Source organism: Abramis brama (genome assembly GCF_963993115.1).
Source record: "Abramis brama genome assembly, chromosome: 10".
Classification (NCBI taxonomy): Eukaryota; Metazoa; Chordata; class Actinopteri; order Cypriniformes; family Leuciscidae; genus Abramis; species Abramis brama.
Window position 1 is genome coordinate 6,933,408 of NC_139972.1, and position 261,813 is coordinate 7,195,220.

Consider the following 261,813-nt stretch of genomic DNA (forward strand, 5'->3'; position numbering starts at 1 on the left):
TTTCTTTATATGCAGCCCAATGTTAGTTGTTTGCATTATTTAGGTATTTTATTTTAATTGTATTTAATTTTTGGTAAGACTTTACAATAAGGTCTCATTTGTTTATGCATTAAAATGAACTAACAATAGCCTTTGTTAATGTTAGTTAATAAAATATTTGTGTTCGTGTTAGTTTACAGTGCATGTTCAGATACAACTTTGGAATTTGGATCTTAAAAATGTATTATAAAATGTTGAGCTTAACATTAACTAAGATTAATAAATGCTGTAGTATTGTTCATTAATTGTTGGTTCATGTTAACTAATGCTAACAAAATGAATCCTTATTATAAAGTGTTACCATTTTTTAATAAAGAAAGTTGGCCATAGGAGTGTAAATTTAATTTTAAAAGTTAAAGGGATACTCCACCGTTTTTTCATATTAAACTATGTTATTCTCTTAACTGAGACGAGTTGATACATACCTCTCTCGTCTCAGTGCGTGCACTTAATCGCTCTGGCGTGCGGCGACACTTTGATAGCACTTAGCTTAGCCCAGTTCTTTCAATGGTACCAAACAGAGATGAAGTTAGAAGCAACCAAACACCTCCACGTTGTCCCTATTTAAATACAGTTACACGAGTAGTTACACGACCAAGTATGGTGACACAAAATAAAACGTGGCGCTTTTCTAAGTGGGTTAAAAAGGATAACTATAATGTATGGCGGAATAGCACTTTTGGGAGTACTTCGACTCGTCGCAGTAAAAAGTCACGCCTGAAAAATCCTCTCCCCCTCTCCCTCTCACTTCTGTCATTAGAAGTAGAACCAACAAAACTTTTTACTGCGCCGAGTAAATATAGCCTATTTAAGTAATTAAATTAATATAAAGCGGCGATTTGTCCACGAATGGCTTAAATGAACAACTACTAGTCGACTAGAAAAAAAAATAAGTCGGAGGCAGCCCTTATTCCACATATTTTCGAACCAGCAGGCCATTCTGGGTTGAGCGAGCGACCCTGCGGAATGAACGAGCGGAGCGGAATATTCAGAAATGCGCTCTCCACTCACGAGCTCTGATCGGAACAAACCCGAACTTGCGCAGAAACATCAAAATAGACATAGCCAGCTTTTTAAAATAGTTTTTAAAACTAAACATTTAGACTATTTTAGTACAAATTATGAGCTTATTGACGATTTTTTTTATAATTCTTGACAAAATTAGAATATATTAATTATTATTTTTTAGTTATTTTTTGGGTGGGCCTGTTGAAAAGTGGGTGGGCCTAGGCCCGTCAAGCCCACCCATGACGCCGTGCCTGATGCAAGCTGCCGTAAAACCCCAAAGAAGGCAGCCTTACTTTCCCTGACTATTGCCTTACTAAATGAACTAACCCTTTGAATACAATGGTATAACATGCGGCCCCTTTAATAAACATGATGACATCGCGCACTGCGCCTGCGCAGAAGAGAGAAGCGAGAGAGACGAGACGAGCTGAAACTTTCACCAGTTGAGGCTGCAAGTGACGCTGTTAACGATCGTAAATGAAGGGCTAATGTGGAAGATTTTCTCCGGATGCCGTATATTTCCAGTCTGCAGGTGAGGAATGTTCCCAGATTACAGAGTTTAACATTAACCAGCTCCAGAGTACAAGCCCTCATATCGTGAATAAGGTTTGTCTGCACTGGAATCACACGAGCGAGTTCATACTGGAGAGAAGCCGCACTAATGTGGAGAGAGGTTTATACTTTCAAGCTCTGTAGTGAATCATAAAGAAGCTTTATCCAAGTGTCACAGTGAGCAAAGCATATCCATCCATTCATCCAGTCGGTTTGTTTTCAGGTAACGTTACCTAAATGGTGTGACAAATTTGTATTGTCAAAGTAATGGCACCCTTTCTGTTCTGGATAAATTGAGAATCATGTTTTGTTTAAAATAGAAACCACGATTTTGATACACAATTAAACCAAATAACATGTCATTTGGCTCTGACAGAAAGCCAGTTGTTGCAATGCAGTCATTTTATTTATAGACACTAAATCTTAAAATTATTTTTCCAAATCGTTTTGAATGATTGATTCAATGACTCACTCACTTGTTCCATTACTGGATGTATAAGCTTTTTAAACGAATTTCATGAATTAACTATTTTTTAAGGATTGATGAGAATTGGGCATGACAACAAAAAATAAAACTTGAACTGAGCTGCTAAAAAGAATCTTTATCGGATTCAATAGTCCCTGTTTTCACCTCATTCATTATGGTAATGTCTGAGATCTTCTGTAAATTGGCACATCAAGCACATCATTAGTGTCAAACAAACTACAGGATCATCACTTTATGTGATTTATGTTTTATGTTATGAACGTACATGACTAAAAAATACTATTAAAGGCTACAGAAACCACACCTGCAAACTCTCTTTCTGACACTGAAATAGACTATTCACGTGATTAGTGCAGATCTGAGGAGTTTTTATAGAGTACATGAGTATGAACAGGGCTGGAAATGGCTAAGATTTACTGGGGGGATTTTTTATTTTATTTAATTTTTTATGCCTTTTCAGATGATTTAAATATTATACAATCTATAATAGCATTTAACAGGCCAATTCCATGTTTCCTCCAAACAATATTTTCTTAATTATCAAGACAGTCAGGTACATGAAGGTCAATGAACAACATTTATTAATGTGTTTGGCGCAAACACGTTTATTCAACAGAATCTCTGCTTGGAGAAAATTACCTGTTTGATGTTGGCCAAATTAAAGATACATTGTCTAGGAATCTGCATATGTGGTGCATGCAAAATTGAACAGGTCACACAAACCTTTTAAAATGCCCTTATTATGCTATTTTAAAGTTTCCTAATGTTGTTTTGGAGTCTCCTACAACAGGTTTACATGCATCAAAGATAAATAAAAAAACCTGTTTAATTTCCTCATAATATACATTTGCACATCACCGCATTTTCAGTGATTCTCAAATGACTCATCAAATGAATCAATCTGTCTAAATCCCTCCTTTCCGTGAGCTACTCTGCTCTGATTGACCAGACAGCTCAGTCTGTTGTGATTGGTTTACCGCGTACAGCGCGTGCGTCCAAAACAAAAACGCCCATTGCCTTAACAACGTCAGCTCTGCTTGTCCCAAGGCCTCCTACACCATAAACTAAAGACAGTAACGAACAATGATGTCGATTTTACTATATCAATGCGAGCGCGAGTCCGATGATGAAACACTGGAAGAACTAGTTATTCAACCCAAACCTCCATCACAAGGACGACTCGAGCAGGACGTTTCTCAGTGATACTACTCAGTACTCCAGACGCACCGTTCTGCCAGGAGAATGGTCTCTTCACCCACAATCGGTTCAGCTGCTATGGGATGTCTTCGGCAGGGCGGAGGTCGACCTCTTCGCCTCAGAAGACAATGCTCACTGTCCAATATTTTTTACAAAGAACAGGGACACGCTCACCCACGACTGTCCGAGTCGCCCTCTGTATGCATTCCCTCCTGTCACGAGGGGAACGATTTCTCCAACCTCCGCCCTGCCGAAGACATCCTATAGGCTCCCCAGCCTACACTGGAGGCATCTGTCGGGATTGTTAGTTTGAGCCTAAGGTGTTGGAGGTACCCGCCTTTCAGGCTAAGGTTAAGCACCCCCACAAAATCGTAGGGTTCATACACACTTGGCGCTGCTTTAGCTGGCCACTATGGTACCCCCTATACCATGAACGAAGGTTCCTATTTATCCAATATTTAAGCCCGTTTTCACTGGTTTATATTAGGATTCATACATATGCTTGGTCACGGTAGAGCAAAGTTAGCACGCACAGCGTTTTGCAAGTGGGTTCCCATAGCGTAAGCTAGCCTTATGCAATACGAGAGACCTCTCGAAAGGGAACTACTTGGTTACTAACGTAACCTCAGTTCCCTGAGATGAGGGAACGAGTAGCCTGCCGTGCTACTGTGCTTGGATTAGGGGATCGCTTCAGTCTTTTAAACCTGGAGTAACTAGGCGAGTCTCGCCAATATATACCCTCTGACCACGCCCATATTGGCCGGCTACGACGCGCCAGGGCGTCAAGTGTCCCGATTGGTTCTCACGTCAGAGCCGCCTCGCCATAGGTTTGTGCAGTTGCCGCAGCACAGCCAATGACCGCTCTCGCGCTCAGTTGTGCTTGCAGTGCAGCCGCAATGCGATTTTAAATGTGTAACTTAAGTATTCTCGAGAAAAGGAAGTTTTCCCATAGCATAAGCTAGCCTTACGCAATACTCGTTCCCTCATCTCAGGGAACTGAGGTTACGTTAGTAACCAAGTAGTTCTGGCTACAATGTTTTTCCGCAAGATGCATGCAGTTTTGTTTATTAACATCTACATAGTGTACATTTTAAGTGGATTTCTGTCATCTTGTTAGATTTCTGATAAGTTTAGATATTAGGCTAATTGAATAATATAATGTCTTGGTTACTAACGTAACCTTGGTTCTCTGAGATAACAGGAATGAGTATTGTGTCTTTCTAGATGCTATGGGGAAAACTCATTTTTCTCTGGTTATTTAAGCCTTTTATTAAATAAACGCAGTGCTGAGAATTGCACAAACCAATAAAGGCGCGTCCTGAACCGAGCACAGAGCCTGCCAAAGGGGATCTCGTCTCGCCATAGGACGGGAAAAGGGACCATATGTGATTCTGTTAAAGTAATCCAGTATAATTTCTTTTTAAAATCTTTTGTTTTTTTCTAGATCTGGTCCTGTGGACGTCAGTATCACACGGTGATCACAGTTCACACCTGCAGTGAAGCCCCTCCCACAACAATTCACCAATAAATACTGGGAATATTCCCATCATCCTACAAGAGAAGGACAAACTCCAGGATTAGCAGCTGAAATCTGTGTGACTGTTAAAGATGGAGTTTATTAAAGAGGAGATTGAAGACATGAGTGATCCAGAACCATCCAGAATAAAACATGAAGATACTGAGGAACAAATAGGTTGGTGTCCATTCTTGATTCTTCATTGTTGTATGCTTTGGTGGCTGTGAAATAATAAGTAGTATATTGATGATAAATGATGTAGAAATTCGAAATGATCTAAACTTGTATATAGCATATTCAAATGAATGAGAATTATATAACAAACCTTCAACATCAAAGATCTGATACTTTATACTAAAAAGTATAACCTACTCTCTTGTTTTCTGTTTGTGTTCACTTGAATTTTCCTTGAAATTATCCTCAAACTGATTATAACTACTTGATATGTTCATTTTAGATCAGATGAAAATACCAGAGCTAAGAGAAGAACTGAATGAGGTAAATAAACACTGTGACTTCAAAACTCAAGGATCAAAAGCCAAAAAGCTGCACTCCTGCTCTCAGTGTGGAAAGAGTTTCAGTCAAAAAGGAGACCTTAACAGACACATAAGAATTCACACTGGAGAGAAACCGTATCCATGCTCTCAGTGTGGAAAGAGTTTCACATCTTCATCCATACTCAAAATTCATCTGCGTATTCACTCTGGAGAAAAACCATTTAACTGTGATCAATGTGGTAAAGAGTTTATTTTGTCATCACATCTAAAAGATCATCTGAAAGTTCATTCAGATGAGAGGCCTCATGTGTGTTCTCTCTGTGGAAAGAGTTTTTCAAGGCTGAACAATTTTAAACGGCACCAGAAAACACATAATGAAGTGAGAGATCATGTGTGTTGTGATTGTGGGAAGAGCTTTACTACATCTAGTCATCTGAAACAGCATCAAAGAATTCACACTGCAGAAAGACCTTACAAGTGCTCATATTGTGACAAGACTTTCACTCATTCTGGAAACCTGAAATCACACGAGCGAGTTCATACTGGAGAGAAGCCGTACGACTGCACTCAGTGTGGAGAGAGTTTTAGACATTTATCAAGCCTTCATGCTCATATGAAAAACTGTTGCAAGTGATCAACATGTTTTCATATCAAATACATTCAGGTAAATTCCGCAAGATAAAATATGGAGATTGTCTATTCGGTGTCATTTGTTAAAAAGAATGGAAGACTAGAAAGATTTAAGAGTTTAAATATTTTTTATTTATTTTTTGCTAAATCTGTCTTAGATATGCAAAATCTTGAATTAGATATATTAATGTCATACTTATTTACTAAGTTTACTATATTGTCTTCTGATAGTACATGCAATTATGAGAAATAAACTGAAAAAAAAAACATCTCTTCTTGACAAAAAGCCTTTAACTGAGATTGTTTAAACTGAAAACAAGTCTAATATGTGTTTGTGGAAAGATTTTTTTTTCACTGCTGGACTAAACAGCAGCAGAAAATACAGACCATGAGAGAAATCATGTGTGTTTTGAACACAGCCGGCCTCTCCATTGGTCTAGACTGACTCTGTCCGGTAGGGGCTTCACTTTTCATTAACCGCATTTCCACTCTACAGACCATATCAAATTCAATCACATTTGCTCCTGTTTGTTTGTGGTCATGGGACTGCACAAAACAACTCTCTTTCAGGCTTTTAGTTCAAAAGAGTGAACATTTGGAAGAATATTGATAAATTTGAATGTTTTTTATGTCACATTTCTTTATCGAGATTGATAATTTCTATACTGTCTCACTAAACTTGTTACCTGTTACACTGGGGCAGAAAAGCCATTAAAAATGCCCCCAAAATGCAAGATATTGGGCTAACAAAAATGTAATTTTCCTGTGTTTTTATAAGAGGAACAACTCAAGCATCATACAACCAATCAACATAAAATCTAGAGTGCTGTTTTCCCGAATATCAGCTTGATTGAAAATGTGACATTATGCAACTGCTCCGTGACCAAGTTATTAATGGGTAAACTTAAATTTTAGACAAATAAAATTTTAGACAAATAAAGATGTCAACAAAAAAAGACGGAAGCCTTTGAATACAATGGTATAACCATAGACTGTAAAAAATATGGACAAAGCGTCTGTGACGTCACCCATAGACTTTCTGAAGAACGGGTTTGAAGCCGTTTATGGGGGGTATGGGCGGTGCCATCTTGGAAAATCTTGGGAAATCCTAACCCCGCCCGCCTTCTGACGCAGCACTCAGCTCGCTCTGCTACTCTGGTTATCTCTGTGTATATTTTAGGCAATGAAATATGTTATAAAACAACATACTAACTCTTTTCGTTTTCATTTAAAGAAATCTTAAACATTATAGCCACACAAATGTGGTTCAGGCAACGCGTATTGATTATATTCACTGCACATAACGTTTGCCTATTTATAAAAAACAAAATATAAAACACAAACCTGCCTCTTTTCGTTTTAAATATAATATAAAAATATTAAACATTTTAATATGGTCCAGGCAATATGTGCATTTGTACTAAACAACAGATGTTGCAGTAAACAACATTACAGATCATATAAGTTGTATTAAAATTTAAAATGACAAAACTCAACCCAGTCTCTTTTTGTTAAATTTCAGTTTTATCAATATTAGCTATTATAAAAGTATAAGTAAAAGGTAAAGTTACAAGAAGCTACACAAATAAAGCAAACAATTCAGTCAAACATACAAAGTCAGCGCTCGATCTAGTCTAACTATACAACGGTAAAGTTAAATAGCTTATAAAGTTATGAAACTTCCCCTCAGCCAAAACGATTGGCCAGGGAACAAATTATAGATTTACGAGACCAAAAATCGCCCGTTAGATATACACAAGACGAATTATATCTCATGTTTAACCACTACAGAGACGCCAGAGTCAGCGGCAAACCTCAGAACGACTAGCCGAGGAAAGGCTGTTCCAGGCGGGGAACATGAGCGCCGAGCGCCCGGTCATCGCTGGATCTCACAACTGGATACAATTTTCATAAATCTTTATAAATAAACCACAGATTTGAGCTTTAAACAACTACATTCTCGCCTGAAAAACTCTTAAAACTACATTTCATGATACAGAAACAGTAGTATTATATGTCAACTGTATTAAAAAATGGCGCTTCTTATGTTGTCATTCTCCTTGGCGCTGCCTTGTCAGCTGTCAATCAAGCTGTCAATCAAAGTTTACCACGCCCTTATTGTCATACATTTTATATCTAAATACGATCTAAACTAACGAGTTAGAAAAAAATTCACAGCCCTCATGGTTGTCAGGCACTCGGAACCTATCGAAAAATACAATAAAAGTCCATGGGACCAACCTGTAAAAACATGAATTTATGCTGTGAAAACAGACATTTTAACATGGGGGCTATGGACATTTGCTCCCTTTTGGGACCTCGCCCTAGCGGATTTTCGATGTATTGCAGTTTTTCGCACTTCCGGGTAGGCTTCATTTTTCAGATCAGAATGTTGCCGCTTGGGTATAACACGCGGCCCCTTTAAGAAACGTGACATGAACTGACGCGCCTGCGCAGAAGAGAGAAGCGAGAGAGACGAGCTGAAACTTTCACCAGTTGAGGCTGTAAGTGACGCTGTTAACGATGAAGGGCTAATGTGGAAGATTTTCTCCGGATGCCGTATATTTCCAGTCTGCAGGTGAGGAATGTGCCCAGATTACAGAGTTTAACATTAACCAGCTCCAGAGTATGAGCCCTCATATATCATGAATAAGGTTTGTCTGCACTGGAATCACACGAGCGAGTTCATACTGGAGAGAAGCCGCACTAATGTGGAGAGAGTTTGTTTTCAGGTACCTGAATGGTGTGACAAATTTATTTGTACATTTGTATTGTCAAAGTAATGGCACCCTTTCTGTTCTGGATAAATTGAGAATCATGATGTTTTGTTTAAAATAGAAACCACGATTTTGATATACAATTAAAACAAATAACATGTCATTTGGCTCTGACAGAAAGCCAGTTGTTGCAATGCAGTCATTTTATTTATAGACCAAATCTTAAAATTATTTTTCCAAATCGTTTTGAATGAATGACTCACTCACTTGTTCCATTACTGCATGTACAAGCTTTTTAAACGAATTTCATGAATTAACTTATTTTTTAAGGATTGATGAGAATTGGGCATAACAACAACAACAACAACAACAAAAAAAACATAGCCTATCTGAAAATTATATGGTTGAAAACTGTTTTTGCCTGACCCAAATGAGCCTTTCACTGTCCAATGGTCATGCCTTAACTGCAATTTCTAGTATTGCATTAGTACTGCATCCTTCTCATGGGCATTTAATAATTTAATCTTATTATTAAAGTTAATAGTTAACCAGCAGGTGCGCACGGACTGGGTTCAGTAATGAAAGGCTTTCAATGACCAAAAAATTATTCGGACTGATAAAATAATAAAAACGACATTCTTCTTCTTTTAAATAATAATAATAATACAAATAATAATAATAACGACATTCTTCTTCTAAATAACAATAAGCATCATTAATAATAAAAATCATAATAATAATAAGAAGAATATTACAAATGGTCATGCAATTATTAATGTGAATGAATGGTACTCCACATCACATCACATCATCATCACTATTGTACACCCCAATACATGTGACGTGATACGAAATGAAATGCTAATTGTTTCAAAACACGTGCTGTAAAATAATGCATTGTGATAGGTAATTTGCTCATCCAAGTTTCTCTTCTTTGCCGTCTTCCGTGTGTCCATGGCGTAAAATGAGGGCGTGGGGGAAGCGGAGACTTGAATATATAGGGGCGTGTTATTCTAATGACGATCGTTTTCAGCCGCGGCATTTATCAAGGGCAGGTATTGCGTACACCTGGATTTCAAAGGTACGCACAGCTTCATAAATCAGGCGGTGAGAGGAGTGTAAGCATAATCTTGCGCCAACATATATGCCCGTTTCTACGCAAGAATGATAAATGAGGGCCATTATATCAGGAAACCAAGGTTACGTTAGTAACTGAGATTTTCCTTTTCGAAATGTTCACCTGTATTGTGTCTTGCTATAGACCTTATGTGCCAGAGAAACAAGTGCGCGGCCCTCTTTAGAATATTGTCTTTGAACTTACGGTTTTACGGTAGCTCTGATGTCTATGGCATCGCTGTCGAAGATTAATTAGCTGGTGAAGTGGATTTACTTATTGTAGAGTTAACGAAAGTTAGCATGAGCATTGTAACGTTTAAATCAGATGTCTTAACAAATGTCAGTAGACCGGGAAGATTTTAAAATGGGGAGTTCATTCATGTCAGATTGCTGTGAAAATACAAACCAGAAGACAAAAGACAACAAGCGCAGCACTGAAAAGAGGTGGGGCTACAAAAGGTCTATATGCTATGGGGAACCGCTCCAATCACACCCAGCTATGTTTAAGCAGAACAACATGTTCTAGGGCCCTAGCCTAAGGTGCTTGGATAAGACCCTTGAAGACAATAAAGGGCGACCAGAAAGGGGGCTCAGACTGTGGTCGGAGCCTCCAGAGAGCTTATAGTGGGTTAAGCTCACTCGGAGGTCAACTCCAGCTAGACAGAGAGGATTCAACTTGCTAGTTGTAAAATCTGGCAAAGGTGGACGGCGAGGACCAGCCAGCCGCCGCACTAATGTCGCCAATACATACACCACTGGACCATGCCCAGGAAGAGGCCATGCCTCTGGTGGATTGTGCTCTGATGCCGATGAGGCATTGAAGGGCTATCGAAGCGTAAGCCAATGCGATGGCATCCACTATCCAGTGGGATAATCTCTGCTTCGTGACTGAAAGCCCTTTGGTGTGGCCACCATAGCATATGAAGTTTGACTGCCTAAACTGGGCAGGATGCTCTATATTTACTATACTCTTAGGGACCGGACAGGGCAGAGTAAGTGTAATTGATGCTCGTCTTCCGAAGCAGGAATAGCCGACAGCAAAATAACTTGTGCTCTGAGCAGAGTAGAGAGCACTTTGGGCGCGTAGCCATGCCTTGAGGACAACCTTGTAAATTGCCCACTCGCTTGACCGATGCTAACAGGAGTGCGGTCTTAAGCGAAAGCAGCTCGAAGGGGGGGCCCCTTGAGGGCTCTAAGGACTGTCGATAGGTCCCAAGAGGGTATGGTAAAAGGACGAGGCGGGTTGAGCCTCCTTGCCCTTTTCAAGAAGTGAACAACCAGGTTCCTTCTACCCAGCGATTGGCCAGCCACAGGAGCTTGGTATGCTGCTATGTCCGCCACATAGACTTGGAGCGTGGAGGGGGTGCGACCCGCATCCATGAGCGCCTGTAGAAAAGCACCAGTGGTACTTCACATGAAATAGAGTCTTGGTTCCAGTCTGAGAAAACAGACCACTTAAAGGCGTAGAGGCATCTCATGGATGGGGCTCTAGCTTCAGAGATAGTATTCAGGACCCTCTCTGGGAGGTCTGTAAGTTCCCATTGAGGGGACATAAGTGGAGGGCCCACAGCCCCTGTTGGGGATGCCAGAAATCTTTCCTCAGGGGAATTGGCCATGGGGCTGCTGCTAGCAACTGAATCAACTCGGGAAACCAAGGTTGGGTCCGCCAGAGAGGGGCCATAAGAAGGATGGTGCGAATCTCAAGGTTTCAAGGTTAGCATCTTCAGGATCCAGGATGGGCCTGAGGCCGCCATCCTGTTTGGAAATGAGGAAGTAGCGACTGTATAAGCCTGATTTGCTGTGTGGAGGAGGAACTGTCTCTACAGCTCCTTTCTCCAGCAAACTCACTAATTTCGGTGCGGAGGACATGTGCTATGTTGCTCCTTACGGAAGTGTCGATTATGCCCCCGAACCAGGGCGGCCTGCGAGCGAATTTAACTCATTCAGAAGAACCCATTTTGACACGACGGGGAAGGCAGCTCGCTGTGCTGGGGCGGGAGAAAGGCACCATATGCGGTTTCTGTTAAAGTTATCCAGTATAAATTATGTAAAAAATCTTTTGATTTTTCCAGATCTGGCCCTGCAGTGAAGCCCCTCACACAACAATTCACCAATAAATACTGGGAATACTCGCATCATCCTACAAGAGATGGACAAACTCCAGGAGTAGCAGCTGAAATTCGCGTGACTGTTCAAGATGGAGTTTATTAAAGAGGAGATTGAAGACATGAGTGATCCAGAACCACCCAGAATAAAACATGAAGATACTGAGGAACAAATAGGTTGGTGTCCATTCTTGATTCTTCATTGTTGACTGCTTTGTTAGCTGTGAAATAAGTAGTATATGGATGATAAATGATGTTGAAATTCATCTAAATCATCATAACCTTGGATATAGCAGTTGTCAAAAACATTTGAATCATTCAAATGAATGAAAATGATATAACAACCCAGCAAGCAATAGTCATAATTTCACCGTCTAGGTTAACTATAGCCCCGATATAGTCCGGCTATGAGTAACCCACTTCTAGCCAAAATAACCTTGAATTTGGTTACACATCATTTTTGCCAAAAATAACTTGCGAGATATATGATATTCCATAATGTAAACAAAGTCAACAGTGATAACAAGGTGTTTGGTTTTATTTCTTTGACATTTGACTAATTGATGACTAGTCTATTCTTGGGCTATGGTTAGACGTCTATTATATTTTCACTGACAGCCCAAATTTTGCCTTGTTTTAGCCTAGACATCAGGGCTGTATTTGGACAGCTATCAGACGTCTTTTAATTGGAAAATTGCTTGCTGGCAAACCTTCAACATCAAAGATCTGATGCTTTATACTCACACAGACAGAAACTTACTCTCTTGTTCACTTGAATTTTCCTTGAATTTATCCTGCTTAAACTGATTATAATCCTTAATATTTATTTTAGATCAGATCGAAATAATGGAGCAAAGAGAAGAACTGCATAAAGTAAAGAAACACTGTGACTTCAAAACTCAAAGAGCAAAAGTAAAAAAGCTGCACTCCTGCTCACAGTGTGGAAAGAGTTTGCAAAATGAACAAAACCTTAATGTGCACATGAGAATTCACACTGGAGAGAAACCGTATCCATGCACTCAGTGTGGAAAGAGTTTCACATCTTCATCCATACTAAAAATTCATCTGCGTATTCACTCTGGAGAAAAACCATTTAACTGTGATCAGTGTGGTAAAGATTTTATTTCATCATCAAATCTAATAACACATCTCAAAGTTCATTCAGACGAGATGCCTTATGTGTGTTCTCTCTGTGGAAAGAGTTTTTCTCGACTGGACAATTATAAAACGCACCAGAAAACACATAATGAAGTGAGAGATCATGTGTGCTTTGAGTGTGGGAAGAGCTTTATTACAACTAGTGAACTGAAACATCATCAACGAGTTCATACTGGAGAGAAGCCGTACCACTGTACTCAGTGTGATAAGAGTTTCAAATGTCCAAAATCTTTCAAGTATCATCTGCACATTCACTCTGGCGAAAGGCCATTTAACTGTAATCAGTGTGGTAAAGATTTTATTTCACCATCATATCTCAAAAAACACCTAACCGTTCATTCAGGTGTTAAGCCTCACTTGTGTTCTCTCTGTGGAAAGAGTTTTTCACGGCCTGACAGTTTTAAAGTGCACCAGAAAACGCATGATGAGGTGAGAGATCATGTGTGTTGTGACTGTGGGAAGAGCTTTATTACAGATGGCCATCTGAAACAGCATCAAAGAATTCATACTGGAGAAAAACCTTACAAGTGCTCATATTGTGACAAGAGTTTCACTCAGTCTGGGAGCCTGAAATCACACGAGCGACTTCATACTGGAGAAAAACCTTATAAGTGTTCATTTTGTGACAAGAGTTTCACTCAGTCTGGAAACCTGAAATTACATGAGCGAGCTCATACTGGAGAGTAGCTGTACTCGGTGTAAGAATTCCTCTTTTTAGGATTCCTCTTTTCAATACTCTCCTGACACCATTCCAGTGACAATGGCGTTGATTAATGTGAGATCTCTGGCAAATAAGACCTTTATTTTGAATAAAGCTTTCTTTCTCATAAAATGGATTTTTTATTTGTCACTGAGACTTGGCTTAATGCTAGCGAAATCACTCTGAACTTTCTTCTCCTGTTGTAGTTTTTTCAGTACCCCTAGGTCTGTTGGCCGGGGCGAGGGGTCTTGCAGTAATTTTTAAAGACAAGTTTAAGTGTAGACTTTTACCTTCTGTGTCTTATTCTACCTTTAAATAGGTTAATTACATTTGTAAATTAACTCTTTTAAATCTTATATCTTAAATCTTCTTTATACAGGAGATCTCTGAATTTCTATCTGCAATTGTCCCCTCTTTTGACAATATTTAAATTTTGGGGGATTTCAACGTGTGCTGCCCTTCAAAGCCCCTGGTGAAAGAATTTTAAAATGTATTAGTGATTTGACTTTTTACCATGTGTTTCTGGACCAACTCATGAGCGTGTTCATACGCTTGACCTTGTGTTATATTTGGGGTTCTCTGTTGGTAGTGTGAAGATTGCTGATACTGTTTTTTCTGATCACAAGACTGTTCTTTTTAGCTCTAACTTTCCTTTTGGTGCTCTGGGTAATAATGTCTCTTTTGTTACATCTCATGTACTCACTCCTTGCACCGCTAGTAAATTTTCAGCGGTTTTTGAGGTCTCTCCTTTATTTATCTCTCCTTTGATCGAGTCACCCTCCTCTCCCTGTATGGGTTTAGAAGAATTGGTCAATCAGTTTAACTCTTCTTGTTTAGATATTTTAGACATTGTGGCTCCTTTTGAAGTCATGAAAAAAAAGGTAAAATCGCAGCCCTGGTTTAACAGTATTGTGCTCTTAGGTGTAGGAGTGTAGGAGGGCTGAACGTAAATGGCTAAAAGATAAATTACAGGTCTCTTATGATATTTTAAAGAATCGTTTGAGCAACTATCAAAGAGCTGTTAAATTAGCTAGATCAAATTATTTTTCTGACATAATCTCAGAAATGGTCATGAATCATGATTCTATAGTACTTTTTTCTACTGTTAATGCTTTGCTCCACCCTACTCCTTCACTCACTCCTTCTGTTGACGTGTGAAGAGTTTTTAAACTTTTTCATTGGTAAGACTGCTGGAATTAGATCTCAGATTTCGTTCTCTGAAGCAGTTTAAAGATATAATTGCTCATATGAAGCCCACCAGGTTTCCTGGTCATGTGATTCCTTGTTTTCTGTTTAAGGAGGTACTTGATTCCATTGGTCCAAGTATTTTGTCTATTATGAATGTTAGTTTGTCATCTGTTGTTGTTCCAGCAACGTTTAAGCATGCTGTTATTAAGCCCCTTCTAAAAAAGAAAAAAAACGGCTTGGACCCCTTTGACATGAGTAGTGTTCGCCCCATTTTGAAATTGCCTTTTATATTTTTAAGATACTGGAAAAAATTGTGTACGCACAGCTTAATGATTTTTTTTTTTTTTTTTAATAAGGAATACAATTTTAGATGGATTCCAGTCAGGCTATAGAGTCTGCTCCTCTGAGGGTCTCTAATGACGTCTTACGAGGCATTGATTCTAGAAGCTGTGTTTTACTTTTGATATTGATCATAATATTTTCATTGATTGTCTTTCTATTTCTATTTGAAATATTTTGCAGTCAGTTTAGGGGATTATTCTTCTACTGCTGACCCTCTTGTGTGTGAGGTTCCTCAGGGTTCTATCTTGGGACCAATTTTATTTGCCTTTTTATATGCTTCCCCTATGTTATATTTGTGAGAAATTTGGGGTTCACTATCATCTCCATACACTAAGAAATCTTGATGTAATTTTTGACTCAGAGCTTAAATTGGACTGGCAAATCAATGCTGTTGTTTAGAATAGTTTTTCATCTTAGATCAATATCTAAATTGAAGTCTATCCTCTCGTTTGAAGATATAGAGAAGGTTGTTCATGCCTTTGTGTCATCCCGTTTGGATTACTGTAATGTGTTGTATCTGTGTCAGGCCTCTCTCTCGTTTGCAGCTTGTTCAGAACTCAGCTGCCAGACTTATAACGGGTACTGCATTGGTTTCCCATATAATACAGAATTCATTACAAAGTGTTGTTGTCTGTTTGTAAGGCTTTGCATGGTTTAGCACCAGAGTATGTTACTGGTCTATCAATATCTGCGCTCAAATTATCAATTGCTCCTCATGGTTCCGCGATCTTGTCTAAAATGCAAAGGTGATCGGGCATTCTCTGTTGCAGCTCCTAGGCTCTGAAATGACCTTGCTCTGTCTGTTTAATTTTCTCCTACATTGGGTGTATTTCAGAGTGCGCTTAACTTATTTATTTGTTTTAGAATTTGAAACTGCTTTGTAAGCAGTGTAGGTCATATGTTTGTATTGTTTTTAGGAAAAAAATGTATTTGAAATTTTTCTTTACGTCTTTATGTTGAAAGTGCTCTATAAATAAATAGAGTTGAGAAGAGTTTTGGACATTTTACCAGGCCTTCACACTGCTATGAAAATATGTTGCAAGTGATCAACATTCGTTTTCATGTCAAATGCTTTCAGGTAAATTCTGCAAGATAAAATATGGAGATTCTCTAGTTTTTTATGTTTTTTTTTTTTTTTTTGGTGAGATGCTTGGAAAACTTGAAAGACTTAAGAGTTTAAGCTTCAACAACTCTCATAGTGTAAATGTTTTTTGCAAAAATCTCCCTGGATGGATTGTGTAGTAGGTCTATATTGAATTAGATATATGTACATATACATGAAGTCTTTTGCTTATTTACCAAGTTTACTATATTGTGAGAAATAAACAGAAAAAACATATTGTCTTGACAAAAACATTTTAACTGTGATTGTTTAAACTTAAAACAAGTCTAAGATTTACCATACAGCACTACTGTGGAAATATTAAGGTGTTGCATTCTAATCTAGGGCTCAGCTTGATTTAAACTTGCTGCGAAAGGGTTTATACACTTATATAATTTGCGGCCCCTTTAAGAAACATGACACTCTGCGCACTGAAGATGCGCAGAAGAGAGAAGCGAGAGAGACAAGCTGAAACTTTCATCACCAGTTGGGGCTTAAAGTCACGCTATTAACGATCGTGAATGTGAATGAAGGACAAATGTGGAATATTTTCTCCGGATGCCGTATTCCAGTCTGCAGGTGAACGATGTTACTGTACCGTTACTGTACTCAGTGTGGAGAGAGTTTTAGACATTCAAGCTCTGTAGTGAATCATAATAGAAGCGTTGTCCAAGTGTCACAGTGAATAATATAGTATATCCAAATATTCACATTTGTATTGTCAAAGTAATGGCACCGTTTTTGTAAAGCTGCAAGATTCTGGATAAATTGAGAATTATGATGTTTAGTTTAAAATAGAGATTCAGAGTAGGCAACTAAACAAAATAACTTGTCCTGACAAAATGGCAATTGTTGGAATGCAATCTTTTTATTTAAAGACTAAATATTTTATTAATTTGCATTATTTTTCTAAATCGATTTGAATGGACTCACTTACTGGACGCATCAGCGAATCTCTTGAATGAACTGTTTTTTTTAACGATTGATGAGAATAATAGAAAACAACAACAACAAAAAACAAAACATGTAACTTACAATTACCAAATTAACAGTCTAACAAAATAACTGAATTATAAAATTTAACTGAGCTGCTGAAAAGCGTCTTTATCTCATTCAATAGTCCCTGTTTTCACCTCATTCATTCATTATGGTGATGTCTGAGATCTTCTGTAAATTGGCACATCAAGCACGTCATTAGTGTCAGACCAACTACAGGATCATCACTTTATGTGATAATCACCTATCAATGTTTTACCCTTCAGGTTAAAGTACATGACTAAAAATACTATTAAAGACTACAGAAACCACACCTGCAAACTCTCTTTCTGACTCTGAAATAGACCATTCACGTGATTAGTGCAGATCTGAGGAGTTTTTATTTAAATGTATCTGAAGGGAAAAAATGACTGTCTTCATAAAAGTTTCGATGGCATCTTCTTTTATCTTTCCTCAGTATGATGTCTAATAAAGTAGTGTTTATAAGCGCAGCGCTGCTTGTGTTCAGGAGTAACCGCTGTATTTCTGCTTTTCCATAAGCGCGATCGACCTTCTATCAGAGAGTGAATTTGCATTTTCTTTCAGCCTGTTTGCCGTTTTTGATATAACACATTTATAATCATTTATTAGGCTTAAATGTGAGGTTTATCATTTTATAATTTTTTGTTTTGTTTTGGTATTATTTGAGTTGTTCATATTGTATTTTCTTATCAGCATTTTACAGTTTAGGATGTTACCATAGACAGTGGTGTTGTTTCAAAACAACTTTGCTACCTAAACAAAATGTTCTGTAACAATATCAACATTTTCTGAAATGATTTTTGATTTTGTTGAAGGTGTTAAAAATTTACAGAATTTATAGAATGAGTGAGTACATCATGAAGCCATCTTCCAAACAGTGTTTTTCTCTTCAAGTCATCCTCATTTATATAGCGCTTTTAACTATGTAGATTGTTTCAAAGCAGCTTTACAGAGATAAGCGTATAATTTAAGGTAACAGTGTTTTTCTCTTATCCTGAATCACTACAGTATACACCTATAATTTACTATAAAGGGTTTATATTCTGACTACTTTAGACGAAGCGGGACGCAACTGTAGCCCAGTAGCCTAGTTCCTGCATGACTCGTCATAGACATTAGAGAGATGTAGATCCGGCTACAATGTTTTTCCGCAAGACATATGCAATTCTGTTTATTAACAGCTAGAGTGCAAAACGTTACATATTGTACATTTTAAGTGGATTTCTGTCGTCTTGTTAGATTTCCGATTAGTTTAGATAATAATTGAATAATGTAGGCTAACATGTGTCCTGTTTCATTTTATAATATGCTGGGTTACATAAAAATTAGCAACCTAGTGCTGTTTTATACACTATGGGCCCTATCATACACCCGGCACAATGCAGCGCCAGGCGCAACGCAAATGTTTTTTGCTAGTTTCAGCCTGACGCAGTTATCATTTTCCCATCCTGTGCCACGTTGTTTAAATAGCAAATGCATTTGCCAGTGGGCCACTGGTCTGAAAACGAGGTGTGTTCAGGCGCATTGTTGGTGGGTTGCTATTTTGAGGAAACTGAAGTAGACTTGAAGTCAATGGCGCAGTATTTTTTGTTATTTAAAGAGCGCGTTAGTAATGTGCGCCTATAGGTGGGTCCACAAACTGCGTACACTCAGCTTATTACACACACAGGGCCAAATATAAAAGGATTACAATGCAAAATATTAATTTTGTGTATATAAAGATACGGTGGATTCCGGCTTGTCCCGTAGATGGTCTGCTTGAGCTTTAACCTCGCGCTTAAGCAGATCCGTTCGCTTTCTGGAGAAGCATTGAGTCTTTCTCAATATTTATGCAAATTCTGCCATGTAAATAGCGAATCCGCCATGGCCATGAACGCAACTGGCTTTTAAAGTGAATGGGAGATGACTCTGATTGGTTTATTGCACATTACGCCCAAAACACAACCATTACTCATTAAGAGAATAGGAACAACCATTTTAGACCCGCAGACCGTTTTTTCCATCGTTAAATTATTCTAGACTTGCGCCATGCGCTTTAGACCATGCGCTTAGATTGTTATAGGCACTATAATATATAACCATCAAATGCTCTATATTTTAACTAAATTAAAGGCACCATATTTGTTTTGCGGTTAAAGTAATCCAGTATAAATTCAGTAATGTATCTTTGATTTTTCCAGATCTGGTCCTGTGGGCGTCAGTATCACACAGTGATCACAGTTCACACCTGCAGTGAAGCCCCTCATACAACAATTCACCAATAAATACTGGGAATATTCCCATCATCCTACAAGAGAAGGACAAACTCCAGGAGTAGCAGCTGAAATCTGTGTGACTGTTAAAGATGGAGTTTATTAAAGAGGAGATTGAAGACATGAGTGATCCAGAACCATCCAGAATAAAACATGAAGATACTGAGGAACAAATAGGTTGGTGTCCATTCTTGATTCTTCATTGTTGACTGTTGACAAACATTAAGGTAACAAAGCTTTAGTTCAACAGACTGGTTCAAGATGTTTCAGATAAATCAGATAAATGATACAGAAAATGCATCTAAATGGTCATAATTTTGTATAGCTGTTGTCAAACACATTTTAAACAGATTAACAAGAAAGTTACTGAACAAACCTTTGGCACATCAAAGATCTGATACATGATACTCTGTTGCTTTCTTCTGTTAAATTCTTCTTCTGAGTTCACTTGAACTTATTTTAACCACATAATATTTTTATTTTAGACTGGATGGAAGTGAATAAGCAAAATCATGAACTGAATGAAGCAGAGGAGGAACAGCAGAGCATCAAAGCACAAGCCAAAAAGCTGCACTCCTGCCCTCAGTGTGGAAAGAGTTACCGTCACAAAAGTCACCTTATCAGACACATGAGAATTCACACTGGAGAGAAACCGTATACATGCACTCAGTGTGGAAAGAGTTTTACTTGTCGATCAGGTCTCGGTGTTCATCTGCGTATTCACTCTGGAGAGAAACCATTTAACTGTGATCAGTGTGGTAAAGATTTTATTTCATCATCAAATTTAAAAAAACACCTGAAAGTTCATTCAGACGAGAAGCCTTATGTGTGTTCTCTCTGTGGAAAGAGTTTTTCAAGGCTGTTCTGTTTTAAACAGCACAAAAAAACACATGATGAAGTGAGAGATCATGTGTGTTGTGACTGTGGGAAGAGCTTTATTACAACTGCTGAACTGAAACAGCACCAAAGAATTCATACTGGAGAAAAACCTTACAAGTGCTCATATTGTGACAAGAGTTTCACTCAGTCTGGAAACCTGAAAGAACATGAGCGAGTTCATACTGGAGAGAAGCCGTACCAGTGCACTCAGTGTGAGAAGAGTTTTACTACATCTAATCATCTAAATGTGCACCAAAGAATTCATACTGGAGAAAAACCTTACAAGTGCTCATATTGTGACAAGAGATTCACTCAGTCTGGATCTCTGAAATTACACGAGCGAGTTCATACTGGAGAGAAGCCGTACCAGTGCACTCAGTGTGAGAAGAGTTTTAAACATGTATCAAGCCTTCTCAATCATATAAAAAAATGTTGCAAGTGAATAACAATCGTTATCATGTCAAATACCTCAAGTAAATTGTGAGATAAAAAAAGTTTGTCCTAAAAGCACAATATCTGGAGGGTTTGGTTTTAGCAGATTTGTGAACAGATTTGATAATGTGGCAAACCGCTGCAAATAAGTTAGGCTAATGTATGGGGAAACATACTTTCCTTACAGTACTACCATGTTGACCATACTTAAAGAAAGAAAGAGTAGGTAGAAAGAAAGAAAGAAAACTCTTAACTAAGAACTTTTACTGCCATTTAGGAGAATTCTTAGTGGTAAGATCAAATGTTTTGTGAATACAGACCCAAATTGGTCTTATTAAACAATGAATACAATTTAATATCTCTAGTATTGGCCAAAAGATTAATAGGGTTTTTAAATTTTTATCATTGATCAAACTCGGGGTGTCTTGGGTGTCTTCTGTACGTTTTTTCTGGAATCATTTATATGAAAATCTAAATTGTAAAAAGAACAAAAAATTTGACTAATGAATTAAAAGTATCTTTCAAATGAATTACATTTTGTCAAACATTTCATGAAGAAATGTAAAATTGATATTGACATAAGATGTTCATTTAGCAAAATTCAAAGAAAATGTCTTTCATTTATTTTTAGACTGTAACTATATTGAACAACTTTGGAAGAATATTTGGCATATTTATCAATGTTAATATCCTGCAAGATGTAATAAAATTCATTATCCTAGGACACTATGAATCTGACTCAGCTAAAGAAACTAAAAGCTTTGTTATAAATGTATTTTCTTTGCAAATTTTATATCCACAAATGCAAGTTCACCAACAATAAACCATTTAAAAATAATAATAATAATTTAAAGACTATCTCAAATCTATTTAATCTTCAGTAAATAAGAAAGCAATCAGAACCATTTATATTTGCAGTGCCTTCAATTAGCATACTCTAAATTAATTTTTTACCCTCATGGTTTCCCTTTTCTTATTCTTCTTTTCTTATTTACATTTTTTCCTTTATTAGCCCTTTTTAGTTTTCCCCCCCTCTGTATTCTGTTGGCATTGTTGTTACATTTTTGTTTTATAAATATGTAAACCCTTTATTTTTGCATCAATAAAAAAACAATTTAACTTGCATTCCCTTCAATTCTCTGCAGCACAAGTCCAACATACCTGAAGAATTGAATGAAAAGTGTTTCTAAATGAAAACCATATCTCTAAATACATTTTTACTAGTCTTAATACTATTTTACGAAACATGCACAGAATAAATTAGAGACATTTCTAATTCAATTTCGACTAGTCACAACGATATTTTCAGATATCTGAATTACTTGCTCCTAGTCGAATCTGCTGTTGTGTGATGAGAGACTGAATTGACTCCGCTCCTCTCCCACACCAGAGCCCCGCCCCTACGCGTCTTGTTGATGATGCTAGCCTAGTGCTAACTGCTAACAACTGTAGTCTACTGCTTTTGTAGTCACGGAGAGAAAAGCAAACATCTGGATGCATTCATAAGTGGTAAAAGTCTCCAGCATAGCAGGTATGTAGTGCTGTGATTTTAACTGAATCATGTTTCAAAACGGACCACAGGAGTGTTTGTTCAATAACGACAGAGACCCGTAAAATTATAGTATGATTATATTTAATGTGCATATTAAAAAGACGAGAGTGAAGAACAATGGAATTATACACCAAAAACGTGAAGTAGTACAAATAAACGCGTGACGGACAAGAATAATACTGAAGAATCAAGGTAAAGTATCCAGTTAAAAATTTTTTTATTCTATAAACTACTGAGAACATTTCTCCCAAATTCCATTTAGAGCATTTATTTGAAGAAAACGAAAACTGGTCAAAATAACAAAAAAGATGTACAGTGTTGTAAGACCTCGAATAATGGAAAGAAAATAAGTTTATATTTTTTAAACAATACAATATTTTAACTTAGGAAGAGTTCAGAAAAGAGTTAAATAGATCAGTTGTCGTTTTCAGCAAATAAAATAAATAAAATATTATTCAAAATAAATATTAATATTAATTAATATAATACATAAATATTAATTTATCGGCCATTATAAATGCCGATACCGATAGTTTGGCTCTAGTTGTTTTCTAATATCAGAACTGTTTGAAATGATTTCCCATTTTTTAGAAGAATTGTTACTTTTGGTGCTTTCAAGCCGTGCTGGGAAGTTCGTATTTACGAGGTGGGAAGTGTGTTTACCAAGGCAGGTGCGTTCAAGCCACTTTCGTTGGAGTGAGATGGCGGTGTACTATCTCTTAAATAATTACACAAAAATACAGCAAGGTTCTTAAACTCTACTTCTAGAAAATGAAGATCAAGGAATGTGCATCAGATGTGTTTTGCTTTTTTATGTTTTTAATTAATTTATGAAGCCACTGCATACTTTATCGTTACATATTATAATGCTAAAATATATTCTGTAGGCAATTAGCTTACTTCGCTGTAAATAGAATTCTGACTTTATAAGATGCAATTGCGACTTTATTTCACGCAATTCTGACTTTAGCCTATATCTCGCAATTCTGAGAAATAAAGTCGCAATTATCTTTTAAAATGTTTTATTCTGTGGCGGAAACAAGCTTCCATAATTATGTTTCTCACTGACAAGCCCCCAACTCATAAATATTGGGGCTTAATAAAAAACCTGAGCTTTCCACTCGTATTTACAAGATTGTGGTGGCGTTCAACCTATAAATATGATCTTTATGACCTGAGATGTTGAAAACACTGGACACGAGCTGATCATGTGAGCAAAGAGCGCACTTTGCTTTGAAAGGCAGTGCAAAACAGACTACTTATTTACGTAAATTGCAGTCTTTTGAGATTGGATAAGGGCACAAAGCCATATTGCGCTTTTGATTTTAGTTCGTTTGACAGCAATGGCGAAAAGCATGACATTAAAGAGCTTTTTATTTTATATATTTCCGGCAGCCACAGTCTAGTTAATGACTGGGAAACTCTGAAATCTATCTCTGGCGGTCAATGTTGATAATGTGGCGAACCGCTGCAAATAAGTTAGGCTAATGTATGGGAAACATACTTTCCTTACAGTACTACCATGTTGACCATACTTAAAGAAAGAAAGAAAGAAAGAAAGAATAGGTAGAAAGAAAGAAAGAAAGAAAGAAAGAAAGAAAGAAAAAAGAAAGATTAGTTAGAAAGAAAGAAAGAATAGTTAGAAAGATATATGGATAGATAGGTTAGAAAGAAAGAAAGATTAGTTAGAAAGAAAGAAAGAAAGAAAGAAAGATTAGTTAGAAAGAAAGGAAGAAAGAAAGATTAGTTAGAAAGAAAGAAAGAATAGATAGATAGATAGATAGATAGATAGATAGATAGATAGATAAGGTTTGAAGAAAGAAAGAAAGAAAGAAAAAGAAAGATTAGATAGAAAGAAAAAAGAAAGATTAGTTAGAAAGAAAGAAAGAATAGTTAGAAAGATAGATGGATAGATAGGTTTGAAAGAAAGAGAAAGAAAGAAAGAGATTAGTTAGAAAGAAAGGAAGAAAGATTAGTTAGAAAGAAAGATTAGTTAGAAAGAACAGATAGCTAGCTAGCTAGATAGATAGATAGATAGATGAAGGTTTAAAGGGATACTCCACCGTCTTTTCATATTAAACTATGTTATTCCCTTAACTAAAACGAGTTGATACATACCTCTCTCGTCTCAGTGCGTGCACTCAATCGCTCTGGCGCGCGGCGAAACTTTGTTCACTCAGTTCATTCAATATGGGCCAAGCAGAGAAGCTACCAAACACCTCCACGTTTTCCCTATTTAAATACAGTTACTCGCGTAGTGTAACTCGACCTAGGACGGTGACACAAAACAAAACGTTGCGCTTTTCTAAGCGTGTAAAATGGATAACTATATTGTATGGCGGAATACCATAGCAAGTGCTTATGAGCACTTCGACTTGGCGGAGTAATATCTTCACTAGAGGGAGCGGGGGCCGGTGAGAGGATTTTTCACGAGTGAAGATATTACTCCGCCAAGTCGAAGTGCTCATGAAGAAAGAAAGAATAGTTAGGAAGATAGATGGATAGATAGGTTAGAAAGAAAGAAAGGTTTGAAAGAAAGATAAAGAAAGAAAGAAAGATTAGTTAGAAAGAAAGGAAGAAAGAAAGATTAGTTAGAAAGAAAGATTAGTTAGAAAGAACAGATAGCTAGCTAGCTAGATAGATAGATAGATAGATAGAAAGATAGATAGATAGATAGATAGATAGATAAAGGTTTAAAGAAAGAAAGAAAGAAAAAGAAAGATTAGTTAGAAAGATAGAAAGAAAAAGATAAGTTAGAAAGAAAGAAAGAATAGTTAGAAAGATAGATGGATAGATAGGTTAGAAAGAAAGAAAGGTTTGAAAGAAAGAAAGAAAAAGAAAGATTAGTTAGAAAGAAAGGAAGAAAGAAAGATTAGTTAGAAAGAAAGGAAGAAAGAAAGATTAGTTAGAAAGAAAGGAATAAAGAAAGATTAGTTAGAAAGAAAGAAAGAAAGAAAGAAAGACCATACTCATATGATAAACCATAGGCCTATATTTTTCTTTTGTGGAGTGTACTGCAGTGTGTTTGTTTTTTTGTGTGAAACACATCAACACACTGCCGCCTTACGCAAAACATGTCTTACAAATTTTAAATCAATGTATTGTTTTATATGAATGAGTGAGCAGGATAATTTTCACATCGTTTTGAAGCAAATATTCTAGGGTACATGATCCAGTTTTCAAAAGTCTGTGAACAAATATTCAGTATGGGTTTTATGGCCTTATTCCAGTGACTTACAATTTTTAAAAACTTTAAATAAATGTAATATTCTCAAAACTATAAACTTTTACATACACGCTGCTAACATATTATCGAAGCAGTTTGTGCTGGAAACGGTGTAATCAGATTTTTGCCATGAAAATGTTATACGTAACAGAAATAAGCACAAATGTCAGGGCATGTCAAGACTCCTCAAGGGCCCAGAAAACACCTCAGACCCCAGAGGGTTAAAGGCATTTGCTGTGCAGTGCCAAACTATGCTTTCTCGAATATTATCTTTCATGCAGTGTGCAATATAGCCGTTTGTGAAAGTAAAAAAGGGGTGCAAAAATCAAAGTGCATAACAAATTATTTTGCGGTGTGTACTTTGATCTTAACACCTTTAACCTTTATTATTTATTATTCTCAGGATACGTAATGTAAGTCGAGTCTGGCCTAAATTATAAGCACTTTGAATGCAAGACTTCCTGTGTTTTGTTCTTATTCAAAGTCTTGAATCAAAGCCTCTGTAGGCAGTTTTTGTAATCAATTACATTTCTTTTAATTGTTTACTAAGTCAAATGAAACGTCATCATTAAAGTATAAAACACAATAATCACACTTTCAGTCAAAGGTGTAGTCAGCTCTGGTCTTCTTGTCTTCAGTTTGGGGTTTTTTGTCATCAGCTCTGGGCTTCTAGGGTTTAATGAAATCGGCTCATCAGTCTTTTATACTCTTGTTGTTTGTGGCCTGAAGTTATGTTTTAATTTTCTTGATTGATGTAAGTTCCCAAAACTTCCAAGATCCTTCTCAAGGCAATCCCAGGTGCAAGCTGTCCGCCTTGTCATGTCCTTGAGCTCAAAGTAAACTCAACCAAGATGGCTGATTTCCTATTAAGGTTCTAGTAGTAGAACCGGAGTCTTTTGTGTCCTTGAGCGCACACACATAATCACACTTCTCTGCTAATAAATACTGTACATCTCTGCCAATACTGTATAAGGCATTTCTTAGAAACAAAATAAATAAGAAAATTTTAAGCAATGTATTATATTCAAAACATTGGCTAAATATTTGTAACAAAAATGTGTCTACAATAAACAAGGAGGAAGGGTAATTACATTTCATTGATATTATACAACAAAATAAAGGGATTGTCTCCTAAAAGGAGGAATCAATTTTGAACTGGGCGTTTCATTTCTGATTCGCAAACTGTACACCAATCAGAACAGACTGGACCATCTGACCAATCAGAACAGAGCAGGCTCGCTAAAAGGAGGGGCTTAAAGAGACAGAATCTTTGAACAAACTGTTTTTCATACTCTGAGAAATTAGGCTAGGTGATGTGCAATGTATATTGTGTGAAAATAAAGGCTATAATAGGGGCACTTTAAAGTAATCCAGTGAGTATAAATTCAGTAACTTGTTTTTGATTTTTCCAGATCTGGTCCTGTGGGCGTCAGTATCACACAGTGATCACAGTTCACACCTGCAGTGAAGCCCCTCCCACAACAATTCACCAATAAATACTGGGAATATTCCCATCATCCTACAAGAGAAGGACAAACTCCAGGAGTAGCATCTGAAATCTGTGTGACTGTTAAATATGGAGTTTATTAAAGAGGAGATTGAAGACATGAGTGATCCAGAACCATCCAGAATAAAACATGAAGAGACTGAGGAACAAATAGGTTGGTGTCCATTCTTGATTCTTCATTGTTGGTTGACTGTTGAGAAACATTAAGGTATCAAAGCTTCAGTTCAACAGATGTGGTTTCAGATTAATTCAGTTCAACAGATAAATGAAAGGGATGCACCGATACCACTTTTTCCAGAACGATACCGATACTTTCATTTTTGGTGCTCGCCGAGACGATACCGTAACCGATACCTGTATTTTCACTGCATTTATAATTTTTTAATTTATTGGTAGAGAAACCAAAAGAATGTAAATCATATTAGTTTGCTTAATTTGTTCATCAAATATATATTTCCTTAAGTTATTTTCATGCTTAATTAAGCCTGCTAAAATGCATTGTATGAGCTTCTGTTACTTTCACTCTTCATTCTATTGCTCATATTTTATCTTTCATTTAATAGTACAGCACATATTTAGAGCAGCTCCAGCAGGGCTCAGTGCTGAGGATTGGGTCAGTGGTTCAAATGTTTAGACACCAGTGAAATATGAATTCTTTATTCCAATTTTGATACTACAACAGAGGTCTACACTGGTCCAAAAATTCATGCCCAAACCCGAAGAGACCCATAATGTGCTACACCGAACCGACCCAGACCCGTCTAAAATTTCAAAAGCTGGACCCGGACCCGTGTAGATCCTGACTACATTCACGAGATATAACCGACTTTGTTTACTAGGCTACTCACCAAGGCAGACGTTTTTAGATAATTTTGTGTGAATTCATGAACAAGCATATATAGTGACAGCTGACAGACTTAAATTCAGTATTTGCGCACTGTATGAAGCTTCTAATTTTCTAAACATTTCATTAAGTTTTCATTAAAATTTTTATTAAACATGGACCTTTATGTTCATTAAAAATACTAATTATGCTATTGTATGCTCATTTAAATGTAAGCAACTAATTTAGACATGCAAACTGGGTGCTGGTGTGACGAGAAGTTCATGCTTGGCCAGATTCGGCTCGAAGTCGTTCATCTTCGGATGCGGAGCCGCGCGCGCTGTCACAAAAAAACCCGCGCACACCGCCAAGCGAAAATGTATGGGTTTTTTGCATGCGCACAACTGTTCTAGGCTTGTCAAAATGTAAATTTTGTGACAACCTGCTTCTCAAAACCCTCCGCTCTAGGCTCGCGTTTTTTGAGAAGGTACAAAGAGAAGATTTTATTCCTGCGCCCCAGTTTCTCAGTCTGGACTGTTCGGGGAGGCGTTCAACACTGTGGTTGACAAGTTTCGGGCCGCAAAATCCCAGTCGGCTGCCTTCAGGCAGTTTATGCCCAGGAGGGTTAGGCAATCTTCTAACCCCTCCCCGTCTCAACCCAGAGAACGTCCTTCTCATAGGACGGAGTTCACCGCTAGGAGGAGTGACTCGGCTCATCCCCCACCAGCTACGGTTTGGGGAACCTGCGGTCACCCGTTTCCCGTTCCGTTTTCTGTACTACAGCAGGAGATTTCGTCCCGTTCCTCCGAAGGAAGTCGAGCAAGGCTTCTTCAGCCGTTACTTCCTGGTCCCGAAGAAGGGCGGCGGTCTGACCTCCGCCGGCTGAATTTCTCCCTTTACAAAGGGAAATTCAGGATGTTGATGCTGAAAGCTATCATATCTCAAATTCGGGCAGGGGACTGGTTCGTGACAGTAGACCTGAAGGAAGCATATTTCCATATTCAGGTCGTACGGCGACACAGGAGGTTCCTCAGATTCGCCTTTGGAGAAAAGGCGTACCAGTACAGGGTCCTTCCTTTTGGTCTCGCTCTAGCGCCGAGAACGTTCACAAAGTGTATGGATGCTGCTCTGGCCCCATTGCAGCTCCAGGGCATCCCTATACTCAACTACCTGGACGATTGGCTCCTTTTAGCCCACTCCAGGGAATTAGTGACTCACCACAGGGACATTGTCCTTCGTCACATTCAGTCTCTCGGCTTGTGGTTAAACACAGATAAGAGTGTTCTTACCCAAGCTCAACGCACAGTTTTCTTAGGGGTGCGCCTGGATTCCGTTCTGATGCAGGCCCGTTTGGCTCCTGCCCGAATTTGCAGTCTTGTGACATGTTTGGCCCGCTTCACGCTCGGCCATCGTGTTTCTGTGGGCACTTGCCGCAGGCTTCTGGGGCTCATGGCCGCAGCCTCCCCTGTGCTACCCCTAGGGTTGCTCCACATGAGACCTTTTCTGTGGTGGATGAAGCTCTCAGGGGTCCGGTCCACAGGACCGGCTCTTCGCCTGTTGATGGTGTCGCGCAGTTGCTTCCACACCCTTTCAATCTGGCGGGACCCCCTATTCCTTCGGAAAGGGGTCGGCTTGGGTGCAGATTTCCGTCGTCAAATCATTACGACGGATGCCTCTCTGACCAGCTGGGGTGCGGTTTTCAAGGGCAGGCCAGCATGTGGGGTCTGGACTGGGGAGACTCTCTCTTGGCACATAAACAGCTTGGAGCTGAGAGCTGTTTCCCTGGCCCTTCTTCAGTTTCTCCCTTTTCTCGAAGGGCACCATGTCATTGTCAGAACAGACAATATGGTGGTAGTGTCCCATGTAAACCAGCAGGGGGGTTCATGGACAGGCATGCACGCCACCTCCTCCTGTGGTCTCAGGACAAGATCCTTTCACTGAGGGCAGTCCATGTCCCTGGGGTCCTGAACCTCGCAGCGGATTTTCTGTCGAGGCAGAAGCTCAGGTCGGGGGAATGGATGTTGAACCGCCGAACAGTAGCCCTGATTTGGGACGTGTTCAGAAAAGCAGAAGTGGACCTCTTTGCATCACAGGAGTCGTCCCAATGCCCACTTTGGTTCTCCCTGAGCCCCCCAGCACCGTTGGGGATAGATGCATTCACCCACCCATGGCCGATGCGGAAACTTTATGCATTCCTGCCCGTCAAGTTGATCCAGGCGGTTCTGTCCAGAGTGATGGAGTGCCCGTCTCCTACTTATAGCCCCATTCTGGCCGTCCCAGCCGTGGTTTTCGGAGCTGGTTCCCGGGAGATTCAGGTCAGGGAGGATCTACTATCCCAGCTTCAGGGCAGGATATGGCATCCTCGCCCCGACATTTGGAAGCTATGCGTATGGCCCATCAGAGGCCGCTAGCTTTGAACTTTGGTCTTCCCGCTGACGTCCAGGAGACCATTGCGAGTGCTAGAGCCCTTTCCACGAGAAGGCTGTATTCCTACAAGTGGAGGGTTTTTGAGGGTTTTTGAGGTGTTCGGCACACGCTAGGGACCAGGGTGGGAATTATGTAATTTTAGGGGCAAGGCCATTTGACCTCCACCTTTTTTTTTTTTTTTAGGGGCACCAAGGCCATATGACAGGGCACAAAGGCCATCGTACAATTCGATGGTTTTCCCATTCAGATTGATACCATAACATCCTAATTTGGAATAAGACATGGATTATGACTTTTTTAATTTAAAAAAACATTTTTTAATGAGAGAGAGAGAGAGCGCCATTACATCCAGAAGGTATACACCCTCACACAACAATAGAAACAACATAAATGCCAATAAAAGCATTCAGAAATACCACAAATGCCAATAAAAGCATTCAGAAACAACACAAATGCCAATAAAAGCATTTAGAAACAACACAAATGCCAATAAATTAATAATTTCCTGCATTGTCGAACGCTCTTCTTCATGTGTTTCAAATATGGACTATAATGTTCAGTAGAGCGCCCTCAGGCTGCTGGTATGAATTGAAAACACAGCACATCAGTATACAGCGCTCATAATGATTACATCGACGCATTTGGCTATAAATTCAATAAAATATTATTCCTGTCAATAGAAATCTGATGTAAACTGAGAATATATCAATATTTCTCCAAATCTGCACACTTTTGAGCTAAAAGCCGTGAGGGACGTTGTTTTGTGAATCGCTGTCATGACGACAGCACAGGAGTTTTTTATGAATGGGAGCGTCTGACGCTCATAATTCATATTAAAGGTATCGACTCATTTTTGCATTTCATAACTCCTGACACAAATTAAGACATAACTGTCAATATAGATTTCTCAGAATACAATAGTGGTCAAATACTGAAACGTGAGTCTTATATCTTTTTAATGATGTAAGTTATAGTTTGTCAAGGTAATAACATTAAATCTTATAGTAACTTTGAACTATTAAAAAAAAAACGCTTCAGTGCGCCGACGCCGTTACCTCTGGAACCTTGCATAGGGCCCTTTTCTGAAAAGGGCACTTATCTACTAGCAAATAGATTTTGATATTTTTAGGTCAAACCGTTCTTGTCTGTCAGTCATATAATGCAGGTCTATGGTCACGATCTCAAAGAGCATCCACAGAGTCCAAATTAAAACAATTCCCCATCGTCCAAATTAAACAATTCCCCATCGTAAGTACACATTGATGGCCTAAGACACGAAACGAGCAGTTTGTGTGAGAAAACGAACAGTATTTATATCGTTTTTACCTCTTGTAACACAGCGACGTCCAAGTGATCTGAGGGCGCCCGCGCTTCCTGCTGTGTGACGTGTGCGCAGACTGGTGCATAGATAGACATATAGATTTCGCCTTGGCTACGGCAGTTCATGAACGAATGCCGTAGCCAAGGTGAAATCTAGTGTATATATCTATGCACCAGTGTCGACAACAGAGTGTCGTTCTTCTGTTGGTGCTGACGTTACATGCTTCTTGCACTGCTGTTTTGATGCGTGAGATCATCGATGTGATTATGACACTGCACCTGCGCGAATCCACAAACTAATTGAAGTTCAGAGACTACTTGGGTGGAACTTGGACAGGTCCAGGGCACACAGGCCACTGTGGCCGTACGATGATTTTTTTTTCACGGGGCATGAAGGCCAAAGTGTAGGGCAACGGCGGCCATGGCCGCGTGGCCGCGGTATAATTCCCACCCTGCTAGGGACCCAGTCAGCTGCCCAGTGGGTTCAGTGCTGGAATTCCTACAGGAGAAGTTTGCTTCTGGAGTGGCCACTACCACTCTGAGAGTATACGTTGCTGCTATTGCCGCTCATAGAGAGTCGGATGAGATCCCCCTGGGTAAACTGAGGTTAGTCTCGGCATTTATGCGTGGGTTTAGGCACCTGAAACCAGCACGCTCCCCTGGAATTCCCTCTTAGGACCTGTCAGTCGTCCTGGAGGGCTTAACGGAGGCTCCCTTTGTGCCCTTGGAGTCAGCTCCGGAGCGGATTCTGACTCTCAAGGTTACTCTTTTGTTAGCTTTGACTTCGTTGAAGCAGGTGGGGGATTTGCAAGCTCTTTCTGTTAACGAGACATGTATAGACTTCACTCCTGGTCTGGTCAGGGTGACTTTAAGACAGAGACCAGGATATGTGCCCAAAGTATTGTCCACAGCATTTCGCTCTCAGGTTATTAACCTCACTCTTTCCATCCTCCTCCTTTTGTTTCTGAGGAGGACAGGAAACTTAATTTGCTCTGCCCTGTCCGAGCATTGAAGATATATGTGGATCGCTCTGGCAGTTGGAGAAAATCTAACCAGCTCTTGGTATGTTTTGGTGCTGGCCGCATCAAAGCAGAGAATTTCCCACTGGGTTACAGAGGCTATTTCACTGGCATATGAGGTGCACGGTCTGACTTCACCTCTTAGCATCAGGGCACATTCCATCAGAAGTGTGGCTTCCTCTCAAGCACTTTTTAGAGGGGCCCTCCTGGAAGACATTTGTGTGGCGGCAGGCTGGTCCTCTCCGCACACTTTTGTCAGATTCTACAGTTTGGATCTTGACATTACTCCAGGTTCCCAAGTTTTATCTGCTTGAACCAGTCGTGTGAGTTATCTGGTCATTGTACTAGTTACGGCAGCGCTATAGCTTGGCGAGTTTGGTATTTCGTTCCCACTGTGTCTTAAGCTACGCAGCTTTGAGTGAACCTATGAAAGAGAACGTCTCTGGTTACTAATGTAACCTATGTTCTCTGAATAGGGAACGAAACGCTGCGTTCGCTGCCAAGCTCCTCGCGCTGCCGGCAAACGTATTTTTTCTGCAGAGAAATCTGAGGAGCAGATGGCGTGCGTGCATATATAATGTGACGACGTAAGAGCGTCGGGGCGGCGCCCACGTCATCAGCCAATAAATTGGCGTGATTCTATAAGGGCTTCAGACAATCGGCACACCCAGAGGGCGTTCCCACTGCGTCTTAAGCTATGCAGCGTCTCGTTCCCTATTCAGAGAACATAGGTTACATCAGTAACCAGAGCCGTTTTCGGGGCGCGCGCTTTGAAAGTTTAGTTCATGGAACTTCTTGACCTACACACGTCCTGTAATAATGTAGGGAAGCATTCGTTATACATAAATCAGGCAACAGTTCATGTTTTACTTGTATATATACGATTTAGTTTTAATCCAAATAACACGTGCTGAGTGAACGATCAGCAATCAAGAGCATTCAACAGAAGTGCTCGGTCTCTCTCTCTCTCTCTCTCTCTCTCTCTCTCTCTCTCTCTCTCTCTCTCTCTCTCTCTCTCTCTCTACCTACATCATGCCTCGTTTGACTTTCTTTGCCATTGACATTCGACTGAACTACAAACTTTCCACTTTCGTCTGTGAAAAGTGATGCGCTCGACCAGCTCGCGTGTCTGTGCCGCTGCGTTACTATATTTTGTTTATTATTCCACTAATAAGTTTACTTCATAGACAGCCTTCTTTTTTATCCCCATTATACACTCTGTTGTCTGTGTTTCTTTGTCTGGACAGAAACACTGTACACATGCTGCCTGTTATCGGTTGTTGGTATCTGAGCATTGTAGCGTTTATACGCCCACGTATAAATATTATTAATTATTATTCATAACGAATTATGATCAATAATTAATAATTTAATTATTTTCAATTATTTACTGTAACAGAATCAATAATATGATAATTTATCAGTTCATCCAATGAACAGAAAGCATAAACAATTATTAACTCTAGGAAATATAATATCTTCCTGGCCAAGAAAGAATAACCCCCTAACAGTAAATTAAGAAATAGGGTAACAGCATAGGTAATAGGGATGCTCATTTCGATTAATTTTCCCGACCGACAACCGCCGCTCGTTAATCGATTATTAACCGTTAACTGATAAGATTATAATATTGAATTGACAGCCGATCTCACCAATCATAATCCGCCATTTAAAGCAGTCAGGAGAGATAACATTAGCTAGCAGATTAACATGGGAGGATTTGAACTTGAAAAACGGAATGTAAGTTACTGACGCCTTTCCGCGGTTTAAAACAACATTCCTTCTTATGTTCATTCATGTTTATTTGATGCTATAGAAGGAAGAGATGATCGGTTCACGTGCAGCTTTAACGGATGCTCTACAGCGATCTGTCAGACACATTTAAGAGCCACAAAACGGTATGTACTGTAGCCTATTGTATCGTTTAAATTTATTTTAAAAAATGACCAAATTTGAAAGGTGAGACTTTGTTTCATATGCTTAATATCAGAAGTAACCGAAAAGTAACCTGGTCTGTCAGCGTGTTGTCAGTCTCCTCTCTGCTCCGCGATGTATTTTTCACTGCGTGAGAACATGGTGTACGTGAGAGCAGCGTAGCTTGTCGGACATAGCGACAGTAACTAAGGGGGGCGGGTCTTTGCGAAGGGTCAATTGCATTACATACAAATAAAATGGACGCGTATCTGTGACCCTTTAAAAAAAAAAAAAGTTTTTATCAAAGGTTTTATTTTAACGTGCAAAGTGCAAACAGCAGCATACAGAACAGATCAACAACAGAACCTGGATTCAGTTTAAATGTTCACGCACCTGCAGCATTTCTGACAGTGAGAGAAAAACAGAATAAAATAATCCAAATAAAAAACAAAATAGGCCTACACTAAATATATTTTTTAAACTTAAATAATTAACAAATTAAGATGACAAAAAGAAAACACTGAATCCGTTTGAACAAAGCTTTCGAAATTTTTAATTTTTATTTAAAAAAAGCAACATCAACGTGATGTGGGGTCAGTCTGGAGCGCAGCCTGTTGACAGTTAGACCCGCGGCAGAAAACACCCTCTCCGATGGGACGGATGTCCCGGGAATACACAGGTCTCGAGACGTGTGTGGTTGCGCGTGTCGACCATAGACTGTAAAAAAGGTGTCGACGCGCTCCGTGAGTTAATAAATATAAGCTATAAAGTATTTTATTTTTAAACCATGCAGCAAACTGAAAAAAAAGAATATTAAAAAAAACGTTTTAAACCGTTTAACTGATAGTATTAATCGGTCAAAATTTTTACTTTCGGTTAACGGTTAAACGGTCAATATGAGCATCCCTAATAGGTAACTTTTGATCGAAGTTCAAGACAATAAAATTTGATAAGCACATACACAAGCAATCTCTTTTCAAATACAAACAATACTTTATTGATTATATACTAACACGTACAGCTAATGTCTAACACAAACACACACACACGCACACACACACACACACATTCATACGAGTTGCAGAAAGGAAGAGAGTGAGGAAAGAGTGGGTTTAAGAGTGAAAGGATGAAATCTCACGATTCCATAATGCACTTAGACATGACCTGAACGAACCATCAAACATTAATTTAACCCTTCTATCGTTTTAGGCAGGTTATTAAAGTTATATAAATACACCAGTTTAGCTTTCAGTCTGGAGGTTACTTGCTTGTCTTCTCGTTCCTTTTTGGGAATTCCCTTCGTTGCGTAACAGAGGGTTCCCCCGGGTTCGTTCGTCGGCTGTGGTCTCCTTGTGCATGGATAGATGGGGCGAGAACCAGTCACGTGTGGCTGGCGGTTGCTGATGGTTGAATGAGTCTTTGAAGTTGAAAGCGTGCGTTGCAGCCGCGAATCGTGGAACGAAACTTTGCAGAAAATTAATTCAAACTCTCTACTTCCTGCCGAACAAAACAGAAGATTGGTTCAGAACGTCAAATGATCCTCATCACTCTGGCTATTTAAAAGAGCCTCCCCCAACACTAACTAAATAACTGGTCAATGGCTAGCTTTGTGGCCAACTACGGACTGGTTAAGATAAAGACAGTGTCCTCACAGTCCAGAGCCATAAGTCACCCATCCTGGCGCCACAGAGTCTGCAAAAGACCCTTCTAATGACCAAACCAACGAAAACCCCCCAACTAAGAACCTTTATGAGCCCAGCTAAAGGAAGAACTTGTCAATATGAGGGGGTTTTTAAAAGACAAATTGGTTCAGAAATGACACCACAGCATTCCTGACCCCTCCTCCTTAAGACCTCTGAACAAAACAAACAGAGTTCTGTCTCTTCAAACCAGAAAACTGATTCTTACCAATAAACTACATAAAATCATTTAAGAACAATTCTCAATGGACTTACAATCAAACAATCACGCAACTACATAATCCTGTGTGTTTCCACCACTTATATGCATATTCTAATAAGATATGCTTTAATCCCATATAATTCATGTAATTGTTATAATTATTAGGTGTGTGAATGACAGTGTGTACTGTTTCATATCAATGCTATCTTACGAACACAACTAGCAAGATGGCTTGAATGATATCGGTGTAATATGTTTTGATCTTCTTTTAATTAGAAATCATGTCTAAACTGTGGCCTCTGTCCTCTCTGCTTAAAAGTTAGAGAACACACCAACACTCCAGATTTACGATGAGACAAAGCCAGTGTCTAATTGGTCCGCTCTCTTCAGGAGGGGGGACAAACTTTTAGTTAAATCCTTAGACCCCAAAAACTAAGCTCTCTCTCTCGCTGCTCTAAAAGCTCTAAGCTCTCTAAGTTCCGGCAGACTAGTACCATGTAACAAACAAGCAGAAATAACCCAAATCAAGATCTGTAGAACATGGGTTAAACAGTTTCATTCAAGCCGTCTTACTACTCTCGTCTAAGTCTTCTTTTCTTTTCTAAGTCTTCCTTTATTTTCCGATTGAAAGTCTCGGTTTTAAGTTAAGTTTTGCTGCAAAGTTTCGTTCCACGATTCGCGGCTGCAACGCACGCTTTCAACTTCAAAGACTCATTCAACCATCAGCAACCGCCAGCCACACGTGACTGGTTCTCGCCCCATCTATCCATGCACAAGGAGACCACAGCCGACGAACGAACCCGGGGGAACCCTCTGTTACGCAACGAAGGGAATTCCCAAAAAGGAACGAGAAGACAAGCAAGTAACCTCCAGACTGAAAGCTAAACTGGTGTATTTATATAACTTTAATAACCTGCCTAAAACGATAGAAGGGTTAAATTAATGTTTGATGGTTCGTTCAGGTCATGTCTAAGTGCATTATGGAATCGTGAGATTTCATCCTTTCACTCTTAAACCCACTCTTTCCTCACTCTCTTCCTTTCTGCAACTCGTATGAATGTGTGTGTGTGTGTGTGCGTGTGTGTGTGTTTGTGTTAGACATTAGCTGTACGTGTTAGTATATAATCAATAAAGTATTGTTTGTATTTGAAAAGAGATTGCTTGTGTATGTGCTTATCAAATTTTATTGTCTTGAACTTCGATCAAAAGTTACCTATGCTGTTACCCTATTTCTTAATTTACTGTTAGGGGGTTATTCTTTCTTGGCCAGGAAGATATTATATTTCCTAGAGTTAATAATTGTTTATGCTTTCTGTTCATTGGATGAACTGATAAATTATCATATTATTGATTCTGTTACAGTAAATAATTGAAAATAATTAAATTATTAATTATTGATCATAATTCGTTATGAATAATAATTAATAATATTTATACGTGGGCGTATAAACGCTACATTAATGGTGGAGAATGCGGGCAGTTTAACCTAAAATTGTAAGCATATACGAAGTAATTATCTTTTCGAGAGAGATCCGGACCTCTGAGTCTGTGTGTGACGTATGCAGCGCGCGCCGCGCGCTCTGTTTTGAATGAATGTCTGCTGAGTGAATACAAGAGAGAGCTGTTACTCTAGTCTAATCTGCCTCCCTAATTTATTTTATTTTAATTTTTAACTTGAACTGCAGTAAGTGAAGATATAAGATCTCACACAACAATAAGGTAAGAAATTGGGCGTGTTCCCCGATTTCTGAATAATTAGCTTAAGACGTCTGCGTGTTCCAGAGTCTTTCAAATAGAGCTAACGTTATAACATGTGTGTTTGTATCAGTCAGAGAGCTGAATGAAATTAAAACTGCAGTAATTAAAATAACCCTGTAAAGGACGAATGAGCGTGTTCCTCATAAAAGTCCTTTGACTCAGTGCGTGTTCCACTGGGACGAATATTCTCCTCACAGATTAGTCTTTATTTATCAGGTTGTCTGTGCGTGTCCCACGGCAATCCCCGTGATAAACTATATTATCTGTGTCTGTTCAATTAATTCTCATGTAAACACTGCGTATGTCCGAGTGTAGTTGAATAGGCATTATTTAAAGTTGTGTTCAAGTAAAGCTTGACGTTGAAACTCAACCAACAGTTAAAAACCCTGTTGTTTTTGCGTGCTCAGATAACATTGCACAGAGACGATCCACTGAGATCGTTATTCCATCTATTATACAGCGAAAAGCTGCTGTTGCTTCCTTTAAAGTTAAAACTCACTCTAAAAAAAAAAAAAGAAGGAAAAACTGAGTGAAGCCCCACATCGTAAAACAGCTACGAGTGGCGTCCCATTTGTACAGGTTGAAATGCGCCGACATTTCACGTAATATTATCAATCGACGTGCATATTCTTTGAACATTGTTTGAAATGTGCCGACATTTCATGTAATATGCATTACTGTTTACGAGCTGCAATTCACAACTTCGCCCACTAGAGTTTGTTTTGTCGCCATAGTTACAATCGTGACACGGAAGTCTTAACCAACGCTTCCGGGGGAACTCGGACCCCACAGGAAAGCCCGTCTGGCCACAGTGTAAACAAACTGAAACAAACCCATTTGTGGCTAAGCTAAGCTAAGCTAAAGCTAAGCTAGGTAGTTGTTTACATTGAGGCCTAACCTATACTAAAGCCTTAAGCATTATTTACGGTTGTCATTGACAGTGGTTAAATACAGTGTCTGTTTGAACAACGTTAAAGGGATTTAACCATTTAAACACCTTGATGTTTACACCTGTTGGTCTTTTCTTCTTTCCTATTTTACCTGTCTCATATTATACTTTACCCATATTTTTCTGCGAAAAGGAAATTTCGGTTCACAATTATTAATTTCATTTACCTGCATTTTACTTGAAAAGAAAATACTGGTTTATGATTATTAATTGTCAAATTTTAATTTGATTTAAAAAGGGTTTAAATTCTATTTTCCTAAACAGGTAATTTCTAATGATTTCTCGATTTATTTTTAATAAATCTAATTTCATAATTTTTCCTAATTTCTAAAATTCTCTTTTAGATTTAATCACTTCAGGTGAATACATTTTTGAACTTTGAAAGCTTGGGAGTAACACACCTGAGCCTCAATAGGAGACATTGGTATCTCACTACAAGTGTCAAATAAATCAGAGATAACCCTCTCTTACAAAGTTTTATTTTTGAATGTTTAGTTGTTGGCAACTATCAATTCTACACTCGTAGTTCGACACAAAGGCTTCAGAGCCATTTGTGGACCCAATCTCCTTTCACTCCTTCCTCTTCCTTCTTTACACGTCTTTCCTGTTCTGTCCTGCTTTATTCCATCCCCTTTCTTCACATTTGTAGGAAACAAACCTGGAAGAACCATCAATCGAGTCTAAAGAAAGAGAAAGATAATTTTTCGAAAGAAAACAATTAATAGGTATTTGATTTGTAATCAAACCCTCTCTTGTTCTCCATACTCTCTCTGTTTTGTAAACACAATTTACAATTTAACATCTTATCCAAGATAAATTAACAGAGACAAGTGTTGAGCAACTGTCGCCTTCATAGCATCCCAGCTGTAAGCAGTCCAACTGACGGTGTGTGGTGTCAATCCTGTAAAACTCGGAAAAAGGTATCAGCATTATTATTGTATTATTTTTCCTTGTAAACATAAACAATAATATTGTTTACCTTTCTGGAAACAGATTCTCACCGATAGGCAGCATTTATGAGAAAAATAATATTTCTCCTACTTAAGAATTTTCTTTCTTGTTTTAGTGAAATTGGTTTTAACCTCTCTCTCTTTTCCCCTTTCTCAGTTGAGTGAAACATCACGAGTTTAAACCAGTTTTTCATTGATAGGAAATATTTATAAAAATATTTCTCCCACTGAAAAAAAAAAAAAAATCCTTGCAATTGAGATTTGTTTTAACCTTTTCTCTCTCTTTCTCTCACTTAGTTGAGTGACAAAGTTTCCACATCACTAGCCTACCTGTCTACACTGAGACCAACACTTAGACATTACAACACTTCACTATTGTTGTACAGTCACTGAAACGACACTTAGCTGTTCAACCACATAGGCTTACACCCCACACAGATCTGTGTCAGTCTCTTCACCCCAGCGTGCCAACATGCCGTGGACGACAAACCCCACCGACGTGGACGCCTGGCTCAGAGGCATTACGGACTGCCTCACACCAAAGACAATTGAACTGTTATTATTTTTAATAATAATCATAATTCTGAGAAGATTCCTGACACATGATTCAAGCCAGAATCAAAACCACAACCACGTGGAACTAACCAAGATTATCTGTTCCCTAAGCAATGCCTTCACAGCCCAGCTGACACTAAGCGACAAGCACATCACCCACCTTCGGGAGGAGCTGACACGTGCCCAGAGCCGCATGGACAAGCTGGAAGTGAAAGTCCAGGACGACTTCAAGCGTCAGACCACTGAGTTCCTGAGGGAGCTGATGCACACCCAACGCTGCACAGACCAGCTCAAAGCGAAAGCTCAAGTGCCTGACGAAGTGGAGCAAGAAACAAAGAAACAAGTTGACAAGCTCCAAGAAGCCCTTGCAGCCACTGAAAGTGACAAACAAGAATTAAAGACTGTCCAGAAACACCTGGTAAACCAACTCCAGTCTGCTGAACATCAGCTAGAGAAAGCTAAAGCTGACATTGAAGATAAGAACTCTGAAATTAATGCTCTGAAAGACCACCTGGAAAGATGCAATGCTGAAATCAACCATCTGACCCAACAGCGAGATGACGTCAACGACGAGCTCTACGCGGTCAGAGATGAACTCCAGCACATTTTCCAACAGAAACCAGAGCCAAGAAGGGAGAGACCTCCCTCAGCATCACCACTGCCGAGCAGGACAGAGTCCTCCATCCAAGAACTGCCATACAGTGAAAGAAGTGAATGGCCACAACCCAAAACGTCACAGGCCTTCACCACAGAACCGTTCACTGCCAACAAGCAACGAGAGCTCATCCAGGCAGACTCCAGAGCTGCACCGGCGATGACCTTTAAAGATCTCAACACGCTGGTTAAGAATATCACTCCGTTCAACCCGAACTCCACGGAATGCCCGGACATCCAGTCCTACATCCGAGATATCAACTTCCACCTAGAGGTGAGACCTCATGTGACTGACAGAGACAGGTTCTACCTCCTCAGATCGACATCCAGTTCAGAGGTACGAAGCTTCCTAGACCGACAACCTGCTCATGTCAAGTCAAACTACCAACTGCTATGTAAGACACTGATAAAAGAATTCATAGGCCCAGAGTCAGAACACGGTGTGTTAATCGCCTTGGAAACCAAACAAGGTCGACACGAGACTCCCCAAGCATACTACCACCGTTTTCGACAAGCCTTCTTTGGTGCACATAACTCACCTGAACAAGAAGAGGATGTGAACTTCAAAAACCTCTTTCTGAGAAACCTGCACCCCGGATTAAGTCATCATCTTGGTCTCGAGGCCTGCGCAGACACAATGACAATTCAACAGTTACGTGACCTGACGCACAAGGCCCACATCAAACAGAAGATGTCCTCAAAGAAAGGTTTGAAAACATCCACAGTTTCAAACTCCTTCAGCCAAGACACAAGCCTTGCACTGGAAGACAACCAGTGGCATGACAACACCACAGTTCTTCGTAAGAAGCACAGAGAACGTGATTCCCATGCTGATGACAGATACCACACCAACCACATGGAAAAGCCATGGGACCAGCCACGCTTCTCAGGAAACCCACCTCGGCACAACTCAGTTAAGCACAGCACTGAGTATGCCCAAGAACAAGACAGTTTACCCTCAGAAGATATGGAGCAACTAATGAGGCGACTGGAAGTGTTCTTAGAAAACAGGCTGAACACGGAAGACCACTGATTCATCTGATGCACCTTCATAATGAAGATGACAACCACTTGTTCTACAACAACACAGAACAGAGTGGTCTCTCACAGTCAACCACTGACAAACACCCAGAGGTACCAGAAAACACCATCCTGGCTACCCATCACTCATAAAGAAACCACCAAACGAGCTCCAAACTCAAGAACCATATGTGTGCTACAGAAACAACAGTAAGCCCAGAACGTCAGAAAGTCTGTCACAACCAAAAGGTATCATCGGAGGAATGCAACAACGGAGACCAAGTTTTGCACCACAGCTTCATCCAGCCATGCCAAACTGCCTCCCAATGTCTGCCAGAGAACTTCCTGCCTTACTGGTTTGACTCCCAGCAGATCACAGAAGATCCCTTTTCCAAGGCAAAGAGGCAACAAGCTCATCAAAGCTAAGCCATCAAGCAAAGGGGGGAGCAAAACAGACTGAAACAGATCTGACCATACATACATACATGCATACATCCCTAATACATACATACATACACTACACAACATCCCTAACATACTCACTAACATACAGAAGTTAACTGCCTCTACTGTGCAAAACATTCAACAAACATGTTTTCCCCCACAGGTAGAAACTAACTTCAGAAACTAGCTTAACAACTTAGCTACACTTACCATAGGAAACATGGCAACTAACTACTCATCCAACAAGTACACCTGAGAACACCTATCATTACATCATGATCCCTGACACCTTAGCTGTGCAACAGTAGTTACAATTCATATCAGGAGGAACACTCAACTGCTTTGTTTTGTTTTACCTCTTCCTTCCTTCCTTTTCTTCTTTTATTAGGTAAAATGCCTGTCCGCCCCATAAGGGTCAAGGTCACAATAATAGGATTGACACACCACGCCTAATATTTGTAAGTCACCTCAAAACGAATGTGAGCCAGAGAACTCCCTGCATCATTCGAATCACAAATTGAAAGGTAAATTGGTCTAAACCTAGAACAATTTAGAAGAGAATAAAACAAACAAATCAAATTTAGTCACAAAATTAATTAATCACCGTCCCAAAACAAATTAGGATAACGTCCTAAAATTGAACTAAACTTTAGTCAACGTGATTAACTATATTGAGAGAGTGAACCTGTTTATGCCTAGGTAATCTAATGCCCTGCACCAGTAAAGTGACCAGTCATGGAGGTGTTGTCTTGTTGTTTGCTGTTTGTGTTTGCTTCCTCTACCCATTTCTCCAGCGTTCACCGATGTCTTCTACTCAACACATCGTCGACCGAAGGGGGGGTATGTAACGACAATGAGAAGAAATCAACCACAGACTAATTTTCTGGAAGAAAATTAGTCTGTGGTTGATTTCTTCTCATTGTCGTTACAGCATTTTTACGAGTACAAGTGCATGAGCTCAATATCGGGCTGATACCGATACTGGTATCGGTGCATCCCTAACAAATGAGACATAAAATGCATCTAAATGATAATAATATTGTATAGCTTTTGTCATCCACATTTCAAAAGAAAGAGAAAGAACTAACCTTTGGCAAATCAAAGATCTGATAGTTGATGTTGCTGCTCTGTTGCTTTTTTCTGTTAAATCAGATTTCACTTGAACTTATTTTAACCACATAATATTTTTTATTTAGACTGGATGGAGATGAAACCGCAAAAACATGAACTGAATGAAGTAGAGGAGGAACAGCAGAGCATCAAAACACAAAGAACAAAAGCCAATAAGCAGCAAACCTGCACTCAGTGTGGAAAGAGTTTTGGTCGCAAAGGAGACCTTAAAAAACACACAAGAATTCACACTGGCGAGAAACCGTATCCATGCACTCAGTGTGGAAAGAGTTTTGCTTGTGCATCAGATCTCAGTAAACATCTACGCATTCACTCTGGAGAAAAAACATTCAAGTGTGATCAGTGTGGTAAAGATTTTCATTCATCACCAAATTTAAAACAACACCTAAAAGTTCATTCAGATGAGAAGCCTTATGTGTGTTCTGTCTGTGGAAAGAGTTTTTCAAGGCTGGATCATTGTAAAACGCACCAGAAAACACATGATGAAGTGAGAGATCATGTGTGTTGTGATTGTGGGAAGAGTTTTACTAGAACTGACCAACTGAAAAATCACCAAAGAACTCATACTGGAGAAAGACCTTACAAGTGCTCATATTGTGAAAAGAGTTTTGCTCGTTCTGAAAACCTGAAATTACATGAGCGACTTCATACTGGAGAGAAACCGTACCACTGTACTCAGTGTGGAGAGAGTTTCATATGTCCCAAAGGTCTCAAACATCATCTGTTCATTCACTCTGGAGAAAAACCTTTTAACTGTGATCAGTGTGGTAAAGATTTTATTACATCATCACGTCTAAAACAACACCTGAAAGTTCATTCAGACGAGAAGCCTTACGTGTGTTCCTTCTGTGGAAAGAGTTTTTTATGGCTTAAGAGTTTTAAAGGGCACCAGAAAACACATAATGAAGTGACAGATCATGTGTGTTGTGACTGTGGGAAGAGCTTTACAAGAAATGTCGATCTGAAACGGCACAAAAGAATTCATACTGGAGAAAAACCTTACAAGTGCTCATATTGTGACAAGAGTTTTGCTCGTTCTGAAAACGTGAAATCCCACGAGCGACTCCACACTGGAGAGAACCCGTACCAGTGCACTCAGTGTGAGAAGTTTTTTAAAAGTTCATCAAGCCTTCACACTCATATGAAAAAATGTTGTAAGTGAGCAACAAGTAAATTTGGAGTTTGTCCTAAAAGCACAATATCATCTAGATTAGGGGCATCCAATCTCCAACTTTCCTCAACACACATGCCTGGAAGTTTCTTGTAGAGATGGTCTTATTATTGGGAGATACGAAGGTCTGTGGCTTCACCATTGGAAAAAGCATAACGGCTAACTTGGATCATGTGAGACACTCCAGCCAATCATACAATGGCAGTGACATCCGTGATCGAAATTCACAGTTACTAGGGATGCACCGAAATAAAAATTCTGGGTGCGCTTGCCCAAAAATCAAAACTGAAAATGCTTTTTAAAGTGGTCATGAACTGCATTATTTTATTTTTTAGGTTTCCTGTGGTGCACTTATAATGTTAGTATGATTTTTACATAAAAAATTGTCGTAATTTAGAAATAAAAGCCACTTTTTCCTAACACTGATTTTAGCCCTCTGATTTGAATGCTATGTTTGAAGGGACATGTCTGTGTGAGACTTCAGTGTAAACGCCCACTGCTATGATCGGCTGTGAGACTTCAGTGTAAACGCCCACTGCTGTGATCGGCTGTGAGACTTCAGTGTAAGCGCCCACTGCTGTGATCGGCTGTGAGACTTCAGTGTAAGCGCCCACTGCTGTGATTGGCTGTGAGACTTCAGTGTAAGCGCCCACTGCTGTGATTGGCTGTGAGACTTCAGTGTAAACGCCCCCTGCTGTGATTGGCTGTGAGACTTCAGTGTAAACGCCCACTGCTGTGATTGGCTGTGAGACTTCAGTGTAAGCGCCCACTGCTGTGATTGGCTGTGAGACTTCAGTGTAAACGCCCACTGCTGTGATTGGCTGTGAGACTTCAGTGTAAACGCCCACTGCTGTGATCGGCTGTGAGACTTCAGTGTAAACGCCCACTGCTGTGATTGGCTGTGAGACTTCAGTGTAAACGCCCCCTGCTGTGATTGGCTGTGAGACTTCAGTGTAAACGCCCACTGCTGTGATTGGCTGTGAGACTTCAGTGTAAGCGCCCACTGCTGTGATTGGCTGTGAGACTTCAGTGTAAACGCCCACTGCTGTGATTGGCTGTGAGACTTAAGTGTAAACGCCCACTGCTGTGATCGGCTGTGAGACTTCAGTGTAAACGCCCACTGCTGTGATCGGCTGTGAGACTTCAGTGTAAACGCCCCCTGCTGTGATTGGCTGTGAGACTTCAGTGTAAACGCCCACTTCAGTGTAAACGCCCACTGCTGTGATTGGCTGTGAGACTTCAGTGGAAACGCCCACTGCTGTGATTGGCTGTGAGACTTCAGTGTAAACGCCCACTGCTGTGATCGGCTGTGAGACTTCAGTGTTAACGCCCACTGCTGTGATTGGCTGTGAGACTTCAGTGTAAACGCCCACTGCTGTGATTGGCTGTGAGACTTCAGTGTTAACGCCCACTGCTGTGATCGGCTGTGAGACTTCAGTGTAAGCGCCCACTGCTGTGATTGGCTGTGAGACTTCAGTGTTAACGCCCACTGGTCTGATTGGCTGTGAGACTTCAGTGTAAACGCCCCCTGCTGTGATTGGCTGTGAGACTTCAGTGTAAACGCCCACTGCTGTGATTGGCTGTGAGACTTCAGTGTTAACGCCCACTGCTGTGATTGGCTGTGAGACTTCAGTGTAAACGCCCACTGCTGTGATTGGCTGTGAGACTTCAGTGTAAACGCCCACTGGTCTGATTGGCTGTGAGACTTCAGTGTAAACGCCCCCTGCTGTGATTGGCTGTGAGACTTCAGTGTAAACGCCCACTGCTGTGATTGGCTGTGAGACTTCAGTGTAAACGCCCACTGCTGTGATTGGCTGTGAGACTTCAGTGTTAACGCCCACTGCTGTGATCGGCTGTGAGACTTCAGTGTAAACGCCCACTGCTGTGATTGGCTGTGAGACTTCAGTGTTAACGCCCACTGCTGTGATCGGCTGTGAGACTTCAGTGTAAACGCCCACTGCTGTGATTGGCTGTGAGACTTCAGTGTTAACGCCCACTGCTGTGATTGGCTGTGTTAACGCCCACTGCTGTGATTGGCTGTGAGACTTAAGTGTAAACGCCCGCTGCTGTGATTGGCTGTGAGACTTCAGTGTTAACGCCCACTGCTGTGATTGGCTGTGAGACTTCAGTGTAAACGCCCACTGCTGTGATTGGCTGTGAGACTTCAGTGTAAACGCCCACTGGTCTGATTGGCTGTGAGACTTCAGTGTAAACGCCCACTGCTGTGATTGGCTGTGAGACTTCAGTGTTAACGCCCACTGCTGTGATTGGCTGTGAGACTTCAGTGTTAACGCCCACTGCTGTGATTGGCTGTGAGACTTCAGTGTAAACGCCCACTGCTCTGATTGGCTGTGAGACTTCCGTGTAAACGCCCACTGCTCTGATTGGCTAACATCTTTGCATATGAAATAGCGAAGTATTACATGTGGACTCTCTCGAAAACTTTTTGCACATTTTTACTACTACAGCTCTCAAGATTGTCTAATCATGAAAAGTGTTGATTATAACATAATATTTAGATCTATAGCATCATATTTAGATTGGCATGAAAGGAGATGAGAACTGTAGATCACATGAATGCAGTGATCTCGTCATTGTAACTCGATTTCTGCACACTAACGAATGCTTTTGTCATAACTAACAGTGCAAACACAATGTAAATAAGAGATTCGTTGATTCTAATGGGAGTCCAGAACACTCGCACTGTTTGATTGACATTTCCAGCAATTGTAAAGTGAGCGGTCTTTAATTACTTTCTATATATAATTTAATCACAGTTTACATAAAAGATTATTTTCATCCTACTAAGAGAAACAATGTGAAGTTGACCGTTTTAGTCACTGGTTTCATTTACTGACAATAAACGATTTTGAGACCAAAACATCTGACATTACATATCAGAAATCACTGGTCACTGGTGATTTTGGTTAGGCATGTACACATAATCCGTACATATCAAACAATCTGTAACAAAGCAATCGTGACACAGTAAAAACTTTCAAACTTTTTTTTTTTAAGTGTGTTGCGCCATTCCTGTTGGATCCAATATCCCTGCGTACTAGCATTAGCAGGCATTGCGCTTTTTTTGCTAACTTTACAGGCTTGCCTTCAAGTGGCTTTTGCTGCGTCTGAAATTGCGTTGGAACTTCATTCGCTGGAAGTGTTAAGTTATCCGTGAACTTTTCACCTACTGTTTTTTTTTAATGCTATGAATTTGGACACACTAATCTTTTGGCGTACTGTTTTTCACATACTATATAGTAGAGAAGTATTTGATTTTGGATGCAGGGTTTGTTTCCAGTAAGACCTTGATAAGCTGGTTCAGGTGTGTTTAACTGAACGCTGCAGGACACTGACCCCCCAGAAGCAGGATTGGACCCTGATCTACATTAATTTGGTGAATTTGGTGAAAAGCTTGAAAATCAGACTGAAAAGCTTATGATTGATGGAATTCTCTGTGTGAAGACCAGAAATTCATTGGCAATTTTTGTGCTAAATTCTGTAACGATTTATATACATCTTAATTTTGCAAACAACATGCTTATTTTTATTTTTTAATCACTTATAAATCAAGTGTTACTGATCAAGCTTGTTGTGATGCTTCCATTACCTTAAAAGAAATTAATGAAGCAATTAAGAAATTAATAATTAATTAATAATAATAATTAAATTAAATTAATAATTAATGTTCTTTTCTTATTTATCTTTTTTTTCCTTGTTAGCAAATTGTTATTTATTTTTTTCTCTGTATTCTGTTGGCAATGGGTGTATTGTAGTTACAATTTGTTTTATAAATCTGTCAACTGTATTTTTTGCATCAATAAAAAAAAAAAAAAATCTAACTGGCATTCCCTTCTTCATGTGCTGCATGTGTTTTTGAAAACAATACAAGATATCTCTAAACAAGTTTAGACTATTTGAATACTAAGACGCATACACAGAAGTAATTAGAGACATTTATAATTTAATTTTAACTAGTCAAAATGTATTTGATATATATATATATATATATATTTCTTTTTGTTTTCTTACTAATAAAAAGTAAAAGTATCTTTCAAATGAATTAACAAATTTGATTCTGTCAAACATATCATGAAGAAATGTAAAACTGATACAAGATGTTAATTTTGCAAAAGTCACTGTATTTCACTTATTTTTAGACCGTTACTATATTGAACAACTTTGTAAAAGTACTGGCATATATATATTTTTTTAGATATCTGAATTACCTGATCCAATAGTCGAATCTGCTGTTGTGTGACGTGAAATTGAATTTACTCCGCTCCTCTCCCACACCAGAGCCACGCCCCTTCGCGTCTTGTTGATAATGCTAGTGCTAACTGCTAACAACTATACAAAAACTGCTGCTGTTGTTGTCACGGAGAGGAAAGCTACTTAAGGAATTATTAAACAACATCTCGATGCATTCATATGTGGTAAAAGTCTCCAGCATAGCAGGTATGTAGCGCTGTGATTTTAATTGAATCATGTTGCAAAACGGACCAGAATGTATGTTCAATAATAACAGAGAACCGCAAACTGCTCATCGGGTTTTATTTATTATACATTTTGAAAAGACGAGAGGGAAGAACAGTGGTGTTATACACAAAAACTTAAAATAGCACAAATAAACCCGTGACGGACAATTTTAATACTAGAGGTGCACCGAAATGAAAATTCTGGATGCACCGAAAACCGAAACCGAAAATGACTTTTTGGTTCCAGTTCTCACTATTAACTAGTTGCTTATTAGCATGCATATTATTAGGATATTGGCTGTTTATTAGTACTTATAAAGCACATGATATTAATGCCTTATTCTGCATGATCATATTCTACATTACCCAATACCTAAACTTAGCAACTACCTTACTAACTATTAATTGGCAGTAATTAGGAGTTTGATCCAAAGTTGTAGTTAATAGTTAGTTAATAGTGATAATTGGATTCTAAAGTAAAGTGTGACGCAATATATCAATATATTATTCTTCATGCAGTTCTATGCAACAGAATCGGATTTAACCAAGGGCTGCCCCCAACTAAAGACTTTTCTACTCGTCTAGTAGTCATTCATTTAAGCCATTAATCGACTAGTTCCTTGTTTATATTAATTTAATTACTAAAATATGCAGGGTCCGGAATATATAGCCTATTCCTTGTTCAAGCGCACGGATAAATCTTGCAGAAAAGCACCAGCAAAAGCAATTATTATGAATGTGTCAGGAAAAAATAGCAATGAGATATTTTAATTGTTAAGTGTTATATACAAACTAGTGTTTTCTGAGTCAGTGTCAGCTGCAAAGATGAAGTTGATGATGCTGACTTACATCTCTACGCACATTTAGAGAGAAATACACCTTTCATGCAGATCTTTATTTGTTTTTCGATTCGAATTGGTTCATTTAAAAGAAGACATTTCAAGCTTTCTCTAGATATTGTTCTCATGTCTGTGAGGCAAGAAGCCTATACACTGAGTCTCAGTTCATTTATGAGACGTGCTGCTGTTCAGGGAGACCAAGACGGTAGAAAGTGCATCCTGTGTGTTTTTTTGTATTTTACGTAAAACCTTTACAGTTTCGAATGATGTATCTGTATGACCAAAAATGACGGAGTAGAGTAATGCAAGTGATCGCGCTGACGCTTCTATATTGTGCATTAAGTACGCTAATACTTCAGCTTCCAAACTTTACACAAACGCGTATATGCGCCTAATAATAGCACACATTTATCTGGGTCAACGTAAAGAGCTAGCAGCCATGTAAAGTTGCTACTACTTAAATTTTTCAAATTATAAGCCACATTTGAGGTTGGTGGATGATAGCGAAGTTACAAAAATATAATAAAAATGCTGCGTGAGAGTGAAACTTGAGCGATGAACACAGGGGCAGGGCGGCTTACAATTTTGGCCTATTTTCTCTCGGACAAAACCCTAAAATGCCATTTCCAACCGATAATTTTCAGTGGCTGAAATTTCGGTGCATCCCTATTTTTTTAAAGTTTGAGTGGTATTAACATGTACTAATGACATTGATTAGTACATTACGTTGAATATGGATTGTGTCTTCTGTGTCAATGCAGGTGTACTCATGTAATTTAAGGTAGAGTAGGCAATTTTTGAAGAGGCTAGCAATAGCAAGCTAGCATTGAAAGCATAAGATCCCAGCCTTCGTTTAGAGTGTCTCCAAAGCCACGCCTCCTACAAAACACATGGACTGCATCTGAAAACGTAGGCGGTTGACTTGTTGCCTCGCTGCGCACAAAGGTTCCTCACAAAACGGATTTCGGACAGACTTCTGAGGCAGCGTAACAGTTTAATGATCTACAGCATCTTTGTGTGTAAACGTTGCCTGCTAAGTCATTGACTGATAGATAGGGCAGCGAGGCAACAAGTCAGCTGCCTAAGTTTTGGGACGCAGCTGTTGACAAAATAAAAATCATTTAGTTCAGTTAGAGAACAGAAACTATAACTAAAAACTGAATGCGTCTGCTTAGCAGCAGGAGTCAAATTTCACCTCATTTCGCCCATTTCGCCTCACTCTTGACTGACAAGACGATGGCTGAAGATTTGGTTTCTAAGCGAAATGTAAAGGCACCTATTTAAGCGAGTTTGTCTTTGTACTGTTTTGTTGTTGTGTTTTCATTAAGAATAATAATGAACCCACAATTCAAGCAGTTGCTGCCACCGAATTGCTGCTAATTTGAAAGTGAAAGTAAAATGCATGAATGGGCATTCATGGCGTGTCCACTAGCACAGAGCTGAGCGAGTGTTTTCACTTAATTCCTATGGATGTTCTCTAATTAGTTTAGATATTGATTGAATAATATAGCACATAACCTGTGCCTTGTTTCATCCTTATCCTGGGTTACATAAAAAAGAGCAACGTTCCTCTAGAGGAAATTACGAATATGTAACCATCAAAATGTTTCACCAACAAAATGAAGAACCTTTAAAATGGCATTATAGGGGCACTTTACCGTAATCCAGTATAAATTCAGTAACTTATCTTTGATTTTTCCAGATCTGGTCCTGTGGGCGTCAGTATCACACAGTGATCACAGTTCACACCTGCAGTGAAGCCCCTCCCACAACAATTCACCAATAAATACTGGGAATATTCCCATCATCCTACAAGAGAAGGACAAACTCCAGGAGTAGCAGCTGAAATCTGTGTGACTGTTAAAGATGGAGTTTATTAAAGAGGAGATTGAAGACATGAGTGATCCAGAACCATCCAGAATAAAACATGAAGATACTGAGGAACAAATAGGTTGGTGTCCATTCTTGATTCTTCATTGTTGACTGCTGAGAAACATTAAGGTAACTAAGCTTCAGTTCAGCAGATTTGCAAAATAGAGATACAGAAAATGCACCTTAATGATCATAATCTTGTATAGCTTTTGTCATCCACATTTTAAATGGATTAGCAAGAAAATGACAGAACTAAACTTTGGCAAATCAAAGATCTGATACTTGATACTCTGTTGTTTTCTTCTGTTGAATCAGATTTCACTTGAACTTATTTTAACAACATAATATTTTTATTTTAGACTGGATGGAGATGAAACCGCAAAATCATGAACTGAATGAAGCAGAGGAGGAACAGCAGAGCATCAAAACTAATAAGCTGCACTCCTGCCCTCAGTGTGGAAAGAGTTTTGGTCGCAAAGGACACCTTAACAAACACTTGAGAATTCACACTGGCGAAAAACCGTATCCATGCACTCAGTGTGGAAAGAGTTTTGCTTGTGGATCAGGTCTTAAACATCATCTGCGTATTCACTCTGGAGAAAAACCATTCAAGTGTGATCAGTGTGGTAAAGATTTTAATTCATCATCAAATCTAAACAAACACCTGAAAGTTCATTCAGATGAGAGGCCTTATGTGTGTTCCTTCTGTGGAAAGAGTTTTTCACGGCTGGAACATTTTAAACTGCACCAAAAAACACATAATGAAGTGAGAGATCATGTGTGTTGTGACTGTGGGAAGAGCTTTACTACATCTGGCCATCTGAAACAGCACCAAAGAATTCATACTGGAGAAAGACCTTACAAGTGCTCACATTGTGACAAGAGTTTCACTCATTCTGGATCTCTGAAATCACACGAGCGACTTCATACTGGAGAGAAGCCGTACTACTGTACTCAGTGTGAGAAGAGTTTCAAATGTCCCAAAGGTCTCAGGAATCACCTGTTCGTTCACTCTGGGGAAAAACCATTTAACTGTGATCAGTGTGGTAAAAAATTTGTTTCATCATCACATCTAAAAAAACACCTAACCGTTCATTCAGACGAGAAGCCTCACTTGTGTTCTCTCTGTGGAACGATTTTTTCAAGTCTTTATTATTTTAAACTGCATCAGAAAACACACACTGAAGTGAGAGATCATGTGTGTAGTGACTGTGGGAAGAGCTTTACTAGAGCTGACAATCTGAAAAATCACAGAAGGACTCATACTGGAGAAAGACCTTACAAGTGCTCATATTGTGACAAGAGTCTCACTCGGTTTGAGCACCTGAAATCACACGAGCGAGTTCATACTGGAGAGAAGCCGTACCACTGTACTCAGTGTGAGAATAGTTTCAAATGTTCATCAAGCCTTCACACTCATATGAAAAAATGTTGCATGTGAGAAACATTCGTTTTCATGTCAAATACCTGCAATTTGTCTTAAAGCAGCACCAGGTAACTTTTCAACCTTCATAATATATTTCCAAGACTCTTGTGATGGTACATCGACTTACAATAGGTTGAATGACACGTCTGCCATAGCCTGACGGGGTCTGTATCGTTTTTAATCGTACTTTTAAACTTCGGGGTTCGGGTAGTAACCCGAGCACAAAAAGAACTACAAAATTTGACTGCTTTACGGCATAGGCTACCTCACTTCCCCCAACACGTCCTCACATGCTGTTGGACTTGTAAGTAACGTTATATTGCTCATATTGTATATCACTCGGACAAGCTTTCACTCGTTGGTGTGAGCTAAAAAGCACCTGGCGTTCTTGTTGATCGATTAGTAACTTAGACATCTTCGGAGGCTAGCTCGATGTCCCACGATTTGAAACGCGTTGTGTTTATTACCCAATCGAACTCGTGTAACTGTCTGTCACACGTTTTACCGTCCACAGCATTACTTGATAGACAAAAATAGGACAAGAATGAGCATCAAACAGAAACAATCCGCTTACGGAATGTTCTATTTACAACGGAATGTTCGAGGCGCACATACAATACAGACTGCCGACAGTTAAACAGGGCGCGCGCAGCTCTTAAAGGGGACACGCCTTATTTCCACTCGTTACAGCTTCCATCCGACTGAACAGGGACCGGTATACAGGGGGGAGGGGATCAGGCCGTGAGTGAAGAGACTGCTCTGCGTGAGTGGTATTTATGACAGTAACGTTAAATACAAGTAGTCCACAGCGACTCTAGGGGTCGTTGTTTGACCAAAACGGAAATCCTACATAGTGGGGCTTTAAAAGCACAATATAATTTAGATCAGGGGTGTCCAAACTCAGTCCTGGAGGGTTTCGCTCCAGCTTTCCTCAACACTCAGCCTGGAAGTTTCTTGTAGAGATGGTCTTAATATTGGGAGATCTGAGGGTCTGTGGCTTCACCATTGGAAAAAGTGTAACGCTAACTTGGATCATGTGAGAAGGGCCGTTCTTACGACTGCAATGAGGCCCCACTCCCTGGTGAAAAGATTAAAAAATCAGATTGAAATAATTGATGGAATTCTCTGTGTGAAGAACCAGTTTTTGTGCCGGATTCTACAACGATTTATATACATCTACATTTTGCAAAGAACATGTTCAAGCTTTCTGTGATGTTTCCATTACCTTAAAATTAATTAATCAAGCAAGTAAATCTGGTTAGGACACAATGTACATTATTTATTGTTAATAATACACAATAATATGCATTTATAATAACTGACTCACTAAAAGCAAACCATTATTGAACCTCTCATTATTCCTCTTCTTTAACTTATTTTTTCTCACTAGCCAATCATTGTTATTTTTTCTCTGTATTCTCTTGACAAAAGGTGCATTGTTGTTATTTTGTGTTTTATAAACATGTCAACTCTGCATATTTTGCAAAAATAATAAATACAATATCCAACTGGCATTTCCTTCAAGGGTTTCTTAATGAAAATGATTCAAGATATCTCTAGTTGCGTTTTGACTAGTCTAAATACTATTTTAAGACACATGCACAGAAGAAATTAGAGACATTTCTAATTCAGTTTTGAGTAGTTCCAATGATATTTTCAGATATCTGAATTGTACCTGCTTTAAAAATAAATAATAATAATATTTATTATTGAATGCCAGCCACATATCAATAATAAACATGACAATAATCCAACATATAGTGTAAAAATATTATCCAAATATAGACTACAAAAAATAGGAAAATAAAATATGCAGTGTATTTATAAAAATAATACAAGTAAACAGAAAGAAAATATAAACAGAAAAAAAAACAGGTACGAGATCATCATATAAATAGCATAAAAGCATTTTGCTTTACTATTTTTAAACCCAAATAGTAACTCAATATAATTTTTCATATCTATCTGAAATAACAAAATGTTGGAGTTTCCTTTAGCCCATTTTTGTTTATTTATTTGGTATTTCCCCATAATCAAACAATAAAGGCCTCATTTGGTAGTAATCTTTGTCTATTAAAAAAAAATATATATATATATATATATATTTTTTTTTTTTTTTTTTTTTTTTCCAGAAAAGTAAACTTTCATCCCTAAAAATGTACAAAGAAAACATTCCAAATCTTTGAATTGTATCTGATAGTCGAATCTGCTTTTATGTGATGAGAGACTAAATTTACTCAGCTCCTCCCCACACCAGAGCCCCGCCCCTACGCGTCTTGTTGACAATGCTAGTGCTAACTGCTAACAACTGTAGTCTACTTTGTTGTCACGGATAGAAAAGCCACTTGATTTTCTTAAGGAATTATTAAACAACCTCTCGATGCATATGTGGTAAAAGTCTCCAGCATAACAGGTATGTAGGGCTGTGATTTTAACTGAATCATGTTGCAAAACGGACCAGAGTGTTTGTTCAATAACGACAGAGAAGCGCAAACTTGTCTCATTTTATTTAATATACACTTTGAAAGGAGAATAGTGAAGAACAATGGAATTATACACCAAAAAACGCGAAATAGTAATTCACAGCATGCACATCTCAATATTATCTTATTTCACGATGTAAGCTAGAATAGGACACAAAACCCTTCATTAGTCCTCTGTACATACACTGTTATTTTAACATTCAGGACCTTTATTATTAAATTCTTACACACAGCGCTGTTTAAAGACTCTTGAAGGCCAAACAGATTAGATAACAAACGCTTTAAAACCATGTAATGTTCTGTGTTAAGCACAGCCTAATAACAAATAGGCTACTTAAACATGAGAATCATGCTAAATGTTGCGCTTAATGATCCACAAACTGGATACAGAAGAGACTGTTTAATGCTATTGTATTGGAAATGGTGAAGTCTCAGCATTCTTTTAACTATAATGACAAATTAGTAACACTTTTGTTAATGTATTAACTAACATTTACAACGAGCAATACTTTTTTTTTTTACAGTAGGCCTAGTTATTATTCTTTGACAACAATAGTTAATAAAAATGCAACTGTTCATTGTTAGTTCATCTTAGCTCAGGTCCATTTAATAACATTATACAACTTTTGATTTTAATAAAGCATTAGTAAATGTTGAAATTAACATAAACTAAGATTAACAAATGCTTTATAAGTAGGCATATTCTTCATGTTAACTAAAGAATTGACTAATGTTAACAAATGGGACCTTTTTGTAAATGTTACCGAACAATAAAGAAAAAATACAATTTCAGTCAGTATCAAGGATTTTTTTTCAAGGTTTTTGTTCATAAAACTTTACATTTAGTATATTATCATTTAGTCTCAAATGTGAGGTTCATCATTTTATAACACTTTTTGTTTTGACAACTGGTATTATTTGAACTGTAAAGTTGTTTAAAGCATATTGTATTGTCATTTTACAGTTTAGGATGTTACCATAGACATTGGTGTTGTTTCAAAACAACTTTGCTAGCTAAACATGTTTTGTTCTACTAATATCAGAATTTTTTTTAATGATTTAACAATTTTTAGAAGAATTGTTGCTTATACCCTCTCTATTCAGTCTGTGTTGTTTAAGTGGATGTATGTTGTCTCGTAAGATTTCGGATTAGTTAAAGGTCCCATATTATGCCCCTTTTCACAAGATGTAAAATAAGTCTCTGATGTCCCCAGAGTGTGTATGTGAAGTTTCAGCTCAAAATACCCAACAGATCATTTTTTACAGCATGTTTAAATTGTCATTTTTTGGGGCTCAGAAAAACGAGCTGTTTTAGTGTGTGCCCTTTAAATGCAAATAAGCTGCTGCTGGACGACCCAGGGGGCGGAGCTTCATGAGCTCGCGCTCAGTCTCTCAGGACAATTTCATCTCACGGAATGATGATAATATCAGAAACTCTCAGTAACGCCGTTCATTTCGAGTCGGACAATAATGCCTACAGAGTCAGAGTGCTGTATAGAGATGGAACAGGTATAGTTTAGTAGTTTAATTACAGTTATTATAATGTATTTGTCATCTGCTTGTATGTATCCATTATTTATTAATAGCCTACAAGTCTGCTGTTTCGGACCAGGTCCGAATGATGATCAAACATATACTGATGAGTTTAATAAAGTTTATTGTACATCACACAAAAGATGAAGCGTCAGTTTTACTTCAGAAAATCACCGTAAGAGCTGAGTAAACACAGTAAGTTATAAGAAGTGCGCAAGTACATAAACGAATTTCGGTAGAGTTGAGGGAGCATTCCTGTGGGCGGAGGTTAGTCAAAAAACGGTTCTAGTGATGTCATTAAAGAAGGAAGTAGAGGGATGTAGTCCAAACGGGCCGTTCGATGTAGGCGACTTCTGTTAAATAAAATATCTCGCTTGGCATTGAACTTTGAGCTTTATAATTTTACAGATATTATTTATACTCTAACAACAACATTATACACTAAGTAAAGTTTGAAACATGGGATCACGAAGAACGGGACCTTTAAGATATTAATTGAACAATTGAACCTCTGCCCTGTTTCATCCTTATTTTCATCCTCGGTTACATAAAAATGAGCAACCTAGAGCTGTTTTATACACTACTAATATGTAACAATCAAAATGCTCTATATTTGAACTAAATTAAAGGCACCATATGTTTTGCTGTTAAAGTAATCCAGTATAAATTCAGTAACTTATCTTTGATTTTTCCAGGTCTGGTCCTGTGGGCGTCAGTATCACACAGTGATCACAGTTCACACCTGCAGTGAAGCCCCTCACACAACAATTCACCAATAAATACTGGGAATATTCCCATCATCCTACAAGAGAAGGACAAACTCCAGGAGTAGCAGCTGAAATCTGTGTGACTGTTAAAGATGGAGTTTATTAAAGAGGAGATTGAAGACATGAGTGATCCAGAACCATCCAGAATAAAACATGAAGATATTGAGGAACAAATAGGTTGGTGTCCATTCTTGATTCTTCATTGTTGACTGTTGAGAAACATAAAGGTAACTAAGCTTCAGTTCAACAGATTTGGTGGCTGTGAAATAAGGAAAAAATTAGAGATAAGTGATACAGAAAATGTATCTAAATGATCATAATCTTGAATAGCTTTCCATATATGAAATTGATTAACAAGTAAAAAGAAAAAATAGAGATGAAGAAAATGAATCTAAATTATGATAATCTTGAATAGCTTTTGTCCACCACATTTTAAATGCATTAACAAGAAAGTCAAGTCACCTTCATTTATATTGCGCTTTTAACAATATATATTATTTCAAAGCAGCTTTACAGTGATAATAGGAAATTAAAGTAACAGAGACTGTTTTGGCTTTACAGCAGCTCTAGGATAAAGTTATTGTCCAGCTAAAGTTAGTTTTGATTGATTCACTTCCGTCACAACGATCATTAGTTATTAACTTAGGGGCAACTTAAGTAACACTAACACTAAGTAGTGTTAGGGGCGAACACTACAACGTTCTAACAGAAAACCTTTAATGCGATCCAGCCGCGCATTTGCACAAAACAGTGCCTGGTGGTTCGAGAATGCAAACCATGAAATAGGTTTCAAGGCACAAACAAGCCTTGAAAAATTTATAATACAGAATTTTGTATTGCTTCCGCGTAGCCACGTGATCCGGAATAATCCCGACAACGCTTTATCTGTACAGAGGTAAAGGGAAGGGAGGGAGGCCTTCACAGGGGAGAGACTAATTGACACTTCAGGACTGCGCTGTCGTCGCGTCCAGGCGCAGGTCCTTCATCAGATCTGGATACGGCCTGGATACGATAGACTGCGGTAAACCTCGGGATAAACAGAGAGACTAATATTAGCGTAGACACCATTCTTCTTATGATGTAACGAGTACATCAGGATTTATGGGAAGTGTTCCAGGTTCCGGCTGACCTAATCTATGCAGCCTAAAGGCTGATTTATACTTCTGCATCGGACCTACCCCGGAGCCTCTACGCTGTAGGCAACGTGTTGGTTTTAATTTACTTACTTAATACTTCTGCGTCGTTGTCCGCGTTGACGCGCAATTACACATGCAGAGGGAGCATGTGAAACCTGAGGGAGGGGGTTCTAGTAGACCAATCACAGCGCTTGCGTCCGTGTAGAATTGACGCGTTGTTACATTTTTGTAGAGGTGCACGTCAGGGTACGCGTGCTACACACAGTCTACGACGTAGCAATGGCGGGAGTTCGACGCATGAATATAAATTGGGCATAACACTGAATTATAGAAGTCTATAATGTGTTATGTGTATGCTAGGTCAAAGAGACGTGTTTTTAGTTTAGATTTGGACTGACAGAGTGTGTCTGCTTCCCGGACAATGTTAGGAGGACTGTTCCAGAGTTTTAGTGCTAAATAGGAAAAGGATCTACCGCCAGCAGTCGATTTTGATATTCTAGGTATATTGACAGAACTGAGCTAATATGGTCATAGTTCCTGGTTCTGGTTAGAACTCGAGCTGCTGCGTTTTGGACCAGCTGTAGTTTGTTTATTAAGCGTGCAGGGCAACCACCCAGTAGAGCATTACAATAATCTAGCCTTGAGGTCATGAACACATGGACTAATTGTTCCGCATTTGTCAATGAGAGCATATGACGTAATTTAGATATATTTTTAAGATGGAAAAATGCGGTTTTATAGATATTAGACACGTGACTTTCAAAAGAAAGATTGGTATCAAAGAGCACACCCAGGTTCCTAACCGACGACGAAGACTTGACAGAGCAGCCATCAAGTGTTAGACAGTATTCTAGATTATTACGTGTGGGAGTTTTTTTTGTCCAATAATTAGAATCTCTTTTTTTTCAGAGTTAAGTAGTAGGAAATTACTAGTCATCCAATTTTTTATATCACCTATGCATTCCGTTAATTTTGTGAATTGGTAAGTTTTGTCAGGGCGTTAAGAAATATAGAGCTGAGTATCATCAGCATAACAGTGAAAACTAATTCCATACTTCCTAATGATATCTCCTAAGGGTAGCATGTACAGATTGAAAAGCAACGGTACTGAGCCTTGTGGTACGCCATACTGAACTTGTGATCGATAAGACATCTCTTCATTTACTGCTACAAACCGATAACGGTCAGATAATTATGATTTAAACCATGTTAATGCAATTCCACTAATGCCAACATAATTTTCTAGTCTATTTAAAAGAATGTTGTGGTCAATAGTATCAAATGCAGCACTAAGATCGAGTAACACTGATAGGGAGATACAACCACGATCGGATGATAAGAGCAAATCAATTGTGACTCTGATGAGAGCAGTCTCAGTACTATGGTTCGGTCTAAATCCTGACTGGAAATCCTTGCAGATATCATTTCTTTCTAAAAAGGAACATAGTTGTGAGGATACCGCCTTTTCCAGTATCTTTGACAGAAAAGGTAGAATCGAGATCGGCCTGTAATTGACTAATTCTGTAGGATCAAGTTGCGTTTTTTTTAACAAGCGGTTTAATCATAGCCAGCTTAAAGGTTTTTGGTACGTATCCTAATAAGAAAGATGAATTAATGATAGTAAGAAGAGGATCTATGACCTCTGGAAGCATCTCTTTCAGTAGCTGAGTCTGTATAGGGTCTAACATACATGTTGTCGATTTAGATGATATAATGAGTTTAGAAAAAGACTGAACTAAACTTTGACACATCAAAGATCTGATACTTGATACTCTTTCTTCTGTTTAATCAGAGTTCACTTGAACTTATTTTAACCACATAATATTTTCATTTTAGACTGGATGGAGATGAAACTGCAAAAACATGAACCGAATGAAGAAGAGGAGGAAAAGTATAGCATCAAAACACAAAGAACAAAAGCCAATAAGCTGCACACCTGCTCTCAGTGTGGAAAGAGTTTCAGTCAAAAAGGAAACCTTAAGACACACATGAGAATTCACACTGGAGAGAAACCGTATCCATGCACTCAGTGTGGAAAGAGTTTTGCTGGTGAATCAGGTCTCAAATATCATCTACGCATTCACTCTGGAGAAAAACCATTTAGCTGTGATCAGTGTGGTAAAGATTTTAATTCATCATCAAATCTAAAACAACACCTAAATGTTCATTCAGATGAGAAGCCTTATGTGTGTTTCTTCTGTGGAAAGAGTTTTTCAAGAATGCGTCATTTTAAACTCCACCAAAAAACACATGATGAAGTGAGAGATCATGTGTGCTTTGAGTGTGGGGAGAGCTTTACTACATCTGCCCATTTAAAAAATCACCAAAGAAGTCATACTGCAGATAGACATTACAAGTGCTCATATTGCGAGAAGAATTTCACTCGTTCTGAAAACCTGAAATCACACGAGCGACTCCATACTGGAGAGAAACCGTACCACTGTACTCCGTGTGAGAAGAGTTTCAGATGTAAAACTGATCTCAGATATCATCATCTCCGCGTTCACTCTGGAGAAAAGCCATTTAACTGTGATCAGTGTGGTAAAAAGTTCATTTCACCATCACATTTAAAACAACACCTGAAAGTTCATTCAGACGAGAGGCCTTATGTGTGTTCTCTCTGTGGAAAGTGTTTTTCACGGCTGAACAGTTTTAAACAGCACCAGAAAATACACAGTGAAGTGAGAGATCATGTGTGCTTGGACTGTGGGAAGAGCTTTACTAAAGCTGACAATCTGAAACAGCACCAAAGAATTCATACTGGAGAAAAACCTTACAAGTGCTCATCTTGTGACAAGAGTTTCACTCAGTCTGCACACCTGAAATCACACGAGCGACTTCATACTGGAGAGAAGCCGTACTACTGTACTCAGTGTGGGAATAGTTATAAACATTTATCAAGCCTTCACATTCATATGAAATTATGTTGCAAGTGAGAAACATTTGTTTTTATGTCAAATATATTCAAGTAAATAGTGAGAGTTTGTCCTAAATGCACAATATCATCTAGTTAAATTTGTCAATTTGGAGAAAAGCTTGGAAAATGATAGAGACTTAAGTTGAAGCTTCACCAGTCAACAACTCTTACAGTGTAAATAAAATCAATCGTTGTTGTAGTTTATTTTTCTTTCAGGATAGGTTGTGTGCTAAATCGGTGAAAGTGAAAGTCAATTATGGTAACCCATACTTGGAATTTGTCCTCTGCATTTAACCTATCCAAGTTAGTACACACATTAGGAGTAGTGAACACACACACGGAGCAGTGGGTAGCCATTCACTGCAGAAGTTGGACATTAGGTGTCTTGTTCAAGGGCACCTCAGTCATTTTCTGCTGGTATTGAAAATCGAACACGCAACCTTCGGGACACCAGTCCGACTTTCTAACTAATAGGCCAATTCTTGAATTAGATATATTCATGTCATGTACTTAAGTGTATTATATTGTGTTCTGATAGTTCATGTAATTATGAGAAATAAAAGAGAAACAACATCTTTTCTTGATTTATTTATTTATTTATTTAATGAACACAAAGAATGAGTTATATAGTTTTAATCACATTAATGACTTTAAACACTCAATCTTAATACTGTGATAAATATGTTTGGGATGTACAGTATTATTGTAAAATCAACTCAAATTAGGTCTTGTATCATACAAAGAGGTTGGAGTTCATTTTTATCCTTCATTATTGACTACTTAGGAACAATAAGGTACCTTATAGCTTAAGTTCACCAAAGCAGTGAAAGCGTAAAAATGTGGAATATTTTCTCCAAATGTTGTATGTTTACAGTGTATTAAAATGTGATTAATATGACAATTTACAGAAGATAGCAGACATAACCCTGTTATTTCTAGACTATCCAGGATCAGGTAATCCATTTTACTTTTGTGTCGGTTTTAAAGCAAAATTGGATTGATCGCCTCTGATCCAGATGCACACGTTTTCAGATAACCAAATCTGGATCACAATGTTGGGCTGCTAGCAATGTGAATGTGGGGTAACTCTCTTTAAGTGTTTTTGTTTGAAGAGAAAGAAAACAACATCCCCATTCCATTTTCAATTTACTATGATATTTTCTGATATCTGAATTACCTTATTCTAATCGAAACTGTTGTTGTGTGATGTGAGACTGAATTTACTCAGCTCCTCTCCCACACCAGAGCCACGCCTCGTCGTGTCTAGTAGACAATGCTAGTGCTAACTGCTAACAACAGTAGTCTACTGCTTTTGTAGTCACGGAGAGAAAAGCTACTGGATGAATTCCTTCAGGATTTATTAACATCTGGATGCATTCATATCTGGCAAAAGATCTCCAGCATACTCGGTATGTAACGTTAGCGCTGTGATTTTAATTCAAGCATGTTGAAAAACGGACCAGAGTGTTCAATAATGACAGAGAACCGCAAACCTCTCATCTGATCTTATTTAATATACATTTTGAAAGTGTGAATATTTAATATTCACGCTTTGAAAAGACAAGAGTGAAGAACAATGGAATTATACACCAAAAACGTGAAATAGTACAAATAAACGTGCGACGGACAAGTTTAATACTTTAGAATCAAGACAAACCCAGTCAAAAACTTGAAGACTTAACTTAACGTGTTTTATGACACCGATTATTACATTAAGTTTTAAATTGATTGTTCCTTCTGTGTTGCAGGTTAACTTGGGTGTCAGTAATCATTATTGTAATAGATCACAAGGGGGGCGTGTTTAGCAAGAAATCCGTGATAGTGATAATCTGCCGTTCTGAGCGATGAGCGCTAGTGCATTAAAGTTAATTTTTAACATGTTGCCCCAGGCTTGAGACGTGGACATATCCCCAGGGGTTAAATTGGGATTTATTATGTGGGGGGGCTCTCCCTAGGGGGGTCTGGGGGTATGCCCCCCCGGGATTTTTTTTTGAAAAATAAACGATTAAATGGCATTTTCTGGAGAGTTTTGTGCAAAGAAATGGAGAAACTGAGTCTTACATGATATGTGAAAAACTGCAAGGTTAAGAGCATATTTGCATTGTTGTAGTATCAACAGGTATTAGGACATTTAGCATTTACATTAGCCTACTGTAGGCCTACTTTACTTAAGTAGAATCAATAGTGCATACTTTTGACTTTTACTTTGTTACATTTTGCAGCAATTATTATACTCTCTACTCCACTAGATTTCTACAACGTTTCGTTACATTTTCTGATCAGTTTTTCCCCTGCCAAAACAGGGATTGAAAAAAAATGTCCTGTTTTCGGTGCTGATACGGTGGTGACACGTTCATGTAAGGGTGGCGCTGCCAAAAAAGCATCTAAAAGCTGTCACAAAGAACCGGCAAAAGTAATGATTATGAATATGTAAAATATAGCAAGGAGACATTTTAATTGTTTATTAATAATTAAGTGTTTTCTGTGTCAGTGCCCTGCATAGATGAAGTTGACGATGCTATCCTCGCAATCTTCGCAGTAGTGAACGCGCCAGAGAGAAATGCACATTTCATACGGATTAGGCTACACAAGCAGCGGTCTGTTTTCTTTCGTTGTGAATTGTTCTGTTTAAAAGAAGACCTTCCAAGCTTTCTATAGATATATTAACAGGTCTGTCAGGCAAGTAGGCTTCCTTATACGCTGAGTTTCGGTTCTTTTATGAGACGAGAGTCCAGTTCACTCGCCGGCGCGTCCGTGTCGTGATTATCTATTGTCTACTATACTATATTTACTTCTTATTCATTAAATCCATCCAGGCAATTGGTTGATGAAACATTGATTAAAATTAAGATACAATTAATACAAAACGAAATTCATTTTAAAGAAAGGCTTTGTGCTTTCTGTTTGAGGTCTCAGTGAAAGTTTTAAACAGTCTTTTAGTGCCGCTTTCAGAGCGCTCACGTCCGTAACATTGTTTTTTCCTCATAAATGCGAACATGAAAAATAAAATAAAATGAATATGTTATGTGGAGAGCCAACCCTTCTTCATCCGGTGGGTAGTATTACTTTGGTTTGGCTGAAATATGAATCACTGATACAGTATGCTTTAGTAAATTATATTTTTAAAACATTTCTATCAGTTTTATGCGATTTACAGGAAAAATAAGTCTGTTAACTGCATTTTAGAAGGCGACTGAAATTGCAGAACAAAAATATGAGATCATTATATACAAAAACTCAAAAGAAATTCAAATACTCTGTTTTTAAACACTTTAATTACTGAGAACATGTAAAAAAAAAATACATTTATGTTAAGGAAATTAATTAATTTTAAGATAAATCACGGTCGCCCCACATGACATTTTTTAAGCCTATGGACAATTCATCTAGATGAAAAAACACTAAAATCACTTAATTTCAATTTTTTATTTGAATTTATATGTACACAACATTCTTAATGATTGAACAATTGCAATATATATTGTTAATTTTCGTATTTTAAAATTGGCCTGTTGAAAATCCTTATACGTCATTGACCCACATGCCATTTCAAAATCTTTCATTTATAATCAGAAATATGTTTTCAAAAGCATCACTTTCATCAAATTTTATGTGACATAATTTCCAGTAGGCAACTGACTGCAAACGAGCAGGCTTATGTGCCGGGGCTGAGCCCCGGAGAGCCCCGGCCCAATTTAACCACTGCATATCCCCCTAGGAATGAAGGCTAATACAATTTTATCCACAGCATGCACATATCAACAGTATCCTACTTTATGATATAGCCTAGAATTGGACAAAACCCTTCACAAGTCCTCTCTGCGTACTTTGTCATTTTTACTTATTTAAGTATTTTTATTTTCATTTTTTGAATTACTTCTGTATAACTATGCAGTTTATAATGACCCAAACATACAGGACCTTTATGATAGAATTCCTAGTTAAAATGGCAGATTCAACAGTTTCCAAGGTAGGATTGGTTAAGGTGGGGTTTAGCATAGGTGTATTTGCATGAATGTTACAGATATTAAGTAATTTTGGCTAGTAAGAATAATCACTCCACATCCATCCATCAATTTGCGTGTTTTACATGACATCTGCGTTAAACTGTAAATTCATACCTTCATAACGGGAATGGTGTTCTCGAATATAGGCGGACATGTTTGATGTTTCCTCCTTTTGCAGCCACTTTGTGAGTTTGCGTCTTCATTTTTTGCAAATTGGATGTCTATCCTCAAGGACAAGCATGCATTCGTATTTTCTATATCTAAAGTATTCCCATACTACAATTTTTAACTTCTTTTTCAACAGGGGATAGAGATTACAGCTTCTGTCTCTGACATTTTCTCCACTGTACATTTGTGGTTGGAGCAAGTTGAGAGTCGTCAAGTGGAAAGAAGTTGCTTCCGTGCAGGTGAGATTCTCCATCTAATTTTTTTCCCAATACTGTTGACAAGCATATGTGCACAATCTGATAATTGTACGTGTTCATACCAAGATATATCGTCATACAGGTATACTGTTACAACCCTAGTTGTTCCAAACCTGAATTAGTTTCTTCTGTTGGTAACCAGACAGTTACTGTCGGCCGTTGGCTACCGTCAGCCATTGACGTCCATAGTAGGAAAAAAAATTATATGGAAGTCAATGGGGTCATTCAACTGTCTGGTTACCAACATTTTTCAAAAGTTATTTTGTTCAACAGAAGAAAAAAACTCATACAGGTTTGGAACAACACAATGCTGAGTAAATGATGACAGATCATCAAGCTGGAGTTTGTTTATTAGGCATGTAGGGCAACCACCCAGTAGACCATTACAACAATCTAGCTTGAGGTCATGAACACATGAACTAACTGTTCCGCATTTGTGATTGAAAGCATATGTCGCAGTTTAGATATATTTTTAAGATGGAAGAATGTGGTTTTACAGATGTTAGAAATGTGGCTTTCAAATGAAAGATTGGTTTCAAAGAGCACACCCAGGTTCCTAACTGATGACGAAGACTTGACAGAGCAGCCATCAAGTGTTAGACAGTATTCTAGGTTATACGTGCAGGGGTTTTTTTGTCCAATAATTAGAAACTCTGTTTTATTTTATTTTTTAATTAAGTAGTGGGAAATTACGAGTCATCCAGTTTTTGATCAGCTATGCATTCCGTTAATTTTGTGAATTGGTAAGTTTCGTCTGGGCGCGTAGAAATACAGAGCTGAGTATCATCGGCATAACAGTGTAAACTGATGCCATGCTTCCTAATGATATCTCCCAAGGGTAGCATGTACAGTGTGAAAAGCAACGGTCCTAGCACTGAGCCTTGTGGTACTCCATACTTAACTTGTGATCCATAAGACATCTCTTCATTTACTGCTACAAACTGATAACGGTCAGATAAGTATGATTTAAGCCAGTGGTCAGATCCTTGACCTCGGCTTTGATTAAAGGCAAGAATCTACTTATAGATTTTTTTATAGCATTTAGATTTTTTTACAAGCAAATTGGCCAATTCCAATACCAGCTGCCGTTTTTTTTTTCTTTAAGCAAATTTATTTGTTGTTCATTTGAAATTAGTCAACCACTGCATTTTAATCACAATACAAACAAAGATGCTACACACATGTAGCATGAGCAGTTGTTTTTTATTTAAATTAGATTGCATAATTTCAAGACTTTTATTTTTGTGAAATTGTTACATAAGACTGATTTCTGATCAATGATTTTATGAAATTATTGTACAGTTTTTAGAAGAATTGTTACTTATACCCACCACCCCCTCTCTATTAAGTTTGAACATATTGTTTGTTAAGTGGATTTCTTCCATCTTATGTTAGAGTTCTGATTAGTTTAGATATTAATTGAACAATTGAACCTCTGCCCTGTTTCATGCTTATAATATCCTGGGTAACATAAAAATGAGTAACCTAGAGCTGTTTTATACATTACTAATATGTAACCATCAAAATGCTCTATATTTGAACTAAATTAAAGGCACCATGTGTTTCTTTTAAAGTAATCCAGTATAAATTCAGTAACTTATCTTTGATTTTTCCAGATCTGGTTATGTGGGCGTCAGTATCACACAGTGATCACAGTTCACACCTGCAGTGAAGCCCCTCACACAACAATTCACCAATAAATACTGGGAATATTCCCATCATCCTACAAGAGAAGGACAAACTCCAGGAGTAGCAGCTGAAATCTGTGTGACTGTTAAAGATGGAGTTTATTAAAGAGGAGATTGAAGACATGAGGGATCCAGAACCATCCAGAATAAAACATGAAGATACTGAGGAACAAATAGGTTGGTGTCCATTCATGATTCTTCATTGTTGACTGTTGAGAAACATTAAGATAAAAAAGCTTCAGTTCAGAGCTGATAAGTGATACAGAAAATGTATCTAAATGATCATAATCTTGAATAGCTTTCCATATATGAAATGGATTAACAAGTAAAAAACTGAACTAAACTTTTTTCATATCAAAGATCTGATACATGATACTCTGTTGCATTCTTCTGTTAAATCGGAGTTCACTTGAACTTATTTTAACCACATAATATTTTTTAATTTTAGACTGGATGGAAGTAAATCTGCAAAAACATGAACTGAATGAAGCAGAGGAGGAACAGCAGAGCATCAACACTCAAGGAACTAAATCTAAAAAGCTGCACACCTGCACTCAGTGTGGAAAGAGTTTCTGTCAAAAAGGAAACCTTAAGACACATATGAGAATTCACACTGGGGAGAAACCGTATCCATGCACTCAGTGTGGAAAGAGTTTTGCTCAAGCATCAGCTCTCAGTGTTCACCTGCGTATTCACTCTGGAGAAAAACCATTTAGCTGTGATCAGTGTGGTAAAAAGTTTATTTCATTAGCACATCTAAAACAACACCTGAAAGTTCATTCAGATGAGAAGCCTTATGTGTGCTCTGTCTGTGGAAAGAGTATTTTGTGGCTGCGTCATTTTAAACTGCACCAGAAAACACATAATGAAGTGAGAGATCATGTGTGTTGTGACTGTGGGAAGAGCTTTACTAGAGCTGACAATCTGAAACAGCACCAAAGAATTCATACTGGAGAAAAACCTTACAAGTGCTCATATTGTGACAAGAGTTTCTGTCGTTCTGAAAACCTGAAATCGCATGAGCGAGTTCATACTGGAGAGAAGCCATACCACTGTACTCAGTGTGGAGAGAGTTTCAAATGTAAAACTTATCTCAAATATCATCTGCGCATTCACTCTGGAGAAAAGCCATTTAACTGTGATCAGTGTGGGAAAAGGTTTATTTCATCATCACATCTAAAACAACACCTGAGAGTTCATTCAGACGAGAAGCCTCAATTATGTTCTCTTTGTGGAAAGATTTTTTCAAGTCTTTATTATTTAAAACTGCACCAGAAAACACACACTGAAGTGAGAGATCATGTGTGTTGTGACTGTGGGAAGAGCTTTACTAGAGCTGAATGCCTGAAACTACATCAAAGAACTCATACTGGAGAAAAACCTTACAAGTGCTCATATTGTGACAAGAGATTCACTCAGTCTGCACACCTGAAATTACATAAGCGAGTTCATACTGGAGAGAAGCCGTACCAGTGCACTCCGTGTGTAAAAGATCAAGTAAACGTGTAAGATAAAATAGAGTTTATAGTAAAAGCACAATAACAGTCTAATTTCGTGAAAAGCTATTGTCTGAAGCTCTCACTGAGAGAAAGAACATGTTATGTGGATGTTTTGGGAAAGTCTCCCGTTTAGAGCAGAGCTCAACTAACTCCAACCTTGAAGCTGTGTATCAGTGTATACGCTAGTATTCTTTGTTACAGACTTGTTTTATTTGACATGTTGGCACACAGACTCGTGACCTCGGAGGGACACTCTTACCTAACTCAGGGTTTGGGTGTCAACCGTATCATTGATGAAGAGATGCTTCTGTCTATCTGTCCATGTGTGGAAAATTACTATGTTTATCTATTTCTTAGCCAATCAGAATCATTCAACCTGAAGTAATGACGTAGCTTTGACCTTGGTGAAGGGTATAATTGCTGTGATCTTTGAAAATGAAGCGGCCTATGAACTCCTCGTGAGTCTTGAAGCTGACTTCTGCTGATGAAACTGCAAACTATCTTCAGTAAAAAAAAAACCAATTATAATTCTGACTCTTGTCTTCAATTTACTGCACTTCTAACTCCAGGTCTTCATGCATCATATCTGGTCCTTGAGTCTTTAACCGTCTATTCCCAACAACAGTGTAAATAAAGACATTGTTGTAGTTTTTTTTTTGTTAGGATGGATTATGTGCTTTTTTTAAATTAGATGTATGTGACCCTGTATCACAAAACCAGTCACACGGGTATATTTGTGGCAATAGCCAACAATACACTGTATGGGTCAAACATTGTATGAGAACAAAAATGGAAGGCGATTTTTCTCAGTATTTCGATTTTTTTTTTTTGCACCTTCAGATTCCAGATTTTCAAATAGTTGTATCTCGGCCAAATAAATATTTATTTAGCTTTCAGATGATATATAAATCTCAATTTCAAAAAAATTACCCATGTGACTGGTTTTGTCGTCCAGGGTCACATATTCATGTACTTATTTATATGTATCAGGGTCAGTGACAAATAAGGTTTGTCAAGATGAGAAATTTTAAAATCTTGTAAAAACTTGTTTTAAAAGCATGTATCAGGTATGTTAAAATGTAAATAGTGTATTTATGTTGATTTTATGTAATTAAAAATGACATTTGCACCATTTTTTATGAAAGTTAAGACTGAATGTATCTGAATGTGTCAAATGGTATAACTGCAAAAGAATTAGAATTATTAAATATTTTATCCACCTAGATGGCATGTAAGTGTACATATAGAAATAAATACTTCATTTTAATTTATCACACGAAAATAGATTTTATTAGAGTTATCTCTAAATGTAATTTTTAATGTGTTTTTGCAATATTTGTCAGGACATATGCTGAAAACACCTCTGTTTTCTAAATAATCTTTGACAAATTTTGTAAAAAAAATTAAAAACCATGTTATTCCACTAAACTAGATTATTACATTTTATTCCACATTAATTTTCCTGTATATAATTATATTTTTTATGAAAAATATTGGTTACGCCAATTGACAAAAAACAGTTACACCACCTGACCATGTTGCTTCTAGAGTCAAAGGCCATTGTTTGTTGAAGAAATTGTGACTGAAAACAAGCATGACAGTCAACAAGTTCAACAGAATTGGTTTTATTTTTGTCAGTGCTGGGAAAAAAAACTGAAAAGAGCTGATGGGGTTCATTCTCATGTTACGCAGCATGTTTAAGCTTCAGCAAGAACCAATGAGGTTCAATCTTGTGTTACGCAGCACGTTTGAGCTTCAGCAAGAACTAATGAGGTTAATTCTCATGTTACGCAGCACGTTTGAGCTTCAGCAAGAACCAATGAGGTTCAATCTTGTGTTACGCAGCACGTTTGAGCTTCAGCAAGAACTAATGAGGTTCATTCTCGTGTTACACAGCACGTTTGAGCTTCAGCAAGAACCAATGAGGTTCAATCTTGTGTTACGCAGCACGTTTGAGCTTCAGCAAGAACTAATGAGGTTCATTCTCGTGTTACGCAGTACATTTGAGCTTCAGCGAGAACCAATGAGGTTCATTCTCGCACGTTTGAGCTTCCACAAGAACCATTGAGGTTACATTGGTTAAATTGAACACTTGAAAAGAGTTCCAAATAGTAGGTTAGTTTATATTACATTTTAATCAGCATCATAAACAAGTGATATTTGACTAAATTGGCCCCTGACAGAAAGGCTTGTAATCGGAGTCAATAGATGTAACCGGTTACACCATTTGACATTTCAGTTTAAAATCAAATTTGACAGGCATTATCATGGACACCTATGTAATCATGTGCCTTTAACAGTGAGATGTCTACAGTTGTCTATGGTATACTGGATCACATTAAAAGGGCATAAGGAATCACACCCTACAAGATATCTATTTCATGAGTGCTGGGAGCGTACTCAAGAAAATAATCGCTGTATTCATAGTTTTCACATGATGTCCACCATTATAGGAACGCCCACCTGTTGGGCAAAACAAGGCTTTCCTCCAATGGTGGGCAACTTTTAACTGAAATGTCAAATGGTGTAACCGGTTACATCTATTGACATTAGGTCACCTGATGGAGTTTCAGGTCACCATTAGGTCACCTGATGGAGTTTTTTTCGGTTCCTTGCCACTGTTGCCTTTGGCTTGCTCAGTTGGGGATATTTTGGGAATATTTAATTAAATTTTATCAATCAATAAATTCCACTAGAAACAAACCTTGTTGTATTATTTTAATTTAATACTGTGAAGCTGCTTTGATACAATCTGTATTGTGAAAAGCGCTATACAAATATACTTGACTTGACTTGACTTGACTCCTATACAAGCCTTTCTGTCAGGGGCCAATTTAGTCAGATATCACTTGTTTATGATGCTGATTAAAATGTAATATAAACTAATCTACTATTTGGAACTCTTTTCAAGTGTTCAATGTAACCAATGTAACCTCAATGGTTCTTGTGGAAGCTCAAACGTGCGAGAATGAACCTCATTGGTTCTCGCTGAAGCTCAAATGTTCTGCGTAACACGAGAATGAACCTCATTGGTTCTTGTCATTTTTACCTGGTTTGTAGGAAGGCAGTGATATTAAAAGACCAAATTCAATGTACACCTTATTGATTATGCATACATTGTACAAGCAAGCAAATGAACACAGAATATTAATACAACACAAGGTTTCTCGTTAAGAGTTTTTTCCATCGAAAACCAATAAAACATGTTGCATTAATATTCTTGGCTCATCTGCTCGCCTGTATACAGGTGAAACTCCAAAAATTAGAATATCGTGCAAAAGTTCGTGTATTTCAGTAATTCAAATTAAAAGGTGAAACTAATATATTTAGTATACATCACTATATACATTTGCATGATTATACTTTTCAGAGGGCCGACATTTCTGTATTTAAAATCCTTTTTTTTTTATTGTTTTAATGTAATATTCTAATTTTCTGAGATTTTGAATTTGGGGTTTTCATAAGCTGTAAGCCATAATAATCAAAAATTCGAGTTTCACCTGTATAGTATGCATCATCAAAAAGGTGTTAATTGAATTTGATCTTTTAATATCACTGTTTTAGTACATTAAAGGGTTAGTTCACCCAAAAATGAAAATTCTGTCAGTAATTACTCACCCTCATGTTGTTCCAACCGCGTAAGACCTTCGTTCATCTTCGGAACACAAATTAAAATATTTTTGATGAAATCTGAGTGCTGGATTACTTCTCCATAGGCTGCTAGGTGACCGAAACTTGCTGGCCCAGAAAAGTTATTAAAGAGATCGTTAATATAGTCCAAGTGACTACAGTGGCTCAATCTTAAGTATATCAAGTGACGAGAATACTTTTTGTGCGCAAAAACAAACAAAAATAACGACTTTATTCCACTATTCATTTCCTTCTCTCTGGGCCTCTAGTTGGTTCACGTAGTGTTTTTGCGCAGCACGTCTGTGTTACACGTCACCACGTAGGCTCACTATTGGCCGACGCTGGTCATGTGTGTGATGCGTGTTGACGTGCAACACAGACGCGCTGCGCAAAAACACTACGAGGCCCAGAGAGAAGGAAATGAATAGTGGAATAAAGTCGTTATTTTTGTTTGTTTTTGCGCACAAAAAGTATTCTCGTCACTTGATATACTTAAGATTGAGCCACTGTAGTCACTTGGACTATATTAACGATCTCTTTAATAACTTTTCTGGGCCAGCAAGTTTCGGTCACCTAGCAGCCTATGGAGAAGTAATCCAGCACTCAGATTTCATCAAAAATATCTTAATTTGTGTTCCGAAGATGAACGAAGGTCTTACGCGGTTGGAACAACATGAGGGTGAGTAATTACTGACAGAATTTTCATTTTTGGGTGAACTAACCCTTTAAGGCACTTTAAGGGTGGGTTGCACAAATAAGGATTATTCATATTAATATGAATAAATAAATTAGAAGCTAAGACCTGCATTCATAAGGCAGCAAATGACATCTGGCAGAAGTGTTGGGAACGAGAGATGAAGGGGAGAAGGGGAAAAAAGTGAGAAAAGGAGATTAGGTTTCAATATTAGGAAGAAAAGAAGAATCTTCGCATAGGACAGGACACACAGCATTAAATGCCAATTTACATAAAATCAATAAACATTTTACAGGGAAGTGCAATAAGTGTAATGAACCAGAAACAGATGAACATGTTCTCATGCATAGCATCTAAAAATGAAAGACATGTATTAAAGGATAAGCTGCTGGAAACGGAACATAATACACTATCATTACGAAAATCTTCTGGCTAAAAAATGTGGATGAATTCCTACTCAACGAAAACAGGAATTGATGTAAGAATATTGTTTTTTTTTTCTCATTTCTCGAGTCTATGGTCTGCAGCTGGATACTATTGGATTTCTCATCAATGCTCCACACTCCAGTTCAGTTGGTGGCGGTAATGCACCGAAAGCTGGTCTGTCAAACGCTTTGAAATTAAAAAGAAGTAGTTTGCTTTTGTTGTCACGGAGAGAGAAGCTACTGGATTATTTATTTATTTAAGGAATTATTAAATGACATCTGGATGCATTCATATCTGGTAAAAGGTATCCAGCATGGCAGGTATGTAGCGCTGGCATTTTAATTGAATCATGTTGCAAAACAGACTAACTGGAGTGTAACTGTTAATGTGATTCAGCTGGTTTGACGTTGGATGTTAGATATTCTACAGATATTCAGCCGCGAAAAATGTCAATAGGTTCTAAGTGAATAATTATACCTGTAAAAATGTACCTTACTTGAAAAGTATTAGAACATAGAACATCACGGTAAATATGTTTTAATAATGCACCTTCAATTTGTAGCGACGTAGTGACGGTAGGGACCGTGTACAAATGTGGAAAGAAAAAACAGGTGGTTCTCTACATTACTTATCATCATTTAACTGCTCTTTTGTGAAACACTGCCTTTTTAATGCCCAATATCATGTGTGAAAACACTTAATCATAATTTGTTCATTTAGAAATCAGAGCTCAATGATTTGTGAAATAAATTAATACCTTTTACCCCCTTGCATTTTTGTTTAGTGTAAACTTACCCAATTTGATCACTTAGAAATCACATAGAATGTTTCTATATATATTTTACAACAATTATTTGTATAAGTATAGTAATTTAAAAAAAAAAATAGTTTTAAAATTAAGTGTTTGCTTTTCCAAGAGATTTTGAAGTGTCAGAAATTGTAAACAATAATAAAAAAAAAAAACTAAAATAACATCATCTTACTGGCTTACTGACATTTAATATTGGTTTTGTCGTGTTACAGATTCCTAGAAACCAAGTCAAATCACATTTAGGCTATTTCTTACTGTCAAAGCTGCTATGTGTTAATATCAAAGTTGCTTACTGTAATATCAAAAATCTGAAAAATATAAAAAATATCAAATTCAGCTGTAAATCAGCTCTTAAAAAGACAATATAGTCATTATTCAAATCTATTTGGTTTCATATTAATTTAATTTAGATCAGTAAGTGTCAGTGTTGCAAAGTTCATCAGTTACTGATTTTGCCATGTTTGGACGAACCATTGGGCTGACATTTTGAATTTTGTCATAAATTGCAATATCTTTTAAACGATTTGACATATCAGCACAAAATTTGGTATGTATCATCATCTGCATGTCCTGAAGGGACTTGAGAAGTTTAAACACAACGCCAACTAGTTTTCCAGAGATATACGTTTTTTTTCCAAAAACTTTTCGAAAACATAAATTTGTTTTCTCTGTGTAACTGTTCCTTGGTTTATGCCGATTCCGACGATATCTCAATTATCATTTTACATCAATTTCCCTGTCCGTCATATTGAAGCAAATGAAAAACAAATTTTGATGATCTTTAGACCGAGCTGCACAGAAATGACTGAACTTTTTTTTTTTTATTCGCTACCGTTCCCAAAATATTCCTCTCCGAAGCTGACCTTGCCTTATGCTAGTTTGTCCTGAAAATGCAGTTTGTAAAAGATCATTCACTGAATAACTTATTTCTATGGACAAAATGTATCTAACAATTATAGAGGAAATCGAGTGAGCTGTTGCGGGATAGATACGTGATCCAAGCTGCCCAAAACATGAGAATTGTTTATTTTAAGCTTCAAGCTAATGTGTAAGCTTAATGTTTAATGCAGCTTGCCCTGTCAGGTGCTCTGACTGACGCATGTGCTGTTTAATTTCCTAAATGTTACAAATTCACGTGAGTATTTCCATTTTGCATGAAGGCTCATCCTGACAGTCTGCGTTAAACTTCAAACTAAATAAAGGTTAATAACAATTAATAATAAACTTAACTGAACGAGCGCCGGCGCGCATGAGCGTCAAATAGACGGAACACTGTAGAGAGGAAGACAATTAATATTCAGAGCTGAAATATTTATTTTATTGAAATACCTGTTGTTAAACTTTAAATTTAGGTTTAAAGGTCTATATGTAATTCAAGTATTGTGAAGGAATACAATATAGTGAAGGAAGAACATTGTGTAATTGAATATAAATGGAAGACGTTTTTTACATTTACAGCCTGTATATAACGAAATGACAGTAAGAGTGAATGTGTGTGTTCCTGCAGAGCATTCCTCTAATCTGTTAACACTGAGTTTGTGTTTTAGTTTTCTTTATTAGCATAGATATAGATATATTCACTATACATGTTTTCATAGCATTCAGTTGGCACATTTGTTTGAAGTACAGCATTGGGCAGGATGTAGGAAAAGTGTGTTTTGTCAATAAAATAAAATAAAAATAAAATGTGGCTTTTTATCTGATTAATCGAAGAAATAATCGGCCAACAAATTGATTATCAAAATAGTCATTAGTTACAGCCCTAGGTTGCTGTTAAAGGGGATCTATTATGCACCTTTTTTACAAGATGTAAAATAAGTCTTTAATGTTGCTAGAGTGTGTATGTGAAGTTTTAGCTCAAAATACCCCGCAGATTATTTTTTATAGCATGTTAAAATTTCCACTTTTGGGGGGTGAGCAAAAACATAACGTTTTTGTGTGTCCCTTTAAATGCAAATTAGCTGGTGCTCCTGGCCCCCTTTCTAGAAGAGGGCGGAGTGTCAAGAGCTCATACCAGCAAAAACAAAACAGCACAATCTCACCCACAGAAACTGTCAGTAGTGGTGTTCAGTGATGTTCAGACCGGAGTCGGACAATGATGGAGAAACTCGAGAAGAAGTGACAACTTGTAGAATGCAACAGAATGTGTCTGAATGGTTAATTGATGAATTTATGTAGTTGATGTGGAGTTTTAGTGAATTTTGCATAATAGGAATCCTATAAAGTAATCCAGTATAAATTCAGTAAATTCTTTTTGATTTTTCCAGATCTGGTCCTGTGGGTGTCAGTATCACACAGTGATCACAGTTCACACCTGCAGTGAAGCCCCTCCCACAACAATTCACCAATAAATACTGGGAATATTCCCATCATCCTACAATAGAAGGACAAACTCCAGGAGTAGCAGCTGAAATCTGTGTGACTGTTAAAGATGGAGTTTATTAAAGAGGAGATTGAAGACATGAGTGATCCAGAACCATCCAGAATAAAACATGAAGATACTGAGGAACAAACAGGTTGGTGTCCATTCATGATTCTTCATTATTGACTGTTGAGAAACAAAGATTTGCTGGTGGCTATGAAATAATGAACACATTAGAGATGATAAATGAGACAGAAAATGCATCTAAATGATCATAATCTTGAATGGCTTTTATTAATTCATTTTAAACAGATTAGCATGAAAATGACGGAACTAACACATCAAAGATCTGATACTTGATACTCTGTTTCTTTCTTCTGGTAAATCAGAGTTCACTTGAACTTATTTTAACCACATAATATTTTTTATTTTAGACTGGATGGAAGTAAATCTGCAAAAACATGAACTGAATGAAGCAGAGGAGGAACAGCAGAGCATCAAAACTAATAAGCTGCACTCCTGCCCTCAGTGTGGAAAGAGTTTCAGTCAAAAAGGACACCTTAAGACACACATAAGAATTCATACGGGAGAGAAACCGTATCCATGCACTCAGTGTGGAAAGAGTTTTTCTCAAGCATCAACTCTCAGTAATCATCTGCGCATTCACTCTGGAGAAAAACCATTCAACTGTGATCAGTGTGGTAAAGATTTTCATTCATCATCAAATCTAAAACGACACATGATAGTTCATTCAGATGAGAGGCCTTTTGTGTGTTCTCTCTGTGGAAAGAGTTTTTTATGGCTGCGTCATTTTAAACTGCACCAGAAAACACATGATGAAGTGAGAGATCATGTGTGCTTTGACTGTGGGAAGAGCTTTACTACAACTTCCCATTTGAAAAATCACCAAAGAATTCATACTGGAGAAAAACCTTACAAGTGCTCATATTGTGACAAGAGTTTCGCTCGTTCTGAAAACCTGAAATCGCATGAGCGAATTCATACTGGAGAGAAGCCGTACCAGTGTACTCAGTGTGGAGAGAGTTTCAAATGTAAAACTGATCTCAAATATCATCTGCTCCTTCACTCTGGAGAAAAGCCATTTAACTGTGATCAGTGTGGGAAAAAGTTTATTTCATCATCACATCTAAAACAACACTTGAAAGTTCATTCAGATGAGAGGCCTTATGTGTGTACTTTTTGTGGAAAGAGTTTTTTATGGCTAAAAAGTTTTAAACAGCACCAGAAAATACATAATGAAGTGAGAGATCATGTGTGTTGTCAGAAAACGCATAATGAAGTTAGAGATCATTTATGTAGTGACTGTGGGAAGACCTTTATTAGAGCTGCCAATCTGAAACTGCACCAAAGAACTCACACTGGAGAAAGACCTTACAAGTGCTCATATTGTGACAAGAGTTTCACTCAGTCTCCGCACCTGAAATCACACGAGCGACTTCATACTGGAGAGAAGCCGTACTACTGTACTCAGTGTGGGAGTGATTTTAAACATTTGTCAAGTCTTTCCACTCATATGAAAAAATGTTGCAATGTATCATTGTAAATACATTCAAGTAAATGTGTGAGATAAAATAAGTTTATACTAAACAGTATCAGATTAATTTTGAGAATTTGGTCAAAAGCTTGGAAAACTAGAAAGACAGAGTTGAAACTTCACCAGTCAACAACTCTTACAGTGTAAATAAGTCATTGTATGTTTTTTTCTGTCAGAATGGGTTGTGTGCTAAATAGGTTTTTCTTTAGATAATATTCATGTAATTTACAAAATGTACTATATTGTCCTCTGATAGTACATGCAGTTATGAGAAATAAAACAGAATCAACATTTTGTCTTGATTTATCTATTTACTGAACACAAAGAATGAGTGGAAACATTCTATTTGCATCCAATCATTCTATAAACATCAGGTTTATGTTCAGTTAGTGTCACTTTCATGGACTTTTAGTTTGTTTGTCTTCATCTTGTGGCTTCGCCTCCGACCTCAGATCACCTCACTTCGTCTCGATCTGTCGGCTCCACCTTGGCTCATCCCACCTTCGGCTCCACCAGACACCCTCTGCCTTTCAACTCTACCGGGTTCCCTCAGTCGTCACATGGACTTGCGGATCTTCCGCTACGCTTAGTTCCTCCACCCTTACGGCTGCAACGGGCTCCTCCTTCCCTTCAGGTACGCCTCAGTCCTCCATCACACCGGCATTGCCTCAGTCCTCAGGAAATCTGGCTCCACCTCAGACGCTCATTGATGTGGCATCGCCCAGGCCTCGAGCTGTGCCAGCTCGTCTTGTCTCCATCGTTCTCCATCTTGCGCTCTGAGATCCATCAGCTCCGCCTCCGTCGGTCGTCCCCAAGTTGACGTCAGCCTCTACTAGGGCTGCATGATTAATCGCAATATACATGAAATCGCACTTAAATCGAGTTGGCTTATCACGATTTTGAAATAATTGCAGCCTTTGAAAAGGCTGCGATTATTTTTTATGTGTAGCTTGTCATTGATGTACGGCTCTGTAAACGCTGCTCTGTCTGAAAGCACTGTGAGTTTGAGTCACTTATAACGTGCATTTGAAAAAACAACACGTGTCAAACATCTTTCCAAAACATGAGAAGCATTTATGAACCTCTTGTCCAACAACAGACAACATTTAATAACATGCTTTTACTCCAAACTCACTTTATATCGACAGTTGATCATCCCTCTGTGAGAGGGTCATGTGCCTCAACAAGTAAAGTCATACCATAATGATACATTTGCAAATCATTAGCTAATGATTAATTAAAGCAGACAATTCGTAGTTGAAGTACATGACTTCAACCCATTGTAATTAATGCATTAATTTACACTATTAGTTAATAAAATGTTACTAAGGAATTAATACATTATGACACATTTAATTAATAAGAATTCATATATTACTTAATCTATTAATCATTTAGAATCTTTATTAGTTGCTGATGCAGTAATAATTAATTAATGGTTTTGTTCTTCATGAGTCATACACTAACACATGATTATCTGTGCATTAGTTAAGCATTAATTAATGCATATTAGTGCACCCGTATTGTAAAGTGTTACCAATATATCATTATTTTCAAACTTTAACTTATCATGGCTTATACGTACATCCACTGACTGGGCCAACATTTGCCACAGTCTACTAGTTGCACGTCTGTATTGTTTATAATTGTTAGCATATGTTTCAGTATTATTTTAAGTCTAAATATGCATGAATGCCTTAAATTCTCTTACATAATGCCTTGAAGAAATGTAAACTATATAATGCACTTATATCAAAATCAGCAAGCCAGAATTTTTCCAAACTCAATACTACACTCCAATAGGTGGCGCAAATGCACCTTAAAGCAGTTTACAAACTATCATAAAACGTTAAAGAAGAAGATGGTCGTTCTGAGAAGAAATAACTGGAGAAATCCAAGCAGAAACAGCTGAATTCTGTGTGCCGTACTATAATAAAGATGGAGATTATTAAAGTGGAGATTGAAGACATGAATGATCCAGAAACATCCAGAATAAAACATGAAGATACTGAGGAACAAATAGGTTGGTGTCCATTCTTGATTCTTCATTGTTGACTTTATTAAACATTAATAAAGCTTCAAGTTCAACAGATTGGGGTGGCTGTGATATAATAATAAGCAGTTTATAGATGATAAATGACACAGAAAATTCATTTATATGATCATAATCTTGTATAGAAATTGTCAAAAACATTTTAATTGTATTAACAAAATGAATGACAGAACTAAACTTTGACGCATCACAGATCCAATACCTGATCTCTGTTGGCTTACTTCTGTTAAATCAGATTTCACTTGAACTGATTTTTAACCACATAATATTTGTATCTTAGACTGGATGGAAGTGAAACAGCAAAGACAAGACCTGAATGAAGTGGAGGAAAGTCGTTCCTTCACAACTCAAGGATCAAAAGCCAAAAAGCTGCACTCCTGCTCTGAGTGTGGAAAGAGTTTCACACAAAAAAGAAACCTTAACAAACACATAAGAGTTCACACTGGAGAGAAACCGTATCCATGCCCTCAGTGTGGAAAGAGTTTTACTCAAGCATCAGGTCTCAGGAATCATCTGCACCTTCACTCTGGAGAAAAACCATATAACTGTGATCAGTGTGGTAGAAAGTTCATTTCGTCATCACATCTAAAATCACACCTGAAAGTTCATTCAGATGAGAGGCCTTATGTGTGTTCTCTCTGTGGAAAGAGTTTTTCACGGCTGGACTGTTTTAAACTGCACCAGAAAACACATGATGAAGTGAGAGATTATATATGTTGTGAGTGTGGGATGAGCTTTACTAGAGATGACCATCTGAAACAGCACCAACGAATTCATACTGGAGAAAGACCTTACAAGTGCTCATATTGTGACAAGAGTTACACTGTGTCTGGGAACCTGAAAGTGCATGAGCGACTTCATACTGGAGAGAAGCCGTACCAGTGCACTCAGTGTGGAGTTGGTTTTGCACGTAAAGACAGTCTGAAGAAACACACAAAAATTCACACCGGAGAAAAGCCGTTTGCTTGCCATCAGTGTGGAAAAAGCTTCATACAAAAACCACATCTTATCAAGCACATGAGTACTCATACTAATCAAAAGCCTTACGTTTGCCCTCAGTGTGGATGGAGCTTCACAACTGAATACAAACTTAAGATACACTTACGTGTTTGTCCTGGAGAGAAATCATACTCCTGTCCTCAGTGTGGAAAGGGTTTCGCACATAAATCAAGTCTTAGCTGTCATCTGCGTGTTCACTCTGGAGAAAGACCTTTTACGTGTACACATTGTGACAAAAGTTTCACTCGGTCAGGAACCTTGAAAAAACACGAGCGACTTCATTGCAACCACCAAAGACTGTCGAGAGACCGTACCACTGCTTGTATGGGAAGAGTTTCACCCAATCAGGAGGTTTCTTTACTCCCAGAAAAAGCAGTTTCTCCCATCTTAGAAGTTGCTGAAATTGACCCTTTTCACATTTCTGGGGTTTGAACGCAGAGGTTATCTAAATTAGGGTAAATAAAGTATTTTTATTGCAAATTCTGTCAGGCTTGCTTGTGTGCTGGGATTTGTATGTCCAGGATAAATTAAAGCCATCTGTTGTTAGTCTATCAATGTGTACTATATAGTGTTCTGATTGTACATGAAATAAGAAATAAAACATCTTGTCTGCTGCGTTAAGTTGTTTGTGCAAATATATATATAAAAAATTGATAGCCTATTCAACAAACACTGTTTTATTGTTTCATTTGTGACCATTTTAATCCAAGTTAAATGACAAAACGTGTAATCTGAATCAGCATATTTCCCTTTTTACTTTGATTTTTTAAATTTACTCCAAACTTTCACTTCAATATATACATATATAAAAAACTTGAAATCTCATGGCCGACCAAATGTGGATGGTTGTAACACGAATTTCACGTGTACATCCACTGGACCCACAAAGATATACCAACAATTGCCACAGTCTGCTATATTGCACAAGTCTGTATTGTTTTTAATTGTTAGCATATGTTTCAGGGTTTCTTCAGTATTATTTTAAGTTTAATATGGAGTAATGCCTCTGCTTTAGATTTACATTTATAATGCCTTGAAGAAATTTAAAGTATATAATGCACTTACATTAAAATCAGGCCAGAATTACAAAATTCCCTTTTACCAAACTCAATACTACACTCCAATAGGTGGCGCAAATGCACGTTAAAGTGGTTTACAAACTCATAAAACGTAAAAGAAGAAGATGGTCCTGAGAAGAAATAACAGGAGAAATCCAAGCAGAAACAGCTGAATTCTGTGTGCCGTATTATGTTAAAGATGGAGATTATTAAAGTGGTGATTGAAGACATGAGTGACCCAGAACCATCCAGAATAAAACATGAAGATACTGAGGAACAAATAGGTTGGTTTATTCTTGATTCTTCATTGTTGACTGCTGAGAAACACTAACAAAGCTTCAGTAAAACAGATTGGGTTACTGTGAAATAATAAGCAGTATATAGATGCAAAATGCATTATAATATTGTAAAGAAGTTGTTAAACACATTTTAATTGTATGAACAAGTAAATGACTGACCTAAACCTTGGCGCATCAAAGATCTGATACCTGGGCCCGTATCCCTAAAGAATTTTTGTGCAAAAAGTGGCTCCTAGCGGCCAAATTCTAAGAAAATTCTCAGAGTCATGACGTTTTCTTAGAATTTCCCCTAAAAGTGACACGAAAATCCCAGTTAATATAAAAGCTATTCCTCAAGATTCCTAGCGCTTAAAAGGGCTCCTAAGGCGAGATCTGCTAAGAGCAGGGAAGAGGACTTTTAGTGGCTTAGGAGTTCCCCTAAGCAGCTGCACAAAATGGCCAACAGAGGAGGCAGGAGAGATGTCCTGCAAACACTGGATGACAGGGAATTATTGAGACGCTACAGATTGGATCGTGCAGGAATCATGTTTGTGGTGGATCTCCTTAGAGATGCAATTACTACTTCATTAAGGACAGCCCCTTGAGATAGGCCATCTTGTTTTCAATGGGGTCCATATGGGAGTGAAAGTACAAAATATGCCAGCTAGGATATTAATATGAGCAAATAAGACACGAATCATTATTTGAACAGGGTGTAATGAGCTTAAGTTTTCACATATTTTAGATTCTAATGTTAGGCTATAACCCCTACAGCTTACTATTCATTTTCCAGATATTTTCTTCAATGTGAAATATTATTTACAATTACAGTCTGCATAAGATTAGAGTGTATAATTATGTTTATTGATTTGAGGGTACATCTTTGCTCATATCACCAAAAGTTCATTTTCATCAAACTTGTAGGATCAACCAATCACGGCTTTTGAAATGATGACTCATACCTAGCAACGGGGTCAACCACACCTCCTCACTAAGATAGGATTTTCCATCCATTCCTTGCTCAGAGTTCACTGAAAATGTTCTGGAATCACTTCTAAGCTAAAACTCCTGGCAAGGAATTTTTAGGTTAAGTCAGGAGCTCTCTGAGAGGATTCTCAGAATCTTTAGGGATACGGGCCCTGATCTCTGTTGCTTTCTTCTGTTAAATCATCAGAGTTCACTTGAACTGATTTTAACCACAATATTTTTTTTATTTTAGACCAGACGGAAGTGAAACAGCAAAGACAAGACCTGAATGAAGCGGAGGAAAGTCGTACCTTCACAACTCAAGGAACAAAAGCCAAAAAGCTGCACACCTGCTCTGAGTGTGGAAAGAGTCTCAGACAAAAAGGAAACCTTAAAAGACACATGAAAATTCACACTGGAGAGAAACCGTATCCATGCACTCAGTGTGGAAAAATTTTCACTCGTACATCAGGTCTCAGTAAACATCTTCTCTGTCACTCAGGAGAAAAAGCATTTAACTGTGATCAGTGTGGTAAAAAGTTCATTTTATCATCACATCTAAAATCACACCTAAAAGTTCATTCAGATGAGAGGCCTTATGTGTGTTCTCTCTGTGGAAAGAGTTTTTCATGGCTGATCAGTTTTAAACTGCACCAGAAAACACACAATGAAGTGAGAGATCATGTGTGCTGTGATTGTGGGATGAGCTTTACTACAGTCGCCCAACTGAAACGGCACCAAGTAATTCATACTGGAGAAAAACCTTACAAGTGCTCATATTGTGACAAGAGTTTTGCTCAGTCTGGAAACCTGAAAGTGCACGAGCGAATTCATACGGGAGAGAAGCCGTACTACTGTACTCAGTGTGGAGTTGGTTTTGCACATAAGGACAATCTGAAAAAACACACAAGAATTCACACTGGAGAAAAACCATTCGCTTGCCGTCAGTGTGGAAAAAGTTTTATACAAAAACCACATCTTATCAAGCACATGTATTCACACAAGACAAACGCCTTACATTTGCCGGATGGAGCTTCACACTTGATTACGATTAATATATTATAGCCTAATTAATGTTATTATTAATTTCTTTAATAATTTTTTATGAATCATTTATAATAAAAATAATGTGTCTCTGGATATCCCTTATTATATATACGTGAATGGATATCCCTTATTTTGCCATCCTAATCTTTAAGTCCCCAAATCCCAAATCAAAAACAGTATATTTGTCGTTTCAAAAATAAACATTTTTTGTTTTAAGCTGAGAAAATAAGCCAATTAAGATACTTTGCATAATGTCATTCAAAAAACAAGTGAGATATTGTTTCAAGTTTAGAGTTACAGAATGTGAAGAGATGTCTTGAAATTAGAAAGAAAAGAGTTACAGTTATAGTAATTATGAAGAATTCTATAATCAAGTTCTTTCAGCTTGTTAAGAGGGCATTTTATATCCATTGTAGGTCCTCATGCTGTAGAATATTTATTTTGTCCTTGTAGTAGGTTGAAAAATGTATGTATATATGTTAAAATAAAAGAGGGAAAAAAGGACACCCCTTTAAAATGTTGTATTGTTCATAAATGATGCCTTCAACATTCGTTTATTGATGGGTAAATTCATCGTTACATTCTTTGTTGTGGGTAAAGAAAATGTTTCTGTTATTATTATCTCCTGTAGAGGGCGTTTAGCGCTGTTGAACTAAGTCACTACACCGGATGCTTCAGAGTTGATTAAACCAGAGCCCGTCTTCTCCAGCCCCGCAGACTCACCTCTGGCTAGACACCAGTGGCTGGACACCAGTGGATAGACAGCCTACGTCATTTCCATTTTCTCCGTCATTTCCGTTTCGCCGCTAATTTCCGGTTTCACCGCTGGATGGACAGCAATTTTATTTCCTATTTTCACCTCTGGATTGACATATATTTATTTTATATTTTCACCTCTGGATAGACAGCATATTTAGTTCTCACCTCTGGATGGACAGTATTTTTATTTTTTATTTTCACCTCTGGATAGACATATATTTATTTTATATTTTCACCTCTGGATTGACATATATTTATTTTATATTTTCACCTATGGATAGACAGCATATTTATTTTCTGTTTTCACCAGTGGATAGACAGCATTCTTTGCAGGCTTACTTGCACACGTCTTTTCTGTATTGTCATTTTACTTTTATGACTTAAAATATATAATATAAAAGCTGTGTGCAAATTGAAATATGATCTTTATCATATCTCTTTACATAAAACAATTCTCAATAATATACTTAATATTATAACATCAATAATTCATGCAAACTGCATTCACAAGAACCACCTTGAAAATATATATTGTTCAGATCATATCACTATTTTTTTGTGACTTAAATTCAGCCTAGATCAATGGACTATAACGTTTTGTCAATACAACAGACTTGTACATGTTAATTGACCACAGTTTTTTGCCTTGCCCATTTGGATATTCAATTCTTATTTTTTTTGTAAATGTAACCACTTCTGTTTTTAAAATATACTAGATTCACATGATCAGACAATTTACCAAACAATCCAGATCAAATTAACACTTCATGGTTTTGCAATATTTATTGGAAATTACACATGGTACAAATGGTACAATCTTCACACATCTAAGTGAAAAAAAACGTATTTACAATATTAAATCATACCACTCAAAGAACGATTTAATTGGAAAAGTAGCAACCTAGCTCTAGAATTGAGGCACAACAGAGTTCACTAATACCTTTAAAAAAAACACGACACAGTACCTTGAAAACAAGACGATTTTTTTTAACTAGCTAGTTTGTGCATTTGAATTCTGACATGACCTATAAATCATCGACAGTTTATTATTTTTTCTTACCGCTGACATCTGCATGGCGCGTCAAATTTGAAAAGTGAATGACGATACGGAAATGACGTCAATTTGAAAAGTGAATAGGCTTGTTTGAGATGAGCAAAATCTGCGCAGAATCGATCACCGGTGATCAGCGCGAGATGCATGCCGGTTAGAAATGTGTCCGAGTGCGGTCCGCCTTGCTCTGATGTCATGCTGACGTATGTCAAAAATCTCTCGCGATCGCAAGGCGGATGTGTCGGATTCTGCAGCCGAGCGCAGTTGCTCTCCACTGACTGCGCTGATCAAAAGCATGATGGGAAACGACTTGCTGACGACACAGCTTAATGCTCATTGGTTTAAACAACTGTGATGTATTGTTCTCTTTTAAAATGTTTGAATTTAAAACTCTAATATCATGTTTTATGTGTATATTTTATGTGTGAATATTCCCAAACTATCTGACAGTGCGATCTCTTTGGGTTATGCAATTGAATTTTTATAAAAAAATAAAATAAATAAAAACACATATGTCTGTATTAAAGAAAAAAATATTGATAAACATGTATTTGGAATGGAATTAAATAACAAGTACTTTGGGTGTCTTGTTCATTTTATTTATTTTAATATAAAAGCAACAGAACTTAAATTACATCCAGTTTATTAGCAACACCGTGCACGAGCGTGAATATCGTGAATCCCGCGATATCCATCTTTGATCTCACAGGTGTCAGATCCATTGCGAGAAGAGAGAACTGTCCGTCTTGCCTGCGCTTTTTTCACTCCTCCCCTCACTGCAGCCGCCTACTCTCGCACACATTTCAGGCGAGGCTAGGCGCATCTCAAACAAGCCTAATGACGATACGGAAATGACGTCTGCTGTCCATCCACTGGTGTCCAGCCACTGGTGTCTAGCAAGAAGTGAGTCTGCGGGGCTGCAGCTGGATGCCTCTCGTCTACGGCCATATTAGACATTCTCTGATTAAACTTTGCCGGAGCTTACAGCCAGTACTCCTGTCTCACAGCGTTTCATTTATCATTCTACAGGTGAGCAAAAACGATTCTAAAACTGGTCGAAACTGATGTTAAAAACTGTGTTTCAAACATGTATATATTTGGTAAGTTACTGAGAAAGACTGTTAGTTTTGTTCTTACGCATGCAGTAGTAATGAGTCAAATATCAGATTACAAACGAGTGACAAATATGTGAATTTGAAGCGAAATGAGAGAAAATACTCATGTGAAAAGAGTTTAGGAATGCTTCTGAAGTGTTTTATGTGTTGATTGTAATTTGATGATAAAGTTTAAGCGAGTTAAATGTACATTTGCTACTGGACTGGAGTTATCTCGAGCCTAAATGACTGCGGTCAAGCCAGCCGCCACCCGAAGTGTACTGTCAAACTAGCCGCCGCTATATTTCGCTGTTTGCGCATAAACTAGCTATTACGGTAAGACCGTCAGGCCGTCATCTGGATTGAAAACAATTGATCTTCCGGCGAAGGCTATTTCACATTAATTTATTCTTTCTTTTTGTCTATCTATCTATCTATCTATCTATCTATCTATCTATCTATCTATTTCTATAATTATCTATCTATTTATAATTACCACTATAATTTTATATCTATCCATCCATCCATCCTAAAATAATAATATACTGTAATATCTATACATTAAGAAAATCATATTTTAAAAAATCCTAGTTTACACAGAGTACACCTTCTCACCGTGTCACCTGCACAGTTTCAGGACATTCTGATGTTGTATTACAAAATAAGAGCCCTCCAAAATTCATAAATACGCTGTTGAGTCTATACATTCAGAAAATCATTTTTAAAAAAAATCCTAGTTAACACAGCCCAATTTCACCCTTAGATGGAGAGTATACCTTCTCAACGTGTCACATGCACAGTTTCAGGACATTCTGATGTTGTATTACAAAATAAGAGCCCTCCAAAATTCATAAATACGCTGTTGAGTCTATACATTCAGAAAATCATTTTTAAAAAAAATCCTAGTTAACACAGCCCAATTTCACCCTTAGATGTAGAGTACACCTTCTCACTGTGTCACCTGCACAGTTTCAGGACATTCTGATGTTGTATTACAAAATAAGAGCCCTCCTAAATTAGGGCTGGGCGATATGGCTTAAAACTGTATCGCGATATAAGTGTTTCATATCGGTCGATATCAATAATTATTGATATTTTTTATGACCTATTTAAAATAAGGACCAGGTGAAAAATATATTACACTTAAACATTTTTATTTTAAACTTAACCTTCCTCTGATTATAATCCCCTCAGTTATAGAGGCAGAAATATCAACACAACCATGGCAAACATTTAAATAATTAAAACGTAAACATAAGTCTAAAATCACAATGTACACTTAACAATTATCTCCTAACATTAAGGTGCAAAAATGAAAGAAATGCTTAATAAAGTGTAATAAAATAGTGCAAAGTGTTAAATATAAACATAGAGAAACCGACGACGGTCTTGCATAATTTGCAGAGGACATTGGTCTGACTACGGTCATAAAATCCCAAAAACTGCCATACTGGTGAGCTGACTTTCCCTGTTTTATCAACGATTTCCTCGCTCGCTGCGGCACTCATTTTCCACTTATCACTCCACGCCCGTTCTTTTACTGAAGAATCCAACTAGGGCTGCACGATTAATCGAAAAAAAAATCACGATCTCGATTCAAACATAATGCGATCTCATTTCTTAATGATGGCGATTCACTTCCGTGTATTTCCCTGCATTCAGATCTCAGCAGAAAAAGCAGCCAATTACAATTCCCTTGTTGTACAGCCTACCAAAGTTAATGAAAAGTGTATGATAATAATAATATTCAAGTTGTACCGGCAAAAGTGCGTGTTCAGTGCTGTTCGCGAGTGTCACGAGCAGAGCCGGACAGTAACGGAGTACATTTACTTGAGTACAGTACTTAAGTACAATTTTGAGGGATCTGTACTTTACTCGAGTATCATTTTTGGGGAGTACTCATGACTTTACTCAAGTACATTTGAGAGGCAAATATTGTACTCTTTACTCCACTACATTTCTATCCATAACTGTGAGTACCCGTTACTTCTTCTAAAAAAAAAAAAGGAAAAAAGAAACATCTCGGAAACCCTCAATTTGTTGTTTCCCTCTCAAATGTGATTGTATTGTGCAGGCGCCACTGATTGGGACAGCCTATCAGCAATCACCTTCAGCTTTCCGCCAAAGTCAACTCCATGGTCAGATTTAGATAAGAGACGAAACCATGGACGAAACAATGGATGAAGAAACAATGTCTTAACCCCAGTGACAGGTAGGTTTAGGGGTGGGGTTAGGGGTAGGTCATCAGATCAATCAGGGATGACTTCCCTAATGAATATTCATGAGTCTTCCCCTACCATCCTGGGAAAAAAATACTCCCGGGATGGACCTGCTGCGTCTTCATCCATTGTTTCGCCCCACCTCGCCAGACTATTTCATTTTTCTGAACAAGTTAATGATAGTTTTCGCTTCAAGTGTTTGCTGTGTTTACCAATGTAAGCACTGTGGCAGTAGTAATGCAATATTTAGAAAATGTACTCTTGTACTCATGATACTCAAGTACTTTTAAAAACAAGTACTTTAGTACTTTTACTTAAGTAGACATCTGACTGTAGTACTTTTACTTGTACTTGAGTAAAATTTAACAAGGGGTATCTGTACTTTTACTCAAGTAATGAAGCTGTGTACTCTGTCTGCCTCTGGTCACGAGTCACCACAGCAATCAACTAACCGCTTACGTTTCTGTGGTAATCTAATAGTTACAGCTCCTGCACTGGATTCAAGCAGCTGCAGCTTGTTTAAGGTGATGGCGAAAACCATTTTAGAACAGCAGCGAAAATGTAAAAGTAGGTGTAACGAGGTTCAACAGTTATGGGAAGAAGGAGGCGGGAACCGGCGAACATTCAACATTTTAATGATAAAAATAAACCAAATACAAAATGAAAGTAAAAGCCAGCAGCCCCTCACGGACGACTGCTGGCCACACAAAACAGAAACAAAACACAACATAAAATCAGGCCTGTCCTCTCTCGCTCTTCACTGTCGTCGCTCCTCCTTTATGCTTCCGCTCCTCCGTGAGAGATTCGAGACCGGTGCGTCTCGCAGGTGTCGCTCATCAGAGTAATCACGCCACCGGCCTCATGCCGCTCTCTCACGGCCCTCGGCCTCGTCCTGCTCGCCACATACCCCCATCGCCCCTCGCAGGCCGGGGGGTACCCACGAGACTGCGCTCTACTCCCCCCCCCTCCCCCTCCTCCGGGGAGACCGAACACGGCGGCTGCGGTACCTGGGGGTATGGACAGACGAGGCGAGAGAAAAGGAGACGGAAGCATGAGGAGCGACAGAGACGAGAGAGGGGAGAGAGGAGAAAAAAAAAAAAAAAAATATTAGTCCGGTTCCCACAACGCGCTGCCATCTGGCCCTGCACCAGCTGGGCGATCTTCTCCGCGGTGCCTGGCGGTGGCGCTGGATAGCCCTCGGTGGACGGCACGAGACGACTCCGCCGCCTGTTGGACGGCGACGGCTCCTTCGGATACGGGCAGACGGCAGGAATCCCCTGTTCCCTGCTCCTCCCCATCATGGCGGACGACAGCAGGCTCCGGCCCACGGCGAACGGCGGCGACTCCTCCTCTCCCTCACGGACGGCAGCCGTCCCTCCAGCACCCAGGCGGCCAGCAGCGAGCTTGACCGTCCCCCCGGCAACTCACTCCAGCGCACCGCCTCGAGCGTCCATGGCGACGGACTCTGCTCACCATGCTCGATGGCACCGCGGATTCCCCACAGCGGCGAGGGCTCTTTGACAGCGCGTTCCTCCTTCTTCCCGGGTTTCGGCACCAATGTAACGAGGTTCAACAGTTATGGGAAGAAGGAGGCGGGAACCGGCGAACATTTAACATTTTAATGATAAAAATAAACCAAATACAAAATAAAAGTAAAAGCCAGCAGCCCCTCACGGACGACTGCTGGCCACACAAAACAGAAACAAAACACAACATAAAATCAGGCCTGTCCTCTCTCGCTCTTCACTGTCGTCGCTCCTCCTTTATGCTTCCGCTCCTCCGTGAGAGATTCGAGACCGGTGCGTCTCGCAGGTGTCGCTCATCAGAGTAATCACGCCACCGGCCTCATGCCGCTCTCTCACGGCCCTCGGCCTCGTCCTGCTCGCCACAGTAGGCTATATAAACTTTAATATATCCTTTTATTGAAATGGGTGCTTTGCTGTCCTTTTACTTTCACTTACTCCTTTTACTTTTGCGCAGAGACAATTTTATGTCCTATAAATGTGTCGTATTTTTGATAATCCGCGCAGATTTCAGTTGATGATTCTGTTTAAAGTTATTAATAACAAATCATGGATGAAAGAGAAAGAAAAGAGCAGAATGTGCTTTATATCGAAAATAAATATTAAAAGCGCGATAAGTCGCGAAAGAGAACTGATACTGACAGGATGCTGTGCACGCGCTCCGAGCGCAACACGGACAAGCAGTTTGTCTCCGGTTGCGCGTCTAAACGGCCAAATAAACACAGAAATATTTCAAAACGACAAGTCGAGTATTCCCATAAACACAGTAGATGTAAGTACTATGTACATTCTGTGCCAATTGGAGCAAAAAGCACAGGTTCTATTTAGTTATTTTTATTTAGGCTATTATATGTTAATGTTCTCTTATGTTCAACAACATAAAGCTTTAACCCACTCAGACCTGAATTATGTTTCAAGTTTCTGAAAAATATAAAAGTACATTTCCCTAGCTCATGAGGCTTCTATAAATGAGACCAAATAAAAAAAATACAAAAAATGTTTGGCTTTAATTGTAATTTTTTTTGTCCATTTCAATGGACGTCAGGTCAAAACAGGTGTACTTCACAAAAATGTACCAACATAAAATTAAATAATAAACATAAAAATTGTTGGTATATACTTAAAGCTTTTTCTCAAGGTCAAAAACTTTTCAACAGTATACCATTTCAACTTAAATTTTGAGGTTTTTGTTTTACAGATTGCACATTGTTTGTAACAAACTAAATATCTTAGAATCAATCAATATGGTCATGTTAGAGTCATTTTCTTTGTGCATCTTTCTTTTTTTTAGATCATAAACTTGAACATTACAACATTTCAACTTTAATTGTAAGGTTTTTGCTTTATAGATTGCACATTTGTTTATTCATAACAAAATAAACCTGGGAATCAATCAATGCATTCACGTTAGAGTAATTTCCTGTGTGCATCTTTGAAACAATTTCTCTGTAAATGATTTTCTTGTATTTTTACAGTACATTAATGGCAGCACGGTTGCCAGCAAATTACTGTATTTCGATTTCCAGTAACTGTAATGTAATTCACTTTACAGTACACAAGATCAGTACTGTAAACTACCAAATACCAAATTTTTACTGTATTTTTACTTTTACTTTACTGTATTTCGTAATTTGGTCTGATTTTGCTGTAATTAATTATACCGTATTGTACTGTAATATCTATATTGATACATTACTGCTAAAAAAAATTATAATTTTCAAAATAATTACTAATAATGATAATATTATATTATAATAATATAATATGTAGTTATTAGGAAAATATAGGCTATAGTAGGAAAAAATACTATGAAAGTCAATAGCTACTGTCAACTGTCTAGTTACCGACGTGTTCAGCAGAATAAAGAAACTCATACAGATTTGGAACAACATGAGGATGAGTAAGTGATGACAAATATAATTTTTCAGTGTACTATACCTATAAAGGGATATTTCACCCAAAAATTAAAATTGGCCCATGATTTACTCACCCTCAAGCCATCCTATATGTATATGACATTCTTCTTTCAGAAGAATACAATCGGAGTTATATTAAAAAATGTCCTGGCTTCCAAGCTTTATAATGGCAGTGAATGTTTTTTTTTTTGAAAGTCCATAAAAGTGCGTCCATCCATGATAAAAGTGCTCCATGCGGCTCTGGGGGGTAAATAAAGGCCTTCTGAAGTGAAGCGTTGCATTCGTGTAAGAAAAATATTCATATTCAAGTTACGCTTTAGATTTAAGTCAAATTTGTATGTTCGTTTGGCCGGGAGCTAGTCATTTTACTTACTATTTTTTACTGATATTTTTACTGATATTTTTCTTACATCTTCATCTTCCTCATCACTATAAAGTCAACATCTGATATATATATTCCATCAGCTATATGTTCAAACACTTCAAGAACTATATATTCTGCATATGAAAAAGTTTCAAAAATGTATCTGTACTGTGATTATAGATTTTTTATATAAGAAATTTCAATCAGCATTACTGGACTTCAGTTACTGGAATGTGATTTCAGTAACAGGCTTTTGAACCCACTGTCCATTCTAATGGACAGACACATTTGAAAAAATCCTGATTCAAAACTTGCAATTCTACAATCGATTTTTAACTTTAATTAATAAGTTCAATCTTTCTATTTTACATACAAACTATGAAATACTTGCTTGCTTCTGTGTTTGGAGTGAAGTGCTGGCATGCTTCTCTTCAATGTAGTGTTTTTTTTTTAAATTACTCCATGCAGAGTGTTACTGCCATTTGATTGGATGACAAACGTCCAATCTCATGGACTGCAGGCTTTAAACTAGGTGAAATGCTCCAGAAGTTAAAAAAAGGGGGGCTGACATGTGATGTCCATTGAAATGGACACAGGGTCTGAATGAGTTAAAATTATTCACTTTAAGGGGTCTAAAATAAAGAAAAGAGACAATTTTTGTTACTCCTGCACTTTATTATACTGAATGTCCTTTGTTTTTTTGTTGTTGTTTTTCTTTTTTTTGTACTTGAGTGCAATACATTTTGGTTGAAAAAATCGTGTAAGAGAATCGTGATCTCAATTCCCATGGAGAAAAATCGTGATTCACATTTTAGCAAGAATCGTGCAGCCCTAAATCCAACATTAGATAACAATATGGCGCAATCAAACTTGATTCTGTTAGCTACATGACTGGCTGTAAAGGGGGTCACACACCGGACGAAAAAAGCGCAGCGCGTCTTTGCAAATAATACAAATAAAGATGCAGATAATGTATTTTGCATCTTTAAAATGCAAATACATTATTCTCCATGAGTGTACACACACCGGCGGTGCCATTCAGCGTCTGTCCGCAGCGCCTACGGCTCAGGACCTTGTTCAAAATCCTGCCGCGACACAGAGCGCCATTTACATTGTTTTATATTAAATGTACATTTATTTGTCTCAAATCATAATTAATGTACTGACTTCACCCTGTGCTGCAATATGCATTCAGTTTTACATTCATTTACAGAAATCAGCTGCTTGAATGAAAATAGTTGATGTTTTCGGATTTTCAGGTGATATTCTCATTAACGGACGATCTGAGGTGAAATTGGGCTGTGTAAACTAGGATTTTTTTTTAATGATTTTCTGAATGTAAAGCCAAAACAGCGTATTTATGAATTTTGGAGGGCTCTTATTTTGTAATACAACATCAGAATGTCCTGAAACTGTGCAGGTGACTCGGTGAGAAGGTGTACTCTGTGTAAACTAGGATTTTTTTAAATATGATTTTCTTAATGTATAGACACAACAGTATATTATTATTTTAGTATGGATGGATGGATGGATGGATAGATATAAAATTATAGTGGTAATTATAAATAGATAGATAATTATAGAAATAGATAGATAGATAGATAGATAGAAATAGATAATTATAGAGATAGATAGATAGTTATAAATAGATAATTATAGAGATAGATAGATAGATAATTATAAATAGATAGATAATTATAGAGATAGATAGATAGGTAGATAGATAATTATAGAGATAGATAGATAGATAGTTATAAATAGATAGATAATTATATAGATAGATAGATAGATAGATAGATAGATAGATAGATAGATAGATAGACAGACAGACAGACAGACAGACAGACAGACAGACAGAAAGAAAGAATAAATTAATGTGAAATAGCCTTCGCCGGAAGATCAATTGTTTTCAATCCAGATGACGGCCTGACGGTCTTACTGTAATAGCTAGTTTGTGCGCGAACAGCGAAATATAGCGGCGGCTAGTTTGACAGTACACTTCGGGGTGGCGGCTGGCTTGACCGCAGTCCAAAAACGGCAGTGCATGTATGTGTGAACTGGAGCCAAAATGGCGGCTTGCATGTAAAACATGAGGTTAGTGTGAAGCCAAATGCGAGATTCATTTATGTGACAGTGTTAAAATGGAATTACTGTTAATGATGATGTGAAAACATGTGAAAACAGTAGCAGGTCAATGTATTGTGATTGAATATAATGTGTTGCAGAACAAGTCAAGTATAGACAAAAGTAATTTTGGAAAAGCCTTTATTGAAAAGTTATTTTCTGTAATGGAATGTGTTGTGTTACAGAGAAACAAGTAATTGTTGTTCTGTAAAGTTACATATGTTAATGTTGTGAATACATTGAGAGCTAAGAAAAACGAGAGAGTTAATTAAACTTTGCCGGAGCTTACAGCCAGTACTCCTGTCTCACAGCGTTTCATTTATCATTCTACAGAGCCGGCAGAAGTGGTTAATTCACCTCACCCATTCAGGCTTCCCAGCCCTGATGCGAGTAACATCCTCATTAATTGTCATTATTAATTGAATTCATTATTAATTATTCATTTTTGAAAAACAAACAAATATCAATGACAAATCACTTTAACCAAAGTCATTGTGAAGTCAGAAACTTCACTCATCCCATCACAGCCGAGTACAAGACATACTATTATTCTTAAAAACCAAAAGAACTCACAATAATATATCGGGTAGTCTACAATGTTACAAACAACAGGCAGAAAAACAAACATGGTAAATCTTCATCATGGTGTAGGACAGGGTTCACCAATCTCGGTCCTGGAGGGCCGCTGTCCTGCAGAGTTTAGCTCCAACCCCAATTAAACACACCTGAACCAGCTAATCAAGGTCTCACTAGGCATACTAGAAACTTTCAAACAGGTGTGTTGGAGCTGGTTGGAGCTAAACTCTGCAGGGACAGCGGCCCTCCAGGACCGAGATTGGTGAACCCTGGTGTAGGATCTCAAGTAAATATATGTATTGTTTAATTGCTCATCAAAAATATTTACTTTACTTATTTTAATGATACAATATTTTCAGACACCATATTAGGAAGGGGTCGAGGGATTTGCAAATATAAACAAACATTTACTGTAACTCTTTCACTCTCACTGAGTGGGTGTTAGGGTATTGTTGACCCTTGATTTCAGTGTTGATTGGTTTCAGGACACAGGTCAGGTGCCTGTTTTTTTCTGTGTGTAGTTTGTGCAGAAGATACACTATATTGCCAAAAGTTTTGGGACGTCTGCCTTTACATGCACGTGAACTTTAATGATCTCCCATTCTTAATATGGAGTTGGCCCACCCTTTGCAGCTTCAACTCTTCTGGGAAGGCTTTCCACAAGGTTTAGGAGTGTGTTTATGGGAATTTTTGACCATTCTTCTAGAAGCGCATTTGTGAGGTCAGGCACTGATGTTGGACGAGAAAGCCTGGCTCGCAGTCTCTGCTCTAATTCATCCCAAAGGTGTTCAAGCGGGATGAGGTCAGGACTCTGTGCAGGCCAGTCATGTTCCTCCACACTAAACTCATCCATGTCTTTATGGACCTTGCTTTGTGCACTGGTGCGCAGTCAGGAACCGGAAGGGGCCATTCCCAAACTGTTCCCACAAAGTTGGGAGCATGAAATTGTCCAAAATATCTTGGTATGCTGAAGCATTAAGAGTTCATTTCACTGGAACTAAGCGGCCAATCCCAACCCCTGAAAAACAACCCCACACCATTATCCCCCCTCCTCCAAACTTTAGACTTGAAACAATGCAGTCAGGCAAGTACCGTTCTCCAGGCAACCGCCAAACCCAGACTCGTCCATCGGTTTGCCATCGGATAAATTACCTAAATTAATAACTTTTTTACAACAAAAATGAACCATCACTGAACTTACTTAAACTGGACTGTGACGCTATTTTCTTCTAAAACTGCTGTATAGCCGAAACAAACATTGTTGCATTATTTTCCTGTTATCACTGTAAAGCTGCTTTGAAACAAACTGTATTGTAAAAAATGCTGTATGTAACAGTAATGGGTGGATGGTCTTTAGCCAGCTGTTCTGAATTAACGAATCCTGACTCCCTAACACCTCTGTCATTCCGGACTCAATTTCAAGTAAACAAGAACTTTTGTGTTACGACCCATCATGGGTAATTCACAGCGGTAGGCGCCGCTAGGTCTGGAACCTCCCGTGGAGCAATGACGTTTATGGCACCCTGAGAGCGAGTCCAGAGACACCCTCTTCCCCCGGGAGGGGGGAGCCACCGCGGCGTGACATTCCACACAAACACACACACACCAACACACGTGCATTTTAGATGTCCATGGACACTTTAGATAAAATTACCTATAAATGTATTAAATGTTCCTCTTTTAGTCTTTAGATGTCTTCACCTGTCATATTGGAATAGCTATAACGTTTATTGTGTGTAAATCAAACTTGATATGCTTGTAATGAAGAACAATCCTGTATCTCTGTATTACTGACTTGCAAGAGTATAGTTTATGGTGTGTTGTAAACTTTTTCAGCAAAACCAGGAGACTTGAGATGGATCTTATAAGCAGAAGAGGTTTATTCTTCCAAGTAGTCTGTAGTTCATCATCATCATCAAGACTAACTCAATGCAGTTGCCTTGCAAATTTATAGACATTTAGGGGGAGGGATTTACATTGAGGTTGAACAAAGCATGCAAATTAGGTATACAGGTTAAGGAACCCGCCCCAGACCACAGCGTGTTACCAGTATCAATTTAATCAGCATACCTATTCAAATGCTGATACTGGCCAGGAACTCTGGTTCCACGGGCCATCCCAGAGCCATTGAGGACAAAAGCTGCGTCTTGGAGCTACTGGCTAGAGCCATCAAAGACTCATTTAAAACACAATAGAGAAAACAGGACTGGCAGGAACTGTTGATACCATTATCCTAACCTAACCTTAAAATGCTAACTTCAATATACTCAACTTTTACTGTTGCAAACTAAATTAAACATTTAATAAAATTGTAATCCAACATTTCCCCCTTTGAGAGTTCTAATAACTCTCACATAATATACAAATTTATACACTTAAAAGTTAATTCTTGTAACTTGTGTAAGTTACAGGCACGTATAACTTATTCTGTGTTGTGTCCTTGATTTACATGAGTGTCATAGTTCTTCTCGAAACCATAACTGTTGACACCTGCGACGCAGGGTGTAAAATGTCATAAAAACTACATGATTACACAGAAAACCATGTAACATAAGAGTGGAAGTCTGGAAAGTCCATGGCGCCTGAATAGCTGTGAAGTCTGTTTCCTGTAGAGTCCATTTCCCACGTAGAGTCGCTCTGATGACTTGTCCCTCATGAGGCTTGTTCGTGGATATCTGAGGTGATGCTTTACACCAGGTTTCCGCTTGCAAAGACATCAACACATACCTGTAACACAAGAAAACAAAGAAACGGCAGACCAGCAGTATTCATGCATAGACTTCATTCTTCCACAAGTCATTTGATCGTATAGTGGTTTTACGTATAACTCTTATCAAAGTAAAACTTCAGGTGACCATATAGTTTTTACATATAACTATATTACAGTAAACATTGTAGGGATGGGACAATTACCGGTTTCACGATAAACCACGATAAAATGTACTGACGGTTAGTAATATCGTTTAAAATTTAATTATCATTAAAACCGTGTTTGATTATCGCGATTTTAGATCCTGTTCAGCCAGCAACAGTCTGATGCAGGCGCGGCGCGCAATGTTTTTTTTTTATTCAAGAAGGAATTGCGGAAGGCAGACCGTGCTCGGGAGATTTTTCAGCCTTTTAAAAGAACCAATTCTGAGGTGTGGTCATATTTTGGCTTTAACAAAAGTCCTGAGGGAAACTTAATCGAGGATGGTCACCCTGTCAGCAGAACATGCACAAGAAAAAGTCGCTGCAATAATAGGGGGAAACTTCAGATCTGCCGAGTCGTCTTGTGTGACCATCACCGACTGTTGTATAGCGAACGCAAGGCAAGTTAACTTTGACCTCAATACCAAAACTACGTCTGGGAAATAATTGGGCATAAAATGTTGTTTTAAGTTGAATTATTTTATATCAATCACTTGAAGTAAACATGAAGCTTCCACAAAGAAAAGTTTGCAGCAAGTGGCTTAGCCAAAGACGAACGAACAAGACTATTAAGAGTGACATTTAAGGGATAATAATTTATATTCATTATACACTTATTACACCGATTTTTACCACATAATTACGGGGACATTGAATTGAGATTAATGTTTTAAATCTTACCTGTTTATAAATCCATTTTGTACAGCGTACAAAACAATCGTTCAGACAAGATGATCACAACAATATTATCAAACTCTGTAAACAATAAATCAACTCTGATTTAATTTTCAATACAATTACAAACGGAGACGCAAGACGGCAAGTTGTAACGTTATTTGAATGAAACGAGAGAGCGCGTCCATTGTGATCATGGTGTAACGTCTGTCAGAGAGTTTGAAGTCTGCCCAGATGAAGAATACATGACAGTGCAAATGAACTGGTAGTTCCACGAGACTTTTATAGATGTTTTCTCTCAGTTAAGCACACTCTTCATACATGTCGAAGAGCGAATGTTAAAAGGGAAAAGAAAACACTCTAAAACACGCGACAAATCAAAGTGGAAGTAAACGCATAAAACAACGGTCAGCAGTAGAGCGCTCATCTTCCTCTTTGCGTGATCAATCTCACTCTCACTGTGCGTGCGCGCTCACATAAAAACAGCATGCATACAATAACGTACGCCATAGAAGAAGTTATCTTAAAGGCACATCCACATTCATGTCATGAACACTACTTAACGTGGCCATTACAATGGATGTGCGCGGTGTTATAATGCGTTGCTATTGACGACCGTCATTACAAGGAAGGAAATGCTTTAAAAAGTGCATAGAGCTGCTTGTTTTATTTGTTGTTTGTTGATTTTCAAATATAAAACTTGTTGAAATGTCTTAAGTGTGAGCATCAACTCTTTTTGAACACTTTCATCTCGTTTTAACAAAACCGTGATAATATTGATAATCGCGATAATTTTGGTCACTATAATCGTGATATTAAATTTTCATACCGTCCCATCCCTAAAACATTGTGATCGTATAGTGTTTTTTCTTTTCCTAATCTTAATTGATTCGACACCTATGGACCAGTGAGGTAAGGATGGACTAAATGGGGAAAGGCCTATGAGGTAGTGTCTTCACCCTGGGTTCACCCCCGAACGCCTGTTGCGTTCAGTTCTTCCCAGGGCACCTCACTTGTCCGTGTGTCCTATCCTGTCCCTGTAGAAGGGGGAAAACAACTGTACAGTGTGTGAGAAAATTGGCACATTTCCATTCTCCAGTGAAACATCAGTCCTAATAGGCATCATAACAGAGGTGTCTGACTGGAATATTCTGTGGTATAACATTTAAGGCTGTGAGTCTTACTTAATATCTCCCAAAGAAAGGCTGAGACAGTCACTTTCCTTTTGTTCTATTAAACAAAAATAAGTCTTTCATCTTTGTTGTGAGTTACTGGGGAAATTAAGCAATCACAGCCTAAATGGTTAACACCGTATCAAGTTGCCCCACGAGTTTAACGAGGAGGGGAGGGGTTGCTTCAGAGTATCAAGCAGGCTAAGCAGAAGCTGAGTAACCTTATTTACTTCTATTTACTTCTTCCACTTCTTAAAGTTCTTTTTGCTTTTCCTACACTCATTCATCCAATGGCCAGGTTTACCACAGTAATTACAGCTGCCCTCTCTCTTAGGACATTTGCGTTTCTGTTTCTCTGAATTGACCTTAAAGGATGCTGCTGCAATTTTTACTCTTGCCTTGACATCAGAGTCTCTTTCCCAAGTAGCTAACCTGTCCAAGTTGTTTTGCAGGGTTCTCGTACACCATGTGATGTTTAAGTAAGGCAACGCCTTTCTGTGTTCTGGCAAAAGACAATGAAACCATGTGCGAACCAAAGGGCCATTATCACCTAACACCTTCTCTGGAGTGTCTGCAATTCCACTGTACGCTGCAGCTGACTGACAGAATCGTTCTGTGTACTCACAAACAGTTTCACCCTTCTTCTGTACACAATTGGTAATTTTCGACCAATCGATTCTGGGTCCTAAGATATGCTTTAGGATTTTCAAAACACCTTCTCTCAAATCGCCTTTACTGGCCTGTTGCAGTTCAGAATTGCTTACAGCACTTTCAAAATCATTGAATTCCGACTCAGTCAAGATCTGTGATATTAGCTGGGTGATTTCAGCTAGAGACATATCATTGAGCCGCATCTTTTTGGACAACTCTCTCCTACACTCAGAAAAATTTCTTTCCACTGATGGCAAACTTTCAGCAATTCTCTCAATATCTTTAGGACTAGGGATGTCAATTTTCACAAATTCTCATAATCAATCGTCATTTAAATTAACGATCAATTAATCGATTAATCGTTAGCCGTAATACTGCGATATGCGTCTACTGCAGTGGCTATGGCCAACAGCATGACAGGGTCTGCAAATGCTGCTCAAAACGCTATGATCCTCACCAAATCAATGAGAATGGTTTTAAATATAAATAAAGGGCTAGTAGGATTGTAAAATGTTTAGATGTGATTGATAATTAAATTAATTATTTAATAATCAAATATAACTACTAATACAACGTGTCACCAACGCCTCGTATGCGCTTAGAATGTGTGACAGTTGTGGACGCGCTCTTCCTGGAACAACTGCACGCGCTGAATGAATCTGCTACCGTTAAACTGGAGCACTTTGCTAGCACATTATTTATCTGAAAGAAACGCATCCTATATGAGATTAATCAGATATATTCAAAATAAACATAATATTACAAATTATATCTGCAGAAAATGACGCAAATTCATGCACAAGTGAACTTGAACTAAGTTACGTGCCATTCATTCAGAACTACTCATGTTGTGGACGCGCTCTTCCTGGAGCAACGCCACACGGCAACTAAACCCAAATAATTCACAATGTTTTATTACAATATTGTTCTCTTTATAATGTTATGTAATATTACAGTCCCAATAGACATTATTAGTCGTGCACTGCCGTTTGAGCTGCGCGCGCTGAAGCTGATGCTTTACTACAGAGTTAAATTCTTAACCAAATGCATCCAATGTGAGCTAAATCAGATATAGATAGACATACACAAAATAAACAGTATTACAACTTACATTTGCACAAAACAAAAGGCTGCGAATGCACACGCAAACTTATAGTCATGATGAAGGTGTAAAATGGTCCCAAACATAACTCCGGCGCGCTCGCTTTACATGTTTCGCGGTTGAGCAGCACGCACGCGCATGAAGACCAGCTTAATCGATGATCGATAAGTTGTATCGATTAAATGTATCGTTGACATCCCTATTTAGGACCTAAAGATGTTTTGACTGCTTGTACCTGCAGTATGGGGGTTGCAAATGGAACTGTGTCAACACCTTTTCCCTGAGGCTTTTGTCTAGCTCCGCACACATTAACTGCATTTACATCTGCATTGACATTGTCCTCTATTCTATCAAAAGACTGTAAATCAGGATAGCTTTCATCTGACTGTTGGTCTTCTAAATCACATTTGGTTGAGGCTTTGTTATGGCTCACCTTTGTCTTAAGACAGGACACGTGAGTCTGCAATTGTTTGTTCTGATCTTTTAACTTAGCAGTACTCTGAGCCTGTTCTTGTGCAATGGATAAGCTAAATTCTCTGTGACAACAGATAATGCCTTTCACATTTTTCTTCCTGATACATGCACCCAACACTTTCTTGCAATCTTCAATTGACCATAGTTTGTCTGCATCAATACCAAATTTATTTGGTAAATTCAATCTGACTTTCTCAGTCACGATTGAGTCCATGCCTTCTCCTAACAAAGACTTAAACTCATTGTCTGTCCATAAAGGGATAGCTAATCCAGTTTTCTCATTTGTGGGGATCAGTCTAGCATTCCTTCTAACCATTTTGTGACTTCCTTTGTTACTTCACAATCACAAAACACTAAAACTTCTCTCTTCAACAGAGGGTACACTTGTAAACTTTCCAAATTACAAACACTTAACACTTAACTTCCCTGCCGACAAGAACAGAGGATCAACAGAAATAACTAGCACGTAAAGCTAATTCTTCTCTGCCTAAAGCAAAGGATACACAATATTAGCTCTTGATGCTAAATCTTACCTAACTTTACAAAGGATAAAACCTTCTCTAGCAAGAGGATGAAACACTTCCCTGGCAAAGCAGAGGATAAACAATATTAACATGTAATGTTAATCTTCCTGCCTGAAAACAGAGGATAAATTTCATCTCTAAAAGACACATTTTTTTTAGAGGATAACTTAGTTAACCAAACCCTGCAGCTGTTTGTTAACTCTTCTCCGACGGCGCAGAGGATAAACAACTTTGTACTGGTTTGCAACGGTTCTTTGAATGGAGTGAAACTCACCAACCCTTGGTTGTAAAGGAAGATTCAGCCTGGAAATCTTTGTTCAGCTGGAAGTAGGGCTGCACGATTAATCGAAAAAAAATCACGATCTCGATTCAAACATAATGCGATCTCATTTCTTAATGATGGCGATTCACTTCCATGTATTTCCCTGCATTCAGATCTCAGCAGAAAAAGCAGCCAATTACAATTCCCTTGTTGTACAGCCTACCGAAGTTAATGAAAAGTGTATGATAATAATAATATTCAAGTTGTACCGGCAAAAGTGCGTGTTCAGTGCTGTTCGCGAGTGTCACGAGTCACCACAGCAATCAACTAACCGCTTACGTTTCTGTGGTAATCTAATAGTTACAGCTCCTGCACTGGATTCAAGCAGCTGCAGCTTGTTTAAGGTGATGGCGAAAACCATTTTTCAGAACAGCAGCGAAAATGTAAAAGTAGGCTATATAAACTTTAATATATCCTTTTATTGAAACGGGTGCTTTGCTGTCCTTTTACTTTCACTTACTCCTTTTACTTTTGCGCAGAGACAATTTTATGTCCTATAAATGTGTCGTATTTTTGATAATCCGCGCAGATTTCAGTTGATGATTCTGTTTAAAGTTATTAATAACAAATCATGGATGAAAGAGAAAGAAAAGAGCAGAATGTGCTTTATATCGAAAATAAATATTAAAAGCGCGATAAGTCGCGAAAGAGAACTGATACTGACAGGATGCTGTGCACGCGCTCCGAGCGCAACACGGACAAGCAGTTTGTCTCCGGTTGCGCGTCTAAACGGCCAAATAAACACAGAAATATTTCAAAACGACAAGTCGAGTATTCCCATAAACACAGTAGATGTAAGTACTATGTACATTCTGTGCCAATTGGAGCAAAAAGCACAGGTTCTATTTAGTTATTTTTATTTAGGCTATTATATGTTAATGTTCTCTTATGTTCAACAACATAAAGCTTTAAAATTATTCACTTTAAGGGGTCTAAAATAAAGAAAAGAGACAATTTTTGTTACTCCTGCACTTTATTATACTGAATGTCCTTTGTTTTTTTGTTGTTTTTTTTTTTTGTTTTTTTGTACTTGAGTGCAATACATTTTGGTTGAAAAAATCGTGTAAGAGAATCGTGATCTCAATTCCCATGGAGAAAAATCGTGATTCACATTTTAGCAAGAATCGTGCAGCCCTAGCTGGAAGTTTCGCTCTGGATTCCAAAAGATGCAGTCTGGAAAGCAGATCTTTGTTTGAGCTTGAAGTTTTCAACCTGGAGGAAGCTGGAAAGATTCAGTCTGGCAATCTTTATTCTTTGTTGAGCTTGAAGTTTCAAGATTCAGATCTTGAAAAGTTCGTTCTTTGTTTCTTGAAGTTTCAAGGTTTCGTCTGGAAAGTTCATTCTTTGTTGAGTTTCAGTTTCTCCATCCGGGTCACAGCACCATCTGTTGTAAACTTTTTCAGCAAAACCAGGAGACTTGAGATGGATCTTATAAGCAGAAGAGGTTTATTCTTCCAAGTAGTCTGTAGTTCATCATCATCATCAAGACTAACTCAATGCAGTTGCCTTGCAAATTTATAGACATTTAGGGGGAGGGATTTACATTGAGGTTGAACAAAGCATGCAAATTAGGTATACAGGTTAAGGAACCCGCCCCAGACCCCAGCGTGTTACCAGTATCAATTTAATCAGCATACCTATTCAAATGCTGATACTGGCCAGGAACTCTGGTTCCACGGGCCATCCCAGAGCCATTGAGGACAAAAGCTGCGTCTTGGAGCTACTGGCTAGAGCCATCAAAGACTCATTTAAAACACAATAGAGAAAACAGGACTGGCAGGAACTGTTGATACCATTATCCTAACCTAACCTTAAAATGCTAACTTCAATATACTCAACTTTTACTGTTGCAAACTAAATTAAACATTTAATAAAATTGTAATCCAACAGGTGTCTTTGTAATCGTAGAAACCCGACCATGTCGAATCTCGATGACAAATTACAAAAGGAGGCCTCATTTCAAAAGTACCATCTTTCTGAGTATAAATGTTCCATTTTGTCATCACCGTAAATCAGGCCGGGGGGGCGGCACTGATCAGACAAAGAAAGCTTTTTCCCGCCTCAGTTTCTCACAAGTGATTGGTTCATTCATGTAAGACAGGTGTGACTTTCCTTGTCCATAAAGACAGGGACAAACTCTTAATCTGGGCACTTCGCCAGAGAGAGGTCTCCTGAATAACTCCTTCGGGAGTTATCTCCGTGTTTCGTTTCTTTTCCTTAAGTCTTTTCTTTGCTTTTCGTATTCGTTTTTGTTCATTTCTACCTGCGGGCGAAATGAACGGAGTCCGAATTCTGGTAACTTCACTTTCGATGGACCTTTGAATTCCCCGCGACTCTGCTCGCCCCCGGAAGAACGAGAGAGGCCGCCCCGCTACGAAGGACCGTCACACGCACTCCTCCAGCAACACATAGAACCAGTTTGCAAGTACCAGCTGTATCTAGCTCTTATTGTTTCGCCCTACTTAGGGTGATATGATTTCTTGTTGGTTTTCTAAGGTTACTCGTCTGTGATTTCTGCCATACAGAGATTTTCTTTCACTTTCATTTGCTCTCTCTCTCTCTCTCTCTCTCTCTCTCTCTCTCTCTCTCTCTCTCTCACCCTCCATCCGTTCTTCGTTGTCTTGTAATGTTTTACCTGCTGTAATCTGTACATATATTTATTCCGTGTGTAATTATGTATTCCTTAGTTTGTTTTTATTGAACCCCGTAATCTTCTTGAACTGAATCTTCTTTATTGCTTACCAACTCGAAGTCCCTGAAAATGTATGATCTAAGCTACGAAGCTTTACAGTAACCTAAATTGTATAAACAAAAGAAAGATTAATTTCCATGGCCAGACATTTTAATCTTCCTTTTTAAGTTTATAAACAGGGTGAGTTTTATTGAGTTTTGATAAAGAAGTCTTACATCCAGTTCGCGGGACGAACAGATACATTGTTTAGATAACTGAAATTAATTCTGGTAAAATTACCCTGACAATTGATCAAATATTCCCTCTTTGGGTAATTTAATCTATGAAGACGATAAGCAAATTGCATTCATAAACTCATGAATATCCCCTTCATTTGAGTTAATTATTCCCCAGAAGTGAATTTTGCTACATGTATAAATAAATAAAAACTTGACTATTTTACTGCATGCTAGACTACTATTTTTAATATTTGTTGCAAATGTATTTTTTAAGGCTTTAGTAGATCTAATTTAGCACATGTTTTTGAACTGCAGTGCCTACATGGTTGAATCATTAATCAGATGATCAATACACATGTTTTGAAGGACCTGCTTTAGCACGAGAGTCCCTTTAAAAGAGACGGTCCAGTTCATCTCATACCGTGGATGATCGCTCGTCATCATGACTCTGAATATTGGCTGCTGTTGGAAAGGGCTCCTTCTGCTCTCTTTCCTCCTGATCTGTGTCAATGGACAAACATCAGGGCCGTAAGTTTTTAACAGTTTTTGCTAAGGTTAAAATGATTAGTATACCATTGGTCATTGTGTAAGAAATGTCTTGATTTCTCCTGTATTTATTTAACTGATCTGTGTTGCACAGTAGAGGTTTACTGTTTAACCTTTATGCCTTATTATATATTTTACCACGTTGAGTGCATTAAGGGACAAAAATGTCCACTCTAAACACTGCCATAAAACTATTATATATTATCATTTTTTTCCACTTTCACTGAGTATAAATATTTTAACCAACATCAGTCCTGAAAATAACTACCAAATATTTTTTTAATTTTCAGAAATGTAACCCCTTAAATGCCATTTGTTTACATGATGCCACTGTTTTTATCGATGGAAAAAACATAAAAATATATTTTTTTAAAACAATTGTGTACTACATACTAGGTGGATTTCTTGGGAGGGAATTATCACAGCCTGGTATATGTCCATGATTAGCAGCAACATTGATTTGTTATGTCAGATTAAAAAAAAAAAATCACACAAGGACCAAAAATGGTCACATATTAAACACTGCCTAAAATATTATATATTATTATTATTTTCCACTTTTACTGAGTTAAATCTTTTAACCAGCATCAGTCCTCATCATAACTACCAAATATTTATTTAATTTCAGGATTTTAACCCTTTAAATTCCAGTTTTGGTGGTGATACCATCAATTTGTATAAGAAGAAAAAACACAAAAATGTAATTATTTTCCATATACTAAATGCAAAGTAAAAACCTTGGCTTTGGATTATCACAGTCTTGAATATGTCAAAGATTAGCAGCAACATTATTTTTGGTGCATTTTTTATTTTTTGTGCTATGTCAGATTTAAAAAAAAAAAATCACACATAGCGTGTTAAGGACAAATTTGATCCTATTTAAACCCATTAAAATATCAATTTTTGAACCTACTGCCATAATAAAATCATAATTTCTATTCAAATACCCTGTCATTACCAAGCCTTGGGGTAAAATATTTACTTTTTACTGTTTTCCACCAGTTGGTTAGCCTGGTTCTACCAGACTCTCGTACATTTCATTTGTACAGAGAGTCTGGCCTCTCTCCATTGAGAAACGTTTACTTCCTTGTAAGCGGGTTCTCTGTTAAAGTTCAAAACTATTGGATCTGCCCAGAGTCACTCAGGATCTGCCATAGCCAATCGCTAACGTGTGGTCGTGACGTATGTCATGCGCCGAAACCGGCCGGAAACAACAAGTCCAAATGATCAGAGGATTATGTTTAGAATAAGATGTCTGTCAACGAGAGCTGCAGGTTTTGTTCATCGAATTTAAGATTTCAAGGAACAATTGTAAATTCTAAATGTATATTTGACACTAAGGACAGTGATGTATTCAGTCAACTGTCGAAGCTGGGTCTAATCATTAACAATACGCCGCTGCGGTCGTTTCGGATCTGCCGCAAATGCTGTACAGTGATCACCAGGCTACTGTGCGATACGGAAACAACTTTTCTGCCTCCTTCACTTGGTCCTCCATTAGTGCAACAAGAGGGGAGACGACAACAACTATCGGCTTTGCATCCCTATCGTTCGGCTTAGCTAACTCATTCACCACTAGAACTGCCATGGCAGTCATTTTGACCGTTTTGAATTTTATATCTGCAATAACTTTGCTGAAAAAATAAATACAATCCTGCTGGTACCTGACTTTTCCTAAAAGTGTCTGTATTTTCATTTAAAATGTTTTTCATATAAATTACACATAAGGCAAAAAAAAACCAAATGAACATATTTACCTATTTCGGCCATAAACGGTCATATTGACAGCACTGAATTTCGCGGTATTATTATACCAATATACACAACAATAAAATGTGGTAAAAAATACACTAAACATATTCAACAACAAATCATTTAAATGTAATGATATTCAGAACAACAAGAATGAAAAAATAACTAAAGCCAAAATGAAATGCTTTATAAGCAAAAGTGAAAGTAAGCGGCGTTAGGCTCACGTAACTCTCTAATTAGACATTTGCGATGTATTTGGATGCTAAACTATTCTTTATCATAGGCTTTGAACTTCACTCACGTTCCAATATCGACGGAAAAAATAATCCTCTTCACACGCATAAAATGGTACGAATTGTAGCCTACTAGTACTGAGAAACAGAGCAGTGGAATTTTTATATGTTAGGTTGACTATTTTATTATTATATTTTATTATGGCTATAATGAACAGGCTGCAATGCTGGAATATGGTGTGTGTGTGTGTGTGTGTGTCGGCGGGCGCGATCAAACAGTGGAAACATGAAAACATTTTGTTCAGGGAATCTACGAATATTATTTATTTATAAATTATAATTAAACTTGTTTAAATGTACAGTTTGGTGTTGTTGTTTTTTTAAAGACATCCTAATACAATAAATGCATTAATCTCTCAATTGGGGATTTATCATTAAAGGTGCCTTGTGTAAAAATAAATAAATTCATACTCCACATTCCATACCAGATGGGGGCAGTATACCTCCAGAAAGTGAGTTGGTCTACTCTAGAGTATGAATATCTTCAAGCTACTCCCCTTCACCTTTACCAGTGAATATGTTCATATTCGTTTTGTTCATATTACATTTTTATTGTTAGTTTGAATTACATTAATTTGACAGACAGCATTCGCTGATGTTGACCAAGCTAGCGCCAACATAACCAGAGCTTCCAACTCTCACGCATTCACCGTGAGACACACGCAAACACTTTTCACACGCTCTCACGCCACACATCAATTTTCTCACGCACAGAAAAATCGCGAAGCAAAGAGGACACGGAGACCGACAGACTAGACAGAGCAGGTTAGTTATGATATAAAAAAAATCTCAGCTCTCAGATTCTGTCAATTTTATTACGCAATTCAAACAATAAATACCGTTTTGGCGCTTGTAAATGTTACACGACAGATCCCTAGCGCATGTGAACCGATCATCTCTACTAGCTAATAGTAAAAAAATCACGAACACTGAAAGATACAGTAACGTTAGGCTACAACTTACCAAAATGTATTCCTCATACATAATAAACCAATAGACCAATCAGTGTTTTTTATCAGCGTGAAGAGGTCAATAACACAGCTGGAGAACAATTATGTCAGATTTACCTCAGGAAAGCCATTTAATATAGCTACATAATATAGGTCACGTAGTTGGCAAGAAAAAAAGAGCAATAGAGATTGTGCTATGTGTACTATATTACAATACTGTATTTTATGAACGTTATATACGTTTATCGAACAGCCTTCGATACATTTCTATGTTATAACTTCCCGAAAATCTACACAAACATATAAAACAAACTTCTAACGAAATACTAACAGCATCTTACTTACCAATCCAAACGAAATGTTGCAAGTTCGAAGTCAAACCTCATTTTTTTCATGTCCATTAGTTGTCTCCAGCGATGGAAAGCAGTGCCAATGTTTACTCTGGTTCTGTTCCTTTTTTATCAGATTTTATTTGAATGTAGTAGTGGGGCTGTAGGCTACTTTCCACACGATTGACATCAGGTTCAAGTACGCCCACAAGCCGTGCGAGTTATTCGTGTATTGCATGTTTGGCTGGTGGTTATGTTGCCGGCATACCGCCTCCCATGGCCGAAACTGGTATTACGACACCTGTCGGGCCGTGGCTAGTAATGCTAATGCTAATTCAGGTTGATATCTCTGCAGCACTATAACTTGACATTTTTTTAATGACATCATCGCCCTTATTTCTTCTCATTCTTTTGATGCGTGTAGCTCATTTTTTGGATATTTTTACCTCAATTTTTACATAAGGCACCTTTAAAGATATAGAGTTTTGAATGGCGATCAAAATGACCGCTTGCGGCAGTTCTAGTAGTTATGGAATTCTGGCACTTCTAGTGCTAGCTGAGTGAGCTGGAAAATCAAACTTTTCCCGAACCCCGTCGGGAGGAGGGCCACAACATCATGGCCACCAATAAAACTTAGCAAACATTGTTCTAGCTCCGGCTTTAACTTCTGTATATTCGGCAGTTTTGCAACAACGGACCGAATAGCTTTTCTCACATCTTTCTCCGCTGCCATTACTCCAACTCAAACTGACGCACTACATCAACGTCATCATTCTCAGCCACTCCCTCTGTTCGCTGATTGGTCCTACAAAAAATTGGTTTCTGGAAACCTAAGAATATACAGCAGTCCCAGACGTAGTACTGAAGGAAAATGAAATTGAGCGGAAGTACGTAGGAGGGCGGAGCCAGGCTACCAGTTGGTACCATTTTTCATATAATTGATATACTGCAAACCTCTGCAGTATTGCAAACATTTTCTACTAGGTGACTATAACCTGTGCCTGTCTCCCTACACATCAAAATTTGCTCTAGAAAGAAAGCAAAACTACAAGATCACCATGAACATGAATTTTTATTTTTCTAAATTCTATAAACATATCAAAAACTTCAAAACAAAATGGGGTCATTGTTCAGCTCATTTGCAGGAGCTGCAGAATTGCAATGCATGCTCCTTACAGATGTAAATGCCACATTTGAGCAGGTAGTGGAGATTTTTCTTTTTTTGTTAGTGCAGAAACTGCACCCTCTCCTCCTCTTGTCATGGGTGTCTGCAGACCCACTTGCCTCTTTTTTTTCTGCTCTCCGCTGTGATTGCACCATGGCTGGTGTGCGGGGGAGGCGCTCTCTCCTCTCCATCTGGGGATACACCAGCATCCTCCCCAGCTCCTCCAGGAAGCTCCACCGCTTCCTTTTGAAGGTTTTCTCCTGGTTCCAGGAAGGGTCAACAGCCACCCACAGGATAAAGGCATTGAATTAAATTGTAGAAGAGCGTCATCGGCCACCGACTTGTCTTCCTCTTGCAGGTGTATGCAACCTGCAAAATAAAAAAAAATATCAAGGAAAAATTAATAACATGTATCTATTTTTTGGCCCAAGTTATAAGAGAAAAAAAAAATACAAGAGAAAAAAATGCTTGATAAACTTAGTACTAAATATGCCTATATTTTAGAAAACAAGGCAGACTTTGTTTTGGATCCCTCGCAGCTACATCTTTGTGTTGCCGCAAGATGCAAGGTGTTATTATTGTCTAAGGACCGACTGCATGGCTGTGTTTGTGCCTCTACGTAGGTGAGAAATTATCAATTAACTTAACATAGACTGCTAAAAAAAACCACGAAGCTGTGTCAAAGGTTCATGTCTGTGCGTAAAATACGCATGAATCAAACCGAAAGAAAACAATGCAGTGACAAGCTCTTTTTCTTGCTAAATTCACACACACACATACACGCCTACACACATCCTACACCACCGACACACACACACACACACACACACACACACACACACACACACACAGAGAGAGAGAAAGAGAGAGAGTATAGACAGAAAGGGTCAAATATGACCTTCAGGATATTATGATTTTTGTCACTCGCCTAAACACCATGTATTATATTTAGGCCCTACACACACACACACACACACACACACTTTTGTTAACGCAGACACACATTGCTCTCAGACATCCACACATACTCAGAAACATAATTTTAGATCATTGAGCCATTAAAATGCTTCATAACACAGTCAATAGTGCCCCTAGTGGAAACCAGGAAAATAACGTTCATTTCCGCCCATAGGGAATACCTATGTAGTGACGTCATCTGGTGGAATACACTATATAATGCAAATATAATGCTTTTGCTTCAAAATGAAAGGATGTTTCAACCTAAGTCATGATTCATGTATCAATGATGGCCCCGGCTTTAAACGACATTTTAATGGGTTTCAATGGGCCATTTTTGGTCATTATGGTGCAATATGTTCCTATTTGATCTACACAGTGTGTGTTATACATATTATGCAACATGGGATCAAAATTTAAAAATGTATCCAAAAAGTCCATTTGCATTAAAACAGGCGAAATGGTCAAAGAAATTAAACTGAAAATGACCAAAAATGTCTTAATGCAGCAAGAAGGTTAAGAGACAACTTAAATTAATGACAGTGACAGATTTTTTTAATGGCAGTGTATTTTTAAGACCAATTCTCTGAATAAACGTACAAATATAAAGAATTTAGTCACCAGACTTAATACACAGTTTGTTCTTTTATTCACACTTTTCATATTCATTTTTTCAATTGATCAATAGTAAATTAACTGTATTGATTTTCCCTCCCTGTTTATGTTTTATTTTTCTTATTACATCTAACAAATATTGTATGATCATTTTCTCTGGACAGATATTTCATGGTGACGTTTCCTGCAGTGATAAACTCGGGATCTGAGGCCAAACTGTGTGCAAGTCTTCTCAAGCCCAATGAAAGCCTTGTCATGAACATTCATCTGGTTCATGGTGTCCAGAGCACATTATTGCTGCAGGAGAAAGCTGAGGAAGAGTTTCATCGCTGCTTTAACTTCAAGGTCTGCCATCAAAACATGCACATAATGAATATTATCAAATATGTTTCATCATATGCATCTAGTTTTTGTGGCAAGTTGTGAATACAGGAAATTATTTCTCATCAGGCTCCTCTGGTCAAGGCAGAATCAGTGCAGAAAATGAAGGTTGAACTTCAGGGAGAGACTTTCAGGATGACTGAAGAGAAAAAAGTCATGTTCAAGCCTTACAATCCTGTGACTTTTATCCAGACTGATAAACCCATCTATACTCCAGGACAGACAGGTGAGCTGTGAATGTCTCAAAGGCTAAAGCTCAGTAAATAATGCTGGTGTCACTGACATCTAAACCCTGATCACAGCTGATGTAGCACATATAAGTAAAGCACACTATGATCAGGCAACGAGCATAGGTCAAAGATTACAAATGTTGCACAAACCAGCAGATGGTAAAAGAGTATAAAGTAAACAGTTAAATGGATTTACAAAAAGAGGAGCAAATGAAAAGATGAGAAAAGCAGATATTAAAGGGTTAGTTCACCCAAAAATGAAAATTATGTCATTAATGACTCACCCTCATGTCGTTCCAAGCCCGTAAGACCTCCGTTCATCTTCGGAACACAGTTTAAGATATTTTAGATTTAGTCCGAGAGCTTTCAGTCCCTCCATTGAAAATGTATGTACGGTATACTGTCCATGTCCAGAAAGGCAATAAAGACATCATCAAAGTAGTCCATGTGACATCAGTGGTTAAGTTAGAAGTTTTTGAAGCATCGAAAATACATTTTGGTCCAGAAATAACAAAAACTACGACTTTATTCAGCATTGTATTCTCTCCCGGGTCTGTTGTCAATCCACGTTCACGACTCCGCAGTGACGCTGCTGACGTGTTATCTGGTGCGTATCTCGGACTAAATCTAAAATATCTTAAACTGTGTTCCGAAGATGAACGGAGGTCTTACGGGCTTGGAATGAAATGAGGGTGAGTCATTAATGACATAATTTTCATTTTTGGGTGAACTAACCCTTTAAGGATGAGTAGCTTTGTATTCTAACAGCTTTGAAACACGAGAATGGTCATCTAGTGTGCATTTGAACAATCCCCTCACTTTCAAACATGTTCAGCCTAAATACTGTAATTACAAATATGATATCGATATTGATATCAGTATCTGTGTGACTTTATTTTATATGAAATCTATGAATATAATAGATTAGGTGTGTTCTTGCGAGCCCACAGCCCTGCAGAGTTTAGCTTTAACCCTAATTATTAAATGTACCTGATCAGGTCCTTCAGGGTTATTTGAAATCAACAGGGTTTGGACTAAACTCTGAAGCCCTCCAGGAGTTTGACACCCCTGATATAAATTGTTACATGTAATAAACCTCATAGCTGTCTGGGATAGGCCTACTTGATTCTAACTGGTCAGCTGGAGCAAATTGTCAGACATTTTTGTAACATTATGGCTAAAACAGGCAGCTGTGACAGCTAGTTAAATTTGGCTCAAAAGACACATTCACCCAGCAGCAGAATACAGTTGTCAGCCCAGTATTTGACACTTAATACGGTTCACACACAGTTTGGTAATTTACAGGAGAGAAATATGACTGTAAGCAATTGTCCCTTACATAAGAGCTGAAGACATCAAAAGTGAAGTTTTTTTAATACACATTTCTATTTTACAGTGAACTTTAGAGTTGTTACCATGGATACAAACTTTGCACCCCTTGATCAGCAGGTCTGATGTGTTTATCTGGCATCTTTATTTTCTCTTGCATTGTTGAATACACGTTTAATAAATAAACTAATTTTTGGCTTTTAATCTTAAATTACTATTTGCTCTTTCACAGTATAGTACAGTGGTTATTGAGGTAAGAACACAACACCTTCTGTGCAGTCATAACAAACACACCTTTTAAATCTGATTAAAACTAGAAATTCTGTTATATTTGCAATTATTGTGTTTTCAGTAGGGTAATTATATATTTCTACATTGATAGTCAGGATATGTGTAGCTGACTGTCACAAAATATCTGCACTGTGTCTTTGCTATTAAACAGGACAGTAAAGGTAACCGGATTGGCCAATGGACAAATGTTTCTTCAACAAGGTGGATTTTGCAGCGTTCTTATGAATTAAACCCAGAGGCCCGTAAAGGCATGTACAAACTGAAGGCTTTTATTGGTGACAGGAGGATCTCACGTGATTTTGAAGTGAAAGAATATGGTAAGTCATAAAAACGACTTATGATGGTAAGCTTGGTTCCCTGAAGAGGGAACGATACGCTGTGTCATAAGTTACGACACTATGGGAACGTCTGCGTGATTGCGTCTTGAAGCACGTGTGAAATCAGTCCAATGGTGTGGCAGAACATCATGGGGGGGGGACGTCACAACCAGGAAGGTATTAAAGCACCCCTGAACCGAACAATGTCAGCTTCTGATAAGCTGAAGTAAGTCATGAAGTAAGTAAGTGAAGTGAAATAAGTTATGGCGGAGCAATGAAACATCTCGTTCCCTCTTCAGGGAACCGAGGATACAGTCGTAACCGAGGCATTCCCTTTCAAGGGAACTGGCGTTGCGTTGTAAGTTACAATACTATGGGAATGTTAATACTTACTATGCCATACTGACCAGTGCTTGTCTAGTGTGAATAATATATGGAGCACAACTAAGACTGAAGCACCTGGAAGCCAGGGGTGGTGCCCAGGTCAAGGTCAAAGAACCTGACGAATGTGTGCAGAGAGGACCAGTCCGCTGCAGCACAAACGTCATGAAGAGAGGCCATAGAAAGCAAGGCTTTAGAAGCCGCCACACTCCTAGTAGAATGGGCCCGGACAGCCAAGGGAGAAGGCTGACCAGCCAATTCATATGCAAGAGAGATAACCTCGACAACTCACTTACTCATTCTCTGCCTAGATGCGTCCCGGCGTACCCGCCTTTCTGGGCGACCCAAAGCATTCAAAGAGTTGATCAGATTTATGCCACACGGCAGTTCTGTGAACATAAGCATCAAGCGCCCTAACCAGGCAAAGCACTTTTAATTTATCCTGGTCTAGGCGTAGGACAGAAGGCCTGCAGCACTACAGATCTGGCCACGTTAGTGAGGACCTTAGGAATATAGCCCAGCCTAGGGTGAGAAAAAAGCCTTTACCATGCCATGGGCAAAAATGCAAACACGAAGTGGAAAACGAAAGGGCTTGTAGATCTCCAATCCTCTTGAGAGAAGCAATGGCCAAAAGAAATAAAGCTTTCAAGGTCAGAAATTTTCCTGAAACCTCCTTGACAGACTCAAAGGAAGCAGCTGAATAGCTGACTCTATGACACAAACCACAAACGGGGGTTAAATATTTAGCCCCAGCCTGACACAGAAGGTCCCTCCTGATCGGAATCTCCTTAAGGGAGCCATAGAGGAGGGATATCAAGTCCAAAAACCAGATGTGAGTTGGCCAAAGAGGAGCCACCAACAGTAGATGGGCACCCTCCCGGCAAACTCTCTCCATTACTCCCGGGAGCAGAGTGACCGGGGGAAATGCATACAGGCATAATGATATTCAACACTAGTGGGGCTGGATGTGTCATTCTTGAGACCCTAATATGTCCTCTTCTTCCACTTCTCTTCCTCCTCCATAGAAGACCCACCACCGCGGGGTAAAGTCTCCATTCCTCGGGCCTCAGCCCTTGTCTCAACCTAAGCGACCCCTGATGTGTTGTCTAAATGGACAAGAACATGTCCCCCGTAGATCAGAAAACGCACTTCAACAGACCCTGGGATGAGTGGCCCTCCAGGACTGCTCCCCAACATTTGAGAGAAGCATCTGTCATAAGTATTACGTGACGACAAGTAAGTCATAACACTGGGCCTTTGGACAAGAACCAGGGTTTCCTCCACATCGTCAAGGAACAAAGATTGTAACCTTGATCATGTGGAATGGATTGCCCCTCGGGGAAAATCCCCTGGTCTTGAGCCACCACTGCAGGGGTCTGATGTACAACAGGCCAAAATGTATGATGTTGGCTGCTGCTGTCGACAATCTTTGAAACTGTTTGACAGTGCGTGGCTGGCCTAGCTTCAGCTCTTTTAATGCTGAGAGGATTATGTGTGCAGGAGAGAAACGTGCCTGCATCATCACAGAACAGTTCTCTGTACTGGAGAAAGAACATTCTTCTTTGCGTTCTCCCTCAACACCTGCTCTTTCATATGAGCGAGGACAACATTTCAATGTTAAAATGCCATGTGCTCTGAATGAGCTAGTATCAACCAATCGTCGATGTAATTCAACACGCGAATGCCCTGAAGTCGCAGAGGAGCCGGTGTAGCATCCAGGCATTTCATGAAAGTGCAAGCTGACAGTGCTAGCCAAAAGGAAGAACCCTGTACTGAAGGGCCCCACAAAAACCCCCATACCAGGTTGTGCCGATAGACGATGCTCAGTTGATAGATGCAGTGCGCTGATGCGCTGATAGACGATGATCAGAAGAGGATTTCCCCGCAAATTTTTTAAAGCGCATCACCCCATTACCAAAGAGCTGCGAGGAAAATAAAAGATTAGTTAGATTAGCTTACTCCTCATTTAAAAAACAACTTGATTAAAACGAAATACTTCTCTCTAATTTTTTCACTACTTATGGGCCACAAGAGAAATATTAAGACGTATTATGACGTTCTGCCACAACGTTGAACTGATTTCACACGTGCTTCAAGACGCAATCACGCAGAGGTGCTCCCATAGTGTCGTAACTTATGACGCAGCACGAGTTCTCTTGAAAGGGAACAGACAATTTGTAGTTTTGCATGGTAAGAGTTTCAATAATATGTTTGTATTTTCATTTTTAATATATAAATTGAGTACTAATAACTCTGATTTCTGCCTTCTGACTTCTAGTTTTGCCTAAGTTTGAAGTTACTGTAAAAACCACATATAAAGTAAGTGTTGAAGAAGAGGAACTGATAATTGAGGTTTGCGGAAAGTGAGTGGTTTCTTTTTATTTCCTGCGTTAAGAGAGCAGTGTGCTCTTCCATTCACACGTTCATTTAATTTTTAATTGTATTATTATTTTTTTAACTCTTGGGTCAGTTTCTTACTTTAACCCCCCCATCCTAATATATTAGTTGCTTAACTCAACCCTGGGCTGTAGATCAGTTGCTTGTACCTTTTTCACAGATACACTTATGGACAGCCTGTACCTGGTAAATCACGGGTGAAAGTGTGCCGTAATAATTCCTATTACACAAATCCAGTGTGTTTAGAGGAAACCATTGAGGTATGTGAGTTGAAACACAGTACATTATCTTTAATACATTTATCTAATTAAACCACTCTTCTGTTAATAGTTATATTTGTGTTCATTCATTATAATTAGATAAAAAAGACAGGCTGTGCCATCCATACCTTAGATCCATCACTCCTTTTTAACGTCACACTAAAGCAAGTGATTCAGAATTCTCTTCATGTTGAGGCAATGGTTACAGAAGAAGGAACAGGTGAGCTGTTCAATTTGGTCAGATCTCTGTTACCTATATTTCTTGAATTTCTTATTTTCTCATTTCTTCAATTTACTTTTATTTGAATAAATATTTATGTAGGTGTTTTGACTATTTACAGAAATCACCATGACACAATCTGAATCTGTATCTCTCACTTATAAAATTGGTGAAGTCACATTTACTGACCTGCCCAAAACATATGAACACGGATCAGTTATTGAAGGAAAAGTAAGTCTAAAATCCGTTTGTCTCAGTTTAACACCATTGATATGTTTTATTGATATAGTAATTTATTCCTTCAAAATCTTATTTTCAACAGATAAAACTCTCAAATGTCAAAGGTGCACCAATTCAAAACAAAAAGGTTTATCTTATGGAGGGTCACATACAGTCCCCAGAACTGCTCCTAAATCTCACTACAGACAGCGATGGACTGGCCAACTTCTCTCTTAATACATCCAGTCTTTCTAAAAGTGATATTGATCTAATAGTAAGAGAGATTGTGTTCACTTCATTTTCTTTTGTATTGCCTGAAGAGTTTAGTTACAGGAGTTATTTCAGATTTTTTGTAATCTAGGCAAGTGTCCATCAAGAGGTCCGTGATTATGGCCACGACAACGAGCCTTATTTCGCTTTCGATAAAAAAACAGTCAAGCTCTTCCCACCTGACTCTCTATACACCCCATCACGAAGTGAACTGATTATAGAGAATACTGAACAACCATTAAAGTGTGACTCTGAGTTTACTGTCACCATCAAGTATTATTTTGTTGGAGAGACAATTAAAAACTTCAAAACTGACATCGTCTATATGGTGAGAACATGTGCAGTATGTACATTATCACAGAGATGTTTTTGTTTAACAGTATTATTTGGTTGCACTAGTCAGTTTGTTATCAGAGTGTCATCTGTCTGTTTCAGGTCTTGTCCAGAGGAGTGATTGTTCATCATGGATATGAGAAGGTTGAAGTGAAGATTTCTGATGGAGCAAGGGGCTCGATGTCGTTCAAACTGTCTATTAGTTTAGATCTGGCTCCTGTAATGCAGATTCTGGCGTACTGTGTTTTTCTGCCCAGTGAAATTGTTGTGGCCAGTAGCAAAGATTTCAACATTGAAAAGTGTTTCAAAAACAAGGTATGCATTGTAGCTTTAGAAATGAGCCTCTTTAAACTGTATTACTGACTAATTTCTAAAATAAATCCTATTCCCTGTATGTCACAGGTATCTCTGCAGTTTTCTCCTGCTAAAGCAGTTCCCGGTGAGAAAAACACTCTCCAGCTCTCAGCTCAGCCTGGTTCACTGTGTGGCCTCAGTGCTGTAGATCAGAGCGTCCTGATCCTGAAGTCAGGAGAACGTCTGGATGCTGACAAGGTCTAGATGCTTTAAGATTCAGTGTTGATTAAATGTGTCTCTTCATAGTGGGAATCTACAGTGGGAATCTAATGATAGCAGACTTTACTTATTGCTGCTATGGTCCATCAGCTGACATCTCAATCTCAAGAGATTTAACATTAATCTTCATTCTTTCTCACCAAAATGGATATAAATTTTCTTTGGAAATGCATGTATTATTTAAAAATCATACTGATAGTGTGTGAACATGATCCCGTCACAGATCTTCAACCTGCTACCGGTTGACCCTGAGACTGTTGAAGATGACGGGTGTCTGTATACGTGTTTTTGGATAAACCAAATCCAAAGATTCACTTATGAATCCTTAAAGGTAACAGTTGGATTATATGTGTGGCAGTGCAGTAGATAATGATTGGGAGTATATACTGCACATGTGTAAGTAAATGCATAAAAAGCCTTTATGATTATACTGACATTTAAAAGTAATTTGTATTTTCATGACTTTTATTCTGGTTCATCATTGCCATTTGGCAGAAAGTGGGATTGAAGATGGCAACAAATTTGTTTGTGGAACTCCCTGAGTGTGAGATGAGTAGGTACATTTATTGTTATTACAGTCCAAGCTGTAATGTTTTAATATGTTGGTGCTTATGAAATATATTTAAAGCTGCTGTCGGCAACCTTTTTTTTGATCAAATTCAGTGAAATTGACACTATAATCTGACAGAACAACATAAATAAGGTGGTTTTAGAAAAAACCCTGAGCTTCTAACTCCACCTGGAGCGTGTTCTTTGTTTTGCAAAAATATGTTGTATGGTGTTAATATTGGTAAAATAAACTCATCTATAAAACTATATAACTTTTGTAAGATACAATTAACACATTAAAACTAAATAATCTGAAACGTTTAATATAATGTGAAAATGTGTGTTCAAATAATGATCTACCTTATATTTTATATTTACTTATGACTGGATATAGAATAGATCATTTTGACGTACTCTTCACATACATATCACTTAAAACTACAAAATATCACTTGTTTTCCAGTTTTGTACAGTGTAGGGACAGAGCCTCACCCACATTTTAGAGAAGAGTATCTATTTGAACATCACTTAAAGCTGCAAAATATCACCTTTTTTTTCCCCAGTGTGTTATGACGGAATATCAGAGCATACAACTGGTTCTCCAGCAGTGACGATTCGAACTGTCTTTCCAGAAACTTGGATCTGGGAACTTGCTGAAGTGGGGTATTTAAAGCATAATCAGAACATTTAACATCATATTTATCTTATTACTTATATTTAATACATCATCACCTCCCCTCTCGCCCACAGGACAGAAAATATCTTGCTTGCTTTGCAGATTCTTAATCCAGTTTTTTCATCATCTGTGTGCTGAATGTTGTCATTTATTACAGGAAAAATGGCTGAGTCAGAATAATATATGCCTATTGTTGTAATTCCTCCACAGGGACTCTGGATCAGCTCAGGTTCCTGTCACGGTTCCTGACACCATCACCTCTTGGGAGACGGAGGCCTTCTGCCTGTCCTCTGAAGGTCTGGGTCTGGCTCCTCCTGCTCAGCTGACAGTTTTCCAGCCCTTCTTCCTAGAGCTCTCTCTGCCTTACTCCATCATCCGCGGGGAGATCTTTGAGCTGAAGGCCACTGTCTTCAACTATCTGTCCAAGTGCATCATGGTGAGATTTCAGACGCAGTCTAATCAAATCATATAAAATATGCCACTAATCATGTGTGTATGATTGACAGGTTAAAGTGACTCCAGCTCCTTCCTCAGACTACACTCTCAAAGCCTCCTCTGATGATCAGTATTCATCCTGTCTATGTGCTAATGGAAGAAAAACCTTTAAATGGATCCTCACTCCCTCTGTTCTTGGTGAGTTTTCCAGTCTGAATCAGTAGCCGCCTTTTCATTACAGATTTGCACAAAACTTTTGCAATGTTATTTAACCCTCTGGGCTTCTTCGTTAATGGGTTACACGTAGCTTCCTCCCAGTCAAAAACGGACGAAGCCTTAAAATTTTACTTTTTTTCCCCTAGGAAAACCAATCTAATATATTTTTGTTCCATAATATTTAGGGCTGTAGTCAACCAAAGAAATGCTTAGTCGACCAAAGTCCTGTCCTGCACAACGATTAGTCGACAAAAAAAAAAAAAAAAACGCGATGTTTTGCATTTTGATTGAACATTTATTAAACAATTGTCATAGAGCATTTATAAAACAACGAAAAAACGTTTTATTTTTTATTTTTTTATAGCCACGCGGAAAACGCGTGCATGCTAGAAATAGAACCGACTCCTGAGTGTTCCAGCAACAGGAGTGTTCTCTGGCTAGAGCGCAGAACAGCGGATTTGTATGGACCGAAGTGCATGTCTGAGCTTGTATTGCTGCTGTTGCTTTGACACTGTGGAAAATAGAAAAATAGAAACAAAATGTATTAGACTTTTTACCCGTTATTATCAATCTAAATTAATCTCGTTTTTAATTTAGGCTAACTTAATTTCGTTTTTTCTTTATTTAAATTTCGTTTTTTCTTTATTTAAATTTAGTTTTTCTTTAGGCCTATTTAAATTTAGTTTTTCTTTTTTAAATTTCGTTTTTCTTTATTTAAAATTTTTTTTTTCTGTATTTAAATTTCGTTTTTTTCTTTATTTAAATTTAGTTTTTCTTTATTTAAATTTCGTTTTTCTTTATTTAAATCTACCCTTTACTGTGTCAGTAATTTGTTAGTCAGAAAAATGTTAGACTACCTTAAAAGTATTGCTTAAGTTAACAGACTTGTGTGTGTTTTATATCACAAGTGCAGCAGTGTCCGTTCTCGGAGAATATTTCCTAAGCCCTGCTCGCGTGAGGTGCGCCGCTTCCCGCTCGCGCTGTTCTGTAGTTTACTATTAATTCTGAACGTGTCGCGTCTCGCGTCTGTCTATATTGCACCAAATGCGACACTGCACTCCCTTGTGAAGTCGACTGGATGAACGGTTCTCGAAATAATCAAAATGCAAACGGACAGACAGACACATAGAGCTTACTAACTACAGGTCCTTCTCAATAAATTAGCATATTGTGATAAAGTTCATTATTTTCCATAATGTAATGATAAAAATTAAACTTTCATATATTTTAGATTCATTGCACACCAACTGAAATATTTCAGGTCTTTTATTGTTTTAATACTGATGATTTTGGCATACAGCTCATGAAAACCCAAAATTCCTATCTCAATAAATTAGCATATCATGAAAAAGTTCTCTAAACGAGCTATTAACCTAATCATCTGAATCAACTAATTAACTCTAAACACCTGCAAAAGATTCCTGAGGCTTTTAAAAACTCCCAGCCTGGTTCATTACTCAAAACTGCAATCATGGGTAAGACTGCTGACCAGAAGGCCATAATTGACACCCTCAAGCAAGAAGGTAAGACACAGAAAGAAATTTCTGAACGAATAGGCTGTTCCCAGAGTGCTGTATCAAGGCACCTCAGTGGGAAGTCTGTGGGAAGGAAAAAGTGTGGCAAAAAACGCTGCACAACGAGAAGAGGTGACCGGACCCTGAGGAAGATTGTGGAGAAGGACCGATTCCAGACCTTGGGGGACCTGCAGAAGCAGTGGACTGAGTCTGGAGTAGAAACATCCAGAGCCACCGTGCACAGGCGTGTGCAGGAGATGGGCTACAGGTGCCGCATTCCCCAGGTCAAGCCACTTTTGAACCAGAAACAGCGGCAGAAGCGCCTGACCTGGGCTACAGAGAAGCAGCACTGGACTTTTGGACAAATTTTGCATGTCATTCGGAAATCAAGGTGCCAGAGTCTGGAGGAAGACTGGGGAGAAGGAAATGCCAAAATGCCTGAAGTCCAGTGTCAAGTACCCACAGTCAGTGATGGTCTGGGGTGCCATGTCAGCTGCTGGTGTTGGTCCACTGTGTTTTATCAAGGGCAGGGTCAATGCAGCTAGCTATCAGGAGATTTTGGAGCACTTCATGCTTCCATCTGCTGAAAAGCTTTATGGAGATGAAGATTTCATTTTTCAGCACGACCTGGCACCTGCTCACAGCGCCAAAACCACTGGTAAATGGTTTACTGACCATGGTATTACTGTGCTCAATTGGCCTGCCAACTCTCCTGACCTGAACCCCATAGAGAATCTGTGGGATATTGTGAAGAGAAAGTTGAGAGACGCAAGACCCAACACTCTGGATGAGCTTAAGGCCGCTATCGAAGCATCCTGGGCCTCCATAACACCTCAGCAGTGCCACAGGCTGATTGGCTCCATGCCACGCCGCATTGAAGCAGTCATTTCTGCAAAATGATTCCCGACCAAGTATTGAGTGCATAACTGAACATAATTATTTGAAGGTTGACTTTTTTTGTATTAAAAACACTTTTCTTTTATTGGTCGGATGAAATATGCTAATTTATTGAGATAGGAATTTTGGGTTTTCATGAGCTGTATGCCAAAATCATCAGTATTAAAACAATAAAAGACCTGAAATATTTCAGTTGGTGTGCAATGAATCTAAAATATATGAAAGTTTAATTTTTATCATTACATTATGGAAAATAATGAACTTTATCACAATATGCTAATTTATTGAGAAGGACCTGTATATTACTGAGCGCGAAGCAGCAGTGCAGCCAGCCACAGGTGCGGTTCCCGAGTGTTCTACATGGTGCGCTAAACTGTGGCGCTGTTACAAAATAGCCTAAATTAAAGTATTAAAAGTTGGGGATAAAACATAGGCTAATTAGATCGACTACAAAATTATACTGGTGTTCAAGGACAAGCATTAAGCTGGTTTAGATCATACTTATCTGACCGCTACCATTTTGTCTATTTAAATGGAGAAAAATCGATCATAACTCCAGTAAACTATGGAGTGCCGCAGGGATCTGTGTTAGGCCCTCTGTTATTCTCAATATATATGATGCCACTTGGAAATATTATAAGGAAACATGGAATTAGTTTCCATTGTTATGCTGATGACACTCAAATATATATTTCATCACGGCCGGATGAAAACGCTAATTTATCCAAATTGACAGAGTGTGTTAAAGATATAAAAGATTGGATGACGCGTAATTTTCTTTTATTAAATCCAGACAAGACAGAGGTAATACTTATCGGTTCAAAAAAACGCCCACAGAACCTCTCACAATACAACTTTGACATCGTAGGATGTCCTGTTACTTTATCCTCTACAGTAAAAGACCTGGGTGTTATACTCGATTGTAACCTGTCTTTTGAAAATCATATTTCGTATGTTATAAAAACAGCCTTTTTCCACCTTAGAAACATTGCTAAGCTACGTAATATGCTATCAGTTTCTGATGCAGAAAAGTTAGTTCATGCATTCATGACCTCGAGACTAGATTACTGTAATGCTTTATTAGCCGGTTGTCCTGCATCCTCAATAAACAAGCTACTAAACAAGTCCAAAATGCAGCCGCTAGAGTTCTTACTAGATCAAGAAAATATGATCATATAACACCGATTTTATCATCACTACATTGGCTACCTATAAAGTTCCGTATTAATTATAAGGTATTGCTACTGACTTATAAAGCCCTAAACCGCTTAGCTCCAGTCTATTTAACGGATCTTCTATCACCCTATAATCCATCGCGCTCTTTAAGATCAATAAATTCGAGGCTTTTGGTCATACCTAGGATATCCAGATCAACCAAAGGAGGGAGAGCATTTTCACATTTGGCTCCAAAACTCTGGAATAGCCTTCCTGATACTGTTCGTTACTCGGACTCACTCTCCCAGTTTAAAACTAGATTAAAGACGCATCTTTTCAGCCAGGCATTCATATAATATTGTTAATCTCACAGTTTCAAACTACAATCCGGCCTCTAGTTCATAAATGCCAGAGGAGAACTGGCCCCCGACTGAGCCTGGGTTCTCCCAAGGTTTTTTTTTTTCTCCATTAGGTCACCTGATGGAGTTTTAGGACACCATTAGGTCACTTGATGGAGTTTTTCGGTTCCTTGCCACTGTTGCCTTTGGCTTGCTCAGTTGGGGATATTTTGGGGATATTTAATTTTATTCTATCAATCAATAAATTCCACTAGAAACAAACCTTGTTGTATTATTTTATTTTAATACTGTGAAGCTGCTTTGATTGCTTTGACAATCTGTATTGTAAAAAGCGCTATACAAATATACTTGATTTGATTTGATTTGATTAATTATATTTAGAATACAGTAATATATAACTGCTTATAAAGGAATAAATATCAAGGAGTAAATCAATGAAAATTTCTTTATTGGTGAAAAAAAATCAAATAAATGCGACTAGTCGACCAATGAGAATGTCAGTCGACCAAGACGGCATCGACCGATTAGTCGACTAAACGACTAAAGTTGACAGCCCTAATAATATTTTTTGATTATTATTTAGAATTTTAAGTTTTTTATGTTACTTTGCATTAATTATAAATATTATAGCTATTTTTTCCAATAGAATTAATATATATATATATATATATATTTTTTTTTTTTCAATAAATGCAACATTTCACATTAAAATAGAGTGCAGGCCTTTAAAATCCATTTTTTGAAGTGAGAAAAGCGCCATCCAGTGGTGTTAAAAAAAGAAAAACGTGTACAATGTTGTGTAACCGCCCATAGGCTACACTGTAGCTCCCTATATAAATAGATAGAGGCTTTTTGATTCCCATTAGGAAAGAAATAAATCAAATAACTAAGCAACCACTGAATGGAAAAACACAAAATAGATATCATTCTAAAGCTTAGAATCCCAGCTTTTTAATGCATTCAATCACTTTGATCAACTCCTAAAGAGTGCTGAGTAATCCCTCTAAAACGGAGTGTACCACACGCAGGCACCACCTGACTGCAGAAAAATAATCTTCATATTTTTCAAAAATATTAACGTTACCTTGATCAATTTAAAATAGGTGTCATTTGAAAGCTTTGAGTCTAAAATTTACAATAAATGTAACCAATTTGAAGAACTCCTTAGTAGTGCTGAGTTATTTGCTGATAAAGAGAAATATTTTTTTTCATAATTTATAAAATACTTTTTTGTACTACATAGGCCTACTGCAATATGTCAAATGCATCATACAGCTCAGATAGTCCTGTGTCATATGTGATTTGAAAGGTCTCAATGAGTAGAATACAACAAGCATAATTGTTTCAGGCTTTTTACTAAACTTGAGCGAGGTTTTGTAAAAGAAGCGTCTCAAGAGACCCATGTGTAAACCATATATATAGATGCTGAATTTTAGACACATTTCCGCTCGTAAAATGAAACATGCTCCGATTGTGGAAAATGAAACCTCATTATTTACAGCTGATGCTTACAATTAAAATGAGTCCAAACTCAACATAATCCATCACTCAGAACTAAAGATATTCCTCATGAAATTCTAACACACAAAAAAAATCCAAAGACGCACGTAGCCTAGCAAGGTAGCTTAGACTTGGCCTTTTTACTCGTATCTTCATGAAACATACATCGATTATGAAAAATCGCACATCGTTATTTACAGCAGGAGCTCACGATTAAAAAGAGACCAAACTCAATATATTCCATCAATCAAATCTAAAGATATTCCTTATGGCGTTCTAAGACAAAAAAATACCTCAGACGCACCTAGCCAAGATATACTGATGAAGCACTCGTGTTTTTGGTTTTCGCTTATAACTTCATAAAGCATGCACAGATCGTAGAAAATTGCACATCATTATTTTCAACAGACTCTCGTGATTAAAACGAGCCCAAATATAGCATAATCCATCACTCGGATCTAAAGATATTCCTTATGGAGTTGTAACACAAACCCCCACAGAGTATTGTATGTAGATGGAGCACTTATGTCGCGTTTTAACTAATAACTCAATGAAGCATGCATAAATTGTGGAAAATGACACATCATTATTTTCAGTAGATTGTTATGATTAAAAAGAGCCCAAACTCACCATAATCCATCACTCAGATCTAAAGATATTCCTCATGGACTTCTAACACATGAATTTTCACCTAGGCGCACCAATGAAGCAGTAGCAGTGATGCTATGTTGTTTTGATGTGACATTTCAGATCGTAACTCAATGAAACATGCATGGATTGTAAAAAATCTAAAATCTTTATTGACAGTAGATTCTCATGATTACAAAAAGCCCAAACACAACATAATCCATTTCATTGATCATGAGATATTCCTCACAAAGTGATATATACTTGGCTAAAAAACAAGTCTCTCATCTTTCCAGGTTGCAGTTGTTGTAGCAAATTCTAAGTCCTCAAATCGGGTCTCGAAGAAATCTCTCAAGAGTCGAATTTCCAGGTGTCAGAAGAAGTAACTTTATTGACAAGCAACAAAGTGAGATGCAGCTGTTCATCTGATCTACAATGGTCAGAACCTCAGGTTTTATACCTTTTCTTATCACTAGGTAGCCAATCAGCTATCGAGATCTCGCTACCGTTAGCGTCACCTTTCCGGAGACATTATTCTATTGGTGGAAAAATCTTTGGTCATACCCATTTTCTAGAACATCTTTGGTCACATGATTCAATGCACCTGCAGTGTTGTCATACCATCCATCATTTTTAATTGACATTTTTAGTACCATCTTATCAGCTACCTATACACATCTTCTCTCTGAGCTTGTTAGGTACTCTTTCATCCTCACAGACCACTTGACCTAATTTGACCTGATGTATCCTGATTTAACCTGGGTTCTGACTGAGACACAGAAATACAGACTTTTTACATGAGGCAAAGGAAAATCTCCAACACAATGTGTTATATATATATTCCCGTAACCGTCCGTGATCGTTTTCAAACGTGGAATAACAGAAAATATATATCATCTTAAACCTTAGAATCTCATCTTTTTAAAGCATCTAACCACTTCGATCAACTCTGAACGAGTGCTGACTAGTCGCTCTAAACCGGAGTGTACCGCCCGCGGGCGCCACCTAGCTTCAAAAATATTGCCTGGATTAACACAAAATTTATGTCATTTGAAAGCTTAGAGTCTGAACTTTACAGTGCATGTAGCCACTTTGAAAAAATCCTAAATATTGCTGAGTTATTTGCTGAGAAATAGAATTTCTTTTTTTCATGATCTAATAAAATAATGTACTGCAATGTGTCAAAAACATCATACAGCTCATGAAACATTCACAGATCATAGAAAATGGCACTTCATTTTTTACATTATATTATTACAATTAAAATGAGGCCAAAAATGTTTTATTTGCACTCTTGATGTTCTAGAGTGTCACCCCTTCATTGCTGTGCACTTTTTTTCTGCACAGTGGCAAGGCAAGGCAAGGCAAGTTTATTTATATAGCACATTTCATACACAATGGCAATTCAAAGTGCTTTACATAGAAGAAATTAAAATAATAAAAGAAATAAGAATAATTAAAACAGTTTAGAAAAAAATATATATAATACAGTACAAACAGTCGGACGAACAGTGGCACAGTGCTCATTCAGTAAATGCATAGCTAAACAGATGTGTTTTGAGTCTGGATTTGAATGTGACTACTGTAGGAGCACATCTGATCTCCTCTGGAAGCTGGTTCAAGCTGCGGCTGGCATAATAGCTAAAAGCAGACTCGCCATGCTTAGAGTGAACCCTTGGTATTTCTAGCTGATATGATCCTAGTGATCTGAGTGATCTGTTGGGTTTATATTCTGTGAGCATATCTGCAATGTATTGAGGTCCTAGGCCATTGAATGATTTAAATACCAGTAGTAATACTTTAAAATCAATCCTAAATTTAACTGGGAGCCAGTGTAAAGACCTGAGGACTGGTGTGATGTGTTCATATTTTCTGGTGATAGATGATAGTATGCTGATTTAGTTATTGCTTTGACATGACTACTGAAACTAAGGTCTGACTCTAGTGACACACCGAGATTCCTGACTTGATTTTTAGTTGTTTGACTCCTAGAGTGAAGGTATGCGTTCACCTTGAGAACTTCATCTTTGTTTCCGAACGCAATGACTTCAGTTTTGTCTTTGTTTAACTGAAGAAAGTTTTGACACATCCAACTGTTGACTTCATCAATGCATTGGCACAGGGAGTCAATTGGGCTGTAATCGTTAGGCGATAGGGCTAAGTAAATCTGTGTGTCGTCTGCATAGCTGTGGTAAGCAATTTGGTTCTTTCTCATTATTTGGCTCATTGGGAGCATATACAGCTTGAACAGGAGTGGCGCAAGAATTGAGCCTTGAGGGACTCCGCATGTCATGGATGTCCACTCAGACTTATGGTCTCCTAAACTCACATAATAACCTCTCCCATCTAAGTATGACCTGAACCATTTTAGGACTATCCCAGAAAGCCCCACCCAGTTTTCCAGCCTGTCAAGAAGTATGTTATGATCGACAGTGTCAAATGCAGCACTAAGGTCAAGTAGTACCAGCACTGATAATTTGCCTGAATCAGTATTTAAGCGAATATCGTTTATTATCTTTATGAGCGCTGTCTCTGTGCTGTGGTGCGGTCGGAAACCAGACTGAAAATTGTCAAAGGATCCATTCAAGCTCAAGAATTTGTTCAGCTGATTGAAGACAACTTTTTCAATGATCTTGCCTATGAAAGAAAGATTTGAGATCGGTCTATAGTTGCTTAATATGGTCTTATCCAGATTGCTCTTTTTCAGGAGGGGCTTGACAACTGCAGTTTTCAGGTAGTTTGGAAAACTCCCAGAGAGAAGTGAGGCATTTACCACTTCTAGAAGATCTGCTTCTAAACTGTTTAACACACTTTTGAAAAATGATGTGGGAAGTGTGTCAAGAGCGCAGGTTGATGTTTTAAGGTGCTGTACAGTTTCTTCCAAAATTTTGCCATCAATTTCTTTGAAATCAGACATAGTAACTAATTTCTCAGGTGGTTTGATCTGTCTGACCTCAGTGCAACTCAAGGATGTGCTGATCACCTTTCTGATATTACTGATTTTCATAGAAGAAAGAAGCAAACTCACTGCACTTGTTCTCTGAGAGCATTTCACTGGGAATCTGGCTTGGAGGGTTTGTCAGTCTCTCTACAGTAGCAAAAAGAGTGCGTGTGTTGTTTAAATTGCTGTTTATAATATTTGAGAAGAAAGTCTGTCTAGCTTTGCCTAGTTCCATATTGAAAGCATGAAGGCTGTCTTTGTAGATGTTATAATGGACTACAAGTTTAGTCTTCCGCCACATGTGCTCTGCTTTTCTGCATTGTCTTTTCATAGTTTGCACTGCTGTTGAGTTTCTCCAAGGTGCTTTTTGTCTGCCACTCTTCTTCCTGACTTTCCCAGGAGCAATATCATCAATTATACCTTTAACTTTTGAGTTAAAGGAATCAAGGAGAAAATCAACAGAGTCTGCAGATATGCTTGGTGTTAAGGATATAGCCTTCATAAATAGCACACTAGTGTTCTCATTTAAGCATCTCTTCTTGACAGACACCGATCTAGCTTCAGTGGCCGGAGAGATCAATATATCAAAGAAAATACAGAAATGATCAGACAGTGCTACATCCTTAATAACAATTAATGAAATGTTTAGACCCTTACTGATAAGTAAATCTAGAGTGTGTCCACGATTGTGTGTGGGTCCATGTACATGCTGAGTCGGATCAAAAGTTTTTAAAACAGTTTTGATTTCTTTTGCCATATTGTTCTCTGCACTATCTATGTGAATGTTAAAATCTCCTGCAATGGCAAAACAGTCAAACTCTGAGGTAATTGTTGATAACAGTTCTGTAAAGTCCTCAGCGAAGGCTGGAGAGTATTTTGGAGGCCTGTAAATAATGATAAGTAAAATGCGTGGAGCACCTTTCAACACAATACCCAGATATTCGAAAGAAGGGTAATTCCCAAATGATATTTGCTTACATTGATAGATATCTTTAAAAAGAGCAGCTAGACCCCCACCTCTCTTAACAGCTCTGCAGACACTCATAAAAGTAAAGTTAGGAGGGGCTGCTTCATTGAGGATTGTTGCACTGCAGCTGTCTTCTAGCCAGGTTTCATTTAGAAGCATAAAATCCAGGTTGTTTGTGGTTATTAAATCGTTGACTAGAAGTGATTTATTTTTAAGTGAACGAATGTTTAAAAGTGCTAACTTAACAGTCTTACTTTTTGTCCCCACATCAATCTTACTTTGACGTGTAATAGGCACCAGATTAGTTAGGTTTGCTGTACGGCTATTGAAGGCCTTAGATTTTCTATCTTGTAATAAAACAGCAATAGAGAAAGATACAGGCACACTGGGTTCCCGCTTGTTCTGTAAACATTTGAGAAAGTTACTGTTATCAGAGCGGGGACCCAAAACACATCACTGAGAGCTGGTATCAGTTGTTTTTGGTTCACCTCGAGTAGATGGAGGAGGGTGTGGGCCCTGGCGTTGTGGCAGAGGCCGAAGAGCTCTCACAGGAGGGGGAGGGCGAGCTGGGCCCGCAGGCTTTGGTGGTAATGGTGCCTGTCGTTTTTTGGTTGGTATCTGGGGGCTTGCAGCAAAAGAGTGGGATAGTCTGGTTCCAGCATGCACCAGTTCTTCCATTTTCTGTGAGAAGCACAGTAGTGGCGATGCTGGAGAGAGGGATAGCGTGTCTGGTGAAAGGGGCTGTTGCTCTGGTGTTATAGGAGGTTGTGATATGTTGTCCTGGCTTCCCTGGCTGTTTTCCAGGAAGTCGTCCTTGGGTGCTGAATCTTCAAGCAGTTCTGATAAGTCTCTCTGTGGGCAGGGCTCAGCTGAGATTGTGTCCGTGAGCAGAGGTTGTTGTGGCGGAGTGGTGTTATCATTGTCTTTGTGTGATATGTCAACCGCATGTCCATTTTGCTGCTGAAGTGAAGTCCTGTGGTCATTCATACTGTGTCCAGGTGTGTGTGTGTGCCGTTCAGATTGAGTGGATTGGCACAAACTGCAGAAGGATGATTGAGGGAGAAGTAGAAATTGTCCTTTAACACTCTTGAACCAAGTTTGTTTGGGTGATGGCCATCCCGATGAAAAAGTTGTCTCTTACTCCAGAAAAGATTGAAATTGTCAATGAAGTTTACTCCGTTCAGTGTTTCCCCTACCATTATATAAGGGGGGCGCCCCGCCCTCCTAACGGCTCCCCCCGCCCCCCTTGAAGGTCAATAAATTTGATTTGATTTTCTTTATAGCGCCAGATTAAATTTTTTAATTTTATTACAAAAACTAAATAGCCCTTAAGTAATATGTTATTTATCTTATTTCCACGATGGCATGTCTTTTCTGTCTGTGTTTGCGCGTTTACAATTATCCCAATGAGTGCGCAAGCACGCACACTCACACACAAACAAACACTTGCGTCAAATACAGAGCACTAGCGGACAGAGAGCGCGCGGCGGGAAATATGTCGCTGAACTGAAGATGGCGAGTAGCAGCCGGAGTAGCTCTCCTGCTCCAAGTACCAACGCCCGTTTCACACATATTTCGTTTGCAGTGTGTATGTGGTGATTATTGTTTTCCGTACCCATGTTTACAGAGCTTTCACACTGCACGCGGATGCAGTCCGTCGATGATCGATCCGTTCCAGTTACGGTGCGTATACAGCAGTGCAGCGATCGTTTCCGCACCGAGTCTATTTTTGCCGTTTATATACCGTCTATGATTTTTGCTGTGCTGCAAACGCTGAATTAAAGTGACAGCGCATGTTTCGTGGTCAAAATGAACACAGATTGACCTGAAAGTGTAGTCATTTCACCATAAGTGCGATTAATTAAATAAAATGTATGTATTTATACCATAAATTTATTTAATTAAAATAAAGCATTATTTAATTAAATACTACTATTATAGTACTACTACTAATAATACTAGTAAAGCAAAGAAAACTACAATTTACCTCAACAAGGCGACATAATGACATTCGTGGAGGTGGAAAAACAAGTTCTTTGTGACATGCAAGATTTATTGTATTAAAATTGAAATGCAAAAGATTTTAATATAAATACATGGTTAAATATTTTACCACTTGCTTGAGCAACTTAATATATAATTATATAGAAGTAATGCATTGAATAATTCATTGTTTAAATTATGTTTAAACGTGAACGCGCGTTCACAGCAGTGCTGCGTCTGACAGGATTATTCTCTCCAATAAATGCATCATATAAATAAAAACTTCTCACAAAAAAAGCCCATTTAAAATTTGTTTGTCATAAATGTATTAACATAACATTAACGAACAATGAATGAGCAATATATTTGTTAGTATTTATAAATCTTTTTTTAGTTGTTAGTTAAAAAATAAAACTATTTAAGCTCTGGTCCATTAATATTAACAAATACTTCTATAAATTTAACAAAGGTTATTTGCAAAAGTCAATTTTAAAAATATTTAAATATGTTTATTTTATTTTTTTAAAGAGATATCTTATGTTAACATTTTTTTTAAACATTTGTGTTTTATGTTAACTTTTACAAAGCATTACCCTCCCAGACAACCAATTAATGTGACAGATAGATGGATAGATAGATAGATAGATAGATAGATAGATAGATAGATGGATAGATAGATAGATAGATAGATAGATAGATAGATAGATAGATAGATAGATAGATAGATAGATAGAAAGAAAGAAAGATAGTGTCTTGTGTCAATTTTCCCCAACCAACCAAACCCCAAACCTGTAAACCTAGGGGAAACACTGCCGTTTATATTGCAGGTTTTTTGCAGCCATGTATTTAGCCCAAGCAACCGTGAAAACCTGTTTGTTCCTCTTGCTGGGAGAGGTCCACTGATGAATGTTTAACCTTTCAGTCTTTTAAGTGTTTCAAAAAGTTCATTGAAGTCCTTCTTAAGGAGTTCTGACTGCTCTTTATGAATATCATTCTTCCCCACATGAATGATGAGTCGATTTGCAGTCTTATGTTTCATCAGAATGTTCTGAAGTTCCCTGTTTATATCAGAAGTTGTTGCTTGTGGAAGGCAGCATGTAGTTGTATCCCTGCCGCTAATGTTTCTGATTATGGAGTCCCCCACTATCAGAGTCCTGGGCTCGGCTGCGCTCTGAGCTGAGTGCCGCTGTCTGCTCGACCTTGAGCGCCAGTTAGCATCAGTGTTAGCTACTGGCTGATTCAGTCTGTGTTCGATCACATTCATCACATTTGGGGATTCCTCATTTACATTCATTAGTACTTCAAATCTGTTCTCAAGATGTATAGGCGGTGGTAGGAGACCAGTGTTTGCAATCCTTGTCAGAGCTGTATCTGGGGTAGAGGATGCTACTGCGGCAATATGTGATGCTCGTGACAATCTGATGTCTCGAGTGCCTTTGGGTCTCGCTCCCTGTTTGTGCCATCGATTAGTAAGTCGATCGGCTTGTTTCTCTACCTGTCGAGGAGCACTAGTTTCATGGGACTCACCGGTATGCTGAGGGTGTCCATGACGAAGCTCTGTTGTGTGCTCCGTCTGGTTTGGTGGTCCCGTAAGTAACTTTGTTTCGAGAACTGCAATCCTTTGTAAAAGTCTGTGGCAGTTAGTGCAGCAAGTAGATTCTTGAACCTGAAGAGGCATTTTCTCTCTTATCCGTATGAATGTAGGCAGTTGTGTTTTCCTTTCCCGGAATGTAAGCTGGTCGGGTAAAATAATTCTGTTTTTATAGTAATCCAAACTTTGTTGTCTGAGCACTGTGCTGTTTGCTGAAGTTAAAATTAGGTGATAAAAGGAAATGAAATATAAAAATATAGGAGATAAAATGTAAAAGCGATAGAGCAAAGCGCGGAGCAGTAAGCAAGAGCGTCCGAACAGTAGCTGAGCAGGAAGTTAATTCCTGCTCAGTGGCTGATTTGTAGTTTGTACTGTTGGGAACTTTTTCCTTCTTCAAAGAAGAGACCAGGAGACGTTGGGATCGCGTTCAAACAGAAGTTATTCTTTATTGAGAACTTCGCTGTACGTGGCTGCAGTTCTTCCAACAGTCTAAAGTACATTGGCTTTACATGGTGTCTTATAGACATTTTAGGAGAAGGGACATTTGAAAGTGAAGACAAATTAAAACAAAGCATGCAACAGGTTTAGGTAACACCCTAGACTGAGGGTCTGGCCAATCCTAATTAAATCAGCATAACAGTCTATTGCATTGCTAATCCAATCAGCCTAACGATTCAATGTCTGGAGCTGGGACTTTGGCTCCAAGAGCCATTTGGGCTCCGAAAGCCATTTGCAGAACAAAAGGTGAGATTCTCAGTGAATCATTCGTGTGCTAATCCCTTCAGTCTGAGTGAAACTGGGACTCCCAAGAGCCATTAAAGACAATAAGGAGAAAACAGGAATTTCAACTTTGCTGATAAGAATCATTATTTTAACCTTAACCCTCTGGGGTCTGTGGTGTTTTCTGGCCCTGGAGGTGTTCTGACATGCTCTGACATTTGTGCTTATTTCTGTTACTTGTGACATTTTCATGGCTAAAGTCTAATTACACTGTATTCAGCACAAACTCTGCTACAATTATATATTAGCAGCATGTGTGTAAAAGTTTGTAGTTTTGAGATAATGACATTTATGCGTGGTTTGTGAAAATACAAAAAAAAATTCATGTAGCCTAGAATATTTGCTCCAAAAGTATGTGAAAATCACCCTGACTGCTCATTCAGATAAGACAATATATTGATTTAAAAATTGTAAGACGTGTTTTGTGTGAAAAAGCTTTATGCGGGAGGCGTGATCACCTCATTACTATGTATGTTTTCGCACCTTAGAAAGACAAAGACACTCCCTAATGGCCCTATTAGGAGCTTATCAGGGCCCATCATTCTGAGCAACCTTGCACAAAGAATGAGGAGATTTAAAAAAGAATGGCTGTTTGATTGTTTGGATTTATTTACGACACAACAAAATCCAAAGATACACAACAAATGACAAAAAAGCACATTTTTGAAAAAATGACCCAAAGACAGAGACCTTTGTGCCATTCCTAAAAACATTGTACATACCTTTGTAACGAATACGACTTTGGGTAAATTTGAATTAGCTCAAGAATATAGGGAATTTTGGAAATATTAATAATTATGACTCATGGTCATAATTCATAAGTCGCATGTACATTTATTTTATCAATTATAGAGATTAACTGGTTCTGTAACTGATCTAATCGTTATTCGTCCAGCGAATAAAGGTGAGATTATCGCAGTTAAGAAGGGTTATCTCTTTACAAACTCCAAGAAAGTTTGATCTCCTGGCCACGGACATCAAACCTTCTGAGTTTATTAATTAAAACTACTGAATGTAGTCTAATATCGAGCTTGTAGCTTAAGATCTTTTGTTTCATTGACTTTAGAATGGTGGGTTTTCAAACACGGAGACAGTGAAAAGTATTTATGAATTTTAATAAATGCATAACTAGAGATTATATGAGCTACGAATATAAACGTACGTAAAAATAATAAAACAAACACACATTTAACCAAACAAGAAAATACGTGATCAGGATAACATGAAATGAAAGAAAGAAAGAAAGGAAGAAAGAAAGAAAAGCTAGTAATTATTACATACAGAAACCTAGATTCACGAGACAACCTGGAAAGCAGTTTTATCAGATAAGGTTTGTTCTCTGTTCGGCGCGAGGCTGAGGCAGGACAAGAGGGTGGTGTCGATCCTGTTTCTGTTGCGTCTTCAGGTGCCGCGAAGTTTAAAGGCTCACTGGATGTAACATTACCGAGAAAGTTCGTCTTCCGTGCGGAAGAGGCCAGAAATCTTGGTTTCTAAGGCAGCAGGCTTTTACATGTCGCGGGGGTTTGTGTCCCAGAGGCCACGGCGAGGCCTGTTCAGCTGGTTGCCATGGAGCTGCGCTACACGTGGATGAGGTCCGGGATGAGAGCGACCGGAGAAGAGAGGAAGTGGAATCAGCGGGGTCGAAGAAGGAAGAAGAGCGAGAAGTGGGGGTCTCTTCCTTTTAACAGACAATCTGTTTACGCCTTGTTTTGTGACAGAGCGAATCAAAACTTCTGATCTGTAGCGGGAAGATGTCTTCTTTGTGTGAAGAACAACACGCCCCCTTGTATCATATGTCTTCTGAGCGAAATAATTAATATTTCCTCTTAAGATTATACATACAGAATAATACATCTTACGATAATACTATGTGCGGGACTGGTTGAATTAAAACAGGACGGTCCGACAGATATCAAGAATTACAGGTAGATATTGGACACACATAACATTACGTTCATATGCATCATTACACACAAATAAAGCTTGATTAAACACACAATAAAATTGTCAGTGTTTCCGTTATGGCAAACGACGACACTTTGAGAAACATAGGAATACATATCCACCTTCAGTGGCTTGTTATGTGGGGGGGAATATCTGTTTCAAAGTCCAGAGTGTGTGTTCTGGAATGTCTTACGAACGTAAAGTTTTATGGTCTGAGGTAGGGTTACCACAAGACACTATTGAGGAACTTCTTTCAGTGAACATTTAGAATTCAAACTTATACTCTAGCAAACCACACTTCTATTATAAAGCAAAGCTAATCACACACATACATATCGGAAGGTATACACTCAAGAGCCATATTTCTACATGAAATGGTACTCAAGGGAGGTTTTGTGTGTGTGGGGGTGTGTGTGTGTGTGTGGGTCATGAGGTTGTAAAGTCACAGGGAGTCCATGCTGACATGGGGGTTTTAGAATGGTTTGTGCAGAACAGGGTTCCTTTTGTGACTAAAATGTTCCTCTGGGGAACAACAGATTGCAATTTTGACTGTTCATGGTAGACTTAGCGGCACCATGCACAGACCCGTTGTCTGAAAAGACAACGAAGGATGTGTTTGGAGACAAGGATTTACTAATTGGAACAGCATGTGACCGCATGTCCGGCATTGTCGCTACACCTTTCATTTCCAAGGTGTTTGATTTTCACTTTACCATGTTCATATACAGAGACTCATGTGAATGTTGGTGTCAGCAGGACTCAGTGGCATCTGGTCACTGAAAAAAAAAAAAAAGTGTAAACTTTTTAAAATTCACAAATACACACACACACACACACACACACACACACACACACACACACACAAATGTTTCCAACAATATATAATATAATGAACACCAGGTTTGTTGTGCCTTGTAGGCATAAGCTACGCGCAGTGCTGCATAAAATAATAATAGCAATAACCTATAGCAGCCTATAAATCTTCCAAAAGATTTCAGTAACAACTACGCTAGAGAAAAATATATTGATTATCATATGTTACTTCAAATGTTTCCATTCGTAATCGTTATGATGATATGAAATGAGATAATAGTAAAAACAACCTAATGTTTGGTGCGTTTTGCTTTTCAAACGCGATCGCGCTCCAAAATATGAAACATTCAAACTCACAGCACGCTCCAATATATGAAACATTCAAACGCACCGCGCGCTCCAAAATATGATACATTCAAACTCACAGCACGCTCCAAAATATGATACATTCAAACGCACAGCGCGCTCCAAAATATGAAACATTATGGTTACCATATTATACATATCTACGTTTGAGCAGATATCCACAAACACAGTAACAGTAAACACGGGTCTAAATATTCACCATATATCTAGCAACAGTTCAACTGCAATGTGAAGTTTATGCAACAATAACATAAACTAATAAGTAAGAATTTCTTACCTTATATCTTTCTTGTCTTCAAATCACGTTCTTCTTCTTCTGAGGTAAATCCAATGTTAGCTCACTGCGTGTCTTCCAAACTTGACGAAAAACAGAGACTTATGAAGTGTGGTGTTTTGTTTTTTGAGGTAATGAGTGCGTTCGCATTCCATGTGGAGATTTGCATGTGAATCTCTTTTGCGCGCGTGGGCGTGGTCGAATTAAAAATAATTAGCAAGCATTTGAGAAACTGGACATCTTGTTGGTTTTATACAAATTACTTAAACAGAGAATATTTGTTTGAATCCGATCATTTAAAAGCACACACTTAAATGTTTATGAAGATATATGGCTCATAAATGTGTGACAAGTATTCACTGAGTTTTGTTTCAGTTTATAGACGTGCTCAAGAAAAAAAAGTTCACCGCGACGGAGAGGCAGAACGCACACCCTGTTTATTTTCTTTATTTTACAAAAGCACAATGTTTTGATTTGATTGCAAGTGGACACATACAAAAGTAGAAATATCACAGATTGTTTTTTCATATTTATTTTTTCTGTATGACCATAAATGACGGCGTATTTTAAGTTTATGTTGCTGCTATGTGAAAAAAATCCAGCAAAACGCGCTGGCGCGTTTGTCGACCCCAGAGGGTTAAAAGCTAAATACAACATTCTTTACCGTGATGTTTTGTATGGAAGCATATTTGAAATAGATTCTTAAAATTTGTTATTCTTCAGTACCACCAAAAGTTTCTCTGAGTTTTCGGATTTTTTCGGATTTTCCATTCATTTCCTATGGTCGGTCATTTTTGACCGGGAGGAAGCTAAGTGTGACTTTTTTTTTACGACCCTTTAACATATCCGAATCAAGTCCATGATTTTTTTGTGTGTTCAGATAGCTAATACAGCTGAGTCACCAAGTGTCATCCCATTCCGATGAAGCAAAAAAAAATAAAAAATCGAAACGTACAAGTTTTCGGTCATTTTTGACCGAAGAAGCCCAGAGGGTTAAATGTTGATAAAAAACTATTGCAAAATGATGGCGTTTCCGTTAACCGATGTTATGCGACTAAAACGTTATTTTTCCCTCTAACGTCATTCCCTCTAACGTCATTCCATAAATCATGGCAACGGATGTTGGTAGTTTTACATATATCGCAGCCACCGCACTAGCCATTGTTTTCAATCGAAGGAGACATAGACGTGTTATCCAAGCATTATTGGCAAGGGAAGATGTTAACGTAAATGTTAAACACGCAATTTCACCGTGTTTCCATTACCCTTCAAATTGCACGAATTGAAAATGTAAATTGAAAATACACCCATTGGAAAGACGTCAATTTCGCAAAAACTTCATGCTCGCATGAGGTGGTTTTTCAGGCTGTTCGAAAAAGGAATATTTTGCTAAATATTTCGCTCCTTAAAGTATAAGGGGCTTTCCTTGCCATTAAAGCTTGGATAACACGCCTACGTCTCCTTCAATTAAAAATAATGGCTAGTGCAGTGGCTGCGATATACGTAAACCTACCAACTTTTGGCTTCTCGCAAGATGAAAAAATTATGTTTTAGTCGCATAACATCGGTTAATGTGAACAGCATCAATTTCACAAAAGTGTTTTATCGACATTTAGAAAAAACCGCAAAAGTTTTGCACAAATCATAATGGAAACGTGGCTACAGAGGAACTGTGAATGATCGTGTGAAGAATAAGTTCAGGTCACCTGTAAATGTGAAAAATCTGTTTCCATTGTAGTTTGCGAAATATTCCTTTTTCGAATTGCCTGAAAAACCACCTCATGCGAGCATAAAAATGTTTTTTTCGAAATGGACGTGTTTACGAAGGGGGAACTTAATTTGTAATTTTTAGTTTGCTCAATTTGAAGGGTAATGGAAACGCGACTGTTTCTCAGTTGTATATTCACGTATGTCTTGTGTTGTAGGAGTCTTGAATATTACAGTCAGTGCAGAGGCAGAGGCGTCCCAGACTGTGTGTGACAATGAGATTGTGAGCGTCCCGGAGAGAGGACGCATTGACACGGTCACACGAAGTCTGCTCGTGCAGGTCAGCACACGTCATCATTTACTCATGATCTTAATGCTGCTTATGTATGATGTGTTGATGTGATTGATTTCTGCTGCAGGCGGAAGGAACTGAAAAGACAGAGACTCGCAGCTGGTTACTGTGTCCAAAGGGTTAGTCTGCAGATATTTCATATGTTTTGGTGTACAAGCGCTGATAATGCTGCAACCCTCTTTGTCTTCTAAACACAAACTCCAACTTCATGAAAATAAGTACACATTGCATAGAGGACATTTTGAGGACACACCAAATTTGAGGACCAATAGAGGGAGCTAAAATATGCTCATATGTATCGGACATTTTTCAATTGAGAAAGTTTAAATTTGCCTTACATGACAACTGTAGTTTAGTTGTTCAGCTGTGCCAAATTTTGAAATTGTGGCCATTTTCTCCCCTTTTCTAAAGTGCTTGAATCACAATAATTCCTGTTTGTGATTATATTATTATTATTGGGACTTTACAGGTGGTATTAAAATTAGGGCTGTCAAACGATTAATCGCATCCAAAATAAAAGTTTGTTTACATAATATATGTGTGTGTATGGAGTATAATTATTTTCGATATATAAATACACACACATGCATATATATTTAAGAAAAATGTGTTATTTATATATAATATAAATATATATACACAGTATATACATACAAATAATTCTTAAATATATACATGCATGTGTGTGTATTTATATATAGAAAATAATTATACACCGTACACACACACATGTTATGTAAAGACAAACTTTTATTTTGGATGTGATTAATTGCGATTAATCATTTGACAGCCCTAATTAAAATGTTTATAGCATAACTCTGCTGATCACTGATGTGTTTCTGTCTGTCTGGTTCATAGGTGACAGTCTCTCAGAGGAAGTGGCTCTGACTCTTCCTAAAGATGTGATAGAGGGATCAGCCAGATCCTCTGTTTCAGTCATTGGTAACATTTACAAACATGAGCAGAAATGAGGAGATTGGCTTTAGACTTATAAAATGTAGTGAGTGTCATGTGTGTATGGTTTACAGGCGACATATTGGGTCGTGCACTGAGGAACATTCATGGATTATTACGGATGCCGTACGGCTGTGGAGAGCAAAACATGGCTGTTCTTTCTCCCAATATTTACATTCTGGAGTATCTGGAGAACACGGAGCAGCTCACCTCGGCCATCCGAGAGAGAGCCACAGGCTTCCTGCAGAGCGGTGAGAGGCAAAATCATGTCAAGAAAATACTGAGATGGTTTGATACCAAATTATACATTATTTAACACTCAAACAAACTGTTGAAGTGTTAACCATTATCACACTAAACAGGATACCAGAGACAAATGAACTACAAGCATTTTGATGGATCATACAGCACATTTGGTTATGGTGAAGGGAATACATGGTAAATATATTTTCACTATTACTTTTGTTTAACAGAAATAATATCAAGCTAATCTACAATAATAAACACAATTTACACATTTAAAAAATTGTCTCAGTTCAAATGACTTGTTTTGAGATTTATGATGGATGGAATTCATTGAAACACCTGATGACTTTTTTTTAATTATATCTTCTACACCATCAGGTTGACTGCCTTTGTGCTGAGGTCCTTTGGCAAAGCACAGAAATACATATTTATTGATCCAAAAATTATTCAGAGTGCAAAGAATTGGTTAATAAGCAGACGGGATTCAGACGGCTTTTTTATCCAACAGGGAACACTGTTCAACAACAGAATGAAGGTCTGTCATCTTCTGTCTATCTCTCTATCTATCGTCTTTATTCAGACTTTCTCAAGCCAACATCACAGTTTGTCTAGATGAACTTTCCTTCAGTGGTTTGAGTGTGTTGCTTTATTTATCCTTTATTTCTAATAAATTCTAGGGTGGGGTGAATGATGATGTGACCATGACTGCCTACATTACTGCATCATTGCTTGAACTGGAAACTGCAGTCACAGTAAGTTCATCTGTAGGAAACATGGTACACTGTTAAAAGTGATCAGTTGACTTAAAGGAGCAGTTCACTTTAAAATGAAAATTACCCCATGATTTACACACCTTCAAGGTATTCTAGGTGTATATGACTTTCTTCTTTCAGACAAATACAATCTGAGTTATATTAATAAACACTCTGATGCTTTCGAGCTTTATATTGGCAGTTTGCCAGATTGCAACTATCAGTTTGAAGCTCAGAAAAGTGCATCCATCCATCATAAATGAACTCCACACTGCTCTGGGGGGTTAATAAAGACCTTCTGTGGAGCACTTTTATGATGAATAGACGAGCTTCTTTGAACTTCAAACTGATGGATGCAATGATGCAATCCACTGCCATTATAAAGCTCAGAAGCGTCAGGGTGTTTATTAATATAACTCCGATTGTATTCGTCATATGCACCTAGGATAACTTGAGGGTGAGTAAATCAACTTTAACTTAAAAAAATTGAGGAAACCTGTTGCCTCAAAATTAAGTAGGTATTAAGCTTATGCTTATTCGAAAAAAATTAAATAATGTGGAATTGTCAAGTTCACATAACTTAATTTTTTCAGTTAAGAATTGAGTTTATTTACTTAATAATTTTAAGGCAACGGGTTTGCTAAAAAAATTTAAGTGAACTGAATACCTTTTACAGTGTAAAAACTCATCGAAAAATTACACTCACAGCGTCTATTCCTCTGTGTTTTTTTTGTCACAGGATCCTGTCGTCAGTAAAGGTTTGTCATGCTTGAGGTCCGTCATTGAGGATGTCAATAACACTTACACCACTGCCCTGCTCGCCTACACTTTCAGTCTGGCTAGAGACACGGACACTCGACAGCAGCTTTTCAAGAAACTGGAAGATGTTGCTATTTCAGATGGTAAGAGGTTTGTTTCTGATGACTTTCTGTTGTCTTTTATGACTGTACTATTGTTTTTAGTAACACTGTAGAAAACTGTTCCATCATTAATGAATAACTACGCAGGAACAAATGAGTTACACACTATTAACATTCTTGTAACTGCATTCTAGTCATTACTAGTGTGTTCCCATGATCTTCACTTTAGAATACTGATCCAAATTATTAGTAGTTAGTACAACCTTTAGAAGGATGTAGTAACACTTGAGTCATTACTAGTGGATTACCATTATCCAGTAGCGTACCGTGGGGTTTCAGTCAGGGCCTTCAGTAACGATCTAACCCCACCCCCCCACCCCCCATTCTATTCGTTGAAATCTTACAAAACAAAATGCACACAAACACCCTGCTTGATATACAACCACTGATGAACATTCGAAAAAAAAAAAAAAAAAGGAACACTTTATAATAACTGCACGCTATTAATCATCAGTTAAGCATTAGTAAACAGTTAATTCATCATTTATAAAGCATTAATAGACATTAATAAGTAGTTTAGTAATAGTTTATAAATACAGCTATAAATGCTTTATATTTTATTTGAAAGCATATCTATCATGCGTTTAATAATTGTATTTTCATACTTTATTAATGATCAGTTTATCATTTCTAAATGAGGTATTGCATTATTTACAAACCAGTTATTCAGGAGTTATCAGTGATTCATAAGATCACTTAGAAAGTGTAAGTTAATGTAGTAAATTCAGGTAGTTATAAAGCATTTAGTAGTGGTCAGTTAACTATTTGTGTGAGCTCATCTAAAGTGAGGACTAGTTATGACTTGTAAAGCATTTACAAAGGAGATTTAAAGACTCATTTATCTTTTAAACCAAACAATGAAACAAACACAACACAGTGAAACAGAACATCAAAATATTTAAATGAGCCTTTAAATCTTTGTAAATGCTTTACAAGTCATAACTAGTCCTCACTTTAGGTGAGCTCACACAAATAGTTAACTGACCACAACTAAATGCTTTATAACTACCTGAATTAACCCGGAATTACAGTAGAAATACATGTTAATAAAGCATTTATTAACACACTAAGTAACTATTACTTTATGTCTGAATAATAAGATGTATGAATGCACATTTAAATAGTTAAATAATCATTTACTTACACCTTCTAAGTGATCTTATGAACAACTGACAACTCCTAAATAACTTGTTTGAAAATAATGCAATATTTCATTTAGAAATGATAAATTGATCATTAACAAAGTATGAAAATACAATTATTAAACACATTATATATACACTTATAAATCAAGAATAAAGCATTTTTAGCTGAATTTATAAACTGCTTAGTAATGTCTAGTAATGATTTACAGTATAAATGATGAATTAACTGTTTACTAATGCTTAATTAATGATTAATAGTGTGCAGTTATTATAAAGTGTTACCAAAAAAAAAAAAACCTATACGAGTGTGGATTCGAACCTAGAACCTCTGACACGCTTGGCAAAAGTTCTACCACTAGACCATTGCAAATTCTCGGTACTAACAATATTAGTATCTAGAATGACAAATGTACCCAAAATGACCCAATGTACTATTGACATTGATTTCTGGACATCGTAATGTTATTTTTCCTGAAAATTGTTATTGTACACAAACATGTATTTTATCTGCCCACCCATGTCGATGACATCAGCGCGGGCTAGCCGTCGACACACCGCTGGGCCTCTGGGGCGTTCTGTCATACGCATCACAATTTGATTGGCTGATAAAACACGTCAGTCAAAGTTATAATCAAATGGAAAATGGGAGCTTCAACGGAAGGCTAGCTATACAACTAGTGCTGGTCCACGGAGCTGCGTTTAGATGACATGAAAAATCCAGCTCAGACTCACAAAAAATAACCATATTCTTTCTGGAAATATAATCGTAACATACTGATAGACAGTAATTGAATTTAGACATGTTCAGACACACATTAATTTAATTATAGAAAGAGCCTGCTGGCTCTGACGGTACACCACTGCCATTATCTTACATTATGCATTATGGATTATTAACATTAAAGGTGCTCTAAGCAATGCCACACGGTTTTTAGGCCAAAACATTTTTTGTCACGTACAGCCAGTGATGGGCAAGCTACTTGATATGTGTAGTGAGCTGAGCTACCAGCTACTCTACAATAAATTCAGCTTCACTACACAGAAGCTACCACCCATAAAAATGTAGTAAGCTAAGTAACAAACTGTCAAAAGTAGCTTGATATGCTACATTAGTAGCTACTTTCAGTTAATCAAACTGCATGCCAAGTCAATGCAATTTTAGTGATCAACACAACTGTCAGTCAGATAAAGGCTAAAATATGATTCATTCATTGAACAATAGCCCAATACACACAAAAATAAATACAAATCAGAGCACATTTTTAGCTCTAGTTACGCAAGAATGCCTTTTGAAATTGTAAATAAAATAAAGTAAGAAAAAATTATAGCAATAATAATAATAATAATAATTCGTTACATTTATATAGCGCTTTTTCTGAGACCTCAAAGCGCTTTTCATAGATGGGGGAATCTCCTCAAACACCACCAATGTGCAGCATCCACTTGGATGATGCGACGGCAGCCATATTGCGCCAGAACGCCCACCACACACCAGCTTACTGGTGGAGAGGAGACAGTGATGAAGCCAATCAGTATATGGGGATGATTAGGAGGCCATGATGGACAGAGGCCAAGGGGCAAATTTGGCCAGGATGCCAGGGTTACACCCCTACTCTTTTTCAAAGGACATCCTGGGATTTTTAATGACCACAGAAAGTCAGGACCTCGGTTTAATGTCTCATCCGAAGGACGGTGCTCTTTTGGCAGTATAGAGTCCCCGTCACTATACTGGGGCATTAAAACCCACACAGACCACAGGGTGAGCGCCCCCTGCTGGCCTCACTAACACCTCTTCCAGCAGCAACCTGGTTTTCTCAGGAGGTCTCCCATCCATGTACTAACCAGGCTCAGCTCTGCTTAGCTTCAGTGGGCAACCAGTCTTGGGCTACAGGGTGATATGGCTGCTGGCTGTAAGCAATAAGCCTGAATAGGACAAAAATAGGGATGCACCGATCCACATTTTTTCACTTCCGATCCGATCCCGATACCTGAATTTGGATATCGGCCGATACCGATACTATTCCGATACCAGAGCTGTGTTTGCTTTAATATTATTATTATCATTATTGTTTATTTTATATGACAGGAAATCCTGTTAATAGGAAAAATCCCATTCTGAAAACAAATGCAACTGTAAGGGTTTAAAATTGATTGTCATGTCAATATTTATTACATTTCCAAAATGTCAAATACTTGAGTCTTGAAATATAAGAAAAGTGCAAGTGTAAACATCTTACACGCACACACTATCTAATGCCTGGTTCAGATTACACAATTTTTTTGTCTGTTACGATAGTCACTGTGTCAGATTACACGATTTTGACTCCTAAAAATCTTGTCATGTCGTGGACAAGAAACATGTCAGACTACACGTTGCTTTCCGACCAGTCATCGCGAGCCGTCTCACACACTCATTCACTCGCACACACACTCTAATAGCCTTCACACACTCACTCACTCACTCTCTCTCACACACACACACACACTCACTCACGCTCACTCACTCGCACATACACGCACTCACACACACACATGCTCTCTCACGCTCTCTTACTCACACACTCACTCTCGCGCACACACACTCACTAGCTCACTCGCGAACACACACTCTTCACTCACTCACTCGCGCGCCGTCGTCGTGGAGGACCGTTAAAAAATTAAACATGCTAGTCTTTTTGTCGTGATGTCGTAAAGCATCGCAGACGCGACGTAGGTTGTCGCCCACTATGACACACTATACGAGATGAAACGATCGAATCTTACGTCCCGACGCCCGTTGTCGTTTGCGAATCCCCACGACACCCTACGTCAAACGGATCGTGCCAAAATCGGGCTAAAATCGTGTAATCTGAACCAGGCATAAGGGTGATCCTCGCTCCGATGCGGTAACTCTCTCTCGATGAATGCTCGATCAACATCAGCATCTTGCAAACAGACAAGCGGATTTTGCCTCAGACGCACGTCAATTTTGCTACAAACTTTTACTTTTTACACGCGTCAATTTTTCTCTGGACGCGCGAATGGATTCAAAATATTCAAGCGTCCGGTAGACGTGGTAGACGCGAATTTGACGCGCTATTCGCATTTGGTGTGAACGCACAGTAACGTGGTGCTTTTTTAAATCTTTGATTGCGTTCGTTGTGTTGTACGACGCGAGGGAGCTTCAAAGAGCTCTGAATTACGGCTTTGCAAACATTGCATTTTACTGTCTTGCTCTGCGGTGTTTACAGTGTGAAGTATTTCCACACAGCGGACGTTGTTGGCTAGCCGCAAACTGCGGAATGGATTTCCTGAGCGGGGGCTTGTCTCATAACTCTGTGTCTCATTGAGCCGCGCCTCCGTTCAGGAAATCCATTCCGCAGTTTGCAGCCAGCTAACAGACTCGCCGGCGGGAATCACTTTTGGAGTCATTTCAGCAGACAACGTTAAAGCGCAGACATGACTCGTGGATATCGGATATCTCCGCAGGTTGGATCGGGAAAATCCGATACGTGAATTACGCTGGTATCGGTCCCGATACCGGTACTGGATCGGATCGGCCCCATCCCTAGACAAAAAGATGAGTTTAGTTTACAAATTAACATTATTAATTGTATTTTCCTAAGAACTGTTATTTAACTGTTGTTTATACTAACAATAGCCCAATAGCTAGACGCTAAAATATATTTTGTCTTGCATAGGCTAACAGTGGACCTAGCTTGTTATTGTCCAGCTGTTTGGACTTCATCAATTATTCCATTCTCCCACCTCTTTCCTACTTAATTCGTTTCGTTAGCTGATTTAAGCTTGATTTCAGGGGTTCTAGATCAGGATGCTCTCTGCACACGAAAGTTCTCTTGCTCACTTTCCCTCTCTGCCGTGCGCGCGCGCTAAGCGGTTTGAGCACAGTCTCTGTCTCGCATGCGTGCTCGCTCTAGATTCCGGGAGATTTTAACTAATTTGCGGCATAACTAGTCGATCACGAGTGGCTCAACAGGTAGATCTATAGATAAACTCATCTTTCAGGCATTTGAACGACCGGGTTGACACTTAAGCGTGAGAAATCGGGGGTGTGGCGTGTGAGCGTGTGAAACCAATCAAATGCATGTCTCACGGCCAATGCGTGAGAGTTGGCAGCTCTGACTGTGTGTGTGTCGCTTACTGTCTATGGTGTGTTGTCATCGTAAACATTAGTCTGTAGGCCTACGCATGCGCTTGTACCCGGCGTGTTGTCGTCGACACAGAAACATCCTGTTTTCCTAATTTATGTGTTTGATGGCTGCAGGGAAACGCTGTTATGTGTGAAATGTCAGAAATGTCCAGGAGAAATTAGCTTTCGAGGACGCTACTGCGCTACTTGATCAATAAAAGAGCTTAGCTACTGAAAAGTTACTTGGTTTTGTAAATAGCGACGTTATTGCCAAGCTACTGACAAATGTAGTTAAGCTAGTAGCCTACTGCCCATCACTGCGTACAGCAAACATCTCCTCACTATCCGCTGCCTGTCCACTGAACACACTGTAAAAAGACACCACATGCTCCACAAACGGCAACAAAAACAAACTGGGCTCACCCGCACCACGAAACACAACAAACAGTGTTCCAGCCAATAACCGACAAGAAGTATTTGAGGGTGGGGTTTGGGGTTTAGTGCGCGTACTAGGGCTGCAACAAACGATTATTTTGATAATCGATTAATCTAACGATTATTAGAACGATTAATCGACTAATCATCGATTATTTCACCGACTAATCAGTAAGTTTGGAATGATTATTCAGCTTTTTCAATTAGTTAAAACCCTGAGTTATACATATTTTAACTAATATATAAAAAAGAAAATCACTTCAGCTTTTGAAATGGTTGTTTTAATGAACTTTGAGCCAACTAAACAGGGGTGCGTTTCCCGAAAGCATCGTTGGCCAACTATGGTCGCAAGTTCATTGCAATGTCCATTGAACTCTATTGGTAACGACGGAACTTGCGACCATAGTTGGCCAACGATGCTTTCGGGAAACGCACCCCTGGTCATTCTCTTTAAGTTTTCAGATTTCTGTCCAACTCAAATCTCACACAAATGCTCTCTAAGCATTGTTTAAATATTCTGTTATCTTTCAATAGAAAAAATAAACCAAAATTAATCAGCTGCATTAAAGACAAACTTTATCTGCAAACAATTATTATAAGCATAACATTTAAAAAAAATTGACATGACAATTGAGCTGACAGACATTCTCATTCACCTTTTAATTTACAGTATGAAAAAGTAACTGACATGATATTCTGCATAACATCTCCTTTTGTAAGTCTTCATGGATATGGAACAAAATCCAAGTGATAAGATCGTAATACCTAATAGTGTTACAATAATAAAAATAGCCCTGACTCGTAAGCTCGATCAAGCTTTATTCTATGCAAAAATAAATCATCACATTACTGTAATTATATTATTATTGTTAATATTATTACTATTATTAGTTGTATTGCATTCTCTAATAAAGAGATTTACTGCTAGTTATTTACAGGGATGCAAACACATGTTTGGTCAAAAAAGAGAGAGGTTATCGAAGCCCTCACCCCGCAGCAAATATCCAGATACTTACATAATTGTGATGAATTTAATCCTTTGTAAGTTATCATTTTGCGGTGTAAGATAACAGTTAACACCTTTAAATATTACATAAATGTATGTATTTTTATTAAACTTAGTGAGTGTATAAATCAGCAGCAAAAAGTAATTCTTGAAAAAATCTGCACAGTAATTTTATAAAATCTAAACATGTTAAAGGTCCCGTTCTACGTGATCCCATGTTTCAAACTTTAGTTAGTGTGTAATGTTGTTGTTAGAGTATAAATAATATCTGTAAAATGATAAAGCTCAAAGTTCAATGCCAAGCGAGATATTTTATTTAACAGAAGTTGACTACATAAAACGGCTCGATTGGACTACACCCCTCTACTTCCTTCATTAGTGACATCGCCAGAACCGTGTTTAGACTAACCTCCGCCCACAGGAATGCTCCCTCAACTCTAGCCTACTGGCTAACTTACTTGCGCACTTCTTATAACCAGTGTTGGGGAAGTTACTTTTAAAAAGTAGTGTTTGCTCGTTACTCGTTACTTTTTAAAAAAGTAATCCGTTACTTTACTTAGTTACCCCGTTTGGAAAGTAACTTTTTACGTTACTCGTTACTTTTACGTTACTTTTATGTTGCTTGACTTTGGGCAGAACCAAATATCTGTTCCTAAATATGTAGACATAAAGTTATACAATGGAGGACATAACAGGTAATTATTTTGTGCTCTTTATTATAAAAAATAGTATCAATTTCGAAAGAAAAAAAGTCCTTCTCATTGGCGCTGCTGTGTGCGGCAACTTTTATTCTCAGCCGGCTCTGCATCATGGGGTAGAGTGCGACACTCCGCGATGAGCAGCTCGCCCGCGCCACTTCTCTCCGCTCCGCTCCCCCTATCCACCGAACTTTAAATTTCGGCAACAGCCAATAAAGCGCTCCTGCTCTCTAACACCGGTGCGAATCGCGTCTTGATAGCATAGGACAAAATGATATAGAAGACATGAGCTTAGTTTTCAGACATACGACTCACTCTATCAAGGGAGTAGGAGAAAAAAAAGAGATTTTGAGAGAAAAAAATATATTTTGTTTAAAAGTACACATATTCAAGCTTTCTATATATTTCTCAGGTCTGTGAGACAAGTATAGCATATCTGAGTTTCGGTTCATTTACAGTATGGAGACGAGCTCCAGTTCACGCGCTGGTGCCGTCATGATTATTTTGCATGCCATATTTACTTATTTATTAAATTCAGGCAATTAATTGGTTGGTAAAACATTGATTAAAATTAAGATACAATTAATACAAAACGAAATTCGTTTTAAAGAAAGTCTTTCTACAAAAACAAACTTAATAAAGTGGTCAAAATCATGTCTGCCCACTCCATTTATCTCCCGATATATTGCACAAAATTATGATCTTACTCATGCTTTTCACTTTTCATATAATCAACATAGATTAAATTATTTATTTATTTATTTTATTTTATTTAAACATAAATATGAAACTAAATAGTTTTCTTTAATTTACTTCTTATTAAATTCAGGCAATTGGTTGATAAAACATTGATTAAAATTAAGATACAATTAATACAAAACGAAATTCACTTTAAATACAGGTTTTCTACAAAAACAAACTTAATAAAGTGGTCAAAATCATGTCTCCACACAAAATTTTTATTTTATTTAATTTAAACATAAATATGAAACTAAATCGTTTTCTTCAGTTCTCAACAGTTCTCTTCTCTCAAGCGCGCAGCTGAGGCAGTGTCGCTGTCAAATATATCCATGGGAAAAGTAACGTTGCGCCGAATTGAAAAAGGAACTACGTTTCGTTACCAAATTTTTAGTAGTAACGCGTTACACTACTTTTTACCCGAAAAAGTAGTTGCGTTACTGTAACGCGTTACAAAGTAACAGTTACACACAACACTGCTTATAACTTAGGCTACTGTGTTTACTCAGCTCTTATGGTGATTTTCTGAAGTAAAACTGACGCTTCATCTTTTGTGTGATGTACAATAAACTTTATTAAACTCATCAGTATATGTTTGATCATCATTCGGACCTGGTCCGAAACAGCAGACTTGTAGGCTGTTAATAAATAATGGATACATACAAGCAGATGACAAATACGTTATAATAACCGTAATTAAACTACTAAACCATACCTGTTTCATCTCTATACAGCACTCTGACTCTGTAGGCATTATTGTCCGACTCGAAATGAACGGCGTTACTGAGAGTTTCTGATATTATCATCATTCCGTGAGATGATTTGTCCTGACAGACTGAGCGCGAGCTCATGAAGCTCCGCCCCCTGGGTCGTCCAGCAGCACCTCATTTGCATTTAAAGGGCACACACTGAAACAGCTCGTATTTCTGAGCCTCAAAAAATGTCAATTTAAACATGCTGTAAAAAATGATCTGTTGGGTATTTTGAGCTCAAACTTCGCATACACACTCTGGGGACATCAGAGACTTATTTTACATCTTGTGAAAAGGGGCATATAACGGGACCTTTAATAAAAACAAATTACTAGTAGTACTCTTATAAAATACAATCAGGCAATCATACATTTCACAATTTTATATATGAATGTCAAGAATTCAGAAGTGTAGGCTATATATTTATAGCGCAAAACCATGATAATATGAATTGCTTCAAAACAGAGCGCACAAAGCGCGTATGCGCATCGCGGGCGCAGAATGATGTGCTCAAAGCAACAGGAGTCACAGTGTTCAGCGCTGCGCTGCACAAGTGCGCATGTAATGGTTATGAGAATGTTTACAGTCAGAAAAGTTCATTATATGAAATTCTGTGTGTTAAAAAGAGGAAAATAAGCAATTTTCTTTAATTCATAGAAGTACTTCTATGTTCATAATTGGCCATAAATAGAATACTGGTAAGAGTAATAGCACTGTGATTTCCTGATTGAATGATCTATTAGCGATTACTTTGGTCTTCAAGTTAAAGAGTCATAAGATGATGCATTAGCACAATAACGTGTTAAAAATGGCATTATTTAAAAGTTACTTTGCTCATTTATTGTTGTACCTTGTTTTCATGTGGTTGCTATTCAAAGTTTGTGTTTAAGAGTTCGCCTGTTGATCGGGAATCGGTTGATTATGCCTGACGCATCGCGAGGGAAGCGTGTTGCGCCTGCTCGTCCATTATTACACTGGACGTGAGGGAAGTAACACCGTGTCCTGTGTCTTATTATTCATTATTCCCCTTTCCAGGTAAAATCTGTTTATTAATGCATTTTATGTCTGTATTTATGTCCTCTGTAGTCTAAGAAATAAGCTAGAAGACAAATTTGTCTATATAATTGTTATTGTTTTGAGTAAGTGCTGCTTAACGTAAGCTCCACTATAGTTATTTTGCTAGCTGCATCACGTGGTGTACATCGCATGGTGGTAATAGACAACTATACGGTTCATGTGCAGTGTTTAGCACTTAAAGAGAAGATGTGTTTAATGATAAATAACTGGGATATGTTATATTATTTTGTGTAGTTGAGAAGAGTGATGCTAATTGCTAAACTATCAGTGTGGTTATAGGTGTGTTAAATATTAGAATAATTAAATTCATGTTTGTTAATTAGTCTGTTCAGCTTCTATGTATATAAGAGGAATAATACAGCCTGTTCCACGTATTTAAAGTAACCAGTTGCATTTGTACTTTGCAGTGATATTTTGTCGGTTAGTGTAAAGTGCTTATTTAGTGCTGATTTTGCATTTAATAATAACTTTGTAATATTATGTATTGTTGAACTATTGTTCTTGTAAAAGAAATGCATTATTACACTGGACGTGAGGGAAGTAACACCGTGTCCTGTGTCTTATTATTCATTATTCCCCTTTCCAGGGGTGTAACACGCATTTAAAAGTTCACGGCACAAAGCGAAGAAATGTCGAGCGCACAAATCCTAGTGTATATCTGTCCAACAGTTTATTGATCATTTGTTTCTTCACAGTTTTAAATTCCAGTTATTGTGCGTTTGATGCTGATTCATAGTCCTTGTGATATGTGTGATCTAACAGGCACAGGGTAGCGAGTCGTTTAAAAACAGCAACAAACATAAAATACAAATACACAAAATAAAGTCATTTTATGCAAATCCACAGCCTTTTATCTACAGGTCAAGCATTATAATGTGAATATATCATATTGGAGAGAGTTTTACCGTGCATCCTGCTGTAACCGGACAAGGCGCGCGCCGTTTGAATACTGAATGGAGAATAATTGACAGCGGCTTCAGATGACTTATAATCAGACCCTCTCAGACCCAAGTCACCCAAACTGACGTGAAAAAAGCGGGAGGCGCCGAAAAGCGCACTGTTTGCATCCCTGTATTTAGCTCCAGCTGGAAAACATTCACCTCTCACCGGCTCCTCTTGTTTCCTCTTTAAAGGGTCATGAAACCCCCCTCTTTCAGCGCAAGTCTAGCTCACACTGTTTTTGAAAAATGCAACTGAAATGGGCGTGGATGGCTGTGAGAAGGGGAGAGGAGTGTGGGTGTGGTATTGCACGGCAGGGATAACTGTCATTGCATATCATTAAATGTGTCGTAAAACGTAAGCAAAAAAAGTTGTTTTTTTAAAAGCTGGCAATACACTGACACTATTTCTGTCATTTCAAAAGTAACTGAACGCCCTGTCATCAAATTCTATCAAATAAAACATATTAAATGTACATATTAATTATAATGTCATTATAAACAACTATATATTTTATATACACACTATAACACTAAATTCCGTGCATAGCCTAGATCGACGCGCCACCTGAACAACAATAGTAAAGATGGACAGCGACATAGAAATATACAGTGACGGCAGCACACAGGGTTCTGTGGAGGTGGAGGACTTCTCTCCTCCTGCATCACCAGGGCAAAATAGCGGACAAGGCCGAAGTCCAACATTCTCCAGTTCGCGAAGCTTTCTCGAGAAAAATGTTTGCTGCATATATATAAATTAGATGTGTCCGTTGTGGATGGCCAACCAGCCGCACGGAGCCAGACTCTAGCCCTGGCAGCATCGCAGGGAAAGCTATGCAATGTGCGTGAACTTTTGCACCACGAATACAAACACTTGCGTCTCATGATCGCCTCTCTCATCGACTACGCAGTATCACAGTTTGTTTGACAGGTCTATCATTGGAAAGATCCACGTGGTATCATGATTAATTCAGTGAAGTGTCTTCTCATTGGATATGAAGGCTCAGCCTCATTAATAATTATGAGAACGATGAGTCATCACCGGACGATCCGTACAGAAAAACGTCACATCCTGTGACGTGGACTCGATGAAGATTTCAAACCCCGGAAGACGAAAATAGCCGATACAAACTCAAATTTAACCATTTATATCCTATTATTAAATTTTACAGATTATAACATTGTCTTCTATGGTGTTCAACACACCTACCTCTGTTAAAATCTCAGAAAAATTGGTTTAGGGTTTCATGACCCTTTAAGTGCTTTAACATGCATGTTGTGCTCCCGTGAAAAGCAAGTTCCGCCTTGCATGTATTGCATACGACAGTATTCTTGGTTTGAAGTTTTGTGAAACTTTCAGACACCTTGCTCTAGTACGGATCGTTTGCACTCCGTCATAATTCGCGCTGTGTTTTCTTCTACCGCAATAGCATTTGTAACGGCTGCATTACACTCTAGCGCTACAGCGCCGTAGCGGTCAAATCGCGATATTGCAGGCCCTTACATTAGGTCACGTGAGATCAAACGACTACTCGACAACAAAATATTTTGTCGACAAATCGTTTCAGCCCTAGCGCGTACACATGAAGGGGATGAAGAGGGAAGTTTGAATTATGGCCCACACACGACCAAAGCGACGACATTCTGATGAACAAATTGCAAAGAAGAGGGACAAGGATAAGGAACGCGCGAAGTACCGAATTTACATCAGAAAAACCTTCGAAAGGTGGCGAGAACTCCGCCGGCAGAAGGGCTTCCAATCCGACTTTCAGTTGCTGTTTTTGCAGAACTGGTGGGTAAATCCATTTTTCTTTCTAAACTGATGTTCATGTTCGCCAAACCAACACAAGGATATAATTAGCTAGAACTATGTAACGGCCGTTCGGTATTTATGGAAAGGACCACCGGAGGAAAATAGGTGAGGGTCATGTCTTTTTATTCTTTGTTGAGGGGAGGGTCATCCAACTTTTTTTAGTCTAGGGGAAGGGTCACCCAACTTTTGTATTCATGAAAACAGCAACATTTCAAAGTGGCTTGTTTGCTGCATATCTGTTACATGTAGCTCCATGTTGCTCTCGCGGTATCAGCCCCCCATCTATATCAGATGGGTCTGACCCAACACAAATCCAGTTTGGCGCTGTTTGACAGTGCGCGCGCACTTCTGTACGCGCTCAGAAAAAGTGCATCATGTCAGAACAGAACGCCAATGAAATGTTTACCCGGCAAAGCTTTAAAGCACGAGCAAATAATGAACTTTTGTGATTGCGAATAAGTGCACAGTGTCCTGTGAGTGTAACTCTACCGCTGCATTAACGTGTGATGTGAATGCACGTCGAGTTTTACAGTATTGGGACTGAGGCGCCAGAACTGCAACTGATAGAATGTGCGCTGTTGCGCGATACTACCATATTTTAGTTTCCATCCTTATTTTGTTTCCCCAATAATGTTAGTGAGTAAATCTACTGAAATTGCCACCATAACAGTGGAGTGTGATGTGTAAGATGTAGGGCTACCACATCTTTAAATTACTATTAGTAGCCTATTATTTAAGTTAACATAATAAAATAGACCTACACCAAAAAAATAGTTGAAGATAAATTCTCAGAAAATGCATTTAATACCAATATATTGAAACGTGCTGCTTGCTGTTCTTACTTCCTTAATAAAGGAGTCAAGACATTAGAAAAATGTAAGTCTACACATGAGTTTTATATTTAATATGAGGGAAATACATTTGACATGACACAAAAAATCTTTAACTTTTAGGTGGCAAAATATTTTTAAGTAATTCTATGAATTACACTGCGCAAACCAAAAGATGTATACCCACCGGATGGTCGGCCTCCACAGAACATAAAATATTTGTTTTATTTTATTTTTCGTGTTCGCATTTCTGTGAAAAAACAAACAAACAATGTTAAGGGCGTGACATGACTTCTCCAGTTCTCCATTACGGACATGACTGCTCTGAAAGCGACTTTAAAAAAAATCACACAGACCTCAAACAGAAAGCACAAAGCCTGTCTTTAAAGTGAATTTCGTTTTTTATTAATTGTATCTTAATTTTAATCAATGTTTCATCAACCATTTGCCTGGATTTAATAAATACGAAGTAAATATAGTAGAAAATAGATAATCATGACAAGCGATGCGCCGGCGAGTGAACTGGACTCTCGTCTCATAAATGAACCGAAATTCAGCGTAAGGTAGGCTACTTGCCTCACAGACCTGAGAAATATATAGAAAGCTTGAAATGTCTACTTTTAAACAGAACAATTCAAAACGAAAGAAAACAGACTGTTCTCTTATGTAATCCGTATGAAATGTGCATTTCTCTCTGGCGCGTTCTGCGAAGATCACGACGCATCGTCAACTTAATCTTTGCAGTCGACACAGAAAACACTTGTTTATTAATAAACAATTAAAATGTCTCCTTGCTATATTTGACATATTCATTACTTTTGCTGGTTCTTTGTGACAGCTTTTAGATGCTTTATTGGCAGCGCCACCCACATGTTGAACGCGTCACACCGCATCAGCACCGAAAACATGATTTTTTTCAAAAATCGTGATACGAACCGAATTGTAGGTTTGGTCTATCGTTACAGCCCTAGTAAGATGAGAAAGCAAGAGTTTATGGTTGTAAAAAAAAAACAATGGCTATCTGAACATCTTTGCCAAGCGCAAACCAGTACAGAAGTAGGCTAATCAATAAATTATCAGGGAGGGTCATGCCTTTTTTCACAATCATTTTGGAGGGTCATAGAAAAATGTATTGCTGGCGAAGGGAGGGTCATGTATTTTTTGACTACAGATCTCAAAACTCCTCCGGTGGCCCCTTAAATAAAAAACGAACAGTCCCTTATTGCTATTATTGCGTCCTTGTATGGGAGCTATAGTTATTAACCTCAGGTGGCGAAACGATTTTAAGATAATGTTTCTCTTTTTCTGCATTCTGTTCTGCAATATATAAAAGCATTTATCTAACTTGGTGACATTACACATTGAATGAAGGATCAGTAAAACTCAACTTTGTTAGTGACTACTTTGACTTTACTTTATGCCGGGGAGGAGGAAGGACGAGATGGGATGAGGAGGAGGGAGGGTCTAGCTAGCCTCCATTTTGTTTGACAACAATTCGAATGTCAACAAGAAGTTACGTCTCCCGACATTGCTTATAGCACCTTTAATTATGAACCTGTTTACAGTAGTTCTTTGTAGTCCTCTGTGAGTTATGAAAAAGTAGTAGTTACTGATTAGCAAATAGTGAACTACCACATTCAACTATTTCTTACTAATTCATTAATTAGAGTTTCTTGTTAGTTAAGTATAAGATAATGTATAATGCTGGTTGTTCTCTCAGAATAAACCCGACAGGGTGATCAGGAGGGTCTTGCGTGAGCCAGAAGGGGTTTATTCTGAGATAACAACCGGCTGGATGTGCATTATGCTGCTTATTACACGACTACTTGCCACATAAGTAAATAATTAGACACGAAATATTGATCTAATTCAAAATATTTAACTAGCTCTTTAAACGCAAAGGTTTCGTGTTTAGAGCTGTTGCTAGCACGACAAGTTCAAATTAGACGGACATTTAAGAGATACGGTATACAGTCATACTACTTATTATACAGCATTTCACCACATAAATAATTATTTTGTTGTCTAATAATCCAACAGTGTACAAAAAAATTGTTGCAAAATGGCAGCATCTGCGTTTGAATGAAACGAGAGAGCGAGTCCATGAGACTGGATGGCATAATTAAATAACCGTACACAAAATATTGATTCGACTGAGTTTTAATATTTTATTAGCTCACCAAAAGCAAAACTTCCATGAAGAAAGCCTGTTGAGCCTGTGTTTTCAGCGGTTGTTATCGGGCAATAACACACCACTGGATGTGCTATTGACCAATCAGAATCAAGTATTCCACAGATGTAATAATAGTAGTAAATAGAATGTTAATAGTGTGTTACTCATTTGTTTCTGTGTAGTTATTCATTAATGATGGAACAGTTTTCTAAAGTGTTACCTTTTTGTTTTAATCATGCTCCTTGAGTCACGCGTGTGTCTTTTGTCCTTAAGGCTCTTCTCTCCACTGGTCTCAGTCTGGCTCTGCTGATGACTCTGATTCTCTGGCAGTGGAGATCAGCTCATATGTGCTGCTTGCTGTTCTCACTGCAGATTCAGTCACTACAGCTGATCTGGGCTATGCTAACAGGATTGTTAGCTGGCTTGTTAAACAGCAGAATGCTTATGGAGGATTCTCCTCCACACAGGTTACTCAAACCTCTTCAATCAAACACATTATTGCTGGTGTGAATGAGTAAAAGAGGCATTACTGAACACATTTATTTTCCAGGACACAGTGGTGGCTCTTCAGGCTCTGTCTTTGTACGCCACCAAAGTGTTCAGCTCTGACGGCTCCAGCACAGTGACGGTACGGTCAGCAGGAGACACTCTCCATTTTAATGTCAATCAGGACAACAAGTTACTGTACCAGGAGAAGCAGCTGCAGAAACTTCCAGCCACATACAGCATTGAAGTGAAGGGCTCAACCTGTGTGTCTGTGCAGGTCTGTAGTGTGTTCAGCTTCATTTACTCACACTCACTTTCTCTCTTGGCATTTTATGCCCAAACCAGCAACATAGTGTCGGCCCAGATCCGGGCCACATCTGGTACATTTAGATTCATCGCGTATCAGATGTGGGCCGGATCTGAGTTGACTTTATGTTGCTGTCAGGGTGGTTATTCTGCTGTAAGATGATTTATAAATGTGTTTTTCTTTGTGTTGACTCTCTCAGATGGCTCAGTTCTACAACATTCCCACTCCTACTGAAGCGAAAACATTGAGCATTGATGCTAAGATTGAGGGAGATTGCAAAACATTGGGACAAAATTTCATTTTGAACTTCACTGTCAAGTAAGAGAATTTGTATTTAAAGTCCCCATGTAGTCAATAATTGTCAATAATTGTAATAATAAAACTCATCTTTAAATTCTTCATGCCTTAAAACGGCTTGAATGTAACTCTACACCCTTGCCTCATCGAGTATACGCGGTTCTATGAATATGCAAACGAGCCCCGCCTCCACTCACTCACAGTAGCTCATAGATCCACTCGTTGACGATCACACGTTGATCTGATTGGTTACAAGGTAGTTTGTGACGTCAAAAACACCAGCGATTTTAAACCGTGTTTTTGAGACTTTGAGTCTTTGGTTCACTGCTGTTTTAAGGAGAAAATATTCAGGTGTTGACTTATGAATTTTCACGTGGTTTGTCTTAAAGCATATTAAAAACACCACATACACATATTAACAACATTAAAAGCTTGATTTTCACCACAGGAGGACTTTAAGTCAAAAGACTAGAACATGATAATGACTTAAGATTAAATAACAAATAAATGTTTTCTGAATATTTTTAACATCTTAATAAACACAAAAGCAATATAAACTGAAACGGCGTATCTCAGTAGTTAAAACACTACACACTGACTTGAGATACAACATTTTTATTATTGACACATTATGAGTGATTTGAGTGATTAAAACTCTGCATGTGTCTTGGTAATGATACTGACTTTTGTTCTCTCTTATTTGTACATTTATATGAGGCATTTAAGAACCTTTTCATTTGCTCTTTTCCAGATATGATGGTCTACAGGAAAGGACTAACATGGTCATTGTGGATATTAAACTCTTATCTGGATTCACAGCTGATACATCAATGGTGCGTTTGAGTGATTCATCACAAAATGTGTACAAATTTCTAGAGTTTCTCTTTTTAGAAATTAACCAGCACTTTTTCCCCACAGCTTAAAGATTTTTGGGGAATGTACAGAAAACCTGTGGAACGGGTCGATTCTAAAGATGATCGTGTCATTGTGTATTTGAAGGAGGTGAGAAAACAGCAACATTCATATGATTTTATGTCTTAGGTCTTTATGTCTTTAATGTCCATGACTGATGAGTTTGTTTCCTCCTGTAGATCCCACAAAATATTCCAGTGAATTACCAGATACAAACAAAACAGGTTCTTCAAGTGAAGAATCTCAAGCCAGCTGTGATTAAAGTGTACGATTACTACCAAACAAGTAAGATTTAATATGCCAGTGTTGAATGCTTTGATCAAGTGATGCACATTGTTTATTCAAATTTAATCCATGTACAGGTTTCCATTGTTGTACGAATGTAAACATCTTCCTTTTCCTTCAGGTGATCAGTCAGAGGCCGAGTACTTCTTCCACTGTGGATGAATCTGAAGAGCGTCACCTTATAGTTCAGCTTGAATAAAGATGTTTGAACTCTCTAATGTTGAATATTATAAAGTTTATTCTTTATCCTGGACAAAATTATTTCCAATCCATCAGCCCAAATTTGAACAAACCCCCAAATCCTAATCAGTTTTTGGCTACGTCTCTTGAGATCATGACTTATCAATTCACAATGCATATGATTAATAAAAGTGTTGAAAACAAGTTATGGTGAGCTGGTTGAACTGTTGAATGTGTAGTAGCTACATGCTATGGCAATATTTCAGAATCAGACGAGGTTATTATGATGATGATATTATTTTTTGATATCTCATCTCGGCTAAATAAAGGTGCCAGAAATAACCAAAACGGGGTTTTCATAGTGAGAAGAACCTTTTTTTTTTCTTAGTGTCATAAAGAGCCTTTTTGGTACTGCAAGAACTCGCCTCATAAGTTCTTAAAAGAGCCTATAACAGTTCTTCATGTCACTTCATAAGATTCTTTGTAGAACCATTCATGAAAATGTTCTTTATGACCCCATTTTAAACAAACATACAAAGAGAATACAGGAAAAAGATTTAAGTGTTTATTGCCTTTATATATTGTGCCAGATAAAAGCATATGCATACATACAGTAAGGCATTAAACAGGACATATCATAAATCAAGCAAATTGCACAATTTTAAAAAGAGAAAACTGTAGAAATACTCACCAATAAACCAATAAGCAGACTACAATAAACGTACTTGGTTACTTGCGTAACCTCGGTTCCCTTAGAGTTAAGGGAACGAGTACTGCATTGCAAACGCTGTGGGAAAACTCCTTTTCTCAAGAATATTGAAGCCTTTATTTTAAAATGCATTGCAGCAGCACAGCGAGAGCATCATAGCTCAACTGAGCGAGCTGATTGGCTGTGCTGCGGCAACTGCACGAACCTATGGCGAGTGAGCAGAGGCTCGCGGTCCAATGGGAGCGCTTGGCGCCCTGCCAGCCTCGAGCGCGACAATTTGCACGTGGCTGGAGAGTATAAATTCAGAGAAAAACTTGACAAAAGACAGGTTTATATCGACAGAAGCAAAATACCTGATATGAGCGAAATAGCATGGCAAGGCAACACAGTACTCGTTCCCTTATCTCTAAGGGAACCGAGGTTATGTAAGTAACCAAATACGTTCCCTTACGAGAACGTTCTCTCGTACTGCGTTGCAAACGCTGTGGGAACCCAATTTAAAACGCCGTGCTATTCGCCTGTGACCACTCTACGGAGTCCGGGGAGCCCCGGGACTATAACAGAGTAGGCTAAATATCACAGACCAGAGCTTCGGGTCTAAATGATATGCGCAGGGCTTAAAGTATTCCGGCACCGTGCCGGATCTCCGGCGTGCGGCCGTGAGGAAGAAAAAAAAAATTGGAACTTGCATGCGGTTTAATATTTTCGAGTCAATTGATTTCACCTACCAATCATATGAAAGGAACGCAGCTCTTACTAACGTTACAAGCCTATCAGAAGCAGAGCAGGGCGGGGCCTGGCAAGTGTGATTGAGATTTATACGTCACGTTAGCGTTGTCGGTGAAAGGAGCGCTAGTTCATGAAGCTTGGGGATGATGTCCTACCCACGGGCGTAATTTCCTATGGGGACACTTTCTAAAATCCCGCTGTCCCCCCCCACCCCCACTGAAATTTGTTTGTTATGATGTTTAACCGCACGCCGTCATTGCCACGGAGGAGCAGGACCGAGCCTGTGTAAAATAGCTCACTGAACCCAGCAAGCAATTTTGCGTCTAATAGACGTCTAATAGCCGTCAAAACACAGCCCAGACGTCTAGGCTAAAACGAGGCTAATTTTGGGCTGTCAGTGAAAATCTAATAGACGTCTAAACATAGCCCAAGAATAGACAGCTATTGAATGACTACATATATACGTCTAATAGACGTCTAACCATAGCCCAAGAATAGACAATTAGACAGCTATCGAATGACTATATTTATACGTCTAATAGACGTCTAACCATAGCCCAAGAATAGACTAGTCATCAATTAGACAGCTATTAAACGACTACATATATACGTCTAATAGACAGGCAATATGGGTCTAGGCTAAAACAAGGCTGATTTTGGGCTGTCAGTGAAAATCTAATAGACGTCTAACCATAGCCCAAGAATAGACATCATCAATTACACTACATATAAACTCAGCAAAAAAAGAAACGTCCCTTTTTCAGGACTGTGTATTTCAACAATAATGTTGTAAAAATCCAAATAACTTTACAGATCTTCATTGTAAAGGGTTTAAACAATGTTTTCCATGCATGTTCAATTAACCATAATCAATTAATTAACATGCACCTGTGGAATGGTCGTTAAGACCTTAACAGCTTACAGAGAGTAGGCATTTAAGGTCACAGTTCTAAAAATGCAGGACACTAAAGAGACTTGTCTACCGACTGTGAAAAACACCCAAAGAAAGATGCCCAGGGTCCCTGCTCATCTGCGTGAACGTGCATTAGGCATGCTGCAGGGAGGCATGAGGACTGCTGATGTGGCTAGGGCAATAAATTGCCATGTCCGCACTGTGAGACGCCTAAGACAGCGCTACAGGGAGACAGGAAGGACAGCTGATCATCCTCGCAGTGGAAGACCACGTGTACATCCGAATATCACACCTGCGTGACAGGTACAGGATGGCCACAACAACTGCCCGAGTCACACCAGGAACACACAATCCCTCCATCAGTGCTCAGACTGTCCGCAATAGGCTGAGAGAGGCTGGACTGAGGGTTTGTAGGCCTGATGTAAGGCAGGTCCTTACCAGACATCACCAGCAACAACGCCGCCTATGGGCACAAACCCACCTTCGCTGGACCAGACAGGAGTGGCAAAAAGTGCTCTTCACTGATGAGTCACGGTTTTGTCTCACCAGGGGTGATGGACGGATTCGTGTTTATTGTCGAAGGAATGAGCGTTACACCGAGGCCTGTACCCTGGAGCGGGATCGATCTGGAGGTGGGGGGTCCGTCATGGTCTGGGGCGGTATATCACATCACCATCGGACTGAGCTTGTTGTCATTGCAGGCAATCTCAATGCCTTGCGGTACAGGGAAGACATCCTCCTCCCTCATGTGGTACCCTTTATGCATGCTCATCCGGACATGATCCTCCAGCAGGACAATGCCGCCAGCCATACTGCTCGTTCTGTGCGTGAGTTTCTGCATGATAGCAATGTCAGTGTTCGGCCATGGCCAGCGAAGAGCCTGGATCTCAATCCCATTGAGCACGTCTGGGACCTGTTGGATCGCAGGGTGAGGGCTAGGGCCATTCCCCCCAGAAATGTCCAGGAACGTGCAAGTGCCTTGGTGGAAGAGTGGGGTAACATCTCACAGCAAGAACTGACAAATCTGGTCCAGTCCATGAGGAGGAGATGCACTGCAGTACTTCAAGCAGCTGGTGGCCACACCAGATACTGACTGGTACTTTTAATTTTGAGCCTCCCTTTATTCAGGGACACATTATTCTATTTCTGTTAGTCTCATGTCTGTGAAACATTTTTAGTTTATGTCTTATGGTGTTGACTCTTTTAGTGTTCATACAAATATTTACACACATTAAGTTTACTGAAAGTAAAAACAGTTGAAAGTCAGAGGACGTTTCTTTTTTTTCTGAGTTTACATGTAATAGACAACAAAATGAGGCATAAGGATTCTTTTCACTCAAATATAACAGGTTCTCATAAAGGAAAATCCATCCAAACTAATTGTTTATAAAAGGATTTATTTAGAACAATTATATTAACAACTTAGACAACATTCAAACATAAAAATGAACAAATAAAATATTGGAAAATATGTAAAACAACTTAAGATACTAAAATTTTTAAGAATTAATTGTTAGCTTTATATCCATAACCACCACCCCCTGCTCTCCCTGGTGCTTGTTTAAAATGACCAGAAATTGCATTTTTTATTTCCCATTCAGTCGCCGAAGGAAAGTTGGTCATCACTGCGTCTGCCAAATGAGAAAAAGAAAAAAATTATTGCTCAAGAAAAGCATTGCTGACAATCATTTTTAACTAATTACAGTCATTCACTTTTGTAGGATGCACACTAGAGCTGGCCAATATAGAGTTAACGGAATATAGATTGAGACTATATAATTTAGATCAATATAGACAATAATTTATATCAATATTATTAATAAATATCAATAATTGAACATTTTTGCCTGCATAATGGTGATGCACTAATTATATATATATATATATATATATATATATATATATATATATATATATATATATATATATATACATTACACACATACATATATTTTAGGGGTGTAATGATACACGTATTGAACCATTCTGTACGAGGCTTTCGGTTCGATTTCAGTACGGATTTTTAAACAGAACTGTTCGTTAGACAATTTTTACTGCTGACCAAAATTTTTTAATTACAAATGTAGGCACGTCAAATAGCGCGCTCATAATGTAAGAGAAATCATAACAAATTGTGTCAACAATCGTGCTCTTTCAGGTAGTGACTGACCATAGACCTGCATTGCATGACTGACTGACTGACAGACAAGAACAGTTTGACTTAAAAATATCAAAATTGAAACTACTTCAGAAACAAAGATAAATAAATACAACATCTTGGATTCCCTTAAGGTAAGCTAAAACATGCCAAAATTTAATTTCAAAGTGAACTATCCCTATAAATCATTCTTTATCACTTACTCATATAACTCTGATGAACATAAAAAGATACTTATATAGTTCACTTAAAAAAAAAATCATGTAAGCATTTACTCACTTTCACTTGGTTCCAAACCTGTATGGCTTTCTTCTGTTGAACACACACAAAAAATATATATTTTGAAGAATGTTGGTAACAAGACATTTAATGGTAGTCAGTGACAAGTGTTCTGTATATTCAATTGCTGTACTTTGTTGACTGATAGCTGGATAATTTGCAATAAAGTGTCTTTAAATCAAATGAAGTGGATAGCATCACTCCAGTTGTGAGGTTTTTACACTGGCTATCTGTCTGTCAAAGAATTCATATAAAAATACTACAGCTGGTTATTAAATTAATTAACATTTTAAGGCCAAAGTAAATTTCTAATCTTCTGATGCATTATGAACCATCCAGAGCAGACCTCTCAGGTCATCTGGGACAGTAGCCAGCTACTTTTATATCAAATTTATAAGTCAAAATAAAATAAAAAGTCAAAACAAAACATGGAGAGGCAGCATTCAGTTTTTATGCACCATATCTGAAACAAATTCACTGAAAACTGAATGTATGCTGCATATTTTAATTCTTTTAAATCAAGTTTAAAGACATTACTGTTTGCCACTACCTTTTATTAATTAGAAAGGAAAAAAAATATTTTTTTTATAATTTCTTTTCATGTTGCACTATGTTGCTGTTAAGTTTTATGTAAAGTACTTTGAAAATTTGCATTAAATCAAACTCTAATCTAAAAACAAAAATATATTGGTATCTTTAATAATAATAAAAAATAGTAATGATAATATTCAGTTTCATGCTTACCAGCTTGAATTTAGATATGGGCACACAGTTGCAATAACATGTGCAACGTTAACAACGTTAACTTGTTGGAGAAAAATATTACTCTGCAATGGTAATGTTAAAATGTCACGGTTTCTACACATTATAACAACTAACTAATTTAAACAATGAACATAACAAAAATAACACGCATACTTACAAGATCGAAGTAGAAATTTGAAGGTTTTCAGAGTGTTGCTCGCCCGTTGCTCGATCTCCAACAGCTGCCTCGTGTCAAATAAAATTGAAAATGGAGGAAATGTGTATCGCGAGATCTGACTAAAGTGATCTAGTAGTCATGTCTCAGTAGTGTTTCGATTGTGCCATCTAGCGGTTGAGAAATGCCATTGCATTTGATTTAATTTGAAATGATAGACACTCATATCGTAGATTGTGTATATGTTATAGCCTATGTTTATGTGTGACAGCAAACATTAAGCTGTGTGAGCGAAAACATTTTTAAGACTAATATATTCTTATACTAGCTCGCTGGTCTGAATCAGGGCTATAGCCAAGCCGTCCATAGACCAGATTGCTTTGATTTCGCCAGGTGGGCTAAAGCAGACCGCATATAGCCCGTCCAATTCGGAGCTAAATCGTGACTACAGATCGACCATGTCGTGAAATGACACATTGAACCTTGTAGATATCATTACCAATGCGAACGTGATGAAATATCAACAACATGCACTTCCTGGCAAAAAAACCTACAATTAATCAGTTTTGACTAAAAGTGGGCTACAATAGCCGGGTCTGAATATCAGCTAAATCGTGGCTACGCACAGCCCTACACATATAACATGTAAAATAAAGCAAACCAAACAACTTGTAATCACAGTTAACTTTGCTAACATGATGGGATATCATACATCTCACAAGTTATTTTGGAAAAAAATACATTTACCCAGATTAAATGTTATTTGGGCTAAAAGTGGGTTAGACATAGCCGGACTATATCGGGTCTATATTTAACCCAGACATTGAAATGATGGCTATTGCTTGCTGGGAATGTTCTAATGAGCAAGTAGCGGTTGCGGCACAGACAGCAATGAAACGCCAGAAACAACAACTGGTGACTGTAATGTCACCATGGATGAAAAGAAAGAAAGGAGATGTGAGTTGGTTGATTCAGTAAATTAGCTCAGGTCAGGATAATCATATTTTCTGTCTACACCTGTTGATAACTGAGCTAACGTTAACATACACTGCTGCTTGGTAACTTCAGACTTGGCTAAATATTTAATTTTAATATTTAATTAAATATTCTGTAGCTTAAAAAAAACATTCTGTGTAGGCCTACCATGAAAACGAGTCCACTTTAAACCGCAGCATTTTCTGTCAGCAATGTATGACAAGTAGCCTAATGTTAGTGCTGTCAACGGAAACGCATGCGATTAATCTTTGTCCAGCTTTAACGTGTTAAAATATTTATCGCATCGTCCGTTCTTTATCCTTTGGGTTATATGATCATGCTCTCTTTCACGCAAATGTTTTAAACTATCAATGCGCGAGAAGACAAAAGAGAACGCGCTGTCAGTGAATGTCCTCCTGAAACACACACACACACACACAGAAAGACGCGCGCCAGTATCGCAGTCGGCAGCGCGCCATCGAGTTCTCTTTCTCGCTTAAACGAACCATAACACACACATTTATGCCAAAATGTCAGTTTTGTCGAGTATCTTCACAAGAACAGTCAAGTGAGTTAAATGCAATCTTAAATTGAAGTAAAGAGTAGAGAATGAGATGCGTGAGATCCTGTCAGCAGCGGCGGGTATTAAAGTGACAGCAATTCTCTCTGTTAGTAAAGTTAACCAAAGAACAATGGGAACAGAGAAAATTACTAACTGCTCAAGGCTTAAGGATTAATCTATTTTTCATTTATAATTTATGCAGTGCGGACTGTTTTATAAACGTATTCAATTTCTATATAATTCACATCGGTTAGACCAGTGGTTCTCAATTCCAGTCCAATAGGGACCCCTTGCTCTGCACATTTTTTATGTCTCCCTTATTTAACACACCTGAACCAGATCATCAACTCATTAAGGGAGACTCCATGAACTGAACTGAGTGTGTCAGATAAGAGAGACATACAAAATGTGCATAGCAAGGGGTCCCGAGGACTGGAATTGAGAACCACTGGGTTAGACAGGTAAGGTACAGGTAAATCTGACATTTATTATGGGTTTAAGTGAGGATTGTTTTAAGTTCACTTAAAAGTTGTTATATTTTTTTAAGCCTAATAAATGTTTCAAATTTTGGAAAAATACATTTTCATCGAGACATAAGTAGCTATATCAGTGATACTGGTCTGCATTCATAAAAATATTCCATTAACATGCTTGAAAATAAATGGTGCCAATGAATTTTTTTTCACTTTAACCCCTATATGCAAAGTATATAGTGAAGCACAAGGGCCACAAAGTTATATATATAGGGCTGGGTCGACAGAGCCAGGGACCTAGAATATTATTCCCACACAGAAAATGTGAAGTCACAACAGAGTGTATCTGAGTCTACTATACACTATACTATACACTGACTATACACTGGCCTGGGTCCGTAGAGCCAGGGCCTAGATAGAGAGAACTCGTGCCTGCAGCGCAGGGACCTCTAGGTTATAAAATCTTGCAAATGTGGACGGAGCGGACCAGCCGGCTGCCGCACAAATGTCTTCGATAGGGACTCCACTGGACCATGCCCAAGAGGAAGCCATGCCTCTTGTGGAGTGAGCTCTTACACCTATAGGGCACCAGAGGCCCAGTGAGGTGTAGGCCAGAGAGATAGCATCTACTATCAATCTAGATAATGTGAGTTTCGTGACCGGCAGCCCCTTGGTGCGACCCCCGAAACAGACAAAGAGCTGTTCAGACTGTCTGAAAGAGGCCGAATGCTTTTCGAATATAACGAAATATATTCTCAGAGCCCTGACGGAGCAGAGCGTAAGAGCATCACTATCTTCTCTCGAAACTAGGAGAGCTGATAGAGAGATAACCTGGGCTCTGAACGATGTTGAGCTGGCCACTAGCACATGAAAGGCTGTGATGGCTGCCACATACACTTTGAGCGTGGAGGGGGAGCGTCCCGCGTCCAGCAGCTCTTGGAGAAAAGAGAGTACCGTTGGTACTTTACAAATATGTGGGTCGAGGTTCCGAGCTAAACATCAGCTGGAGAACACTGACCATTTAAGGTGGTAGAGGCGTCTAGTAGACGATAATGATAATGATAGATAATGGTATTCAGGACACCTTCTGGGAGGTCCTGGGGTACCCGTTGAGGGGCCATGCATGGAGGGCCCACAAGTCGGGACGGGGGTGCCAGATAGTCCTGTTTGCCTGTGTGAGGAGGTCGCTCCTCAGCGGAATTGGCCACGGAGCTATCGCAGACAGCTGCATCAGCTCTGGGAACCAAATCTGGGTTCACCAGAGGGGGGCTACCAGGAGGAAATGCATAAAGGGGGAGGGCCAGCTCAGGGGCCAGCGCATCCCTGCTCTTTGTAAAGAAGATTGGGCAGTGACAGTTGTCTTCTGAGGCGAAGAGGTCTATCTCTGCCTTCCCTAAGACCTCCCATAACAGGAGAACCGTCTGGGGGTGGAGCGACCATTCTAATGGGGGAACGTTGCCCCGAGAAAGCATGTCTGCTCCTATGTTCATCGTGCCCGGCACATGAGCGAGCGCAGTTTGGCTTGAGCCCATAGCAGTAGCTGTGTGGCTATGGCGAACAGGTTGCGAGACCACCCTGGCAATTTATGTAGGAGACCACTGACATGTTGTCTGTGCGGACCAAGACATGGTGTCCCGCCAGATATGGGAGGAAGGTTTTTAGGGCTAGAAAAACCGCTCTCATTTCGAGGTAGTTGATGTGTAGGCGTTTCTCCGAGCTCGACCAGAGGCCGGAGGCAGGCCTGCCCTTGTACAGGGCTCCCCAACCGGAGTTGGAAGCGTCTGTTGAAATGACCCTCCTCTCTGAAACCAAACCCATGTTCACACCCTGCTGATACCAGCTGGTGTTTTTCCAGGGGTCCAGGGCTTTGATACAGCACTGGGCCACCCTGATATTCACGAGGCCCAAGCGCCATGCATGGGGTGGTACTTGAGGTGTTAGCCACAGCTGAAGAGGTCGCATAGGCAGTAGGCCTAGTTGGAGTACTGATGATGCCGAAGCCATAAGGCCCAAGATCCTCTGAAACATTCGGAGGGGTACACTGGAGCCTTTGAATACTTTGAATACTTTTAGAAAAGTTTACCCTGAGCCCGAGGCATTCTAGATGGCCGAGGAGCCAGGCTTTGTGAGTATGGGACTCCGCCTCTGACTGAGTCAGTATGATGACCAGTCGTCGAGGTAGTTCAGAATGCGCATTCCCCGCTGTCTCGGGGGGAGAGAGCCACATCCATGCACTTCGTGACTGTACGAGGCGCTAGCGCCAGTCCAAATGGTAGGACTGTGTATTGATATGTCTGCCCCTCGAAGGCGAATCTCAAGAATGGCATGTGATGGGGGTTCACTTGGATGTGAAAGTAAGCATCTTTTAGATCCACTGAAAAGAACCAGTCTCCTGGGCGAATTTGCGCATGGATGTGTCTGGTCGTAAGCATCCTGAATGGCCTTGCCATAAGGGCCTTGTTCAGGTGTCTGAGATCTAAAATGGGTCTCAAGCCGCCGTCTTTCTTCGGAACGAGAAAATAACGTCTGTAAAACCCTGAATCGCTTTGTGATGCGGGAACTATCTCGATAGCCCCCTTTCACTAGCAGACATGATACCTCGGCGCGGAGGACATGAGCCATGGTGCTCCTTACGAGGTTTGGATTATATTGTGAAAGCGCGTGGTCTGCGGGCGAATTGAAGCAAGTAGCCGCGCTTTACAATGTTCATTACCCAATCTGAAACTCCGGGAATGGCCTGCCAAGCCATTCAGCCGTTCTGCCAAGCCGATGAGCCAAAGGTAAAATTATATCTGACGGTGGAACGCCCAGACTCGGGGGCCCAAACCGACAGGGGTTTATGTGAGAGGTTTTGCTCAATTTGTGCTTTATGTGGGTTGCTGTTAAAACAGCGTTTGGGTGCAGGGGTGCATGACAGATGACGGGCCCATGTTCTGCATTTAACACAACTCCAGCCACCTGAACTGAAGAGGGGGCTGTGAGAAGCACTCGAGCGATCTTTGGGGCTGGTCCGGCTGCGGCGGGACATAGACCCCTTTTTCTGCCGGTTAGGAAGGCTTCTTGGTCACGTGGTCGAGCGTGAGCTTGGGAAGCGGGTACCGTTTAGCTGGCTTCAGACACTGGGCTTGGCTGATAGACCTGCGGCACTGGTTTTTCTGGCTGCGGCGTGCTCTTGGGGCGCCGTGAAGCAGAACTTGAACGCTTTGGCAGCAAGTGCTTCATCGCACTGGAAGCCTTCTACGCTTCAGTGAAGCGCTCTGCGAAGCCGCTGACGGAAGGGCTGAAGAGACCTGTCGTGGAGACTGGCGAGTCGAGAAAGGCGGTCTTATCCACGTCCCTGATCTCAGTCAGGTTAAGCCATAAGTGGCGCTCCAGAACTACTAGGCTGGCCATGTTGCGACCGATGGCCTGAGCAGTGATCTTAGTGGCTCATAGCGCTAAATCCGTAGCACTGCGGAGGTCCTTAAAGGCATCCGGTTCAGGTCCCGACTCATCCATAGCGCGGAGGAGCTTAGCCTGGAACACCTGGAGGATCGCCATGGTGTGTAGTGCAGAGGCGGCTTGACTGGCGGCGGAATATGCGCGGCTGGCCATAGTGGAAGTAGTCCTGCACGGTTTGGATGGGTGCGTTGCTTTTGTTCTCCAACTGCCTGCAGTGGGAGGGCACAAATGATGGGCGACCGCTTCTTCAAGTGGCTGGAGCGTCACATAGCCCTTTTCCTCAGCGCCGTCAACAGTAGAGAGCGTAGCAGAGACAGAAGAGCGGTTTCAAGCTGAAAAGGGCGCACGAAAAGGGCCTGTTGGCGCCCCGGCAGGTACCACTCGTCGAGGCGGCTTCTAGCGGGCTCAGCTGGGGAAAGCCAGTCGAGACCCAGCTCGTCGACAGTGCTAGTCAAGACACGGAGAAGCTCGGCGTCAATGTTCGTTCTGGTGTCGAAATGATCACACTGAGAGAGAGGGGCGGGGTCCGCAGAGCCCGGCTAATCCTCACCATCAGATGCCGCCACTGAAACAGCATCATCCAGTTCCTCAGCAGATCCACCGAAAGAAACGAGTCCCGCCGCTCCAAGACTGGGGCGTTGGTCGCTCTTTGTGAACAGAACCGGAGATGTATCAGATCCTGGTGTAGGCCGAGGCACCCGGGGAAGGACCCGGCTGGACGCGCTTAAAATCACCATGCTTGTAGGGTCCTCTGATCGCGCCGCTTCTTCCTACGGGGCTTGTGGGGCGCCGAAGACGGAAGATGGGCTACATCAGAGAGCGAGTCTGGATCGGAGCAGCCGTCTTTAGTGAGCACTGCCTCAGCGTGCTCAGGGCCGAGACAGATAGCGCACTGGGTGTGTCGGTCTGACAAGTGAAGAGGAATCCCGCAGCATTCACAGATGGGGAGCGGCATTTGGCACAACGCTCTGTTTGCGTTTGTAAAGGATATTTGCTTGATGCCACAGCTGGGCGATGTCTGCCAAGGCGCTGAAGGGCTGTTCTACGGCGAGGGAGGCTTCTAAATTCGGGGAAGTCAGCGACGAGGTCTCAGAGCTGAAGGAGAATAAATCCTGTTGAACATAAAAGAAAATATTTTGAAGAATGTTGGTATTAGTGTTTGTGTATTTTTTTACATTTTCAAATGGTGCTGTGACTGAAAAAAGGTTGAGAAACACTGCACTAGAAGACCAGAGTTTGATCCCAGCCTCAGACATCTATCACACACCTGAAGATTATGCAGATGAGAAGTCTTATATGTGATTATGAGAAGAGTTTTTCACTGCTGGACTCTGAACAGCACCAGAAAATATAGACCATGAGAGAAATCATGTGTGTTTTGAACACAGCTGGACTCTCCATTGGTCTAGACTGACTCTCTCCGGCTTCACTTTTGCATTTGTTTGATTTGATTTGATGTTTTTCACAATTTTAATCACATTTCCTGCATTTACATACCTTTAGGGACTATGGTGATACAAAATCCAGGAAATAATTAAGTTGATTATAATGATAAATTCTGCCAAAAAGAATATAGTAGGCTACTACACTATGTATAAGACAAATATGTCTTACTTTCTTTATTGTTTAATAGGGGCAAATTGCCAAGACTTGAGAGAATCATTTTATAAAGTCAAAAATGTTCACCATTAATGTTTTGTGTGCAAATAAAATTAAAATAATTTGAGACTCAATTTCCACTGTAATATAGAAACAACACAAAGACAGTAAATAATTGTTTAATAGCATTTTTTTATGAATGAAGGCCAGTATCACTGTAGCTACTGATGTCTCCATGAATTTTTTTTTACTTTTGAAAATTATAACATCTTTTAATATAAGTGAACTTAAAACTATCCTCACATAAACCCAAAAATAAATGTAATATTTACATGTGCCCTTCCTGTCTAACAGGTATGAAATTACAGAAATTGAATTAGGTTATCAAACAGTCTGCACTGCATAAATTATGAATTAAATTAGATTAATCTTTATTAAAGCTGCAAGCGTTCTTTAGTCAAGAGCAGTGAGTGATTTTCTCTGTTCCCTTTGTTCTTTGGTTAACGTTACTGACTACAGAATTAGTGGCTGCTGTCACTTTAAAATCTGCCGCTGCTGACAGGCTCTCACAAGTCTCATTTTCTAATTTACTCTTGTTCATTTAAGACTTTATGTAACTAATTTAAGACTGCTTTTCTGTTATGAGGATACTCGACAAAACTGACATTTTGGCATTTTGGTGTGTGTTATTGTTCGTTCAAGCGCGTAAGAGAACTGCCCAGCAAAACTGATTCTGACGCGCTGTCTGTGCGCTCGAAACTGGCGCGAGTCTTTCTGTGCGTCGTGTGTGTGAGTGTGTGCGTCAGGACATTCACAGTAGAGTTCTCAACGGGTCGGGTCGGCCCGACAAACCCGACGGGACCCGCGGGTTCGGGCCGAAAATATAAGCAAATGACTCGGGTCGGGTCGGACCTCGGGTTTAATCTTTTCCGCTCAGTGAAAAAAAAAAAAACCCTTTTATTAATCATCGCTGCTGTTCACCATAAAGAAAGTCTGGCTGCTGCGTGCAACGTGCATCATGGAGAGGGGCGGGGGCAGACCTGACGCCGCTGCGTGCACTCCTTTAAGGCTGATTTAGACTTCTGCGTCGGACCTACGCCAGAGCCTCTACGCTGTAGGCAGCGCGTTGGTTTTCATTTATACTTCTGCGTCGTTGTCCGCGTTCACGCGCGCAGAGGGAGCATGTGAAACCCGAGGGAGCGGTCCTAGCAGACCAATCACAGCGCTTGCGTCCGCGTAGAGTTGACCCGTTGTTACATATTTGGAGAGGTGCACGTCAGGGTACGCGCGCTACACACAGCTACGACGTAGCTACGGCGTAAGTTCGACGCAGAAGTATAAATTGGGCTTTAAGCCTGTTTTATGCTTCTGCGTCAACTCGACGGCGTAGCTACGCCGTCACTCCTACAGCGTTGTGGCCGTTTTATAGTTCTGCGTCGGGTTGCGTTGCATCGCGGTGCATTTCACCGCCAGAACGCTAGGGGGGTGTGGGGTTCGCGAATCTCTTTGCTAGTTTGTTTTGGTTCAGTGCGCCGGTTCCGCTTGTTCATTTCCGATGGCGAGCGAAAGAGAGAGAGAGAGAGTGTTGTTGCAGCTGGAGCTAATCGACGTTGAACAACAATGTTCCAGCGTCTTTCAAAGCTATATGTGTGTGTATCAGCCAGAGAGCTTAATGAAATTATACTGCAGTAATAAAAATAACCATATAAGAATGAATATTCTCCTCAGCGATGAGCGTGTTCCTCATCTAACGTTATATTTAGGATTCACAGTGCGTGTTCCACTGCGATCCATGATAAACATCAAAGAAGCCTTATATGTATTTTAACAAATGATTTTATTGCAAATGTTTAATCGCAGAAGAAAAAGAAGTCTCCACATGGAACTGTGCCATGGCAGGATAATGTAGTGTCCCGTGGCAGACTTTGGTTAATTACTGTATATCCATGATGTAACCATGAACATTATTGTAAATAAACAACGATCTTTTTTGCAAAACAAACGTTGATTTATTTATTGATTGATAAAAAAAAGATAAATGAATATGTAAATATATACATATATATTAACACAATAAAAAATAATAAAAAAACAACAGTTTATCACCCATACATATGCATATATTTTTGTGGGCTTTATACAAGAATTGAGCAGTATAAAAATCTAAAATTTAGATTGCAGAAATAATATATTTGTGTGGTCAAAATATCTTACCTTGTGTATAATTCTAACTGCTCGTTTTTGGAGTAGTAAACTTTTATAATTATTGCCCCAAATTTCTATACAATAAGTAAGAACATAGAAGAATAAGAGAATAAGAACAAAGGGTAAAGTTTTAAGTACAATTAAAAATATAAATAACTTTAGTATATAAAAAATATAAAAAAAAAACTTGATCCATCGTTGAACACAGTGCAGTGTTCACTTTAAAAATGTCGCTATAGCGGGAGGGGAAACCGGAAAAGCTACACTCCGGAAATGATGTATAATCTGACCAATCACAGCCCTTGGGGTCTGCGTCGCCTCGACGCGTAGTTACAATTTTTTGGAGGTGCGCGTCGAGCTACGGCGGAGGGGTTGGAGAGGGGTTCGCGTCGACGCAGAGGGGTCCGCGGAGGTACGCCGTCGACTCGACGCAGAAGCATAAAACAGTCTGGAGAAGAAGATGGAGTTGGTGAAAAGTAAACTTGACGCAGGTGAATTCACCGTCGCTACTACAGGAGTGGGAAAATCAGAGGTCTGGAAAGCTGTTTGTATTGTTTGTATTGTTAAAAGGCGTGAACATTAAAGGTTGATTTGAATTCCCGTCTGCTGGTCATAATAATACGTGTATGAGAGAAAAAAAAAATTATCGTCGGGCCGCGGGCCGGGTTCGGGCAGATAATTCATGTTGAAGTGTCGGGTTACATCGGGTCCGGGCTTTAAAAGCCACGGGCCGGTTCGGGCCGGGTTGTAATTTTCAGGCCCGTTGAGAACTCTAATTCACAGACAGCGTGATACCTGCTCATTATAACTTTCAATGAGGTATTTTTAGTGTGTGCAAGTGATGTTCCTGGACGCGGCTGTGCACATTGACACAGGCAGGCGCTCCATGTCCTACTCGGTCCTGCTCCTCTGTGGCGATGACGGCGTGCGGTTAAAAAATCATAAACTAACTTGAAAGTGGGGGGGAAACGAACAGGATTTCGAAAAGAGGGAGGGGGGGGGGGGCATGACTCCGAACCTGTGCTCTGAACTCTCACTGAACTTCTCACACACAACTGACGTCTCAGGTGCAAGGTTCACTTTTCAGCGAATCAACGATCAGAGAATACTGCAGTGAGATCGCTGTTGGCAGATGTTACAGCTGTGGGCCTTAAACTCCTCTCCTGTCATTAATACGCTGTGGTCTGGTCATCAACAGAAAATTAATGGATTGAGAGGGGAGAAACATGGATTTTGGCGTGACATTTCTTGCGTGTGCGTGAGAGCGTGAGATTGATGCTGAAAGCGTGAGTGTCACGCCAGATGCGTGAGAGTTGGCAACCCTGTGTCAGTCAGAAATCATTAACCGCATTTCCCCTGTACAGACCATGGCTGCGTTTCCGATAACATTGTCTCCTAGTGTGCTACGAAGACTCTTAAAGGGGCATTCCACCCATTTCAACATTGTTTTTTATTTAAAGTGGGTCATATATGTAGTCGAAATGTAAAATAAATTTTGAATTTGGTGCCTTCGTGACCGAGGAAAGACAAAAAATAACTTCAGGACGCATTTGTATGAAAGACAACAACTCCCACAATGTACCACATTGCACAGCTCCGCAAGCCACTCCCACTAATCCAGAAAGTGCATATCTGCCTATAAGAGAAATCACTCTTCCGTCTACAAGGCTAGCTACCACCAGAGCTTGAAATTCATTTCACATTCACACAAAATGTCTAGTTAGTTGGCGTACTCATTAGTGCATTACTCCACGTTTGTATTTCTTTAGAAAAGGTGAATTATTGCATGGTACCGGGATGTTCAGTCAGAACATATGCGGTGCGAAACTAGGATAGTTCTCAACACAAACGTCCGTGTCCTCGTCTGATTCAGAGATTTCCTCCAGGAGAAATTGTCATCGTTGAAATTCTTTGCCGCAGACGGACTCTATCTCTGTGTTCGTAGCGGTTCGTAGTTGCATAGTGAGATCACCAGCGCCACCAGTCCGCCCTAACTCAAGCCAGTCCGGGCTCCTCGTCCGCGGCAGGCAGGTCTTCTGCCTCGGCTGCTCTTCGCTATAATGCGGCTTGTAAAGGTAGCCTCAAACACCTGATTCAAGCATCAGACTTCCGAAATCCTCTTCTTCTATATCATATTGAGCACTCTCCTCCGCTATTGTCATAACTTTACATCTGTCTCCACAGCGCCTGTTAGCTTAGCTTCAAACAAGATGGAGGATATTGCTTTCAGTTTCAGAGAGTAAAGTCCCACCCACTGATCTGTAATAGGTCTGTAGCGTGAGCGGGTCCCGCCCCCTGGGAAAGATGAGGAACTAGTGCTTGTAGTCTCAACAGAAATCCCCCCCTCTTACACTTCCTCCTACAATGACGCAAAATGACGATTTTTGCGTCATTGTAGGAGGAAGTGTAAAAGGTAAATAACGGATTTCTCCCGTCTCAGGGGAAAATGAGAGAGTTTTGCACGACCATTCAATAGTATGACTAGGTTTCTAACAATGCAAAGCTTAATGCAAATGGGTGGAGTGTCCCTTTAAGGTATAACTTAACTAAAGGGACTCATGGGATATTATACAAAATCCAGCCTAATAGCCTAGCCTACATATTTTAAAATTGTACCATATATTGCTGCCATGATAACCATTTTAGTTTTTAACGTGCTTTCTTCTCTTTCCCATTTTAGTTCGCTGAGGTGGAGCTGCGATGAAATATTGTTCTTGTAAATACTTTCCAGCATTTCAGTAATAAAAGTGTACATCTTACATAGGCCTACGGTGCTCAGCAGTGATCAAAAAGGAATTAAACAGTGAATTTTGAATCTCTTCTTGTAAACTCAGAGGCCGCCGAAGTCTCCGAGTCTGCGCAGTAGTGAGCGTGAAGTGGAGGCGCGATATCAAGGTCCCGCCAAACCCATAAAGACAGACAAAGCATAGAGACAGAGCGACACGCGTCATAATCTGAAGACCACGGCCACCGGGGGGAAAACAATCCAACCGTCTGCATTGACTTTGCATCAACACCGCCCGTTCGCTAATCTTGAACATGTTTTATGCTAATATATATATATATATATATATATATATATATATATATATATATAGTTATATAATATAGTTATATTATATATTATAATATATTATATTAAAGAGTGATATTATATTTTTTTTTAAAAAAAGTAAAAATACAGATGTTTTCTTTCTTTGGCTTTTCAGGTTTTACCAGTTATGATAAGACTTGAATTGTAATGACTATTATCACTGCATACGGATATGATATGACGCTGACATTATGCACTTTAATAAATAAAGACAAAATGATTAATGTAATTATAAATATTTTGTTATATTGTATGTTGTTTAATTAAAATAAAACATGAAGTATTGTGCCAACTACTGTGTGCCTAATGATGATGATATATCGCTTTTTAATGAATGATGGAAAAAATACATTTACTTTTAATGAATTAAATATGTATCAAATTAGAATTAAGTTCTTAGTGTAATCTTTAATGTAGTTTTTTTTGCGCCCTGCAGTGACTAGTACTTTGCAGATAATAGACATATTCACGCTTTTTCTACAGTAAAGCACATTCCACAAAAATGCAGGTTTTTGTGTTTTTTTTTTTTTTTTTTTTTGGTCATGATTCAAAACAGTTTGTACATATGTCCACAAACGAGTTACTAGGAGTGCTACTTGGGTATTGAGAGGTGTGTTCCTCTGGTGCTCTTCAGCTTGGAGATCCAAAATGTTTCCCAAATAAACAGTAGTTCTGAGGCACTCAAAAGGAATATAAGTTTATAAAGCCTTTATTTAAACTTGGCTATCCATTAAAAAATGGTTTACATTTTTAAATTAAAATTAAAATTAAAATGGCCAACATGTTTCGGCCTCTGTGGCCTTCTTCAGGGCAAATTCAAAATGGCAGTCTGTAGACTGCATGCTGTATATCTGCATGTGGTCACATGACCTAGAAGCACAGGTGCTCATCTGCACAGGTATCATCTGATAGAGAGCAATTACAACAAGTTACTTTAGATAAGACAAGTCACATTTTCAATATTTTACCAATTCCCACATCAGGATAGTTTAAAATATCAATATAAATAGATACATATAACAAGAGGTTACTTTATATAAGACAAGTTACAGAAAAAGGTTACATTGTGAAAAAGATTTCATTTCATTTCATGCTCTAATGTGCAGTCTCAGATGTTGAATAATTTTACACTTTCTATATTTTACCACTTTCCACATCAAGATACGATTTGAAATATCAATATAGATAGATACATATAGCAAAACACTGACATGTGCATATAGTCAGTTACAAAAAAGGAGAATAATCAAATTCCAAGTTTAGACCAGGGTATTGATTAGCTTTTAAAGTATAAAACCAAAAGGATTCTCTTTGTAAAAGTTTTTTGAGTCTATCTCCCCCTCTTGGTGATATTTTAACATGTTCTATCCCAAAGATTTTTAGAGTATCGCTTCTTCCGTGGTTCGCCTCTTTGTAATGTAGAGCCATAGGGTATTGGTGGTTGCTTGTTCTTATCACATATTTGTGTTCTGCTAATCTTTCTTTAAGCTTACGCTTGGTTCTTCCAATATAAAAACAGCCACAAGGACATTCAAGTCTATAGACAATGAATGATGTATTGCAATTAATAAATGAGTGTATACTGTATTCACGATTTGATGTCACATCTGTCTTGACCATATTGTTACAGTGATTACAGTTTCCACACTTACAGTTACCTCTTGTTGTGCCTAGCCAGGTTTTATTCTGTACAGGAGGCATATAGCTTTTCACAAGACTATCTTTTAGAGTAGGAGCTCCTTTAAAGGTGATAGTAGGTACCTCCGGCAGTACATCTCTCAAGACGGTATCACTTTTTATTATGTCCCAATTCTTCTTGATTATTTGCTTTATCTTATTGGCTTGACTACTGTATTGTGTAACAAAATAAACTTGGTTTGGCTCTTGTTGTCGCCTCTGTTTCTGAACCAACAGCTGTTTTCTGCTAATTTATTTAACTCTATTATAGGCTGTATCTAAGGTCTTGTGTTTATATCCTCTTTTCTTAAACCTTTGAACCATGTCTTGAGCATTTTTATCAAAAACGTCTTCAGAATCACATATATGCGTTTAATCCTTTGAAATAGGCCAAAAGGGATATTCTCTATTAACCAAGGTGGGTGGTACCTTTCAGCCCTCAGTATGGTATTCCGATCAGTGGGTTTTCTAAACACGGACGTGTGCAATTCACCTTTGTCATCTTTTGATACCTCCAGATCTAGGAAATGGATATTTGTTAATGAGAACTCTAGACTCAGCTTCAAATTAGCATTAGTGTTATTAAGATATGCATGAAACTGTAGCAGCTCTTGCTGTGACCCAGACCATATAAGAAGAACGTCGTCAATATACCTACCCCACCATACAATCTTATTAACATATTCATTTAGACTTGAATAAACAAATGTTTCCTCCCATAGACCCATAAACAAATTTGAATAAGTTGGTGCAAAGCAAGCTCCCATTGCTGTACCTTTTATCTGCTTAAAGAATTTGTTTTGGAATAAGAAAACATTGTTAGTTAGTGTCCATTCTGTTAGTTTTAAGATAAACTCTGCTGGGGGCATCTGTTCTGGTGGTCTCTTCTCCAAATAATGTGACAATGCCTTTAATCCTTCTACAACAGGCAGAAAAACAAACATGGTAAATCTTCATCGTGGTGTAGGATCTCAAGTAAATATATGTATTGTTTAATTGCTCATCAAAAATATTTACTTGACTTATTTTAATGATAAAATCTTTTCAGACACCATATTAGGAAGGGGTCAAGGGGTTTGCAAATATAAACAAACATTAAGCGTAACTCTCTCACTCTCACTGAGTGGGTGTAGGGGATTGTTGACCCTTGATTTCAGTATTGATTGGTTTCAGGAAATAGGTCAGGTGCCTGTTTTTTTCTGTGTGTAGTTTGTTCAGAAGATACACTATATTGCCAAAAGTTTTGGGACGTCTGGCTTTACATGCACAAGAACTTTAATGATATCCCATTCTTAATCTGTAGGGTTTAATATGGAGTTGGCCCACCCTTTGCAGCTTCAACTCTTCTGGGAAGGCTTTCCACAAGGTTTAGGAGTGTGTTTATGGAAAATATTTGACCATTCTTCTAGAAGCGCATTTGTGAGTTCAGGCACTGATGTTGGACGAGAAGGCCTGGCTCACACTCTCCGCTCTAATTCATCCCAAAGGTGTTCTATCGGGATGAGGTCAGGACTCTGTGCAGGCCAGTCAAGTTCCTCCACACTAAACTCTCTCATCCATGTCTTTATGAACCTTGCTTTGTGCACTGGTGCGCAGTCATTTTTGAACCGGAAGGGGTCATTCCTAAACTGTTCCCACAAAGTTGGGAGCATGAAATTGTCCAAAATGTCTTGGTATGCTGAAGCATTAAGAGTTCCTTTCATTGGAACTAAGGGATCAAAACCCCTGAAAAACAACCCCACACCATAATCCCCCCTCCTCCAAACTTTAGACTTGGCACAATGCATTCAGGCAAGTATCGTTCTCCAGGCAACCGCCAAACCCAGACTCGTCCATTGGTTTGCCATAGGATAATTTACCTAAATTAATAACTTTTTTACAACAAAAATGAACCATCACTGAACTTACTTAAACTGGACTGTGGCGCTATTTTCTTCTAAAACTGCTGAACAGCCGAAACAAACATTGTTGCATTATTTTCCTGTTATCACTGTAAAGCTGCTTTGAAACAAACTGTATTGTAAAATGAGCTATATAAATAAAGGTGACATGACTATTTTACTGCATGCCAGACTACTATTTTTAATATTTGTTGCAAATGTATTTCTAAGGCTTTAGTAGATCTAATTTAGCACATGTTTTTGAACTGCAGTGCCTACATGGTTGAATCATTAATCAGATGATCAATACACATGTTTTGAAGGACCTCCTTTAGCATGAGAGTCCCTTTAAAAGAGACGGTCCAGTTCATCTCATGCCATGGATGATCGCTCGTCATCATGACTCTGAATATTGGCTGCTGTTGGAAAGGGCTCCTTCTGCTCTCTTTCCTCCTGATCTGTGTCAATGGACAAACATCAGGGCCGTAAGTTTTTAACAGTTTTTGCTAAGGATAAATTATTAATATACCACTAGTCATTTTGTAATTCTTGATGATTTCTCCTGTATTTATTTAACCGATCTGTGTTGCACAGTAGAGGTTTACTGTTTTAAAGACAACTGAAGGCACACGATTATTCATAATTACTGACAGTGTAATTTTAAGAGCAATATTGCTCTGAATAAACATACAAATTCACACTTTTCATATAATTGATCAATAGTAAATTAACTGTATTATTTTCCATCCCAGTTTGTTTAATTTTTCTTATTACATCTAACCACTCAGGCAATATTGTATGATCATTTTCTAAGGACAGATATTTCATGGTGACGTTTCCTGCAGTGATCAAGTCGGGATCTGAGGCCAAACTGTGTGCAAGTCTTCTCAAGCCCAATGAAAGCCTTGTCATGAACATTCATCTGGTTCATGGTGTCCAGAGCACATTACTGCTGCAGGAGAAAGCTGAGGAAGAGTTTCATCGCTGCTTTAACTTCAAGGTCTGCCATCAAAACATGCACATAATGAATATGATCAAATATGTTTCATCATAATGCATCTAGTTTTTGTGGCAGGTTGTGAATACAGGAAATTATTTCTCATCAGGCTCCTCTGGTAAAGGCAGAATCAGTGCAGAAAATGAAGGTTGAACTTCAGGGAGAGACTTTCAGGACGACTGAAGAGAGAAAAGTCATGTTCAAGCCTTACAATCCTGTGACTTTTATCCAGACTGATAAACCCATCTATACTCCAGGACAGACAGGTGAGCTGTGAATGTCTCAAAGGCTAAAGCTCAGTAAATAATGCTGGTGTCACTGACATCTAAACCCTGATCACAGCTGATGTAGCACATATAAGTAAAGCACACTATGATCAGGCAACGAGCACAGGTCAAAGATTTCAAATGTTGCACAAACCAGATGGTAAAAGAGTATGAAGTAAACAGTTCAATGAATTTACAAACAAAAATAGGAGCAAATGAAAAGATAAGAAAAGCAGATATTAAAGATGAGTAGCTTTGAATTCTAACAGCTTTGAAACACGAGAATGGTCATCTAGTGTGCATTTGAACAATCCCCTCACTTTCAAACATGTTCAGCCTAAATACTGTAATTACAAATATGATATCGATATTGATATCAGTATCTGTGTGACTTTATTTTATATGAAATCTATGGATACAATAGATTAGGGGTGTTCTTGGAGAGCCCACAGCCCTGCAGAGTTTAGCTTTAACCCTAATTATTAAATGTACCTGATCAGGTTTTGAAATCAACAGGGTTTGGACTAAACTCTGAAGCCCTCCAGGAGTTTGACACCCCTGCTATAAATCGTTACATGTAATAAACCTCATAGCTGTCTGGGATAGGCCTACTTGATTCTAACTGGTCAGCTGGAGCAAATTGTTAGACATTTTTGTAACATTATGGCTAAAACAGGCAGCTGTGACAGCTAGTTGAATTTGGCTCAAAAGACACATTCACCCAGCAGCAGAATACAGTTGTCAGCCCTGTATTTGACCCTTAATACGGTTCACACACAGTTTGGTCATTTACAGGAGAGAAATATGACTGTAAGCAATTGTCCCTTACATAAGATACATACGTTTTCTAATACACATTTCTATTTTACAGTGAACTTCAGAGTTGTTACCATGGATACAAACTTTGCACCCCTTGATCAGCAGGTCTGATGTGTTTATCTGGCATCTTTATTATCTCTTGCACTGTTGAAAACATGTTTAATAAATGAACACATTTTTGGCTTTTGATCTTTAATTACTATTTGCTCTTTCACAGTATAGTACAGTGGTTCTTGAGGTAAGAACACAAAACCTTCTGTGCAGTCATAACAAACACACCTTTTAAATCTGATTAACACTAGAAATTTGGTTATATTTGCAATTATTGTATTTTCAGTAGGGTAATTATATATTTCTACACTGATAGTCAGGATATGTGTAGCTGACTGTCACAAAATACCTGCACTGTGTCTTTGCTATTAAACAGGACAGTAAAGGTAACCGGATTGGCCAATGGACAAATGTTTCTTCAACAAGGTGGATTTTGCAGCGTTCTTATGAATTAAACCCAGAGGCCTGTCAAGGCATGTACAAACTGAAGGCTTTTATTGGTGACTGGATGATATCACATGATTTTGAAGTGAAACAATATGGTAAGTCATAAAAAAGACTCGTTATGACTGTAACCTTGATTTCTCGAAGAGGGAACGAGAAGCTGCATCGTAAGTTACGACACTATGGGAACTCCTTTGCATGATTGTGTCTTGAAGCACGTGTAAAATCAGTCCAATGGTGTGGCAGAACATCATGGGGGCTGATGTCACAACCAGGAAGGTATTAAAGCACCCCTGAACCAAACAATGTCAGCTTCTGATAGGCTGAAGTAAGTCATGAAGTAAGTAAGTGAAGTGAAATAAGTTATGGCGGAGCAATGCAGCATCTCGTTCCCTCTTCAGGGAACCGAGGATACAGTCGTAACCGAGGCATTCCCTTTCAAGGGAACTGGCTTTGCGTTGTAAGTTACAATACTATGGGAATGTTAATACTTACTATGCCATACTGACCAGTGCTTGTCTAGTGTGAATAATATATGGAGCGCAATTAAGACTGAAGCACCTGGAAGCCAGGGGTGGTGCCCAGGTCAAGGTCAAAGAACCTGACGAATGTGTGCAGAGAGGACCAGCCCGCTGCAGCCCATACGTCATGAAGAGAGGCCACAGAAAGCAAGGCTTTAGAAGCCGCCATACTCCTAGTAGAATGGGCCCGGACAGCCAAGGGATAAGGCTGACCGGCCAATTCATAAGCAAGAGAGATAACCTCGACAACTCACTTACTCATTCTCTGCTTAGATGCTGGGTACGCCTTTCTGGGCGACCCAAAGCATTCATAGAGTTGATCAGATTTACGCCACACGGCAGCTCTGTGAACGTAAGCATCAAGCACCCTAACCAAGCAAAGCACATTTAATTTCTCCTGGTCTGGGCAGAGGACAGAAGGCCTGCAGGCCTAATCCTCAATGTTCCACGGAGGAAACGAGATACTAATGTGTCTCTTTTCAAGGATACACCACTCAAAGGAGTGTGGTAAACAGGGCCAAATAAACCTTAAGTGTAGAAGGGGATAATCCTGTATAGAAACGCTCTTGCGGAAACTCTAGCACTGTACCAACCGGGCAGTTAACTGGGTCTAAACCTCCGTTGTGAGACCAGCCTCTATGAGTTGGTCAATGACTCTATGACTCAAACCCACAACTTTCATACCTCTGGATGGGGGTTAAATATTTAGCCCCAGCCTGACACAGAAGGTCCCTCCTGATCGGAATCTCCTTAAGGGAGCCATAGAGGAGGGATATCAAGTCCAAAAACCAGATGTGAGTTGGCCAAAGAGGAGCCACCAACAGTAGATGGGCACCCTCCCGGCAAACTCTCTCCATAACTCCCGAAAGCAGAGCGATCCGGGGAAATGCATACAGGCATAATGGTATTCAACACTATTGGGGCTGGATGACAATAATATGTCCTCTTCTTCCACTTCTCTTCCTCCTCCATAGGAGACCCACCACCTCGGGGTAAAGTCTCCATTCCTCGGGCCTCAGCCCTTGTCTCAACCTAAGCGACCACAGATGTGTTGTCTAAATGGACAAGAACATGTCCCTCGTAGATCAGAAAACGTACTTCCACAGACCCTGAGATGAATGGCTCTCCAGGACCGCTCCCCAACACGTGAGAGAAGCATCTGTCATAAGTATCACGTGATGACAAGTAAGTCATAACACTGGGCCTTTGCACAAGAATCAGGGTTTCCTCCACATTGTCAAGGAACAAAGACATCTTCTTGTAACCTTGATCATGTGGAATGGATTGCCCCTTGGGGAAAATCCCCTGGTCTTGAGCCACCACTGCAGGGGTCTCATGTACAACAGGCCAAAATGTATGATGTTGGCTGCTGCTGCCGACAATCTTTGAAACTGTTTGACAGTGCGTGGCTGGCCTAGCTTCAGCTCTTTTAATGCTGAGATGATTATGTGTGCAGGAGAGAAACGTGCCTGCATCATCACAGAACAGTTCTCTGTACTGGAGAAAGAACAGTCTTCTTTGCGTTCTGCCTCAACACCTGCTCTTTCATATGAGCGAGGACAACATTTCGATGTTAAAACGCCATGTGCTCTGAATGAGCTAGTATCAACCAATCGTCGATGTAATTCAACAGGCGAATGCCCTGGAGTCGCAGAGGAGCCAGTGCAACATCCACGCCTCTCTTGAAAGTGCAAGCTGACAGTGCTAGCCAAAAGGAAGAACCCTGTACTGGAACACTTTGCCCCCTAAAGCAAACCTGAGGAACTTCCTGTGGTTTTGAAGGATGGATATGTGGAAGTATGCATTTTTGAGTTCTATCATGACAAACCAGTCCTCTGTACTGATTATAGTCACGATTTGCTTTAAAGTTAACATTTTGAACTTTAGCTTTTGGCCGCACGATTTACATGGTGCAAATAAATTGGACATTCTTTTATACCATTACCAAAGAGCTGCGAGGAAAATAAAAGATTAGTTAGATTAGCTTACTCCTCATTTAAAAAACAACTTGATTAAAACGAAATACTTCTCTCTAATGTTTTCACTACTTATGGGCCACAAGAGAAATATTAATAAGTATTATGACGTTCTGCCACACCGTTGAACTGATTTCACACGTGCTTCAAGACGCAATCACGCAGAGGTGCTCCCATAGTGTCGTAACTTATGACGCAGCACGAGTTCTCTTGAAAGGGAACAGACAATTTGCAGTTTTGCATGGGAAGAGTTTCAATAATATTTATTTTAATATTTAATATATAAATTGAGTACTAATAACTCTGATTTCTGCCTTCTGACTTCTAGTTTTGCCTAAGTTTGAAGTTACTGTAAAAAGCCCAAATAAAGTAAGTGTTGAAGAAGAAGAACTGATAATTGAGGTTTGCGGAAAGTGAGTGGTTTCTTTTTATTTCCTGCATTAAAAAAGCAACGTGCTCTTCCATTCACACTTTCATTTAATTGTTAATTGTATTATTTAACTCTTGGGTCAGTTTCTTACTTTAACCCCCCATCCTAATATATTAGTTGCTTAACTAAACCCTGGGCTGTTGATCAGTTGCTCGTACCTTTTTCACAGATACACTTATGGACAGCCTGTACCTGGTAAATCACGGGTGAAAGTGTGCCGTAATAATTCGCCCTACATTTCCTATTACACAAATTCAGTGTGTTTAGAGGAAACCATTGAGGAGGTATGTGAGTTGAAACGCAGTACATTATCTTTAATACATTTATCTAATTAAACCACTCTTCTGTTAATAGTTATATTTGTGTTCATTCATTATAATTAGATAAAAAAGACAGGCTGTGCCATCCATACCTTAGATCCATCACTCCTTTTTAACGTCACACTAAAGCAAGTGATTCAGAATTCTCTTCATGTTGAGGCAATGGTTACAGAAGAAGGAACAGGTGAGCTGTTCAATTTGGTCAGATCTCTGTTACCTATATTTCTTGTATTTCTCATTTTCTCATTTCTTCAATTTACTTTTATTTGAATAAATATTTATGTATGTGTTTTGACTATTTACAGAGATCACCATGACACAATCTGAATCTGTATCTCTCACTTATGAAATTGGTAAAGTCATATTTACTGACCTGCCCAAAACATATGAACACGGATCAGTTATTGAAGGAAAAGTAAGTCTAAAATCCGTCTCAGTTTAACACCATTCATATGTATTTATTTATTTATTGATATAGTAATTTATTCCTTCAAAATCTTATTTTCAACAGATAAAACTCTCAAATTTCAAAGGTGCACCAATTCAAAACAAAAAGGTTTATCTTATGGAGGGTCACACTTGGTCCACAAAACTGCTCCTAAATCTCACTACAGACAGCGATGGACTGGCCAACTTCTCTCTTAATACATCCAGTCTTTCTAAAAGGGATATTGATCTAATAGTAAGAGAGATTGTGTTCACTTAGTTTTCTTTTGTATTGCATGAAGAGTTTAGTTACAGGAGTTATTTCAGATTTTTTGTAATCTAGGCAAGTGTCTATCAAGAGGTCCGTGATTATGGACACGACGACACGCCTCACATCGCTTTCGATAAAATAACAGTCAAGCTCTTCCCACCTGCCTCTCTATACACCCCATCACGAAGTGAATTGATTATAGAGAATACTGAACAACCATTAAAGTGTGACTCTGAGTTTACAGTCACCATCAAGTATTATTTTGTTGGAGAGACAATTAAAAACTTCAAAACTGACATCGTCTATATGGTGAGAACATGTGCAGTATGTACATTATCACAGAGATGGTTTTGTTTAACAGTATTATTTGACTGCACTAGTCAGTTTTTTATCAGAGTGTCATCCGTCTGTTTCAGGTCTTGTCCAGAGGAGTGATTGTTCATCATGGATATGAGAAGGTTGAAGTGAAGATTTCTGATGGAGCAAGGGGCTCAATGTCATTCAAACTGTCTATTAGTTTAGATCTGGCTCCTGTAATGCAGATTCTGGCGTACTGTGTTCTCCCCAGTGAAAAGGTTGTGGCCAGTAGCAAAGATTTCAACATTGAAAAGTGTTTCAAAAACAAGGTATGCATTGTAGCTTTAGAAATGAGCCTCTTTAAACTGTATTACTGACTCATTTCTAAAATAAATCCTATTCCCTGTATGTCACAGGTATCTCTGCAGTTTTCTCCTGCTAAAGCAGTTCCCGGTGAGAAAAACACTCTCCAGCTCTCAGCTCAGCCTGGTTCACTGTGTGGCCTCAGTGCTGTAGATCAGAGCGTCCTGATCCTGAAGTCAGGAGAACGTCTGGATGCTGACAAGGTCTAGATGCTTTAAGATTCAGTGATGATTAAATGTGTGTCTTCATAGTGGGAATCTACAGTGGGAATCTAATGATAACAGACTTTACTTATTGCTGCTATGATCCATCAGCTGACATTTTGATCTCAGGAAATTTAGCATTAATCTTCATTCTTTCTCACCAAAATGGAAATAAAGTTTTGTTGGAAATACATGTATTATTTAGAAATCATACTGATAGTGTGTGAACATGATCCCGTCACAGATCTTCAGCCTGCTGCCAGTGCAATCAGAGTCAGATTACCCTGAGACTGTTGAAGATGACGAGTGTCCGTATATGCGTTTTTGGAGATCCGCATTCACTTATGAATCCTTAAAGGTAACAGTTCGATTATATGTGTGGCAGTGCAGTAGATAATGATTGGGAGAGTATATACTGCACATGTGTAAGTAAATGCATAAAAAACCTTTATGATTATACTGACATTTAAAAGTAATTTGTATTTTCATGAATTTAATTGTGGTTCATCATTTCCATTTGACAGAAAGTGGGATTGAAGATGGCAACAAATTTGTTTGTGGAACTCCCTCTGTGTGAGATGGGTAGGTACATGTACTGTTATTACAATCCAAGCTGTAATGTTTTAATATGTTGGTGCTTATGAAATATATTCAATTTGTGAAATTATGAAATTCAGACAATTCCATAATTATAGAGATGTAGTAAGAAAATACATATATATTTATTTATTTATTTTTGGGGGGGGGGGGGGGGGGGGTGAACTTTGAATCAGTGTTAATATTGGTAAGATAAACTCATCTATAAAACTTTTGTAAGATAAAATTAACACATTCACTTTTGCAGCCTTAAAATTCTAAAACTAAAAATTAAAACTAAATAAACTGAAACGTTTAATATATGTGAAAATATGTGTGTTAAAATAATGATCTACCTTACATTTTCTATTTACTTATGACTGGATATAGAATAGATCATTTTGACGTACTCTTCACATACATATCACTTAAAACTACAAAATATAACTTGTTTTCCAGTTTTATACAGTGTAGGGACAGAGCCTCACCCACATTTTAGAGAAGAGTATCTATTTGAACATCACTTAAAGCTGCAAAATATCACTTTTTTTCCAGTGTATTATGACGGAGTATCAGAGGATGTAACTGATTCTCCAGCAGTGACGATTCGAACTGTCTTTCCAGAAACTTGGATCTGGGAACTTGCTGAAGTGGGGTATTTAAAGCATAATCAGAACATTTAACATCATATTTATCTTATTACTTATATTTAATACATCATCTCCTCCCCTCTCGCCCACAGGACAGAAAATACCTTGCTTGCTTTGTAGATTCTTAATCCAGTTTTTTCATCATCTGTGTGCTGAATGTTGTCATTTATTACAGGAAAAATGGCTGAGTCAGAGTCAAATATGCCTATTGTTGTAATTCCTCCACAGGGACTCTGGATCAGCTCAGGTTCCTGTCACGGTTCCTGACACCATCACCTCTTGGGAGACGGAGGCCTTCTGCCTGTCCTCTGAAGGTCTGGGTCTGGCTCCTCCTGCTCAGCTGACAGTTTTCCAGCCCTTCTTCCTAGAGCTCTCTCTGCCTTACTCCATCATCCGCGGGGAGATCTTTGAGCTGAAGGCCACTGTCTTCAACTATCTGTCCAAGTGCATCATGGTGAGATTTCAGACGCACTCTAATCAAATCATATCAAATATGCCACTAATCATGTGTGTTTGATTGACAGGTTAAAGTGACTCCAGCTCCTTCCTCAGACTACACGCTCAAAGCCTCCTCTGATGATCAGTATTCATCCTGTCTATGTGCTAATGGAAGAAAAACTTTTAAATGGATCCTCACTCCCTCTGTTCTTGGTGAGTTTTCCAGTCTGAATCAGTAGCCGCCTTTTCATTACAGATTTGCACAAAACTTTTGGGATGTTTTTGAAATGTCGATTAAAAACTATTGCAAAATGATGGTGTTTCCGTTAACCGATGTTATGCGACTAAAACGTTATTTTCCCTCTAACGATAAGTCATTTAAAAAATCATTGCAACGGATGTTGGTAGTTTTACATATATCGCAGCCACCGCACTAGCCATTGTTTAATCGAAGGAGACGTAGACGTGTTATCCAAGCATCCAGGCAAGGGAAGATGTTAATATAAATGTTAAACATGCAATTTCACCGCGTTTACATTACCCTTCAAATTGCACGAATTGAAAATGCAAATTGAAAATACACCCATTGTTACGGTGTAAGGTTGTGTTCTCCAGGTGTCCACTAGATGTCCTCCTTCCTCACGGTGTCTGTCACATTTTTGAACTACATTCCCCACGATCCTTGTCTCATCATTGCACTCAGCTGTCCCTTGTCATTAATCATTGCACTCAGCCAATTCCCCATTAGCATTGTCATTTCCCTGTGTATTTAACCCTGTCTGTTTTAGTATGTGTCACGGAGTCCTTGTAACATATCACACCACTTCTGATGTTCGTTTCTGCCTGGTTCCTGTTTTGTTCTTGTTTTTGGATTGCCTTTATGGATTTTGACCTTTTGCCTGCACTGGTTTTGTGAGTACGGATTACCCCAATAAATACTGCAAATTGGATCTCTCTTGTTTCCTGTGTGTGTGTGGATCGTGACAGAAGGACTCCGTCACCAAAAAAGATCCAGCGGTATGTTTTCAAACTTCTCTTCCCCAGCCACCGAGCGGGAGAGGAGAGATTTGTTTAAGGGAACCCGTCTAGTCATTTTTCGTGGGACCCGTGGAGGCCGCAGGGGAGGAGGTGGTGGATATGGACCCCAACACCACTCGCCGCTTTGGCCTTTTTTCAGCCCCGAGCCTGAACTGTCCAGCGGTTCCAGATCTGAGCCAGGGTTTAGCCCAGTGGTCCCAGTTCCGGTGGTCCCGAAACGGAGGAGGAGAAGGAAGACTTCCTCCATGCCAGTTCCGGTGGACCTGTTTCCGGTGGACCCGTTTCCGGTGGTCCCAGTTCCGGTGGTCTCGAGTTCGGTGGTCTGGAGGCGGAGGAGGAGGAAGACCTCCAACCTCCCCAAAGAACCGGAGGCCGTACCCGTGCAGCCCGCAGTCGTCCCCGAGCAGACCGCTGTCATCCCAGAGGTCATGCCCGTGCAGCCAGCTGTCATCTCAGAGGCCATCCTCGTGCAGCACGCTGTCGTCCCGGAGGCCGTGCCCGAGCAGCCCGCTATTGCCATAGCGGAGGAAAGCTTGTTGGATTATTTTGATACGCTATTTAAGATCCTAGAAAGTACCAAGACTGTCCATGGCACGTCTGCCGAGCCTGCGTCTTCGGACAGGATGGCTGCCACCGAGCCTGTTCACGTCACGTCTGCCGAGCCTGTGTCTTCGGACAAGATGGCCGCCGCCGAGTCGGTGTTTCCGGACAAGTTGTTCGCCGCCGAGCCTGTGTTTCAGGACAAGATGGTAGCCGCCGAGCCTGTGTCTCCGGACAAGATGGCCACCGCCGAGCCTGTGTCTCAGGACAAGATGGCCGTCATCGAGCCTGTGTCTTTGGACAAGATGGCCGCTGCCGAGCCTGTGTCCCCTGACAAGATGGCCGCCGCCGAGCCTGTGTCTCCGGACAAGATGGCCGCCGCCGAGCCTGTGTCTCCGGACAAGATGGCCGCCGCCGAGCCGGTGTCTGTTCCTGAGCCGGTGGTGTGTGTTCCTGAACCTGAGCCGGTGTCTATTTCAGTTCCTGAGCCGGTGGTGTCTATTTCAGTTCCTGAGCCGGTGGTGTCTGTTCCAGTTCCTGAGCCGGTGGTGTCTGGTCCTGAACCTGAGCCGGTGGTGTCTGTTCCAGTTCCTGAGCCGGAGCTGGTGGTGTCTGTTCCAGTTCCAGTTCCTGAGCCGGTGTCTGTTCCTGTGCCGTGGTCGCCCGAGGGGTCGTCTACGCCGTGGCCGCCCGAGGGGTCGTCTCCGCCATGGCCGCCCGATGGACTGTCTGCTCCGCCCTGGCCGCCCGAGGGGTCGTCTCCGCCCTGGCCGCCCGATGGACTGTCGTCTCCACCCTGGCCGCCCGATGGACTGTCGTCTCCGCCCTGGCCGCCAGATGAACTGTCACTCCCTGTCCCCATTTCCCTCCATGGACCTGGCCCCCCATCCCTCCCCCTGATCCTTCACTGTTCTGCCTCCCGCCTTGGACTCTTGTTTTGTGTTGTAGTTTTTGTCGTCTTGTAGTGTCTGGTAGCCACTCCGTAGAGGGGGGGTTATGTCACGGTGTCAGGTTGTGTTCTCCAGGTGTCCACTAGATGTCCTCCTTCCTCACGGTGTCTGTCACATTTTTGAACTACATTCCCCACGATCCTTGTCTCATCATTGCACTCAGCTGTCCCTTGTCATTAATCATTGCACTCAGCCAATTCCCCATTAGCATTGTCATTTCCCTGTGTATTTAACCCTGTCTGTTTTAGTATGTGTCACAGAGTCCTTGTAACATATCACACCACTTCTGATGTTCGTTTCTGCCTGGTTCCTGTTTTGTTCTTGTTTTTGGATTGCCTTTATGGATTTTGACCTTTTGCCTGGACTGGTTTTGTGAGTACGGATTACCCCAATTAATACTGCAAATTGGATCTCTCTTGTTTCCTGTGTGTGTGTGGATCGTGACACCCATTGGAAAGACGTCAATTTCGCAAAAACTTCCATTGAAAATAAAATGTTTTTATGCTCGCATGAGGGGGGTTTTCAGGCTGTTCGAAAAAGGAATATTTTGCTAAATATTTCGCTCCTAAGTATAAGAGGCTTTCCTTGCCATTAAAGCTTGGATAACACGCCTACGTCTCCTTCGATTAAAAATAATGGCTAGTGCGGTGGCTGCGATATACGTAAACCTACCAACATCCGTCGCCATAATTTTGGCTTCTCGCAAGATGAAAAAATTATGTTTTAGTCGCATAACATCGGTTAATGTAAACGCCATCAATTTTTTTATCGACATTTAGAATTGCCTGAAAAACCAACACATGCAAGCATAAAAATGTTTATACCAATAATTGGGAGTTTTTTCCAAAATGGACGTGTTTACAATGGGCTTATTTTAATTTGCAATTTTCAATTTGCTCAATTTGAAGGGTAATGGAAACGCGACTGTTTCTCAGTTGTATATTCACGTATGTCTTGTGTTGTAGGAGTCTTGAATATTACAGTCAGTGCAGAGGCAGAGGCGTCCCAGACTGTGTGTGACAATGAGATTGTGAGCGTCCCGGAGAGAGGACGAATTGACACGGTCACACGAAGTCTGCTCGTACAGGTCAGCACACGTCATCATTTACTCATGATCTTAATGCTGCTTATGTATGTGTTGATGTGATTGATTTCTGCTGCAGGCGGAAGGAACTGAAAAGACAGAGACTCGCAGCTGGTTACTGTGTCCAAAGGGTTAGTCTGCAGATATTTCATATGTTTTGGTGTACAAGCGCTGATAATGCTGCAACCCTCTTTGTCGTCTAAACACAAACTCCAACTTCATGAAAATAAGTACACATTGCAGGAGCTAAAATATACTCATATGTATCGGACATTTTAATTGAGAAAGTTGAAATTTGTCAGCCTTTCATGACAACTGTAGTTTAGTTGTTCAGCTGTGCCAAATTTTGAAATTGTGGCTATTTTCTCCCCTTTTCCAAAGTGCTTGAATCACAATAATTCCTGTTTTTTATTATATTATTATTATTGGGACTTCACAGGCAGTGTTGTGCAAGTTACTTCCAAAGTGTAATACATTATACATTACTTGTTACTGTTATTTAAAAGTAATTCTTTACAATATTACTGTTTCAGAATTGTAATGCGTTACATTACTCCTGTATTACTTTTGAGTTACTTTAACCAAAATAACTACAGAAGTAGAACTTAACATTCTAAAATGATTAGGGCTGTATAAAGATATGCGATATGAAACCGCGACACTCAGATTCATGAACCTGTGTCACGGTGCGCGGTGTGAGAAGGCAGAATCACGACACACCCCACACGTCCAGATCCAAAGCTACCACATCTTTAAATTACTATTAGTATTATTTGAAATTAACATTATAAAATACGTAGACCTACACCACAAAACTAGTTGAGAATAAATTCTTTAAAATTGGGCAATTCCAGCGTTATGGACGTGACATTTGCAGTAAAAACTTGAAATATAAATTCTCAGAAAATGCATTTAATACCAATATATTGAAACGTCTGTTTATACATCCATAGGCTACTCCCTTAATAAAGGAGTCCAGACATTAGAAAAATATCAGTCTACACACATGCGTTTTATATTTAATATGAGGGAAATAGCGTGACACAAACAATCTTTAACTTTTAGGTATAGCAAAATATTTTTTAGTAATTCTGTGAATTACACTAAGCAAACCAAAAGTAGGCCTAATACTACCCACCGGATGAAGAAGGGTTGACTCTCCACAGAACATAATATATTCATTTCGCATTTATGAGGAAAAAACGATGTTACGGTCGTGTCAGTTCTCTGTAACGGACGCGACTGCTCTGAAAGCGGCACTAAAGACTGCTTAAGCTTTCACAGAGACCTCAAACAGAAAGCACAAAGCCTTTCTTTAAAGTGAATTTCGTTTTGTATTAATTGTATCTTAATTTTAATCAATGTTTCATCTACCATTTGCCTGGATTTAATAAGTAATAAGTAAATATAGTAGACAAGAGATAAGCAGGACACGGAGGCGCGGGCGTCTCATAAATGAACCGAAACTCAGTGTCTACTTGCCTCACAGTCAGACATGTCTACTTTTAAACAGAACAATTCAAAACGAAAGAAAACGGACTGCTCTCTGTTTAGAAAGAAAACACAGAAGAACAAACAGAGTAACGCGCATACGTCCATCTCGCGAATGTACAGTCTTCTACCATATTCTCCCATTAACCGCTTTTCCACTGGCCAGCGCGAGCACAGAGACCGAAATCATGCCTCGCGGCACTCCTGTAGCCTAAAACCTGCCCTAAACACGCTTTTACTGGACTATGTCATGCACACAATACAAAGGTAAACCAGCAACAGGGAGATGAATGAAATAAATCGCCTTACAAATATATCAGAAGCTGTCATTTAGTCATTATTTACAAACTTGGACACCACACGCACGCGGCTATTGACTGACCACGAACAGGTAATAACTTACTTGCATTTTTCATTCGTTAATGTCTCGCGGTCTGGCTGTATTGTTTTTTTTTTTTTTGAACAATTAAATTTTGGGCTAAAAGTGTGTTGTAACGCATGCGTTACTGAACATGTACCGAGTAAAATATTACTGAAAATTGATTAGTAATGCCTTACACTACTGCGTTACAACAAAAAGTAATAAGTTACTGTAATACATTACTTTTGTAACGCGTTACTCCCAACACTGTTCACAGGTGGTATTAAAATGTTTATAGCGTTACTCTGCTGATCACTGATGTGTTTCTGTCTGTCTGGTTAATAGGTGACAGTCTCTCAGAGGAAGTGGCTCTGACTGTTCCTAAAGATGTGATAGAGGGATCAGCCAGATCCTCTTTTTCAATCATTGGTAACATTTACAAACATGAGCAGAAATGAGGAGATTGGCTTTAGACTTATAAAATGTAGTGAGTGTCATTTGTGTATGGTTTACAGGCGACATATTGGGTCGTGCACTGAGGAACCTTCATGGATTATTACGGATGCCGTACGGCTGTGGAGAGCAAAACATGGCTGTTCTTTCTCCCAATATTTACATTCTGGAGTATCTGGAGAACACGGAGCAGCTCACCTCGGCCATCCGAGAGAGAGCCACAGGCTTCCTGCAGAGCGGTGAGAGACAAAATCATGTCAAGAAAATACTGAGATGGTTTGATACCAAATTATACATTATTCAACACACCTGAATGTTACATTAGCCGTTATTCCACTGTCGGGCCAGTGCGAGCCAGTGCTTTAAACGGGCCGGCCTGGGCTACTAGCTTCGGACCTGTAACACAGAGCCCAAAACCATGTTGGTTTCCACTGTCGGGCCAGAAGCTCTAAAACTCTAAACTCCGCCTCTGTTCATAACAACAACTCTAGCCCGAGCTGGCCCACTTTGGACCAAGGTATTTGGCGGGCCAAAAAACCCTGGCCGTTGGCCCAGAGGAAGCCTAGCCAAGGCCCGATCAAGCCCCGGAAGTGACAGTGGAAACGCGACTGGCCCTGTTACGCACTAGCACTAGCACGCCCGACAGTGGAAACGCGGCTATTGAGTCAACCCAAACAAACTGTTGAAGTGTTAACTTAGGGCTGGGCGATAAAACGATAACGATATGTATCGCGATAGACACGTAATCAATATCAATAAAAAATGTGTTCGATAAAACGTTAAATTTTTTTTTTCTTCGTCTGAAGAAACCAGAGGTTGCGAAGCAAGTAACAGAAAAGTAACAGAACCGGCGTGGAGAGATAAGTGGAAAATGAGTGCCGCAGTTAGCGAGGAAAATGTTGATAAAACAGGAAAAGTCAGCTTGCCAGTATGGCAGTTTTTGGGATTTTATAAGTTATAAAAATTTTATAAGCATTTCTTACGTATTCTTTAATTTTGCAACTTAATGTTAAGAGATAATTGTTAAGGTTTCATTGTGATTTTAGACTTATGTTTACATTTTAATTATTTAAGTGTTTTCCATGGTTGTGTTGCTTTTATAACTGAGGGGATTATAATCAGAGGAAGGTTAAGTTTAAAATAAAAATGTTTAAATTTAATATATTTGTCTCCTGGTCCTTATTTTAAATTGGTCATAAAATATTTCAATAATTATCGATATCGACCGATATGAGACACTTATATCGTGATACAGTTTTCAGCCATATCGCCCAGCCCTATGTTAACCATTATCACACTAAACAGGATACCAGAGACAAATGAACTACAAGCATTTGGATGGATCATACAGCACATTTGGTTATGGTGAAGGGAATACATGGTAAATATATTCTCACTATTACTATTGTTAAACAGAAATAACATCAAGGTAATCTACAAAAAATAACCCAATAAACACATTTAAAAATGTGTCTCAGTTCAAATGACTTTTTGAGATTTATGACGGATGGAATTCATTGAAACACCTGAGGACATTTTTTGAATTATATCTTCCACACCATCAGGTTGACTGCCTTTGTGCTGAGGTCCTTTGGCAAAGCACAGAAATACATATTTATTGATCCAAAAATTATTCAGAGTGCAAAGAACTGGTTAATAAGCAGACGGGATTCAGACGGCTGTTTTATCCAACAGGGAACACTGTTCAACAACAGAATGAAGGTCTGTCATCTTCTATCTATCTCTATCTATCGTCTTTATTCAGACTTTCTCAAGCCAACATCACAGTTTGTCTAGATTAACTTTCCTTCAGTGGTTTGAGTGTGTTGCTTTATTTATCCTTTATTTCTAATAAATTCTAGGGTGGGGTGAATGATGATGTGACCATGACTGCCTACATTACTGCATCATTGCTTGAACTGGAAACTCCAGTCACAGTAAGTTCATCTGTAGGAAACATGGTAAAAACTCATAGAAAAATGACACTCACAGCATCTATTCCTCTGTGTGTTTTTGTCACAGGATCCTGTCGTCAGTAAAGGTTTGTCATGCTTGAGGTCCGTCATTGAGGATGTCAAAAACACTTACACCACTGCCCTGCTCGCCTACACTTTCAGTCTGGCTAGAGACACGGACACTCGACAGCAGCTTTTCAAGAAACTGGAAGATGTTGCTATTTCAGATGGTAAGAGGTTTGTTTCTGATGACTTTCTGTTGTCTTTTGTGACTGTATTGGTTTTAGTAACACTGTAGAAAACTGTTCCATCATTAATGAATAACTACGCAGGAACAAATGAGTTACACACTATTAACATTCTTGTAACTACATTTAACTAACAAGAAAATCTGATTAACATATTAGTAAGTAATAGGGCTCAGTGGAATGTGGTAGTTCTCTATTCGCTAATCAGTAACTACTATTTATTTCATACCTCCCACTAAGAACTACTGTATACAGGTTCATAATTAACATGAATATTGCATAATTTATAATATAAGGTAACAGTAATCCACTAGTAATGACTCAAGCGTTACTACATCCTTCTAAAGGAAATACTAATAATTTGGATCAATATTCTAAAGAGAAAAAAACATGATAACTCTCTAGTAATTATGAAGTAACTGTAAGCTTTTAAGATTTTTGTACGATTTTGGATTTGGTAACACTTTAGTCATTACTAGTGTGTTCCCATGATCTTCACTTTAGAATATTGTTCCAAATTATTAGTAGTTCCTTTAGAAGGATGTAGTAACACTTGAGTCATTACTAGTGGATTACCATAACCTTATATTATACATTATGGATTATTAACATTAATTATGAGCCTGTATACAGTAGTTCTTTGTAGTCCTCTGTGAGTTATGAAAAAGTAGTAGTTACTGATTAGCTAATAGTGAACTACCACATTCAACTATTTCTTACTAATTCATTAATCAGAGTTCCTTGTTAGTTAAGTATGGGATAATGTACATCCAGCTGGTTGTTCCTGTCAGAATAAACCCGACAGGGTGATCAGGAGGGTCTTGCGTGAGCCAGAAGGGGTTTATTCTGAGATAACAACCGGCTGAATGTGCATTATTCCGCTTATTACACGACTACTTGCCACATAAGTAAATAATTAGATACGAAATACTGATCTAATTCGAAATATTTAACTAGCTCTTTAAACGCAAAGGTACTGCGGTGAGAGCTATTGCTAGCGCGACAAGTTCAAACTAGACAGACATTTAAGAGATACGGTATACAGTCATACTACTTATTACACAGCATTTCACCACATAAATTATTATGGGGATAAGAGATATTGATTTGAGATTAAGCTGTTTTAAAATCGTACTTGTTTGTTGTCTAATAATCCAACAGTGTACAAAAAACTGTCGCAAATTGGCAGCATCTGCGTTTGAATGAAACAAGAGAGAGCGAGTCCATGAGACTGGATGGCATAATTAAATAACCGTACACAAAATATTGATTCGACTGAGTTTTAATATTTTATTAGCTCACCAAAAGCAAAACTTCCATGAAGAAAGCCTGTTGAGCCGGTGTTTTCAGCGGTTGTTATCGAGCAATAACACACCACTGGATGGTGCTATTGACCAATCAGAATCAAGTATTCCACAGATATAATAATAGTAGTAACTAGAATGTTAATAGTGTGTTACTCATTTGTTTCTGTGAAGTTATTCATTAATGATGGAACAGTTTTCTAAAGTGTTACCTTTTTGTTTTAATCATGCTCCTTGAGTTACGCGTGTGTCTTTTGTCCTTAAGGCTCTTCTCTCCACTGGTCTCAGTCTGGCTCTGCTGATGACTCTGATTCTCTGGCAGTGGAGATCAGCTCATATGTGCTGCTTGCTGTTCTCACTGCAGATTCAGTCACTACAGCTGATCTGGGCTATGCTAACAGGATTGTTAGCTGGCTTGTGAAACAGCAGAATGCTTATGGAGGATTCTCCTCCACACAGGTTACTCAAACCTCTTCAATCAAACACATTATTGCTGGTGTGAATGAGTAAAAGTGGCATTACTGAACACATTTATTTCCCAGGACACAGTGGTGGCTCTTCAGGCTCTGTCTTTGTACGCCACCAAAGTGTTCAGCTCTGACGGCTCCAGCACAGTGACGGTACGGTCAGCAGGAGACACTCTCCACTTTAATGTCAATCAGGACAACAAGTTACTGTACCAGGAGAAGCAGCTGCAGAAACTTCCAGCCACATACAGCATTGAAGTGAAGGGCTCAACCTGTGTGTCTGTGCAGGTCTGTAGTGTGTTCAGCTTCATTTACTCACACTCACTTTCTCTCTTGCCATTTTGGTTATTCTGCTGTGAGATGATTTATGAATGTGTTTTTCTTTGTGTTGACTCTCTCAGATGTCTCAGTTCTACAACATTCCCACTCCAACTGAAGCTAAAACATTGAGCATTGATGCTAAGATTGAGGGAGATTGCAAAACATTGGGACAAAATTTCATTTTGAACTTCACTGTCAAGTAAGAGAATTTGTATTTAAACCCTCATTGAGTATACGCGATTCTATGAATATGCAAATGAGCCCTGCCTCCACTCACTCACAGCTCAGAGATCCACTGGTTGACGATCACACGTTGATCTGATTGGTTGCAAGGTAGTTTGTGACGTCAGAAACGCCAGCGATTTCAAACCGTGTTTTTGAGACTGTCTTTGGTTCACTGCAGTTTTCAGGAGAAAATATTCAGAAATGGTGTTGACTTGTAAATTTACACAAAAGCATATTAAAAACACCACATACGCATATTAACAACATTAAAAGCTTGATTTTCACCACAGGAGGACTTTAAGTCAAAAGACTAGAACATGATTATGACTTAAGATTATCTAACAAATAAATGTTTTCTGAATATTTTTTTTAACATCTTAATAAACACAAAAGCAATATAAACTGAAACGGCGTATCTCAGTAGTTAAAACACTACACACTGACTTGAGATACAACATTTTTATTATTGACACATTATGAGTGATTTGAGTGATTAAAACTCTGCATGTGTCTTGGTAATTATTCTGGCTTTTGTTCTCTCTTATTTGTACATTTATATGAGGCATTTAAGAACCTTTTCATTTGCTCTTTTCCAGATATGATGGTCTACAGGAAAGGACTAACATGGTCATTGTGGATATTAAACTCTTATCTGGATTCACAGCTGATACATCAATGGTGCGTTTGAGTGATTCATCACAAAATGTGTACACATTTCTAGAGTTTCTCTTTTTAGAAATTAACCAGCACTTTTCCCCCCACAGCTTAAAGATTTTTGGGGAATGTACAGAAAACCTGTGGAACGGGTCGATTCTAAAGATGATCGTGTCATTGTGTATTTGAAGGAGGTGAGAAAACAGCAACATTCATATGATTTTATGTCTTAGGTCTTTATGTCTTTAATGTCCATGACTGATGAGTTTATTTCCTCCTGTAGATCCCACAAAATATTCCAGTGAATTACCAGATACAAATGAAACAGGTTCTTCAAGTGAAGAATCTCAAGCCAGCTGTGATTAAAGTGTACGATTACTACCAAACAAGTAAGATTTAATATGCCAGTGTTGAATGCTTTGATCAAGTGATGCACATTGTTTATTCAGATTTAATCCATGTACAGGTTTCCATTGTTGTACGAATGTAAACATCTTCCTTTTCCTTCAGGTGATCAGTCAGAGGCCGAGTACTTCTTCCACTGTGGATGAATCTGAAGAGCGTCACCTTATAGTTCAGCTTGGATAAAGATGTTGGAACTCTCTAATGTTGAATATTATAATGTTTATTCTTTATCCTGGACAAAATTATTTCCAATCCATCATCCCAAATTTTAACAAACCACCAAATCCTAATCAGTTTTTGGCTACATCTCTTGATATCATGACTTATCAATTTACAATGCATATGATTAATAAAAGTGTTGAAAACAAGTTATGGTGAGCTGGTTGAACTGTTGAATGTGTAGTAGCTACATGCTATGGCAACATTTCAGAATCAGACGAGGTTATTATGATGATGATATTATTTTTTGATATCTTATCTCAGCTAAATAAAGGTGCCAAAAATAACCAAAACGGGGTTTTCATAGTGAGAAGAACCTTTTTTTTTTCTTAGTGACATAAAGAGCCTTTTTGGTACTGCAAGAACTCGCCTCATAAGTTCTTAAAAGAGCCTTTAACAGTTCTTCATGCCACTTTATAAGATTCTATGTACAACCATTCATGAAAATGTTCTTTATGACCCCATTTTAAACAAACATACAAAGAGAATACAGGAATAAGATTTAACTGTTTATTGCCTTTATACATTGTGCCAGATAAAAGCATATGAATACATACAGTAAGGCATTAAACAGGACATTTCATAAATCAAGCAAATTGCACAATTTTAAAAAGAGAAAACGGTAGAAACACTCACCAATAAACCAAAAAGCAGACTACAATTGTCACGTTCACCGTCTGTCTCTGCACTACATTACCCAGGATCCTCTTTGGCACACCTGCACTCACTCTCTCTGGAAAACGAATCACCCGCACCTGTTCACCATCAGCAACCTCATCACAAGCTCTATAAAACACTCACCATAGCCCCAGTTCATTGTCAAGCCTCCAACAGGAACAGACCATGATCCATTGTCTCCTGAACCTCTGATGCTGCCAAGACGTAACGTATACTCACCTGTGAAACACTATCCTCCGTGTCATTGTTCTGCTGTCTCCAGGAATCCTGTTCGATTCCCTGTGATCCGTTGTTCTCCCGAGCTTCCAGTGTTTCCTCTGAGCTTGCTTGCTATCGACTGCATCTGAAAGAGAAAAGACAAGTAGTGATGGCAAAATGAGGCTTCCTGAACCACCGAGACCTCGCAGCCCATTGCTTCAGCCAAAGGTTCATTACTTGAAGCTTCATTCAGCATTGCTCACTAGTGACACCTAGCTACTGTGCAAAGAATAGCAGACAAATTAATTCATTCTGAACCAGTGTTCAGAGCCACGCCCCCCTCCCTCCCTACCTACCTCCCTACCTACCTAATTTTATAAAAAATTGTATATTTTATAAAATACTTTTAGAAATAAAAATATTTATTTGTAATGTAAATATACAAATAAATATTTATATTTATTTGTATATTTAAATGTATATTTTATAAAAAATATTTGTATAAATAAAAATATTTATTTATTTATTTTGTACTCACTGTTGATGTCTGTAACCTTTCATTTGCAATAATAAAAAGACATGATCAGACATTTGTCCATTACTGTGTATAATGTAAAATATGTATCTTTCTCTGTCTGAATTTACTTGTGCAAAGTCACACACACAGTTTATTAATTATTCATAAATTGTTTGGATAGTGACAGTATGAACAACAACAGTGACACTGTGTTGAGTGCAGTGCTTATAGAGGGAGTGTAATAAAGTACATTTATTCATTTAGCAGATTATAGATAACAGATTAAAGTAAACTGCAACAGAATAGTCCGGGAGGAAGGATTACAATAGATTTTTTATTGAGAAACAGAATTATTTCAAGTGTGTTGGGGTTTAGACAATTCCTCTTCTTGGACAAAATCTCTCTAGCCTTGGAAAAGATCCTTTCACAAGGAACAGAGGATGCAGGGGAACGTAAAAATGGCAGTGGTACAAATGAGGATACTGATGCTTCTGTTGAGCCCAGACAGGGGAGGATTCCCTCTTTCTTGCTGGCTCCATTACCAGGAAAAAGGAAGAGTCACAAAAAGCAAACAATTCCAAAAGGGCAATCCAAATCAAAAAGCAGTCCAGTCCAGATGCAAAAATCCAGAGCAATCCAAATAATCTTATCTAATTAATATAACGAGATATAATATAGACTATAATATAGCGAGGCCTACTATAATAATAATATACTATAACTATTCTAACCTGATAATGTAATAATATACAGCCCTCACATATGACACAATAACGACACTGACACTGACAGTGATAGTTTTCTAACTCTCTGACTCTCTGACACTACTACAACTGCTTCTACTACTCCTGACAACACCCACAAGGTGGCGAGAGTTTCGAACCGCATTTTATCCGGAAGCGACACTCAGACCGAACCGATGACGTATCCACACAAACCGAGGCCTCGTTTGTCATTAGTCACGTGATTTTCATTTTTTCACGTTAACAACACAAGCCTCGAATCGCGGCTTCATCTGGCACGCCCACTTTTTCTCGACACACGCTCCGACGCCTCGCTTCAAATGTCACATCAGTACTCGTCATCATGACTCTGAATATTGGCTGCTGTTGGAAAGGGCTCCTTCTACTCTCTTTCCTCCTGATCTGTGTCAATGGACAAACATCAGGGCCGTAAGTTTTTAACAGTTTTTGCTGAGGATAAATTATTAATATGCCACTAGTCATTTTGTAAGTCTTGATGATTTCTCCTGTATTTATTTAACCGATCTGTGTTGCACAGTAGAGGTTTACTGTTTGAAAGACAACTTAAGGCACACGATTATTTATAATTACTGACAGTGTATTTTTTAGAGCAATATTGCTCTGAATAAACATACAAATTCACACTTTTCATATAATTGATCTATAGTAAATTAACTGTATTATTTTCCCTCCCAGTTTATGTTTTATTTTTCTTATTACATCTAACCACTCAGGCAATATTGTATGATCATTTTCTCTGGACAGATATTTCATGGTGACGTTTCCCGCAGTGATCAAGTCGGGATCTGAGGCCAAACTGTGTGCAAGTCTTCTCAAGCCCAATGAAAGCCTTGTCATGAACATTCATCTGGTTCATGGTATCCAGAGCACATTACTGCTGCAGGAGAAAGCTGAGGAAGAGTTTCATCGCTGCTTTAACTTCAAGGTCTGCCATCAAAACATGCACATAATGAATATTATCAAATATGTTTCATCATAATGCATCTAGTTTTTGTGGCAGGTTGTGAATACAGGAAATTATTTCTCATCAGGCTCCTCTGGTCAAGGCAGAATCAGTGCAGAAAATGAAGGTTGAACTTCAGGGAGAGACTTTCAGGATGACTGAAGAGAGAAAAGTCATGTTCAAGCCTTACCATCCTCTGACTTTTATCCAGACTGATAAACCCATCTATACTCCAGGACAGACAGGTGAGCTGTGAATGTCTCAAAGGCTCAGTAAATAATGCTGGTGTCACTGACATCTAAACCCTGATCACAGCTGATGTAGCACATATAAGTAAAGCACACTATGATCAGGCAACGAGCAGATGTAGCAAAATGTACAATTACAAATGTTGCACAAACCAGCAGATGGTAAAAGAGTATGAAGTAAACAGTTAAATGGATTTACAAACAAAAAGAGGAGCAAATGAAAAGATAAGAAAAGCAGATATTAAGGATGAGTAGCTTTGAATTCTAACAGCTTTGAAACACGAGAATGGTCATCTAGTGTGCATTTGAGCAATCCCCTCACTTTCAAACATGTTCAGCCTAAATACTGTAATTACAAATATGATATCGATATTGATATCAGTATCTGTGTGACTTTATTTTATATGAAATCTATGGATACAATAGATTAGGGGTGTTCTTGGAGAGCCCACAGCCCTGCAGAGTTTAGCTTTAACCCTAATTATTAAATGTACCTGATCAGGTTTTGAAATCAACAGGGTTTGGACTAAACTCTGAAGCCCTCCAGGAGTTTGACACCCCTGATATAAATCGTTACATGTAATAAACCTCATAGCTGTCTGGGATAGGCCTACTTGATTCTAACTGGTCAGCTGGAGCAAATTGTCAGACATTTTTGTAACATTATGGCTAAAACAGGCAGCTGTGACAGCTAGTTGAATTCGGCTCAAAAGACACATTCACCCAGCAGCAGAATACAGTTGTCAGCCAATTTACAGGAGAGAAATATGACTGTAAGCAATAGAGCTCCGGACGTCACGTGAGCTATTCTGTTTACACCGCCATTTTGGCAGTAAAGAGGCCGTACGAGACGAGCGTGAACGGATGACGGCAGCATGAGTTTTAAGGCAACAGAGTTCACTGCGCACTTTAATTAAAAAGATATAGACCTGTACATAGCAAAACTTAATAGATTAAACGTAACAGATCCCTGTAATGCCCCCGGGTGCTTTTCATGTGTATTAATAAAGGAAGTAACTTATAATGTTAGCTTTCCTGAACTGCAGTATCCTGATATAACGTTATAACTAACGTTACTTCATTAACTTTCCCTCGTCCTATTCCGGAGACTCTTTAAAGGCCTACAAAAGCCTGGAGGGTACAAATGGATGCAATCAAACTTTGTTATCAATATTCAATTTTGGAGTATACCAGCTTAAACCTGCTCTGTCGTCATTGGAAAGGCAAGTCAACTGTGTTGTTATCGACGCTAGCTGTCCTTGTTTGTTGGTAGCAAGGATAGCAATATCACTGTGAGAACAGTAGACTCAGTATGAAATCTTAATCCTTTAATCCCAATTTTTTCCCAATGCTTTTAAATGCTTTCCTCCACCTGTTCTGGAATCCAGGCGCACAGCAGCTGTCCACCATGTTGAAATAGTAATTGTTTTGAATTATTATTCTACCCGACCGCTATCGATAACGCAAAAGCCGCTCTGGCGCTCTCCTGGTTGACTGCCAAAATGGCGGAGTTTAGATTGCATGACGTCAGCCTCCGGAGCTCTATTGTCCCTTACATAAGAGCTGAAGACATCAAAAGTGAAGTTTTTTAATACACATTTCTATTTTACAGTGAACTTCAGAGTTGTTACCATGGATACAAACTTTGCACCCCTTGATCAGCAGGTCTGATGTGTTTATCTGGCATCTTTATTTTCTCTTGCATTGGTGAATACACGTTTAATAAATGAACACATTTTTGTCTTTTGATCTTTAATTACTATTTGCTCTTTCACAGTATAGTACAGTGGTTCTTGAGGTAAGAACACAAAACCTTCTATGCAGTCATAACAAACACACCTTTTAAATCTGATTAAAACTAGAAATTCTGTTATATTTGCAATTATTGTATTTTCAGTAGGGTAATTATATATTTCTTCATTGATAGTCAGGATATGTGTAGCTGACTGTCACAAAATATCTGCACTGTGTCTTTGCTATTAAACAGGACCGTAAAGGTAACCGGATTGGCCAATGGACAAATGTTTCTTCAACAAGGTGGATTTTGCAGCGTTCTTATGAATTAAACCCAGAGGCCCGTAAAGGCATGTACAAACTGAAGGCTTTTATTGGTGACAGGATGATCTCACATGATTTTGAAGTGAAACAATATGGTAAGTCATAAAAACAACTCGTTATGATTGTAAACTTGGTTCCCTGAAGAGGGAATGAGACACTGCAACATAAGTTACAACACTATGGGAACGCCTTTGCATGATTGTGTCTTGAAGCACGTGTGAAATCAGTCCAATGGTGTGGCAGAATATCATGGGGTGGGGGGTGACGTCACAACCAGGAAGGTATAAAGCACCCCTGAACCGAACAATGTCAGCTTCTGATAGGCTGAAGTAAGTCATGAAGTAAGTAAGTGAAGTGAAATAAGTTATGGCGGAGCAATGAAACATCTCGTTCCCTCTTCAGGGAACCGAGGTTACAGTTGTAACTGAGACTGTAACTGGCTTTGCGTTGTAAGTTACAATACTATGGGAACATTAATATCTACTATGCCATACTGACCAGTGCTTGTCTAGTGTGAATAATATCTGGAGCGCAACTAAGACTGAAGCACCTGGAAGCCAGGGGTGTTGCCCAGGTCAAGGTCAAAGAACCTGACGAATGTGTGCGTAGAGGACCAGCCCGCTGCAGCACAAACGTCATGAAGAGAGGCCACAGAAAGCAAGGCTTTAGAAGCCGCCACACTCCTAGTAGAATGGGCCCGGACAACCAAGGGAGAAGGCTGACCGGCCAATTCATAAGCAAGAGAGATAACCTCGACAACTCACTTACTCATTCTCTGCTTAGATGCTGGGTTCGCCTTTCTGGGCGACCCAAAGCATTCAAAGAGTTGATCAGATTTACGCCACACGGCAGCTCTGTGGACGTAAGCATCAAGCGCCCTAACCAAGCAAAGCACATTTAATTTCTCCTGGTCTGGGCGGAGGACAGAAGGCCTGCAGGCCAAATCCTCAAGGTTCCACGGAGGAAACGAGATACTAATGGGTCTCTTTTCAAGGATACACCACTCAAAGGAGTGTGGTAAAAAGGGCCAAATAAACCTTAAGTGTAGAAGGGGATAATCCTGTAGAGAAACGCTCTCTCGGAAACTCTAGCACTGTACCAACCGGGCAGTTAACTGGGTCTAAACCTCCGTTGTGAGACCAGCCTCTATGAGTTGGTCAATGACTCTATGACTCAAACCCACAACTTTCATACCTCTAGACAGGGGTTAAATATTTAGCCCCAGCCTGACACTGAAGGTCCCTCCTGATCGGAATCTCCTTAAGGGAGCCATAGAGGAGGGATATCAAGTCCAAAAACCAGATGTGAGTTGGCCAAAGAGGAGCCACCAACAGTAGATGGGCACCCTCCCGGCAACCTCTCTCCATAACTCCCGAAAGCAGAGCGATCCGGGGAAATGCATACAGGCATAATGATATTCAACACTAGTGGGGCTGGATGACAATAATATGTCCTCTTCCACTTCTCTTCCTCCTCCATAGAAGACTCACCACCTCAGGGTAAAGTCTCCATTCCTCAGGCCTCAGCCCTTGTCTCGACCTAAGCAACCCCTGATGTGTTGTCTAAATGGACAAGAACATGTCCCCCGTAGATCAGAAAACGCACCTCCACAGACCCTGAGATGAATGGTCCTCCAGGACCGCTCCCCAACACGTGAGAGAAGCATCTGTCATAAGTATCACGTGATGAGAAGTCATAACACTGGGCCTTTGGACAAGAACCAGGGTTTCCTCCACATCGTCAAGGAACAAAGACATCTTCTTGTAACCTTGATCATGTGGAATGGATTGCCCCTCGGGGAAAATCCCCTGGTCTTGAGCCACCACTGCAGGGGTCTGATGTACAACGGAAGAAAGCCTGTACTGGAACACTTTGCCCCCTAAAGCAAACCTGAGGAGCTTCCTGTGGTTTTGAAGGATGGATATGTGGAAGTATGCATTTTTGAGGTCTATCATGACAAACCAGTCCTCTGACCTGATTGGAGTCACGATTTGCTTTAAAGTTAACATTTTGAACTTTAGCTTTTGGCCGCACGATTTACATGGTGCAAATAAATCGGACGTTCTTTTTTGGAACAATGAAATACCGGCTGTAAAATCCGGATTCTGGTGGGGAACACGTTCTATGGCCCCATTCCCCAAGAAAGTTCTCACATTTTGTTCCATAACCAGAGACTTCTCTGGACCCACCATAGTGGGCAGAACCCTGTGAAACCGAGGAGAACGAGAACAAAACTGAATTCTGCAGTTCTAGGTCGGGGCCTTGAGGGATGATGCTGAATCAGGGGAAAGATCACGCAAAAAGGTTGCCAGGTTGTGCCGATAGATGATGCTGCTACTTTTTTACTACTTTTTCACTACTTATGGGCCACAAGAGAAATATTAAGAAAATAAATTAAGACAATTAGCCTAGGCCTATATACCTTTATCAGCATGTTGAAGTAGATTCAGCTCTCATCGTCTCTGAAAGAATATGAACCGTTAATGCAGTGTCAGATGTTTTTGCTTTCACTTTCTGTAGTAATTAATTGACTGGGGTTTGAGACTTCTTCACCACCATAACTCTAAAGCAAAGTATGCACATTGCTTGTGTGATATCCACTGACTGACCTTCATGGTTTAAAATGTAAATAATGTAAATATTTCCAATATTGTGCGAAAATTTCCTTTATCAATAATTGTTCGAAAAATGATGGACAAAGATTTAAATTTTGGACGTGTCATTCCCCGTGATAAAATCTATTAAATAATTAAATAAATGAGTAGCTAAATAAACAAGTAATAATCCCCCCCCCCCAAATGTCCTGCTGGCCAATTGATATTTTATTTTGACACAGCACGAGTGATAACCTTCACTAGCTCTTTGTACCCAGGAGAGTGAAGTGGTGAATCTTCAGACTCTCCTGCATCGACTCTCAGTACACCAACCTCCTCAGAGGAAGATAACTGAAGCACCGGGCCCTCACTCAGGGCGGAAGAAACCACAGAGCGGGCTTCCTGATCCTGAGAGAGGAGATATATATTGATATGTAGGCACACAACCCTAAATTTGACAGATAGAGTAACACAGACCGCTTGCTGAAGAAACAGAAGCTGACATTGTTTGGTTCAGGGGTGCTTTATACCTTCCAGGTCATGATGTCTCCCGCCTATGACGTTCCGCGACACCATTGGACTGATTTCACACGTGCTTCAAGACACAATCACGCAGAGGTGTTCCCATAGTGTCGTAACTTATGACGCAGCACGAGTTCTCTTGAAAGGGAACAGACAATTTGCATGGGAAGAGTTTCAATAATATGTTTGTATTTTAATTTTTAATATATAAATTGAGTACTAATAACTCTGATTTCTGCCTTCTGACTTCTAGTTTTGCCTAAGTTTGAAGTTACTGTAAAAAGCCCAAATAAAGTAAGTGTTGAAGAAGAGGAACTGATAATTGAGGTTTGCGGAAAGTGAGTGGTTTCTTTTTATTTCCTGCATTAAAAAAGCAACGTGCTCTTCCATTCACACTTTCATTTAATTGTTAATTGTATTATTTATTTAACTCTTGGGTCAGTTTCTTACTTTAACCCCCCATCCTAATATATTAGTTGCTTAACTCAACCCTGGGCTGTAGATCAGTTGCTTGTACCTTTTTCACAGATACACTTATGGACAGCCTGTACCTGGTAAATCACGGGTGAAAGTGTGCCGTAAATTAAAGCCCAACATTTCAGGGTGTTTAGAGGAAACCATTGAGGTATGTGAGTTGAAACGCAGTACATTACAGTACATCATCCTCAATTTATCTAATTAAACCACTCTTCTGTTAATAGTTATGTTTGTGTTCATTCATTATAATTAGATAAAAAAGACAGGCTGTGCCATCCATACCTTAGATGCATCAGTCTTTTTTGACGTCATCACACTGGTAGAAGATCGTAGGTTCCACAGGTATCCACAGCATCTGATGCAGAATTTTCTTCGTGTTGAGGCAATGGTTACAGAAGAAGGAACAGGTGAGCTGTTCAATTTGGTCAGATCTCTGTTACATACACGTCTTGAATTTCACATTTTTGACCTTTTACTTTTATTTGAATAAATATTTATGTAGGTGTTTTGACTATTTACAGAGATCACCATGACAAAATCTAAATCTGTATCTCTCACTTATGAAATTGGTAAAGTCACATTTACTGACCTGCCCAAAACATATGAACACGGATCAGTTATTGAAGGAAAAGTAAGTCTAAAATCCGTTTGTCTCAGTTTAACACCATTGATATGTATGGAATTATTCCTTAATTGATTCCTTCAAAATCTTATTTTCAACAGATAAAACTCTCAAATTTCAAAGGTGCACCAATTCAAAACAAAAATGTTTATCTTATGGAGCCCATATGGAGTTTTATGGAGTATGGAGACACTTGGTCCACAAAACTGCTCCTAAATCTCACTACAGACAGCGATGGACTGGCCAACTTCTCTCTTAATACATCCAGTCTTTCTAAAAGTGATATTGATCTAATAGTAAGATATTTTGTGTACACTTAGTTTTCTTTTGTATTGCCTGAAGAGTTTAGTTACAGGAGTTATTTCAGATTTTTTGTAATCCAGGCAAGTGTCTATCAAGAGGTCCGTGATTATGGCCACGACGACATGCCTTACATCGTTGCTGATAAAAAAACAGTCAAGCTCTTCCAACCTGCCTCTCCACGCACCCCATCACAAAGTGAACTGATTATAGAGAATACTGAACAACCATTAAAGTGTGACACTGAGTTTACTGTCACCATCAAGTATTATTTTGTTGGAGAGACAATTAAAAACTTCAGAACTGACATCATCTATATGGTGAGAACATGTGCAGTATGTACATTATCACAGAGATGTTTTTGTGTAACAGTATTATTTGGCTGCACTAGTCAGTTTGTTATCAGAGTGTCATCCGTCTGTTTCAGGTCTTGTCCAGAGGAGTGATTGTTCATCATGGATATGAGAAGGTTGAAGTGAAGATTTCTGATGTAGCAAGGGGCTCGATGTCGTTCAAACTGTCTATTAGTGCAGATCTGTCTCCTGTAGTGCAGATTCTGGCGTACTGTGTTCTCCCCAGTGAAAAGGTTGTGGCCAGTAGCAAAGATTTCAACATTGAAAAGTGTTTCAAAAACAAGGTGTGCATTGTAGCTTTAGAAATGAGCCTCTTTAAACTGTATTACTGACTCATTTCTAAAATAAATCCTATTCCCTGTATGTCACAGGTATCTCTGCAGTTTTCTCCTGCTAAAGCAGTTCCCGGTGAGAAAAACACTCTCCAGCTCTCAGCTCAGCCTGGTTCACTGTGTGGCCTCAGTGCTGTAGATCAGAGCGTCCTGATCCTGAAGTCAGGAGAACGTCTGGATACTGACAAGGTCTAGATGCTTTAAGATTCAGTGTTGATTAAATGTGTCTCTTCATAGTGAGACTCTACAGTGTGAATCTAATGATAACAGACTTTACTTATTGCTGCTTTGATCCATCAGCTGACATTTTGATCTCAGGAAATTTAGCATTAATCTTCATTCTTTCTCACCAAATTGGAAATACATTTTTGTTGGAAATACATGTATTATTTAGAAATCATACTGATAGTGTGTGAACATGATCCCGTCACAGATCTTCAGCCTGCTGCCAGTGCAATCGTGGTCAAATTACCCTGAGACTGTTGAAGATGACGAGTGTCCGTATATGCGTGTTTGGATATTCGCATTCACTTATGAATCCTTAAAGGTAACAGTTGGATTATATGTGTGGCAGTGCAGTAGATAATGATTAGGAGAGTATATACTGCACATGTGTAAGTAAATGCATAAAAAGGCTTTATGATTATACTGACATTTAAAAGTAATTTGTATTTTCATGACTTTTATTGTGGTTCATCATTGCCATTTGGCAGAAAGTGGGATTGAAGATGGCAACAAATTTGTTTGTGGAACTCCCTCTGTGTACGATGGGTAGGTACATGTACTGTTATTACAATCCAAACTGTAATGTTTTAATATGTTGGTGCTTGTTATGAAATATATTTAAAAAAATCAAATATATTCAATTTGTGAAATTGTGAAACTCACACAATTCCACAATTATAGAGATGTTGTTACAGTAGAACGGAGACAAGAGGCGTGCAGATCCATATGCAAAGCCTTTTATTTACAAGAGATGTGTTTAGAACAGGCAGGGGCCCAAACAAATGCAAACAGGTATGAAATGGATAAGACAATGAGCATTACAGGGACAGGCGAGGGTAAACAAACAAAGACCGTAATCCAGTGGATAAGGCAAGAGAATAAAACAGCTAATCATACTAAAGCCCAGGCATCAAGCAAACAATATCCAAAGGGCAAGACGAGAGAGGTAATCCAAGGCGAGCAAGAGTCCAGAGCAGTATAGGCTAACAACACTCAGCAATCTGTGAGCTTGTGCATCAGTGTTTGATAGTCCCTGTGATTGACTACAGGTGTGGAAATAATTAAAGCCATGGAAAATGAAGTCCAGGGTAACCTGTAACTTAGTGTGCAGTTAAAAAAAACTGCACACTAAGGGTTAGTGAACTTTGAATCAGTGATAATATTGGTAAGATAAACTCCTCTAAAAAAAATTATATAACTTTTGTAAGATAAAATTAACACATTCACTTTTGCAGCCCTAAAATACTAAAACTAAAATTAAACGAAATAAACTGAAACGTTTAAAATATGTGAAAATATGTGTATTAAAATAATGATCTACCTTACATTTTCTATTTACTTATGACTGGATATGGAATAGATCATGTTGACGTACTCTTCACATACATATCACTTAAAACTACAAAATATCACTTTTTTTCCAGTTTATAACACTTTTGTGCCAGAGCCTCCCCCACATTTTAGAGAAGAGTTTGAAACACCTGGTTCTCCAGCAGTGACGATTCGAACTGTCTTTCCAGAAACTTGGATCTGGGAACTTGCTGAAGTGGGGTATTTAAAGCATAATCAGTACATTTAACATCATATTTATCTTTAATACATCAATTAATTCTCCCCTCTCGCCCACAGGACAGAAAATATCTTGCTTGCTTTGCAGATTCTTAATCCAGTTTTTTCATCATCTGTGTGCTGAATATTGTCATTTATTACAGGAAAAATGGCTGAGTCAGAGTCAAATATGCCTATTGTTGTAATTCCTCCACAGGGACTCTGGATCAGCTCAGGTTCCTGTCACGGTTCCTGACACCATCACCTCTTGGGAGACGGAGGCCTTCTGCCTGTCCTCTGAAGGTCTGGGTCTGGCTCCTCCTGCTCAGCTGACAGTTTTCCAGCCCTTCTTCCTAGAGCTCTCTCTGCCTTACTCCATCATCCGCGGGGAGATCTTTGAGCTGAAGGCCACTGTCTTCAACTATCTGTCCAAGTGCATCATGGTGAGATTTCAGACGCACTCTAATCAAATCATATCAAATATGCCACTAATCATGTGTGTTTGATTGACAGATTAAAGTGACTCCAGCTCCTTCCTCAGACTACACTCTCAAAGCCTTCTCTGATGATCAGTATTCATCCTGTCTATGTGCTAATGGAAGAAAAACCTTTAAATGGATCCTCACTCCCTCTGTTCTTGGTGAGTTTTCCAGTCTGAATCAGTAGCCGCCTTTTCATTACAGATTTGCACAAAACTTTTGCAATGTTTTTGAAATGTCGATTAAAAACTATTGCAAAACGATGGCGTTTCCGTTAATCGATGTTATGCGACTAAAACGTTATTTTTCCCTCTCATGATAAGTCATTCCAAAAATCATTGCAACGGATGTTGGTAGTTTTACACTTATCGCAGCCACCGCACTAGCCATTGTTTTTAATCGAAGGAGATGTAGACGTGTTATCCAAGCATTATTGGCAAGGGAAGATGTTAATGTAAATGTTAAACATGCAATTTCACCGCGTTTCCATTACCCTTCATATTGCACGAATTGAAAATGCGAATTGAAAATACACCCATTGGAAAGACGTCAATTTCGCAAAAACTTCCATTGAAAATACAATGTTTTTATGCTCACATGAGGTGGTTTTTCAGGTTGTTCGAAAAAGGAATTGTGATGATGGGCTAGGTTAATTACATCATCACTAGAGTATCAATCTAATGCTATTCTGAATTTACTTGGCATGTTGAGTTCAGAAATAAGTTATTGTATATTGGGTGTTGACAATGTATATGAGGAGGGACAGTACCAACATCAAGTGGGCAATGTGTTAGTGTTGAAAGATAATAGTCATTGTTTGCTTTAAATTATTTATTTATTGTGTGAGTTTACATTTTATATCACATGTTAGATCTTTCCTGTTTGATCCAATGTTTTGGTGGTGGGTTCGGGTAGTGCGCATATCCGGAATGTACCATTTTACAAAACGGAGGGAAACATGAGTGCTATGAGGTGTTAATGTTTAATGTAAGTTTTTTTGTGGTGCTATGTTATGCATGTTTGTATGGTGGTTACTATATGTCAGAAGTGAGTTCATGAACTGTAGTTATGTTATTTGTGTATTAATGTTAGCTGTGGAAGTTTGTGATGAGTGTTACAGGCAAAGGGTTGTACCCTGTGATAATGGTTTGTCCCAATAGAGTTTGGGCGGGAAAACTGACTGTTTAAACAATGGATTGAGCAGGTTGAAGGGGGGTTTGTTGCATCCTGTGAAAGCTATGCAAACCATTGAATATGTTTGAGGTGAGACAGGCTGTCAATTTTGGTGGATGCACCACTAGGCATTGTTTAGTGCCAGTTTTGCTGCTCACAGCCTTTTTCTTTTGTTTGTAGCATCAGTGTATGTATGATACCCTAAGTGTTTTTTTTGTGGTTTTTTTTGTTTTTTTTGTTGTTGTTTTTTGTGTTCTTTTTGCACTTTGAGGACTGCTCCTTGTACAATGCAGCTTCAGAAATAAATCACCACTGCCATTTTGAAAATCACTCCCTTGTACTGAGCCTTCCTAACTTCTCCCAGGCCTCTTGGCAATTCTCTACGTGACACATGGTGGCAGCGGTACTTCCAGGCCAATAGGAGGCTAGTACATGGGGAGGCTGCATGTTGAGTTGTGCAACAATTTTTTTTTCTTCAAGTGGAGTGACGGGAGACATTTTTTTTTTAAACAAAGATGCCACCAAAGAAGCAAGATGCAGCAAAGGCAAGGGACGAGTCTAATGTTCCAGATGAGTCCGGGTCAACATGCACGGTTCCAGACCAAAGTGAAGTTGTAGCTGGGAGTACAGCTGACCAACTGATGGATATGATGCAAAAGTTTTTACGTAAGCAACATCAGAGAGAAGAGCGCTTGGAAAGAGAGGCGCAGCGCCAAGAGCATAAATGGCAGGTGCTACACCATCAGTTTTCACAGCTGCAGTCTGAAGTTCATCAAGACCAACAACGACAGTCACTGGCAGGGATGGCAGTACCAGCAGATACGGCGGTGCGTCGGCCTTCAACCATTCATTCAAGTCGACAACCCTTACAGGACGATGACTGTGCTTCAGGAGGTGAGAATCTAACCGAGGGACAAGGACCTGCAATGTCATGTTTACAGGCTCCGAGAATGCTTCCTTGGACCCATGATGAGGACATAGAACACTATCTAACAACTTTTGAACGTATTTCTCAAGCATGCAGATGGCCAAGGCAAGACTGGGTGTTGCATTTGTTACCTCTCTTATCTGGTAAAGCGAGGGCAGCTTATGTGGCTATGGAGCCAGATGATTCACTAAACTATGGCTTGGTCAAACAGGCTATTCTTGACAAGTTTGAAATAAATGTGGAAATGTATAGGCAGCGTTTCAGAGCATACAATGCTCAGGAAGATGAGACTCCAAGAGAGTTGCAAGTAAGACTAAGAGACTTATATGAGAAATGGATGAATCCTAAGAGTCGAACAAAGGAGGAGATCGGTGACCAGATTGTGCTAGAACAGTTCCTTAAATTACTCAATCCAGAGACAAGAACATGGGTGAGACAGAATAACCCTACCTCATCTAAACAAGCAGCAGAGATGGCGGAGGCCTTTATGGCTGCAAGACGATCTTCGTATCAACCAAGACGATGGCGATCTTATAAAAACAGCTCAACCGGTAAGTCTGGGGATGGTTGGGGTAGTGGTCTCAGTCATTTTGGTGTTAATACCGGGGTATCATCACAGATTAGTTCTGGTACTAACAGTGGTAAACAGCAGGGGGCGGTTAATCAGTATAAGGGTAAAGCGGTGATTATTTGTCATGGATGTGGCCAGCCAGGGCATAAGAAAGCAGATTGCCCTTTACAGAAGGTTACGAATACCCGCCTTTGTTATGTGCCGAGGTCCTCTCTAGGGTTAAGGGAGGTGGAGTCGAACACAGACACGGTAATTGAGGTAAAGATCGGGGCTAAATCCTTTAAAGCTTTAGTGGACTCTGGTTCTAGCCAAACGTTAGTAAGGACTGAATGTTTGGAGGAGGGTAACGCATTGATGCAGGACAAATTGAGAGTTTGCTGTATTCATGGTGATGAAAAAGAATACCCCAAAGCTGAGGTTGTCATTGAAATAAATGGTCAGGCTTATTATCTGTTAGTTGGTGTAATGGACCAGGCGCCCTATCCAGTTATTTTAGGTAGAGATGTGCCTGTGCTTGTAGATCTTTTGCAGAATGACAGGGAGATAGCTGAAGTCATGATGGTAACAAGAGCCCAGGCTAAGCATGATAAGACCTGTAAACAGCTACTACAAGAGTTACCTTTTGGTGGGGGTCCTAAAACTAGGAAATCTAGACGTGAGAGGCGGCAGAACAAAGTTGAGGGTACAGAAATGGTCGGAAAATTGCCTGAACCTAATGCAGATGATGTTGAATGCATTCCTCATGATATAGTGGAACTTCAAAGGCAAGATAAAACCCTGAAACCCTTGTTTGAGAAGGTTTGCAAGGGAAACACTGAGTCAGCTTTGCTGCAGAAAGATCGTTTTGTGATTAAAGAGGATAGGCTGTACCTGGTAAGTGCTGAGGGAGAGAGGTTAGTGGTCCCGGAATCCATGAGACTGAGGATATTGCAGTTAGGTCATTCTGTACCGTGGGCGGGGCATTTAGGCCAGCAGAAAACGCTAGCCAGAATTGCTAGAGGATTTTATTGGCCCAGACTGTATATGGACGTAATGGATTTTTGTAAGTCTTGTCCAGAGTGTCAGCTGGTAAGTCCAGCTAGAAAGGGCGATAGAGCACCTCTTGTGAGTCTCCCTATTATTGACATCCCGTTTTCTCGCATTGCTATGGATATAGTGGGTCCGTTAGAAAAGAGTAGAACAGGAAATCGGTATATTCTGGTTGTGGCAGATTATGCTACTAGATATCCAGAGGTTTTTCCTCTTAAAAACACAAAGACGAGACAAATTGTCAATGCCCTTGTTCAGCTCTTTTCACGGGTAGGCTTACCCAAAGAGATAATTACAGATCAGGGAACCAATTTTACGTCCAGGCAAATTAAGCAAGTGTATTCAATGTTGCATATATATCCTATTAAGACCACTCCTTATCATCCTCAGACTGACGGCATGGTAGAAAGGTTTAATCAGACATTGAAATCAATGTTGCGCAAGTTTGTGTCTGACACAGGTGCAGACTGGGACCAGTGGTTGCCGTACTTGATGTTTGCCTATCGAGAAGTTCCACAATCGTCTACAGGCTACTCACCCTTTGAGCTGCTCTATGGACGTCAGGTTCGTGGGCCTTTGGATGTCTTAAAGGAGGCCTGGGAAGGAGACAATGCAAGTGAACAAACGAATATCTTATCGTATGTCATTAAGATGAGGGAGAAGATGGACTCGATGGCAGAGTTGGTAAGAGACAACATGACTAAGGCGCAACAACATCAAAAACAATGGTACGATCAGTCAAGCAGGAAGAGAACATTAAGTCCAGGTCAAAAGGTGTTACTGCTCCTTCCCACATCTGACAGTTCATTACTGGCCAAGTGGCAGGGGCCGTATGAAGTGTTACGTAAACTAAGTGCTACTAACTATGAGATCTCTACCAGATCGCAGGAAGAAGTCTCAAGTTTTTCATATTAACCTCTTAAGACCGTGGCATGAGAGAAGAGGCTCATGGTCTGAGCAGTTGTGGGCAAGAAAGGTGGACGAAGAGGAGGAACTAGAGGAGCAATACTTCCCAGTTGATCAAAAGTCAATAACTGTTCCATCAGTAAATCATCTTACACCTAAAAAGCAGAGAGAGTTCCTGAAACGAGTACCAAAGAATCTTTTCAGTGATCAGCCTGGAAAAACAGATCTTCTACAGCATGATATTCACCTTCTGCCAACAGATCCCATTAGGCAGACTCATTGTAGAGTACCCACCCGCCTGATTCCCGCTTTGAAAGAGGAAGTGAAAGTGATGCTTGATTTAGACATCATAGAACCATCGAGGAGCGAATGGTGTAGTCCAGTGGTGCTGGTACCAAAAAAGGATGGTTCACTCAGGTTCTGTGTGGATTTCTCGAAGCTTAATGCAGTGTCTGCTTTTGATCCATACCCAATGCCAAGAGTTGATGAGCTAATTGAGCGACTGGGCAAAGCTAAGTATTTAACAACTCTCGACTTATGCAAAGGATATTGGCAAGTGCCATTGGCTGACTCGGCTAAAGAACTGACTGCTTTCCGTGTTCCTTCTGGATTATATCATTTTAAATTTATGCTTTTTGGCCTGCAGGGGGCGGCAGCCACTTTTCAGCGCTTGGTGGATCAGGTGCTGAGAGGAGTGGACAGTTTTGCAGCAGCTTATATCGATGACATAGTCATTTACAGCGATTCGTGGGAAGAACATCTGGAACATCTTGCTGAAGTGTTCAATAAGATCCATCACGCAGGTCTGGTTGTCAATGCCAAAAAGTGCCAGATAGCCAAGCATGAGGTCTCTTATTTGGGCTACGTTGTGGGTGGAGGATCAATCAGGCCTCAAGTGGATAAAGTGCAAGCTATCTTATCGTGTGTACCCCCAACGACGAAGAAGAGTGTTCGATCATTTCTGGGCTTGGTGGGCTGGTACAGGAGGTTTGTTCCAAATTTTGCCAGCAGAGCTGCAGTATTAACGAATCTCACAAGGAAGAGTAGCCCCATAAAGATCAAGTGGACCCCAGAGTGTGAGCAGGCTTTTCAAGATTTAAAGGCTTGCCTGTGTAAAGATCCCGTCCTACAGAGCCCAAACTTTGACCTTCCTTTTGTTGTTCAAACTGATGCATCTGGTCTGGGATTGGGTGCAGTACTGTTACAAGGGGAGGGACAAGATCGACACCCAGTACAGTACATTAGCAGAAAGTTGTTTCCTCGGGAGACTAACTATTCAACTGTTGAAAAAGAAGCGTTGGCCATTAAATGGGCCCTGGACACTTTAAAGTATTATTTGATTGGCAAAGACTTTGTTCTTGAGACTGATCATAGGGCATTGCAATGGATCAATAAAATGAGAGACAGTAATGCAAGAGTTACACGGTGGTATCTTTCTCTCCAACCTTTTAAGTTCAAAGTCCAATATAGGGCTGGATCACTGAACATTATTGCAGACTTTTTGTCACGCCTCTCTTGAAGAGTGGCTGTCTTGAGGAGGGGGGTATGTGATGATGGGCTAGGTTAATTACATCATCACTAGAGTATCAATCTAATGCTATTCTGAATTTACTTGGCATGTTGAGTTCAGAAATAAGTTATTGTATATTGGGTGTTGACAATGTATATGAGGAGGGACAGTACCAACATCAAGTGGGCAATGTGTTAGTGTTGAAAGATAATAGTCATTGTTTTGATGCAAAACAGATCCAATGTTTTGGTGGTGGGTTCGGGTAGTGCGCATATCCGGAATGTACCATTTTACAAAATGGAGGGAAACATGAGTGCTATGAGGTGTTAATGTTTAATGTAAGTTTTTTTGTGGTGCTATGTTATGCATGTTTGTATGGTGGTTACTATATGTCAGAAGTGAGTTCATGAACTGTAGTTATGTTATTTGTGTATTAATGTTAGCTGTGGAAGTTTGTGATGAGTGTTACAGGCAAAGGGTTGTACCCTGTGATAATGGTTTGTCCCAATAGAGTTTGGGCGGGAAAACTGACTATTTAAACAATGGATTGAGCAGGTTGAAGGGGGGTTTGTTGCATCCTGTGAAAGCTATGCAAACCATTGAATATGTTTGAGGTGAGACAGGCTGTCAATTTTGGTGGATGCACCACTAGGCATTGTTTAGTGCCAGTTTTGCTGCTCACAGCCTTTTTCTTTTGTTTGTAGCATCAGTGTATGTATGATACCCTAAGTGTTTTTTTTGTTTGTTTTTTTTTGTTTTTTTGGGGGGTTTTTTGTGTTCTTTTTGCACTTTGAGGACTGCTCCTTGTACAATGCAGCTTCAGAAATAAATCACCACTGCCATTTTGAAAATCACTCCCTTGTACTGAGCCTTCCTAACTTCTCCCATGCCTCTTGGCAATTCTCTACGTGACAGGAATATTTTGCTAAATATTTCGCTCCTAAGTATAACGGGCTTTCCTTGCCATTAAAGCTTGGATAACATGCCTACGTCTCCTTCGATTAAAAATAATGACTAGTGCAGTGGCTGCGATATACGTAAACCTACCAACATCCGTCGCCATAATTTTGGCTTCTGGCAAGATGAAATAATTATGTTTTAGTCGCATAACATTGGTTAATGTAAACGCCATCAATTTCGCAAAAGTTTTTTATTGACAAAAGTTTTGCACAAATCATAATGGAAACGTGGCTACAGAGGAACTGTGAATGATCGTGTGAAGAATAAGTTCAGGTCACCTGTAAATGTGAAAAAACTGTTTCCATTAGTTCGCGAAAAATTCCTTTTTTGAATTGCCTGAAAAACCACCTCATGCGAGCATAAAAATGTTTTTTCCGAAATGGACGTGTTTACAATGGGAAACTTAATTTGTAATTTTCAATTTGCTCAATTTGAAGGGTAATGGAAACGCGACTGTTTCTCAGTTGTATATTCACGCATGTCTTGTGTTGTAGGAGTCTTGAATATTACAGTCAGTGCAGAGGCAGAGGCGTCCCAGACTGTGTGTGACAAAGAGATTGTTAGCGTCCCGGAGAGAGGACGCATTGACACGGTCACACGAAGTCTGCTCGTACAGGTCAGCACACGTCATCATTTACTCATGATCTTAATGCTGCTTATGTATGTGTTGATGTGATTGATTTCTGCTGCAGGCGGAAGGAACTGAAAAGACAGAGACTCGCAGCTGGTTACTGTGTCCAAAGGGTTAGTCTGCAGATATTTCATATGTTTTGGTGTACAAGCGCTGATAATGCTGCAACCCTCTTTGTCTTCTAAACACAAACTCCAACTTCATGAAAATAAGTACACATTGCATAGAGGACATTTTGAGGACACACCAAATTTGAGGACCAATAGAGGGAGCCAAAATATACTCGTATGTATCGGACATTTTAATTGAGAAAGTGGAAATTTGTCAGCCTTTCCTGACAACTGTAGTTTAGTTGTTCAGCTGTGCCAAATTTTGAAATTGTGGCTATTTTCTCCCCTTTTCCAAAGTACTTGAATCACAATAATTCTTGTTTGTGATTATATTATTATTATTATTGGGACTTCACAGGTGGTATTAAAATGTTTATAGCGTTACTCTGCTGATCACTGATGTGTTTCTGTCTGTCTGGTTCATAGGTGACAGTCTCTCAGAGGAAGTGGCTCTGACTCTTCCTAAAGATGTGATAGAGGGATCAGCCAGATCCTCTGTTTCAGTCATTGGTAACATTTACAAACATGAGCAGAAATGAGGAGATTGGCTTTAGACTTATAAAATGTAGTGAGTGTCATTTGTGTATGGTTTACAGGCGACATATTGGGTCGTGCACTGAGGAACATTCATGGATTATTACGGATGCCGTACGGCTGTGGAGAGCAAAACATGGCTGTTCTTTCTCCCAATATTTACATTCTGGAGTATCTGGAGAACACGGAGCAGCTCACCTCGGCCATCCGAGAGAGAGCCACAGGCTTCCTGCAGAGCGGTGAGAGGCAAAATCATGTCAAGAAAATACTGAGACGGAATACTGAAATTATACATTATTCAACACTCAAACAAACTGTTGAAGTGTTAACCATTATCACACTAAACAGGATACCAGAGACAAATGAACTACAAGCATTTGGATGGATCATACAGCGCATTTGGTTATGGTAAAGGGAATACATGGTAAATATATTTTAACTATTACTTTTGTTTAACAGAAATGATATCAAGGTAATCTACAAAAATAAACCCAATAAACACATTTAAAAATGTGTCTCAGTTCAAATGACTTGTTTTGAGATTTATGATGGACGGAATTCATTGAAACACCTGATGACATTTTTTTAATTATATCTTCTACACCATCAGGTTGACTGCTTTTGTGCTGAGGTCCTTTGGCAAAGCACAGAAATACACATTTATTGATCCAAAAATTATTCAGAGTGCAAAGAATTGGTTAATACGCAGACGGGGTTCAGACGGCTGTTTTATCCAACAGGGAACACTGTTCAACAACAGAATGAAGGTCTGTCATCTTCTGTCTATCTCTCTATCTATGTCTTTATTCAGACTTTCTCAAGCCAACATCACAGTTTGTCTAGATGAACTTTCCTTCAGTGGTTTGAGTGTGTTGCTTTATTTATCCTTTATTTCTAATAAATTCTAGGGTGGGGTGAATGATGATGTGACCATGACTGCCTACATTACTGCATCATTGCTTGAACTGGAAACTCCAGTCACAGTAAGTTCATCTGTAGGAAACATGGTACACTGTAAAAAGTGATCAGTTAAAAGAGCAGTTCACTTTAAAATGAAAATTACCCCATGATTTACACACCCTCAAGGTATCCGAGGTGTATATGACTTTCTTCTTTCAGACAAAAACAATCTGAGTTATATTAATAAACACTCTGACGCTTCCGAGCTTTATATTGGCAGTTTGCCAGATTGCAACTATCAGTTTGAAGCTCAAAAAAGTGCATCCGTCCATCATAAACGAACTCCACACTGCTCTGGGGGGTTAATAAAGACCTTCTGTGGAGCACTTTTATGATGAATAGAAGAGCTTCTTTGAACTTCAAACTGATGGATGCAATGATGCAATCCACTGCCATTATAAAGCTCAGAAGCGTCAGGGTGTTTATTAATATAACTCCGATTGTATTCGTCATATGCACCTAGGATAACTTGAGGGTGAGTAAATCAACTTTAACTTAAAAAAATTAAGGAAACCTGTTGCCTCAAAATTAAGTAGGTATTAAGCTTATGCTTATTCGAAAAAAATTAAATAATGTGGAATTGTCAAGTTCACATAACTTAATTTTTTCAGTTAAGAATTGAGTTTATTTACTTAATAATTTTAAGGCAACGGGTTTGCTAAAAAAAATTATGTGAACTGAACACCTTTTACAGTGTAAAAACTACAGCGTCTATTCCTCTGTGTTTGTTTTTTTTGTCACAGGATCCTGTCGTCAGTAAAGGTTTGTCATGCTTGAGGTCCGTCATTAAGGATGTTAAAAACACTTACACCACTGCCCTGCTCGCCTACACTTTCAGTCTGGCTAGAGACACGGACACTCGACAGCAGCTTTTCAAGAAACTGGAAGATGTTGCTATTTCAGATGGTAAGAGGTTTGTTTCTGATGACTTTCTGTTGTCTTTTATGACCGTACTATTGTTTTTAGTAACACTGTAGAAAACTGTTCCATCATTAATGAATAACTACGCAGGAACAAATGAGTTACACACTATTAACATTCTTGCAACTACATTCTAGTCATTACTAGTGTGTTCCCATGATCTTCACTTTAGAATACTGATCCAAATTATTAGTAGTTCCTTTAGAAGGATGTAGTAACACTCGAGTCATTACTAGTGCATTGCCATTATCTTATATTATACATTATGGATTATTAACATTAATTATGAACCTGTATACAGTAGTTCTTTGTAGTCCTCTGTGAGTTATGAAAAAGTAGTAGTTACTGATTAGCTAATAGTGAACTACCACATTCAACTATTTCTTACTAATTCATTAATCAGAGTTTCTTGTTAGTTAAGTATGAGATAATGTACATCCAGCTGGTTGTTCTCTCAGAATAAACCCGACAGGGTGATCAGGAGGGTCTTGCGTGAGCCAGAAGGGGTTTATTCTGAGATAACAACCGGCTGAATGTGCATTATGCCGCTTATTACACGACTACTTGCCACATAAGTAAATAATTCGACACGAAATATTGATCTAATTCGAAATTTTTAACTAGCTCTTTAAACGCAAAGGTTCCGCAGTGAGAGCTATTGCTAGCGCGACAAGTTCAAACTAGACGGACATTTAAGAGATACGGTATACAGTCATACTAATTACACAGCATTTCACCACATAAATAATTATGGGGATAAGAGATTTTGATTTGAGATTTTGTTTTAAAATCGTACTTGTTTGTTGTCTAATAATCCAACAGTGTACAAATAAACTGTCGCAAAATGGCAGCATCTGCGTTTGAATGAAACAAGAGAGAGCGAGTCCACGAGACTGGATGGCATAATTAAATAACCGTACACAAAATATTGATTCGACTGAGTTTTAATATTTTATTAGCTCACCAAAAGCAAATCTTCCATGAAGAAAGCCCGTTGAGCCTGTGTTTTCAGCGGTTGTTATCGGGCAATAACACACCACTGGATGGTGCTATTGACCAATCAGAATCAAGTATTCCACAGATATAATAATAGTAGTAACTAGAATGTTAATAGTGTGTTACTCATTTGTTTCTGTGTAGTTATTCATTAATGAACAGTTTTCTAAAGTGTTACTTTTTTTTTTTTTTTTTTTTTATCATGCTCCTTGAGTCACGCGTGTGTCTTTTGTTCTTAAGGCTCTTCTCTCCACCGGTCTCAGTCTGGCTCTGCTGATGACTCTGATTCTCTGGCAGTGGAGATCAGCTCATATGTGCTGCTTGCTGTTCTCACTGCAGATTCAGTCACTACAGCTGATCTGGGCTATGCTAACAGGATTGTTAGCTGGCTTGTGAAGCAGCAGAATGCTTATGGAGGATTCTCCTCCACACAGGTTACTCAAACCTCTTCAATCAAACACATTATTGCTGGTGTGAATGAGTAAAAGTGGCATTACTGAACACATTTATTTCCCAGGACACAGTGGTGGCTCTTCAGGCTCTGTCTTTGTATGCCACCAAAGTGTTCAGCTCTGACAGCTCCAGCACAGTGACGGTACGGTCAGCAGGAGACACTCTCCACTTTAATGTCAATCAGGACAACAAGTTACTGTACCAGGAGAAGCAGCTGCAGAAACTTCCAGCCACATACAGCATTGAAGTGAAGGGCTCAGCCTGTGTGTCTGTGCAGGTCTGTAGTGTGTTCAGCTTCATTTACTCACACTCACTTTCTCTCTTGGCATTTTGGTTATTCTGCTGTGAGATGATTTATGAATGTGTTTTTGTTTGTGTTGACTCTCTCAGATGTCTCAGTTCTACAACATTCCCACTCCAACTGAAGCTAAAACATTGAGCATTGATGCTAAGATTGAGGGAGATTGCAAAACATTGGGACAAAATTTCATTTTGAACTTCACTGTCAAGTAAGAGAATTTGTATTTAACCCTCTGAGGTCTGAGCTGTTTTCTGGGCCCTGGAGGTGTTCTGACATGCTCTGACATTTCTGGTTATTTCTGTTACTTGTGACATTTTCATGGCTAAAGTCTAATTACACTGTATTCAGCACAAACTCTGCTACAATAATATATCAGCAGCATGTATGTAAAAGTTTGTAGTTTTGAGATAATGACATTTATGCGTGGTTTGTGAAAATACAAAAAAAAAATCTCACTGAAATAAGGCCATGAAACCCATACTGATTATTTCTTCACAAGACTTTTGAAAATTGTATGACGTAGCCTAGAATATTTGCTGCAAAACTATGTGAAAATCACCCTGACTGCTCATTCAGATAAGACAATATATTGATTTAAAAATTTTACGACGTGTTTTGTGTTAGAAAGCTTTATGCGAGAGCTCATTAATATGTAAGCTTTTCTCACCTGAGAAAGACAAAGAACCTCCCCTAACGGCCCTATTAGGAGCTATCAGGCCCCTATCATTCTGAGCAACCTTGCACAATACTGTAAATGAGGAGATTTAAAAAAGAATGGCTTTTAAATTGTTTGGATTTATTTACAACACAACATAATCCAAAGATACACAACAAATGCCAAAAAAGCACTTCAAAGACAGAGACCTTTGTGCCATTCCTAAAAACATTGTACATACCTTTCATTTCCAAGATTTTCACTTTACCGTGTTCACGTACTGAGACTCATGTGAATGTTGAAGTCCTCAGTGGCATCTGGGCCCTGAAAAAAAAAAAAGTGAACATACTGATATCAAGAGAAAGGCCTGCACGATTTTGGAAATAAATATTAGATTTTTCTGGTTAAAATTGCTTTTTAAAATTCCTTTTTAAAATTCACAGAATACACACACACACACACACACACACAAATGTTTCCAACAATATATAATATAATGATGAACACCAGGTTTGTTGTGCCTGTAGGCATAAGGTTTATGCACAGTGCCAGATAAAATAATAATAACAATAAATAACCTATAGCAGTATAAATCTTCCAAAAGATTTCAGTAACAACTAAGCTAGAGAAAAATATATTGATTATCATGTTACTTCAAATGTTTCCATCCGTTATGATGATATGAAATGAGATAATAATAAAAACATGAAGCCATTTGGTGCGTTTTGCTTTCATCCAAAATATGATGTGTACATTCAAACGCGATCGCGCAGGAAAATATGATACATTCAAACGCGATAGCTATCAAAAATGTGATACATTCAAACGCGATCGCGCTCAAATATAAAACATTATGGTTACCATATACATATCTACGTTTGAGCAGATATCCACAAACACAGTAACAGTAAACACGGGTCTAAATATTATAATATTCCCCATATATCTAGCAACAGTTCAACTGCATCGTGACATTTATGCAACAATAACAAACTAATATGTAAGAATTTCTTACCTTACACCTTTCTTGTCTTCAAATCGCGTTCTTTTTCTTCTAAGGTAGCCTAAATCCAATGTAAGCTCAGGCACGTCTTTCAAACTCGACGAAAAGTGAAGTGAAGTGTTTTGTTGTTGAGGTAATGAGCGAGACGCGGTCCATGTGGAGATTTGCATGTGAATATCTTTTGCGCGAGTGGGCGTGGCCAAATTAACTGTAATGAAGCGTTTGAGAAGCTGGACATCTTGTTGGTTTTATACAAATTACTTAAACAGAATATTTGTTTTCGTTTTGAATCCGATCATTTAAAAGTACACACTTAAATGTTTATAAAGGTATATGGCTCATAAATGTGTGACAAGTATTCACTGAGTTTTGTTTCAGTTTATAGACGTGCTCAAGAAAAAAAAGTTCACCGCGACGGAGAGGCAGAACGCACACCCTGTTTATTTTCTTTATTTTACAAAAGCACAATGTTTTGGTTTGATTGTAAGTGGACACATACAAAAGGAGAAATATCACAGATTCTTTTTTTATATTTCTTTTTTCTGTATGACTATAAATGACTGAGTAATTTAAGTTTATAGTGCTACAATGTGGAGAAAATCCAGCAAAACGCGCCCGCGCGTTTGTCGACCTCAGAGGGTTAAAGTCCCCCTGTAGTCAATAATTGTATCCCTTAAAACTCATCTTTAAATTGTTTATGAATGCAACTCTACACACCCTCATTTAGTATACGCGGTTCTATGAATGAGCCCCGCCTCCACTCACTCACAGCTCAGAGATCCACTGGTTGACGATCACACGTTGATCTGATTGGTTGCAAGGTAGTTTGTGACGTCAGAAACACCAGCGATTTCAAACCGTGTTTTTGAGACTTTCTTTGGTTCACTGCAGTTTTAAGGAGAAAATACTCAGAAATGGTGTTGACTTGTGAATTTACACAAAAGCATATTAAAAACACCACATACACATATTAACAACATTAAAAGCTTGATTTTCACCACAGGGGGACTTTTAAGTCAAAAGACTAGAACATGATAATGACTTAAGATTAACTAACAAATAAATGTTTTCTGAATATTTTTTAACATCTTAATAAACACAAAAGCAATATAAACTGAAACGGCGTATCTCAGTAGTTAAAACACTACACACTGACTTGAGATACAACATTTTTATTATTGACACATTATGAGTGATTTGAGTGATTTAAACTCTGCATGTGTCTTGGTAATTATACTGGCTTTTGTTCTCTCTTATTTGTACATTTATATGAGGCATATAAGAACCTTTTCATTTGCTGTTTTCCAGATATGATGGTCTACAGGAAAGGACTAACATGGTCATTGTGGATATTAAACTCTTATCTGGATTCACAGCTGATACATCAATGGTGCGTTTGAGTGATTCATCACAAAATTTTACACATTTCTAGAGTTTCCCTTTTTAGAAATTAACCAGCACTTTTTCCCCACAGCTTAAAACTTCTTCCGGGAAGTACAGAAAACTTGTGGAACGGGTCGATTCTAAAGATGATCGTGTCATTGTATATTTGAAGAAGGTGAGAAAACAGCAACATTCATATGATTTTATGTCTTTGGTCGATTCATAAACGTTTTATCCTTAAAGTCCCACTCCGATCATATTTTGAGCTATTTTTAAACATTCTCAGTGGTCTTTAAATGATGATTATGCCGTTTTTAGCCAAAATCACAAAACCTGTGCCGTTTTCTGGGACTTTGCTTCAGCAGAGCGGCAGTAGCTCATTAGCAATTCGCCTCTGCGTTGTGGGGGGAGCCGTTGGCACGGAGACGACCCTCCCCCTCGTTCACACCGCCGCCGACTTGAGCTTCCGAGAAAACGGAGGAGAAGCTGATCATCGCCGTTGCTGGGTTTCCTATCATTATCAGATTAATTGCAGTTTAATCATCAGAGTGAAAGTTTATCTTTTGCATGTGTTTTTAAGTCCTGCCAGTTTAACAGGGCGCGCTTGACAGGGCATATAAGAACGCAGAGAGAGAGAGCCTCGGCCGCGCGCGCGCACTCACTATTAATAATAATAAATAATAATGTGACCAAAACGGTTATACAAATGCTGTCATTATAAAAGGTTTCTAGTGTCAATGTATTGCTTGTTTATTTTGTTTACTTTTCATGGTGTGACACTTCTCTTCTCCCATGATCGAACATAGAATGCTGCTACGTCAGAGCGGCCAAAGCGTCAACAAGCTTCCTCGTACTTTTTGACAAGCGTCCTTGACAGGGCGGCCAGAGCTTGTTTGCCGCTCAAGTCGGCGGCGGTGTGAACGTACAGTTAGCATTGCAACCCGCTACCGCACATAGGTGTTAATCCGCCATCGTCTTCTCTACTCCTCAGAACCTGAGCCGCGGGGGCGGAGGGGAGTATGAGCTTGTGGCACCGCCCAGTGGAGTTACTACGTCACAACTCCAGTCTATTTTAGCTGGCATTTTAGCGTCTGCTACTGATTCACAGCCATTTGAATGCAGAAATACTCAGAAATACAACTTTGAACTTATTTTTCTCAAGATATGTCCTCTAACATCAGAAAAATGCCACAAGAACATGTTAACACCTAGAAAAACATGATTTTCATCGGAGTGGGTCTTTAATGTCCAGGACCGATGAGTTTGTTTCCTCCTGTAGATCCCACAAAATATTCCAGTGAATTACCAGATACAAACGAAACAGGTTCTTCAAGTGAAGAATCTCAAGCCAGCTGTGATTAAAGTGTACGATTACTACCAAACAAGTAAGATTTAATATGCCAGTGTTGAATGCTTTGATCGAGTGATGCACATTGTTTATTCAGATTTAATCCATGTACAGGTTTCCATTGTTGTACGAATGTGAACATTTTCCTTTTCCTTCAGGTGATCAGTCAGAGGCCGAGTACTTCTTCCACTGTGGATGAATCTGAAGAGCGTCACCTTATAGTTCAGCTTGGATAAAGATGTTGGAACTCTCTAATGTTGAATATTATAATGTTTATTCTTTATCCTGGACAAAATTATTTCCAATTCATCAGCCCAAATTTGAACAAAGTCAGTTTTTGGCTACGTCTCTTGAGATCATGACTTCAATTCAAATCAATTCAAATTTATTTGTATAGCGCTTTTCACAATACATATTGTTTCAAAGCAGCTTTACAGAAAGTGCATTTCAGAAATGTACATAGAAAAATAGTTAGTTAAACATGCATTAATTTAGGGCATAAACGTATATAGAAAAATACATAGAAATGTACATAGAAAAATACAGTTAGTTAAACATGCATTAATTTAGGGCATAAACATATCGCCAGCGTCGAGTCGTCTCTTATCAGGCGTCGAGTCGTCTCTTCACATGCTTCTAGTCGTCTCTGCACAGGTGTTGGGGCATCTGTAGTTTCCATGGGAGGCTGGATACAAACTTGAGCTGACAATCTGTGTTTAGCGTCCCGAGATAACAACAGAAAAGCAGATGGGAAAAAAAATTAGCGTAGCTGCTGTTCATAACAATAATGCATTCAATCTGATTCAACTGTAGTATAAAATGTAAGTATTATGTGAATGCTTGGCTAAAGAAATGCGTCTTTAATCTAGTTTTAAACTGGGACAGCGAGTCTGAGCCTCGAACAATATCAGGAAGGCCATTCCACAGTTTAGGAGCTAAATGTGAAAAAGCCCTACCTCCTTTAGTGGACTTGGATATCCTAGGAATGACCAGAAGCCTCGAATTTAGTGATCTTAAAGAGCGCGATGGATTGTAGGGCGATAGAAGTTCCGTTAAATACCCAGGAGCTAAACCATTTAGGGCTTTATAGGTCATTAGTAATACTTTGTAATTGATACGGAACTTTATAGGTAACCAATGTAGAGATGATAGAATAGGTGTTATGTGATCATATTTCTTTGACCTAGTAAGAACTCTAGCAGCTGCATTTTGGACTAACTGTAGCTTGTTTATTGAGGATGCAGGACAACCAGCTAATAAAGCATTACAGTAATCTAGTCTCGAGGTCATGAATGCATGAACTAACTTTTCTGCATCAGAAACAGATAGCATGTTACGTAGCTTAGCAATGTTTCTAAGGTGGAAAAAGGCTGTTCTTGTAATATATGAAATATGATTTTCGAAAGACAAGTTGCGGTCTAATATAACACCCAGGTCTTTTACTGTAGTGGATAAAGTAACAGGACATCCTTCTAAAGTAAAGTTGTATTGTAAGAGGTTTTGTGGCTGACTTATCAATTCACAATGCATATGATTAATAAAATGTTGAAAACAAGTTATGGTGAGCTGGTTGAACTGTTGAATGTGTAGTAGCTACATGCTATGGCAACATTTCAGAATCAGACGAGGTTATTACGATTATATCTTGTGATTTTTTTTTTTTACTTTTTCCTTTTCTCATCTCGGCTCTGCTTTTTTTTTTATCTTGTTCTTATCTTGACACTGTACACTCTTAAAAATAAAAGTGACAAAAAAGGAGGTGTTTTCACAGTGAAAAGAACCTTTCACTGAAAGGTTTCTTGAATAACCTTGTTTATGTGACATAAAGAGCCTTTTTTGGTAATGCAAGAACCCGCTTCATAAGTTTTTAAAAGAGCCTTTAACAGTTCTTCATGTCACTTTATAAGATTCTTTGTAGAACCATTCATGAAAATGTTCATGGCCCCATTTTAAACAAACATACAAAGAGAATCCAGGAATAAGATTTAAGTGTTTATTGCCTTTATACATTGTGCCAGATAAAAGCATATGAATACATACAGTAAGGCATTAAACAGGACATTTCATAAATCAAGCAAATTGCACAATTTTAAAAAGAGAAAACAGTAGAAACACTCACCAATAAACCAAAAAGCAGACTTTACAATAAACAGTCCACTCCAAATGAAAACAGTAGTATTAAAGCGATAGTTCACCCAAAAACGAAAATGTTGTCATCATTTTCTCACACTCAAGTTGTTCCAAACATGTATGAGTTTCTTTCTTCTGTTGAACACAAAAGAAGATATTTTGAAGAATGTTGGTATTAGTGTTTGTGTATTTGTTTACATTTTCAAATGGTGCTGTGACTGAAAAAAAGGTGGAGAAACACTGCGCTAGAAGACCAGAGTTCGATCCCAGCCTCAGACATCCATCACACACCTGAAGATTTATGCAGATGAGAAGTCTAATATGTGTTTATGAGAAGAGTTTTTCACTGCTGGACTCTAAACAGCAAGGCAAGGCAAGTTTATTTATATAGCACATTTCATACACAGTGGCAATTCAAAGTGCTTTACATAGAAGAAATTAAAATAATAAAAAGAAATAAGAATAATTAAAACAGTTTAGAAAAATAAAAAATACAGTACAGTACAAACAGTCGGACGAACATTGGCACAGTGCTCATTCATTAAATGCATAGTTAAACAGATGTGTTTTTAGTCTGGATTTGAATGTGACTATTGTAGGAGCACGTCTGATCTCCTCTGGAAGCTGGTTCCAGCATAATAGCTAAAAGCGGACTCGCCATGCTTAGTGTGAACCCTTGGTATTTCTAGCTGATATGATCCTAGTGATCTGAGTGATCTGTTGGGTTTATATTCAGTGAGCATATCTGCAATGTATTGAGGTCCTAGGCCATTAAATGATTTATATACCAGTAATAATACTTTAAAATCAATCCTAAATTTAACTGGGAGCCAGTGTAAAGACCTGAGGACTGGTGTGATATGTTCATATTTTCTGGTTCTCAGAATCCTGGCGGCAGCGTTCTGTATGAGCTGCAACTGTCTTATGGTTTTTTTAGGAAGGCCAGTGAGGAGTCCATTAAAATAATCCACCCTGCTGGTGATGAAAGCATGAACAAGTTTCTCTAAGTCTTGTCTGGAAACAAAGTATCTAATTCTTGCAATATTTTTTAGATGATAGTATGCTGATTTAGTTATTGCTTTGACATGACTACTGAAACTAAGGTCTGACTCTAGTGTCACACCAAGATTCCTGACTTGATGTTTAGTTGTTTGACCCCTAGAGTGAAGGTATGCGTTCACCTTGAGAACTTCATCTTTGTTTCCAAATGCAATGACTTCAGTTTTGTCTTTGTTTAACTGAAGAAAGTTTTGACACATCCAACTGTTGACTTCATCGATGCATTGGCACAGGGAGTCAATGGGGCTGTAATCGTTAGGCGATAGGGCTAAGTAGATCTGTGTGTCGTCTGCATAGCTGTGGTAAGCAATTTGGTTCTTTCTCATTATTTGGCTCATTGGGAGCATATACAGGTTGAACAGGAGTGGCGCAAGAATTGAGCCTTGAGGGACTCCGCATGTCATGGATGTCCACTCAGACTTATGATCTCCTATACTCACATAATAACCTCTCCCATCTAAGTATGACCTGAACCATTTTAGGACGATCCCAGAAAGCCCCACCCAGTTTTCCAGCCTGTCAAGAAGTATGTTGTGATCGACAGTGTCAAATGCAGCACTGAGGTCGAGTAGTACCAGCACTGATAATTTGCCTGAATCAGTATTTAAGCGAATATCGTTTATTATCTTTATGAGCGCTGTCTCTGTGCTGTGGAGCACCAGGAAGTACAGACCATGAGAGAAATCATGTGTGTTTTGAACACAACCGGACTCTCTATTGGTCTAGACTGACTCTGGCCTGCTTCACTTTTACCTGTTTGCATTTGTTTGATTTGTTCATTTATATGTCAGTCATTAACCGCATTTCCACTGTACAAACCATGGCTGCATGGTACAGAAATAAATAAATACAGAAATAAATAAATGTAGAAATGTGGAAATACAGAAATAAATAAATGTAGAAATGTGGAAATACAGAAATAAATAAATGTAGGAATAAATAAATGTATAAATAAATACATATATAAATACATAAATAAATAAATATATAAATACATAAATATATAAATAAATGTATAAATACATAAATAAATACATATAAAAATGCATAAATAAATAAATAAATACATGTAAAAATACAGAAATAGCCATTTATAATACCAAAATGTATTTATTTTCACTATTATTTCTGCATTTATTTATTTATTTCTACTTTTATTTATTTATTTATTTATTTTTCGTTCTGTCATTTTTAGTCCTTCATACGTTTCCCAATAACGTTGTCTCCTAGCGCACTACGAAGACTCTTAAGGTATAACTTAACTAAAGGGACTCATGAGATATTATAAAAAATCCAGCTTATAATAGCCTAGCCTACATATTTTAAAATTGTATCATATATTGCTGCCATGATCACCATTTAAATTTTTTACGTGCTTTCTTCTCTTTCCCATTTTTGTTCGCTGGCTGAGGTGGAGTTGCGATGAAATATTGTTCTTGTAAATACTTTCCAGCATTTCAGTAATAAAAGTGTACATCTTACATAGGCCTACGGTGCTCAGCAGTGATCAAAAAGGATTTAAACAGCTGAATTTTGAATCTCTTCTTGTAAACTCAAAGGCCGCCGAAGTCTCAGAGTCTGCACAGTAGTGAGCGTGTAGTGGAAGTGCGATATCAAGGTCCCGCCAAAGCCATAAAGACAGACAAAGCATAGAGACAGAGCGACACGCGTCATAATCTGAAGACCACGGCCACTGAGGGGGAAAACAATCCAACCATCTCCATTGACTTTGCATCGACACAGCCTGTTCGCTAATCTTGAACATGTTTTATGCTAAAAAATACTTTTGATGGGATTGGGAACAATATTTAGATTTTACTATGTTAAAAAGGTTATTTTATAAGGGAAGGCAGATAAAGTAATGTCGCGACAGGCAGGACGCATTCACGGCATTATCATAGTATTTAATAGTAATATTCAGTGATATTAAAAAAAGTTATATATTATTATATATTATATTAAAGAGTGATATTATATTCTACTTATTTTTTATTTTTTATTTATTCATTTATTTGGGACAGTGCACATTAATGAACAATCTAACATTTCTGTACAGACTGTAAATGAGCCAGGTTATAGCATAAATGCTAATTTTCACCTGTAGTCCCAAGGTAAGAAGACAACAACATAAAAGATAATGCAACACAAAAGAATATGACAATATACAGTATCAAGCAAGAAACACATTAGCACACATTCAGGCAGATTATCAATAAAATTAGTCAAAATGAGGACATAACTGGGAACTTTTAAGAAGCTGTTTAAGGTGCTTTTTTAATGTGCAGTAAGTGATTCTCCACTTACACCCATGGTTCTGCTCTCCTTATCCACAGCCACCTTGAGGCAACTACTGCTGCCTCCGTGACCTCCTTGATGGCCCTTCGCTTCCTGGCCCCTATGATTCCCAGGATGTTATAGGCCCTGCAGAGAGACTGGCCAGCAAACCCTCTGCATCCCACCTCAATGGGCTCACACCGCGCTCGCCACCCATTGTTCTGACACTCCTCCACTAGCTCAACGTATTTTGCCCTCTTCCTCTCATTGGTCTCCTCGATAAGGTCCTCCCAGGGTACGGTGAGTTCTAGGAAAACAATCTGCTTGGAGGTCTCTGAGATAAGTAACATGTCAGGCCGCAGTGTTGTGGTGGCGACAATTTCTGGGAATTTCAGTTGCTTCCCCAGGTCAACTTTCAACTCCCAGTCTCGTGCTGTTGCTAGCAGGCCAGATGAGGCGGCCCTGGCAGCTAGTGGTGGCTTCTCCCCAGCCCGGACAAAAGCAAAGGTGTTCTTCACTGGGCGAAGGCGCTTGCAGTGGCCAATTCCACAGCTGATGGTATTCGCTATGGCCTTCAGGACTTGGTCATGGCACCACCGGGAGCGGCCCTCGCCCAGGGCCCTCGAACAACAGCTGAGGATGTGATCCAAGGTCCCCCTCTTCAGGCAGAGGTTGCAAGCTGGTGACTCCACCAATCCCCAGCTGAACAGGTTGGATGGGCTTGGAAATACATCGTAGACAGCCTGGATCAGGAACCGTATTCAATGAGGGTCTGCTTTCCACAGCTCTGCCCATGAGACTCTGCGGTCCACTGCATGCTCCCATTTTGTCCACGCTCCCTGTTGCCACATTCCAATCATCCTGCTGGCCCGCTCCTCCTCTACTGCTGCCCGCACCTCTTGCTGCACCAGTGATCTTCTGTCCTTCCCCTGTGCCTTGTTGTAGCGAGATGTTGTGCCGCTACCCAGGCCAGCTCTTCCATGAGTCACTACTCCCACCAGTTCCCTGTGCCATAGCCGCGACTCAGCCACATCCACCGCCTCTGCTGCCCTCCACTTCCACCCTGTCCTCACCTCAATCCCAGCCTGGGAGACCTTCGAGTCCTGTGACTCTCTGTATTGCAGCACCTCCCTGCCATGGCCCACCTTGAACTCCTTATTCAGGCTGCTGATAGGGAGATTCAGCTTGTTGTTCTGGCCATACAAGGCGATGCTGCTCAGGCTTCAAGGTAGACCCAGCCACTTCCGTAGAAACCTGCTGACTCTCCTCTCAAAGCCCTCGATGGTGGAGATTGGAACCTCATAAATCAGGAGGGGCCAGATTATCCGTGGGAGGATGCCGTGCTGGTAAATCCAAGCCTTGAACTTGCCAGGTAGGCCTGACTTGTCCACTCCGGCTAGCCAGTCTTCCAGTTCAAGCTTGGTTGCCCGGATGGCTGCCGTGTCTTTCAGGCTGCAGTCAAACACCTTTCCCAAGCTCTTCACAAAATGCTAACATTTTAAACTTCTACATATATTTTGAGTAGATAACCGATAGTATATTCTCAGTAAAGGGTTTCACCCTGTGTTTCCACACTGATTAAGGATAGTTTGGGAGATACAAGAAAAGTAAAAATGAACTTATACATCTTATAAGTGCAATAGATCATAGCTACCATAGAAAAAGTAAGATCATGCTTTGAATTAAGACAAGTAAAATTAAATATTCGCTCAAGACAAACTTTACTTGTGCCGCGCCATGGACCACCAGCATCTCTGAAAAATGTGTGGTGATTTTCTAAAAGATACAACCCAGTCTAAATAAGATCATGATGTAGAGTCCTCGGATTTCTTAAAAACAAAACAAAACATTGTGACAAACTTTGACAACATGTTTCATGTTGTATGGACAAAAATACAGTTTGAAATATTTTTGTATAAATAAGATCTAAGCATACTTTTTTTTTTTTTTTTTTTTTTTCAATCTAAAGAACAGAAAATAATCTCTTCAAGAATCTTTTGAACAGACGCTATTTAGTAAAAATAATACCTTAGGTTAAATTTAAGCAAATCATTTACATCATACATAAGTCTTCTAAGAAGATAAATAGAAGATACGATTTTAATAAAACTTTAAAGATTTGATTTAAACAGTCTTTTAATTTTAAAATGTCTAATTTAAACTTTTAAGGTTATGCTTTTTGTAGCGGATGAGCAGATCATTCATTCATTGGTTCTGAATTAATGAATCATGGCTCGTTGAATCTAAACACAAATGCACATTCCTCCTTAAAATACAAGCTCGAGCTCCGAACTCCCAAATACAAATCATACGTCGGCTCCAGCTAGTCTGCAACAAATTGTCTCTCCCGACATTTATGGCACCTCAGAGTATTAACAGAACAACACGACACCGCATCTCCTAGCTTTACAAGCGTCAAAAGAATGCCAATACATCCCCCTTCTCTCTTTCTCTCAGCCAGAGAGATAACGAAACTTTCTAAAGACATTCCAAACACAAAAACTTACCTTGCATTTAATTCAGAAGGATTCAGAATCTAAGATGATGTATTAAGGCCTGCATGTTTGGTTAGGCCTTTCATGCCATAGTTATGATTTTCTGATTTGTAACTTGGAAGTGTTTCTCCTAATTAATGTTCTCAAATAGAATCATGGTCTTGTAACCTGACCCCCCTGCTACAGGATAACCCTTTACAACCCACACACACACACACACACACACACACACACACACACACACACACACACACACACACACACACACACAAACACCACACATGGACCCCTTGTGATGAAAAGTGCCTTTAAATGTATTAAATGTATTCCTTGTTGTGCTTAGATGTCTTCACATGCCATACTGGAAGTACTGACAATTTTATTGTGTGTTAATCAAACTTAAAATGCCTATAATCGTGCATTTGATTGTAACTTTATATTCCTACTACTTTTACCTGCCATTCTTGGTCTCTCTTTAACCACCTCGTTCTGACTGAACCAACCGTATACAGGAGATTACAGGAAAATGTATTATTCTGTGTGTACCATCTTGCTAGTGTCACAGTGTTTGGTTTGTGTTCCCTGGGTAACCACTAGATGTCCTCCTTCCCCACGGTGTCTGGCACTTTCTGAACTACATTCCCCACGATTATTGTCTCATCATTGCACTCAGCTGTCCCTTATCACTGATCATTGCACTCAGCCAATTCCCCATTATCATTGTCGTTTCCCTGTGTATATAACCCTGTCTGTTTTAGTGTGTGTCACGGAGTCCTTGTAATTATCACGCCACTTCCGAGTACTGTTCTTGCCTGTTTTTCGTGTGTCTTTTTATGTTGAATTGCTATCTTGGTTTTGACCCCTGCATGGACTGTTTCTGAGTAACGGATTACCCTCATTAAAGATACATATTGCAATTGGATCTTCTCTCTGTTTCCTATGTGTGGAACGTGACAGCTAGAGTGTTCTGCTGAATTTTTTATACTATCATAAACTATGCAGATAAGTTCTCTTGACAAGACAAAGATAATTTTTCCCGCTCGAGATACTCTAAACTGATTGGTCCACATACGCGAAGTAGGCGTAAGTTAAGAAACTCCATAAAAGATCGACTCAGGAAAGTTTCTCTGAAGAGCACTTCGTCTGAGAGAGTTTCTGGTTCCATGGCTCCTTCGGGAGCTTTTCTCCATTTTTGTTTTTCTTTTCTTTCCTTTAAATCTTTTCTTTTCGTTTCCTACGTTCAGTGAAGTGAGCGTAGCCGGCAACTTTAACTTCAAGTAGAACCTTTGAATTTACCGCGAGTCTGCTCGCCCTGGAAGACACGAGAAGAACGCACAGCTCCGAAAGACCGACACACGCGTCCTCTTGCCTCACGACAGACTATATGCAACATGACAGACTATATGCAAATATAATCAAACTTAATCGAGCTTTAATTCGTTTAAGATTGTCTGCACCACTAAGGTGGTTTGATTTCTTGTTGTCTCTCTCAAAGGTTACCTGGTCTGCTATTTTGCCATACTGTGATCATCTCGGTGATCTCTCTCATCTCTCTGTCTCTCTCTCTCTCTCTCTCCTTCATCTCTCTCATTTTCTGATTTCTCTCTCTCACTCCATTTTCGTTATTCGTATCTTGTATTGTTCATGTGTTCTGTATTTTGTGTATGCATATTCATGTAAATTGTAGTATTTTGTATTCCTTAGTTTTGCATGTATTAAAATCCAATATACTCCTGATTGCTTCTGTCTAAATGCTCGTATTACAAAGTCAATGAGAAGTACGATTCAGCTACAAAGCTTTTATTATTTACTACGTTGAGTAGTTTAATTTTATAAACACAGGAAAATTAATGTTCACGGCCAGAAAATTAATATTTCTTAGAGTTTGTAAGAAGGGTACTTTTATTGGTATTTGATAAGGAAGCCTTACATAGAGTTTGCGGGACAAACAGTATGTTTAGATAACTGAAATTAATTCTGAATAAAAGTTACCCTGACAAATTGATCAAATATTCCCTTTTTGGGTAATTTAATCTGTGTAGACGATAAGCAAAATCATATTAATAAACTCATGAATATTCCCCTTCATTTGAGTTAATTATTCCCCAGAAGTGATTATCGCTACATTTTAAATTAATTTAGTATAAAACTCTGGATGTAGACTAGCTTTACTGTGACATTATCCCCCGAGGCTCATCTGGTCTGTAACTCCTCTCGTCTCTGTACGGGTCTGAAGCTTCATTTCACACTGTAGTTTATCCCTGAAGGATCTGGTGCTGTTTTGTTTATGACAACTTCAATTATTTGCTTTTTGGATTTTTTTTTTTAAATATCATTCAATAAACTACTTCTTCAGTGTTCTGAAAATGCAAGGTGTTTTTATAAATATATTCATTTAGCTAAAACTATGTTTACATTTTTTTAAAATACATTTTAGTAACATGTGTTATACATTGGTTATATATTTTATTTATAATAATTTAATTTAAATATAGAGATTAGTTCATTTTTTAGAACCGTGTGTGTGTGTGTGTGTGTGTGTGTGCGCGCAAAACTATGGAGCCCCTAAAGGGACATGGTGGTGGAAAAAAGTTTAGGATGGGAGAATTTTTTTTTCCAAATCTTTTGCGTTCCCTCGCAAAACTTTTGCGTTCCCCCGAGAAACTTTGCGTTCCCACGCAAAACTTTTGCGTTCCCTCGCAAAACCTGTTTTGAGCTCGGACAGACACTTACTGTTTAATGTCCCGCTGGCAGTGTTTCAGAGCTCCATACGTTAATGGAGCGTTTCATAGTATTTGAACTTGGACTCAAATATAAAGAAATGCGGTCAGTGCTTAACTCAAGGAGTTCAGTGAAGTTTGCAATATTCACAAAGGCTATTCGAACTTCCCGGATCAATATTCTTGAGCTAAACGTTGTTAAAACACAAACAACACCTATTTACAATCATAGTAACCTAGTCAACGAGCTACAACCCAATTCTCCTCAAAACGAGTCCAAGTTCAAACACTAAGAAACGCTCCATTAACGTACGGAGCTCTGAAACACTGCCAGCGGGACATTAAACAGGAAGTGTCTGTCCGAGCTCAAAACAGGTTTTCTGTGATGGTCGTGTTTAGGTGTAGGGAATATAATATGCAGTTACAATACAAAAATCATCATGGCTATGGAAAGCCACCACCATAAAAATTTAAACCCTGCATGGACAAAAAAAATACTGATTGAACCTTTTCATATAAATGAGATTAAAGACGACTAAGTACAGTTTTTCAACAATCTATTTGACATTGTTTAATAAAAATTATACTTAAGGTCACCGTTAAACAAAATCATTACAGTAATTTTCTAAAATATAAATAGAAGATACGAATGTATTTAATTTAAAAAATCTTTCATTTAAAAAAAAATCATATTTACACTTTTACAATTATGCTTTGAAATAAATTTAGTACGAACAAAACTTTGGCTTTGGAAAGGCATTAGCAGACTAACATTAGCACGCCAACTTGGCCAACAGCGTTGGCCATTAACACGCTGTGACATGATGCACAGAGGCTCATCTGGTCTGTCACTCTATATCCTGAAGCTATCATTAATGATGGTCAAGGAACTTCTTTCTCAGAAGACGCAGCGCTGATAACGGAAACGGAAATGGCGGCGCGTGCACACGCAGCGGCTCAGCTCTCCACGTATCGACATGTTTTGAGTAGTTTACTAATAGTTTCTTTCTTTCTAAGAAACACGTATGCACAAGTATACATAAAATACAGCCGGCACGAACTTCTCGTCATCAGTTTGACGTCCGGGGGCTGTACTTTTAACCAGGAAGATCCTAGACACAACATACTGTCTGAGCTCGTCAGACCACCGGGGTCTCCGTGGATTACTTTTCCAGCCGAGAAGCGACAGAGGCGGCGCTGTGAGAGGAGGCAGAAGCGGGGCTGCAGAGCCGGGATACGAGCTAGGCTAGGCAGAGACCCACACAAGCCTCCACTGCCGAGCCTCTTCGTCACAAACGCAAGATCACTTACCAATAAAATCGAGGAGCTGGAACTCATTACATCTACTCAGAAAACCATCCAGGACTGCTGTGCCATGGTAATCACGGAGACTTGGCTCAAGCCAGCGATCCCAGCGGAGGCTATTCAACTAGCAGGCCGTGTAGCGCACCGAGCCGACAGGACCGCGGATTCCGGTAAGAACAGAGGAGGGGGTCTTTGTGTTTACACCAACGACAATTGGTGTACAAACGCTGTAATAACTGATACTTACTGCTCCCCGGACTTGGAGTATTTAACAGTAAAATGTCGCCCCTTCTACCTGCCGCGGGAATTTACAGTTGTTGTTATCAATGCTGTTTACGTACCTCCGGATGCCAACATCAAAACAGCGTTGGCCTATTTGCTAACTGCCATTAGAAAACAACAGCGGGCTTATCCAGAAGGAGCTTTTGTCATAGCAGGTGATTTCAATAGAGCCAACCTAAAAACTGTTCTCCCAAAATTTTACCAGCATGTAAAGTGCCCCACAAGAGGAAAAAACATACTCGACCATGTTTATAGTAACGTCAAGCATGGATATAAGGCATCACCTCTCCCCCACTTAGGACTGTCTGACCATATTTCATTGTTTTTGACTCCAGCATATAGACCAGTTATCAACAGGATCAAACCTACTGCTAGAATAATACAAATATGGCCGGAAGGAGCGTCTGAACAGCTGCAGTACTGCTTTAGACGCACTGACTGGACCGTATTTGTGGACAATAAAATCGACATCTATACATCCTCTGTGCTATTCTATATAAAATGCTGCATTGAAAATGTCACCACCACGAAACGGATCTAAATATTTCCTAACAACAAGCCGTGGATGACCAACAATGTAAAACACCTGCTGCAGGCCCGTAATTCTGCTTTTCGGTCCGGTGACAGACAGCTGTACAGTGCAGCCAGGACGAATTTGAGGAAGGGCATCAGGGATGCTAAGGCCGCTTATAAGCAGAGGATTGAGAACCACTTCTGCAACTCCGACCCCCGCCGGGCTTGGCAGGGGATCCGGCACATCACTGGGCAGATTAACATCACTTGCCTGTCTAATAGCAGTGCTTCAATGGCAGAACAGCTAAACCGGTTCTTCAGTCGCTTTGAGGTGGAAAGTACTGAGACTACCATCAATCCTGCTCCAGACACAAATAGCCAGGTGCTCATTCTTCAACTTATTGAGGTGATACACACACTCCGTAAAATCAAGGCATGGAAAGGATCTGGACCAGACGGCATTCCAGGGCGCGCACTCAGAGACTGTGCAGCTGAGTTGGGTGAGGTACTCACAAACATCTTCAACTTGTCTCTGTTGCAGTGCACTGTCCAACCTGCCTGAAGACGTCTGTAATAGTGCCGGTGCCAAAGCAGGCTGCTATAACATCCCTCAATGACTATAGGCCCATTGCACTAATATCTATAATTATGAAATGCATGGAGAGGCTGGTTTTATATCATATCAAGTCTGCTCTACTACCCACCATGGACCCCCACCAGTACGCATACAGGGCCAACAGGTCGACAGACGATGCCATCAACACTGCACTCCACACTGTACTGCGCCACCTGGAACATCAAGGGACGTATGCACGGCTTTTGTTCATTGACTAGAGTTCTGCTTTTAATACCATCTTATCAAACAGACTGTTTTACAAGATGTCTGACCTAGGCATACAGCATAACATCTGCCTGTGGATTAAAGACTTCCTAACAAAGAGGCCACAGTCAGTGAGGATGGGCTCACATCATTCCACAACTACGCTAACCAGCACGGGAGCCCCACAAGGCTGTGTGCTAAGTCCATTTCTTTACTCCCTGTATACTCATGATTGCGTACCATCTAATGACAACAACATCATAATTAAATTTGCAGATGACACGACTGTGCTGGGGCTGATCACCAGAGGAGATGAGTATGCTTATAGAGAGGAGGTACAGAGGCTGACGACGTGGTGTATGGAGAATAATCTTACCCTAAACATCAAGAAAACGAAAGAACTTATCATTGATTTCAGGAAGGAACAGATTGTTCACACACCACTGCATATCAACGGGGAGATAGTGGAGAGAGTATCAAGCTTTAAATTTCTGGGCACACACATTTCTGAGGACCTTTCATGGACAACAAACATCACAGCATTAGTCAAGAAGGTGCAACAGCGGATGTACTTTCTCAGAATGCTTAGGAAAATAAACCTGTCAGCGCGGCTCCTGGTGTCATTCTACCGCTGTTCTATTGAAAGTGTCCTCACATATAATATGCTGGTGTGGTATGGAGGCAGCTCGGCTGGTGATAAAAAGGCCCTGCAGTGAGTTATAAATACTGCACAGAACATCACAAACCAACAGCTACTTGCTCTGGATGACATTTTTAACTCCCGCTGTCTGCAGAAAACACACAACATTGTGGCGGACCCGAATCACCCAGCCCATCAGCTTTTTGAACTGTTGTCATCTGGAAAACGCTTTAGATCGATCAAAACACGCACAACCAGACTCATGAACAGTTTTTATCCCAATGCCATCAGGATAATGAACCATGAACTGAAACTACATCCTCAAATTATTACCACTAGACATTTTTGACATGCTAGACAACTAAGTGAAATAACACTAAGCACCTTATTTAATAATGGGCAATTTGCAATATGAATTTAAATGATGTTTTCTTAACAAAGTTCGGGAGGAGCACGTTCAAATAATCAATCAATCAATCAATCAATCAATCAATCAATCAACTCATCAAACAATTACCATGTCTACCCTATCAGCATGAGAGGAAGCATATATATATTCACTCTGTCTACTCACCTAACTTCCTTGACAGTTTCAGCATCCCTCCACCACCCCGACTCCTCACTCTTGGCTTGTTCTTTCACAGCCAGGAATACGGGGGGAGTACTCTGGGTTCGGGCCAAATACCGAGCCCGGAGCCCTCTCCTCGGACAGCACGCCAAATACGCATTTATTCTATCTGACTTATTTGTAAGTGTGAACTCGTGAAATACTCTTGCTGTGTACGTTGGAAAGTATAAAAATTTCATTGTATGTTGGTACAATGACAATAAAGGAATCAATCAATCAATCAATCAATCAATCGGAAGGGCCTTATAAGCAGCCTATCAATGGGGACAGCCTGAGGGTTCACAGTTTCTAAATGTTTTCATTGTTGCTCTCTCTCTGAAGATAGGCCTATGTGGTAATTTTCTCACAGAGACAACTTAAGGAATTATTAAACATTTCACATGTGTGAGATGACTTGTTGACACTTCAAATTTTGAATTATTTTACAATTATTTTCTTAAAAAATATACTTTAAGTTCAAGTCAAGTTTTTTCCACCTACCATCGATGTAGAATATTTGTTTTTATTAAAACTTTAAATAATTAATTTAATTTAATTTAATTTAAAATATCTTCTTTTTTTAAAGATATACTTTAAACTTTTAAGATTATACTTTGAAATAGTTTTAGCACACTACCAAAACATTCATAATGTCTCATGACTGTCAAACGCTGGTGTGAGAGGGAAACACTCAGGTTCTTTTGTATTACAACTTTAAACTCATTGCATTTTTGTGAACCCATTCATACGTGGTATGGACATTGATGTGTTAGGAGCTACTTCTTAAACTCTGAAAATGTAAGATGATTTTATTTATTGTTTATCTAAAACTAAAATAATTGATTCAGTAGATTTTCTATTATATATTGTATATTATACTTTTAAAGAACTGAATGTTTTCCAACTTTAGTGTGAAATATACGTTTTTTATTTTATATTATAAGCATTTCATTTATATACCTTTAAAGAACAGAATGTTTTTTAACTTTACTTAAATTAGCAAGATATTTATTTTATATTATATATTTATTTTATAAGCATTTCATTTTAATTCTTTTAAAGAACAGAATGTTTTTCAACTTTAGTGTGAAATATACGTCATTATTAGAAAATATATTTTTATCACTTCCACTGTGCTTGGAAAACCCCCACTGTGTGATGGAATGGCATATGACACAACCGGATGTCAGAGCTCAAAAATAACCCTCATAACTTTATAACTGGGACAAAGTTCAAATTAGAGACCTGCGCGGGACACAATGTTCAGTCCCGCTCCCGCAGTGTTCAGTCCCGCTCCCGCAAAGATTTGTCATTTTTAGTCTCGCTCCCGCCCGCATCTGTGATATTATGTCCCGCTCCCGCCCGCAAATTCCCGCAATACGGCAGGCAGGATGGATGTTCACTTTCTGTCTCACGAAAGGTCTTGGAAAAAAAATGCGATTTGTGTCCGTTGTATGTTAACACCTTTGAGCATTTATCGCAGCAGGCAAAAGGTAGTTGATTCCCCTCTCCATCATGCACAACTGAAAAAGACTTCCAAATGTCTGATTTGAAGTTTTGTGATTTTTTTGTAGTAAATGTGCCTTTCTTTAGAGAAGTAGGCTACTTACATCTGAAGCGCTTAGGCCTATATCTGAAGCACTAGAGGTGCTCTGTTCCTCGTCCATGCTGTCTATTTTGAACTTGAAGCTTTTGAATTCGAAAACGGAGCAGCGGGAAGGAATTGTCTCTAAACAAGTGTGCGTGAGATTAGGCCCCGCCCTACCCCAAACGACAACATCCACAAGTTTAGGCTGCTTAAAACGTTTTTATTGCTGCCAAACAGAATCTCCCTCACAACTACAAATTCGCTACTTTAATCATTTATATATTTTACTTTACACTCATATTTAATTTGCGGGAGTGCAGCGTATCATCCCCCCCGCCCGCACCCGCAATTGCACCTTCATCATCCCGCCCGCTCCCGCAATGACCTTTCAAAATTTGTCCCGCGGGAGTGCAGACCTCTAGTTCAAATATTAAACAATGAACCCCCTTATACTCACAAGGTCATAAATAATCCCATTAACCAATTATTAAGAGGTAGGCAAGGTATTGGCATGACTCGACGAACTGAGGGAAGAGTTAAAAAATGTCCTTAACCAGGAATTAATTACAGACGTGGAATGGTCTTCAAAACTTGCATATCTCGCTAATGTTATTTAGCATCTTAATGAACTGAACACAAAAATGCAAGGCAAAGGTGAAAATATTCTCACTTATAATAAAAAAAATTGGGAGGCTTCGGGTCCAAGCTCGCCCTCTGGCGTTCTTTTTGTTGAACAGGGCCAACTTGATATGTTTCCCTTGTGCAATGCACACTCAAACAGCAAACTCCCTGAGCTTATTGCCCAGCATCTGAAGGTCCTAGAGGAGAGGTTCAACTTTTATTTTCCAGGTGAGACTTATGCTGAGTTTGACTGGGTCCTTGATCCTTGGAGTTCATCAGGACTGGAAAGTTCAAAAGTCATGCCATTGCAAGTACAAGAACAACTCACAGACCTTAGGGAAGACCGCAGTTTAAAATGAAATTTCAAGACATGGCTTTGGACAGTTTTTGGATAACTGTGGAGAAAGAATATCCAGCTGTTGCAAACAGTGCCATTACAGTTCTGATGCCCTTTTCCACAACCTATTTGTGCAAACTGAGTTCCCCTTCAGGGACTACCGCTGCGTGTAATCGCAGTGGGAACGCCTCCAGTGTAGTGCGTCTGAAGCATGAATGAAATCAGTCCAATGGCGAGACGGAACGTAGTAGGCGGGTGACGTCATCGACCAGGAAACTATAAAGCACCCCTGAATCACAAGCGAGACAGCTTCTGTTACTTCAGCAGCGCTCTGTGTGAAAAAAAAAAAAAAAATGGCGAGCGAACAGCATTTCAATAGGGTGTTCATCCCTACCTATCTACAAATCACAGGTGGGGATACACATATTGTGTGCTGTTCGTTTGGGAGCGCAGCACGCTCAATCAGCCCTCGAGGGGACTGAATAAGCATTGTTGTGAGAACGCTGTGCTCCCGCCGGTCGCTCTTTGAGGAGGGCGCCTCGGCTTGCGTTCCTCGCGGCTTGCGTTCCGCTTCTGCCGAGGCAGAGCGGCGGCTCGAGTCACGAGGTTCGCAAATGGATCTGGCAGAGGGGTTTTAGAGACGGGCTTCGCCTTTTCTCTGCCTTCACCTGCCAGGTCCAGTGTCTCATCTCGGGGCGGAAGCACGCTTTGCGGTTACTTCCACCCCGAATGAGGCATCGGTACTGCAATTATCCAGTTCTGAGGAGCTGAATGTTGTAGTTTTTGAAATAGACTCGCCACTTTAATGTGTAGAAAAACACACACACAATAATGAAGTTTTAGAAAACAAACTGTTGAGTCTTAACTAGCTAAAAGCAGATCTCGCGCTTGCTGAGGCAGCGCGTAGATGGCAGCATAAAGAATCAACGGCATGGATCTCGCGTTGTCGAGGCAACGCGTAGATCTGCAATTTATTTATAATGTGGAGGAAACTGAGCTCAAAGAGTTTCCCTTTCTCTCTTATTCCTATTATCACAACTAAAATGTGTGTTTTCAAGCTATGATTCTTTCTGTATTCAAATATGAATATTCAGCCTGTAATTCAGACTATGAAATACTTTGTTACTGGATATATTAAATTTGAGAAATTTAAAAAGCTGTATAAAATACTATGCATTTTCTAAAATCCATGTTTATGGTAAGGGCACGCGCCAGTGCTTCCTGCCCTTTCTAAAAATCTATGTTTATGGTTTTATTTAATTTTGAGAAATTAAATGAAATATCTTTCTGGCCTTTTAACTGCATAAAATACTATGCACTTTCTAAAATCCATGCTTATGGTAAGGGCATGCGCCGAGTGCTTCGTGCCCTTTCTAATATCAGTACTTATGATAAAATGGATCTGAGGATCGTTATTATCTCTAAGTAGGCCAAGGAGCCCTGACGCCAGTAGTGTAGGGCTTCTGAGGGTACACCCCTCCTTGGGGAAGATGGTTTCCACCTTATTATATGGTGCCCGTCTCCCCTCGGTGCCCTCAGGGGGGCTGTTCTGCCAACCCCGTCTTCATGCCGGGGCGCAGAAGGTCCCAGCGAGTTTTTACCCGAGGGTTGCTCGCTCCCTCCGAGGAGGGCTCTAGAGTAGTCAGGCCAGTTGTTCCCTGCCGGTGCGCCGTTACAGGGCACTGTGCCTGCTGTTCAAAATACACCCCACCGTGGGGAAGATGGTTTCCACCTCATTATACGGTGCCCGTCTCCACTCGGTGCCCTCAGGGGGCCGATCTGCCAACCCGGCCCCAGCGAGCGTTTCCCGAGGGGCGCTCGCTCCCTCCGGGGAGGAGTCTAGAGCAGTTAGACCAGTTGTTCCCTGCCGGTGCGCCGTTACAGGGCACTGTGTCTGCAGCTTGACATATTCCAGAGGCCAGCCTCGAGAGGCTGGCACCCTAGTAGATTTTCTAGTGGAGTGGAAAAATCTTCCCAATGTGTCTCAGTGGGTCCTGCATACAATCGAAAGAGGTTATGCTATACAGTTCAGGTCTTGTCCGCCTCGGTTCAGAGGGGTCCTTCCCACTGTGGTGGGCCCCGAGCAGGCTCTGGTGATGGAACAGGAGGTTATGACTCTTCTGCAAAAAGGAGCTATAGAATGGGTTCCTCCTCCCAGCAGGGAGTCAGGTTATTACAGCCAGTACTTCTTTGTTCCAAAGAAAGACGGGGGGTTGCGTCCGATTTTAGATCTGCGTCTTTTAAATCGCACTGTAGGGAAGCTCAAGTTCAAGATGCTCACTCTCAAACAGATCGTGTCACAAATCAGGTCCGAGGACTGGTTCGTCACGATAGATCTGTAGGACGCCTACTTCCATGTGTCTATTCTTCCTCAACACAGTAAGTTCCTGAGGTTCGCTTTCGGGGGCGAAGCGTACCAATATCGGGTTCTTCCGTTCGGCCTAGCATTGTCACCCCGAACGTTCACGAAGTGTATGGATGCAGCTATAGCCCCTCTAAGGCTGCAGGGCATCCGCATTCTGAATTATATCGACGATTGGTTAATTCTAGCTCAATCGGAACAACAGGTGGTTCGGCATCGAGATGTCGTTCTTGCTCACATCAAGAGATTGGGGTTGAGGCTCAACGCCAAGAAGAGTGTGCTTTCTCCATTACAGAGAACCACTTTTCTCTGTGTAGTGTGGGATTCGACGACGATGCAGGCACAATTGTTACCTGCTCATATTGCTTCGATTGTCACCGCAGTAGATCAGGTCAAGCTAGGCCAGTCATCCACTGTGAAACAGTTCCAGAAACTGTTAGGTCTCATGGCAGCTGCGTCCAACGTTATTCCTTTTTGGCCTCTTGCACATGAGACCGCTACAGTGGTGGCTCAGAACCAAGGGATTCTCCCCGAGGGGAAATCCGCTTCGCACGATCATGAGTTCGCGACGGTGTCATCGCGCCCTGATCATGTGGAAAGATCCTTGGTTTCTGTCCCAAGGTCCTGTGTTGGGAGCTCCTTGTCGTCGCGTAATGCTAACGATAGTTGCCTCTCTCACGGGTTGGGGGGAGATCATGAGTGGTCGCCCAGCTCAGGGTCTGTGGCAGAACTATCATCGTCTAGGGCACATAATTTGTCTAGAGATGTTGGCAGTGTTTCTGGCTCTGAAACACTTCCTCCCAGACCTAAGGGGCCACCATGTTCTTGTCTGAACAGACAACACATCGGTGGTCTCTTATATCAACCATCAGGGGGGTCTGCGTTCTCGCCCGCTTTACAAACTGGCACGTCAGATCCTTCTATGGTCCCAAGGGAAAATTCTTCGCTGAGAGCTATTTATCTCCCGGGGTATTTAAATCAGGGGGCAGACATCCTGTCGAGGCAGGGACCGAGGCCCAGGGAATGGAGACTTCACCCCGAGGTGGTGGAGCTCCTATGGGAACATTTCGGTCGTGCCGAGGTAGACCTATTTGCTTCCCGAGAGACATCACACTGTCCACTGTGGTTCTCTCTCAGCCATCCAGCCCCACTGGGGTTGGACGCTATGGTACAGGCGTGGCCGAGGTTTTTTTATGCTTTTCCCCCGATCGTTCTGCTCCCAGGAGTTCTGGAAAGGGTTCGCTGGGACGGAGTCAGCCTACTCCTGATAGCCCCGTTCTGGCCGGCCCGAGTATGGTTTTCGGACCTTGTGTCCCTCCTCGATGGCTCTCCTCTGGAGATTTCGATCAGGAGGGACCTATTATCTCAGGCGAGTGGGTCGATACTTCACCCCCGCCCAGAGTTATGGAGACTGTGGGCTTGGCCTCTGAGGGGGCTCAGCTCATAGAATCCGGTCTCTCGACTGAGGTCGTTGAGACCATCCTCCAATCCAGAGCTCCCGCTACAAGGAAGTTATATGCTGCGAGGTGGAAACTTTTCACCTCTTGGTGTGGAGAGCGCCAACAGGACCCAGTTAACTGCCCGGTCGGTACAGTGCTGGAGTTCCTGCTGGACCGTCTCTCCACGGGATTATCCCACTCTACACTGAAGGTGTAGGTGGCGGCCCTAGCTGCTTACCACGCCCCTTCGAGTGGAGTTTCTCTTGGGAGACACCCACTTATATCTCGCTTCCTTCATGGCACTTTGAGGCTGAGGCCAGCAGTACGCACGAGGGTGCCATCATCGTCCAAGAGGGTCTCTCCCTAGCTCCTTTCGAGCCCCTTGTAGAGGTTTTCGTGAAGTTCCTTACTCTCAAAACTATTTTTCTGCTTGCTATTTCGTCTCTTAAAAGGATTGGAGACATTCAAGCACTCTCGGTTGCTCCCTCGTGCCTGGAATTCTCACCTGGCATGGCTAAGGCCTTCCTCTATCCTAGGCCAGGTTATGTTCCTAAGGTTCCAACTACTGTAGTCAGACCTGTCATACTGCAGGCTTTTTGTCCTCCTCCGTTTCTGACGTCGGACCAGGAGAAACTTAATTTGCTCAGTGCGGGCTCTAGATGCTTATGTCCACAGAGCTGCCCTGTGGAGGAAGTCTGAACAGCTGTTCGTTTGTTTTGGGCCGCCCAACAAGGGGTGCCCGGCATCTAAGCAAAGGATGAGCAAGTGGGTGGTCGAGGCCATCTCACTTGCTTACGAGTCGGCCGGTCAGCCTTCACCTTTGGCTGTACGGGCTCACTCCACCCAGAGTATGGCTGCTTCTAAAGCTCTCCTTTCAGGAGTTTCTCTTCAGGATGTTTGTGATGCGGCAGGCTGGTCCTCACCGCACACATTCGTCAAATTTTATTGTCTCGATTTTAGCTCCACTCCTGGGGCGCAAGTTCTTTCGTCAGCCTGTGCGCCTTGATTACACACGACGGAGACTTGCTCGCATGGGGACGTGGGTATTGTACGTATGTAACCCTAGTTCCCCGAAGGGACGGACGCTGCGTGTCCTGCCATGCTCCCGGCATCCCCTTGGATCGCTTGCTTCAGTAACATCAGAAGCTGTCTCGCTTGTGATTCAGGGGTGCTTTATAGTTTCCTGGTCGATGACGTCACCCGCCTACTACGTTCCGTCTCGCCATTGGACTGATTTCATTCATGCTTCAGACGCACTACGCTGGAGGCGTTCCCACTGCGATTACACGCAGCGTCCGTCCCTTCGGGGAACTAGGGTTACATACGTAACCCGGGACGTTTTTCTAGCCCGACATACATCAAGAATAAGTACAGAGAAAGTCTGAGAACAGTGGACCAGGAGCTTTGTGTTTGTCTCTTATCCATTCCTGCCAGAATTGATAGGCTGTGTGCATCATCTCAGGCTCAGGTTTCCCACTGAAAGTAATATTTTATGTCTAAATATGGAGTAATGCCTTAGATTATCCTACATAATGCCTTGTAGAAATTGAAAGTATATAATGCACTTACATTAAAATCAGGTCAGAATTACAAGATTCCCTTTTACCAAACTCAATACTACACTCCAATAGGTGGCACAAATGCACGTTAAAGCGGTTTACAAACTATCATAAAACGTAAAAGAAGAAGATGGTCCTGAGAAGAAATAACAGGAGAAATCCAAGCAGAAACAGCTGAATTCTTAGTGTTGTATTAAGTTAAAGATGGAGATTAATAAAGAGGAGATTGAAGACATGAGTGATCAAGAAACATCCAGAATAAAACATGAAGATACTTAGGAAAAAATAGGATATTGTCCATTCTTCATTCTTCATTGTTTACTGCTGTGAAACATTCAGGTGTAAAAATGTAAACGGCAAAAGAAAAGTGAGAGATCATGTGTGCTTTGAATGTGGGAAGAGCTTTACTACAGTCGCCCCACTGAAACGGCTCCAAGTAATTCATACTGAAGAAAGACCTTACAAGTGCTCATATTGTGACAAGAGTTTCGCTCAGTCTGGAAACCAGAAAGTACATGAGCGACTTCATACTGGAGAGAAGCCATAGAAGTGTACTCAGTGTGGAGTTGGTTTTGCACATAAGGACAATCTGAAGAAACACACGAGAATTCACACAGGAGAAAAGCCGTTCGCTTGCCATCAGTGTGGAATTGTTTTTATAGAAAAACCACATCTTATCAAGCACATGTATTCACACAAGTCAAACGCCTTACATTTGCCGTCAGTGCGGATGGAGCTTCACACTTGATTACAATTAATAGATTATAGCCTAATTAATGTTATTATTAATTTATCTGTTTTATGAATCATTTATAATAAATAATGTGTCTCTGGATATCCCTTATTATATATACGTGAATGGATATCCCTTATTTTGCCAAATCTAAATCCTAATCTTTAAGTCCCCAAATGCCAAATCAAAAACAGTATATTTGTTGTTTCAAAAATAAAAAATGTTTGTTTTAAGCTGAGAAAATAAGCCAAGATACGAATTTGCATAATCTCGTTCAAAAAACAAGTGAGGTATTGTTTCAAGTTTAGTTACAGAATGTGAAGAGATGTCTTGAAATTAGTAAGAAAAGAGTTACAGTTCTAGTAATTATAAAGAATTCTTTAATCAAGTTCTTTCAGCTTGTTAAGAGGGCACTTTATATCCATTGTAGGTCCTCAAGCTGTAGAATATTTATTTTGTCCTTATTAATTGTCATTATTAATTGAACTGGATCAACCAACAACAACCACATTTTTGAAAAACAAACAAATATCAATGACAAATCACTAACCAAAGTCATTGAGAAGTCAGAAACTTCACTCATCCCATCACAGTACAAGTACGAGACATACTATTATTCCTAAAAACCAAAAGAACTCACAATAATATATCAGGAAGCCTACAATGTTACAAACAACAGGCAGAAAAACAAACATGGTAAATCTTCATCATGGTGTAGGATCTCAAGTAAATATATGTATTGTTTAATTGCTCATCAAAAATATTTACTTGACTTATTTTAATGATAAAATATTTTCAGACACCATATTAAGAAGGGTCAAGGGATTTGCAAATATAAACAAACATTTACTGTAACTCTCTCACTCTCACTGAGTGGGTGTAGGGGATTGTTGACCCTTGATTTCAGTATTGATTGGTTTCAGGAAACAGATCAGTTGAAGTGTATAGTTTGTACAGAAGATACATATATTGAAAAAAGTTTTGGGACGTCTGGTTTTACATGCACATGAACTTTAATGATATCCCATTCTTAATCCGTATGGTTTAATATGGAGTTGGCCCTCCCTTTGCAGCTTCAACTCTTCTGGGAAGGCTTTCCACAAGGTTTAGGAGTGTGTTTATGGGAATTTTTGACCATTCTTCTAGTAGTACATTTGTGAGGTCAGGCACTGATGTTGGACGAGAAGGCCTGGCTCGCAGTCTCCGCTCTAATTCATCCCAAAGGTGTTCAATCGGGATGAGGTCAGGACTCTGTGCAGGCCAGTCATGTTCCTCCACACTAAACTCCCTCATCCATGTCTTTATGGACCTTGCTTTGTGCACTGGTGCACAGTCAGGAACCGGAAGGGGCCATTCCCAAACTGTTCCCACAAAGTTGGGAGCATGAAATTGTCCAAAATGCCTTGGTATGCTGAAGCATTAAGAGTTCCTTTCACTGGAACTAAGGGATCAAAACCCCTGAAAAACAACCCCACACCATAATCCCCCCTCCTCCAAACTTTAGACTTGGCACGATGCAGTCAGGCAAGTACCGTTCTCCTGGCAACCGCCAAACCCAGACTAGTCCATCGGTTTGCCATCGGATAAATGACCTAAATTAATAACTTTTTTACAACAAAAATGAA

The 261,813-nt window shown here is 39.2% G+C and overlaps 7 protein-coding genes and 2 long non-coding RNA genes across 24 annotated transcripts; 8 read left to right on the forward strand and 1 right to left on the reverse strand.

The window, feature by feature from the left end:
- The first annotated feature begins 1,442 nt into the window (after nucleotides 1-1,442).
- LOC311090800 lies at nucleotides 1,443-7,420 on the forward strand. The gene is made up of 3 exons (XR_014607953.1): nucleotides 1,443-1,579; nucleotides 4,728-4,976; nucleotides 5,257-7,420. It is a non-coding gene; the product is annotated as an uncharacterized lncRNA (long non-coding RNA).
- A 965-nt stretch (nucleotides 7,421-8,385) lies between these two features.
- LOC311090794 (uncharacterized protein) lies at nucleotides 8,386-21,015 on the forward strand. 3 transcript variants are annotated; one of them, XM_084126325.1, is made up of 4 exons: nucleotides 8,386-8,504; nucleotides 11,832-12,041; nucleotides 19,552-19,800; nucleotides 20,109-21,015. In XM_084126325.1, the coding sequence occupies exons 3-4, from the start codon at nucleotides 19,716-19,718 to the stop codon at nucleotides 20,942-20,944; spliced, it is 921 nt and encodes a 306-aa protein (XP_083982451.1). In that variant the 5' UTR covers nucleotides 8,386-8,504; nucleotides 11,832-12,041; nucleotides 19,552-19,715; the 3' UTR covers nucleotides 20,945-21,015. The 3 variants fall into 3 exon arrangements, with proteins under 3 accessions (XP_083982451.1, XP_083982452.1, XP_083982450.1); XM_084126326.1 differs by lacking the exon at nucleotides 11,832-12,041; XM_084126324.1 differs by lacking the exons at nucleotides 19,552-19,800; nucleotides 20,109-21,015 and adding an exon at nucleotides 12,697-14,456.
- Nucleotides 16,807-71,454, forward strand: LOC311090791 (uncharacterized protein; the record flags this gene model as incomplete). Of its 8 annotated transcripts, none has more annotated exons than XM_084126316.1 (3): nucleotides 16,807-16,933; nucleotides 27,125-27,373; nucleotides 61,627-63,284. In XM_084126316.1, the coding sequence occupies exons 2-3, from the start codon at nucleotides 27,289-27,291 to the stop codon at nucleotides 62,724-62,726; spliced, it is 1,185 nt and encodes a 394-aa protein (XP_083982442.1). In that variant the 5' UTR covers nucleotides 16,807-16,933; nucleotides 27,125-27,288. The 8 variants fall into 8 exon arrangements, with proteins under 8 accessions (XP_083982442.1, XP_083982443.1, XP_083982441.1 ...); XM_084126317.1 differs by lacking the exons at nucleotides 16,807-16,933; nucleotides 61,627-63,284 and adding exons at nucleotides 22,339-22,465; nucleotides 44,151-45,247; XM_084126315.1 differs by lacking the exon at nucleotides 16,807-16,933 and adding an exon at nucleotides 22,341-22,465.
- On the forward strand, nucleotides 63,783-80,098 carry LOC311090790 (uncharacterized protein). 2 transcript variants are annotated; one of them, XM_084126311.1, is made up of 4 exons: nucleotides 63,783-64,116; nucleotides 67,019-67,121; nucleotides 78,155-78,403; nucleotides 78,684-80,098. In XM_084126311.1, exons 3-4 carry the CDS (start codon nucleotides 78,319-78,321, stop codon nucleotides 79,811-79,813), a joined length of 1,215 nt encoding a protein of 404 aa, XP_083982437.1. In that variant the 5' UTR covers nucleotides 63,783-64,116; nucleotides 67,019-67,121; nucleotides 78,155-78,318; the 3' UTR covers nucleotides 79,814-80,098. The 2 variants fall into 2 exon arrangements, with proteins under 2 accessions (XP_083982437.1, XP_083982438.1); XM_084126312.1 differs by lacking the exons at nucleotides 63,783-64,116; nucleotides 67,019-67,121 and adding an exon at nucleotides 75,259-75,396.
- A 1,532-nt stretch (nucleotides 80,099-81,630) lies between these two features.
- LOC311091439 (uncharacterized protein) lies at nucleotides 81,631-83,473 on the forward strand. Its single transcript, XM_084127378.1, has 2 exons — nucleotides 81,631-81,827; nucleotides 82,138-83,473. Exons 1-2 carry the CDS (start codon nucleotides 81,743-81,745, stop codon nucleotides 83,286-83,288), a joined length of 1,236 nt encoding a protein of 411 aa, XP_083983504.1. The 5' UTR covers nucleotides 81,631-81,742; the 3' UTR covers nucleotides 83,289-83,473.
- A 5,336-nt stretch (nucleotides 83,474-88,809) lies between these two features.
- Nucleotides 88,810-165,755, forward strand: LOC311090801 (alpha-2-macroglobulin-like). 3 transcript variants are annotated; one of them, XM_084126337.1, is made up of 35 exons: nucleotides 88,810-89,044; nucleotides 108,938-109,099; nucleotides 115,343-115,523; nucleotides 115,629-115,785; nucleotides 117,186-117,238; nucleotides 117,351-117,371; nucleotides 117,561-117,726; nucleotides 120,386-120,470; nucleotides 120,665-120,764; nucleotides 120,864-120,984; nucleotides 121,106-121,215; nucleotides 121,307-121,477; nucleotides 121,565-121,801; nucleotides 121,909-122,121; nucleotides 122,209-122,358; nucleotides 122,603-122,710; nucleotides 122,875-122,932; nucleotides 123,492-123,591; nucleotides 123,815-124,040; nucleotides 124,111-124,237; nucleotides 143,892-144,013; nucleotides 144,093-144,144; nucleotides 144,884-144,967; nucleotides 145,054-145,230; nucleotides 145,342-145,417; nucleotides 145,604-145,760; nucleotides 145,903-145,977; nucleotides 146,717-146,879; nucleotides 162,905-163,098; nucleotides 163,182-163,394; nucleotides 163,624-163,742; nucleotides 164,473-164,554; nucleotides 164,640-164,723; nucleotides 164,813-164,918; nucleotides 165,040-165,755. In XM_084126337.1, the coding sequence occupies exons 2-35, from the start codon at nucleotides 109,014-109,016 to the stop codon at nucleotides 165,078-165,080; spliced, it is 4,215 nt and encodes a 1,404-aa protein (XP_083982463.1). In that variant the 5' UTR covers nucleotides 88,810-89,044; nucleotides 108,938-109,013; the 3' UTR covers nucleotides 165,081-165,755. The 3 variants fall into 3 exon arrangements, with proteins under 3 accessions (XP_083982463.1, XP_083982465.1, XP_083982464.1); XM_084126338.1 differs by lacking the exon at nucleotides 88,810-89,044 and adding an exon at nucleotides 97,546-97,586 and having other exon boundaries at nucleotides 108,936-109,099; XM_084126339.1 differs by lacking the exons at nucleotides 117,186-117,238; nucleotides 117,351-117,371 and having other exon boundaries at nucleotides 88,812-89,044.
- Nucleotides 165,756-167,305: 1,550 nt separating this feature from the next.
- Nucleotides 167,306-170,868, reverse strand: LOC311090802. The gene is made up of 3 exons (XR_014607954.1): nucleotides 170,809-170,868; nucleotides 169,887-169,919; nucleotides 167,306-169,080 (listed from the first exon to the last, which is right to left on the reverse strand). It is a non-coding gene; the product is annotated as an uncharacterized lncRNA (long non-coding RNA).
- Nucleotides 170,869-187,040: 16,172 nt separating this feature from the next.
- On the forward strand, nucleotides 187,041-207,764 carry LOC311090807 (alpha-2-macroglobulin-like). Of its 4 annotated transcripts, none has more exons than XM_084126348.1 (34): nucleotides 187,041-187,196; nucleotides 187,531-187,711; nucleotides 187,818-187,974; nucleotides 188,846-188,898; nucleotides 189,011-189,031; nucleotides 189,221-189,386; nucleotides 192,114-192,198; nucleotides 192,385-192,499; nucleotides 192,599-192,719; nucleotides 192,841-192,950; nucleotides 193,047-193,217; nucleotides 193,305-193,541; nucleotides 193,649-193,858; nucleotides 193,946-194,095; nucleotides 194,340-194,453; nucleotides 194,620-194,677; nucleotides 195,227-195,326; nucleotides 195,550-195,775; nucleotides 195,846-195,972; nucleotides 199,253-199,374; nucleotides 199,451-199,502; nucleotides 201,569-201,652; nucleotides 201,739-201,915; nucleotides 202,982-203,057; nucleotides 203,242-203,398; nucleotides 203,539-203,613; nucleotides 203,699-203,861; nucleotides 205,449-205,642; nucleotides 205,726-205,938; nucleotides 206,052-206,170; nucleotides 206,793-206,874; nucleotides 206,961-207,044; nucleotides 207,134-207,239; nucleotides 207,361-207,763. In XM_084126348.1, the coding sequence occupies exons 1-34, from the start codon at nucleotides 187,111-187,113 to the stop codon at nucleotides 207,399-207,401; spliced, it is 4,233 nt and encodes a 1,410-aa protein (XP_083982474.1). In that variant the 5' UTR covers nucleotides 187,041-187,110; the 3' UTR covers nucleotides 207,402-207,763. The 4 variants fall into 4 exon arrangements, with proteins under 4 accessions (XP_083982474.1, XP_083982472.1, XP_083982473.1 ...); XM_084126346.1 differs by having other exon boundaries at nucleotides 187,078-187,196; nucleotides 187,526-187,711; nucleotides 207,361-207,764; XM_084126347.1 differs by having other exon boundaries at nucleotides 187,078-187,196; nucleotides 187,526-187,711; nucleotides 192,385-192,494; nucleotides 192,597-192,719; nucleotides 207,361-207,764.
- A 2,016-nt stretch (nucleotides 207,765-209,780) lies between these two features.
- Nucleotides 209,781-238,456, forward strand: LOC311090804 (alpha-2-macroglobulin-like). Its single transcript, XM_084126341.1, has 34 exons — nucleotides 209,781-210,039; nucleotides 210,376-210,556; nucleotides 210,663-210,819; nucleotides 212,435-212,487; nucleotides 212,600-212,620; nucleotides 212,810-212,975; nucleotides 216,250-216,334; nucleotides 216,525-216,621; nucleotides 216,727-216,880; nucleotides 216,995-217,104; nucleotides 217,197-217,391; nucleotides 217,479-217,715; nucleotides 217,823-218,032; nucleotides 218,120-218,269; nucleotides 218,514-218,627; nucleotides 218,794-218,851; nucleotides 219,730-219,856; nucleotides 220,071-220,296; nucleotides 220,367-220,493; nucleotides 227,904-228,025; nucleotides 228,102-228,153; nucleotides 228,577-228,660; nucleotides 228,747-228,923; nucleotides 229,033-229,108; nucleotides 229,295-229,451; nucleotides 229,593-229,667; nucleotides 230,388-230,550; nucleotides 231,802-231,995; nucleotides 232,079-232,291; nucleotides 232,405-232,523; nucleotides 235,282-235,363; nucleotides 235,448-235,531; nucleotides 236,636-236,741; nucleotides 236,863-238,456. Exons 1-34 carry the CDS (start codon nucleotides 209,954-209,956, stop codon nucleotides 236,901-236,903), a joined length of 4,299 nt encoding a protein of 1,432 aa, XP_083982467.1. The 5' UTR covers nucleotides 209,781-209,953; the 3' UTR covers nucleotides 236,904-238,456.
- Nucleotides 238,457-261,813: the final 23,357 nt, after the last annotated feature.

Bases quoted from the DNA above. Each gene is read 5' to 3' on its own strand.
- LOC311090794 (XM_084126324.1), top strand. From the start codon at position 11,957: ATGGAGTTTATTAAAGAGGAGATTGAAGACATGAGTGATCCAGAACCA. The intron at 12,042-12,696 runs GTTGGTGTCCAT...TATTTATTTTAG, and splicing joins AGATACTGAGGAACAAATAG to ATCAGATCGAAATAATGGAG.
- LOC311090790 (XM_084126311.1), top strand. From the start codon at position 78,319: ATGGAGTTTATTAAAGAGGAGATTGAAGACATGAGTGATCCAGAACCA. The intron at 78,404-78,683 runs GTTGGTGTCCAT...TTTTTATTTTAG, and splicing joins AGATACTGAGGAACAAACAG to ACTGGATGGAAGTAAATCTG.
- LOC311091439 (XM_084127378.1), top strand. From the start codon at position 81,743: ATGGAGATTATTAAAGTGGAGATTGAAGACATGAATGATCCAGAAACA. The intron at 81,828-82,137 runs GTTGGTGTCCAT...TTTGTATCTTAG, and splicing joins AGATACTGAGGAACAAATAG to ACTGGATGGAAGTGAAACAG.
- LOC311090801 (XM_084126337.1), top strand. From the start codon at position 109,014: ATGACTCTGAATATTGGCTGCTGTTGGAAAGGGCTCCTTCTGCTCTCT. The intron at 120,765-120,863 runs GTATGTGAGTTG...CATTATAATTAG, and splicing joins GTTTAGAGGAAACCATTGAG to ATAAAAAAGACAGGCTGTGC. The intron at 122,711-122,874 runs GTAACAGTTGGA...GCCATTTGGCAG, and splicing joins TCACTTATGAATCCTTAAAG to AAAGTGGGATTGAAGATGGC.
- LOC311090807 (XM_084126346.1), top strand. From the start codon at position 187,086: ATGCCATGGATGATCGCTCGTCATCATGACTCTGAATATTGGCTGCTG. The intron at 192,951-193,046 runs GTAAGTCTAAAA...TATTTTCAACAG, and splicing joins GATCAGTTATTGAAGGAAAA to ATAAAACTCTCAAATTTCAA. The intron at 195,973-199,252 runs GTGAGTTTTCCA...CTTGTGTTGTAG, and splicing joins CCTCACTCCCTCTGTTCTTG to GAGTCTTGAATATTACAGTC.
- LOC311090804 (XM_084126341.1), top strand. From the start codon at position 209,954: ATGACTCTGAATATTGGCTGCTGTTGGAAAGGGCTCCTTCTACTCTCT. The intron at 217,105-217,196 runs GTAAGTCTAAAA...TATTTTCAACAG, and splicing joins GATCAGTTATTGAAGGAAAA to ATAAAACTCTCAAATTTCAA. The intron at 218,033-218,119 runs GTGTGCATTGTA...TGTATGTCACAG, and splicing joins AAAAGTGTTTCAAAAACAAG to GTATCTCTGCAGTTTTCTCC.